Here is a 288,358-nt window from a genome sequence, read left to right as displayed (position 1 = left end):
AAAAGCTCATAACTTGGCTTCTTATAAAGATATCTCAGTGATGAAGCAGATCTGGATTGGGGACAGTTTGTAGTTTTCAGAACTATGAATATTTGAAGAAAAAAATCACCATGTGAACGGTTTTCCCAGGCTGCCACATAAATACTTCAAAACAAGCAAGCACACACATTTACTTCAGGATATGTCGTTTTTCTAGTAAGATAATATTATTTCATGGCCTTCAAAATAACAGCAATGTTCTCCAATGCTTAATGTTTTACATCTCAGGAGCCCTACTGGGGACCTGCTGATTAAAGGTCCAGTATGTAGCTTTGTGTGTCACGATCGTTAACGGAAGATACGGACCAAGGCGCAGCGTGATAAGCGTACATTTTATTAAGTACTAAACTCACGACAAAACAACAAACAAACGAAACGTGAAGTCCTAGGTTACACAAAACAAACCTTAACGGAACAAGATCCCACACCGACTAGTGCCAAACAGGCTGCCTAAGTATGTTCCCCAATCAGAGACAACGAGATACAGCTGCCTCTGATTGGGAACCACCCTGGCCAACATAGATCTAAACGATCTAGCACATCAACATAGAAAATATAACACAGAAACTACACACCCTGGCTCAACATTTCAGAGTCCCCAGAGCCAGGGCGTGACAGCACCCCACCCCAAAGGCGCGGACTGCGACCGCGACACACAAACACAACAGGGTAGGGGCCGGGTGGGCATTCCGCCTCGGAGGCAGATCCGGGCGTGACCACCACTTTCTCTCCACCTCTCATTGCGCCCCTGATCTGGTCTGGCACCGCTGACTGGAGCTGGACCCGACAACGGTGGATCAAACCGTACAGGCTCCGGACTGGAGCCGCTGGCCGGAGCTGGACTGGACACCGGTGGAGCGGATTGCTCTGGCTCCGGAGTGGATCCGCTGGATGAAGTTGGACCGGACCCCGGTGGAGCGGATTGCTCTGGCTCCTGAGTGGAGCAGCTGACCGGTGCCGGACCAGGCTGACGACGCGCACCACTGGCTTGGTGCGGGGAGCAGGAACAGGCCGGACCGGGCTGGCGACGCGCACCACTGGCTTGGTGCGAGGGGCAGGAACAGGCCTGATTAGGCTGGCGACGCGCACCACTGGCTTGGTGCGAGGGACAGGAACAGGCCGGACCGGGCTGGCGACGCGCACCACTGGCTTGGCGCGAGGGACAGGAACAGGCCGGACTGGGCTGGCGATGTGCACCACTGGCTTGAGCGAGGGACAGGAACAGGCCGGACCGGACTGGGAACACGCACCACTGGCTTGGTGCGGGGAGCAGGAACAGGCCGGGCTGGACTGGGAACACGCACCACTGGCTTGGTGCGGGGAGCCGGAACGGGCCGGGCCGGACTGTGGAGGCGGACTGGAGGTCTGGAGCGGAGAACTGACACAACCCATCCTGGCTGAATGCCTACTTCCACACAATACGTGTGAGGCATCAGCACAGGACGTACGGGGCTGTGCAATCGTACTGGCGCTACAGCACGTGGCACTGGCGCAGGATATACGGGACCGAGGAGGCGTACTGGAGACCACGAGCGTTGAGCCGGCACACCCCGTCCTGGCTGAATGCCCATCTTTGCACGACACGTGCGTGGTGCTAGCACAGGACGTACAGGACTGTGCCGGAACACTCGCGGCACAGTACGTGGCTCCGCATAACACGGAGCCTGCCCAGTCACACGCTTCCTAGCCTGAGTACGGGGAGTTGGCTCTGCTCTAACCCTAGGCTCCGCCAACCACCCTTTTAGCCCCCCCCAAAAAAATTCTTGGGGCTGTCTCTCGGCCTTCCTCCTCGGCCGGTACCCTCTGCGTTGCCGCTGCTCCTCTCCATAGCGCGCCTCCACAGTGTCCTCCCAAGGACGGCGATCCATTCCGGCCTGAATCTCCTCCCAAGTCCAGGATCCCTTCCCGTCCAGGATCTCCTCCCAGGTCCAGGCTGTCTGTTCCTGGACACGCTGCTTGGTCCTCTTTTGGTGGGATCTTCTGTCACGACCGTTAACGGAAGATACGGACCAAGGCGCAGCGTGATAAGCGTACATTTTATTAAGTACTAAACTCACGACAAAACAACAAACGAAACGTGAAGTCCTAGGTTACACAAAACAAACCTTAACGGAACAAGATCCCACACCGACTAGTGCCAAACAGGCTGCCTAAGTATGGTCCCCAATCAGAGACAACGAGATACAGCTGCCTCTGATTGGGAACCACCCTGGCCAACATAGATCTAAATGATCTAGCACATCAACATAGAAAATATAACACAGAAACTACACACCCTGGTCAACATTTCAGAGTCCCCAGAGCCAGGGCGTGACATTGTGGGTGACCCGACCAAATTCACATAGAAATGTGAGTTATAGATCTGGCATCCTCATTGAAAGCAAGTCTGATAAGCAATATATCCGTTTTTAACCAGATAACGGTAGAGCGATTTCTACATATTGCACTTTATTTTTTATTTTTTATACTTATATTCTTATTATTTTTCAAGCATGGTTTATAGCACAGCAATTAATTATAGAGGTAGTGGGAACATGATTATCAGCATTATCATTATTATTTTTCGAATCCCCTACCCATTTCCCAGCTACCTTGAGTCAGTATGTGTGATCTCCGACAGCAGCGGAGTTGCTGCGTGTCCTCCTACCATACCCTTCCCAACCACTGCGGAGTGAGTGTCAGTAGTATGTGTCGGTGCTATGTGCAGTCAACTAGTATAATTAGTGTTCTTCTGAGATACAAACAGGTATACACCAAACCAAATAACTATACAATTAAACACCAAAATAAATGACATTTAGGAAAAATTAATACATACAAAAATAAGACAAATGAGTCACACAATATTATTTACAAGGAGTGGTTCCCATCTTTTTACACATACATCTGTTTGCAGTTATATAATATGAGTTATCTTTTCCATTAAATATATTTATTTCACTCTCCCAATCCACTCTTCTTTATTAGGAATGTCATTATTTAACCAATGTGCTGTAATACATTTATTTGCTGCAGACAACAGTATATTTAATAGATAGGCATTTGAAACCCTTCAGGGATTACTCTAAGAATGGCACTTTTTGGGTTCTTTGCAAGGAAGCATTTAAATACATTGTTTACAAAGTCAAAAACATCATTCCAGAATTTCATTATTCTAGGACAAGACCAGAAAATATGTAGGTAGTAAACTACCTACATATTGCACCTTTAAAGGACCGCTCTTTATAAAACAGCTAAATACATCATAAAATGATCTGCAATAATATTTTGGTCACAGTAGATTTTGTGTCCTAGATATAACCCTAAGAGAGACATGGCCACGTTTCAACATGCTCTTTTGAAATGTTTGGAAATTTTGTAATTCGTGGGCATTGTTAAAATTCCATAATCTGAATACGTTTTCTGATTTTTTTGCACAATTTCACATTGTAAAATATATGTGTTTGTTCAACTTTAAGAAATCAAGGCAACCAACTGCATTACGATTTCTAATTTGCTCAACATTTGGGCAAATTAGCTGACCCAACATACATTCTCAAGTTGTATGTTCACTCAACTTCGAATTGTAGGAATTTATTCTACCTTATTCACATGATTCCCAGTGTGCCTTGTCTTTCGAGTGAATTTTAGTAACCACCCATGACTGTATTTGTTAGAGACAGAGACACGGCTGTTGCATTCGATGGCTTTCAGTCCTGTAGCCTTTACCAAGTGAATGTATGCACTCACTAACTGTAAGTCGCTCTGGATAAAAGTGTCTGCTAAATGACTAAAATGTAAAAAATGAATGTTTAAGTGAATATGTTTTCTTTAAAATGTAACTCTTTATGACAATATATTACATATATCATAAGGCCTTTCTTTGAGGGCTTATAGTTACACCCTAACCAAATGGTTTGAAACTCCTGGTTTAAGGCCACATTAAGTCACATTATGCTGGATTGCAAAGTGATGTGTAATTCCTATTGGAATCCAGCAATAGTGAGGATATCCAACAATTTGAACTTTTAATCACCAGCAACTTGCATTCAGAATGACTGCCGGGGTAGGAAAATGGATTAAGGAGACTATGTGAATCATCTTAACTGGAACAGCCATCTCAGTAACTGGTGAAATAAGTCCAACTACTAACAGAGTGGATTAGTTTAGAAAATGCATGTTATGTGTCTTTGTGTAGCATAAAATTAATCAATTTACATTTTACATTTTAGTCATTTAGCAGACGCTCTTATCCAGAGCGACTTCCAATTAGTGAGTGCATACATTTTTCATATTGGCCCCCCGTACATGCAAAAACACAGGTATTGAAATAAATAATTTGAGTGGTTTTGAGTAAACATGAATTTGTAATTTTACTCAACGCTTTTCAAATTCAGCTCACTTCGAGCAGGGTTTGTTGAGTAAACAAACTAACACATTAGCTCAATTTCGTGTCCCTTTGAAGTCCACTCAACTCAAAGAATAACGCTGATTAAGCAATTGGTTAAATTGGCTTTTTAACAGTGCAGACATCTCTGAGCTCACATGCTCAATATAGTACTGTTGAGAAACACAAGCAGAAGTCTATTTCACGTTTTACATTTGATCCAGCTATTCCAGTCAGAAAATGTTCTGGTGACAGGATTTCAAGGTAGGTTTCACTTTTCACTTCTGCTGCACAGTGCAACCGTCGGCGGTCAGTCGCATTTATGCTGAGAATGAGAAGACAAGAACCTGTTCTCCATCTAGCTAACTATAATAAACCACATTACAGAGATCCTGTTATCAGGCTAGGGGCCCTTTAGAGGGACATTCCTGGACGGCCACCACCACCATTTCTCTGGGACTAGTGCCAGTCAGCATAGTAGGCCTACCTCTCCCCTAATGTATTTATATTCTGTCATTTGTGGGGTCTGAAAGCCATAACCACCCTGGTTATTTACTTTACGAGCACATTCCATTAAGATTATCTGCACCTCTCAGCGCATAGCAAGAAAGAACCCTCATGGAATCTCTCACCAAGAGAAGACAACAGTAAGTGAAGGCCATTATGATGTCATCACAAGTCGTCATCCTACTGACCCCAAAGGGAGAAAAAGAGAGAGGGAGAGAGAGATGCTGACAGACAGACTGAAAGAAAGACGGGCAGAGAGGTATTCAGAGCATGTTTAGCCAGAACTATGCAGCATTAAAAACGTAATATAAGCTGCCTGTTAGATTTATACCAAAGAGAATGGCCTTGGTAAAGATGCAATTTATCTTTCACATGAAAAGAGCCGTTCTGACATGGCACAGTTCCAGCGGGCACTGGGAGAGAAATTGCTGTTAAATTTCTGTATAATATTTTGCCCATAAGGAATATGAATAAAAAATTGAATATTCAGCCCTATTGTCGGATTTATTCCAAATCAAAATCAAATCAAATTTTTCTGGTCGCATACACATATTTAGCAGATGTTATCGCGGGTGTAGCTCCAACAGTGTATTAATATCGAACAATTCACAGAAATACACACAAATCTAAAAGTAAAAGAATGGAAATAAGAAGTATATAAATATTAGGACGAGCAATGTTGGAGTACGGAGTATGTATATACAGTACCAGTCAAAAATGTGGACACACCTACTCATTCAAGGGTTAATCTTTATTTTTACTATTTTTGTAGAAAAATAGTGAAGACATCAAAATTATGACATAACACACATGGAATCATGTAGTAATTTATTCTATAAAATAAAGAATAACTATTGAATGAGTAGGTGTGTCCAAACTTTTGACTGGTACTGTATATATATATATATATATATATATATATATATATATATATATATATATATACAGTGGGGAGAACAAGTATTTGATACACTGCCGATTTTGCAGGTATCAGAAAATCACATTGTATGATTTTTAAGTAATTAATTTGCATTTTATTGCATGACATAAGTATTTGATACATCAGAAAAGCAGAACTTAATATTTGGTACAGAAACCTTTGTTTGCAATTACAGAGATCATATGTTTCCTGTAGGTCTTGACCAGGTTTGCACACACTGCAGCAGGGATTTTGGCCCACTCCTCCATACAGACCTTCTCCAGATCCTTCAGGTTTCGGGGCTGTCGCTGGGCAATACGGACTTTCAGCTCCCTCCAAAGATTTTCTATTGGGTTCAGGTCTGGAGACTGGCTAGGCCACTCCAGGACCTTGAGATGCTTCTTACGGAGCCACTCCTTAGTTGCCCTGGCTGTGTGTTTCGGATCGTTGTCATGCTGGAAGACCCAGCCACGACCCATCTTCAATGCTCTTACTGAGGGAAGGAGGTTGTTGGCCAAGATCTCGCGATACATGGCCCCATCCATCCTCCCCTCAATACGGTGCAGTCGTCCTGTCCCCTTTGCAGAAAAGCATCCGCAAAGAATGATGTTTCCACATCCATGCTTCACGGTTGGGATGGTGTTCTTGGGGTTGTACTCATCCTTCTTCTTCCTCCAAACACGGCGAGTGGAGTTTAGACCAAAAAGCTCTATTTTTGTCTCATCAGACCACATGACCTTCTCCCATTCCTCCTCTGGATCATCCAGATGGTCATTTGAAACTTCAGATGGGCCTGGACATGCGCTGGCTTGAGTAGGGGGACCTTGCGTGCGCTGCAGGATTTTAATCCATGACGGCGTAGTGTGTTACTAATGGTTTTCTTTGAGACTGTGGTCCCAGCTCTCTTCAGGTCATTGACCAGGTCCTGCTGTGTAGTTCTGGGCTGATCCCTCACCTTCCTCATGTTCATTGATGCCCCACGAGGTGAGATCTTGCATGGAGCCCCAGATCGAGGGTGATTGACCGTCATCTTGAACTTCTTCCATTTTCTAATAATTGCGCCAACAGTTGTTGCCTTCTCACCAAGCTGCTTGCCTATTGTCCTGTAGCCCATCCCAGCCTTGTGCAGGTTCACAATCTTATCCCTGACGTCCTTACACAGCTCTCTGGTCTTGGCCATTGTGGAGAGGTTGGAGTCTGTTTGATTGAGTGTGTGGACAGGTGTCTTTTATACAGGTAACTAGTTCAAACAGGTGCAGTAATACAGGTAATGAGTGGAGAACAGGAGGGCTTCTTAAAGAAAAATGAACAGGTCTGTGAGAGCCGGAATTCTTACTGGTTGGTAGGTGATCAAATACTTATTTCATGCAATAAAATGCAAATTAATTACTTAAAAATCATACAATGTGATTTTCTGGATTTTTTACAGACCTCTACATGCTTTGTAAGTAGGAAAACCTGCAAAATCGGCAGTGTATCAAATACTTTTTCTCCCCACTTTATAGTGCCTTCTGGAAGTATTAACACCCCTTGACTTTTTCCACATTTTGTTATGCCTTATTTTAAAATGGATTACATTGTCCCCCCCCATGATGACAAAGTAAAAACAGGGTTTGATTTTTTTGTGCAAATGTATTAAAAATAAAAAACTGAAATATCAGACCCTTTACTCAGTACTTTGTTGAAGCACCTTTGGTAGCGATTACAGCCTGAAGTCTTCTTGGGTATGACGGTACAAGCTTGGCATACCTGTATTTGGGGAGTGTCTCCCATTCCTCTCTGCAGATCCTCTCATGCTCTATCAGATTGGATGGGGAGCGTTGCTTCACAGCTATTTTCAGGTCTCTCCAGAGATGTTATATCGGGTTCAAGTCCGGGCTCTGGCTGGGCCACTCAAGGACATTCAGAGACTTGTCCCGAAGCCACTCCAGCGTTATCTTTGAAGTGTGCTTAGGGTCGTTGTCCTGTTGGAAGTTGAACCTTCGCCCCAGTCTGAGGTCCTGAGCACTCTGGAGCAGGTTCTCATCAAGGATCTCCCTGTACTTGCCTACGTTCATCTCTGCCTCAATCCTGACTAGTCTGCCAGTCCTAGCCCCTGAAAAACATCCCCACAGCATGACCACAGCATGATGCTGCCACCACCATGCTTCACCGTAGGGATGGTGCCAGATTTCCTCCAGATGTGACGCTTGGCATTCAGGCCAAAGAGTTCAATCTTGGTTTCATCAGACAAGATAATCTTGTTTCTCATGGTCTGAGAGTCTTTAGGTTCCTTTTGGCAAACTCCAAACGGTCTGTCATGTACCTTTTACTGAGGAGTGGCTTCCGTCTGGCCACTCTACCATAAAGGCCTGATTGGTGGAGTGCTGCAGAGATGGTTGTCCTTCTGGAAGGTTCTCCCATCTCCACAGAGGATCTCTAGAGCTCTCAGAGTGACCATCAGGTTCTTGGTCTCGGAGCTCTACGGACAATTCCTACGACCTCATGGCTTGGTTTTTGCTCTGACATGCAATGTCAACTGTGGGACCTTATATTGAAAGGTGTGTGCCTTTCCAAATCATGTCCAATCAATTGAATTTACAACAGGTGGACTCCAATCAAGTTGTAGAAACATCTCAAGGATGATCAATGGAAACAGGATGCACCTGAGCTCAATTTTGAGTGTCATAGCAAAGGGTCTGAATACTTATGTAAATAAGGTATTTCTGTTTTTTATTTTTTATACATTTGCAAAAAAAATGAAAAACCTGTTTTCGCTTTGTCATTATGGGGTATTGTGTGTAGATTGCTGAGAAAAAATAAATATTTAATCCATTTTAGAATATGGCTGTAACCTAACAAAATGTGGAAAAAGTCAAGGGGTCTGAATACTTTAAGGTGCAGGGTTGAGTAAACGGGTGGTAGCTTGCTAGTGACAGAGACTAAGTTCAGGGCACTGGGAGGAAGCTGGCTAGTCTATTTAACAGTCTGATGTCCTTGAGATAGTAGCTGTTTTCAGTCTTTCGGTCCCAGCTTTGATGCACCTGTACTGACCTCGCCTTCTGGATGATAGCAGGGTTAACAGGCCGTGGCTCGGGTGATTGATGTCATTGATGATCTTTTTGGTCTTCCTGTGACATCGGGTGCTGTAGGTGTCCTGGAGGGCAGGCAGTGTGCCCCAGAGATGCGTTGGGCAGACTGCACCACCCTCTGGAGAGCCCTGCGGTTGCGGGCGGTGTAGTTGCTGTACCAGGCGGTGATACAGCCGGACAGGATGCTCTCAATGGTTCATCTGTAGAAGTTTGTGAAGGTCTTAGGGTCCAAGTCAAATTTCTTCAGCCGTGTTCTTCACCACACTGTCTGTGTGAGTGGACGGAGCATTTTAGATTGTCAGTGATATGTACGCTGAGGAACTTGAAGCTTTTCACCTTCTCCACTGCGGCCCCGTTGATGTGGATGGGGGCATGCTCCCTCTGCTTTCTCCTGAAGTCCATGATTGGTTCCTTCATTTTGTTGACGTTGAGGTTATATTACTGGCACCACTCCGCCAGGGCCCTCACCTCCTCTGTTTTGCTTTTCACAAATATCAGGCAGGCAGTTTAAAGGAAGCCTTGGGTCGTTCTGGGGCCTTCTCACTTGTAGCCTTGCAACTTATCAACTCTGCCCGCATAAACAGATCAGGATTGTCTAAGCGCTCACCATGCACAATCTCAAAGTACAAATGGAAGAAAAAAACGTAAGAAAAAATCACTTGAGGGATAATCACAAGCAAAAACATGATAATTTTATAAACAAAACATGATCCCTGACTATAACAGTTGTTTGTTTTCCTGACAGTAAGTAATATTGGAAGAGATTTTGACTAAGGATCGTTTAGTCATATCATAATCATCCAAACTTGAAAGAGATCCGTATTGCAGGGGTTCCTAAACTTTTTGGGCCCACAACCCCATTTTGATATCAGAAAAGTTGTGTGAAAAGAGCATCATCATTACTTTCTTTTCCCCCAGTCATTTCGTGCTGATTTGGTGCCGTTTTTTATTTTATTTATTTATTTAACCTTTATTTAACCAGGAAAGCCAGTTGAGAACAAGTTCTCATTTACAACTGTGACCTGGCCAAGATAAAGCAAAGTCAAAAATACAACAGAAAATATATATACAGTGTGTGCAAATGTAGCAAGTTATGGAGGTAAGGCAATAAATAGGCCATAGTGCAAAATAATTACAATTAGTATTAACACTGGAATGATAGATGTGCAAGAGATGATGTGCAAATAGAGATACTGGGGTGCAAATGAGCAAAACAAATAACAATATGGGGATGAGGTAGTTGGGTGGGCTAATTTCAGATGGGCTGTGTACAGGTGCAGTGATCGGTAAGGTGCTCTGACAACTGATGCTTTTAGTTAGTGAGGGAGATAAGAGTCTCCAGCTTCAGAGATTTTTGCAATTCGTTCCAGTCATTGGCAGCAGAGAACTGGAAGGAATGGCGGCCAAAGGAGGTGTTGGCTTTGGGGATGACCAGTGAGATATACCTGCGCATACTATGGGTGGGTGTTCCTATGGTGACCAATGAGCTAAGATAAGGCAGGGATTTGCCTAGCAGTGATTTATAGATGGCCTTGAGCCAGTGGGTTTGGCTACGAATATGTAGTGAGGACCAGCCAACAAGAGCGTACAGGTCACAGTGGTGGGTAGTATATGGGGCTTTGGTGAGAAAATGGATGGCACTGTGATAGACTACATCCAATTTGCTGAGTAGAGTGTTGGAGGCTATTTTGTAAATGACATCGCCGAAGTCAAGGATCGGTAGGATAGTCAGTTTTACGAGGGCATGTTTGGCAGCATGAGTGAAGGAGGCTTTGTTGCGAAATATATATTTAGTTGTACTAGTGTTTAAGAGCAGTTGGAGGCTACTGAAGGAGTGTTGTATGGCATTGAAGCTCGTTTGGAGGTTTGTTAACACAGTGTCCAATGAAGGGCCAGATGTATACAAAATGGTGTCGTCTGCGTAGAGGTGGATCTGAGAGTCACCAGCAGCAAGAGCGACATCATTGATATACACGGAGAAAAGAGTCAGCCAAGAAATGAACCCTGTGGCACCCCCATAGAGACTGCCATAGGTCCAGACAACAGGCCCTCCGATTTGACACATTGAACTCTATCTGAGAAGTAGTTAGTGAACCAGACGAGGCAGTCATTTGAGAAACCAAGGCTATTTAGTCTGCCAACAAGAATGCGGTGGTTGACAGAGTCGAAAGCCTTGGCCAGGTCGATGAAGACAGCTGCACAGTACTGTCTATTATCGATCGCGGGTTATAATATAATTTAGGACCTTGAGCGTGGCTGAGGTGCACCCATGACCAGCTCGGAAACCGGATTGCATAGCGGAGAAGGTACGGTGGGATTCGAAATGGTCGGTGAATTGTTTGTTAACTTGGCTTTCAAAAACTTTCGAAAGGCAGGGCAGGATGGACATAGGTCTGTAACAGTTTGGATCTAGAGTGTCAACCCCTTTGAAGAGGGGGATGACCGCAGCAGCTTTCCAATCTCTGGGGATCTCAGACGTTACGAAAGAGAGGTTGAACAGGCTAGTAATAGGGGTTGCGTCATTTTTGGCGGCTAGTTTTAGAAAGAAAGGGTCCAGATTGTCTAGCCCAGATGATTTGTAGGGGTCCAGATTTTGCAGCTCTTTCAGAACATCAGCTGTCTGAATTTGTGTGAAGGAGAAGCGGGGGGGTGGGCATGGGCAAGTTGCAGTGGAGGGTGCATGTCACGCTCGTTCATCGACGGGTCGGACCAAGGTGCAGCGTGATATGCATACATGTTTATTTGAACCGAATAAATACAACGACAAAACAATATGCGAAACGAAACGTGAAGTCCAAGGTAGACACAAACAACATACCTTTCACGGAACAAGATCCCACAACCCACTAGTGCCAATAGGCTGCCTAAGTATGGTCCCCAATCAGAGACAACGAGCGACAGCTGCCTCTGATTGGGAACCACACCGGCCAACATAGATCTAGACATACTAGAATATACAACATAGACAATCACAACATAGAACATCACACCCTGACTCAACAAATAAGAGTCCCCAGAGTCAGGGCGTGACAGTGCAGAGCTGGTGGCCGGGGTAGTGGTAGCCAGGTGGAAAGCATGGCCAGCCGTTGCAAAATGCTTGTTGAAATTCTCGATTATATTGTAGATTTATCGGTGGTGATAGTGTTTCCTAGCCTCAGTGTAGTGGGCATCTGGGAGGAGGTGCTCTTATTCTCCATGGACTTTACAGTGTCCGAAAACTTTTTGGAGTTAGTTAGTTTCTGTTTGAAAAAGCTAGCCTTTGCTTTCCTAACTTCCCTGAAAAGTTGCTTATCGCGGGGGCTATTCGATGCTAATGCAGTACGCCACAGGATGTTTTTGTGCTGGTCAAGGGCAGTCAAGTCTGAGGAGAACCAGGGGCTATATCTGTTCTTAGTTTTGAATTTTTTGAATGGGGCATGCTTATTTAAGATTGAGAGGAAAGCACTTTTAAAGAACAACCAGGCATCCTCTACTGACGGAAGGAGATCGATATCCATCCAGGATACCAGGGCCAGGTCAATTAGGAAGGCCTGCTCACTAAAGTGTTTTAGGGAGGGTTTGACAGTGATGAGGGGTGGTCGTTTGACCGTGGACCCGTTACGGATGCAGGCAATAAGGCAGTGATCGCTGAGATCCTTGTTGAAGACAGCGGAGGTGTATTTAGAGGGTAAGTTTGTCAGGATGATATCTATGAGGGTACCCATGTTTACGGATTTAGGGTTGTACCTGGTATGTTCGTTGATAATTTGTGTGAGATTGAGGGCATCTATTTTGGATTGTAGGATGGCCGGGGTGTTAAGCATATCCCAATTTAGGTCACCAAGCAGTACGAACTCTGAGGATAAATGGGGGGCAATCAATTCACATATGGTGTCCAGGGCACAGCTGGGGGCTGAATGGGGTCTGTAGCAAGCGGCAACAGTGAGAGACTTATTTCTGGAAAGGTGGATTTTTAGAAGTAGAAGCTCAAACTGTTTGGGCACAGAACTGGATAGTATGATAGAGCTCTGCAGGCTATCTCTACAGTAGATTGCAACTCCACCCCCTTTGGCAGTTCTATCTAGACGGAAAATGTTGTAGTTGGGGTTCGAGATTTCAGAATTTTTGGTTGCCTTCCTAAGCCAGGATTCAGACACTGCTATAACATCAGGGTTGGCGGAGTGTGCTAACGCAGTGAATAACTCAAACTTAGGAAGGAGGCTTTCAATGTTAACGTGCAGAAAACCAAGGCTTTTACGGTTACAGAAGTCAACAAATGATAGCTCCTGGGGAGTAGGAGGGATACTGGGGGCTGCAGGGCCTGGGTTAGCCTCTATATCACCAGAGGAACAGAGGAGGACTAGAATAAGGGTACGGCTAAAGGCTTTAAGAACTGGTCTTCTAGTGCGTTGGGTACAGAGAATAAAGGGGGCATATTTCCAGGCGTTGTAGAATAGATTCAGGGCATTATGTACAGACAAGGATATGGAAGGATATGAGTACAGTGGAGGTAAACCTAAGCGTTGGGTAACAATGAAAGTGATAGCATCACTGGAGGCACCGATTGAGCCGGTCTTGGTGTGTATGGGGTGTGGAACAAAGGAACTATTTGAGGCAGTTTGAGAGGGACTTGTGGTTCTACAGTGAAATTGTAAAATAAGAACTAACTGGAACAGCAATAGGCAAGGCATATTGACATGGGAGAGAGGCATAAAGCACTCACAGGTGTTATTAGAGAGAGCTAAGACAACAACTGGTAATGGCGAAGTTTGAGCTGAGGCTAAACAGATAAACAGGACAGGGTACCGTGTAAAGGAACAGTCCAGCAGGCATCAGCTGTGCAGCTGAGTGATCATAAGGTCCAGTGAACAGCAATATGTGAGTCCGAGAGCAGTTCGAATTGGTGCTACATCACAGCGAGCAAGAAGCACGGCTGTTGTTTGTGTGTGTTAGCGGGCCGGGGCTAGCAGATGGATATTCGTGGTCGTCGCAATGGGAAGCCTGTTGAAACCACAGACGATTACGTCGGCAGACCAGTCATGATGGATCGGCGGGGCTCCTTGTCGACTCTAGAAGGTCCCGTCTGGTTGACAGAGAGGTAGATAGCCGGGAGATGTGCTTGACTCAAGGCTAGCTCAAGGCTGATTAGCCAACAACAACGTTCATTTTGTTTGCAGCTAGCTAGTTGAGAATATCCAGTGTTAAAAGTCCAGTGATTCAGTGATTCCGGCAGAAAATCCGAGAGGTTGTGGGTCGATAACGCGCTGTGCAGACAGTGCAGACTGGCCGATAATAGTCCAGGCTAGAGCTGGCTGGTAGGTAGTGCAGGCCACGGACAATGGTGAAAAACCGCTAACGGTGGCTAATAGCAAGTAGCTAGTTAGCTGGTTAGATGGCTACTCCCGTCCGGTAGACAGCGAGGTAGATAGCCGGGATATGGGCCTGCTCGAGGCTAGCTCAAGGCTAACTGGTGCTTGTTTCGGGGGCAGTGGTGATTAGCCTACAGCAACATCCATTCGACATCCATTCGGTTGCGGCTAGCTAGTTGCGATCCGGTGTTAAGGTCCAGTGATTCAGTTATTCCAGCAGAAAATCCGATATTCTGGGTGAAAACCGCTAACAGTGGCTAATAGCAAGTAGCTAGTTAGCTAGTTAGCTGGCTGGCTAGTTTCAACTGGAGATTCTAGATAAAGGTGAGTAAATAATAGAATCCGTTCCACATTGAGTGAGGCGGGTTGCAGGAAAGTATATTTAGTAGAAGGATGAAAAGTGTGATAGGGAAATATATACGTAAAATACAAAAAAATACAAAAAAAACAGGCTATTTACATGGACACACAAGAGAACACGACCGCACTGCTACGCCATCTTGGAAAGTAGCATCCTGGTACAGTCCTGTGTACACTCTAAGAAAAAAAGGTTCCAATAGGGTTCTTTGCAGAGGGATAGGGTTCTACCAATAACCTTTTTGATCAGAATAACCCTTTTTGGAAGACAAGGGTTCTTTGTAATGCAAAGGGTTCTACCTAGAACATTTAACATTGTACAAACCATTTTTGGAAGAAAGGGTTTTTTGATGATTCTTTGAAAGGCAAGAAGGTTTCTTTGGAAGGCAAGAAGGGTTCTACATAGAACCATATATAATATTTCCCAGCATGCTCTATTACAGTGAGATTTTTATGTAATTTCTGTGTTTTTGCATTTACATTGATTGGTTGTATATTTTATGCTACACAAAAATAAATAACATACAGTTTTCTAAACTAATCCAATCTGTTGAATTTATTGCACCCGTTACTTAGAAGATTGTTCCAGTTTAGATGATTGAGGTAGTCTGAGTATTCAAACTTCCCCACCCTGTCAGTCATTCTGAATACAGGTTGTGGCCTGCAAACCGTTGGATATCCTAACTCTGGCTGGATTCCAATAGAAATTACACATCACTTTGCCAGCCAGCAAAATGTGACTTGCAGGCCTGATGTGGCCTGCAAACCAGGAGATTCCTAACACCACTATGTTAGTGCATAACTAGGCCCTCAAAGAAAGGCCTTATGATATATGTAATGTATTGTCATAAATAATACAATTTTAAAGGCTAATCAGGCTGGTAGAACCCTTCATAGGCAGTTCTAGGAAGAACCTTTAGATTATAAAATACACTAGTGGTCAAAAGTTTTAGAACACCTACTCATTCAAGGGTTTTTCTTTATTTTTTACTATTTTCCACATTGTAGAATAATAGTGAAGACATCAAAACTATGAAATAACACATATGGAATCATATAGTAACCAAAAAAGTGTTAAACAAATAAACAAATATTTTATATTTGAGATTATTCAAATAGCCACTCTTTGCCTTGATGACAGCTTTGCACACTCTTCGAATTCTCTCAACCATCTTCATGAGGTAGTCACCTGGAATGCATTTCAATTAACAGGTGTGCCTTCTTAAAATGTAATTTGTGGAATTTCTTTCCTTCTTAATGTGTTTGAGCCAGTCAGTTGTGTTGTGACAAGGTATACAGAAGATAGCCCTATTTGGTAAAAGACCAAGTCCATATTATAGCAAGAACAGCTCAAATAAGTAAAGAGAAACGACAGTCCAGGATGGAGAGAGAGGGTCGAAAACAGCAGGTCCGGGACAAGGTAGCACGTGTTTTATTTTATTTTTATAAAACCTTTATTTTATACTCAAGTGTTAACACAAATAATGTCACACTGCCTTTTCAGAAATGAAACAACAAATGTTATTCCTAAATGAAAAATGTAAACATAAAAATAAATTAAATAAAAATACAAAAAAGCATATATATATATATATATACACATTCAACTCATTTCTTCAAGAAAAAAGAGTTTCCCCTCCTTCACAAAACAAACCGCTCCTTCGTAAGCCCACTTCTCCTCAAACAACGGGAGATCTTTTACAGCTGAGAAGAACTCAAAATCCACTTTTATTCTCACATTCACTAATCCTTTAAGAACACATCTTACATCCTTCCCATATCCTGTGTCTATCATATTTACATTTACTTTTACATTTACGTCATTTAGCAGACGCTCTTATCCAGAGCGACTTACAAATTGGTGCATTCACCTTATAGCCAGTGGGATAACCACTTTACAATATGTTTTTTTTTGGGGGTAGAAGGATTACTTTATCCTATCCCAGGTATTCCTTAAAGAGGTGGGGTTTCAAGTGTCTCTGGAGGGTGGTGAGTGACTCCGCTGTCCTGGCGTTGTGAGGGAGCTTGTTCCACCATTGGGGTGCAAGAGCAGCGAACAGTTTTGACTGGGCTGAGCGGGAACTGTGCTTCCGCAGAGGTAGGGGGGCCAGCAGGCCAGAGGTGGATGAACGCAATGCCCTCGTTTGGGTGTAGGGCCTGATCAGAGCCTGAAGGTACGGAGGTGCCGTTCCCCTCACAGCTCTGTAGGCAAGCACCATGGTCTTGTAGCAGATGCGAGCTTCAACTGGAAGCCAGTGGAGTGTGTGGAGGAGCGGGGTGACGTGAGAGAACTTTGGAAGGTTGAACACCAGACGGGCTGTGGCATTCTGGATGATTTGTAGGGGTTTAATGGCACAGGCAGGGAGCCCAGCCAACAGCGAGTTGCAGTAATCCAGACGGGAGATGACAAGTGCCTGGATTAGGACCTGTGCCGCTTCCTGTGTTAGGCAGGGTCGTACTCTCCGAATGTTGTAGAGTATGAACCTACAGGATCGGGTCACCGCCTTGATGTTAGCGGAGAACGACAGGGTGTTGTCCAGGGTCACGCCAAGGCTCTTTGCACTCTGGGAGGAGGACACAACGGAGTTGTCAACCGTGATGGCGAGATCATGGAACGGGCAGTCCTTCCCCGGGAGGAAGAGCAGCTCCGTCTTGCCGAGGTTCAGCTTGAGGTGGTGATCCGTCATCCACACTGATATGTCTACCAGACATGCAGAGATGCGATTCGCCACCTGGTAATCAGAAGGGGGAAAGGAGAAGATTAGTTGTGTGTCGTCTGCGTAGCAATGATAGGAGAGGCCATGTGAGGATTTGACAGAGCCAAGTGACTTGGTGTATAGCGAGAATAGGAGAGGGCCTAGAACTGAGCTCTGGGAGACACCAGTGGTGAGAGCACGTGGTGCGGAGACAGATTCTCGCAACGCCACTTGGTAGGAGCGACCGGTCAGGTAGGACGCAATCCAGGAGTTAGCCGCGCCGGAGATGCCCAACTTGGAGAGGGTGGAGAGGAGGATCTGATGGTTCACAGTATCAAAGGCAGCAGACAGGTCTAGAAGGACAAGAGCAGAGGAGAGAGAGTTAGCTTTAGCAGTGCGGAGAGCCTCCGTGACACAGAGAAGAGCAGTCTCAGTTGAATGACCTGTCTTGAAACCTGACTGGTTTGGATCAAGAAGGTCATTCTGAGAGAGATAGCAAGAGAGTTGGCTAAAGACGGCACGCTCAAGAGTTTTGGAGAGGAAAGAAAGAAGGGATCCTGGTCTGTAGTTGTTGACACCGGAGGGATCGAGTGTAGGTTTTTTGAGAAGGGATGCAACTCTCGCTCTCTTGTAGACGGAAGGGACATAGCCAGCTGTCAAGGAGGAGTTGATGAGCGAGGTGAGGTAAGGGAGAAGGTCTCCGGAAATGGTCTGGAGAAGAGAGGAGGGGATAGGGTCAAGCGGGCAGGTTGTTGGGAGGCCGGCCGTCACAAGTCGCAAGATTTCATCTGGAGAGAGAGGGGAGAAAGAAGTCAAAGCATAGGTTAGGGCAGTGTGAGCAGGACCAGCAGTGTCATTTAACTTAACCCTCCCGTTGTCCTAGGGTCAAAATGACCCGCCACTGTGTTGAACCAACTTTATTTAATTTTTATATTTTTGGGATCATTTGTGAGAAGGAGGCAGTGAGACTTTAAAGAAAGTATCACTGCCTCCTTCTCACAAATGATCCAAAAAATATAAAAATTAAATAAAGTTGGTTCAACACAGTGGCGGGTCATTTTGACCCTAGGACAACGGGAGGGTTAACAAACGAGAAACGAGGATCGGATGTCGTCAACTTTCTTTTCAAAATGGTTGACGAAGTCATCCACAGAGGGGGGGGGTAGGAACAGAGAAAGAAAATGTAAAGAGGAGGGAATGAAAAGATGCCAGGTCCGCAGGGAGTCTAGTTTTCCTCCATTTCCGCTCGGCTGCCCGGAGCCCTGTTCTGTGAGCTCGCAATGAGTCGTCAAGCCACGGAGCAGGAGGGGAGGACCAAGCCGGCCGGGAGGATAGGGGACATAGAGAGTCAAAGGATGCAGAAAGGGAGGAGAGGAGGGTTGAGGAGGCAGAATCAGGAGATTGGAGGGAGATGGATTGAGTAGAGGGAAGAGATGATAGGATGGAAGAGGAGAGAGTAGCGGGAGAGAGAGAGCGAAGGTTGCGACGGCGCATTACCACCTGAGTAGAGGCAGACTGGTGTTGGAGGAGAGCGAGAGAGAAAAGGATACAAAGTAGTGGTCGGAGACATGGAGGGGAGTTGCAGTGAGATTAGTAGAAGAACAGCATCTAGTAAAGATGAGGTCAAGCGTATTGCCTGCCTTGTGAGTAGGGGGGGACGGTGAAAGGGTGAGGTCAAAAGAGGAGAGGAGTGGAAAGAAGGTGGCAGAGAGAAATTAGTCAAAGGTAGATGTAGGGAGGTTAAAGTCACCCAGAACTGTGAGGGGTGAGCCATCCTCAGGAAAGGAACTTATCAAGGCATCAAGCTCATTGATGAACTCTCCAAGGGAACCTGGAGGGTGATAAATGACAAGGATGTTAAGCTTGAATGGGCTAGTGACTGTGACAGCATGGAATTCAAATGAGGAGATAGACAGATGGGTCAGGGGAAAAAGAGAGAATGTCAACTTGGGAGAGATGAGGATTCTTGTGCCACCACCCCACTGACCAGATGCTCTCGGGGTATGCGAGAACACATGGTCAGACGAGGAGAGAGCAGTAGGCGTGGCAGTGTTTTCAGTGGTAATCCATGTTTCCGTCAGCGCCAAGAAGTCGAGGGACTGGAGGGTAGCATAGGCTGAGATGAACTCTGCCTTGTTGGCCGCAGAACGGCAGTTCCAGAGGCTGCCGGAGACCTGGAACTCCACGTGGGTCGTGCGTGCAGGGACCACCAGGTTAGAGAGGCAGCAGCCACGCGGTGTGAGGCGTTTGTATAGCCTGTGCGGAGAGGAGAGAACAGGGATAGACAGACGCATAGTTGACAGGGTACAGAAAATGGCTACAATAATGCAAAGGAGATCGGAATGAAATGAACTAAACATCTGGGAAAGCGAGAGAGCGGGGCCTCCCTCACTTACGTTTCACTGAAACACCCAAATATAACTCTCCCAACTTCCACCTCAGAAACTATAATTGTTGTAAACTACAGCGGTTCAATGTTTTCTAGGAATAGACTAACTTAGTTTATTCAGCTAACTAACTTGGTACAGTATTCTTCCGTGAAAACCGTCCAGGGCACCTAGTCCTATGACGCCATAGACAACTAGCATGCCAGGCTCCAATAACACGGTTGAGCACCAATACTCGGCCACAACAAACCACCAGTGTGTCAACACGCCAAGCAGATCATTCGTGTCCGTGTCTAACGTTGTGGGTTCCCGACAGCTTGAGCGAGTCCGTCGTCAACTTATTCAGCAAGTTAGTTAGCTAGAATAGTTAGCATACTAGCTAGCCATTGCTATCTGCCAATGAGTAAACCCCTCCTCCCACGGCACGAACACACAGAGAGAGCCAAGCTAACGTTAACTAGTCACCTATGTCCCGAATTCCCTTGAACGACTCTGGCTACCAGTTTGTAAAAAAAAAACACAAATGTAGGTTATAACTTACCCCTAGCAGCTACTGTTAGCTAGCCAAGTGCAAAGCTAGCCACTGAATCGACTCAGCCAGTTTGCGTCTGTTCGCTAGGTCGTTCCAGCTATTGTTTAGTAGCTATCCAGGTAGCAACAAGCTACTTACTACCTAACGTTAATGCTTCAGACAATGAGGTTAGAAAAACAGCTGAATGGTAGGCAGCTAGCTGGCGTAATTACAGGTACTCTTAAGCGTGAAACAACTATCCACAGTTGCTAATAGTTACCAGTAGCTACCCGCTAGCTAGTCCAGGTAGTGGGTTAGCTAGCCTCGTGCTTCACCGGGCTCATATGTGTCCTACTCAGAAAAATTGACCTCTTACCTTGTCCCAAAATAAAATTGTACAGTTTACATTTTATTTTCGGTTGGTTACTATATTGAAACCCCAAAATAAAAACAGTGTCATTGAAAATCTCCCCTACAGCTTTAAACCAGGAGAGGCTTTATCCTCTCATACTCCATAAAACAGTGAAAAATTGTTTATTTTATATTACAAAAAGGACATCCATCTCCAACATCTGAGTTAATAACAGATACAAAAGCATTTACTGCAATGATGCCATGCAAAACCCTCCACTGTATATCACCAGTACCCTTTTGTAACAGAGGCTTGTACAGTGCTCTCCATGCTGGCTTTACCTTGTCATCGATGCCCAATTTTAACCTCCATGGAGTGTCTTTTCTATTTTTCAATGTATCTTTATTCAACACCTTGACACACCCCCTATATAAGTCTTTCCCATTCACCTCATCTAAACCCACCTCTTCCAACTCTCTCAAATCCAGTAATAACGCCTTTCTTTCTGACTCTGGGATATTGGGTGTAATCCCTAGTCTTGGAAATGAGACGTTTTCATCTTGTACCTCTTCTTGTGACTATTAAGCATACCCCACTCTTCTGCTGACAGAGCCTTCCTGCAGCTTCCCAGCAGTTGTCCGACAATCCTTTCCGACCTCACCCCCAAATGTTCAGCCACCCGTCTTCCATTCATTAAGGTGGGCCCAGCCATGGCCATTAACTGTTTTAAGGTGATGATTTTGCTCTTCACCAGAATCTTGGAGAAATGTGGAACAGCTGCAGTTGTACAATCCAGTCTTGCCCCATACACCAGAGGTTCCTCCAACAGCCAATGCACTGACTCCGCTGAAGTGCGTCTGGACACCTTCATTATGCTCCCTTAGAAGGCCTCTGTAAAACAGTACTCCCTCCCTAGAAATCTGTCTGCTATTAACATAAAATAAAGCATTCTTTAAACCTAATCCCCCAACCTGCTGTAATACAAGACCTGCCACCCCTCTCCAAACCACATTTTCCAGTCCATAAAGCAACCTTTGAATAAACTGAAACCGTAAAGCAGCAGCCCTTCTAGCAAGATGTACAAGACCTTGTCCCCCCTCCTCTTTTGACAAATACAAAACACTTTGTGGAACCCAATGATATTTATCACAAAATAAATCTACAATAATCGCCTGTATCTTAGCCAGAAGGCCAGATGGTGGCTCTAAAACTGGCAGTCGATGCCACAGTGCAGAGGCAACCACATTGTTAACTATAATAGTGCGCACCCTATATGACATACGAGATAACAACCAACGCCATCTCCTCCTCCTCCCTTCCACCATTTCAACCACCCCATTCCATTTTTTTCCCATTGTCCCCTCATCTCCTAGGTACACTCCAAGATACTTAAAACCTCCCTTGCACCATTCCAGCCCCCCTGGCAAAGCCATGATCCCTCCAGACCATTCTCCAATCTGTAAAGCACAACTTTTTTCCCAGTTTACTTTTGCATAGGATATTCCCCTAAAACGATCAACCATTAGACTCAAACTATCCACCTCCGCTTGATTTTTCACTAAAATAACTACATCATCAGCATAGGCTGAGAGACGAATAGGAGGAATATCCTCTGAAAGGTACATTCCTTCAATGCGACTTCTAATGCTATTTAGTAGTGGCTCTATAGCAATGGCATATAACATTCCCGACAAAGAACATCCCTGCCTAATACCTCTACACACTTTAAAAGGAGCACTCAAGCCACCGTTAACTTTCAATACACTTTCAATGTCACTATATATCACCCTTATCATGGCAATGAAACCAGAGCTGAAACCAAATGCCTCTAAAGTGTGCCATAAGTATTGATGTTCAAATCGGTCAAATGCCTTTTCCTGATCAATTGAAATTAGACCAGCATCCAACCCAATAGCCCTAGAGACGTCCAAAAAATCCTGAATCAGAGAAATGTTATCCCCTATCTTCCTGCCGGGAACACAGTAGGACTGGTCCGTATATATGATTTGCCCCATCACCTTCCTCAGCCTGTTGGACAAAGCCTTTGACAGGATCTTATAATCAGTGCACAATAAAGCGACTGGCCTCCAGTTCTTCACCTCCCTAGGGTCACCCTTTTTTGGCAGTAGGGTGAGGACAGCCCTTCTGAAGCTTATCGGTAGTAACCCTCCGGTCAAACTATCATTAACTACTGCTAGCCAATCCTCTCCCAACATAGTCCAAAAAGACTTAAAGAAGTCAACGAGAAGCCCATCAATGCCTGGTGCCCTTGTCACAATCCGGGTTAGAACTCCGGTCTCAGAAGTGTAGAGCTGGGGGTACTACCCCTTAGCCACAGAGGAGATGTTGTAGGACCCAAATGAAACACCCAAGGCAATACTCCAGGCAAGTAGATTTAATGTTCACAAAACAGGAGGCAAAACAAAACAACTCCACGAGGGGAGAAAAACAAACTAAAGATAACTTCAAAAACTTACTAGGACAGACACGGTGAGACAAAGCAGGAGACACACAGTCAGGACGCAATAACCAAGTGACAAACAAGGGGAAAACACACAGCTAAAATACACAAGGGGGAAACAAGGCACAGGTGACCTGGATAAGCTAATTAGGACACATGAGGAAGAACTAAGGCAAAGGGGAACACAGCTGACCTCTAGAGGCCAGGAGACAAACAGGGAAGCAGGAAGCTGACAGGACCCCCTCCTCTAGGAACGACTCCTGACGTTCCTTCCAGAACACCCCTGGCCCCAGGGTGCGAAAATCTCGGATCAACCCTGGGTCCAGGATGTCCCTGGCTGGAACCCAGGAGCGCTCCTCTGGCCCGTAGCCCTCCCAGTCCACCAGATACTGCAGAGAGTTCTGGACCCTCCGGGGAGTCCAGTATCCGGCGGACTGTGTAGGCTGGCTGGCCGTCTATGATCCTGGGAGGTGGCGGGGGTCTGTGTGGGGGGGCAAAAGGAGAAGACAAGACAGGTTTAAGGAGTGAAACATGAAAAGTGGGGTTAACTCTAAGGAGCGAGGCAGAACTAAACGATACGAAACAGGGTTAACCTTTCTAGCAATGCGGAAAGGGCCGATGTATCTCTGGGAAAGCTTCTTGGATTCGACCCGGAGGGGCAAGTTCTTAGTGGCCAACCAAACTCTCTGACCAGCTCGGAAACTAGGGGCCGTCCGGCGGTGGCGATTAGCCTGACTTTGGTATCTCTGGGAGGTCCGAAGGAGGGTACACCTGGCCTTCTTCCAGGTCCGCCTACAGCGTTGGACAAAGCGCTGGGCCGAGGGAACACCAACTTGCGCCTCTTCCTCTGGAAATAATGGAGGGTTGTAACCGAACTGGCATTCGAAGGGGGACAATCCGGTGGCTGAGGACTGGAGGGTGTTGTGGGCATATTCAGCCCAAATGATATAGGTGGCCCAAGACGTGGGATTACTGGCCGCCATACACCGCAGGGTGGTCTCCAGATCCTGATTAATCCGTTCCGTTTGGCCATTAGACTCTGGATGGAATCCTGACGATAGGCTGGCTGTGGCCCCAATAAGCCTGCAGAAGGCCCCCAAAACCGGGACGAGAATTGGGGACCTCGGTCAGAGACCACGTCCAGGGGAATGCCAAATATCCGGAAGACATGGTTCATGAGGAGCTCAGCAGTCTCCTTAGCCGAGGGCAGTTTGGGCAGGGGAATAAACCGGGCAGCCTTAGAGAAACGGTCTACCACCACAAGGATGACGGTGTTGCCCTGGGATAGAGGAAGTCCCGTAACAAAGTCCAGAGAAAGGTGTGACCATGGCCTTCGAGGAACAGGTAAGGGATGGAGCAGTCCCTGGGGTCGCTGGCGTGTCGACTTTCCCTGGTTGCACACAGGGCAGGCCTCAACATAGACCTGCACGTCCTTCTTGATGGACGGCCACCAAAACCGCCGTCGGAGGAACTCCAGTGTGCGAGCACTGCCAGGATGGCATGTCAAGGGGCGACTCATGACCCCACTGCAAGACGCGGGCCCGAACCGAGAGAGGAACGTACAGGCGACCGGCAGGACCACCGCCTGGATCGGGCTCATGGGCAAGAGCTTCTCGTACCCCTCTTTCTAGTTCCCACTGAAGAGGTGCGACGATCCTAGACCTCGGAATAATCGATGCCAAGGGCTTCTCTTGTACCTCGGGAGAATAGACTCGAGACAGAGCATCCGGCTTGACGTTCTTGGTGCCAGGTCGGTAAGTCAGGAGGAACTGGAATCGATTAAAGAAAAGGGACCATCGTGCTTGCCGAGGGTTCATCCGCTTAGCCTGTTGGAGATATTCCAGGTTCTTGTGGTCTGTGAGAACCTGGAAAGGGTGCTGAGCCCCCTCAAGCCAATGGCGCCACTCTTCCAAGGCCAGTTTTACCGCAAGCAACTCTAGATCCCCCACGTGGTAGTTGCGCTCGGCCTCAGACAGGCGGCGAGACATGAAGGCACAAGGGTGTAATCTCCCATCCGCACCCCTCTGTGACAGGACGGCTCCCACCCCCCACCTCTGAGGCGTCCACCTCCACCACGAAAGGTCTCTCTGGGTCAGGGGTCACCAGAATCGGAGCAGAAGTGAAGCGGCGCTTGAGATCCTCGAAGGCCCCTGCTGCTTCCGGACCCCAGTGAATCTTGGTCCCTCCTCCCTTGGTAAGCGTCGTCAAGGGGGCTACCACCGAGCTGAAATTCTTGATGAACTTCCGATAGAAGTTAGAAAAGCCAATGAACCGTTGAACCTCCTTGACCGTGGCAGGTGTGGGCCAATCGTGGACCGCCTTGACCTTCTTGGGATCCATCTCTAGGTGCCCGGGAGTGACAATAAACCCGAGAAACTGAGTCTGAGAAACATGAAATTCACACTTCTCAGGCTTAACGTAGAGGTGATTGTCAAGGAGCCTCTGGAGAACCCGGCTAACATGCCCCTCATGTTCCTTCAGTGACCTCGAGAAGATGAGGATATCGTCCAGGTACACGAAGACGAACAGATTAAGCATATCCCGGAGAACATCATTAATCAGGGCTTGGAATACTGCGGGGGCATTGGTGAGCCCGAACGGCATCACCCGATATTCATAGTGTCCCGTGGGCGTGTTGAACGCCGTCTTCCATTCGTCTCCTGGCCGGATCCGCACGAGATGGTAAGCATTGCGGAGATCCAGCTTAGTAAAAATGGAAGCCCCTTGAAGCAGCTCAAAAGCAGTGGCCATGAGAGGAAGAGGGTATCGATTCCGAACCGTGATCTTGTTGAGTCCCCGGTAATCAATACAAGGCCTCAGACCCCCGTCTTTCTTTTCAACAAAAAGAAGCCCGCCCCAGCCGGGGAAGTAGAGGCATAGATGAGGCCGGCTGCCAAGGACTCCTTAATGTAGGTGTCCATAGCTGCGTGCTCGGGGGAGGACAAGGAAAAGATCCGACCTCTAGGAGGGCAGCACCCAGGGAGTAGATCAATGGCACAGTCATAAGTGCGATGAGGCGGTAAGGCAGTAGCCCGGGCCTTGCTGAACACTGCCTTGAACCGATGGTAAACACTGGGGACTCGGGAGACGTCAACAGACTCTTGAAACTGGGTACTAGGGGCTGAGGAACTCTGAAGCATGCAGGTGAGTTGGCAAGTGGGACCCCAGCTAAGAATGGTGCCAGTAGGCCAGTCGATCTGGGGATTATGTCTGCATAGCCAAGGGTGACCCAGGATAATAGGATACTCGGGAGAGTCAATGAGATAGAAGGTCTCCTCCTGCTGGTGTTGAGAGATGGTAAGTCGCAGGGACTGAGTCGCCTCAGTAACTTTTCCTGGTTCCAGAGGTCTGCCATCTAAGGCTGTAACTGCCTGGGGTTGAGGAAGTAGTTGGGTAGGGATCTTAAGTTCCTTAGCCAAGGTTACATCCATAAAATCACCTGCGGCACCGGAATCGATCATAGCCTGGACCCGATGCTGGTGGCCCTCCCAGGACAGAGTGGCTGGAATAGCTAGGACCGCGTTAGTAGGAGGAGCTCTAATTTTCCCCATCACAACCCTCCTGTAGCTGGGCGGGGACAGGCGTTTCCCGAAAGCTCGGGGCAAGTGGAGCGGAAGTGGCCGGCAACCCCGCAGTAGAGGCACCGACGCTCCCTCATGCGACGTTCCCTTTCGTTGGAAGAAAGCCTGGAACGGCCTAACTGCATGCTCTCCGGGGAATCCTGGGGCAGTTCAGGAGCCGGGGCAGCTCTGAATGACGGAGTCCAAACAGGAGAAACAGAGCTGCTCAGAGGAACTTGGGACTGAGACACCTGACGGCGAGCCGTTCTCCGCTCTCTTAGACGATTGTCCAGGCGGATGGCCAAGGCTATGAGGGACTCGAGATCTTCAGCTGGTTCACGGGTGGCTAACTCATCTTGAAGGGGCTCAGATAACCCTCCCTGAAAGCAGACCCTCAGCGCTTCATCATTCCATCCGCTCCTTGCTGCCATGGTTCGGAACTCAATGGCAAAATCTGCCGTGCTTGGGGGCCCTGACGGAGAGACAGTAGGCGCTTGGAAGCCTCCCGCCCACTGACAGGATGATCGAACACCCGCTTGAACTCTTCTACAAATGCAGCGTGGGAGTCACAACAGGCCTCCTGGGACTGCCACACCGCAGAGGCCCAGGCGAGCGCCTTGTCTGAAAGAAGGGTAATGAGGTAGGCAATCTTGGAACGGTCTGTGGGAAAACTTGAGGGTTGGAGCTCGAAGGTGAGGGAGCATTGGGTGAGGAAACCCTGGCAAGAGCTTGGATCCCCAGAAAAGGGCTTGGGAGGTGGTAGTCGGGGCTCCGCCAACCGAGAAGGCCTGTCGTCACTGGGAGGTGACCGGGGGAAGGGGGAGGACCAAGGAGGCGTTCAAAGAGCTGGTGAAGGGAACTCATCATTTCGGCCAGGAGTTGAGAATGTCTAGCCATCAGCTCCTCTTGTCGGCTGAGAACGGCTTCATGGCGCTGGAAAGAAGCCTCATGTCGAATGATCACCGCCAACAGGTCCTGGGAACTGAGTGTTTCTGGGTCCATGATTGACTTGGTTATTCTGTCACAATCCGGGTTAGAACTCCGGTCTCAGAAGTGTAGAGCTGGGGGTACTACCCCTTAGCCACAGAGGAGATGTTGTAGGACCCAAATGAAACACCCAAGGCAATACTCCAGGCAAGTAGATTTAATGTTCACAAAACAGGAGGCAAAACAAAACAACTCCACGAGGGGAGAAAAACAAACTAAAGATAACTTCAAAAACTTACTAGGACAGACACGGTGAGACAAAGCAGGAGACACACAGTCAGGACGCAATAACCAAGTGACAAACAAGGGGAAAACACACAGCTAAAATACACAAGGGGAAACAAGGCACAGGTGACCTGGATAAGCTAATTAGGACACATGAGGAAGAACTAAGGCAAAGGGGAACACAGCTGACCTCTAGAGGCCAGGAGACAAACAGGGGAAGCAGGAAGCTGACAGCCCTTCCATTTTCCATGCCTTTTAATGCAGTGTATAGCTCCTGCAAAGGCAATGGTTGCTCTAGCTCAACCTGAGCTTCTGCAGCCACCTGTGGGAGCCCATCAAGGAACTGCTGTGTCACTGTTTTATCCTCTTTGTACTCACACTTGGAGAGATCAGCATAGAACTCTACTGCCCTCTTTCTAATTTCACTAGGGCTAGTGAGCTCCTGTCCAACAGCTGATTTGAGACAATGAATAATTAACTAAACCAAAGAAAAATGTGGATGAGGCATCCATTTCAGAGATTCCCTGAAATGTACTTCTCACCAATGCCCAATGTGCTCTGATACCCAGCAGTTCTGCCAATGCAGCTTTTTTCCTCTTGAGGTCCTGAGTATGGCCTCGATCTCCTGTTGTCTCAACCAACGTCAGGAGTTCTACTATTTCAGACTCTAGGGCTTTCATTGATCTAGTGATGTCTTTGGTGACATTCCTCGTGTATTGATTACATAATTGTTGAATCTGGATATTCCCTATATCCCACCACTGTTGAAAGGATACAAAACTGGCCTTTTGAGACCTCCACCTCTCCCAGATAAAACTAAAACATTTCCTGAAGTGAGCATCACTCAATAAAGTTATATTAAAATGTAAGTATGCACTTTTGGGTTTTACAGCGTTAATGAACACCACCTCTGTTATTAAACAATGATCAGAAAATCCCACTGGGGTTATGACACACAAACTCCAAACCTCCGCGAGTGGCCATTGCAACCAGCCCCACCCGCTGGTTGTGCCCTCGCGAAAAACAACCTCAACGATCCCACCACCCCTATACGTGCTTAGTGATAGTTAGACAAGATGACCTTAAAACAACTAAACTAATCTATATATATATATATATATATATATATATATATATATACACACCGAAACCCAATAGAGTGAAAATAATTCCAGTCGCTCTCACAATCACTCCTGCGTCACGACTCACTCCCAGCATGAACTCCGACGAGAGAGAGAGAGAGAGAGAGAGAGAGAGAGAGAGAGAGTGAGTGAGTTATTTACACCCGCATCAACAACCTGCGAGAGGAGCAGGAGAGAGTAAGCAGACTGGGCCTCTTAGTCCTTGCCCAACTCCCGTATCACAATCTCCAGAGGGTGTGCCCTACTCCCGAATGTGCACGTTGCTCACCACCCCAGAGCACCTCCTACCTGAGGAAGCAGACAGTAGGGATGTTTGCCAAGTCTCTGAAGGATGTGGCACTTGGTAGACAAATACCACACGCCGCACTGGACAGAGGACCACCTGGAGAACCCAGCAGACCACCGCACCACCAAGGAGCCCCAGGCCCCCCCAACGCCACACCAGACCCAATGCACCCCACAGGCCCCACCCACCAGCAGAGCATCACCAGCTCCATCGGTGCAGCCAGACGTGACCGGGCCCAGTCTACTACCCCACACCGGACCACCACCTTTACCAGACCAGAGGCAGTCCCCCGGCCCAGACCTGGCTCCCCTCCCCTCCACGGGGCACAACAGCAGGACCAGCGCAGCTATGCGGAGGCCCTCAGAGGACAGGAGAACGCTATAGGATGGAGTGAGATTAAACAGCTTCTCCAGTACATCTGCACTAAACTGCACTAAACACACGCACGCACACACATATCTATTGCACTAAAGGTTTACTTGTTCAATGAATAGGAAACAGAAAAAGAGAATGAATGTTTGCTGTTATCCATGGTTTATCTCACTCTTATCAACTTAGTAGGTAGTAGTTACTGTAGGTTTGACTGTGCTATTCTTTCTTTTTGCAACATGAAATTGCGATCAGTTAGAATGTGGAACATTCAGGGCCTAAACTTGTCAACCTTTAGACTAAAAGGTTTAGCACGTGAGTTGAAAAACAAATCTGAAAGATATTGATGTCATTATTCTGCAGGAGACATTGTCACTCACTGTCCCACTGGCTACAGAGAAGTAATCGTGCCGTCAGAGAAACACAGCTCTGTCAATAGAGACAGAGACTCTGGAGGATTGATCATTTGGTACAAACAGTGGTGTGTATTCATGGATGCCAACCATAAATTCATACATTGTGCCCCTTGCCTGAGAGGATGGAAGTTCAATATGTAGATGTAAATGTACAGTGCATTCGGAAAGTATTCAGACCCCTTGACTTTTTCAACATTTTGTTACATTACAGTCTTATTCTAAAATTGATTGAATTGTTTTTTCCCTTATCAATCTACACACAATACCCCATAATTACAAAATGAAAACTGGTTTTTAGAATTTTTTGTAAATGTATTAAACATAGAAAACTGAAATATCACATTTACATAAGTATTCAGACCCTTTACTCAGTACTTTGTTGAAGCACCTTTGGCAGCGATTACAAATACATTTGTGTGAACAGTAACTTGGGGAAAGTTTTTTGTAGTATTATAAATGTAAGAGTTCTAAACTTCTTTAATAAATACAATGTCTTGAGTAAAAGCCAAATTGGATCATATTTACAGTTGAAGTCGGAAGTTTACACCTTAGCCAAATACATTTAAACTCAGTTTTTCACAATTCCTGACATTTAATCCTAGTAAAAATTCCCTGTCTTAGGTCAGTTAGGATCACCACTTTATTTTAAGAATGTGAAATGTCAGAATAATAGTAGAGAGAATGATTTATTTCAGCTGTGTGGGTCAGAAGTTTACATACACTCAATTTGTATTTGGTAGCATTGCCTTTAAATTGTTTAACTTGGGTCAAACGTGTTGGGTAGCCTTCCACAAGCTTCCCACAATAAGTTCGGTGAATTTTGGCCCATTCTTCTTGACAGAGCTGGTGTAACTGAGTCAGGTTTGCAGGCCTCCTTGCTCGCACACCCTTTTTCAGTTCTGTCCACAAATGTTCTATAGGATTGAGGTCAGGGCTTTGTGATGGCCACTCCAATACCTTGACTTTGTTGTCCTTAAGCCATTTTGCCACAACTTTGGAAGTATGCTTGGGGTCATTGTCCATTTGGAAGACCCATTTGCGACCAAGCTTTAACTTCCTGACTGATGTCTTGAGATGTTGCTTCAATATATCCACATAATTTTCCTTCCTCGTGATGCCATCTATTTTGTGAAATGCACCAGTCCCTCCTGCAGCAAAGCACCCCCACAGCATGATGCTGCCACCCCCGTGCTTCACGGTTGGGATGGTGTTCTTCGGTTTACAAGCATTCCCCTTTTTCCTCCAAACATAACAATGGTCATTATGACCAAACAGTTCTATTTTTGTTTCATCAGACCAGAGGACATTTCTCCAAAAAGTACCATCTTTGTCCCCATATGCAGTTGCAAACCATAGTCTGGCTTTTTTATGGCGGTGTCACGATCGTCTAATGAGGGAGACCAAAGCGCAGCGCGTTGAGCAAACATGACTTTATTTAATTAAAGCCTAACACGAAAACCACAAAACAAATGACGATACGTGAAGTCCACAGTGACAATGACTGTACAGGAACAAAAACCCACAAACACAAGGTGAAAACACACAGTTTAAATATGGCTCCCAATCAGAGATAACGAGCCGACAGCTGACACTCGTTACCACTGATTGGGAGTCACACGACCAAACAAGGAAACAACCACATAGACAACCCAACCAAACAGAACACAACGAAACGAACACACCCTGGCTCAACATACAAAGTCCCGGAGCCAGAGCGTGACAGTACCCCCCATAAAGGCGCGGACTGCGACAGCGCCTCAAAAACCCCCAAACAGGGGAGGGCTGGGTGGGCATTACTCCTCGGAGGCGGCTCCGGCTCGGGCTTGACCACCACCCTTCTTCAATCCCCCCGTAGCGCCCCGGTCCGATCTGACCCAGCTGGTAGGATCTGGACTGACGACGCGCACCCCCTGGCTTGGCGCGTGAGGCAGGAACGGACCGGACCTGGCTGACGATACGCACCCTAGGCTTGATGCGTGAGCCGGAACGGGCCTCACCAGGCTGACGACTCGCATCCCTGGCTTGGTGCAAGTAGCAGGAGTGGGCTGGATCAGGCTGACGGCTCGCACCCTTGGCTTGGTGCGAGTAGCAGGGACGAGCTGAACCAGGCTGACGACTCGCACCCTTGGCTTGGTGCGAGTAGCAGGAACGGGCTGGACCAGGCCGACGACTCGCACCCCTGGCTTGGTGCTAGTAGCAGGAACGGGCTGGACCAGGCTGACGACTCGCACCCTTGGCTTGGTGCGAGTAGCAGGGACGAGCTGAACCAGGCTGACGACTCGCACCCTTGGCTTGGTGCGAGTAGCAGGAACGGGCTGGACCAGGCTGACGACGCACACCGTAGGCTTTGTGCGTAGAACAGGAACAGGCCGGGCTGGGCTGACGACGCACACCGTAGGTTTTGTACGTGGAGCAGGAACAGGCCGGGCTGGGCTGACGACGCACACCGTAGGTTTTGTACGTGGAGCAGGAACAGGCCGGGCTGGGCTGGCGACGCACACCGTAGGTTTTGTGCGTGGAGCAGGAACAGGCCGGGCTGGGCTGGCGACGCACCCCGTAGGCTTTGTGCGTAGAGCAGGAACAGGCCGGGCTGGGCTGACGACGCACACCGTAGGTTTTGTGCGTGGAGCAGGAACAGGCCGGGCTGGGCTGGTGACGCACACCGTAGGTTTTGTGCGTGGAGCAGGAACAGGCCGGGCTGGGCTGGCGACACACCCCGTAGGCTTTGTGCGTAGAGCAGGAACAGGCCGGGCTGGGCTGGCGACGCACCCCGTAGGCTTTGTGCGTAGAGCAGGAACAGGCCGGGGTGGGCTGGCGACGCACACCGTAGGTTTTGTGCGTGGAGCAGGAACAGGCCGGGCTGGGCTGGCGACGCGCACCGTCCATTTGGTGCGAGGGGTCGTAACAGGCCGGACCGTACTGGGGACACACACCACTGGCTCTACCCCGGGAACTGGAACGGGCCGGACCGGACTGGTAATACACCCCAGTACCACTCGCCGTGCCTCTACATCTCCTTTCCCTACTTTGACCAGTAGCCCCCGTAACCTGGTGGCCTTTTTTTCTGCCTCCGTCAGCCCCGTCGTCCGTGCCGTTTGCCCCCCCCTAAATATTTTTTGGGGTTGCCTCTTGTCAGTCTCTCTCCATGGCCGGCGATCCTCCCATGTCCAGGCTGCCTGCTCCTGGACACGCTGCTTGGTCCTTGTATGGTGGGTTTTTCTGTCACGATCGTCTAATGAGGGAGACCAAAGCGCAGCGCGTTGAGCAAACATGACTTTATTTAATTAAAGCCTAACACGAAAACCACAAAACAAATGACGATACGTGAAGTCCACAGTGACAATGACTGTACAGGAACAAAAACCCACAAACACAAGGTGAAAACACACAGTTTAAATATGGCTCCCAATCAGAGATAACGAGCCGACAGCTGACACTCGTTACCACTGATTGGGAGTCACACGACCAAACAAGGAAACAACCACATAGACAACCCAACCAAACAGAACAGTGGGGTGCGGCGGTTTTGGAGTAGTGGCTTCTTCCTTGCTGATTGGCCTTTCAGGTTATGTCGATATAGGACTTGTTTTACTGTGGATATAGATACTTTTGTACCTGTTTCCTCCAGCATCTTCACGAGGTCCTTTGCTGTTGTTCTGGGATTGATTTGCACTTTTTGCACCAAAGTACATTCATCTCTAGGAGACAGAACGCGTCTCCTTCCTGAGCGGTATGACGGCTGCGTGGTCCCATGGTGTTTATACTTGCATACTATTGTTTGTACAGATTAACGTGGTACCTTCAGGCATTTGGAAATTGCTTCCAAGGATGAACCAGACTTGTGGAGGTCTACAATGTTTTTTCTGAGGTCTTGGCTGATTTCTTTTGATTTTCCCATGATGTCAAGCAAAGAGGCCCTGCATTTGAAGGTAGGCCTTGAAATACATCCACAGGTACACCTCCAATTGACTCAAATGATGTCAATTAGCCTATCAGAAGCTTCTAAAGCCATGACATCATTTTCTGGAATTTTCCAAGCTGTTTAAAGGCACAGTCAACTTAGTGAATGAAAAGTTCTGACCCACTGGAATTGTGATACAGTGAATTATAAGTGAAACAATCAGACTGAAAACAATTTTTGGAAAAATTATTTGTGTCATGCACAAAGTAGATGTCCTAACCGACTTGCCAAAACTATAGTTTGTTAACAAGACATTTGTGGAGTGGTTGAAAAACAAGTTTTAATGACTCCAACCTAAGTGTATGTATACTTCTGACTTCAACTGTATATCTTATGTTTCACAGAGTCATGGCTGAACGACGACAAGGATAATATAGAGCTGGCTGGGTTTTCCATGCATTGGCAGTCCAGAACAGCTATGTCTGGTAAGACGAGGGGTGGGGGTGTGTGTCTGTTTGTAAATAACAGCTGGTGCGTGATGTCTAATATTAAAGAAGTTTGTGCTGACGACACAAACCACAAACCGATGCTGGCACTATGACCGCACTCAACGAGCTGTATAAGGCCATAAGCAAACAAGAAAATGCTCATCCAGAAGCGGCGCTCCTGTTGGCCGGGGAATTTAATGTAGGCAAACTTAAATCCGTTTTACCTCATTTCTACCAGCATGTCACATGTGCAACCGGGGGGACTCTAGACCACCTTTACTCCACACACAGACGCATACAAAGCTCTCCCTCAACCTCCATTTGGCAAATCTGAAGATAATTATATTATCCTGATTCCTGCTTAAAAGCAAAAACTAAAGCAGAAAGTACCAGTGACTCGCGCAATACGGAAGTGGTCAGATGACGCGGATGCTACGCTACAGGACTGTTTTGCTAGCACAGACTGGAATATGTTCCGGGATTCATCCAATGGCATTGAGGAGTATACCACCTCAGTCACCGGCTTCATCAATAAGTGCATCGATGACGTCGTCCCCACAGTGACCATATGTGCATATCCCAACCAGAAGCCATGGATTACAGGCAACATCCGCACCTAGCTATTATACACATCCGGACACTAATCCGGACGTGTATAATAAATCCCGCTATGCCCTCAGACGAACCATCAAACAGGCAAAGCGTCAATACAAGACTAAGATTGAATCCTACTACACCGGCTCTGACGCTCGTCGGATCTGGCAGGGCTTGCAAACTATTACGGACTACAAAGGGAAACCCAGCCGCGAGCTGCCCTGTGACGCGAGCCTACCAGATGAGCTAAATGCCTTTTATATTCGCTTTGAGACAAGCAACACTGAAGCATTCATAAGAGCACCAGCTGTTCCGGACGACTGTGTGATCATGCTCGCCATAGCCGATGTGAGCAAGACCTTAAACAGGTCAACATTCACAAGGCTGCGGGGCCAGACGGATTACCAGGACGTGTACTCAGAGCATGCGTGGACCAACTGGCAAGTGTCTTCACTGACATTTTCAACCTCTCCCTGACCGAGTCTGTAATACCTACATGTTTCAAGTAGACCACCACAGTCCCTGTGCCCAAGAAAGCGAAAGTAACCTGCCTAAATGACTACCGCCCCGTAGCATTCATGTCGGTAGCCATGAAGTGCTTTGAAAAACTGGTCATGGCTCACATCAACCCCATCATCCCGGAAACACTAGACCCACTCCAATTCGCATTCCGCCCCAACAGATCCACAGATGACGCATTCTCAATCGCACTCCACACTGCCCTTTCTCACCAGGTTTCAACACTATAATGCCCAGAAAGCTCATCACTAAGCTAAGGACCCTGGGACAAAACACCTCCCTCTGCAAATGGATCCTGGACTTCCTGACAGGCCACCCCCAGGTGGTAAGGGTAGCAACAACAAATCTGCCACGCTGATCCTCAGCACATGGGCCCCTCAGGGATGCATGCCTAGTCCCCTCCTGTACTCCCTGTTCACCCATGACTATATGGCCAAGCACGACTCTAACACCATCATTATGTTTGCTGACGACACAACAGTGGTAGGCCTGATCACCGACAACGATGAGACAGCCTATAGGGAGGAGGTCAGAGACCTGGCAGAGTGGTGCCAGTACAACAACCTCTCCCTCAACTTGAGCAAGACAAAGGAGATGATTGTGGACTACAGGAAAAGGAGGGCCGAACACGCCACCATTCACATCGACGGGGCTGTAGTGGAGCAGGTCGAGAGTCTCAAGTTTCTTGGTGTCCACATCACCAACAAACAATCATGGTCCAAACACAAAAGAAAGTAATGAAGAGGGCACGACAACGCCTTTTCCTCCTCAGGAGACAGAAAATATTTGGCATGGGTCCCCAGATCCTCAAAAAGTTCTACAACTGCACCATCGAGAGCATCCTGACTGGTTGCATCACCGCCTGGTATGGCAACTGCTCGGCATACGACCGTAAGGCGCTACAAAAGGTAGTGCGTACTGCCCAGTACATCACTGGGGCCAAGCTTCCTGCCATCCAGGACCTACATACTAGGCAGTGTCATAGGAAGGCCCAAAGAATTGTCAAAGACTCCAGTCACCCAAGTCATAGACTGTTCTCTCTGCTACCGCACAGCAAGCGGTACCGGAGCACCAAGTCTAGGTCCAAAAGGCTCCTTAACAGCTTCTACCCCCAAGCCATAAGACAGCTGAACAATTAATAAAATGGCCACCCGGCATTGTTGGTTAAGGGCTTGTAAGTAAGCATTTCACGGTAAGGTCTACACCTGTTGTATTCGGCGCATGTGACAAATACAATTTGATTTGATTTGATTTGATAGATAAACATGTCCACCAAAATAAGACCAAAATGTATGGTTGCTTTATTGACTTCCAAAAAGCATTTGATTCTATTTGACATACAGGACTGTTCTACAAAGTTATTGAAAGTGGTGTATGGGGTAAAACATATGACATAATTTAATCAAAATTGGCATAAAAATTGGTAAGAAAATAACATAATTCTTTAACCAGGGGCGGGGCCTTCACCAGGGTTGTAATCTCAGCCTCGCGCTCTTCAATATTAACATCAATGAATTGGCCACTATTCTCGAAATATCCTAAGCCCCTGGTCTTAGTCTCCACAATTCAGACGTTAAATGCCTGCTTTTTGCAAATTATTTGTGCCTGCTGTCACCCACAACACATGGCCTACAGCAGAGCCTGGACCTGCTAGAGCAGTACTGCCAGTCCTGGGTCCTGGCAGTAAACCCCAAAAAAGCTAAAATTATGTTTTTCCAGAGAAGATCCAGATCTAAGGGAATTAGACCAAAGTTCTCAATTGGTACAACATAATGCACACACTACAATTACTTAGGTTTAAAATAAGCTCAGCTGGACACCTAAATGAGGCAGTGAATGAACTGAGAGAGAAAGTACACATTCAAAAACACATTCAAACACATTCAAATTGAAATACCTATTAACATTTGGTTAAAACGAATTGAATGTTGTCATTGAACAATTGCACTTTATGGCAGCGAGGTGTGGGGTACACTTGCAAAACAAGATTTCACCCAATGGGACAAACACCCAATTGAAACCTTGCATGCATAGTTCTGTAAGACTCTCCTAAAGTCCAGAGGAAAATACAAACAATGCATGCAGTGCAGAATTAGGCCAATATCCACTAATAATAATTTTATAAAAAAGAGAAATTACGTTTTGGAAATATCTAAAATACAGTGACTGCCTGTCATATCATTACCAAGCCCTGCAATGCCAAGAGCTGAGCAAAGGAAATTGTCCCCTCATCCAGCTGAGTTCACAACCTGTTCTACTAACACACTGAAGCCTCAGGACCAGAACATCCAATCAGAATAAACCAAATTACAACGCAGTCAAAACAAAACTACATGACCTATTAGGAAACACAAGCACAAAGCAAAATGCAATGCTATCTGGCCCAAAATCGACAGTACACCATGGCAAACTATTTGACCATGGTTACTGATCAAAACCGTATTTTTGGGGGGACAAAGTACAGGCTCAGTGAGCACAGCCTTGCCACTGAGAAGGGTAGACACAGGAAAACCTGGCTCCCTATAGAGGAAAGGCTGTGCAACCACTGCACCACAGCAGAACCAGAGACAGAGCTGTATTTCCTGACAAAATGTAACAAATATACCCAAATTTGAAAACCTTATTCAAGGTTTCAAAGACCTCTCTGATGAGAATAGGCTACCCGTTCTGTTGGGTGAGGACACAGAGAGCTGTGGGTTGGCAGCACACTAATTTACTACATGCCATAGGATGAGGGACAGTGTCTGACAGACCAACCGGAACATGTCCTCTATGCCATTGTTATTGTCCATTGTATGGTTATTCTTACCCTTGATTATTGTTGTTACTGATTGTCCCGTTGACAATCTTGATGATTATTTTTTATTATTTTAATTATGTTAATATAGTAAATTAATAACTTAATTTCCAAAGTGTGATTTGGCAATATGTACATTGCTATGTCATGTCAATAAAGCAATTTAAATTGAATTGAATTCAGAGAGAGAGAGAGAGAGATGACAGGAGAAGAATATGCAGCGAGCCTCCCTTAAAATCAAGATAAAAAAGAGAAATGGAAAATAATAAACCCCTGGACGCCAGTGCCTCCTGATAGAAACACATGGCTCTGGGCTGAGGTGTTGTAAGCCTTCTGCATAGGCACATGACATTCCTTCCTGATAATCTGGCCTACCATAAAATTAGAATAGCAAATACCGTTCTAAAAGAGATGCATGTTCCTCCTCTATTGTGCCACCATAAAAAAACTCCCTGTCTGTGACTCTGAGCACTGCAAATTCAATTTAGATTTACAGCATTGTGAAAAGGAGAAGTGATATGCACTCAAACATTTTAATAACCTATTAAATTACGACTTCAATTTCATTTTATGACTATTTTCGGGGAGCGAAGATAGACGTTTTAAAAAGATAAATACTGCCTTTAATCTACCACATTTCTCTTCCATTATCCATTAAAATTAGGAGTTATATTTGGTCAGATCCTCACATAATTAGCTCCTTATACTTGATTCACAAGCCAGAAAATGACAATTTCCAGAAAATGAAAAAATTGTCATTAAGTGGAATTTAACATTCTGTATTTGTAATTTTATATATTCCAAGACTGATAAACTATTTTTGAAAAAATGTATTTGGTGAACGTCGGGAATTGAATCGCATCTGTGAAAGAGCAGTTCATTTGGCTCCCTGATTTGCACTACTTTTATTACTGCTTTTTGAGCTCCCGACAAAGATTATCTGAAAATAAGTTATAAAAAATATTCTCTGTAGATAGTAATTCCTCACTCCAGGAACAATTGATAATGAGGAAAGAGCCTCATTCTAGTCCACACACAAATAAATGGTCATCATTATTCTTAAAAAGATACAATATGAGGTGCTTGACATGTGTTATTGTCCAATCACAATGCAGATAAAACAAGTTTGTAAAATAAAACAACTTAAATATTGTTCACACCCATCCGTTCAATCTATTGAGTGCCCCATTCATAACCCTTGAAGAGGACTAAGTGCATCCTGCATGTGAGAATCACTTATGAATAATTGTTACTATTTCAGCCTCAATTGACAATGATTAAAAACACATAGTCATATTATATTTATTGGAACATATATTGTCAGGTAAATCGCAAATTAATAGAGACACACTTAGTTGCTTCTGTGTCAGAGACTTTGGCTTGTTTGTGACCCATACACTACCAGGTCATTGATGTTTTATTGTCCAATCACAATGCAGTTATAAAAAAAAGTTGGTAAAATAAAAGTGCGATACATTTTTTCTACTGGCCATCTAATCATTTGGTATTCTTGTTTGCAATTTTTTTTTACTCAATTAGCAGACACTCTTTTCCAGAGTGATTTACAGTCATGAGTGCAAACATTTTAATTGTAATACTTTCTTTGTACTGTCCCCCGTGGGAATCGAACCCACAACATTTACATTTACGTCATTTAGCAGACCCTCTTATCCAGAGCGACTTACTTTTTTTTTTTTTGGGTAGAGCCTGGCACTGCAAGCGCCAAGCTCTACCAGCTGAGCTACACAGGACCTGTGAAAGCTGACTCTCTTCTGATTTCAAACCCTAGTGCCAGGATTGGTAATTTACCTATCTTATTTGAGCTCGCTTGCACTGAGGTAGGAAGGGTGGCAATATCTGAGGTGTGTCCTTAAAAACATGCGCTAAAGTGCCAATTTCCCTGGTGGGGATATTTAAGACCAACCAAAAAATTGTCTTAGTGGTAATGTGGTTGGTTATAGCATGGAACGGAAGCGCAGCCTATCCACAGTGGATAGAGAAATGTGTTTTTGTGCTCATAAACCTTGTATTTACGGACATAAAAAAACGTATGTTTTTTCCCATTTCGTTTAATTTGATTAAAAACCAATGAAGGCTGCTTTTTTTGTCCTGCCCAATGCATTCGCCAAGTAGTCAAGACTGTCATAAAAGGTTTGGCCCCTGAGACTGCTGTGAAATAAATCTTAATCACCAAAGCTTTATTAAAATATAAAGTTTGGGAGCACCCCCTTTTTATCTATGTAGGCTATTGTACATTATTTATGCCAGCTCCTGATATTATTTTGGATGTGCATAAAACCCCTTCATGTAGGCTATATGCCCATCATGGAACGAGAGATGAGATTATCCAATGACACTCTTATTTAGAAACATGTATAGGCTACCCTTACACTACTGTAACGAAAGCTGGTTCAACAACAATGCGTCTGGTGTCTTTCTTATCCAGGCCATTCCTTAGCCAAGTAGCCTACAAAAGGTTTCTAAATGATCTACTCATGAGGCGTTTGCATTACTCCATTCGGCTTGCATCCATCCCCATTTCCAAAGAGCGCCTCTTGTCCGGTTACCAAAGACGCGCTCCACCAAACATATTCAAATTATTCATTCCTATAATGCCATATCAACGGTAGGCCTAGGCTATATCTTGCTTATTGAGTATGTGCCTCAGACATATCTACAATTTACGGGAGCCTAGTATTTTTTATTTGAGGAGAAGTGCAATGTGTAAAGGCCTATACTTGTTCAAACCAATTACAACAATGTTGACTGTCAACACTGTTTTCTTTTTTTACTGTTGCTATTACTCTTTACTGTAGCCTATGCTATTTAATAAACTGCATCAATCCACAATGGACTAGGAAGAGAATATCCCGTGCCCCCAGCCGAATTGGAGTTAATGACATTGCAAAAAACGTCAATGACCTACAGAACTTGCAGTATTATGCCATGAAATGCGTTGATTGGCCATTGAGTGGCCAAGCCCTCGTCACACATATAATTGATTTATTCATCAAAACCCAGCCCTCTCGCATCACCGCCAGATTTACCATTGCATTAGGTTTGTTAAAATAGAGCCCAGAGTAAGATGAACTCATGGATACCATTTTTATGTCTCTGAGTGCAGTTTAAAAGAAGTTCAAGGTAGTTTTGCGTGCCATTGATAACAATGACTGGACGTCTAAGGGGTCAGCTAGCATTAGCGCAATCATCTAGCAGATCCCATAGACTTCTGGGTAAGTAGAATTAGGGCTTAATTGCAAAAAATCTCGCACTACTCCTTTAGGTTGAATGAAACAATGAAATGAAAAAACTGCTACATTGGACAGTTGGCTGGCAAACAACGATAATATCTTGCACATCAGCCAACATGAAAGGAAGCTAGTACAATAACATATATTTTAAGTGATCAATTGTATGTCCGATCCTAAAGCATTGAAACACCTGCCTGTCCTCACTCACTACCTCTGGTCAAAGATTAGAAGTGCCAGCCTAGGGATTTACAGAGATGTATCACCATTTGATGTTCCACAGATTTGACCATTCCAGAAAATGGAATGGAGTTCTCTGGAACAGCTGGTGTCTTCCTGAGGCCTGCAGCAAGGAGGACAGTGAAGACTAGATTCCCAGCAGGTCACTGGCAACCTTTATGATTATAAGTTTCACTATTTCTATTTGGCCTCCTGGTTCAGTTCAGATCTGTCAAACAGGTACCAATTCATACAGTTAGACGATGAATACTCAAAACACTCATTACTCGTTATATATGGCGCTCCGCAGGGTTCGGTCCTTCGACCATTACTGTTTTCATTATACATGCCACTACTCAGTTATCTGCAAACATGGTTATTGTTACGCAGACGATACCCAGTCGTACATCTAAACCTGGAGACCTTCAACAAATCTCTCGCTTAGAGGCTTGTGCAGTGGAAATAGAAAGTTGAATGACTCAGTAATGGTTATGGTTTTAAGCCCTAAGGAAAATAGAAGCCTGATGTCTGAATTGCTTCCTGAAGGTTTCTTGAATCCTAAATGGAAGGGATTAATCTGAGTTCAGTAGTCTAACCAAGAAAAGCTGTCAGTTAGCACATTTCAAAATCTTCAATTTAATATTGTAGTACCTCTAACATGACCATGAATGCATTCAAAAGATAAACATTCTAAAATCTCTCAGTCACTCCCCTTTCTCCCCACACCCCATCCCCCCTTCCTTAAAAAACACTACTGTACAGTGCTTGCATGCCCCTCACATTGATACCCCTCTGGAGGGCCACAACCAATTTGTGTTTTCAGCCGCTCTCTGCCTGAACTTGCAGACCCCATCAAAGACATTCATCCATCCACCCAAGATGACTGTGACTGATCTGTTCACCCAACAATCCATTTGTATCTCTTTCTCTCTTCCTTTCTTACTCCCCCTCTCCCATTTTCACTCTCTGTGTATGTACAGAATATGAGGAAAAAGTGTCAGTGGAGCGACATACAGTAGTGAGTGCATACATTTTCAGTGTAATCTTATGTCAATTTAGTAACAATGGGTATCAGGCTCTCTGAGATAGATGCATGTTTACAATAATGCACATTTCCGTCTTCTAATGGGGAGGAGCAGAAGGTAGGGTCGGTCATGTCTGTGAAAAGTCTACAAAAAAACATTTGTCAGCAGACAGCAACAAAGGGGGGTAGTGTGTATGCATGTGTTTCTTTGTACTGGCTTGTGAGCATGTGTGCATATGTGTGTGTGTGTGTGCACTCGTGCTTGTGAGAGTGTCTGTGTGCATTATGCATTCATTTCTGTGTGTGTGGTGTGTGTGTTTGTGTGGGTGTTTTTCTGTGTGTTGTTCGTCGCTATTCAGAGACAATTTGTAAGGCCGGCTGTTAAAGGCAGGCCAAAGCCTGCAGAACAGCTGGAGCCTCTCCATGATTGATAAACACAGGGGCGAAAACTTCATCTCCCCCTGAATGAAGACAAAGCCCCCACAATGCTCAGCCAGTGTGTAATGTCGGCGTGTTGTTAAGTGGGGATTCTCGACATGTCACCGGTCCTCAGCTGGGGAAGTCGAAACGCCAAGAGGGGAGGTCAAGACCCAAACGAATTAGCATTTTATGACAAAATAGTGCTTTTGTCGCTGTTATGTCATTGATTTACCTTTCAGGGGAGATCATTATAGTGGCTTTTTCTGAGGGCTTTAGAGGGATCTGCATCAGACGAAGTCATTCACACGCACGCACACACACAAACACACACACACACACACACAAGATTTGTGCACACATAGACAGACACACACACTCATGCTAATTTTGCAATTACCTAGTCAGAATACATTTAGAGAAGAGATACAGAAATGGTAGGAACTTTGACTTTTTGTAAAAAAAACTAAAACAAAAACAAAAATAGTAATTATATCCCTTATCAAAATGCCTTTGCAATAAAAAAAAATGCATTTCCTTTTGAGTTTACAAATAAATGGTCATCATTATTCTTAAAAAGATACAATATGAGGTGCTTGACATGTTTTATTGTCCAATCACAATGCAGATAAAACAAGTTTGTAAAATAAAACAACTTAAATATTGTTCACACCCATCCGTTCAATCTGTTGAGTGCCCCGTTCATAACCCTTGAAGAGGACTAAGTGCATCCTGCATGTTGAGAATCACTTATGAATAACTGTTACTATTTCAGCCTCAATTGACAATGATTAAAAACACATAGTCATATTATATTTATTGGAACATATATTGTCAGGTAAATCGCAAATTAATAGAGACACACTTAGTTGCTTCTGTGTCAGAGACTTTGGCTTAGTTTGTGACCCATACACTACCAGGTCATTGAGTCAGATGATGACCAACTCTGCCATGGTAGATAAGTTCACGTGTTTGACCATTATGTATCTTTCATTAAGGGTTTGAATTACACATTGACACTTGAAAAAAGCTTTAGTAATAGTTGTTTACTAAAAAGCTATTTTTGCCCATTTTAATGGAAATCTATTAAGGTAAGGTGCTTCATTGTTACCCAGAAATGATTTGATATTGACAAAAACAACTGCTGCATTGGGCCTTTAATCAAAGAGTATAACTCCTACAGTACATATCAAAATGAGTCAATGCCTAGTATCAACAAAATTCAGTTAATTTCAACCTTTTAAATCCTTCCTTTTGGTGAAACAAAAGACTTTTCGCAAACATGCGCCCAACTTTTTTCCATTGTTTGATTCAGCAATGGAGGTAGACTAGATATCCTTGACCTATTCAATGGCTGGCTTCTGTTGAGTACCCACGGGCCCAAATTGAAAAGTTTTCAGTCACTAAGTAAAATGTATGGCTCTGCCTTGGCTCCATATAAATGGAGGATTTTTATATTTTAATTCCAAGCTGGATTTCAGGGCTATCCATCCCGCTGTACGGATCGGGATATCAGCTGCCAGGATTCGAATATTGATGAACATGAAGGATCTACCGGGGCTGTTTCTCCCATTCTTGTCTGTGTTGGAGGTGGGGAGAGAAGGAAGAGAAGTGTCCTGAGCTCCCCTGGGAGTGCAGCACCCATCTCCATATTCAGAATATTCCCCCTGAAGTTCAGAAAGAGATATCAATCTCACTTTGAGGCTTGGGGCCTTCATTTCTTTTTGAGAGATGTGGAAGGTTACTAAGATGACTGTGCCAATTCCTCAAACCCCACTTACACTAGACATGCACACAGATAAACACACACACACATACACAGCTAGGCTGCCCATAACAGCAGAAATAGAGCAGTACTTTGCCAGTTGCTTTGCTCTAGTCTTAGGCAGGCCTGCAATCTGAAGGCCAATTACCGTAAGCCTATGTACGTGGCCGAGACTGCCAAATATCAGTGCCACTAACTTGCACTTATACTGAACAAAAATATAAACTCAACATGTAAAGTGTTGGTCCCATGTTTCATGAGCTGAAATAAAAGTGAAGAACAAGCAAGCTGTTAAAGCTCCCAACTCACCGCCTTATTGACAACGTTTCGATCCAAAACTGACCTTCGTCAGGTCAAACAAACAAACTGAGTGCTCACATCCCAAAATATACACATTTCACCTCACATGACCATTGCGGACATGTCGCATAGTGGGTGGAAAAACAATTTGTTTATCTCTAATAATTTAATAACAATGAGATGGGTACATGTAGTATTTACAAAATGACCAAGTAGGTGACCTGGAAGGCAAAACAAATCAAACTGACATATTCATGTAAGAAATGGTCTGATATCAAACTCCTGGTTCAGACCTCTAGGAGACATGGCGGTGAATCCAATACAATTCTCTTCTCAGTAATAGATGATCAGTATCTCCCCCCCTCCTAGGAGTCTTAACATATTCAATGCCAATGTATCTCAAAGAGCTAATGTTGTGACAAGCCTCCATGAAATGCGCAGCCACAGGGTTTCTCTGGTCAAGGGTCCTGATATTACTCCTGTGTTCTGCTATCGTTGTTTTCAAAGGTTGTTTCATTTTTCCTAAATAGCATAGACCACAGTATTGAAGGAAGCATTAAATGCATGGGTCAGGAAGGCGGGAGGTTTGGGCGTGAGGCTGTCATCCTGGGTCATATTTGTATTACGTTCCCTTGCGTCATGCAGCCATTCCTCTGGGTAACCCCGCTGTTTGAAACGCTCATCCAGATAGTCGGCTTGTTTGTCATAGTCACTCTGTGTACTACAAATCCTGCGTATGCGATTGTATTGGCTTATGGAGAGGCTCTTTTTTAGGGGTGTAGGGTGGAAGCTGTCTTCGCATAACAGGGAATTCCTGTCCGTCTGCTTCCTGTATAGATCAGTGCTAAAGCCACCCCCCTCGCTCTTAATCAAAATGTCAAGAAAACTTGTTTCATGTGCATCAAAGGTGAGGGTGAATTTCAAATGTTCACTGCTTGTATTGATGAAGGAGTTCCTCTGCTGTGCCCTGGAATAGAAGGAATACGTCATCAATGAAGCGTTTCCAGAGTCTGATATGGCACAAGAATGGATTGTTAAGGCTGAAAATCACATTCTTCTCAAACAACCCCACATACAGATTGGCATAATTCGGTGCCATTTTACTATCTATTGCAGTTCCCTTCTGTTGAATTAACATGTCATTTTCAAACATGAAAAAGTTATTGGTCAGAAGTTCAACAATACAGTTAGTGCTAGGGAGTGTGCCAGTGTGTCGGTGACTAAGATAGTGCCATGGCTTCTAGGCCTCCCTGATGGGGGATATTAGCATACAGGGATTCAACATCAAAGCAAGCCATAAGCGTCTCCCCATTGATATTGTGCATTGTCTTGAGGGTGTTAATCATGTTTATAGAATTGCGTACATATTCAGGGTGTGACACCACACTGGATTTTAGAAAGAAATCTACAAGACTGTAAGTCGCTTTGGATAAAAGCGTCTGCTAAATGGCATATTATTATTATTATTATTATTACAAAAGCAGAAATATTTTCAGTTAATGAGCCACAATAGGTCTCCCTGATGGCTTATCTGTAGCTCAGCTGGTAGAGCACGGCGCTTGTAACGCCAAGGTAGTGGGTTCGATCCCCGGGACCACCCATACACAAAAATGTATGCACGCATGACTGTAAGTCGCTTTGGATAAAAGCGTCTGCTAAATGGCATATTATTATTATTATCCAATCATTTGTGGATTTTTGGTAAGGCATGAATAACGCTCTTGATTGGATAGTCTACTTTCATGAACTCATGTAATTTTTGCATAATGTCTCCACTTTCCACAAGAGAATTCAGCTTGCAGTGAATCTCATCTTTGAACAGTGGTGTGGGGTTGATAGAAAGTGGTGTTGTTCAATTGTCCCCCCGGATCTCATTCACATAGTCATCACGGTTTAACAACACCACAGCTCCGCCCTTGTCAGCATTACGCACTATCAAAGTGGAATATTTTTTTTAAATCATCCAATGCTTGTCTCTGTTCTTTAGGGAGATTATTGTAGACTGTATTCTCGTTTCTTATTCAGAATCTGAGACCCTTCTTTTTCCCTCAATCTGCAGTATGTTTCTACGGAGGGATTTCTGAAATAAAAGATCCCAGAATTTTTCTATATGCAAAAAAAGTGTATTTCTCTCACATTTTGTGCACAAATGTGTTTACATCCCTGTTAGTGAGCATTTCTGCTTTGCCAAGATTATCCATCCACCTGACAGGTGTGGCATATCAAGAAGCTGATTCAACAGCATGATCATTACACAGGTGCACCTTGTGCTGGGGACAATAAAAGGCCACTCTAAAATGTGTAGTTTTGTCACACAACAAAATGCCACAGATGTCTCATGTTTTGAGGGAGTGTGTAATTGGCATGCTGACTGCAGGAATGTCCACCACAGCTGTTGCCAGAGAGTTGAATGTTAATTTCTCTCGATAAGCTGCCTCCAACGTTGTTTTAGAGAATTTGGCAGAACGTCCAACCGGCCTCACAACCGCAGACCACGTGTATGCCAGCCCAGGACCTCTACATCCGGCTTCTTCACCTGCGGTGTCAAGGCTGAGGTGTATGTGGTGTGGGAGTCAGGCGCAGGACACCGAGCTTAGTCCAAAAAGTTTACTTGTGAACCACAAGGCAAAGATACAACGATCGGCCTCAAACAAAACAGAGGCGAGCCATTACGCAAACTATGCGTAAAACAATAAAACAACAAAACAGAGAAAAAACACGCAGCACTACGGACAGGAGAAAAACAACACACAACCTAACCAGTACAACTCAGACAACTTATAGAACACGTAATCAGACACAAACGGACACAGGTGTAACAGACAGACAAAAGCAATCAAACATAGAAACATTCAACGGTGGCAGCTAGTACTCCGGGGACGACGAACGCCGAAGCCTGCCCGAACTAGGAGGAGGAGCAGCCTCGGCAGAATCCGTGACAGTACCCCCCCCCTTGACGCGCGGCTCGGGGACGGCCAGGAGGACGCGGACCCGGGCGCGTGGGATGCCCACGGTGGAACTCCGTTAGGAGGGATGGATCTAGGATGTCCCTCCTAGGCACCCAGCACCGTTCCTCCGGACCGTACCCCTCCCACTCCACGAGATACTGGAGACCACTCATCCGGCGCCTCGAGTCCAAGATGGTCCGGACCCTGTACGCCGGGGCCCCCTCGATGTCCAAAGGGGGCGGAGGAGTCTCTCCTATCTCATGTTCTTGGAGTGGGCCAGCTACCACCGGCCTGAGAAGAGACACATGGAACGAGGGGTTAATATTCTTGTACTCAATAGGCAGTTGTAACCTGTAACACACCTCGTTCAATCTTCTCAGGACTTTAAAGGGCCCCACAAACCGCCGACCCAGCTTCCGGCAGGGCAGGCGGAGGGGCAGGTTTCGAGTCGAGAGCCAGACTCGATCTCCCGGTGCGTATACCGGTCCCTCACTGCGGTGGCGATCGACGCTCGCCTTTTGTTGACGGATGGCCCGCTGCAGATGGACATGGGCAGCGTCCCACGTCTCCTCCGAGCGCCGAATCCACTCATCCACCGCAGGGGCCTCGATCTGGCTCTCGTGCCATGGTGCCAGGACCGGCTGATAACCTAAAACACACTGGAAAGGTGTTACATTGGTGGAGGAGTGGCGGAGAGAGTTCTGGGCCATCTCTGCCCAGGGGATATACCGAGACCACTCCTCCGGCCGGCCCTGGCAATAGGACCTCAGAAACCTACCCACATCCTGGTTGACTCGTTCAACCTGCCCATTGCTTTCTGGGTGGTACCCCGAGGTAAGGCTCACCGAGACCCCCAAGCGTTCCATGAACGCCCCCCAGACTCTGGAGGTGAACTGGGGACCTCGGTCAGACACAATATCCTCGGGGACCCCATAGTGCCGGAACACGTGGGTAAATAGGGCCTCAGCGGTCTGTAGGGCAGTAGGGAGACCCGGCATTGGGAGGAGATGACAGGCCTTGGAAAACCGATCCACAACGACCAAAATGGTGGTATTCCCCTGGGAGGGGGGTAGGTCGGTCACAAAATCCACCGAGAGGTGGGACCATGGTCGTTGTGGAACGGGCAGGGGATGTAACTTTCCCCTGGGCAAATGTCTAGGCGCCTTACACTGGGCGCACACCGAGCAGGAGGAGACATAAACCCTCACATCCCTAGCTAACGTTGGCCACCAGTATTTCACGCTAAGGCAGTGCACTGTCCGGCCAATACCTGGATGTCCAGAGGAGGGTGATGTATGAGCCCAATAAATAAGGCGATCACGAACCTCGAGCGGAACGTACGTCCGCCCCACAGGACACTCGGGGGGAGTAGGGTCGGTACGCAGTGCCCGCTCGATCTCTGCATCGACCTCCCACACCACCGGAGCCACCAGAAAAGACTCCGGCAGTATGGGAGTAGGCTCAATGGACCTCTCCTCTGTGTCATACCGCCGGGACAGGGCGTCTGCCTTACCGTTCTGGGACCCTGGGATGTATGTGATCTTAAAAACAAACTGGGTCAGGAACATGTTCCACCTAGCCTGACGAGGGTTCAATCTCCTAGCTGCCCGGATGTACTCCAGGTTACGGTGATCAGTCAGAATGAGGAAAGGGTGTTGAGCCCCCTCAAGCCAATGCCTCCACACCTTTAGGGCCTGGACTACAGCTAACAGCTCCCTGTCCCCTACGTCATAATTACGCTCCGCCGAGCTGAGCTTCTTAGAATAGAACGCACAGGGGCGGAGTTTAGGTGGCGTGCCGGACCGTTGCGACAGGACTGCCCCAATACCGGCCTCGGACGCGTCTACCTCTACTTGGAATGGTAAAGAGGGATCCGGATGCGCCAGCACCGGAGCCGAGGTGAACAGGTTTTTCAGTTTGACAAATGCCCTGTCCGCCTCAGCTGACCACTGCAAGCAAACCGGACCCCCTTTAGCAGGGACGTAATGGGAGCTGCAACCTGTCCAAAGCCCCGGATAAACCTCCGGTAGTAATTAGCAAAACCCAAAAACTGCTGCACCTCTTTTACAGTGGTTGGAGTTTGCCAATTACGCACGGCCGACACACGGTCAACCTCTATCTCCACACCAGACGCGGACAACCGATAACCCAAAAAGGAGACAGACTCCTGGAAGAACAAGCATTTCTCTGCCTTGACATACAAGTCATGCTCCAACAGTCTCCTCAACACTCGGCGCACCAGGGCTACATGCTCGGCTCGTGTAGAAGAGTACACTAGGATGTCGTCGATGTATACTACCACACCCTGCCCATGCAGGTCCCGGAAAATCTCGTCAACAAAGGATTGGAAGACTGAAGGAGCATTCATTAACCCATATGGCATGACGAGATACTCGTAATGACCCGAGGTGGTGCTAAATGCTGTTTTCCATTCATCCCCCTCCCTAATGCGCACCAGATTGTACGCGCTCCTGAGATCCAACTTTGTGAAGAACCGCGCTCCGCGTAATGATTCTGTCATAGTCGCAATCAGTGGAAGAGGGTAACTGTACTTAACCGTGATCTGATTGAGACTACGGTAATCAATACACGGCGCAAACCCCCCGTCCTTCTTCTTCACAAAGAAGAAACTCGAGGAAACCGGGGAAGTGGAGGACCGTATGTATCCCTGTGCCAAGGACTCGGCTATGTAAGTCTCCATAGCCGCTTTCTCCTCTTGAGACAGGGGATACACACGGCTCCGTGGAAGTGCCGCTCCTGTTTGGAGATCTATCGCACAATCCCCCTGTCTATGAGGTGGTAGCCGTGTTGCCCTCGTTTTGCTGAACACAAGTGCTAAATCCTCATATTCAGGGAGAATGCGCATTGCGGGCACTTGGTTCGGACTCTCTACCGAGGTCGCCCCTAAGGAAACACCTAGACATCTCCCTACACACTGGGCAGACCACTCCATAAGAGCCCTCTGTTGCCACGCAATGGTAGGATCATGGGTGCTTAACCAGGGAAGCCCCAGCACCACGGGATACGCAGGAGAGTCAATCAGATAAAACTGAATGATCTCCTCATGACCCCTCTGCGTCGTCATCTTAAGTGGTGCTGTGACCTCTCTGATCAACCCCGACCCCAACGGCCGGCTGTCTAGGGCATGAACAGGAAAGGGGGCTTCTACCGGCCGAAGGGGAATTCCTAACCTATAACAAAATGCACGATCAACAAAATTCCCAGCTGCGCCTGAATCTACTAGCGCCTTGTGCTGGGAATGAGGTGCCACCTGTGGAAATCTCACAGGTATACTCATGTGACCAACAGAGAGGTCTGGGTAAGTGGGGCGCCTACTCACCTGAAATGACTCCCCAGTGCGTGACCTGTTGTCCCCTCTCCCAGGAGACCCTCCCCAGCACCTGGCCGCGGTGTGTCCTCCACGGCCACAGTTGGTGCAGGGGATGGCCCCCCTCGGGTTCTCTCTCCTCCTCTCTCTAGCGCCAGCACCTCCGAGCTCCATGGGAATCGGCTCGGAGGTGCTGGAGGGTGGAATGGACGACCCCCACTCGGGACGTCCGCGGGTAGTCAGCAGGGTGTCGAGACGGATGGAGAGTCCACCAACTGGTCGAAGGATAGGTTGGTGTCCCTGCAGGCCAGCTCACGACGAACGTCCTCTCGTAGGCTTCACCGGTAATGGTCGATGAGGGCCCTCTCATTCCACCCCGCATCTGCCGCTAGAGTCCGGAACTCCAGGGCGAACTCCTGTGCGCTCCTCTTCCCCTGTCGGAGGTGGAACAGACGCTCCCCCGCCGCCTTCCCCTCAGGTGGATGATCGAAGACAGCCCTGAAGCGGCGGGAGAACTCCGCGTAGGTGATGGTAGCGGCGTCTATTCCCCCTCCATTCGGCGTTGGCCCACTCCAACGCCTTGCCGGATAGACAGGAGATGAGGGCGGAGACGCTCTCGTATCCCGAGGGCGCTGGGTGTATGGTGGCCAGGTAGAGTTCCACCTGCAGGAGGAACCCCTGACACCCGGCTGCAGAACCATCATATGCCCTCGGGAGCGAGACCGAATGCCACTGGGTTCCGGTGCTGGGAGAGGAGGACTGGCCGTTGGTGATGGTATGGTGTGGGAAGGCGTGGGCACCTCTCCCGTAACCAACCGGCGCAGAGTGTTGGACACCTCGTTCATGGCGGCCCCAAGTTGCCGGATCATGGTGTCTTGGTCGCTGATCCGATCCTCCAGCGACTTGGGTGCCGCCGCTGCTCCTGCTGACTCCATACTGGTGTGTTGTTCTGTCAAGGCTGAGGTGTATGTGGTGTGGGAGTCAGGCGCAGGACACCGAAGCTTAGTCCAACAAAGTTTACTTTCCCTCAATCTGCAGTATGTTTCTACGGAGGGATTTCTGAAATAAAAGATCCCAGAATTTTTCTATATGCAAAAAAAGTGTATTTCTCTCACATTTTGTGCACAAATGTGTTTACATCCCTGTTAGTGAGCATTTCTGCTTTGCCAAGATTATCCATCCACCTGACAGGTGTGGCATATCAAGAAGCTGATTCAACAGCATGATCATTACACAGGTGCACCTTGTGCTGGGGACAATAAAAGGCCACTCTAAAATGTGTAGTTTTGTCACACAACAAAATGCCACAGATGTCTCATGTTTTGAGGGAGTGTGTAATTGGCATGCTGACTGCAGGAATGTCCACCACAGCTGTTGCCAGAGAGTTGAATGTTAATTTCTCTCGATAAGCTGCCTCCAACGTTGTTTTAGAGAATTTGGCAGAACGTCCAACCGGCCTCACAACCGCAGACCACGTGTATGCCAGCCCAGGACCTCTACATCCGGCTTCTTCACCTGCGGTGTCAAGGCTGAGGTGTATGTGGTGTGGGAGTCAGGCGCAGGACACCGAAGCTTAGTCCAAAAAAGTTTACTTGTGAACCACAAGGCAAAGATACAACGATCGGCCTCAAACAAAACAGAGGCGAGCCATTACGCAAACTATGCGTAAAACAATAAAACAACAAAACAGAGAAAAAACACGCAGCACTACGGACAGGAGAAAAACAACACACAACCTAACCAGTACAACTCAGGCAACTTATAGAACACGTAATCAGACACAAACGGACACAGGTGTAACAGACAGACAAAAGCAATCAAACATAGAAGCATTCAACGGTGGCAGCTAGTACTCCGGGGACGACGAACGCCGAAGCCTGCCCGAACTAGGAGGAGGAGCAGCCTCGGCAGAATCCGTGACATGCGGGATCGTCTGAGAACAGCCACCTGGACAGCTAATGTAACTTAGGAGTATTTCTGTCTGTAATAAAGCCCTTTTGTGGGCCTGGCTCCCAAGTGTGCTCCTGACCAGTCCTGTGAAATCCATAGATTAGGGCATAATGAATTTATTTCAATTGACTGATTTCCTTATATGAACTGTATCTCAGTAAAATCATTGAAATAGTTTAATGTTGCATTTATATTTTTGTTCAGTATATATCCAAGGCTGTCCAAGCGTGATATGAGGGTCTGGTATTTTAGAATCTTGTCAGCAAAGGCCTGCTCCATGAAACAGCTAAGTGGGCAGCCTACTTCTAAAATGAGAACCTCCCTCTGGCATCCCTCCACAACAACAATATCTAGAGTATTAGGTACACAGGAAAACATATAATGATCAACATCAAACCAACTTCCTCTTACACAAGAATGTTTATGGATGTGTGCCTTGGTAAGACTACCTCTGTCACCACCTGAGAGTTGAGAATAAGAAATACACCATGGTTGTTCGGGCAGAAGCATAGGCAATATACAGTATTCACAATAAATGGGTTAGTTTTTCTGTCAATTTTGCATTGGAAGACAAACAGTAGTTGTTGAACTACTTGTAAGGTGTAGACATATTTTCCGAATGAATGGCGCCATAACATGGCTATTAGGATAAATATATCCAAAAACGTTGTCTCTTGAATTATTAAAGCCCAAGGTAAGCGGAAGTTAAGTTGGACATATGGTCTTCGAACAGAGAACCACTCATGCTTACACCACTATTACTGTTAATGCCATCTACTGCATATCTTCCCGTTGTTTGAAACTCCAGCCAGACAATCGAGATCAAAGGTAAGAAAGCAATTGGGGTAAAACCCAAAATTGCCACAGTGGAACTGGTGTTCTAATCATAGATGTGAGGTTCTTAGCCGCTGTCAGTAGCAAGCAGGTCAGTAATGACTCAAATTTACACTCATCCCTCCTAACACATCCCTATCCTACACCTCAATGAGTACCCCTCTCTCTCTCCCTTCTTCTCTCTGTTTGTCTCTCTCGCTCTCTCACTCTCTCGCATCTAATCCACCGAAACAAACCCACATTGTAACCAAGCTGTCACCAACTAGTCTTTCCTGTTCTGACACTTAAAGGAAGATTTTGACACAACTGTGATCTTGACATTCTGAGGAAATTGACCCTGTTTAACATTGTTTGGGTTTACATAACATATACTTCATGGGAGAGTGGTGAATATTTACATCTCACCTGAACTGTTTTTATGGTAAGAATTCAAGTTTAATTATTTCAATCAGAAATAATTTCCTTAAGGTGTGTCAGAGGGATAGTTCACCCAAATTACAAAATGACACATCGGTTTCCTTACCCTGTAAGCAGTCTAAGGACAAGGTATAACAGCAATCTATGCTTTGCTTTTATTTTCCTGGCACTGTTTCCAAATGCTAACATTTAGCATTTGTGGCACAAGTCTCAAACCCAAATCCTGGTACCGATATTACATTTTTAGCATCATGTCCAAATCATCCGAAAGTATCTTAATTTGAATGTGAAGCTCAACAAAGTCACTTATAGATGATTTGAACATGATACGGGAAAAATGCTAATATATATAATATCGGTACCATGACTTTGTGGCACCAATTCCATTAAAGTCAATGTACCGATATTAGCATTTTTTGCGCATCATGTTCAAATCATCTATAAGTGACTATGTTGAGCTTGTCACGATCGTTCATGAACGGGTCAGACCAAGACGCAGCGTGATATGCATACATGTTTATTAGATCTAGACGTACTAGATCTAAACCTAGAAAATACAACATAGAACATCACAACATAGAAAGTCACACCCTGACTCAACAAATAAGAGTCCCCAGAGTCAGGGCGTGACAGAGCTTCACTAAAAAAACACAGACATAGGACACAGGTACACAGACAGAACATAATGTGTAAATGATGTCAAATTAGACCCAGATAAAATAGATTTCAAATGAACAGTCAACAGAAATATCAAGAAAAATGTTGCCCAATGTAATTTGGATTCTCCTAAGGGTTCTTATAGTTATCTAGAGAACATAAATGATGCCCTGTATAAAGGAGAATCCCTTATAGTTATTTGATTCAAATGTTTTGAATTGCTAGTGTCTTAGCCTTTCTGTATTTTTTTAACGCAAAAACATGACACCAAAATGGTTATATTGTATGTTATAGTCATGATCATCAGTTGTGATCATCAGATGGTCTACTCTATTATACAGTCCTCCGTACATACAATATTCTACCACATCATACATCAGTTCCTGCACAATTTCCTTCTGCATGCTAATTACACATTTTAATATGTAATTATGGTAACATTGCGCCTAATTTGTGCACGATGCATCTTTGTTTCCTACACATCTCCACAGCAATTGATGAATATACAAAAAGATGCAGGCACGCCTGCCAAAGGCACTAGCAGTGTCGAAACATCGCTGAGACTGGGGAGTGGGTACGCCTTAACTTGATTAACATCGAACCTCTTGTAGTTGCTCACTTCTGTAAACAAACATTTTAATATGCAGTAATTAATTAATCTGCCAAGCTCCTCTGCTCCTCCCATAGATATTCCTTCACTCTCACTTTGTCGTCCCGTTAAAGAGTTTATTATGGTCTGGTGTGTGAGATGAGGAGAAATAACTTTGCCCAACACAATCCATCGAAGCGAAGATTTTCAACTGTGCTGTGCCTTAATTCAAACCACTGAGGGAGGACCTTAAAAATCGAAAGGATGTAATCAATGCACTCATACTGTATACTGAAAGTGTAGGGTTGCAAAACCCTCTGTATTTAACCAAAGTTAGCAAAATCTTCAGAAATGTTGGTAATTAACAGAACATTTTTTAAATGTATGGAAACTTTGGTAATGTATACCAGAATAACTTTACATTTTTTATTTCTTAATCTTTATATCTGTGTCCATATTGTCCATGAGTTTCTTCATCGTTATACAGTGCATTCGGAAAGTATTCTGACCCCTTGACTTTTTCCACATTATGTTACATTACAGCCTTATTCTAAAATGTATTAAATAATTTTTTCCCCTCATCAATCGACACACAACACCCCATAATGACAAAGTATAATTTTTTTGTTTGTTGTTGCAGCAAATGTATTACAAGCAAAAAACTGAAATATTACATTTACATAAGTATTAAAACCCTTTACTCAGTACTTTGTTGAAGCACCTTTGGCAGTGATTAAAGCCTAGAGTCTTCTTGGTTATGACGCTACAAGCTTGGCGCACCTGTAATTGGGAAGTTTCTCCCATTCTTCTCTGCAGATCCTCTCAAGCTCTGTCAGGTTGGATGGGAAACGTCGCTGGACAGCTATTTCAGGTCTCTCTAGAGATGTTTGATCGAGTTCAAGTCTGGGCTCTGACTGGGCCACTCAAGGTCATTCAGAGACTTGTCCCGAAGCCACCTCTGCATTGTCTTGGCTGTGTGCTTAGGGTCATTGTCCTGTTGGAAGGTGAACCTTCACCCCAGTCTGAGGTCCTGAGCGCACTGGAGCAGGTTTTTATTAAGGATCTCTCTGTACTTTGCACTGTTCATCTCTCCCTTAATCCTGATTAGTCTCCCAGTCCCTGCCGCTGAAAAACATCCCCACAGCATGACGCTGCCACCACCATGCTTCACCGTAGGGATGGTGCCAGGTTTCCTCCAGACGTGCCGCTTGGCATTCAGGCCAAAGAGTTCAATCTTGGTTTCATCAGACCAGAGAATCTTGTTTGTCACGGTCTGAGAGTCCTTTAGGTGCCTTTTGGCAAACCCCAAGTGGGATGTCACGTGCCTTTTACTGAGGAGTGGCTTCTGTCTGGAAATTCTACTATAAAGGCCTGATTGGTGGAGTGCTCCAGAAATGGTTGTCCTTCTGGAAGGTTCTCCCATCTCCACAGAGGAACTCCGGAGCTCTGTCAAAGTGACCATCAGGTTATTGGTCACCTCCCTGACCAAGGCCCTTCTCCCCCGATTGCTCAGTTTAGGAAGAGTCTTGGTGGTTCCAAACTTCTTCCATTTAAGAATGATGAAGGCCACTGTGTTCTTGGAGACCTTCAATGCTGTAAAAATGTTATGGTACCCTTCCCCCAGATTGACCTCATAGCTTGGTTTTTGCTCTGACATTCACTGCAAACTGTAGGACCTTATATAGACAGGTGTGTGCCTTTCCAGATCATGTCCAATCAATTGAATTTACCACAGGTGGACTCCAATCAAGTTGTAGAAACATCTCAAGGATGATCAATGGAAATAGGGTGCACCTGAGCTCAATTTCGAGTCTCATAGCAAAGGGTCTGAATATTTATGTAAATAAGGTATTTCTGTTAAAAAATATATTAGGCAAAAATGTCTAAAAACCTCTTTTCAATTTGCAATTATGAGGTATTGGGTGAGGGGAAAAAATAATGTAATTAATTTCAGAATAAGGCTGTAACGTAACAAAATCTGGGAAAAGTAAAGGGGTCTGAATACTTTCAGAATGCACTGCATTTACCTCAGTTACCCCCTCCTTAACCATCAGAACAGCATCAATTCATCAGGGCATGGACTCTACAAGGTGTTGAAAGCATTCCACAGGTATGCTGCCCCATCAGTCTCCTGAGTGGCGCAGTGGTCTAAGGCACTGCATCGCAGTGCTAACTGTGCCACTAGAGATCCTGGTTCGAATCCAGGCTCTGTCGCAGCCGGCCGCGACCGGGAGACTCATGGGCGGCGCACAATTGGCCCAGCGTCGTCCAGGGTAGGGGAGGGAATGGCCGGCAGGGATGTAGCTCAGTTGATAGAGCATGGTGTTTGCAACGCCAGGGTTGTGGGTTTGATTCCCACGGGGGGCCAGTATAAAAAAAAATAAAATGTATTCACTAACTGTAAGTCGCTCTGGATAAGAGCGTCTGCTAAATGACTAAAAATGTAAAATGTAATGTTGACTCCAATGCTTCCCACAGTTGTGTCACTTTGGCTGATGTCCTTTGGGTAGTGGACCATTCTTGATACACATGGGAAACTGTTGACTGTGAGAAACCCAGCAGCGTTGCAGTTCTTGACACAAACCGGTGCGCCTGGCACCTACTACCATACCCCATTCAAAGGCAATTAAATATTTTGTCTTGCTCATTCACCCTCTGCATGGCACACATACACAATCCACGTCTCAATTGTCTTTGAATGACTTTAAAAAATCATTATTTAACCTGTCTCCTCTCCTGATTAAAGTGGATTTCACAAGTGACATCCATAAGGGATCATAGCTTTCACCTGATCAGTCTATGTCATGGAAAGAGCATGGTCAGTGTATATAGCCAATTTATCATTACTCATTGTGTATTTATTATTATCTTTATTATTACTTTTCTTTGTCCCTGCATTGTTGGGAAGTTCCCATAAGTAAGCATTTCACTGTTAGTCTACACCTGTTGTTTACGAACCATGTGACAAATAAATTTGTATTTGGAGGAGAGACATCATCTAAAATCATTGCATACTCTATATCCAATAGATTTCATTGTCCTTTAAAAAAGTATATATATATATATATATATATACAGTGGGGAGAACAAGTATTTGATACACTGCCGATTTTGCAGGTTTTCCTACTTACAAAGCATGTAGAGGTCTGTAATTTTTATCATAGGTACACTTCAACTGTGAGAGACGGAATCTAAAACAAAAATCCAGAAAATCACATTGTATAATTTTTAAGTAATTAATTTGCATTTTATTGCATGACATAAGTATTTGATGCATCAGAAAAGCAGATCTTAATATTTGGTACAGAAACCTTTGTTTGCAATTACAAAGATCATACGTTTCCTGTAGGTCTTGACCAGGTTTACACACACTGCAGCAGGGATTTTGGCCCACTCCTCCATACAGACCTTCTACAGATCCTTCAGGTTTCGGGGCTGTCGCTGGGCAATACGGACTTTCAGCTCCCTCCAAAGATTTTCTATTGTGTTCAGGTCTGGAGACTGGCTAGGCCACTCCAGGACCTTAAGATACTTCTTACAGAGCCACTCCTTAGTTGCCCTGGCTGTGTGTTTCGGGTCGGAAGACCCAGCCACGACCCATCTTCAATGCTCTTACTGAGGGAAGGAGGTTGTTGGCCAAGATCTCGCGATACATGGCCCCATCCATCCTCCCCTCAATACGGTGCAGTTGTCCTGTCCCCTTTGCAGAAAAGCATCCCCAAAGAATGATGTTTCCACCTCCATGCTTCACGGTTGGGATGGTGTTCTTGGGGTTGTACTCATCCTTCTTCTTCCTCCAAACACGGCGAGTGGAGTTTAGACCAAAAAGCTCTATTTTTGTCTCATCAGACCACATTACCTTCTCCCATTCCTCCTCTGGATCATCCAGATGGTCATTGGCAAACTTCAGAGAGGCCTGGACATGCGCTAGCTTGAGCAGGGGGACCTTGCGTGCGCTGCAGGATTTTAATCCATGACGGCGTAGTGTGTTACTAATGGTTTTCTTTTAGAATGTGGTCCCAGCTCTCTTCAGGTCATTGACCAGGTCCTGCTGTGTAGTTCTGGGCTGATCCCTCATCTTCCTCATGATCATTGATGCCCCATGAGGTGAGATCTTGCATGGAGCCCCAGACCAAGGGTGATTGACCGTCATCTTGAACTTCTTCCATTTTCTAATAATTGCGCCAACAGTTGTTACCTTCTCACCAAGCTGCTTGCCTATTGTCCTGTAGCCCATCCCAGCCTTGTGCAGGTCTACATTTTTATCCCTGATGTCCTTACACAGCTTTCTGGTCTTGGCCATTGTGGAGAGGTTGGAGTCTGTTTGATTGAGTGTGTGGACAGGTGTCTTTTATACAGGTAACGAGTTCAAACAGGTGCAGTTAATACAGGTAATGAGTGGAGAACAGGAGGGCTTCTTAAAGAAAAACTAACCGGTCTGTGAGAGCCGGAATTCTTACTGGTTGGTAGGTGATCAAATACTTATGTCATGCAATAAAATGCAAATTAATTACTTAAAAATCATACAATGTGATTTTCTTGATTTTTGTTTTAGATTCCGTCCCTCACAGTTGAAGTGTACCTATGATAAAAATGACAGACCTCTACATGCTTTGTAAGTAGGAAAACCTGCAAAATCGGCGGTGTATCAAATACTTGTTCTCCCCACTGTATATATATATATATATTTCTAAATGATCTGCAGCTATAAGGTTGAACAAATCAGACAAATCAGCTGATAAAGCAATACAGTAACCTAATGCTGTTAAATTAGGCATAGGTTTGTGTCTATTGAGACGGTGAGAAAGCACAACAACTGCAAACTAACAAGTCATGGACCCTTTCTTTTATCAGTTATTAAGCATTTCCATATTGTTAGTTAATTCTTATCTGGACTTCGAAGCAAGCTCCACTACTTATTTGATATTGCTTTTTTCTCTAATCAGGTACCGATTTAATGCAATTCATCATCAGGTAGAATATAAAACCAGCAGGCTCCGGACCTCATAGGGTAAGATTTGAATACAGGTGGTCTAAATAATGCATCAACCCCTCTTCTCACAAAAATAGACAACATTTACTAACTCCACAATAGGCCGGGATTCAATCCGAATGCTCTAGTCGACAATGCAGCTTTTAAAGGAAACGTTACCGCATTCACAGAGATCGCATTCAAGCGCTGCACTGTGAAAAGGTTACTGCACATTTCACAGTAACTTAAAGGCAGTTAGTTTCCTGGAATTTGCTGTGAATTTTGCATTACCTAACTATAGGGCCGGGACGATACCAGCATTGCGATACTCATTAGTATCGTGGCAAGGAAACGCAAAGCAGATTTAATTTATTTAGGAAAACAGCCCTAATGTTGGAAACAAACCTTATGTTGTCATCCAGAGTCACATATCATTATTTTCCAAGCTATAGCACACAATATTTTACATACAGCAGGTTTTTAAAGGACCAAAGAGTTTGATCTTCTTCGTGTTTCTATTTTTGCCATGGAAAACGAATTGCGATACTGGTGTCATCACAGCCCTACCCAACTGGCAACTAGCTGTCAGTAAGTTATTGCAAAATTCACAGTAATTTAAAATGATACTTCAGGATTTTGGCAATGAAGCCCTTTATCTACTTCCCCAGAGTCAGATGAACTCGTGGATAACATTTTTATGTCTCTGCGTGCAGATTGAAGGAAGTTGCTAACTAGCATTAGCGCAATGACTGGAAGTCTATGAGTATCAGCTAACATGCTAGCAGATACTCATTGCGCTAATGCTAGTTAGCATTGGCTCACGAAACTACCTCCAACTTCCTTCGTACTGGATACAGAGACATAAAAATGGTATCTACGAGTTCATCTGACCCTGAAGTATCCCTTTAATAGCCAGTAACTGCTAGTAACTTACTTGCAACTAGCTGCCAGTAACTTACTGTACTTTCACTGAACTTTTCTGATTACAAGATAGCTTAACATTAGTTGACAACTACTAAGCATTCTTTGTGCTGAGCACCCTTGGGACTCAGCCTCACCTATTTTAGACCATGCCCCCAAATATGCTAATGACATCACATTGCCCCACCTAAATTTTTCAAAGTGCAGTAATGATTGTACCTTTTATTGAATATATTGGGTAGAAACATTTACCATTATAATAGATTTTGCACACATGTACCCTTAAAGGTACTGACCAGTACCATGTGAGTACCTAACAGTGTGTGACATAAGTATTCTATAAGTATAACTGTAGAAACAATCATTGGTTCTACCTGGAACCAGAGGGTTCTTCATGAGAGGGTTCTAAATGGAACTCAAAAGGGTTTCCCTACAGGGGAAAATTAAAGGGACACATGACAAAACCCTTGAACCAGAGGGTTCTTCATGACAGGGTTCTACATAGTACCTAGTTGGGTTCTTCTACAGGGACAAAACAAAGAACCCTTGTGAGAAAAAATCTAATGGTTCTACATGGCACCCAAAAGGATTCCCCCATAGGGACAAATGACAGTATGTCTATTGGTTATACTCTTTTAAGAATATCTATCATACCCACAAACCCAGTGGCATAGTAGGAAATTCAGGTCGCTGGCAAACTAAAGGTTGTGAGTACAAATCCCAAGAGATGTTGACTACCAAGTAATCAGAATACAGCAGCGTACTGTCCTTTACAGCACTAATACCTTCATCCAGATTTTTAAAAATTCAGCAACCAGTAGCAAGGACATTTTTAACAGTTTAATGAAGAACCATTTGGCTCTATGAGTGTAATGAAGAACCATACAAATGGCTTTACAAAGGGTTATTCAAAGAACCGGTATAAAAAGGTTCTCCACACCCTAAAAAAAGCGTTCCCCTACAGGCTACAACACATGTCAAACTCATTCCACAGAGGGCCGAGTGTCTGCGGGTTTTTGCTCCACCTTTGCACACACGCTTATATAGAAACTTCCCCAGATTGTTTAACAATGCGAGGGAATACAAAGAAAAAGGTAAGGAGGATTATAAAAGTTACTAACTGTAACATTAACAGATGAGTAACCAGTAAAAATTTTATATTACAACATTCACAAAAACAACAGTCTGGTGGAGCTATAAAATTCAACAACACAAAATGATAGCCTCTATATCGCCTATTTAACAAACATTTTGCATTATACCAGATTGCAACTTGAAGACCCTCAATGGCAATAAGACTGTCACTGGACCAAGAACTGGAATAATGTAAAACCTCACTTTTCTAAAACCCTGACATAAAAATGTTACATAAAGATCATTAGCGTCGTCAGTCTGTTTTAATTAGGTATGTTAATTAGGTAATGTCTATGTTTACGTGAAGTCTATTGGTGTGCTTGCTACTATAAATCTAGGCCCACACCTGTAAATTAAAATAATTTAATATAACCCACTTCATTTCAACTTGAAAAGTACTGTGAAATCCATTGGTCTGTAGACCAAATTAACTATTTATTAACTGAACCTGATTGCAAAATATTTTTGTGCACATGCCAAAATCAGAAAATAACTACTTCAAATATGTTGTAATTTGGAAGGAAATATAGAGATTGCCAACATATAGTTTTGGAAACCTGACCCTAGGCAACAGCAGTGACTAGGGTCTCGAAATCATGACGGACTGTCTTGGTAACTTTGAAAAGGAAAAAAAAAGGTCAGTGGAGGGTCCTCTTCAGACAGACAACTCTCCCAACAAATCATGAAGAAGACATACCAGAACGTTATGTTTCGAAACCAAAGTTTGCAGGCAAAACCTTTGCAGTGGTTTTAGTGAAGGTACTTGATGCAAACTAGCCACTTCCGAAATGCACTCTGAAAAATAACCTCTGTGATCTTCATCTTGATAGCTACTATTTTGTGTACAGGTTATTGTGGGTAACAGGCGGATAAGGCAGTGACGTAAGCAGTGATGTAGTTCCTCTATGCCGATCATGCTAGCAGCGAGTAGATATGGTTGTAATTGTTCAATAGAGCCATTGGACTTGTCTCAATGATGTTCCTATCTGCCACGACATTGCAGGATATCTAGGTTTACTCATTTTCCCTGGTCAACAGTTATACTGATTGATATTGTAAATCATGGACACTAACATTTTATTAAATAAAACAATCAATTGAATATTTCTCATCTTATTTGATTCAATTGATAAAGTTATGGGGTTGTATTATCGTCAGCATTTTAAATTCTAACTTAACCCCAAAATACTGTTTTCAAGTACTGGTGACAAATAATGCATTCCGATTATTGCATAGATTGTAATGGACACCTATGATGTGTGCAAAAAAACATTTTTGAAGGTTGTACTGATTATAATGAGCTAATGCTAAGCTATTTGCCAGCTATGTGTGGCGCCATGTTTGCTGACATTATACAATGCATTCTGGGTGTCACGTAAACGTCCATCTGACCAAAGATGTTATAATGAGGTGAAGGAATGGTTCACTCATCTTTCAAGTTAGCTTCCGGAAGTCAATGAAGGGACGTGAATGATCGTAGACGACACCCCCTTCAACATGCACACTGCAAACAGACCAAACTCATCTTGTCTCCTCTTATTATCTTTGGTTGACACGAAAGAACAAACATGGCGGCGCGCACAAACTACCCATCGTTGGATTACAAGTTTTGAATGATACAGATCCCCCTACATATGACTGCAGGTTCAAAGCAGAGTTAAAACAATTAGCAACCCCCTTACTTAAAGGGGCAATCAGCAGTTGATACATCCATTTTTGGACTTAAATGATATGTATCCACTGATTCATGAAGATTTTTACTTATAAATGCCTCATGAGCTTAGTTCAAATGTTGTACCTCATCCGAACCCTAAATATAAGCTTGTTTTACTCAAATGTTTGTAAACAAAGTAAATGTAAACAAATACTATATAGCCTCAAAACATGGTTAAAACTATAATTTTGATATCATGGATGGTCAGTCATGTGAAAGTGGTTACATTTCTCCAGCTCCATCCCTCAGCTTTTTACAGAAACTGTGACGGGGAGATAGCTTTGTTTTTGTTTCTGCTGAATGCCGCTTTAAAGCGCTGCTCCACCGCCAACCCTATCCTGAACTTCAGTCAACTTTAGAGGTATGGTAAGATAACCTTTGAACAACAACAAATAGACATACCGGTGGGCTATGTAGGCTAAAAAGTATGCATCATTGTTGTATCTGAAGTGCACAACTTCACCAGTGTCATAATTCCGCTCTTTCCCCCTCCCTCATCAGAGAGCATAGATCAGCCATTGATCTTAGCATCTCCATAGTAAATGTCCTCCCTTTACCTCCGGGTAGGGAAGTTTAATTATTTCTTTTTTATACAACACCCCAGACGCTGTACTTTGATTTCTATTTTTCTCTTTTATCAAACCCTAGTTCACTCGAGCAGGGTTCGTCCCTTTTTTGCTGTCGTCCAAACTGTTTGGTTGTGGATGATCGGTCAAAGATTCTGACAACCAGCGGGGAGAGGTAAAGACACCCAGCCGGGGAGGGAGCACAGGAGGCCGGACAGATCTAGTGGGCTGCATCGAGGAGACGGACCATTAGACAGGGGAACACCAAGGCTTACAGCGCTGGTCAATCAGGTAAAGATTTCTCTGCGCTCCTCCCTCCCCTCTGCTTCTTAGAAATAGTATCAATGTTTATTTTCCGGAGAGAGTTGGAGGCTGGCTTGGGTGGTATGGTGGTTGGTTAAACATGGAAGCAATGAGCTCTGTATGTTTCTTAGAGTTCTATTTCTATTTTTGATTTAACAGCAATGCCATAAATTGTATTTGAAGTGTAGGCCTATAGTTTTGTATTGAAGCATTAGCCTACTAGGCTGTTGTGAAGCCAAAACTGCAGGTGCACATGGTCTGCATGTTTACATAGGGTTAATGTTATAAATGTGGCCTTCTTGAGGTAACTGTTTATCATCCATCCTCTTTTCCTATAAAGTTTGTTTTAATTAAAGTAGGACTAGTAATATTAGTCTATTATTATTATTATTATTATTATTATTATTATTATTATTATTATTATTATTATTATTTGGTAGTAGTAGTAGAAGTAGTAGTAGTAGTAGTAATATTAGTCATATGATATATAATATTGTATTATAAATGTTTGTGGCTTTAATTGAAAACATAGATCATATTCTAATTCACCTCTCGGTTTTGCACTGTAACGAAAACTGTAAATAATACGGTAATTTCAGGTATTATCAACAGTAAAATACTCTGAAATTTTTAACTGCAGCCTACTTTAAAGGCTGGCACATTGTGGAAAAATGTTGTGGGCATGGAAAGAATTGCTGTATTTCGAACGGTACTGTAATTCCACCCCACAGAATACAGTATCATGCCGTGTCTTCGGAGCGCCAAAAACCTTTTGACCACTAGTGGGTGTATGGTATTGTTGTTTCTGGCTCATTAACATATTTTGAGGCTATATCTGTTTTGAGTGAGAATATAGTGTCCCATCAATTTGTATAGGGGACAGATTGGAGTGTCAGCACTCCTTTAATGTTTGAGCATTTTGCCATTTCCAATTGGGCTATATTGCCCTGTAGTCTGTGCCAGCTTGGAAGTCTTTGTTAAGGCCTCTAGAAGTGAAAGTGATATATATATATACACAGGGGGGAGAACAAGTATTTGCTACACTGCCGATTTTGCAGGTATTCCTACTTACAAAGCATGTAGAGGTCTGTAATTTTTATCATAGCTACATTTCAACTGTGAGAGACGGAATCCCCCCCAAAAAATCCAGAAAATCACATTGTATGATTTTTAAGTTATTAATTTGCATTTTATTGCATGACATAAGAATTTGATCACCTACCAACCAGTAAGAATTCCGGCTCTCACAGACCTGTTAGTTTTTCTTTAAGAAGCCCTCCTGTTCTCCACTCATGACCTGTATTAACTGCACGTGTTTGAACTCGTTACCTGTATAAAAGACACCTGTCCACACACTCAATCAAAAAGACTCCAACCTCTCCACAATGGCCAAGACCAGAGAGCTGTGTGAGGACATCAGGGATAAAATTGTTTACCTGCACAAGGCTGGGATGGGCTACAGGACAATAGGCAAGCAGCTTGGTGAGAAGGCAACAACTGTTGGCGCAATTATTAGAAAATGGAAGAAGTTCAAGATGACGGTCAATCACCCTCGGTCTGGGGCTCCATGCAAGATCTCACCTCGTGGGGCATCAATGATCATGAGGAAGGTGAGGGATCAGCCCAGAACTACACGGCAGGACCTGGTCAATGACCTGAAGAGAGCTGGGACCACAGTCTCAAAGAAAACCATTAGTAACACACTACGCCGTCATGGATTAAAATCCTGCAGCGCACGCAAGGTCGCCCTGCTCAAGCCAGCGCATGTCCAGGCCCGTCTGAAGTTTGCCAATGACCATCTGGAAGATCCAGAGGAGGAATGGGAGAAGGTCATGTGGTCTGATGAGACAAAAATCGAGCTTTTTGGTCTAAACTCCACTCGCCGTGTTTGGAGGAAGAAGAAGGATGAGTACAACCCCAAGAACACCATCCCAACCGTGAAGCATGGAGGTGGAAACATCATTATTTGGGGATGCTTTTCTGCAAAGGGGACAGGACGACTGCACCGTATTGAGGGGAGGATGGATGGGGCCATGTATCGCAAGATCTTGGCCAACATCCTCCTTCCCTCAGTAAGAGCATTGAAGATGGGTCATTGCTGGGTCTTCCAGCATGACAACGACCCAAAACACACAGCCAGGGCAACTAAGGAGTGAGCGAGTAAGAAGCAGCTCAAGGTCCTGGAGTGGCCTAGCCAGTCTCCAGACCTGAACCCAATAGAAAATCTTTGGAGGGAGATGAAAGTCTGTATTGCCCAGCGACAGCCCCAAATCCTGAAGGATCTGGAGAAGGTCTGTATGGAGGAGTGGGCCAAAATCCCTGCTGCACTGTGTGCAAACCTGGTCAAGACCTACAGGAAACGTATGATCTCTGTAATTGCAAACAAAGGTTTCTGTACCAAATATTAAGTTCTGCTTTTCTGATGTATCAAATACTTATGTCATGCAATAAAATGCAAAATAATTACTTAAAAATCATACAATGTGATTTTCTGGATGTTTGTTTTAGATTCCGTCTCTCACAGTTGAAGTGTACCTATGATAAAACCTTCCATCAGCAAGGGCATTGAAGATGAAACTTTGCTGGGTCTTTCAGCATGACAATGATCCCAAACACACCGCCCGGGCAATGAAGGAGTGGCTTCGTAAGAAGCATTTCAAGGTCCTGGAGTGGCCTAGCCAGTCTCCAGAGCTCAACCCCATTGAAAATCTTTGGAGGGAGTTGAAAGTCCATGTTGCCCAGCGACAGCCCCAAAACATCACTGCTCTAGAGGAGATCTGCATGGAGGAATGGGCCAAAATACCAGCGACAGTGTGTGAAAACCTTGTGAAGACTTACAGAAAACATTTGACCTGTGTCATTGCCAACAAAGGGTATATAACAAAGTATTGAGAAACTTTTGTTATTGACCAAATACTTATTTTCCACCATAATTTGCAAATAAATTCATAAAAAATCCTACAATGTGATTTTCTGGAATTTTCTTTCTAATTTTGTCTGTCATTGTTGACGTGTACCTTTGATGAAAATTACAGGCCTCTCTCATCTTTTTAAGTGGGAGAACTTGCACAATTGGTGGCTGACTAAATAAAATTGTTTCCCCACTGTATATAGTACCAGTCAAAGGTTTGGACACACCTACTCATTCAAAGGTTTTTCTTTTTTTGGACTATTTTCTACATTGTAGAATAATAGTGAAGATATCAAAACTATGAAATAACACATATGGACTCATGTAGTAACCAAAAAAGTGTTAAACAAATCAAAATATATTTTAGATTTTAGATTCTTCAAAGTAGTCACCCTTTGCCTTGATGATAGCTTTGCACATTCATGGCATTCTCTCAACCAGCTTCATCTGGAATGCTTTTCCAAAAGTCTTGAAGGAGTTCCCACATATGCTGAGCACTTGTTAGCTGCTTTTCCTTCACTCTGCGGTCCAACTCATCCCAAACCATCTCAATTGGGTTGAGGTCAGGTGATTGTGGAGGCCAGGTCATCTGATGCAGCACTCCATCACTCTCCTTGTTCGTCAAATAGCCCTTACACATCCTGGAGTTGTGTTGGGTCATAGTCCTGTTGTAAAACAAATGAAAGTCATACTAAGCGCAAACCAGATGGGATGGCGTAACGCTGCAGAATGCTGTGGCAGCCATGCTGGTTAAGTGTGCCTTGAATTCTAAATAAATAACAGACAGTGTCACATGCAAAGCAGCCCCACACCATCACACCTCCTCCTCCATGCTTCACGGTGGGAACCACACATGCGGAGATCATCCATTTACCTACTCTGCATCTCACAAAGACACGGCAGTTGGAACCAAATATCTCAAATTTGGACTGGTCTAATGTCCATTGCTTGTGTTTCTTGGCCCAAGCAAGTCTCTTCTTCTTATTGGTGTCCTTTAGTAGTGGTTTCTTTGCAGCAATTTGACCATGAAGGACTGATTCACGCAGTCTCCTCTGAACAGTTGATGTTGAGATGTGTCTGTTACTTGAGCTCTGTGAAGCATTTATTTGGGCTGCAATTTCTGAGGCTGGTAACTTTAATAAACTTATCCTCTTTAGCAGAGGTAACTCTGGGTCTTCCTTTCCTGTGGCGGTCCTCATAAAAGCCAGTTTCATCATAGCGCATAATGGTTTTTGTGACTGCACTTGAGGAAACTTTAAAAGTCCTTGAAATTTTCCGGATTGACTGACCATGTCTTAAAGTAACGATGGACTGTCGTTTCTCTTTGATTATTTGAGCTGTTCTTGACATAATATGGACTTGGTCTTTTACCAAATAGGGCCATCTTCTGTATACCAACCCTAGCTTGTCACAACACAACTGATTGGCTCAAACGCATTAAGAAGGAAAGACATTCCACAAATCTACTTTTAACAAGCACACCTGTTAATTGAAATGCATTCCAGGTGACAACCTCATGAAGCTGGTTGAGAGAATGCCAAGAGTGTGCAATGCTGTCATCAAGGCAAAGGGTGACTACTTTGAAGAATCTCAAATATAACATATATTTTGATTTGTTTAACACTTTTTTTGGTTACTACATGATTCCATGTGTGTTATTTCATAGTTTTGAGGTATTCACTATTATTCTGCAATGTAGAAAAGAGTAAAAATAAAGAAAATCCCTGGAATGAGAAAGTGTACTTTTGACTGGTACTGTATATATTATACTCTAATTGATAAACACTTAACCTAGCATCCAACCTTCTTGCACCAATCCCTTGTAATTTAAGTAAAATACTGTGAAATACAAACTCCTCCCCTCAATTAATTTCATTCATTCATTCATTCTGATCATGGTAGTATTTACTTTTTTACAGTATAATACCGTCAATTTTATAGTATTGTACTGTCTGTCATTACACAGTACTTACTTTGATACCGTATGTATATTACAGTAGGTGTCCTGTAATATGAAATACAGAATCTTACTTGCCACCGAGATGCCTGTAAGCTACTGTCAAATTTACAGTAACCCCTTTACTGTGTAGGTTTAAATGGGAAGATCAATGGAAAATAGTTATAATGATCTAATTCATTACAAATGAAAAGCAAGTACAAAATCAATCTCTGACCTTGTCCGGGAAAGAGTTAAATTGATAATCCATCTGCTCCCCTTATAGAGAACATGAATAAGCTATCTATATCCCGACATTTGGCAGACCACCTCGCTATTTAGTGTAAATACAGATAAACATTTGCATACATTCAATACAGATGATTCCATGGAATAATTTCGATGCTCTGAGTAATCAAACACAATAAGGCCTAGGGAAAAATGTGTTGTAGACAGCACATGGTGCACATTGAATTACAAAATAGGCCAATGTTGGGACTGACATATAATAGGTATCAGTCTTTTTGCCTGCTTGAATTAGACACATGCCCTCACTATTCACTGCGGATCAATTGCGATGAGAACATGTTATTGAAAGAATTAAGAATTTGCTCGATAATAATAATATAATAATACATGTTTTATAATAATAAAAACATAATCATAATAATAATACATGGACATTTTAGACACACTTCAAAGCACTTTATAAAAAATATAAAATAAACTCTAACAACGAAATCGGACATTTGAGTGAACTATTAGTGATAAAGCACATAACCTCAACTGAGCCTTTTGGATATAATGTTACCTGTAATAGAGACAGGCTATGATTCAGGCTAATCTTATTTACAATGTTGAGGTTTATTACAGAGTGACGTAAACAAGGCCTGCTGCATTTGAGTTCCAACAATCTGACCTAAAAGTAATCGCCTACATTCTTGATAATCAATTTAATTATTGCATGAATAGCATTCAGTTATTTGAACAATCACTATAGCCTATAGCCAACATGACATGGAAAACTATACACGTTTAACTATTTGAAGAGTGTATTTCCAATTATCTTTTTATTTGAATGTGTGTTTTTTCATCAGAAATGATTGCTTATGGGTACCTTCATGTATGTGTAAAATATTTTTTTGTTGCAAAACGCTATATATCCATTGTTTAGCTGGAATGGAATGTTCATATCCTGTATATTTGACTGTGATATGTCGTTGTCTCACCTAGCCATCTTAAGAATGCACTTACTGTAAGTCACTCGGGATAAGAGCATCTCCTAAATGACTAAAATGTCAAATGTAAATGTTTTACATTCATATCTCATATTAGGGTATGACTGTAAAATAGTGATGTCACAAATATCTAATTTGTACACTTTTTTTACAAAAAAATGTAGTTATTTGTTACATTTGACTGTGTAAAACCTAGCAGTATGTCCTACTAATTATTTCTCAGAGTGAGGCTGATATATAGCATTAAAGAAAAAACATGATTCTTTGTCTCTCTGAAATAAAACCATTAAGTGAACATGTTTAAACAAATACATGTCCGTCATTGAACCCCATGCCATGATTAGATAGTGAAAAAACACACCAATCTCTTTCATAATTTCTTTGAACAATAAAAGCTAATTTACCAACATTTCTGAAAACGGATATATAGCGTTTTGGAATGAAAGTCTGCATGTGTAATACTGTAAAACATAGTTTAGGTCATCAAAGTGTAGCGCAGGAGCATGTCATTAAAAACAAAACTAAGCATATCCCTTAATGCAGCCTATAATAAGAATTGATCAACTTCCAACTTGCGATGTCAGCTCCAAACTGCGGCTGATGGTATATCTAGAGATGAAGGAGAAAACGCATTATCGATTGGTGACGTTGCGATGTAACATCACAGTGAACACAAATAAAACTCTTCAAAAAACGGAAGAAACGGATTTCATTGGATGTTTATCACTGTTCACTTGGCTAACTATGCAATGGACAGACTGGTAACATACAGGAGGCCAGTAGAAAGGATTAAGGTTCGACTTTATGCGGGATTGCTCCGTGCAAAGTTCCTCGCTCCATCTCTCTCTCTCTCTCTCTCTCTCTCTCTCTCTCTCTCTCTCTCTCTCTCTCTCTCTTACCCCCCCTCATGTTCCATTCAAAACTTGGACATCCACAATAGCTCACACTGTCTAAATAACAGAAGCCTACTGTACTACCGCTAGCTAGGTGTTGCCACCTGCCAGTATCCTTCTTCCTCCTTAATAATAACACAAAATAATAATAATACAAATAATAATACATAAATTGTTTTCATATTATACAATTACACCATACAGTTATTATTATTACTATTATTATTATTTGCCTAGCCATAGTAAAGCCTGTCATAGCTGTCGTTGTTATTATTACTAGCTTAATGCCAAAGGAGGACTTCCTATATGCATGTAGCTAAAACGAATGATCCTTTACAGGAAAAACCTTTGATGCCCTTGTTGTCTGGTAACTCATTATGTATATGCAATCTGAAAGCACAACCCTCCTCTCTGGAAGGTGGACTTGAGGAAACTGCAACACTGCACATATTCAGTCAGTGCAACTGCATGTGACCCCTTTTTAAGACAAAGTTATCTTATTGTGGTCCTACATAAAATAAAATAAAATAGAAGAGTATTAGTCACATGCTTCGTAAACAACAGGTGTAGACTAACAGTGAAATGCTTACTTATGGGCCCTTCCCAACAATGCAGAGAGAAGGAAAATAGAGAAATAATAGAAAAGTATAAACACGTGAGAAATAATATGAGTAATAATACATACACAATGAGTAACGATAACTTGCCTATATATACACGGGGTAACAGTACCGAATCGATGTGCAGGAGTAGGAGCTAATTGAGGTAGATATGTACATATAACTAGGAATAAAGTGAATAGGCAACAGGATAGATAACAAACAGTAGCAGTAGTGTATGTGATGAGTCAAAAAAGTTGGCGCAAAAAGGGTAAATACAGATAGTCCAGGTAGCTATTTGGTTAACTATTTAACTAACTGTTTAGCAGTCTTATGGCTTGGGGGTAGAAGCTGTTCAGGGTCCTGTTGGTTCCAGACTTGATGCATTGGTACTGCTTGCCTTGTGGTAGCAATGAGAACAGTCTTTGACTTGGGTGGCTGCAGTGGGTAGACTGAAGTTGCCATTGAGTAATTAGCTTAGAATTACCACTGTTTTCCAAACTTAGTCCTAGTGTACTCATCAATTTTGTTCAGGCCTATGTAGGCACATGTTCCTTTAAGATATTCTGCCAAGAATAAAGACCAAAGGAAACATGATATAGTAAGAAACAAAGCACATTTTTCATTATTTGAATTGCATAGATGTCTGAGCTAAACATTTTAGTGGGCAACATTGGAATTGTCTTTTAACAGTGTGTTAATCCATATCCATACCGCTCAACCTCTGTCCAAGCCCACCCCCTAGCCTATGAACATTACTGGGGAGTATGGTTATAGCCACCAGCATTTAAAACAGAGGAGAGCCATCTACAGAGCTACAGAGGGAATAGCTGTTAAAATACACTGTAACGGAAAACTGTCATTTATACGGTAATTTGGGTTATTATCAACAATAAAATACTCTGAAACGATTTACTGCAGCATGCTGTAAATTATGGTGCATTGTGGGGAAATGTTGTGGGCGGGAGAGAATTGCTAATTAAACTCCACAGAATACAGTACCATACCGTATCTTTGGAGCACCAAAAACCTTTTGACCACTAGTGGGTTCAAGGTATTGTTGTTTCTGGCTCATCAACATATTTTGAGGTGTGCCTTGTAAGAGGCTTTATTTGTTGCATCCATGAGTGTGAACGCTGTACCAATTTTTCTCCTATGTGGTCATAGTGCCCTGTCAATTAAAATGTATAGGAGACAGATAGGAGGGCCAGCAAGTATAAAATATTAAATAATTGTGCATTTTGCCATGCCGTTTTGCCCTGTAGTTGCTGACAGTTTGGAAGCCTTTGTTAAGGCCTCTAGAAGTGACACCAAATATTCATTAATATGCTGTAATGTGTGAACACTTTAACTAGCAGCCAACCTGCTTGTATTAATCCCTTGTAATTACAGTAAACTACTGTGAAATACGTACAAAACCCTCCCCTAAATAAATGTAATTCATCCATTCATTCATTCCGATTAAGTAGCGTTTACTTTTTTACAGTATAATGCCAAATATCTTTATAACTAACCCAAGATAGACCAGAGCCTGTCGTTTCCAATGGGAGCAAATTAATCATAGTGGGCAGAACAAGCAAGGAAGTGGGCAGAGCCAAGCATGAGCTAGTGAGATCCTATTGGCGCATTCTAGCATTTATTTTCATATTTTTAGGGAACGCCTACTTTGTGAGGTCCGTGTGCGCAATAACTCCATTCGCCCTTACACTCTTTCTAAACAATGCAATTTTTGGAAAGTTTGGAAAAGGTTAAGGTCTACAAAACGCAGTCCACTCTGTTTGTTACAGATTTTATAGTGAACAAAAATAGAAACGCAACATGTAAAGTGTTGGTCCCATGCTTCATGAGCTGAAATAAAAGATCCCAGAAATGTTCTATACGCACAAAAATAGTATGTCTCTCAAATATTGGGCACAAATTTGTTTACATCCCTGTTATCGAGCGTTTCTCTTTTGCCAAGATAATCTATCCACCTGACAGGTGTGGCATATCAAGAAGCTGATTAAACAGCATGATCATTACACAGGTGCACCTTGTGCTGGGGACATTAAAAGGCCTCTCTAAAATGTGCAGTTTTGTCACACAACACAATGCCACAGATGTCTCAAGTTTTGAGGGAGTGTGCAATTGGCATGTTGACTGCAGGAATGTCCACCAGAGCTGTTGCAAGAGAGTTGAATGCTCATTTCTCTACCATAAGCCGCCTCCAATGTCGTTTTAGAGAATTTGGCAGTACGTCCAACCGGCCTCACAACAGCAGATGACGTGTAACCACGACCTCCACATCTGGCTTCTTCATCTGCGGGATCATCTGAGACCAGACACCCAGAAAGCTGATGAAACTGAGGAGTATTTTTGTCTGTAATAAAGCTATTTTGTGGGGAAAAACTCATTCAGATTGGCTAAGCCTGGCTCCCCAGTGGGTGGGCCTAGCTCCCCAGTCGGTGGGCCTATGCCCTCCCAGGCCCACCCATGGCTGTGCCCCTGCCCAGTCATTTGAAATCCATCAATTAGGGCCTAATGAATTTATTTCAATTGACTGATTTCCTTATATGAACTGTAACTCAGTAAAATTGTTGAAATTGTTGTATGTTGCATTTATATTTTTGTTCAGTATAGTTATGGAAACAAAAAACTATATGGAGATCAAATGTTTCATCGATGACAAAATAAGCAGAATATCAGCCAAAATCCATCTCGCTCCATCTTTTCCCACTGCTGGCCACTGGGCTTCCTCTCATCACCAGCCACCATTATAATTCAGAGGCTTATACTATTAAACCCCGAGTCAAAAAGAATGGCCACGGTCTAGGCTTTGCTACTCAGAAGTTTCAAGTGATTAACTTGAGTCTATTGACGTACACATTCGTCAATCTAATTAACATAATGAACAAATCCCCATCAAAATCCATCAGTTTAAGCTAGCGATATTAGTTTTTTTGCTCTCAATCCACCGCATCCACCTATGTCAGCCTTCCGAATCTGAGGTGAAAAGTGCTGTTTGTCAGACCAGGAGACATCCCGAAAATCGGCCTTCTCACGAAAATGTCTGTACCGTCAGAACCGTTTGGGCTACAAGCTAATATTATCACGTTTCAGGGGAAGACCCAGATACAGACAGTGTCGAAGTAACAAAAGTTTATTACAAAAACATGGGGCAGGCAAATGACAGGTCAAGGGCAGGCAGAGGTCAGTAATCCAGATCAGAGTCCAAAAGGGACAGAACGGCAGGCAGTCTCAGGGTCAGGGCAGGCAGAATGGTCAAAACAGGGAAAACTAGAAAACAGGAACTAGTGAACGACAGGAGCAAGGGGGAAACCGCTGGTAGGCTTGATGAAACAAAACGAACTGGCAACAGACAAACAGAGAACACAGGCATAAATACACTGGGGATAATGGTGAAGATGGGAGACACCTGGAGGGGGGTGGAGACAATCACAAAGACAGGTGAAACAGATCAGGGAGTGACAAATATGACCCCACTATGGAAAGGGGAGACTCTCACGAACACCCACAAGTGTCACAGGACTCGTCTGAAGGTAACCAGGTCCTGGTGTAAAAAAATGAATGGAAGTATGGAGGTAGTTTTGTGCCAAAAAAAACAAACAAAAAAATGTATCCTAGATATAGGAAAGATACATCAAAACCTTATTCCTTATGATTTATTTTTTTACTGTCTGTTTTGCCATTTATTAATGTGTTATTCAATGCGTTTCTATGGACGATGATAATAAAGGCCAATATTTTATCAAATCATTTTTACATATTTTTTTTGATACCTACAGGGGTCTTAAAATTCAAAATCAAACAGCTAAATGCTCCATGGTATGAACATCTTAAAACAATTCCATATGTTAGCTTAGTTACACTCAAATTGAAAAATCATTAAAACTAAATAACGAGGATCTCTGTCATCCTAATCGAGCTGTAAATTACATCTCACATTCCAGTGTTCAAACTTGTAAAAAAAAAAAGGCTGCATGGAATTTGTCTTAATGGACCAATGGCAATGTTGCTTTAGGTATAATGCCTGGAGCCACTTGTAGATTTGACAGCTCTAACACATTTCCTTCCACCTCTGACATATCAAAACAACCATTGTGTTAGCTAAAGCTGATCTGATTGAATCAAGCCCTAAAACGTTTTCACAGCCCCAAGGCATGCATGAAAGGGGGTGATTTGAATATTAGGCCCTACAGGGTTTATTATCATTACCAAAGCTTACTATAAATAACAGAAAATCTGGTGGTTGCGCTTCATGATACTTTTATGTGAATTATCAGTATAGAAATGCACAACAAGTAATTGTTATTAGATGGAAACTATTACTAAGTCCCCATTTATAGCTCTGACAATCTGGAGAGTTAGTGTCTTTCAAATGTAAAGGGCAAACACTTTGTGGAAGATTGTTAACAATAAGAGGTGTATGCCACTGCTTCACTTCTTTTCTTAAATGTCCTCGGTTTCCTCACCTCATACTCTCATAATTTCCCTGTTAGTCTCCCTCCATTCTGAACTGTGCAGGGATCTTCTCATTTGTTCTCCAGGTTTTTTTTTTGCGTTGGCGAATCACATCGTGTTGGAATCTATTGCCATAGTCTGACAAGTCATCCATGCGAGAGGATCTGTGATGGAGTGAGAGAGGTGGCAGGGAGCGGGAGAGATGGGGGATTGGTAGGACTACAGCTTTTAGAAACAGACACACAAGGAGAAGGGCTTCATTCTCAGCCGAAAGCTTCGTTTAGGCACAGTCAAAGAGAGGGGGACAGAGAGAGAGCCACTCTCAGCGTGTCCTTGTTGCCCCTGCTGTCATCTCCGACCGCCCCTATCTGATTATTAAACCCCGAGACCCACCAGTCCCTGCCACTGACAGGGAGAGGGATTTTCTACCGCAGTGTCGTGACTGGACGGTGGGAGACTCGGTTGACTTTTCGGCCCTTATTTTCCTCATAATGTGGTTTAACAACGTCTAAGAGTGACCCCAGTTTGCCGAATGTCGCTGCGTTTTGTGTTCTCGGTGCAAACGTGGGTCATGCTCTTCACCTGACATCCCATCGGTATCCACTGAACAGACTGAGTTAAGCAGGAGCCACAACTTTGCCACGGGGTTTCTTTTTTCAATAAGTTATCTTGCGAGCTACTGGCCGCGGAAGCAGACTGTTTGTCACCGATTAGCAATCTCTCTTTTTTACGCATACTAAGCTACATCACCAAGGCAAAACGGCGAATTCAGTCGACTACCTTTCTTTTCTTTGCTATCCAATGGATATTCACTGCAAAACAGACCCCTTCTTGGCGATGCACCGTGAGTAGAGAATTCGTTTAATCAAAATAATCTCGTTAGATGACGCATTACTTACTGTATTTAAACGCATCCATAAAGTTTGAATTCTCAGTAAGCATTTGCTAATTAAAACATTGCCCATTATTAGTCTATTTGTAGCCTATATGGTTTTAGCTTCGCTATGGGCACAGGAAGTACTGTATATATTTCTCGTAATTGAAGATGTGCGTTCAAACAACCAAGGCTATAAACGAATAACAGCATATTGAGAACATTAACATAAGCAGTGTTGGAAAATCCAGTTTAGCCCTCATAAAGTTTCCCTGCAGATTTCATCACTGTAAACGGTGTAATTTCAAATTGTACATATTTTGTATTTTAGAATTACCTGAAAAGTGTTCTTATTATGTCATATCGGCATTGGATTCTGAATAGGATACAGTTTACTGACTAAAAGCTAGAGGTCAGTTGAAATGAGCGCTCCTGAATAGGTGGGGAATGAAGGCATCATTGCATCTTCCATAGCCTACATTGAATAGAAATCATTTGTATTGCCTTTGAAATAAATAGCACATGTGAAATAAATTAAGAGTTTATTTCCAAAACGCTATATCAACCGATTTTTCACATTTGTGTTTTTTCATCAGGAATGATTGCTTATGGGTACCTTCATGTGTGTCTAAAATATTACTGTTCACACATTTTATTTTCATAGATTTGAGATGTGTATGAAAATGATTTTTGTTGTTGTTGCAAAACGCTATATATCCATTATTTAGCTGGAATGGAGTATCCTGTATATTTGACTGTGATATGTGGTTGTCTCACCTAGCTATCTTTAAAATGCATTTACTGTAAGTCGCTCTGGATAACAGCATCTGCTAAATGGCTAAAATGCCAAATGTAAATGTTTTACATACAGATCTAATTTTACTGTATTTAATTATTTGGTTTAAATATATTTTTTATATTGATGTCACAAATGTATCATTTGTACATTTCTTTATTAAAAATGTAGTTATTCGCTACATTTGACTGTGTAAAACCCTAGCAGTACTACTTATTTCTCAGAGAATGAGGCGGATATATAGCATTTTGCACAAAAAATATTATTTTTTATCTCTGAAATAAAACCATTAAGATGGCACGATTACATAGTGAAAAAACACACCAATATCTTTGATAATGCCTTTAAACAATAAAAGCTAATTTACCAACATTTCTGAAAATGGATTTACAGCGTTTTGGAATGAAACCCTTCAACTGCAGAAACCAAAGATGACCCTTTAATTTTGGGGGGGATTTGAGTCTAACATTGTCTAACAATATTTTAATTTCCCTTACGTGAAATAACCGTCATAAATCTAGGATATGCCTTTAGATTTATTTTAAAGCAACATCGTTCGGTTGTGAAAATAAGTATTTTCCTTACACTGTATTAGCCTACGATTAGAGTAAAGGCTACGAGAGACCGCACCAAATGTAGCCTAAATTATTAATTCATCATGATTGGACCAGCTATCCCTATGTTTGTAATATCAGTTATCAAAGCTCTTTTTAATTATTTAGAATAATTTTGCAATTAAATTTAAACAGCTTGAAACATAATATCTGCAACATGTTTTAGGCTGCAATGGAACTGTTACTATTGGGAAATATTGTAATACACGGTGAAGGTATTTGGTGTTGAGGCAGAGTTATATAGACTATCCAAGAGAGTTTTGGGCTATCCAATTCACTACAAACAAAACATCATAGCTTTGTGTCATGGAACATTAGATGATTTAAAAACCAACAAATTAAAGGACAACATGTTTAAATGCTTCTAAGCACAATGAAGCCTACACTGTAAAACTTTTCCCTGTAAATGTATAGGATTATACTGGCATCAGCGTTTCCAGGTTAATAATGCAATTTTGCTCTACAGCAATAAGAAAAGCAATGCTGTATTATATATATATATATATATATATATATATATATATATATATATATAATGTAAATTATCCTGCTGTAATCATTACAGCAAGACAGCTGTATTATTTAATTACAGTAGTTTCCTCTGCTGCCAGTATAATGCTGTACATTTACAGGGAACAGTTTTACAGTGTAGGCTTCATTATGCTTAGAGGCATTTGAACACGTTGTCCTTTAATTTGTTGGTTTTGTAATATTTTTTACGGTAATTGTAATGAATTAATAAATTAATGGATTAATTAAATTAATTGAGGGTAGGCATGGTTTGTATTTTACAGTAATTGCATGGGATTGGTGCAAGTACATTGGCTGCTAGGCAAAGTATTTTCATATTATAGTATATCAAATATGTATACCAAATATGTATTAATCACTTGCACTTCTAGAGGTCTTAACAAAGGCTGTAAAACTTGCAGTGGCTACAGAGCAAAACAGACCAAGGACATGGCAAATACTCAACCATTAAAGGTTTTAGGCTTACTGTCACTCCAATCCATCCCCTATACACATTAATTCCAATTACAGTTAATAACAGGAATTTTCATTATTTTACCCATAATGCAGTGCAATCTACTGCATTATTTCTGTAAAACACGTAAGGTATTTTACTGTGCATTCTACAGTGTTTTACTGTTGTAATTATAGAACAGTATTACAGTGTATTATAGTCCCTGCTCCTAATCTGCAATATGCTACTACCACTGTTTATTAGGCTAATCATCTGTTAGGAAACAAAAAAGTACAAACATATGTATTGTGTTTGTGTGTGTGTGTGTGTGTGTGTGTGTGTGTGTGTGTGTGTGTGTGAAAGCTACTTTATGAATGTGTGTGTTTTCAAACTGAACTAGAAAGAGATCTTAGTGTAATTGCTCGAAGTGCTGTCATGTTGCTCGAAGTGCTGTCGTGTTTCACGATGCATCGTGTCTTCTGTTTGTATGTAATGTTATGTTTCCCTCGGTATGTTGTTGTATCCCATATAGGGCATGGGGGTGTGAACCAGCTAGGCGGGGTGTTTGTGAATGGCAGACCCCTACCTGATGTAGTGAGGCAGAGAATTGTCGAGTTGGCGCACCAAGGTGTCAGGCCATGTGACATCTCCCGCCAACTACGGGTCAGTCACGGCTGCGTTAGCAAAATTCTCGGCAGGTAAGGGAAACAGAATTGCACAATTAAATTGGTGTCACACATAAATATCTTGAAATATGTGTGCACAGCACTTATTTTAGCCAGAGTCATCGGCAATGGGGCCATTTGCTTGAATTTGCTTGAATCTGTGTCGACGATTTGGAATCAATCACCCCCAATGGCTTTGATGAATACCTTAATTTATAAAATGGGCCTCAGACAAGGCAATAGTTATATCAGTGGTACTGGCCTAGATCTGGAGAGCGTTTGGGTTCTCATATTCTGGAATCAAACTCATGTTTTCACTTTGAAAACCAAAATTTAGAGAGATAAATCTTGAACATTTTTATTGAGGTATTTAATGCCTTGCACTTGGAATGTTGGTCTCCAAAAACATAACAATTTTGAATACTGGTGGCATTTCTGTTCCGTGCATGCGACTTCAGTTCGTGCTTAATATGGGGTTAGTAAATTATATTCAAACTACATTTCTGGATTTAACTGATGTTATGTTTAAATTGAATACACATACATTTATTTCTTGTCTGATCATTTAATAAAGTGGATGATGAAAGTATGATAACATTATTTGATTTTGAAATAGTTTATTCGCCTTCCATATTATATCATTTTTTTACAGGCTTCAGTTTTCTTTATATTTTAGTATGCTGAATCTCAATCGTAGTCTACTCAGACTATCCTTCAAGCACAGTTAATGCTTTAATATCGTCTTTAAAACAGGAACATTTTGTCCAATACATGAAACTCCAACTAAGATATTTCAGATAAAAGTCCTTCAGCAATACTCAGCTTTAGTATTTTTCCTTATCATTCAAGCCAATTCATATGTTGTCCCTACAGGTACTACGAAACCGGCAGTATTAAACCCGGAGTTATTGGGGGCTCCAAACCAAAGGTGGCGACTCCCAAAGTAGTGGATAAAATCACAGATTACAAGCGTCAGAACCCCACCATGTTCGCTTGGGAGATTAGAGACCGACTTCTGTCCGAGGCCGTCTGCGACAACGACACCGTTCCCAGTGTGTCATCCATCAACAGGTATGCGAAAACTTCACTATATTCCCACTATTTTATAGGCCAATAGAAACCATTTGTATCTAAAAACCATGTCTTTGTGGGTGAGGGGAGAATTATGGTAGGCTTACCTATTTTACAGTCACCATTACACAACTCTGACCAGTGAATACATTCGTTATAAACCCAACAGATAACAAAAATAATAGGCGTATGTGTAATATTGCCCAATAGAAGCACGAAAGTCTACTTGTGTGCGAAGATTAATTTATATCAGACATATATCGGTTTAGACACATGCTGCCTATTGGAACTAGAACTTGTGTGAAAATAAAGAGGTTTTGCCAGTTCTGCTGCACGCATTACATTACTAGATTTGGGTGAAAGGGCACGTACATGCAGGTTCCGTTCATCTCAAAGGTGGTCTCAAACGTGCAATTCAATACGTGGTCCTCTGTAGCTCAGCTGGTAGAGCACGGCGCTTGTAACGCCAAGGTAGTGGGTTCGATCCCCGCGACCACCCATACACATAAAATGTATGCACGCATGATTGTAAGTCGCTTTGGATAAAAGCGTCTGCTAAATGGCATATTATTATTATTAATATCGCAACCCTCCACAGTCAGCATCGGATCGGAGATTGATGCCACGAAAATCAGATCTCGATAATAAACCCTTCAATATACATTGATTCCGCTCCAGCGGAAGCGGGAAATACCCAACCAAGTCATTCAATACGCGGACCACACTGCGACAGAGCCGGCAGCTGCTTTATATAGCCAACCATCGCTATGTTTTCAAATAGGAGCCGCGTGGGTGCCTTATTAAACAAACGTGAACCGAGAGGTTAAAGCATGCAGGGCTGTGGCGAATAAAACCTAATATAGACTGATAGACCTATACATTTTATTCATATTATTTGGAGATTAGTAGAGTTATTTTTTATGTTTGGTAGAAAAAAAAAATAATAGATGATTATTTTGATAGGCTATAGCCTATATTTACATTTTACATTTTCGTCATTTAGCAGACGCTCTTATCCAGAGCGAATTACAAATTGGACAGGCCTACTCTGTAAAGGTGTTATTGTGAATTTGACAGTAGTTTACAGGCAGCTAAAATTCGGTATTTCATATTACAGTACACCTACTGTAATATAAATACAGTATCAAAGTAAGTACTACTTAAGGGCACAGTACAATACTGTAAAAAAAAAAAAAAAAAAATGCTACCATAATTGGAATGAATGAATGGATGAGGGGAGGGATTTTGTATTTGATGGGGCACTATAACCACATAGGCATAGCATCGGGAAGTAGGGGTGCTGAGGGTGCTGCAGCACCCCCATGTTAATCACAATAAAACATGTATTAATATAAAAAATATAAAAAATAATTTCCCCAGAATTAGTACAATATTACTCCTGTATGAGCAGAGAAAAATACTCATCGACAAAATATTTCCTCAGCACCCCCTGACAGCACAACCCTATTATATTACCATTGTTTATTATTGTTTATTAGGCTTATTTTTAGGCTATTATTATTGTTATTATTATTTACAATTGACCAACAAGCAATCCATAGTCTACATTTTGAAATCCATAGCATAATGTTCAACTGAGAATTTTAGCAAGTTAGACCGTAGGCCTACTTACGCCATTAGTGCATTAAACTGGATAGCCTATCTGTAGGAAGACAGCTTTAAACAGTTGTTTTATACCCTCACATTTCACATTATAAAGGACAAGGCTAGACAAAGTATCTTTAGACGGCGGACGTTGAAAACCCCCAAACGCAAGTGTGCAATTTGAAAAAGACCTATACCTGCGAGTGCGAGTAATTAACTTTAGTTAGGAGGCACTGTTCCATAGAGCTGGCCATCAGCATTACATTTAATGAGCCGAAGAGAGATCAGAAGCGTCACCGCTCATGTCATATCCAGCAAAAAGAAAGAGAAAAAATGAAATGGAAGGGGAAAAACACATTTTAGAATCATTACATTCTTTGATTTGAACAGATTCAATTCTAAATGTGTATCCATATGAAAATACATCCGTCCAACATCCTCATTTATTATTGGACTAAGTTTGTCTATAGGCTACACATCTTTTGATATGTGTATTATAAAAAGCAAAGAAGGGTGTCTTTGAATTGCTAGAGGAAGGTTGGGGAGGGATGTTTCTTATTTTAGTTTTCAAGAGAGCACAGTCAAAAGATTTGTGCTCTTGGATATAGCACACGTCCTCTACACAATGCATACACCACAAATCCTCTGGATTATTTTACCTGCTATAGTATGGGCTATATGAGTGAATTGAGGTAGCCCATAACTCTAAGTAGAGGTTAAAGATGAAATCCACCCTTAGAAATGGAAATCATACATAAAGGACATATTGGTGAGCTTTGGACCTAAGCTCTAAAGCAGACCTCTGAAGATGTACCTGTTATACATTGTAGTGTGCTTAAAAGCAAAACTACCCAAACAAAAAAAAAGAAAGTTAATTATTGCACTGCTAATACAATCCTAGAAAATTGTGATAGAACTGACAGCCCTGCTTATAAGCCAGTTTTGGTAGAATCTCTCTATTTTTTCTGCTTTTCTCTTCTTTTTTTTGGTGATGATGATGATGAAAAATATATAAACTCTGATCTTCTTTTAACACATTCAGTGTAGTCACAACAGTATGGCTGATTTTAGTTTAAAAACATGTTGCTACAGAATTTTGGAAGGAATTTACCTTCAAAATAAATGGTAGAATGGTGCAAGGGAGAGAGAGAGAAAGTGGAAGGGAGGGAGAAGGAGAGAGAACCTCATGGCATGTGGTTAAAGAGTTTACCTCTGCTCCCCTGACAAAAGAGAAAGTCTTGGCTTTAAACACATTCATTATTACAGATTACACAGAGACTGTGTTGCACTTTGTGTTGTAGCCGTAGAAAGGAGTCGCCACCACGAACCACCTGCTCAATGGACACAACAACAAGGTCCTGCAGCATAAGCTGCTTTCAATCATATTGATTCCCATTTTAATATTTATTTTGGATTTTTTCCCCCCTGGAAAACAATGCCAACACACCTAAGTCGTTAATTCACCCGGCCAAATTGCTTATTCAATTTCAAGAACATAGATTGGAAATACATTTAATTTATGAGGCTCCCTCGAGTCATAGTTTCAGATACAGTGCATTCGGGAAGTATGCAGACCCCTTCCCTTTTTCCACATTTTGTTCAAGTAAAATACAATTTGATTTGCCACATTCGCCGAATACAACAGGTGTAGACATTACAGTGAAATGCTTACTTACAAGCCCTTAATCAACAATGCAGTTTTTAAGAAAAGAAAAAAAAGTGTTAAGTAAAAAATAGATAAGTAAAAAATAAAAATAGCAAATAATTAAAGAGCGGCAGTAAAATAAAATAACAGTAGGGAGGCTATATACAGGGGTACCGGTACAGTCAATGTGTGGGGGCATCGGTTAGTCAAGGTAATTGAGGTAATATGTACATGTGGGTAGAGTTAAAGTGACTATGCATAAATAATAAACAGAATAGCAGCAACGTAAAAGAGGGGGTTGGGGTGGGGTGGCGGGGCAATGCAAATAGTCCGGGTAGCCATGATTAGCTGTTCAGGAGACTTATGGCTTGGGGGTAGAAGATGTTAAGAAGCCTTTTGGACCTAAACTTGGCGCTCCGGTACAGCTTGCTGTGCGGTAGCAGAGAGAACAGTCTATGACAAGGGTGGCTGGAGTCTTTGATAATTTTTAGGGCCTTCCTCTGACACCACCTGGTATAGAGGTCCTGGATGGCAGGAAGCTTGGCCCCAGTGATATACTGGGCCGTATGCACTACCCTCTGTAGTGCCTTGAGGTCGGAGGCCGAGCAGTTGCCATACCAGGCGGTGATGCAACCAGTCAGGACGCTCTCGATGGTGCAGCTGTATAACCTTTTGAGGATCTGAGGAACCATGCCAAATCCTGAGGGGAAATAGGCTTTGTCGTGCCCTCTTCACGACTGTCTTGGTTTGTTTGGACCATGATAGTTTGTTGGTGATGTGGACACCAAGGAACATGAAGCTCTCAACCTGTACCACTACAGCCATGTTGATGAGAATGTGGGCGTGCTCAGTCCTCTTCTTTTTCCTGTAGTCCACAATCATCTCCTTTGTCTTTATCACGTTGAGGGAGAGGTTGTTATCCTGGAACCACACGGCCAGGTCTCTGAAAACTCCCTATAGGCTGTCTCATCGTTGATCAGGCCTACCACTGTTGAGTCGTCTGCAAACTTAATGATGGTGTTGGAATCGTGCTTGGCCATGCAGTCATGGGTGAACAGGGAGTACAGGAGGGGACTGAGCACGCACCCCTGAGGGGCCCCAATGTTGAGGATCAGTGTGGCAAATGTGTTGTTACCTACCCTTACCACCTGGGGGCGGCCCATCAGGAAGTAAAGGATCCAGTTGCAGAGGGAGGTGTTTAGTCCCAGGGTCCTTAGCTTAGTGATGAGATTTGAGGGCACTACGGTGTTGAACGCTGAGCTGTAGTCAACTAATAGCATTCTCACGTAGGTGTTCCTCTTGTCCAGGTGGGAAAGGGCAGTGTGGAGTGCAATAGAGATTGCATCATCTGTGGATCTGTTGGGGCGGTATACAAATTGGAGTGGGTCTAAGGTTTCTGGGATAATGGTGTTGATGTGAGCCATGACCAGCCTTTCAAAGCACTTCATGGCTACAGACGTGAGTTCTACGGGTTGGTAGTCATTTTATTTTATTTATTTTTACCTTTATTTAACTAAGCAAGTCAGTTAAGAACAAATTCTTATTTACAATGATGGCCTACACCGGCCAAACCCGGACGACACTGGGCCAATTGTTCACCGCCCTATGGGACTCCCAATCACGGCCGGTTGTGATACAGTCTGGAATCGAACCAGGGGGTCTGTAGTGATGCCTCAAGCAATGAGATACAGTCCCTTAGAATGCTGCGCCACTCGGGAGCCCAGGTTTAGGCAGGTTATCTTAGTGTTCTTGGGCACAGGGACTATGGTGGTCTGCTTGAAACATGTTGGTATTACAGACTCAGGGACATGTTGAAAATGTCAGTGAAGACACTTGCCAGTTGTTCAGCGCATGCTCGGAGTACACGTCCTGGTAATCCATCTGACCTTGCGGCCTTGTGAATGTTGACCTGCTTAAAGGTCTTACTCACATCGGCTACAGAGAGTGTGATCACGTAGTCATGCGGAACAGCTGATGGTCTCAAGCATGCTTCAGTGTTGCTTGCCCTTGAAGCGATCATAGAAGCGATTTAGCTCGTCTGGTAGGCTTGTGTCACTGGGCAGCTCGCTGCTGTGCTTCCCTTTGTAGTCTGTAATAGTTTTCAAGCCCTGCCACATCCGACGAGCATCAGAGCCGGTGTAGTACGATTCAATCTTAGTCCTGTATTGACTCTTAGCCTGTTTGATGGTTCTTCGGAGGGCATAGCGCGATTTCTTATAAGCGTCCGGGTTAGAGTCCTGCTCCTTGAAAGTGGCAGCTCTACCCTTTAGCTCAGTGCGGATGTTGTCTGTAATCCATGGCTTCTGGTTGGGGTATGTACAGTCACTGTGGGTACGACATAATCGATGCACTTATTGATGAAGCCAGTGACTGATGTGGTGTACTCCTCAATACTATCGGAAGAATCCCAGAACATATTCCAGTCTGTGCTAGCTAAACAGTCCTGTAGCCTAGCATCTGCGTCATCTGACCACTTCCTTATTAACCAAGTCACTGGTGCTTTTGGCTTTAGTTTTTGCTTATAAGCAGGAATTAGGAGGATAGAGTTATGGTCAGATTTGCCAAATGAAGGGTGAGGGAGAGCTTTATACGCGTCTCTGTGTGTGGAGTAAAGGTAGTCTAGAGTTTTTTTCCCCTCTGGTTGCACATTTAACATGCTGGTAGAAATTAGGTAGAATGGATTTAAGTTTCCCTGCATTAAAGTCCCCGGCCACTAGGAGCGCTGCCTCTGGATGAGCGTTTTCCTGTTTACTTATGGCCTTATACAGCTCAATGAGTGCCATCTTAGTGCCAGCATCAGTTTGTGGTGGTAAATAGACAGCTACGAAAAATATAGATGAAAACTAACTCTTGGTAAATAGCATGGTTTACAGCTTATCATGAGATACTCTACCTCAGGTGAGCAAAACCTTGAGACTTAGTATTAGATTTTATGCACCAGCTGTTGTTTACAAATATACACAGACCGCCTCCCCTTGTCTTACCGGAGTCAGCCATTCTATCCTGCCGATGTAGCGTATATCCCGCCAGCTGTATGTTATCCATGTCGTCGTTCAGCCATGACTCTGTGAAACATAAGATATTACAGTTTTTAATGTCCCGTTGGTAGGATAACCTTAATTTTAGGTCATCCAATGTATTTTCAAATGATTGAACATTGGCTAATAGGATTGAAGAGGCAGTTTACTCGCTCGCCGTCGGATCCTTACAAGGAACCCCGACCTAAGTCCACGAGATCTCCATCTCTTTCTCATGCGAATGGGGAGGATTTGGGCCTTGTCAGGTGTCTGTAGGATATCCTTCGCGTCCGACTCGTTGAAGAAAAAATCTTCATCCAATACGAGGTGAGTAATCGCTGTCCTGATATCCAGAAGCTCTTTTTGGTCATAAGAGACGGTGGCAGAAACATTATGTACAGAATAAATTACAAATAACGCGATAAAACACACATAATAGTATAATTGGTTAGAGGGCTGTAAAACGTCAGCCATCTTCTCCAGCGCCAGCCTTATTCTAAAATTGATTAAATAATTGTTTTCCTCATCAATCTACACACAATACCCAATAATGACAAAGCAAAAACAGTTTTTTATGAATTTTTGCAAATGTATTAAACATAAAAAACATAAATACCTTATGTACATAAGTATTTAGACCCTTTGCTATCAGACTCGAAATTGAGCTCAAGTACATCCTGTTTCCATAGATCATCCTTGAGATGTTTCTACAACTTAATTGGAGTCCACCTGTGGTAAATTCAATTGATTGAACATGATTTGGAAAGACACACACCTGTCTATATAAGGTCCCACAGATGAGAGTGCATGTCAGAGCTAAAACCAAAGCAAGAGGTCGAAATAATTGTCCGTAGAGCTCCGAGACTGGATTGTGCCAAGGCACATATATGGGGATGGGTACCAAAACATTTCTGCAGCATTGAAGGTCCCCAAGAACACAGTGGCCTTCATCATTCTTAAATGGAAAAACTTTGGAACCACCAAGACTCTCCTTGAGCTGGCCACCCGGCCAAACTAATTAATCGGGGGAGAAGGGCCTTGTTCATGGAGGTGAGCAAGAACCCGATGGTCACTCTGACAGCTCTAGAGTTCCTCTGTGGAGATGGGAGAAACTTCCAGAAGGACAACCATCTCTGCTGCACTCCACCAATCAGGCCTTTATGGTAAAGTGGCCAGACAGAAGCCACTCCTCAGTAAAAGGCACATGACAGCCCGCTTAGAGTTTGCCAAAAGGCACCTGAAGGACTTTCAGACCATGAAAAACAAGATTCTCTGCTATGATGAATCCAATATTAAACTCTTTGGCCTGAATGCCAAGCATCACGTCTGGAGGAAACCTGGCACCATCCCTATGGTGAAGCATGGTGGTGGCAGCAACATGCTGTGGTGATGTTTTTCAGCAGCAGGGACTGGGAGACTAGTCATGATCGAGGGAAAGATGAACGGAGCAAAGTACAGAGAGATGCTTGATGAAAACCTGCTCCAGAGTGCTCAGGACATCAGACTGGGGCGAAGTTTCACCTTCCAACAGGACAACGACCCTAAGCACACAGCCAAGACAATGCAGGAGTGGCTTCGGGACAAGTCTCTGAATGACCTTGATTGGCCCAGCCAGAGCCCGGACTTGAACCCGATCTAACATCTCTGGAGAGACCTGAAAATAGCTGTGCAGCAACGCTCCCCATCCAACCTGACAAACCTTGAGAGGATCTGCAGAGAAGAATGGGAGAAACTCCCCAAATACAGGTGTGCCAAGCTTGTAGCGTAATACCCAAGAACACTCGAGGCTGTAATCGCTGCCAAAGGTGCTTCAACAAAGTACTGAGTGAAGGGTCTGAATACCTATGTATTTTTAATACATTTGCAACAATTTCTAAAAAAACTGGTTTTGCTTTGTCATTATGCCGTATTGTGTGTAGCTTGATGAGGAAAAAATACAATTTAATCAATCTTAGAATAAGGCTGTATCATAACAAAATGTGGAAAAAGTCGAGGGGTCTGAATACTTTCCTGAATGCACTGTATATGGGTAAAAAGCACCAGAAGTGCTGTAGATTAGCTAGCTACAGTAACATCGCCTTGTTTGATGTCCGTTACCATTCCATTCCAATGGAGGAAGACTTTGCTTTTCTCCCATGGTTTTTAGATAACTCTAACTATTTTTGTGTAGGGATTGTAAAATTCAAGTGACGTTAGATTTCCAGCCTTTGAACCAGTGAGTCATACTGCTTACCCAGTGTGATACAATACACTCTCTGGCTGAATTACTATAAAGCACAAATGTACTACTCACTGTTCTAACATTATCTCAGAGTTTCTGCCGTTGGTAACAAGGTGTCATCTGTAATTCCCTTCTAATGTGGCCCCTCCGTTTTCAGATTATTGTAGCAGATGGCGGTTTTTAGCACGTGCCGGCCACAGATTAAAAGATATAGGATGTTGCAGTGGGCTTGGGCGAGATGGCCAATAAGACGCTATTGGCTTTCCTGTCAGATACAATTCATAGCCTAGACATTTGTATCTGTTCTCTCCCCTTGCCACGCGTTCTCCCAACTTTTCTATCCCCAAGATCAGATCAATAGAGCCTGATCCTCATAGACACCGGAAGATGTCTCACTGTTAATCTGATTGATCTGAAGAAAAAGAGAGAGAGAGAGATGATGAGGAGGAGAAAGAGTCAAACAGAGAGAGAGGTGGGGGGGCAGAGAGTGAGTGATAAATGGAAAAGGGTGAGAGAGACAGATATGCAAAAAGGGGGGACAGCGATAAAGAGAGAGAGAGAGAGAGAGAGAGAGAGAGAGAGAGAGAGAGAGAGAGAGAGAGAGAGAGAGAGAGTGAAAACAGCAGGTCTTGGACAAGGTAGCACATCCAGGGAACAGGTCAGGGTTCCATAGCCGCAGGCAGAAGAGTGGAAACTGGAGCAGCAGCACGACCAGGTGGACTGGGGACAGCAAGGAGTCATCGGGCCAGGTAGCCCTGAGGCATGGTCCTAGGGCTCAGGTCCTCTGGGATTGGAGGGAGAGAGGGAGCGAGAGAGAATTAGAGGGAGCATACTTAAATTCACACAGGACACAGGATAAGACAGGAGAATAACACCAGATATAACAGACTGACTCTAGCAGCATAGATACTGGAAGCTGAGACGGGGGGTCGGGGGGTCGGGAGACACTATGGCGCCGTCCGACGATACCCCTGGACAGGGCCAACCAGGCAGGATATAACCCCACCCCCTTTGCCAAAGCACAGCCCCCACACCACCAGAGGGATATCAACAGACCACCAACCTACTACCCTGAGACAAGGCTGAGTATAGCCCACGAAGATCTCCTCCACTGCAAGAGCCCGAGGGAGCGACAAACCGGATAGGAAGATCACGTCAGTGACTCAACCCACTCAAGTGATGCACCACTCCTAAGGATGGCATGGAAAGCACCAGTAAGCAAGTGACTCAGCCCCGAAATAGGGTCAGAGGCAGAGAATCCCAATGGAGAGACAGGAACCGGCCAGGCAGAGACAGCAAGGGCGGTTTGTCGCTCCAGTGCTGCTAGATTGACTCTGCTCTCTCAGGGGGCAGCCCCTATTCACTCCCACACTCCCCTAATGCCCTGAGATTGGTTATTTGTGACAGAACCAGAGTATCGGCATACGAAGCCCCAAAACGATGGAGAAATTTTACGCATGCAAGGGTATAAGTGGACGTGATGTGCTATGTTAAAGCATGCTGTGTTGTGGGGATTGGGGGAACAGTGTCAAATCTCCATGCCCGGAGGCGAAGAGTTGATTGATCCGTGTCTGTTGTTCACTTTGGCAGGATTATTCGCACCAAAGTCCAGCAGCCATTCCACCAATCGCCTGACGGTTCCATAACACCACTCTCCACGTCTGGACACACCATAGGTATGAGAACGGACCTCAATATATCCAATATATACACAGTATTCACTGACAAATACTGGCCCCACCAGGGGTATGAGAGCAGGCCTCAATATATACATGCTATGTTTCCTTGTACTGACAAATATTACTGGACACATCATAGGTATGAGAAAGGTACTCAACATATACAATATACACAGTATTTACTGACAAATATGCATGTACTTATGTACTGACAAAAACTGGACACATCATACAGGTATGAGAAAGGGCAATATACACAGTATGTATTAACAAATACCGGCCATAGGTAAGAGAAAGGGTCTCAATATATACAATATAAACAGTATGTACAGACAAATACTGGGTACACCATAGGTATTTGAAAGGGCCTGAGTGTAAACAGAAATATACAGTACTGACAAATACTGGACATACCATAAGTATGAGAAGGGCCTCAATATAATGTACAGTACCAGTCAAAGGTTTGGACACACCTACTCATTCAAGGGTTTTTCTTCATTTTATTATCATTTTTTATATTGTAGAATAATAGTGAAGGCATCAAAACTATAAAATAACACATATGGAATCATGTAGTAACCAAATATATTTTATATTTGAGATTCTTCTAAGTAGTCACCCTTTGCCTTGATGACAGCTTTGCACACTTGGCATTCTCTCAACCAGCTTCATGAGGTAGTCACCTGGAATGCTTTTCCAAGTCTTGAAGGAGTTCCCACATATGCTGAGCACTTGTTGGCTGCTTTTCCTTCACTCTGCTGTCCAACTCATCCCAAACCATCTCACTTGAGTAGAGGTCAGGTGATTGTGGAGGCCAGGTCATCTGATACAGCACTCCATCAATCTCCTTCTTTGTCAAATATCCCTTACACAGCCTGGAGGTGTGTTTTTGGGTCATTGTCCTGTTGAAAAACAAATGATAGTTCCACTAAGTGCAAACCAGATGGGATGGCGTATCGCTGCAGAATGCCTTGGTAGCCATGCTGGTTAAGTGTGCCTTGAATTCTAAATAAATCACAGACAGTGTCACCAGCAAAGGACCCCCACACCATCACACCTCCTCCTCCATACTTCATGGTGGGAACCACACATGCAGAGATCAGCCGTTCACTTACTCTGCATCTCACAAAGACACGGCGGTTGGAACCAAAAATCTCAAATTTGGACTCGTCAGACCAAAGGACAGATTTCCACCGGACTAATGTCCATTGCTCGCGTTTCTTGAATGAAGCAAGTCTCTTCTTCTTATTGGTGTCCTTTAGTAGTGTTTTCTTTTCAGCAATTCGACCATGAAGGCCTGATTCACACAGTCTCCCCTGAACAGTTGATGGTGAGATGTGTCTGTTACTTGAACTCTGTGAAGCATTTATTTGGGCTGCAATCTGAGGTGCAGTTGATTGCCGATTTCTGAGGCTGGTAAGTCTAATGAATTTATCCTCTGCAGTAACTCTGGGTCTTCCTTTCCTGTGGTGGTCCTCATGAGAGCCAGTTTCTTCATAGCGCTTGATGGTTTTTGCGACTGCACTTGAAGAAACTTTCAAAGTTCTTGAAATTTTCCGGATTAACTGACCTTCTTGTCTTAAAGTAATGATGGATTATAGTTTCTCTTTGCTTATTTGAGCTGTTCTTGCCATAATATAGACTTAGTCTTTTACCAAATCTTCTGTATACCACCCCTACCTTGTCACAACTCAATTGATTGGCTCAAACGCATTAAGAAGGAAATAAATTCCACAAATTAACTTTTAACAAGGCACACCTGTTAATTTAAATGCATTCTAGGTGACTACCTCATGAAGCTAGTTGAGAGAATTCCAAGAGTGTGCAAAGCTGTCATCAAGTCAAAGGGTGACTACTTTGAAGAATCTCAAATATAAAATATATTTTGATTTGTTTAACACTTCTTTGGTTACTACATGATTCCATATGTGTTATTTCATAGTTTTGATGTCTTCACTATTATTCTACAATGTAGAAAATAGTCAAAATAAAGAAAAACCCTGGAATGAGTAGGTGTGTCCAAACTTTTGACAGGTACTGTATATACATAGTATATAATGTTTATGCAAAGTATTAAGTAAGTAGTAGTCCTAACAAATGTACTAATAACACATTTCAATTTGTGATTCCTCTCTCCCAGTCCTTAGCACGGCCTCTCCCCCTGTAACCAGCGCCTCCAACGACCCCGTAGGATCCTACTCCATCAACGGCATTCTGGGGATCCCCCGCTCCAACGTTGAGAAGAGGAAAGGAGAGGATTGTAAGAACCTTGTTTTATTTCTCTCCCCTCATCGCTGTACTTTTCTGTGTGTGAAAGAGGATGGAATTCATGACAGCGCTGGAGCCATGTGTTTTTGTGTCTGCTGTCTCCTGTTCGTTGTTATGTTGCAGTATAGGCAGGTAAGCCGGGGAGTGAACTGTGTTTCAATCAGATTGTAGAAACAATATGTTTTACCACCTATGCCTATAGAGCTGCATCTCAATTTAATCTGACGCTCGGCACTAGATATCACACATAGCCTTCAAAAAATCGTAATCCATTTTGGCAAGGCACCAGGGGTGATGTTCTTTATATCACTACTTTTTTATTGTTCTTATAGACGGTTAAGGTGCTAAACACTACTCATTCTTAATTTGTTTATGTTTTGTGTAGTGTACAGTGGTATGAATAGATCAAGCTCTTTTGAATTACACACAAACAATTAGGATGCAGACGTGTTGTTTATTGAGATTTTAACTAAAATGAGAGTGGCGAGCTTAACAAAAAAAAAATCACTGTCATGCAGGGAAAGACTTTAGACACGTGCAAAAAAGACTGGCAAGTAGAGAGATGCCCCGTACACACTCAGGTTGTACAACTGATGTTAAACGCATTTGACATAATGGTTGTGATACAACATATATTTTTGGCATGCAACAGCGAGTTTGTCTGCACAAACATGTTTACACAACCATTATGCAGTGTCTCCACAACGGCTGTGTAACATCTTTTGCAGACAAACACTCTGTTGGATCGCAACTGTTTTGTCAAAAGTGTTGTACATCAGTTGTAGGAAATGAGTGTGTACAGAGAGAGAGAAGGAGAGACAGAGAGCGAGAGAGAGAGAGAGAGGTAGAGAGATATGTGCCAAGATTAAGTGGAAGCCCGAGCAGTGCCGACCCAGAATGCCTCATTCTCAGTCTAAACATAATGAGTGGACACACAGTGCCTGAGGCCTAATAGATTATCGCTTCTGCAAACAATTGGCTTTTTAATGCCTGTGAATTAACATGTCCCCTGGTGAAGGCCTGAACAGGTGTAGGAACAGACCGGTGGAGACAGGCAGGGGGTCTGAGGTTGCTGTGCTGTGTGTGTGTGTTTTTGTTTGTTTGTTTGTGTGTGTGTGTGAGTATGTGCGTGCCTGCCTGCGTGCATGGTGTGTGCGTGCGTGTGCACAACCCAGTTGGTGTGCATTGTACATTCTCGTGCAGCATTCATCAAAGCAGTTCACTTCCTTCTTTTATGTTTCCGTCTCCTTAGTTTACTGGAGTGGCAACCACTTGAATGGGCGGAAAATAGGACATTGTAAGTTAACTTTAGCAAACCGTTTATCTTGCTTTGGTCTTTTACCACTATAAGAGTTGTCTGTGTGGTTTGAATATGGAGAGAGGAGAGGGAAGACACTTTGATTGTGACTATTGATATGCTCATGGTGACAATCAGGAGTCATTTAAAGAAATTGTCATAAAGTGACTGTAGCACATCATATGTTCGACATAAAGGCATGCAATTCAATTTCCACATTTACGTTGAGGCACAGAGTGGCTGTTACATACAGTGGCTTGCGAAAGTATTCACCCCCTTGGCATTTTTCCTATTTTGTTGCCTTACAACCTGGAATTAAAATGGATTTTTTGGGGAGGTTGTATAATTTGAATTACACAACATGCCTACCACTTTGAAGATGCAAAATATTTTTTAATGTGAAACAAACAAGAAATAAGACAAAAAAACAGAAAACTTGCGCGTGCATAACTATTCACCCCCACAAAGTCAATACTTTGTAGAGCCACCTTTTGCAGCAATTACAGCTGCAAGTCTCTTGGGGTATGTCTCTATAAGCTTGGCACATCTAGCCTGTCACGCCCTTATATGTTGAGTCAGGGTGTGTATATTCTATGTTGTGTATTTTCTAGGTGTGTTATCTAGTATGTGTATTTCTATGTTGGCCGGTGTGGTTCCCAATCAGAGGCAGCTGTCGCTCGTTGTCTCTGATTGGGGATCATACTTAGGCAGCCTATTGGCACTGTTTAGATGTGGGATCATGTTCCGTGTTTAGGCTAGTTTTGCGTTCAGCCTTTGGACTTCACGTTTCGTTTGTTGTTTTGTCGTGTGTTTATTCGTTGTAAATAAACATGTATGCATATCACGCTGTGCCTTGGTCTGACCCGTCCTTAAACGAACGTGACAGAAGATCCCACCAAACACGGACCAAGCAGCGTGCCCAGGAGGACCGAACACCCTGGACACAGGTGGGGAAGATGTGGTCGTGGGAGGAGATATTTGTGGGGAAAGGACCATGGGCGAAGGTAGATGTCCAGGCAGGAGAGGAGCAACGGCAACACGGAGGGCGCCGGTCGAGGAGGAAGCCCGAGAAGCAGCCCCAAGTACATTTTGGGTGGGGGCACACGGGGTGGTTGGCGGAGCCTAGTTTCAGAGCAGAGCCAACTCCCCGTACTCACGCGAGGAAGCTTGTGACTGGGCAGGCTCCGTGTTATGCGGAGCTACGTACTATGTCGCCAGTGCGCCAGCACAGTCCTCTACGTCCTGTGCTAGCACCACGCACGTGCCGTACGAAGATGGGCATCCAGCCAGGACGGGGTGTGCCGGTTCAACGCTCCTGGTCTCCAATGCGCCTCCTCTGTCCCGCATATCCTGCGCTGGTTCTACGTACTGTATCGCCAGTGCGCGTGCACAGCCCAGTGCGACCTGTGATAATGCCTCACACATACTGTGCGGAAGTAGGCATCCAGCCAGGACGGGTTGTGTCAGCTCTCCGCTCCAGACCTCCAGTCCGCCTCCACAGTCCGGTACGGCCCGTTCCTGCTCCCCGCACCAAGCCAGTGATGCGTGTTTCCAGTCTGGCCCGGCCTATTCCTGCTGCTCGCACCAAGCCAGTGGTGCGTGTCTCCAGTCCGGCCCGGCCTGTTCCTGCTCCTCGCACCAAGCCAGTGGTGCATGTTCCCAGTCTGGCCCGGCCTGTTCCTGCTCCTCGCACCAAACCATTGGTGTGTGTCGCCAGTCTGGTCCGGCCCATACCTGCTCCTCGCACCAAGCCAGTGGTGTGTGTTCCCAGTCCGGCCCGGCCCGTGCCTGCTCCTCGCACCAAGCCAGTGGTGCGTGTTGCCAGTCCGGCCCGGCCCGTTCCTGCTCCTCGCACCAAGCCAGTGGTGCGTGTCGCCAGTCCTGCCCGGCCCGTTCCTGCTCCTTGCACCAAGCCAGTGGTGCGTGCACCCAGTCTGGCCCGGGCTGTTCCTGCTCCTCGCACCAAGCCAGTGGTGCGTGTCGCCAGTCCGGCCCGGCCCATTCCTGCTCCTCGCACCAAGCCAGTGGCACCGGCACCGGTCAGCTGCTCCATTCCGGAGCCAGAGCAATCCGCTCCACCGGTGCCTGATCCAGCTCCGGTCAGCTGCTCCACTCCGGAGCCAGAGCAGTCCGCTCCACCGGGGTCCAGTCCAGCTCCGGTCAGCAGCTCCACTCCGGAGCCAGAGCAGTCTGCTCCACCGGTGCCCAGTCCAGCGCCGGTCAGCAGATCCACTCCGGAACCAGGGCAGTCCGCTCCACCGGGGTCCAGTCCAGCTCCGGTCAGCGGATCCACTCCGGAACCAGGGCAGTCCGCTCCTCCGGGGTCTAGTCCAGCCCCGGTCAGCAGCTCCAGTCCGGAGCCTGAGCAGTCCGCTCCACCAGGGCCCGGTCCAGCTCCGGTCAGCGGCTCCAGTCCAGACCCACATGTCAGCCCCTCTCCAGGTTCGGGGTCTCCCACATCAGGGTCCAGACAGGGCTTGGTACATCGTGGGGGGAAGGAGAAGGGAAGCAGAGCGCCGAGGTCCAGACCAGACCAGGGGCGCAACAGGGAGGCGGAAAGTAAGAGTTCGTCACGCCCGGAGCTGGATCCGCCTCCGAGGCGGAATGCCCACCTGGCCCCTACCCTGTTATGTGAAGGTTGTGCGGTCAGAGTCCGCACCTTTGGGGGGGGGTACTGTCACGCCCTGACTCAGGGGACTCTTATATGTTGAGTCAGGGTGTGTATATTCTATGTTGTGTATTTTCTAGGTGTGTCATCTAGTATGTGTATTTCTATGTAGGCCGGTGTGGTTCCCAATCAGAGGCAGCTGTCGCTCGTTGTCTCTGATTGGGGTTCATACTTAGGCAGCCTATTGGCACTGTTTAGTTGTGGGATCTTGTTCCGTGTTTAGGCCAGTTTTGTGTTCAGCCTTTGGACTTCACGTTTCGTTTGTTGTTTTGTCGTGTGTTTATTCGTTGTAAATAAACATGTATGCATATCATGCTGCGCCTTGGTCTGACCCGTCCTTAAACGAACGTGATATAGCCACTGGGATTTTTGCCCATTCTTCAAGGCAAAACTGCTCCAGCTCCTTCAGGTTGGATGGGTTCCGCTGGTGTACAGCAATCTTTAAGTCATACCACAGATTCTCAATTGGATTGAGGTATGGGCTTTGACTAGGCCGTTGAAATACATTTAAATGTCTCCCCTTAAACCACTCAAGTGTTGCTTTAGCAGTATTCTTAGGGTCATTGTCCTGCTGGAAGGTGAGCCTCCGTCCCAGTCTCAAATCTCTGGAAGACTGAAACAGGTTTCCCTCAAGAATTTCCCTGTAGTTAGCGCCATCCATCATTCCTTCAATTCTGACCAGTTTCCCAGTCCCTGCCGATGAAAAACAACGGTGTTCTCGGGGTGATGAGAGGTGTTGGGTTTGCACCAGACATGGCATTTTCCTTGATGGCCAAAAAGCTCAATTTTAGTCTCATCTGACCAGAGTACCATCTTCTATATGTTTGGGGAGCCTCCCACATGGCTTTTGGCGAACACCAAACGTGTTAGCTTTTTTTTTTATTTAAGCAATGGCTTTTTTTCTGGCCACTGTTCCGTAAATCCCATCTCTATGGAGTGTACGGCTTAAAGTGGTCCTATGGACAGATACTCCAATCTCCGCTATGGAGCTTTGCAGCTCCTTCAGGGTTATCCTTGGTGTCTTTGTTGCCTCTCTGATTAATGCCCTCCTTGCCTGGTCCTTGAGTTTTGGTGGGCGGCCCTCTCTTGGCAGGTTTGTTGTGGTGCCATATTCTTTCAATTTTTTAATAATGGATTTAATGGTACTCCGTGGGATGTTGAAAGTTTCGGATATTGTCCCACAACTTTGTCCCTGACCTGTTTGGAGAGCTCCTTGGTCTTCATGGTGCCCCTTGCTTAGTGGTGTTGCAGACTCTGGGGCCTTTCAGCACAGGTGTATATATACTGAGATCATGTGACAGATCATGTGACACTTAGATTGCACACAGTTAGACTTTATTTAACTAATTATGTGACTTCTGAAGGTAATTGGTTGCACCATATTTTATTATGGGCTTCATAGCAAAGGGGGTGAATACATATGCACGCACCACTTTTCCGTTATTTATTTTTTTGAATTATTTGAAACAAGTTATTTTTTCCATTTCACTTCACCAATTTGGACTATTTTGTAAATGTCCATTACATGAAATCTAAATAAAAATCAATTTCAATTACACATTGTAATGCAACAAAATAGGAAAAACGCCAAGGGGGATGAATACTTTTGCAAGGAACCGTTTACTATAATTCAATATATGACGGGACTTTATGATTCAAAATGCCACAATATGAATTAATAATTAATCTTTTTAATTTTAATTTTGCACAAGGAGATTCCTAAACCAATTTCTGATGCCTGAATAAAGACCTCTTGCTTGGTTATTTGAGACTGTGCCAATCAGCTAAAAGTCTTATTTAATCATAACACTTATTTCACATAACTCATCTGGGAGGTCTAATCAACGTGCTCAACCCCCCCCACAATCCAATATCAAGATGAGTCCTTGTCCTAGGCCATCTGATTTGTAGATCCAAAAATTAATGTGAAACGATAAGCACCATGTCATTTTCAGATTGTGTCTGTGAGTGAATGGAGCCGTTCTGTTCTGTGTGTTCTGCTCTGCTGTGGTTAAGGCAGAGACTGAAGTTAGCAGCCACTGCCCTTTGAGGAAGAAAAAGGTCCCCATCACTGGAAGGGCTGTAGAGAAAATGCAGTGTGACACGCGTTATGTACTCCGCCTCCCCGTAAGACAAGCCTCAGTGACACAGGTGTCATAAGAGCCATTAATCTGGCCATGTCATGTGTTATCGCAAATTAAAAGTAGCATGTTACACTGGACGGCCAAGTGTGAGGACAGGGATGGGAGCAGTGGCGGTTAGTGCCGTTCAAGATTAGTGAGGACGATTCTTTTTTTGTTGTTGCATGTCCTAATTTCTATTACAGCATATTCGATAGGTTTAGGGTACTAAATGATACTCGAATTTGCCCTATACCATGGGGTTGCTACAAACTAGCCTACAAATGAAAGTTTATAACATCGAGAGACAAACTGGAGTAATCAAGGTGACAGTGACACATTCACTACCGCCTTGCACACTCTGGCCTGCATCTATTTGATCTGGGGTGTAATCATTACTCCAAAAAACTAGAGTTTCTATTGGACAAGTTCAGGTAGGTCCCTCCCCGTTTCGTTCCGTTTGCTTCCATTTAAGAAACATTTTGCAACAGAATTGGCGGAATGAATACACCCCTGATCACCCGCAGACACAGTGTGCAGCTACATACATTATCATCACTTTGCTCATTATATAATTCCTTCTCGCATCTACGTGCTCCTCTCCTTTCACCTTTTCCCTTCGCTTGTGGACTTCAGTGCACAACACAACAGCTGTCTGTGACCAGGCGCAAACACCTCTCCAAGCCAAACCTTCATGCGTTATCCTTTTAGATAAAACTATACTAAATATATTCAGCCTCTACCACCCTTCCATGCCAGATTTTATTTGTATATCTTATTATAAGAATGGAATGGCATTCTTGCCATTAGGGGAATTAGCCCGTTCTCTCTCTCTCTCTCTCTCTCTCTCTCTCTCTCTCTCTCTCTCTCTCTCTCTCTCTCTCTCTCTCTCTCTCCCCCCCCTTTTTGCATATCTGTCATATCTGAGGAGGAAGAAGGAGAGTAATGGTCCAGGTGTAGACCAGAGGAGAATGTGGCTGTAGGATTGTTGTTTATTGTTTGTTTATGATATTAGTATTTTTGCTGGTCGTGTTATCACTTATAGTGTGTATAAGCAAACCCTGTATAGTGTGACATGGTGACTCCAATTTGCACATGCAGACTTTTGACAAAGATTTGCAGATTGAACAAGGGATACATGCTTAACATACATAGTTGTATGCGCATGCATGCTCTTGGGTAGAGTCAGAGTTTTTGAATGAAACGCGATTGAAAGATTGGACAATTATTTCAGGTCCGGTACCATCGTTGGGTCGTGGGTGTGAAAGATTCAGCAGGCTACTGGCATTAGACACAAATTATTACTGTAGCTCTGTTAGAATAACTTTTATAGATAACTTTGACACCTTCTGGAAACGGAAGATGCTCTACAGTAATGATGAGTCCATCCAAGTCATCTTGGCTCCTGGACAATGAATTATCAATGACCCAAGCCCAGCTCAGATAATCCCTACCATTGTGTTGCTGAGTGGTCGTAATGCTGCAGCAAATATACATTATCCCAGGGGCGTTGGCAGTCACAATGTAAGTAACCTAATTTCTGTCCCTCTAACTCCCCTGAATGCCTTTGTCGATCCTACAGCTATTGTAATCAGTAATCATGTGCCTATGAACCAGAGTTATACTGTTAGCACTGAGGTGGTGTGCCCTAGTAGGAAGTCCACTGTGTGCAGCTCATCCTGCACTATCAGCTCAAACATAAATAACATTGTCATGTCTACTTCTGATAAGGTTCCCAGTAAAGCAATAAAAACTATCACACATCCCAGAAAAGTGATAAAATAGCCCACATTAACATACTGTATGTAGCCTGAGAAACAAGGTTCATGAAATCAATAACTTGCTAGTAACAGATTACATAAATGAGCAAAAATGTCTAAAAACCTGTTTTCGCTTTATCACAGTGGGGTATTGTGTGTCGATTGATGAGGAAAAACATGAATTTAATCAATTTTAGAATAAGGCTGTAACGTAACAAAATGTGGAAAAAGTCAAGGGTCTGAATACTTTCCGAATGCACTGTATGTTTTCTAGGTAAACTAAATATTAACTGTCTTTCAGCAAGCTGCCCACTCAAGAAATAGCTTCAAACTGTAACTAGTCAGTCAATGGACCAGGGTATTTACAAACAGCACAGGAATGATCACATCTTTACTAATTCTGTAGAAATCTGCTTTAAAGCAGTATCCAAATCCATCGGATGTAGTGATCACAATATAGTAGCCATATCTAGGAAAACCAAAGTTCCAAAGGTTGGGCCTAATATAGTGTATAAGAGGTAGTACAATACGTTTTGTAGTGATTCCTATGTTGATGATGTGAAGAATATGGTCTGTGGTGTGTATTGAGGATCTACCACACGCTGCACTTCACACATTTATGAAATTGCTTATTCCAGTTACTAATAGGCATGCACCCATTAAGAAAATGACTGTAAAAACTGTTAAATCCCTGTGGATTGATAAGGACTTGAAAAATTGTATGGTTGAGAGGGATGAGGCAAAAGGAATGGCAAATAAGTCTGGCTGCACAACCGATTCGCAAACATACTGCAAATTGAGAAATCATGTGACTAAACTGAATAAAAAGAAGAAGAAACTATACTATGAAACAAAGATAAATGATATAAACGTTTTGGAGCACCTTCAATTAAATGTTGGCCAAAAACACAAAGTCAGCGCCGTCATTCATTGAATCAGATGGCTCATTCATCACAAAACCCATCGATATTGCCAACTACTTTAAAGATTTTTTCATCAGCAATATTAGCAAATTTAGGCATAACATGCCAGCAACAAACGCTAACACTACACATACAAGTATAACTGACCAAATTATGAATTCTGTTAAGTGAGTGTGGAAGAAGTGAATAAATTATTGCTCTCTATCAATGACAAGCCACCGGGGTCTGACAACTTGGATGAAAAATTACTGAGGATAATAGTGGAAGATATTGCCACTCCTATTTGCCATATCTTCAATCTAAGCCTACAAGAAAGTGTGTGCCCTCAGGCTTGGAGGGAAGCAAAAGTCATACTTCTACTCAAGAATAGTAAAACCCCCTTTACTGGCTCAACTAACCGACCAATCAGCCTTTTACAAACCCTTAGTAAACTTTTGGAAAAATGGTGTTAGACCAGATACAGTGCTATTTTACAGTAAACAAATTGACAACAGGCTTTCAGCACACTTATTGGGAAGGGCATTCAACACTTATACAAATTACTGTTGTTTGGCTGAGAGAAATTGATGATAAGAATATTGTGAGAGCTGTTTTGTTTGACTTCAGTGCTGGAAAAACGTATGTGTTATGACTTTACACCCCCTGCTATATTGTGAATAAATAGTTACCTGTCTAACAGAACACAGAGGGTGTTCTTTAATGGAAGCCTCCAACATAATCCAGGTAGAACCAGGAATTCCCCAGGGCAGCTGTCTAGGTCCCTTACTTTTTTCAATCTTCACTAATGACATGCCACTGGCTGTGTTTCTATGTATTTTTAATTTTTTTATTTCACCTTTATTTAACCAGGTAAGACAGTTGAGAACAAGTTCTCATTTACAACTGCGACCTGGCCAGATGACTCAACACTATAAACGTCAGCTACTAAAGCGAGTGAAATTCCTGCAACACTTAACAAAGAGCTTCAGTCAGTTTAAGAATGGGTGGCAAGAAATAAGTTAGTCTTAAATGTTTCAAAAACGAAAAACATTGTATTTCGGATACAAATCATTCACTAAACCCTGAACCTCAACTAAATCTTGTAATTAATAATGTGGAAATTGAGCAAGTTGAGGAGACTAAACTGCTTGGAGTAACCCTGGATTGTATACTGTCATGGTCAAAACATGTTGATGCAACAGTAGCTAAGATGGGTAGAAGTCTGTCCATAATAAAGCGCTCCTCTGCCTTCTTAACAACTCTATCAACAAGGCAGGTCCTACAGGCCCTAAGTTTGTCGCACCTGGACGACTGTTCAGTCGTGTGGTCTGGTGCCACAAAGAAGGACTTAGGAAAATTACAATTGGCGCAGAACAGGGCAACACGGCTGGCCCTTAAATGTACAGTACATGGAGAGGTAATATTAATAATATGCATGTCAATCTCTCAAGGCTCAAAGTACTTGTTTTTGTAAGAAGTATTGACATGCAAAATGCACCGAGTTGTCTGTTTAAACTAATAGTACACAGCTCGGACACCATGCATACCCCAAATGACATGCCACCAAAGGTCTCACAATCCTCAAGTCAAGAACAGAATATGGGAGATGCACAGTACTACATAGAGCCATGGCTACATGGAACTCTATTCCACATCAGGTAACTGATGCAAGCAGTAGAATCAGATTTAAAAAACAGATAAAAATACACCTTATGGAACAGCATTGACTGTGAAGAGACAGACACAGGCACAGATACATGCATACACATACACATACACATGCTAGCACATTCACTCTACACACACGTACACATTGTATTGTACATAAGTGCTAGTAAAGTAGTGGCCTGAGGGCACACAATTAATGTGTTGTGAAAAGTGTTTTGAAATGTAATGTCATGTAATATTTTTCATTGTATATAACTGCTTTAATGCTGCTGGACACCAGGAAGAGTAGCTGATGCCTTGGCAGCAGCTACAGTGCCTTGCAAAAGTATTCATCCCCCTTGCCGTTTTTCCTATTTTGTTGCATTACAACCTGTAATTTAAATGGAGTTTTATTTGGATTTCATGTAATGGGCATACAAAAAATAGTGAAATGAAAAAAGAACTTCTGTAAAAAATAAAATAAAAAAAAAAAACGGAAAATTGGTGAATATGTATTCACCCCCTTTGCTATGAAGCCCCTAAATAAGATCTGGTGCAACCAATTACCTTCAGACGTCACATAATTAGTTAAATAAAGTCCACCTGTGTGCAATCTAAGTGTCACATGATCTCAGTATATATACACCTGTTCTGAAAGGCCCCAGAGTCTGCAACATCACTAAGCAAGGGGCACCACCAAGTTAGCGGCACCATGAAGACCAAGGAGCTCTCCAAACAGGTCAGGGACACAAGTTGTGGAGAAGTACAGATCAGGGTCGGGTTATAAAAAAGATCAGAAACTTTGAACATCCCACTTAGCACCATTAAATCCATTATTTTGGCGAACACATTTGATGTTCGCCAAAAGCCATGTGGGAGACTCCCCAAACATATGAAGACGGTACTCTGGTCAGATGAGACTAAAATTGAGCTTTTTGGCTATCAAGGAAAACACTATGTCTGGCGCAAACCCAACACCTCTCATCACCCCGAGAACACCATCCCCACAGTGAAGCATGGTAGTGGCAGCATCATGCTGTGGGGATGTTTTTAATCTGCAGGGACTGGGAAACTGGTCTGAATTGAATGAATGATGAATGGCGCTAACTACAGGGAAATTCTTGAGGGAAACCTGTTTCAATCTTCTAGAGATTTGAGACTGGGATGGAAGTTCACCTTCCAGCAGGACAATGACCCTAAGCATACTGCTAAAGCAACACTCGAGTGGTTTAAGGGGAACCATTTAAATGTCTTGGAATGGCCTATTCAAAGCCCAGACCTCAATCCAATTGAGAATCTGAGGTATGACTTAAAGATTGCTGTACACCAGCGGAACCCATCCAACTTGAAGGAGCTGGAGCAGTTTTGCCCCGAAGAATGGGCAAAAATCCCAGTGGCTAGATGTGCCAAGCTTATAGAGACATACCCCAAGAGACTTGCAGCTGTAATTGCTGCAAAAGGTGGCTCTACAAAGTATTGACTTTGTGGGGGTGAATAGTTATGCACGCGCAAGTTTTCAGTTTTTTTTGTCTTATTTCTTGTTTGTTTCACATAAAAAAATGTTTTGCATCTTCAAAGTGGTAGGCATGTTGTGTAATTCAAATGATACAAACCCCCCATTTTAATTCCAGGTTGTAAGGCAACAAAATAGGAAAAATGCCAAGGGGGTTGAATACTTTCGCAAGCCACTGTAATGAGGATGCTTAATAAATAGGGAGGCGAAAGAAAAACGCACACCTGTTTAGGCGAGGTGCTGGCCAGCGGCGTAGAACACTTGAAAAAGAAAAGGAGAGCCGCACACACTCTAGGAGCTCGATGCAATAATTTAATAACCTAATAACCAATTATTCGACAGACAAGCTACCTTCATCAGGGTATAATCCTTAATAAATGGAAATACAAATAATGGTGACCTGGAACGTGCCCAGAATGTTGTGTTGACACTTACATCATGTGACAGTGTGTCGTGAAGAATCAGGATGGATGTGGCTATGAGAATGGTGCAAAGGCCAGAAAGAAGAAATTGCGCAAAATAAATGTTGTTCAAAAGATACAACTATTGACAAAGGGTAAATTCTCTATGCAATTTTTTTCACTTTTGGATACAGAAGTTCTACTGGATGATTTAGCAAGCTGCTCAGCTAAGTAGCTAGCTAGCTAGATAATATTTGCTAGCACCTCTGTCCTACCTAGCTAGCTCGGAAATGTTAGCTAGCTAGCATTAGGTAAAACCTCAAAAGTATTTTTGAATTTAATAATTCTGCTAGACGATTTAGCATGAGATAATCTGTGGCATAGCTAGCTAGCAAACTTTAGCTGCCAGCTCTCTAGCTAACATCAACATTACAGACTTTCCATGCATTTTGTTAGCTAGCTTTTTTGGATTTGCACGCTAGCTAGTTATCGAACCTTTGAACTCAGGTACTGTCTCTACCTAGGTAGCTGGCAAGTTAGCTAGCTAGCATCCTTTGTCAGCACACTAGTTGTTACAATTTTAAGACTAACTTACTAACTAACTAGCTAGTGTATTAGCAAACATTGTGATATCTAACCCATTTAATATGTGGTAGCTAGCTATTAGTGATTGCAAGTCATGTTAAACACTAGCTATTATTATTATTATTATTATTATTATTATTATTATTATTATTATTATTATTAACTAGCAGTGGATAACTTAACTAGCTAAGCCTGAATGGTAAAAAATCATGATAATGATGATTGTAGAGTTATGTGTAGCTAGAGTGTCTATGCTAAATTGTCATAAATTCCTCCTCTCCCACAGATTCCCATATGGTTTCAGACTCCAGGATGGGAAAATGCTTGACAAGAAAAAAACAGATGAAGACACAGGAGGGCACCATGACACCCTATGTTGTATTTTAAATAGTTAATCTGTTGTCAGTTTCTATTCTGACTTGTAATATTAAAAAGGGGATAACCCCTCCCCCCTGTTTAACTGAATTAGCTAGGCTACTCACTATACCAATGATAGGCTACATTTCGGAAGTTTATATACACTTAGGTTGGAGTCATTAATACTCGTTATTCAACCACTCCACAAATTTCTTGTTAACAAACTATAGTTTTGGCAAGTCGGTTATGACATCTACTTTGTGCATGACACAAGTAATTTTTCCAACAATTGTTTACAGACAGATTATTTCACTTATAATTCACTGTATCACAATTCCAGTGGGATACACTAAGTTGACTGTGCCTTTAAACAGCTTGGAAAATTCCAGAAAATGATGTCATGGCTTTAGAAGCTTCTGATAGTCTAATTGACATAATTTGAGTCAATTGGAGGTGTACCTGTGGATGTATTTCAAGGCCTACCTTCAAACTCAGTGCCTCTTTGCTTGACATCATGGGAAAATCAAAAGAAATCAGCCAAGACCTCAGAAAAAAAATTGTAGACGTCCACAAGTCTGGTTCATCCTTGGGAGCAATTTCCAAATGCCTGAAGGGACCACGTTAATCTGTACAAACAATAGTACGCAAGTATAAAAACCATGGGACCACGCAGCCGTCATACCGCTCAGGAAGGAGACACATTCTGTCTCCTAGAGATTAATGTACTTTGGTGCGAAAAGTGCAAATCAATCCCAGAACAACAGCAAAGGACCTTGTGAAGATGCTGGAGGAAACAGGTACAAAAGTATCTATATCCACAGTAAAACAAGTCCTATATCGACATAACCTGAAAGGCCGCTCAGCAAGGAAGAAGCCACTGCTCCAAAACCGCCATAAAAAAGCCAGACTACTGTTTGCAACTGCACAAGGGGACAAAGATCTTACTTTTTGGAGAAATGTCCTCTGGTCTGATGAAACAAAAATAGAACTGTTTGGCCATAATGACCATCGGTATGTTTGGAGGAAAAAGGGGGTAGCTTGCAAGCCGAAGAACACCATCCAAACCATGAAGCACGTGGGTGGCAGCATCATGCTGTGGAGGTGCTTGCTGCAGGAGGGACTGGTGCACTTCACAAAATAGATGCCATCATGAGGAAGGAAAATTATGTGGATATATTGAAGCAACATCTCAAGACATCAGTCAGGAAGTTAAAGCTTGGTCGCAAATGGGTCTTCCAAATGGACAATGACCCCAAGCATACTTCCAAAGTTGTGGCAAAATGGCTTAAGGACAACAAAGTTCATGTATTGGAGTGGCCATCACAAAGCCCTGACCTCAATCCTATAGAACATTTGTGGGCAGAACTGAAAAAGTGTGTGTGAGCAAGGAGGCCTACAAACCTGACTCAGTTACATCAGCTCTGTCAGGAGGAATAGGCCAAAATTCACCCAACTTATTGTGGGAAGCTTGTGGAAGGCTACCCGAAAAGGTTTGACCCAAGTTAAACAATTTAATGGCAATGCTGCCAAATACTAATTGAGTGTATGTAAACTTCTGACCCACTGGGAATGTGATGAAAGAAATAAAAGCTGAAATAAATCATTCTCTCTACTATTATTCTGACATTTCACATTCTTAAAATAAAGTGGTGATCCTAACTGACCTAAGACAGAGAAGTTTTACTAGGATTAAATGTCAGGAATTGTGAAAAACTAAGTTTAAATGTATTTGGCTAAGGTGTATGTAGACTTCCGACTTCAACTGTATCTCAGTCACTGCAATTAAGCTTGTTTTCCCAATGTATCCTTCTACTAAATTAAATTAAATTAATATTTTTGAGGAGATTATATGCTGTAATAAATGTTTGCAACACATTAATAAATGGCCAGAAGGTTACCACTTTCTTTTAAGCTATATTTTTACAATGTATAAATATTGGTAGGCCTAACTCATTAATAAATGGTCAGCAGGTTTTCACCACTTTCTTTTAAGCTATATTTTTTAGAATTGATAAATATTGGTAGGCCTAACTCATTAATAAATGGTCAGCAGGTTTCTACTTTCTTTAAAGCTATCTTTTCAGCAGTTATAAATGTTGGTAACTCATTTGATAATGGTCAGTGGATTGCCACTTTAAAATAAGGTATAATTTTAGCAGTTATAAATGTTGATAACGCAGTTGTAAATGTTCATAGGTCTGTCACTTTAAAATAAGGTATACTTTTAGCAGTTATAAATATTGATAAGTCAGTTATAAATGTTTATAGGTCTGTCACTTTAAAATATGGTATACTTTTAGCAGTTATACATGTGGGTAAATAATTTATTTGAGAGTTCACTCAGAGTTTAGACATACTTATAGGCAGTATTGGGTATTCATCACCACATACATGAGAGAAGATTCAACACTTTGTTAAACATGTTCAGTCAATTAATGGTGGGTATGAAGACCAAAACATTCAACATTGTGAGAGGATACCTCATCCACTGTTTCACCAACCAAAGGTATTAGGGTTACCATTTCACACCAGAGTGTTCACCATACTTGGACTATCACAGAGAAGTGGTAAGTGTGTTGACATAATCTGGTAAGGGGTAATATGTTAGGAATGATGATTGAATAATGTCCTGGATGTAAATTTGGTGGGACCAGACACATCATGAAAACCAACCTCTTCTGTTCCAGAGACATAGCACCAATGCGTCACACCCAAAAGTGAGAAAATAACTATTGTTCAATTGAAAATAAGGTTGCATGATGATACATAAGAGTAAATATTATAAGCATTTGTAAATCCATTTACTGTATAAATGCTTAATAACTGGAGGTAAATATTGGCTCACTATTTGGCATACACTAACGACTTATTGCACTATTTTGACCAATGCGATAAAACCGTTTATTAATGGTTTATGATGCACTTACAAATGATTAAATATCGTTAATAATAACGTTATGATAACACCTTAATAAACCCTTTACAAATGGAACCTTATTGTAAAGTGTTACCCCTGCATATATAGGACAATATACAGTATATGGCCTATTTATTCCATATTAAAGCTATCTTAATTACTGTATCATTTCTATGAATAGTTTCATTTTAAGAAGCATGTAACTCTGAGCAAAGACGGGTTAGCCATGACCTTGCTAGTTCTGGCATGTAGGTTGATGTGACCTAACTCTGTGGTTCTCTCATTGTACATCCTGGAACGCGCCCAGTGGTGCTCTCCTAGGGAGTACCTTAGGTAGGACAGGCCTTAGAAGCTGACTGTAGTAAATCACATGCATCCTTAGAAGTCACGCCGCCACTCCAGGGTACCTCCAGGAACCCGTTGCTACATTGAACCATTAAAGACTCCTCCAAGAACCCATCAACTAACCAAACGTGCAAATATGAACCATTGACAAGCAATGGTTCCTTGAAGATCTCCAGGTGTTCCATGAGGATTGCGATGGTTTCTCGAGTCACCACTAATTCTATGAGTGTGATGAAAATGAAGATCGTAACGTGTGAATGTGTAATTGGTGTGTTTTTGGGAAAGAAAAATATGGTTGTTCATTCATACATTGACATGAGGGAAGGAACACATCTGCAAGAGTGACTTTAATCTTAAAGGGGCAATCTGGGATTGGTGCATCCAATGTTTTACTTTTAAATGAATGATTGTCAGTCTTTGCATCCATAGCTCTGTCTAAGATTTTGAGAGTGGTTACATTTCTCCAGCACCATCCCTCAGCTGTTTATCATAGTGTCAGGGTGACGCTTAAAAAAAAAAAAATGTATTGTGGATTGCCCCTTTAAGTAAAAGCCTCTGGTGAATGACTTTGCTATTTTCATTTGTTTGGGTTTTTATATTGGCCGCCTTATTTTTTTTATATACAGTATACTTTATATATATTTGTTAACCTTTATTTAGGCAGGGGAATTCCCATTCAGACCAAAGTTTTGCAAGGGAGCCCTGCATGTGGTCCTCTGTAGCTCAATTGGTAGAGCATGGCGCTTGTAACGCCAGGGTTGTGGGTTTGATCCCCGGGACCACCCATACGTAAAAATGTATGCACACATGACTGTAAGTCGCTTTGGATAGAAGCGTCTGCTAAATGGCATATTATTATTATTACAAAAATAGCAAACAATACAAATTGCACAATAAGGCGGGAGCACATAAATATATATATATATATTTTTAATGATGAAAGGAACTAGTGTAGGATATTCTGAAATGTATTCCATGTGTGTGGTACGTAAAAACTAAAAGAAGTATGTCTATAGGTCTACAGTATAGTGGCCTATAAGAATGTCTATAGGTCTAAATTGGTTTTCACACTTATATTTCATTTGAAGGGGTTTAAATCAGTTGACTATATGGATTTTAACCTGCGCCCACCCCTGGTTGGCTAATCAAGCTAGTCTGTGACAATGAGTCAATAGAAGATCACCTTAGAAAATAAACACATCCAGAGTGAGACAGAACTAAATGGAATCATGGAGACTGGTGATGGTCATGATGATGGGGTGTGCAGTGAGAGAGAAAAGCCCAGGTTTGAGCAAGGCCACGGAGCGTAACAGAGAGACGAGATGGTGTCAGGGCTCCAAGAGAGCGCCATAGAACACAAAAGGGTTCACAACCTTGCTTTCCTTCTCTCTCTCTCTCTCTCTCTCTCTCTCTCTCTCTCTCTCTCTCTCTCTCTCTCTCTCTCTCTCTCTCTCTCTCTCTCTCTCTCTCTCTCTCTCTCTCACTCTCTCTCTCTCTCATATGGTAAATCCACATCTTCTGTGACACTCATCTCTCGGGGACCCACGAGATTGTAAACGATAAAGTGTGGGATCCGTCAAAAAAATATAAGGCGAGGGAATTCATTCACATGAAGAGAAATCATGTTGGGAAAAAAGTCAATTATGGGCGCTGATGCCGAGAATTAATGGAGCAACGAATTGCTCGGCTGAGAAGGAGAGAGAGAGAAGAAGGGGAGAAAAAATTCATTATCCGTCTTCGCAAACAGGGTTGCGACGACACAACATATGGCCAGAGGAGACATGAGAGGGGAGACAACGGGAGGAGAGGAGGATGAGAGGGCGAGAGGGAGAGATGAAGAGGAGAGGAAAGGAAGAGCGGAGAAGAGGATAAGTGGAGAAGAGAGGAGATTGGCAGTAGAGGAGAGAAGTGTATAGGAGGAAATGGAGGAGAAGGAATAGAGAATTGGACATGGAACAGTCTCACATAGCTTTGTATAGTCTTTATAACTTTATGACCACTGATCACTAAAATATAGTGACAAACCTATTCAGTGGTCATGACGGAAAGGCAGAAAGGACACTAGACTAGAGGACTGGGACAGAGCCGTTGACACAGACACTATTCTAGAGTAGTGGGAAACAGCCCTTTACAAAGACACTACACTAGAGTAGTTGGACTAGGATTGCAAAACTACCGGTAATTTACTAACGTTACCGGAACCTTCTGTAATTTTGGTAATTAACTGGTAATCTATGGCAATCTATGGTAAATTTGGTTATTTATACTTGAATAACTTTTAAACAAATGATTGATATATAGTATTATTTTGTTACATATCTGTGTCCATATTGTCCATGAGTTTGTAGTGGATAGACCATATGGTTCAGGAGAAAATAGCATCATTAATGAAAAAAGCATCTAATCAACAATGGCATTATTTACAATTAATTATGCAACTCTTCCAGCTATTGACTTTTTTCACAACTGCTATCAGTCTGGTGCCACAACATTTACAAAAAATACATATTAACATAGTAAAATAAATAAAAGTGTGTAAAAAAATATATAAAGGATATTTAATGCTGAAACCCTCATATTAAACACCATTGGTATTCACTAAGTTGATGGTTTATATTTAGGATAATGTTTTACAGCTTTGTCATTCAATTGTTTTTATTTTAAAATCATCTTATTTGATTATTCTCTATATTTAACATGTGATAAGGCCACACAGAGGGCCAGAGATAATTACACACCCGTGATAATCTGAAGTGCCCAAAAAGGCCACTAGATGTCATTTTATAAAATAAAAAACTAAAGTTACCAAACTTCCATAAAGTTACATAAATTTAGAACGTTATTAGTAATATACCATCCCTAGCTTGATTTTGGACACAGGTCCAGGAATGGCTAAAGGATTGGAATATTTACCTGGAGCTAACCTTGCAGATAGCATTACTCGGTCAATCGATCAATAATATAATAATACGTTTAGCAAAAATGTTTATTTTCAATTCACAATCTGTAGAAACAATGAGAATAGAAAGGTTCAGAACCTTTGTAAAACATCACAGTACAGTTGAAAAATATATGGCAAATTGAAATCCTATATGGATGGTGTTAAGAGATAGATGGGTGGTGTTGAATGGAGTTGAAGGATGGGACTAACAACAAATAATAACAAGATAACTAATAATGTAAGCATACTGTGTCCATAATAAGTATATAGGTTGTAGGCTGGGAGCTTTTGTGAAAGAGCACAGTTAGAAAGATATGGCATATAGAAGCAAACCGGATGGACATCATGAAAATGATCGGAGAGGTTGAGAGAAGAAGAAGTTCAGGAGAAAAAACAAACAAAATATAATTATTGTAAAATTGACTGTGTCCATAAAATGTAGATAAGCTGGAAGTAGAGGCCTAAGCATTGTTGTTCACTAGTTTACTCCAAGTAGGGAAAGGGTGGTGGGGTTGGAAAGTAATAAAGGGAATATATATTTTTTAAAGGATATGTATGTGTATGTATGTGTGTATGTATGTGTGTATATATATTTATATATATGTATATGTATGTGTATGTGTATGTATGTATATATGTGTGTATATATATATATATATATATATAAATAAAATAATATATATACAGTGGGGAGCACAAGTGTTTGATACACTGCCGATTTTGCAGGTTTTCCTACTTACAAAGCATGTAGAGGTCTGTAATTTTTATCATAGGTACACTTCAACTGTGAGAGACGGAATCTAAAACAAAAATCCAGAAAATCACATTGTATGATTTTTAAGTAATTAATTTGCATTTTATTGCATGACATAAGTATTTGATACATCAGAAAAGCAGAACTTAATATTTGGTACATAAACCTTTGTTTGCAATTACAGAGATAATACGTTTCCCGTAGGTCTTGACCAGGTTTGCACACACTGCAGCAGGGATTTTGGCCCACTCCTCCATACAGACCTTCTCCAGATCCTTCAGGTTTTCTATTGGGTTCAGGTCTGGAGACTGGCTAGGCCACTCCAGGACCTTGAGATGCTTCTTACGGAGCCACTCCTTAGTTGCCCTGGCTGTGTGTTTCGGGTCGTTGTCATGCTGGAAGACCCAGCCACGACCCATCTTTAGATTCCGTCTCTCACAGTGGACATGTACCTATGATAAAAATTACAGACCTCTACATGCTTTGTAAGTAGGAAAACCTGCAAAATCGGCAGTGTATCAAATACTTGTTCTCCCCACTGTATATATATATATATAAAATAAATAATAATAAATATGCCATTTAGCAGACGCTTTTATCCAAAGCGACTTACAGTCATGCGTGCATACATTTTTGTGTATGGGTGGTCCCGGGGATCGAACCCACTACCTTGGCGTTACAAGCGCCGTGCTCTACCAGCTGAGCTACAGAGGACCACATATACATATACAGTGGGGGAAAAAAGTATTTAGTCAACCACCAATTGTGCAAGTTCTCCCACTTAAAAAGATGAGAGAGGCCTGTAATTTTCATCATAGGTACACGTCAACTATGACAGACAAAATGAGAATGGCACCTGTTTGAACTTGTTATCAGTATGAAAGACACCTGTCCACAACCTCAAACAGTCACACTCCAAACTCCACTATGGCCAAGCCCAAAGAAATGTCAAAGGACACCAGAAACAAAATTGTAGACCTGCAGCAGGCTGGGAAGACTGAATCTGCAATAGGTAAGCAGCTTGGTTTGAAGAAATCAATTGTGGGAGCAATAATTAGGAAATGGAAGACATACAAGACCACTGATAATCTCCCTCGATCTGGGGCTCCACGCAAGATCTCACCCCGTGGAGTCAAAATGATCACAAGAACGGTGAGCAAAAATCCCAGAACCACACGGGGGGACCTAGTGAATGACCTGCAGAGAGCTGGGACCAAAGTAACAAAGCCTACCATCAGTAACACACTACGCCGCCAGGTACTCAAATCCTGCAGTGCCAGACGTGTCCCCCTGCTTAAGCCAGTACATGTCCAGGCCCGTCTGAAGTTTGCTAGAGTGCATTTGGATGATACAGAAGAGGATTGGGAGAATGTCATATGGTCAGATGAAACCAAAATATAACTTTTTGGTAAAAACTCAACTTGTCGTGTTTGAAGGACAAAGAATGCTGAGTTGCATCCAAAGAACACCATACCTACTGTGAAGCATGGGGGTGGAAACATCATGCTTTTGGGCTGTTTTTCTGCAAAAGGACCAGGACGACTGATCCGTGTAAAGGAAAGAATGAATGGGGCCATGTATCGTGAGATTTTGAGTGAAAACCTCCTTCCATCAGCAAGGGCATTGAAGATGAAACGTGGCTGGGTCTTTCAGCATGACAATGATCCCAAACACACCGCCCGGGCAACGAAGGAGTGGCTTCGTAAGAAGCATTTCAAGGTCCTGGAATGGCCTAGCCAGTCTCCAGATCTCAACCCCATAGAAAATCTTTGGAGGGAGTTGAAAGTCCGTGTTGCCCAGCGACAGCCCCAAAACATCACTGCTCTAGAGGAGATCTGCATGGAGGAATGGGCCAAAATACCAGCAACAGTGTGTGAAAACCTTGTGAAGACTTACAGAAAACATTTGACCTGTGTCATTGCCAACAAAGGGTATATAACAAAGTATTGAGAAACTTTTGTTATTGACCAAATACTTATTTTCCACCATAATTTGCAAATAAATTCATTAAAAATCCTACAATGTGATTTTCTGGAGAAAAAAAATCTCATTTTGTCTGTCATAGTTGACGTGTACCTATGATGAAAATTACAGGCCTCTCTCATCTTTTTGCACAATTGGTGGCTGACTAAATACTTTTTTTCCCCCACTGTATATACCATCCCTTTGCAACCCTAAGTGGGATAAATACACTATACTAGAGTAGTGGGACACTACCATTGACAAGGACACTATACTTAGAAAAAAGGGTTCCAAAATGGTTCTTTGCGGAGGGAAAGTGTTTTACCAAGAACTGTTTTGATTGGATGAAACCTTTTTGGAAGACAAGGGTTCTTTGTAAGGCAAAGGGTTTTACCTATGTTTAACCTTTAACATCTTAAGAAGCGCTTTTGGAAGAAAGGGTTATTTTATGATTCTTTGCAAGGCAAGAAGGATTATTTGGAAGGCAAGAAGGGTTCTTTGGTAGGCAAGAAGGGTTCTACATAGAACCATATATCATATTTCCCAACATGATCTATTGCAGGGTGATTTTTTGAAATATGTGTTTTAATATCTGTGTTTTGCATGTACATTGATTGGTTTAAAGCAGTGTTCAATCTTCCCTACCCTGGCAGTCATTTTGAATGCAGGTTGTTGGTGATACAAAATTCCACTTGTTGGATATCCTAACACTGGCTGGATTCCAATAGGAGTTAAATATCACATTGCAAGCCAGCATGTGACATGCAGGCCTGATGTGGTCTGTAAACCATGAGCTTCCCAACACCACTGTGTAACTTCAAAGAAAGGTCTTATGATATATGTAATGTATTGCCATAAATTAATTAATTTCAAACGATAATATGGCTGGTGGAACCATTCATAGAGGGCTCTAGGGAGAACCCTCCAAAGATAAAAGGGTTCTCGGTAGAACCCTTCATAGAGGTTTCTAAGCAGAACCCTAAATAGAGGGTTCTAGGTAGAACCATATACAGGGGGTTCTATGAAGAATCCTACATAGAGGGTTTTACCTAGCACCAAAGGATTCTACCTAGCGCTAAAAAGGGTTCCCCTATGGGGACAAAACGATTAACCCTATTCTCTAAGAGAATAGAGTGGTGGGACACAGCCCTTGACAACACTGTAAGGGAGTGGAAAGAGAACAATCAAATAACCATCACTATGGCCGCTGACAGTCAGCACACTACTCTGCACAGCTAAATCTAATTAATAAAGCTCTTAAACACACCAAAACATAACACTACTGCACCCTCTCTCTCTCTCTCTCTCTCTCTCTCTCTCTCTCTCTCTCTCTCTCTCTCTCTCTCTGTTTTTCTCTCTCTGTTTTTCTCCCTCTCAATTCAATTTCAATTTAAGGGCTTTATTGTCATGGGAAACAAATGTTTACATTGCCAAAGCAAGTGAAATAGATAATAAACAAAAGTGAAATGAACAAAAAAATGTTTTACAGTAAACATTACACTCACAAAAGTTCTAAAAGAATAAAGACATTTCAAATGTCATATTATGTGCAAATAGTTAAAGTACAAAAGGGAAAATAAATAAACATAAACATGGGTTGTTTTTACGATGGTGTTTGTTCTTCACTGGTTGCCCTTTTCTTGTGGCAACAGGTCACAAATATTGCTGATGTGATGGCACACTGTGGTATTTCACCCGATAGATATGGGAGTTTATCAAATTTGGGTTTGTTTTCACATTCTTTGTGGGTCTGTGTAATCTGAGGGAAATATGTGTCTCTAATATGGTCATACATTTGGCAAGAGGTTAGGAAGTGCAGCTCAGTTTCCACCTCATTTTGTGGGCAGTGCGCACATAGCCTGTTTTCTCTTGAGAGCCAGGTCTGCCTACGGCAGCCTTTCTCAATAGCAAGGCTATGCTCACTGAGTCTGTACATAGTCAAATCTTTCCTTAAATTTGGGTCAGTCACAGTGGTCAGGTATTATGCCACTGTGTTCTCTCTGTTTAGGGCCAAATAGCATTCTAGTTTGTTCTGTTTTTTTGTTGATTATTTCCAATGTGTCAAGTAATTATCTTTTTGTTTTCTCATGATTTGGTTGGGTCTTATTGTGTTGCTGTCCTGGGGCTCTGTGGGGTCTGTTTGTGTTTATGAACAGAGCCCCAGAAACAGCTTGCTTAGGGGACTCTTCTCCAGGTTAATCTCTCTGTAGGTGATGGCTTTGTTATGGAAGGTTTGGTAATCGCTTCCTTTTAGGTGGTTGTAGAATTTAACTGCTCTTTTCTGGATTTTGATAATTAGCGGGTATCGGCCTAATTCTGCTCTGCATGCATTATTTGGTGTTATACGTTGTATGTGGAGGATATTTTCGCAGAATTCTGCATGCAGAGTCTCAATTTGGTGTTAGTCACATTTTGTGAATTCTTGGTTGGTGAGCGGACCCCAGACCTCACAACCATAAAGGGCAATGGGTTCTATAACTGATTCAAGTCTTTTTAGCCAGATCCTAATTGGTATGTTGAATTTTATGTTCCTTTTGATGGCCCTTCTTGCCTTGTCTCTCAGATCGTTCACAGCTTTGTGGAAGTTAACTGTGGCGCTGATGTTTAGGCCGAGGTATGTATAGTTTTTTGTTTGCTCTAGGGCAACGGTGTCTAGATGGAGTTTGTATTTGTGGTCTGGGCAACTGGACATTTTTTGGAACGCCATTATTTTTGTCTTACTGAGATTTAATGTCAGGACTCAGGTCTGACAGAATCTGTGCAGAAGATCTAGGTGCTGCTGTAGGCCCTCCTTGGTTGGGGACAGAAGCACCAGATCATCAGCAAACAGTAGACATTTGACTTCAGATTCTAGTAGGGTGAGGCCGGGTGCTGCAGACTGTTCTAGTACCCTCGTCAATTCGTTAATATACACTACCGTTCAAAAGTTTGGGGTCACTTAGAATTTCCTTGAAAAACATTTTTTTTAACCATTAAAATAACATCAAATTGATCAGAAATACAGTGTAGACATTGTTAATGTTGTAAATGGCTATTGTAGCTGGAAACGGCTGATTTTTTATGGAATATCAACATAGGCGCACAGAGGCCCATTATCAGCAACCATCAGTCCTGTGTTCCAATGGCACGTTGTGTTTGCTAATCCAAGTTTATCATTTTAAAAGGCTAATTGATCATTTGAAAATCATTTTGCAATTATGTTAGCACAGCTGAAAACTGTTGTGCTGATTAAAGAAGCAATAAAACTGGCCTTCTTGAGACTAGTATCTGGAGCATCAGCAATTGTGGGTTCGATTACAGAATCAAAATGGCCAGAAACAAATAACTTTCTTCTGAAACTCATCAGTCTAATCTTGTTCTGAGAAATGAAGGCTATTCTATGCGAGAAATTGCCAAGAAACTGAAGATCTCGTACAACGCTGTGTACTACTCCCTTCACAGAACAGCGCAAACTGGCTCTAACCAGAATAGAAAGAGGAGTGGGAGGCCCCGGTGCACAACTGAGCAAGAGGACAAATACATTAGAGTGTCTAGTTTGAGAAACAGACGCCTCACAGGTCCTCAACTGGCAGCTTCATTAAATAGTACCTGCAAAACACCCGTTTCAACGTCAACAGTGAAGAGGCGACTCCGGGATGCTGACCTTCTAGGCAGAGTTGCAAAGAAAAAGCCATATCTCAGACTGGCCAATAAAAATAAAAGATTAAGATGGGCAAAAGAACACAGACACTGGACAGAGGAAGATTGGAAAAATGTGTTATGGAGAGACAAATTGAAGAAGGTGTTCGGATCACAAAGAAGAACATTTACGAGACGCAGACCATTTTGGAGGCAATGCGATGGTCTGGGGGTGCTTTGGTGGTGGTAAAATGGGAGATTTTTACAGGGTAAAAGGGTTCTTGAAGAAGGAAGGCTATCACTCCATTTTGCAACGCCATGCCATACCCTGTGGACGGCGCTTGATTGGAGCCAATTTCCTCCTACAACAGGACAATGACTCAAAGCACAGTTCCAAACTATACAATAACTATTTAGGGAAGAAGCAGTCAGCTGGTATTCTGTCTATAATGGAGTGGCCAGCACAGTCACCGGATCTCAACCCTATTGAGCTGTTGTGGGAGCAGCTTGACTGTATGGTATGTAAGAAGTGCCCATCAAGCCAATCCAACTTGTGGGAGGTGCTTCAGGAAGCATGGGGTGAAATCTCTTCAGATTACCTCAAAAAATTGACAACTAGAATGCCAAATGTCTGCAAGGCTGTAATTGCGGCAAATGGAGGATTCTTTGACAAAAGCAAATATATTTCCAATTCAAACTCATTTCATGTATGTTTTCATGGAAAACAAGGACATTTCTAAGTGACCCCAAACTTTTAGTTGAAGAGGGTGGGGCTTAAGCTGCATCCCTGTCTCACCCCACGTCCCTGTGTGTGTTTTTTGCCAATTTTAACCACACACTTGTTGTTTGTGTACATAGATTTTAGAATGTCGTATGTTTTTCCCCCAACACCACTTTCCATCAATTTGTATAGCAGACCATCATACCAAATTGAGTCAAAAGCTTTTTGGAAATCAACAAAGCATGAGAAGACTTTTCCCTTTGTTCTGTTTTGTTTTGTTTCTTTGTCAATTAGGGTATGCAGGGTGAATATGTGGTCTGTTGTGCAGTATTTTGTAAATATAAAATTTGACATTTGCTCAGTACGTTGTTTTCACTGAGGAAATGTACTAGTCTGCTGTTATTGATAATGCAGAGGATTTTCCCAAGGTTGCTGTTGACGCATATCCCACGGTAGTTACTGGGGTCAAATTTGTCTCCACTTTTGTGGATTGGGGTGATCAGTCCTTGGTTCCAAATAATGGGGAAGATGCCAGAGCTAAGGATGAAGCTAAAGAGTTTAAGTATAGCCAATTGGAATTTGTGGTCTGTATATTTTATCATTCCATTTAGGATACCATCAACACCACAGGCCTTTTTGGGATGGAGGGTTTGTATTTTGCCCTGTAGTTCATTCAATGTAATTGGAGAATCCAGTGGGTTCTGGTAGTCTTTAATAGTTGATTGTAGGATTTGTATTTGATCATGTATATGTTTTTGCTGTGTTATTCTTTGTTACAGGGCCAAAAAGATTGGTGAAGTGGTTTATCCATACATCTCCGTTTTGGATAGATAACTCTTTGTGTTGTTGTTTCTTTAGTGTTTTCCAATTTTCCCAGAAGTGGTTAGAGTCTATGGATTCTTCAATTACATTGAGCTGATTCCTGACGTGCTGTTCCTTCTTGTTCCGTAGTGTATGTCTGTATTGTTTTAGTGATTCACCATAGTGAAGGCGTAGGCTCAGGTTTTCTGGGTCTCTATGTTTTTGGTTGGATAGGTTTCTCAATTTCTTTCTTAAGTTTTTGCATTCTTCATCAAACAATTTGTCATTGCTGTCAATATATATATATATCAAATATACTGTTTAGGTTTTCTACTGCCAAGTTTACACCTTCACTATTACAGTGAAACTTTTTGTCCAGGAAGTTGTCTAAAAGGGATTGAATTTGGTGTTGCCTAATTGTTTTTTGGTAGGTGTCCACACAACTTTCCTTCCATCTATAGCATATCTTCATATTATTACACAACTTTTGGCTTGATACCTCATGATTGAGTATTGCTCTGTTCAAGTAGACTGTGATTTTGCTGTGATCTGATAGGGGTGTCAGTGGGCTGACTTTGAACGCTCTGAGAGACTCTGGGTTGAGGTCAATGATAAAGTAGTCTACAGTACTACTGCCAAGAGATTAGCTATAGGTGTACCTACCGGAGGAGTCCCCTTGAAGCCTACCATTGACTATGTACATACCCAGCGTGCGACAGAGCTGCAGGAGTTGTGACATGTTTTTGTTGGTTATGTTGTCACAGTTATGCCTAGGGGAGCATATGGGGGAGGGAATGCTGTCACCTCCAGGTAGGTGTTTGTCCCGCTGTGTGCTGAGGGTGTCAGATTCTTGTCCAGTTCTGGCATTTAGGTCGCAACAGACTAGTACATGTCTCTGGGCCTGGAAATGATTGATTTCCCCCTCCAGGATGGAGAAGCTGTCTTCATTAAAGTATGGGGATTCTAGTGGGGGGATATAGGTAGCACACAGGAGGAAATTTTTCTCTGTTGACGTAATGACATAACCTTTTGAATTTCTAGCCAAATGCAAGATGTTCCTGTTTTGATTAATTTAATATAGTGAGTTAGGTCTGCTCTATACCAAATTAGCACATGCCCTGAGTCATTTCCCTGTTTCACACCTGGTAGTTTGGTGGATGGGACTACCAGCTCTCTGTAACCTAGAGGGCAACCAGTGGGTCTCTCCTCTATACCATGTTTCTTGTAGGATGACAATGTCTGTATTTCTGATTTATTTGGTGAAGTCCAGGTTCCTGCTCTTTAGGCCAAAGGCAAATGACCTATAGGCCCTCTTTGCGTTAGTAGTGGGGAGCATGGGGTGGGCAGGAGGGGCATTGGTCTGATGGAGGGGGCCTATATGAGGTGTGGGCATGGTTGGTTTGGGGGGGTATTGATTGGTTGGGGTGGGGGTGTGGATGTGGATGTGGCTGGTGGTACTGTGGTCTGGATGTAGGTCCTCTCAGCGTGGGTCTCTATGTGTAGGTCCAGGGGGAGGGGGGGGGGGGTCCCTCAGGTCTGGGAGAGTGTCTCGCTGGTCTGGGCAGGGTGTCTGTTGATCTGTTGCTCCTGTGTGAGGTGTTGGGGCTGCGGTTGAGGGAGATGTCCTTTAGGGTCCTGGCGAAGGTGGGCATTGCTGCCTTGTATAGGTGGACCTGGTCGTAAAGGCTGTTCAAGTCCAGGGTGGAGTGGTGGGCCAGGTAAACATTTGGTTTTGAGACACAGTCACGCGAAATACTTGCGTTTACCTGCTGTGTGGTAGCAGGGTGGAAGTATTTTTGTGGTAGCAGGGTGGAGATAACCACTTGTGCTTTGGGGAAAGTAGAAGAAGCTTTTTCAATCACTCCCTTTAGTGCTGTGGCCACCCTTTCCTGCTGTGCTCTCAAATCGTTTGTGCCTGTGTGTATTATTATGTGGCTGGGTGACCCTAGTTGGTCCTCAGACAGAAGGTCAAGCTGGGTGTTTGGACACCAGAGTTCAGACACTGTGTGTTTGGGAAAAAGTGTATTTTCTTGTATACAGTATATTTCCCATTTGAGTCCATACAGAGTACAATCTGTGGCTTGTGTATGTCCTCAGTGGGTGTGGGGGGGTTGTCAGGAGGGCTATCAGGTTGGCTGACAGGGGGGGTGCTCAGAGGGGGTGGGATCCCCTGGGCTTAGAGTTCTTCATTTGTCTGTCCTGCTGTGATGTCGAGGCTATGGCCAGGGTCTGGGGTGGACTGTTCTGCTGTGGTGTCGAGACCTTGGTGAGGATCTGAGGTGGGCTGTTCTGCTGGCTTCACTGCGGGTGTGGCCAGCTCTCTAATGGGTTGTTCTCTGTCACACACCATCCCCCTCACCCTCTCCTCCAGCACTCTCATTCTCTTCTCTAGTGCTCTGTGCTTCTCCTGCTCCTGCTCTTTCTCTTGTTGATGTTGTCTCCACCTCCAGCTCTCTGGGTCTGGTTGAGGGGGTGTTGTTATTCTGGACAATTTTTTGTGCTGACTGGAGTGTGTTCACCTGCTGTTCCAGCTCCACCTGCCTTACCTCCAGCTGGGTGAATGTATCCTTCATTTCAATGAGGGACTAGTGCTCTGTGTTGGGAGGTTGACTTTCCGCTTGGGGTTGCTCGTCTGTGGGGTTGTTCAATGAAGAGGTCTGGTCTGACACGCTCGGGGTGGTGGTATCTTTCTCAAGAGAGAGCTTCTCCTGCTGCGCTCGCTGTTTGATTATGTGAAAGTCCAGCTGAAACTGTTTGGGGTTGCCCTGTACCAGTACTGTTCCAGACTTGTACAGGTTGACATTGGCTGACTCAGAGTCCTCGTTGTCTAGTATCCTGAGTTTCCACCCATTGCTAACACCCCCCCTCTTAACAGAGGGGTAATGTGTTAATATAGCACTGCACCATGCCAGGGGTTGGTCTGTGTGGAAGATGAAGTTGCTTACGTTAACATTTTTATAACAGTCAGCAAAAAGTGTCTCTTGATTTTCCATGAGGAGCTTCTTTTTGTACTCTTTCCGTGCCTTCTCATTTTTTACATTCAGGGGGTACTGTATTGTAATGACCTCTGCACAGAGGGAGGGGGCTTCAAAGGCCTCTGCATTTCATTGGGGGAGGCTGTGAAACTCTCCTGCCATTGTTGGGCTCAAGGGCTTTGACACCTCTCACTTCACACCTCAGTGCTAATTGAAGTTGCAGCCGGATCTGTTCTGTCCTAGCAAGCTTGGTAGCCTTAACTTAGCATTCAGTCCTTATAAAGTAAAATATATTATTGTAATTTATTTTTCACTCAAAAATGTGTGAGCTCATCTGCTCACTACCTCTCTCTCTCTCGCTCTCTCTCACTTTCTATGTGTGTGTGAGGTGTGAAGACCACTGAGAGCAGTCTTGTTTTAAGGCGTAGGTTATCTAATCTGATAGAGCTCCAGTCTCTCCTCTCTCCTAATACATAAACAGCGCCGGAGAAGATGGCTGCCGTTTTACAGCCCTCTAACCAATTGTACTATTATGTGTGTTTTTCCGCGTTATTTGTAATTTATTTTGTACATAATGTTTATGCCATCGTCTCTTATAACCAAAAAGAGCTTCTGGATATCAGGACAGCGATTACTCACCTCGCATTGGACGAAGACTTTTTCTTCAACGAGTCGGACGCGAAGGATATTCTACAGACACCCGGCAAGGCCCAGATCCCCGTCATTCGCCTGAGGAAGAGACGGAGATATCGTGGACGTAGGTCGGGGTGCCTTGTAAGGATCCGACGGCGGCGAGTAAACTGCCTCTCCCATCAATACTATTAGCCAACGTTCAATCTTTTGAGAATAAAATTGACGATTTAAGATTACGGTTATCCTACCAACGGGACATTAAAAACTGTAATATCTTATGTTTCACGGAGTCGTGGCTGAACGACAACAATGATACCATTCAGCTAGCAGGCTACACGCTACATCGGCAGGACAGAACGGCTGGCTCCGGTAAGACAAAGGGTGGCGGTCTCTGTATATTTGTAAACAACAGCTGGTGTACAAAATCAAATACTAAGGAAGTCTCGAGGTTTTGCTCGCCTGAGGTAGAGTATCTTATGATAAGCTGTAGACCACACTATTTACCAAGAGAGTTTTCAGCTATATTTTTCATAGCTGTCTATTTACCACCACAAACCAATGCTGGCATTAAGATTGCACTGAATGAGGTAGAGTATCTTATGATAAGCTGTAGACCACACTATTTACCAAGAGAGTTTTCAGCTATATTTTTCATAGCTGTCTATTTACCACCACAAACCAATGCTGGCATTAAGATTGCACTGAATGAGTTGTACAAGGCCATTAATCAACAGGAAAACGCTCATCCAGATGCAGCGCTCCTAGTGGCCGGGGACTTTAATGCAGGGAAACTTAAATCCGTTCTACCTAATTTCTACCAGCATGTCAAATGTGCAACCAGAGGGAAAAAAACTCTAGACCACCTTTACTCCACACACAGAGACGCATACAAAGCTCTCCCTCGCCCTCCATTTGGCAAATCTGACCATAACTCTATCCTCCTGATTCCTGCTTATAAGCAAAAACTGAAGCAGGAAGCACCAGTGATTCGGTTAATAAAAAAGTGGTCAGATGACGCAGATGCCAAGCTACAGGACTGTTTTGCTAGCACAGACTGGAACATGTTCCGGGATTCTTCAGACAGCATTGAGGAGTACACCACATCAGTCACTGGCTTCATCAATAAGTGCATCGATGATGTCGTCCCCACAGTGACCGTACGTACATACCCCAACCAGAAGCCATGGATTACAGGCAACATCCGCACTGAGCTAAAGGGTAGAGCTGCCGCTTTCAAGGAACGGGACTCTAACCCGGAAGCTTATAAGAAATCCCGCTATGACCTCCGACGAACCATCAAACAGGCAAAGAGTCAATACAGGTCTAAGATTGAATCATACTACACTGGCTCTGACGCTCGTCGGATGTGGCAGGGCTTGAAAACTATTACAGACTACAAAGGGAAGCACAGCCGCGAGCTGCCCAGTGACACAAGCCTACCAGACGAGCTAAACCACTTCTATGCTCGCTCGAGGCAAGCAACACTGAAGCATGCATGAGAGCACCAGCTGTTCCGGGACGACTATGTGATCACGCTCTCCGTAGCCGATGTGAGTAAGACTTTTAAGCAAGTCAACATTCACAAGGCCGCTGGGCCAGACGGATTACCAGGGCGTGTACTCCGAGCATGTGCTGACCAACTGGCAAGTGTCTTCACTGACATTTTCAACATGTCCCTGACCGAGTCTGTAATACCAACATGTTTCAAGCAGACCACCATAGTCCCCGTGCCCAAGAACTCTAAGATAACCTGCCTAAATGACTACCGACCCGTGGCACTGACGTCTGTAGCCATGAAGTGCTTTGAAAGACTGGTCATGGCTCACATCAACAGCATAATCCCAGAAACCCTAGACCCACTCCAATTTGCATACCGCCCCAACAGATCCACAGATGATGCAATCTCTATCGCACTCCACACTGCCCTTTCCCACCTGGACAAGAGGAACACCTACGTGAGAATGCTATTCATTGACTACAGCTCAGCATTCAACACCATAGTGCCCTCTAAGCTCATCACTAAGCTAAGGATCCTGGGACTAAACACCTCCCTCTGCAACTGGATCCTGGACTTCCTGACGGGCCGCCCCCCAGGTGGTAAGGGTAGGTAACAACACATCTGCCACACTGATCCTCAACACGGGGCCCCTCAGGGGTGCGTGCTCAGTCCCCTCCTGTACTCTCTGTTCACCCATGACTGCATGGCCAGGCACGACTCCAACACCATCATTAAGTTTGCCGACGACACAACAGTGGTAGGCCTGATCACCGACAACGATGAGACAGCCTATAGGGAGGAGGTCAGAGATCTGGCCGTGTGGTGCCAGGACAACAACCTCTCCCTCAACGTGACCAAGACAAAGGAGATGATTGTGGACTACAGGAAAAAAAAGAGGACTGAGCACGCCCCCATTCTCATCGACGGGGCTGTAGTGGAACAGGTTGAGAGCTTCAAGTTCCTTGGTGTCCACATCACCAACGAACTATCATGGTCCAAGCACACCAAGACAGTCGTGAAGAGGGCACGACAAAGCCTATTCCCCCTCAGGAGACTAAAAAGATTTGGCATGGGTCCTCAGATCCTCAAAAAAATTCTACAGCTGCACCATCGAGAGCATCCTGACTGGTTGCATCACCGCCTGGTATGGCAACTGCTTGGCCTCTGACCGCAAGGCACTACAGAGGGTAGTGCGTATGGCCCAGTACATCACTGGGGCAAAGCTCCCTGCCATCCAAGACCTCTATACCAGGCGGTGTCAGAGGAAGGCCCTCAAAATTGTCAAAGACTCCAGCCACCCTAGTCATAGACTGTTCTCTCTGCTACCGCACGGCAAGCGGTACCGGAGTGCCAAGTCTAGGTCCAAAAGACTTCTCAACAGCTTCTACCCACAAGCCATAAGACTCCTGAACAGCTAATCATGGCTACCCGGACTATTTGCACTGCCCCCCCACCCCATCCTTTTTACGCTGCTGCTACTCTGTTAAGTATTTATGCATAGTCACTTTAACTCTACCCACATGTACATATTACCTCAACTACCTCAACTAGCCGGTGCCCCCGCACATTGACTCTGCACCGTTACCCCCCTGTATATATAGCCTCCCTACTGTCACTTTATTTTACTTCTGCTCTTTGTTTTTCTCAACACTTTTTTTTTTTGTTGTTGTTTTATTCTTACTTTTTTGTTTAAAATAAACGCACTGTTGGTTAAGGGCTGTAAGTAAGCATTTCACTGTAATGTCTGCACTTGTTGTATTCGGCGCATGTGACCAATAAAATTTGATTTGATTTGATTTGATTTGATCTCAGTGTTAAAAGCTGAGCGACAGTCAGCCAGTGATGTGTGAGTGATAAAATAACGGAACACCCACAGAGACACCTACATAGTTGAAGATACACTTACACACGTTCCTGTGAATAAAGCTTCCATTCTGTATTTTAGAATTGAAACGTCCTGCATTCATGTCAGATGGGCTCTCAGTCATTCATCCAAAAAGCTCAAATAAATTATTGTAAAGTGTTAACATGAAATTATACAAATGTCTATAGTATACAATATAGTAGACAATCTTTTTAGGATAGTATAGTATAATATAGATATAGATATAGTACACTCTACCAAGAAAAGGATCCTCGAAGAACCTTTTGAGGTTCAAATTAATTGCCACTGTGGGGGAACTTTTCAGTTGATAAAGGTTCCTCGAGGAACCCCTCTGAAAAGGTTTTTTGAGGAACGTCTTTGTAAAGTGTGATGTCACGAGAGGCTGTGTCCTGGAGGGACGTTACATCCCCCTGAGGTGGCTGCAAACCCAGACAGCTATGGCTCCATCTGCTGGTATGGTCGGGAACTCCACCCCTCTATGGCCAATCTTCCCACGCAGCTGAAACAAATGAGGAGCTGATGAGCTGAAGGTTTGGGAAGGGAAGAGACACACTGAGGGAGTGTGTGGGGGGTGAAGAGACACAGTCTCCAAGCTGGGCTCTCTGGAGGACAAGAGTGCTGCACGTCCACTTCCATGAGGAATATAAGGATTTGGAGATACTTACCTTTGGGAAATACTCACCTTTGGATATATGCACCTGTGGAAATACGTGAGAGACATTTGGAAGGACTTTTTGCTGGGTTGGCCACTAGCTGCAACGTGGACTACAGTAAGGCTGGGGAAAAGTTATCTGAGCGAGTGAGAATTATGATTTTGGATGTGGAAGAGACATCCCTGAACTGTTAACCCTTAAAGAGCCACAAGAGAACAGAATTTTGTTATATTTTCGTTAATTTCCCAAGACCTATAATAAAATCCTTGTTTTGTTTGAACCTTGTCTCCATGCACTACTTGAGCAATCCCGCTGAAAGCTGTGTAGCCTCTCGTGACGTCACAGATGGTGGAGAATACGGGCACGCTCAAGCGTTAATAGTGCATGTCAGAGGAGGATACCGAAGGTTTGATCACCCAGTTTTCCAAGTTGGCCGTAGGCTCCCCGCCCGACTGAAATGGAGGACATATTGAAAGCCCTTGTTGCTGGCCAGCAAGCCCAGATGCAAGCAAACGTGGCTCTCTTGGAGGAGCAAAAGAAAGCCAACCTTCTGAAGGCAGAGGAATTGCAGTTGCAGAGACAGAGGGTTGTCCAAAATACCCGCCCAATAAAGGCAAGTGACTTTATATCTAAGATGGGAGCTACCGATGACATTGAGGCATACCTGCATGCATTTGAGGCCACGGCCACTAGGGAAGCCTGGCCCAAGCAACAGTGGGTTGGTCTGTTAGCCCCCTTTCTAACCGGGGAATCGCTGAATGCTGTCCGGGACCTGGGCCCTGACCAGGTTACTGACTATGATGCCCTGAAGTCTGAGATCCTCAGCAGATATGGACTCACAAAGTTTGGTATGGCCCAGCGCTTTCACGGCTGGACCTTCCAACCAGACCAACCTCCTCGGGCGCAGATGCATGAACTTGTCCGAATCGCAAGGAAATGGCTGGATCCGCAGAGGAATACAGCAGCGGCGGTGGTGGAGGCCGTTGTGGTGGATCGTTACCTACGCGCCCTGCCTTATGAGGCAAAACGGTTCATCAGTCAACAGGCCTTGACCACGGCTGATCTGACCGTGGAAGCTGTGGAAAAGTACCAGGCCACAGCGGAGATGCTGAATGCTTCCCGAAAAGACCCCAGGAGTGCGGCCCCACCACAAATGGGAAGAACCCGTCCAAAGGACCCCAAGGTCTCGAACCCAGCCACGTCAGGACTTATCCCGGCTCCAGGGGGAGCCAGAAACCAGGCGGGTCCAAGAAGAGTACACCAGGAGGGGGAAACTCGACAGTGTTACCGGTGTGGGGAGATGGGACATATCTCCTGGCAGTGTGGGAAACCAGCCGATGAACCTATGCCCACTGCGGAGTCCTCCAGCTCAGCACCCACACACCGTTTTGCCTCGCTCTTGGGAGTCGTAGATGGCGGCCCAGATCGACCCCCACCTGCCCGGTAACTGTGAATCACCATGATGTGGAGGCCTTACTGGATTCTGGTAGCCGGGCCACCCTGGTGCGTAAGGATTTGGTGGGCCCAACGTGTCTGACCCCGGGGAAAGTCCTCCCAGTTTCCTGTGTCCATGGGGACACCAGAGAATACCCCATTACTGAACTTACAATGACCAGCACACGGGGAACCATACACACGACGGCGGGGGTGGTTGATTCCCTCCCCGTCCCTGTCCTAATTGGACGAGACTGCCCAGCCTTTTACCCACTCTGGAGAGAGTCTCAGGAGAGGATAACCCGAGTACCTCGGAAACGGAGAGGCAAGACTCATCCTGGGAAGGCTCCGGTGCAATCCTCCGAGTTACTCACTCCCGCCCGGGCTCGGATAGGGATGGCAGGTGCCCAGACCGACACAGAGACGGAGCTACAGAATCTGGACAAAGAACTGTCTGGTCTGAAGGGGTCCGCTGAGAGGTATCGTTTGTTAAAGCAACAGTTAGACATGAAGACAGAAGAGTTAGATATCCTCCAGGCTAAACTCCAACAGAGCTCCTTCCCTAAGCAACAGGAGGAGCTGGAGAGGCTGCGCAGGACCATCGAGGAGTGTGAGGAGACCCTGCGCAGTAGTAAGGAGGTCCAGAAGAAGGCAGAGGAGAAGTACAAGGTGTTGGAGAACAAGATGAAGAATGCGGAGGCAGAGAGAGAGAAGGAACTGAAAGCTGCTCAACAGAAGCTAAACTCTGCTAAAACCAAGGCTGATGCGTTCAGTAAGAAACTCAAGGAGAGACAACAGGAGGCTGAGTCCCTGGTCCTAGAGGTGGAGGAGTTGAAGAGAGAGCAGGCTGGCAAGCACCACGGCAATGCGGACGCCCTCTCCCGGCGTGATGCCTTCTTCGCTGCCTTTACCCCGACGAGGACGTCGGTCCCGAGGAGGGGGATGTGTGATGTCACGAGAGGCTGTGTCCTGGAGGGACGTTACATCCCCCTGAGGTGGCTGCAAACCCAGACAGCTATGGCTCCATCTGCTGGTATGGTCGGGAACTCCACCCCTCTATGGCCAATCTTCCCACGCAGCTGAAACAAATGAGGAGCTGATGAGCTGAAGGTTTGGGAAGGGAAGAGACACACTGAGGGAGTGTGTGGGGGGTGAAGAGACACAGTCTCCAAGCTGGGCTCTCTGGAGGACAAGAGTGCTGCACGTCCACTTCCATGAGGAATATAAGGATTTGGAGATACTTACCTTTGGGAAATACTCACCTTTGGATATATGCACCTGTGGAAATACGTGAGAGACATTTGGAAGGACTTTTTGCTGGGTTGGCCACTAGCTGCAACGTGGACTACAGTAAGGCTGGGGAAAAGTTATCTGAGCGAGTGAGAATTATGATTTTGGATGTGGAAGAGACATCCCTGAACTGTTAACCCTTAAAGAGCCACAAGAGAACAGAATTTTGTTATATTTTCGTTAATTTCCCAAGACCTATAATAAAATCCTTGTTTTGTTTGAACCTTGTCTCCATGCACTACTTGAGCAATCCCGCTGAAAGCTGTGTAGCCTCTCGTGACGTCACAAAAGGTTCAAACATAAACTTTTTTGTGATGACAGGGCTTAAATCTGGAACCTTTTTAATAATGTGGAAAGGCACCCAAGGGAGCTGTCTGAGAGAAATGCCTGCACTAAAATAAGGTGGTCAGGTTCAGATGCTGTTAGGAAAACACATGCAGCGAAAGCAGTGCAGGGAGAAAAAACAAATTCCTCATCAAACATCACGCTCACACACGCACGCAGGCACGCACACACACTCTTCCCCCTCACTCACTCATACACACACAAATACACACACACACATCATCTTTCCCCCTCACACACACACACACACACACACACGCTCACACACACACACACACACACACACACACACACACACACACACACACACACACACACACACACACACACACACACACACACACACACACACACACACACACACACACACAATCTTCCACCCTCACCCACACCGGCACTCTTCCCCCCTCACACTCACACTTCCCTCCTTGAAACCGCAACCAATTCCAGTGCCCTATTCAGTTTAGTCCAAATATCTATTTCTCGGCGTCAGTCGGGTTCATCCCGTGGCCTCAGCCATTGAAAAAAGGTCGAGCAGGCAGGCAGAATGGCAATAACACCCCTGAAACGGTACCATCAGTGGAACATGATTGATCAATGAATTCCATAGCACAGAAAATTTGCGAATTAAGTAGTGTATTATACACATAATTAGTTGAGGCATGATGTTCATTCCAAGTTAATTTCGCCTCCCCTCCTCGGCCCAGGCCGGATCAGGCAATCGATAGTTGCCTTGCATATCATATATCTCCGCTGCCTTCACCCTGGAGAGAACATAATCTGCTGCAAATTTAGAATGACAGATTTGTACTAGCGGAGCTAAAGCCCTACCTCATCCGTTAGCTGCCTCCCGGCCTGGGGAGGAAGGGAAGGGAAGGTGTATAGGAGGAACGGGTAGCGTCCCAAATGGCACCCTATTCCCTTTATAGTGAACTACTTTTGACCAGGGCCCATAGGGCTCTGGTCAGAATAGTGTACTATATAGGGAATATGGTGCCATTTGGGAAGCAGCTATGTTGATGGTGGCAGAGATAGCCCCTGTGGAGGTTCCCGGGGACGTTCTCTGGACATTGTGTGGAGGTTTTAGATGAAGGGAGAGCAGTGAGTCAGGATGGGACAGGTTGATGGGGTCAGGGAAGGAGAGGAGGAGAGGCTCATTTGTTTATAGATTTTGTGTGTGTGTGTGTGAGGAAATGCATAAACGTGCCCTCTGTGCCTCGTTCTCATTCAGTCCTGAATATCCACTCACTGTCTTTTCTCTTCCTGGAGAGAGCCCAGCAAGACAACATTGGTTCTGGAGTGTTCCCAGAACATTTCATTAAGTTGTGGGAAAGGTGTAAGAACATTCCCCTCAAAAGTTTGAATAATACCAAATCTGTCCTAATGATTATACAATGTTTGTATTAGGATGCATGACACGTTCCTGTGTTGTTGCAAGAATGTTCACAGAAAACAATTGTATTTTATTTTAAAGTTCCCCAAATATTTTATTTGGTTGAGGGAACAGTGTTGGGACATTACAAGACATAGTTTCCCAAAACACAAAATCTGTCCAGTTGTGCTGATGATTATACTATGTTTGTTTTAGGGTGCACAAAACATTCCTCCAATGTTGCAAGAATGTTCACATATTTGTTTTACTGTTCTTTAAAGCTTTCCAAAACAATTAATTATGTTATAAGAACAGTGTTAACATTCCATCAATGTTTTTAGAATGTTAGTACTGTATTCATAGAATCATAAAATGATGATTAACATTCCATTAAGTTTTCTTTAATGTGTTAGTGCAATTTTATTGTTGAGGAATTGTGTTGTACAGTAAGGTCATGTAGAAACAACACACGTGGCAATTATGTGTAAACATATTACATTACATAAGACTTTAGTCCCATTTATACCTGGTTCTAATATGTGTCCACATTCTGATTGTACCAACATTTTTAGACAGGTGTAGACAAACAAAAGACACATTGTGATCTGATTGTGATCAGATCTTCCTGCCCACCTCTGGAGGTAGTCAGGCACGCATATGCTGTGTTTACACAGGCAGCCCAATTCTGATATTTTGCCCAGTTATGTGCAAAATATCTGATCTAATTGGTAAAAAATACACATTTGTGGCAAAAGATCAGAATTGGGCTGTCTGTGTAAACGCAGCCTATGTGTGCCTGACTACCTAGACACAACAAACCATGATCAGATAGTGATTGGATCATATTGATCAGATCACGTAAATAAGTTTAAAATGTAATACAAAACCCACATGTTAGCGCAAAGTGTAAACGAGGCTAATGTGTCTTTTGATTGTGTAGACGGATCTGGACAGTGAAACCATTTAAATCATAATTTTGCCACTCTTTAAATCATTTAACGGTGGCACCCTTGACTTATTTAATCAATATGTGAATTAAATGAAAAAATAAACATTATTTTGAAAGAATATCTGTAAAACAACTTGCATAAAGGGAGGGACCAGGAAATGTGGACGAAGTGGACGGATAAGAGACACATTTTAATACCATGTGTAGACGCATGTCTGAACATGTGCACACAATCTGAATGTGGACAAGATCAAGGCTGTTGATTGTGCAAACATAGCTTTACCTTATTTTTTTGAAAGACTCATGTGGGGATTGAACCTACAACCTTCGGATATTTAACACTGAAAGTAATCCACTGCACCACAGGGCTGGAGCTAGCGTAAGTTTAAAGCATAAATGTATTCAAAACTTCCAAGTTGCAGACGGTCTTGTTGGGAACAAACTTATACACCAGGTCATAGCACCATCTCTGCTGCATCCCTGGTTTTAAATTATGTGGTTAATTGTATAGATAACATAAAACATTGTGCTGCCCTCGTCATTGGCATGTCTAAGGCGTTCAATACTGTTGATCACTCATGACTTTCATCAATTCGCCTGAACCAGGCTGCATGTTGTTGGTTTAGAAGTTATTTAACAGACAGAACGCAATGTGTATTTACTGATGGTGTTATATCAGGTTTTCTGGACATAACAAAAGGTGTCCCACAGGGATCGATTATTGGTCCAGTTCTTTTCACTATTTACATGATCAATATTGGTTCATCTGAGAGAAAAAAATATAACCTGCACTTGTATGCCGATGATGACGCTGTTGTGTATTCTATTGCCCCCACAGTTGACCAGGCTCTTTCTGAGCTACAGTCTGCATTCCCTGCTTTACATAATATCTTTGTTGAACTGAAATTGGTGCTGAATGCAGATAAAACCAAGTGTATGTTGTTTTCTAAAACACTTGTATCTGAGGATTTAGGCATATAGTGGGGAGAACAAGTATTTGATACACTGCCAATTTTGCAGGTTTTCCTACTTACAAAGCCATGCAGAGGTCTGCAATTTTTATTATAGGTACACTTCAACTGTGAGAGACGGAATCTAAAACAAAAATCCAGAAAATCACATTTTATGATTTTTAAGTAATTAATTTGCAAACTTTGGTCTGGATTTAATTCGGAGCACGGAAGATCCCCATTATAGCGCAATTTAAATGTAAATCTAATTTCTGATTGATCCGACATATGCAGCGTTTACCGTGAATGCAGTCTCCGCAAACATGGGAATATTCCCTTTAAATTTAAATAGCGATATATCGCAGATTTTAGGCACTCCGGATTAAAACTAGGCAATCAGTTCATGTTAATATAATTTCTGAAATGATTGCCTAGTTTTAATCCGGAGTGCCTAAAATCTGCGATATAGCGCTATTTGTCCACTTCACTAAGGATATATCATGGTCCACACACACCAAAACAGTCATGAAGAGGGCACAACAAAACCTCTTCCCCCTCAGGAGGCTGAAAAGATTTGGCATGGAGCGTCAGATTCGGTACTGGTACCCTGTGTATATAGTTACTCCTTGTGTATTTATTATTACTTGTATTACTACGTGTTATTACTTTACTATTATTTCTCTATTTTCTTGCTCTCTGAATTGTTGGGAAGGGTCCGTAAGTAAGCATTTCACTGTTAGTCTACACCTGTTGTTTAAGAAGCATGTGAAAAATAAAATGTTATTTGATTGTGGTGATGTGTCAATAGATTCACATATCTACTAAAACATATAGCCGTGAGACTTGAAATTCTTAGCCTACGTGACTCAATAGATTTATCAGCTCCATCCTAGTGGTGCAGTGTGCTAAGTACAGGCTGGGAAGTGGCAGGTTACAAGTTGAAATCTCATTGATGACCTTTATGAAGCTATAACTACAGTATGTTGGGGCAATAGCCTAATAACATGTTATGATGTAAGTAGATTGAAGTGCCATATGTTTGCTATGTTCATGTTAGGTAACTTCATATAATAATGTTACACTATACATCAATGTTAGCATAACGTTCCTGTCATGTTTTTCTCAGAACCACTTACATTATAATTATATCCCCTGGCAACCTAATAGGAACCTTAGAGGAATTTTCTGTGCTAGTTGTTACAGATGTGCACAACATTTTAGTGAATGTTAGGAGAACTTTCTAAGGATATCAAACATTTTTTTAGAAAAAACATTTTGTTACCAAAAACATCCTTGGAATGTTTGTGGGATGTTATCATTCTAATGTTTGATAAAACTCTAACTTTAACTTAATATGAATGTCAACTAATGTCCTGGGAATGTTTCCGGTTTGCTGGGAAGCAATCGGAGAGAGATGGAGAGAGAGAGAGAGAGAGAGAGAGAGAGAGAGAGAGAGAGAGAGAGAGAGAGAGAGAGAGAGAGAGAGAGAGAGAGAGAGAGAGAGAGAGAGAGAGAGAGAGAGAGAGAGAGAGAGAGAGAGAGAGAGAGAGAGAGAGAGAGAGAGAGAGAGAGAGAGAGAGAGAGAGAGAGAGAGAGAGAGAGAGAGAGAGAGAGAGAGAGAGAGAGAGAGAGAGAGAGAGCGAGAGAGAGAGATGGGGAGAGTGGTTTTACGCTCTGGAGAGGGAAATAGTATGATTAAATAATGTCTCTCCATTTCCTGGTGGTGGTGGCCACCTCTCAGTACTGTTTGGCTGTAGACCCCCCCATACACACACGCACAAAAATATCCCCCCATTTCCTAACAGCTGACCAAAATAATAATAATCCTGTCCTTTAACCCTATACTCTCTCCCTCTCTCCCCTCCACTCCACTCTCTCTCTCTAGATGGGTCGGACGGCTCTGGCCCAGGCAGTGTCTCTCAGGGCAGCGTGGAGAGTTTACGGAAGCACCTCCTGGCCGACGCCTTCACTCAGCAGCAACTGGAGGCTCTGGACCGGGTGTTCGAGCGGCCATCCTACCCCGACGTCTTCTCCACCTCAGAAAACATCAAACCAGAACAGGTGAGTGACAATGCCATGATGGAAAAACAGTATATAGTGTAAATACCCAAACACAACGCAGGAGCTGGACACAGAAAGGACAGCTGAAGATAGAAGGAACATTAGCATACCCTTTGAATTATGTGCAAAGGCCCATTTTAAGTACACGACACACTGATGTCACGCATGATGCACAACTTTTGGATGCGGAAAGAAAGCAGGAAGTCACCCATCGTCGGTAGCCATATCTAGGAAAACCAAAGTTCCAAAGGCTGGGCCTAAGATATTGTATAACAGGTTATACAATACGTTTTGTAGTGATTCCTATGTTGTAAATAATATTTATTGGTCTGTGGTGTGTAATGGGGAGCAACCAGACACTACACTTGACACATTTATGAAATTGCTTATTCCAGTTACTAATAAGCAGCACCCATGAAGAAAATGACTCTAAGAATGGTTACATCTGTGTGGATTGATGAGGAATTAAAAAATTGTATGTTTGAGAGTTATGAGGCAAAATGAATGGCAAATAAGTCTGGCTGCACAACTGATTGGCAAACGTACTGCAAATTGAGAAATCATGTGACTACACTGAATAAAAATAAGAAGAAATGACACTATGAAACAAAGATAAATTACATAAAGAATGATTGTAAAAAGCTTTGGAGCACCTTAAATGATATTTTGGGCAAGAAGGCACACTCGGCTCCATCATCCTTTGAATCAGATGGCTCATTCATCACAAAACCCACTGATATTGCCAATTACTTGATTTTTTTCACTGCCAAGATGAGAAAACGTAGGCATGAAAAGCCAGCAATAAACGCTGACACTATGTACACATCCAAGTATAACTGATCAAATTATGAAAGACAAGCATTGTAATTTTGAATTCCGTAAAGTGAGTGTGGAAGAAGTGAAATAATAATTATAAGTCACCAGGTGCTGACAACTTGGATGGAAAATTACTGAGGATAATAGAGGACGATATTGCCACTCCTATTTGCCATATATTCAATCTAAACCTACAAGAAAGTGTGTGCCCTCAGGCCTGGAAGGAAACAAAAGTAATTCTGCTACAAGAATAGTAAATCCCCCTTTACTGGCTCAAATAACCGACAAATCAGCCTGTTACCAACCGCTAGTAAACTTTAGGAAAGAAATGTGTTTGACCAGATACAATGCTATTTTACTGTAAACAAATTGACAACAGACTTTCAGCACGCTTATAGAGAATGACATTCAACAAGCACGGCACATACACAAATGACTAATGATTGGCTGAGAGAAATTGATAATAAAAAGATTGTGGGAGCTGTTTTGTTAGACTTTAGTGTGGATTTTGACATTATCAATCATGGTCTGTTGATGGAAAAACGTATGTGTTATGGCTTTACACCTCCTGCTATACTGTGGATAAACAGTTACCGGTCTAACAGAACACAGAGGGTGTTCTTTAATGGAATCCTCTCCAACATATCCAAGTAGAATCAGGAATTCCTCAGGGCAGCTGTTTAGGCCCCTTACTTTTTTCAATCTTTATTAATGACGTTTCACTGGCCTTGAGTAAAGCCAGTGTGTCTATGTATGCGGATGACTCAACACTATACACTTCAGCTACTACTGCGAGTGAAATTACTGCAACACTTAACAAAGAGCAAGAAATAAGTTAGTCCTAAATATTTCAAAAACGATTGTATTTGGGACAAATCATTCTCTAAACCCTAAACCTAAACTAAATCGTGTAATAAATAATGTGGAAATTGAGCAAATTGAGGTGACTAAACTGCTTGGAGTAACCCTGGATTGTAAACTTTCATGGTCAAAACATGTTGATACAACAGTAGCTACGATGGGGAGAGGTCTGCCCATAATAAACCGCTGCTCTGCCTTTTTAACCTCTTAAGGATTGGACCCTTTTTTTCAATTTTCTCCTAAAATGGCATACCCAAATCTAACTGCCTGTAGCTCAGGACCTGAATATATGCATATCCTTGATACCATTTGAAAGGAAACACTTTGAAGTTTGTGGAAATGTGAAATTAATGTAGGAGAATATAACACATTAGATCTGGTAAAAGATAATACAAACAAAAATACATGCATTTTTAATTAGTTTTTTTGTTCCATCATCTTTGAAATGCAAGAGAAAGACCACAATATAATATTGCAGTTTAGGCAAAATTTTGATTTTGGCAGCAGTGTGTGTGCAAAGCTTCAGATTGATCCAGTGAAGCATTGCAATACTGGACTATTTTGTATTAAGTCTGCCCAAATGTGACGAATTGGTCAATTGATACATTTTCAAGTACATAACTAGAGAACATACAAAAATGATATGGTAATACAACATGTAAGTTTACACACTCCCAGGAATGTCATACATGATGGATCATTAGCTTATACACTAACTTTCACACATCTAGATGGCCGGGCGGTGTGGGTGTGGTGCCAGAGACAGCAAGGGTTCAAACTGTAGAACCCAGTTCCTACGTTTGAATATAAAAATTGATTTTATCAAACAAAACGAAGCTACATTTTATCTCTGGGACCCTCAGGATGACAAATCAGAGCAAGATTACTGAATGTTAGTACATTATTTACCTTCAGAGGTGAATGTATCAAACCAGTTGCCGTGATAAGTTTTTTGTTGTTGTGCACTCTCCTCAAACAATAGCATGGTATATATTCACTGTAATAGCTACTGTAAATTGGACAGTGCAGTTAGATTAACACGAATTTAAGCTTCCTGCCCATATAAGACATGGCAATGGCCTGGAAAGTTTACTAATCACATTAGCGCAAGTTAGCTCAACCGCAACAGTAGCTAAGATGGGGAGAAGTCTGTCCATAATAAAGCGCTGCTCTGCCTTCTTAACAGCACTATCAACAAGGCGGGTCCTACATTTACATTTACATTTACGTAATTTAGCAGACGCTCTTATCCAGAGCGACTTACAAATTGGTGCATTCACCTTATAGCCAGTGGGATAACCACTTAACAATATAATTTTTTTGGGGGGGGGGGTGGGGTGGGGTAAGGGGGGGTAGAAGGATTACTTTATCCTATCCCAGATATTCCTTAAAGAGTTGGGTTTTCAATTGTCTCCGGAAGGTGGTGAGTGACTCCGCTGTCCTGGCGTCGTGAGGGAGCTTGTTCCACCATTGGGGTGCCAGAGCAGTGAACAGTTTTGACTGGGCTGAGCGGGAACTGTGCTTCCGCAGAGGTAGGGGGGCCAGCAGGCCAGAGGTAGATGAACGCAATGCCCTCGTTTGGGTGCAGGGACTGATCAGAGCCTGAAGGTACAGAGGTGCCGTTCTCCTCACAGCTCCATAGGCAAGCTGTCACGATCGTCGGTGAGAGAGGAGGACCAAGGCGCAGCGTTGAATGCGAACATATTTATTAATGAATGATCACACGATCAAAACAACAAAACGAAAACGTGACGTCCCTGGTTACATACACAAACCAACACGGAACAAGAAACCACAAAGAATGAATGCCTAACGGCTACCTAAGTATGACTCCCAATCAGAGACAACGAGCTACAGCCGTCTCCGATTGGGAGCCACCCTGGCCAACATAGAATTACAACAACTAGAACCAACACACATGAAAACTCACACCCTGGCTCAACATACTAGAGTCCCCAGAGCCAGGGCGTGACAGTACCCCCCCCTAAAGGCGCGGACTCCGACCGCGCCAACCAAATACCACAGGGGAGGGACCGGGTGGGCACTCCGCCTTGGCGGCGGATCCGGCTCCGGGCATGATCCCCACTCGCTCTCCAACCCCCCAAAGTACCCCTGGTCCGGTCTGGCCCTGCTGACCGGAGCTGGACTGCACACTGGTGGAGCGGATTGCTCTAGCTCCGGCGTGAAGCAGCTGACCCGTGCTGAACCAGGCACCAGTGGAACAGGCACGGGCTGTGCCGGACTGACGAAGCGCACCACTGACTTGGTGCGGGGAGCAGGAACGGGCCGAGCCGGGCTGATGAAGCGCACCACTGACTTGGTGCGGGGAGCAGGAACGGGCCGAGCCGGGCTGACGAAGCGCACCACTGACTTGGTGCGGGGAGCAGGAACGGGCCGAGCCGGGCTGACGAGCGCACCACTGACTTGGTGCGGGGAGCAGGAACGGGCCGAACCGGGCTGACGGGCGCACCACTGACTTGGTGCGGGGAGCAGGAACGGGCCGAGCCGGGCTGACGGGCGCACCACTGACTTGGTGCGGGGAGCAGGAACGGGCCGAGCCGGGCTGACGAAGCGCACCACTGACTTGGTGCGGGGAGCAGGAACGGGCCGAGCCGGGCTGACGAAGCACAACACTGACTTGGTGCGGGGAGCAGGAACGGGCCGAGCCGGGCTGACGAAGCGCACCACTGACTTGGTGCGGGGAGCAGGAACGGGCCGAGCCGGGCTGACGAAGCGCACCACTGACTTGGTGCGGGGAGCAGGAACGGGCCGAGCCGGGCTGACGACGCACACCATTGGCCTGGTACGGGGAGCAGGAACAGGCCGGACCGTACTGGGGACACACACCACTGGTCCTACGCAGGGATCTGGAATGGGCCGGACCGGACTGGTAACACACCCCAGTACCTCTCGCCGTGCCTCCACACCTTCCATCCCATCTTCGACCAGTGGCCCCCGTAACCTGGCGGCCTCCTCTGCCAACCCGCTGGGCCGCTCTGCCGCGGTCTCCTGCTGGCCCGTCGTCCACGGCGTTAGCCCCCCCCTAAACAATTTCTGGGCGTCTCTCCTACCCGTGGACCAGGTCTCCATGTCCCTCGCCAGCCTTTCGCCCTTCTGCTTCCATGTCAAGCCCTTCTCTTCCTCACCCGGCTTGACCCAGTCGAGGAGGCGAAGGAGATCTGCTAGAGATCTCCCTGGCGATGGCTCCTGGACACGCTGCTTGGTCCAGTCTTGGTGGTTTCTTCTGTCACGATCGTCGGTGAGAGAGGAGGACCAAGGCGCAGCGTTGAATGCGAACATATTTATTAATGAATGATCACACGATCAAAACAACAAAACGAAAACGTGACGTCCCTGGTTACATACACAAACCAACACGGAACAAGAAACCACAAAGAATGAATGCCTAACGGCTACCTAAGTATGACTCCCAATCAGAGACAACGAGCTACAGCCGTCTCCGATTGGGAGCCACCCTGGCCAACATAGAATTACAACAACTAGAACCAACACACATGAAAACTCACACCCTGGCTCAACATACTAGATTCCCCAGAGCCAGGGCGTGACACAAGCACCATGGTCTTGTAGCAGATGCGAACTTCAACTGGAAGCCAGTGGAGTGTGCGGAGGAGCGGGGTGACGTGAGAGAACTTGGGAAGGTTGAACACCAGACGGGCTGTGACATTCTGGATGAGTTATAGGAGTTTAATGGCACAGGCAGGGAGCCCAGCCAACAGCGAGTTGCAGTAATCCAGACGGGAGATGACAAGTGCCTGGATTAGGACCTGTGCCGCTTCCTGTGTAAGGCAGGGTCGTACTCTCCGAATGTTGTAGAGCATGAACCTACAGGATCGGGTCACCGCCTTGATGTTAGCGGAGAATGACAGGGTGTTGTCCAGGGTCACGCCAAGGCTCTTTGCACTCTGGGAGGAGGACACAATGGAGTTGTCAACCGTGATGGCGAGATCATGGAACGGGCAGTCCTTCCCCGGGATGAAGAGCAGCTCCGTCTTGCCGAGGATCAGCTTGAGGTGGTGATCCGTCATCCACACTGATATGTCTGCCAGACATGCAGAGATGCGATTCGCCACCTGGTTATCAGAAGGGGGAAAGGAGAAGATTAGTTGTGTGTCGTCTGCATAGCAATGATAGGAGAGGCCATGTGAGGATATGACAGAGCCAAGTGACTTGGTGTATAGCGAGATTAGGAGAGGGCCTAGAACTGAGCCCTGGGGGACACCAGTGGTGAGAGCACGTGGTGCGGGGACAGAATCAGGAGATTGGAGGGAGAAGGATTGAGCAGAGGGAAGAGATGATGGGATGGAACAGGAGAGAGTAGCGGGAGAGAGAGAGCGAAGGTTGCGACGGCGCATTACCAGCAGAGTGAGTAGTGTTGGAGGAGAGTGAGAGAGAAAAGGATACAAAGTAGTGGTCGGAGACATGGAGGGGAGTTGCAGTGAGATTAGTAGAAGAACAGCATCTAGTAAAGATGAGGTCAAGCATATTGCCTGCCTTGTGAGTAGGGAGGGACGGTGAGAGGGTGAGGTCAAAAGAGGAGAGGAGTGGAAAGAAGGAGGCAGAGAGAAATGAGTCAAAGGTAGACGTAGGGAGGTTGAAGTCATCCAGAACTGTGAGGGGTGAGCCATCCTCAGGAAAGGAACTTATCAAGGCGTCAAGCACATTGATGAACTCTCCAAGGGAACCTGGAGGGCGATAAATGACAAGGATGTTAAGTTTGAATGGGCTAGTGACTGTGACAGCATGGAATTCAAATGAGGAGATAGACAGATGGGTCAGGGGAAAAAGAGAGAATGTCCACTTGGGAGAGATGAGGATTCCTGTGCCACCACCTCGCTGACCAGATGCTCTCGGGGTATGCGAGAACACATGGTCAGACGAGGAGAGAGCAGTAGTAGTAGCAGTGTTTCAGTGGTAATCCATGTTTCCGTCAGCGCCAAGAAGTCGAGGGACTGGAGGGTAGCATAGGCTGAGATGAACTCTGCCTTGTTGGCAGCAGAACGGCAGTTCCAGAGGCTGCCTGAGACCTGGAACTCCACGTGGGTGGTGTGTGCAGGGACCACCAGGTTAGAGAGGCAGCAGCCACGCAGTGTGAGGCGTTTGTATAGCCTGTGAGGAGAGGAGAGAACAGGGATAGACAGAGGCATAGTTGACAGGCTACAGAAAATGGCTACAATAATGCAAAGGAGATCGGAATGAAATGAACTAAACATCTGGGAAAGGAGAGAGCGGGGCCTCCCTCACTTACGTTTCACTGAAACACCCAAATATAACTCTCCCAACTTCCACCTCAGAAACTATAATTGTTGTAAACTACAGCGGTTCAATGTACACACAGAGAGAGCCAAGCTAACGTTAACTAGTCACCCATGTCCCGAATTTCCTTGAACGACTCTGGCTACCAGTATGTAAAAACAAAACACAAATGTAGGTTATAACTTACCCCTAGCAGCTACTGTTAGCTAGCCAAGTGCAAAGCTAGCCACTGAATTGACTCAGCCAGTTCGCATCTGTTCGCTAGGTCGTTCCAGTTATTGTTTAATAGTAGCTTTACAGGTAGCAACAATCTAGCTAAATTTCAAGCACAGTAGCCACTTACTACCTAACGTTAACACTTCAGACAATGAGGTTAGAAAAACAGCTGAATGGTAGGCATTATTGTATGTAATTATTGTAGGCAGTTAGCTGGCGTAATTACATGTACTCTCAGGCGTGAAACAACTATCCACAGTTGCAATAGTTACCAGCAGCTACCCGCCAGCTAGTCCAGGTAGTGGGTTAGCTAGCTTCGTGCTTCACCGGGCTCATCCGAATACAATACTAACCTACAATAATTACATACAACAACCCACGATAACTACCTACAATACCTAACAACAATCTAAATACATAGTTTAAGCTTTACTCGACAAAGCCCAAACTATGTATATAAGCCAAGCTTACCTCCCGCCAGAGAGACACAACCTCACAGGCTCTAGTTTTGTCAGGTGCCACAGAGGGACCTCGGAAAATTACAATTAGCTCAGAACAGGGCAGCACGGCTGGCCCTTAAATGTACACAGAGAGCTAACATTAATAATATGCATGTAACTCTCTCATGGCTCAAAGTGGAGGAGAGACTGTCTTCATCACTACTTGTTTTTGTAAGAAGTGTTGACAGGCTGAATGCAACGAGGTGTCTGTTTAAACTACTAACACACAGCTCGGACACCCATGCATACCCCACAAGACATGCCACCTAATGTCTCTTCACAATCCCCAAGTCTAGAACAGACTATGGGAGGTGCACAGTACTACATAGAGCCATTGCTACATTGAACTCTATTCCACATCAGGTAACTGATGCAAGCAGTAGAATCAGACTTAAAAAACGGATAAAAATACACTTTATCGAACCGTGGGGACTGTGAAGAGACACACTCTACACACACGTACACATGGATGTTGTATTGTAAATATGTGATAGCGGAGGAGTGGCCTGAGGGAACACACTAAATGTATTGGGTAAAGTGTTATGAAATGTAATGTAATGTAATATTTTTTAAACTGTATATAACTGCCTTAATGTTGCTGGACCCCAGGAAGAGTAGCAGGTGCCTTGGCAGCAGCTAATGGGGATCCTTAATAAATACAAATATGAGCCTTAAAATCCAATTATAATCCAAAAGTAGTGTGAAATGCAACATGTAAATGTCTTTTTTTTGCTGTCAACCTCTGAGACCTCCCCCATGTTCTGCCACCAAATTGCGTTCATCGCCCTCGTGCGGGAATGTTTGCAAACACAGAAAGGGGTCTATATTATCAAAAAGTAGGCCACCAACATAAACGTGAAGTTAAATGGCTAAAAATGCATCCAGTGACATTTCCACGTGCAATAGTGAACGACTGTCTGTATAGCGTACCTCATTAATTTTTTTGTGCAATTTCCTTATTTCACTGTTTAACATTTTCACTGTTTTACGATTTCTTTCCCCACGCATGCGTGAGCAGTTAAGGTCAAATTTCCAGAGAAAGCCAAATCCATCATTGAATGAAGTGGCCCACTCAAACCAGCTCCAGCGACAATATAAATCCCTAAGTCCTTCCAACTTCTTATTTAAAGCTATGGGCCCTATTACGTCGGATAACCTTTATTTACTTTCATTAGACCGTTAAACAACAAGAGACTATTAGTTTCTCCCTTGGAACTCCCAGAGCCAGTGCCCATGCAGCCTTAGCAGCCTTAGCTAGTGGCCTAATTGAGTTCATTTTCATCTCGGGTGCGATCGTAGCGAATTACATCGGTGATAAATCAGGATGGGGACAGCCCCTCAGCCGGCGGTACAGGCCCCTAATGCAGCTAATTACCAAACTGATTCCTACCACAAGATCAATACCAAAACGAATTGGAAATGACTTGCAATCATAAAGAGTGGAGGAGAAGGTATTAAAACAAGGGGAGGAGGAGGAGGGAGGGAGGAGGGAGGAGGGGGGAAGGGGGTAGAGAAACGGCCCCGGAATGGTCCAGAAAAATCTGTTTTAATCTAACGTAATATTAATCAGACTAGCTTTCCCTCGCCCGCTTTCATTGGAGCCCTTTTTTTGTTATTTTCATCCCCCTCTTTCCTCTTTCCTCCTTCCTCCTCTTTTTTTTCAACTGGTGAAAAGGTGCTTAACTATTAGGCTATTAGGGTCATATCTGGGGTGTCTGAGTCAGAGCATTAAAAAGCAATTTTGGAGAAGGCCTGCCTGGTTGAATGGCTCTCATCCCTCCCACACTTCTGGCTGCCATGTGGCTCAGGCCATTCAGGGGCCCTCCGCTCGCCCTCCACCCAGCGTTCCGCCCAACCCTCCACCCTCCACTCAGCCCAGCCCACAGTCCATCTGCGTAACAAAATGGCTGTTGTGCTCCCTAGGCCCAGTGGAATAAAGAGGAACATCCAGAGGAGTGCCAGGGAACAGTTGTAAGCAGACAATTAGAGTTGATCAGGGATAGAGGCAGACAAGGATGGGGTCACCGCTTCGGCCCCTGTGGGACTGGGGCAGCCCCCGTTGATACAAACACACCCACACTCACAGAGAGAGAGAGACAGAGAGACACACACACACACAGCCACACTCAAAGAGAGACACATGCTCACAAACAGACACACACGCATGCACATGCACACACACACACACACACACACAAGGGACAGACAGGAAGTTTTCACAGGATTCATCACATCGCCCGTAGAGCCTTGTCTCTTATAATTGTATCATGATTAAAGGGGAATAAATACTAAACAGGAAGTAATGGCTGACTATTACTTTAAAGAAGGGCTATAGGCCCTTCGTAGACTGATTTAGAAGTGTCTTAACCTTGATAAAACACGTATGAAAATACACAGAAAGTTCCCAAATTCAGGCACTTCCTCTCAATGAAGTTTAAAGCATCCTTTTTATGCACGCTTTCGAGATTTAATATGTGCATTTATTGTGTGGTTTGCTACAGAAACACAGTACCCACGCTCATCTCACATGTTGACAATCTTTATGTCGTAAACAGCTAAAATTCCACAAAACGTAGAAATATTTTACAGCTTTTATTTTATCATCCTGAAACTTCGACACAAAGGTTTTGATGGCAAGGTTTTTTCCTCCCCTTTTAAAAATGCACGACCACATGTGTCTCCTGTAACAAAGCCCTGAATGTCTCCTCCCTTGACTGGTCACAGGGATGACTGCAACCGAGCACAAAGAACCAGCTGACACTCCTAGCTTTTCACTCCTTCTCCCAATCCCTCTCTCATTCCTCTCTCTCTCTTCCTCTCAGACGCAGCCTAATGTATGCACACATCACAGGCCTTCGGTTCAAGCACAAGGCTAGGCGATCACAGCATAATGCATGGAAATCTTCAGGAGGAATTACAGAGGCCCTTCAGATGTGTTTATCTGTTTCTACACCTTAAAAGCAGTGTTGTTTAAGGAAGGATTTACCAAATGGTCGTTAGCAGTCAAACTTCACTCCTTTTGGGTCTTGGCTGAAGACTTAACCGTAGTCAGAGATATTGTTTTTGTTGGATTCGGTGGGTTTGACATTTGATAGGCTTTGTTTGGGTCACTCACAGGACAAGTTTAGACAGGCAGTGAGGGTGTGTGTTTGTGTGTGCTTGCGTGCGTATGTGCTAAAAGACCAATGCTAATTTTGTGTGTATTTTATTCCACAGGCAAATGAGATCTCTTTCCCGTCCCTGAACAGCAGTCTAGATGAGACCAAACCCAGCCTGTCCACCAGCACCAGCTCAGACCTGGGCTCCAGCGTCTCACAGAGCTACTCGGTCATCACAGGTAAGACTTCTTGACAACTTATTTATTGGTTTATCTGGTCCCATTGCAGACTTATATATTGGTTTATCTGGTCCCATTGGTGCTGCACAATAGTAATGGGTGAAGGGAGATCCCACCCTCCTTATAATGTTAAGCACTTTGAGCATTGGAAAAGCGCTATCTAAATTCAATGAATCATCATCATAATTTAGATGGTTAAGTTGAAAAATGTAGTCTTCTTGAGTGTGAACTGCATATGTATTATTGTATCAATTGCTATACATGTTCTGTTGACAGACATATTGCCTTAATCCATGCACACTTTCCTATGAAAAACTCTTATCATGAAATAAATAGCGAATTCATAAACTCTTATGTGTTCATGTTTCTGGTGCGATCAGAGCGATGACAGACAAGATAAGCCATTTAGATCCTTTAGCCCTTTCACACACTGCTCCTAATTGGCTCAGATGTTAGCTCTGTATTGGCCTGCTAACAGATTGACTGGGAGCACTTCTCATAAGAGACAGCTGCTGTTCTCGCCACGACATGACATTGTCATCAAAGGCAATGATGGCCTGTTGATTGACTGAGGCTGGGAGAGAGAGAAAGAGGCTGGGAGAGAGAGAGATAGACAGACAGAGGGAGAGAGAGAGACAGACAGAGAGAGAGAGAGAGAGAGAGAGAGAGAGAGAGAGAGAGAGAGAGAGAGAGAGAGAGAGAGAGAGAGAGAGAGAGAGAGAGAGAGAGAGAGATAGAGAGAGAGAAATATTTGGATTATTTATCCACATTTTAGCTACTTCTAGAGAAATGCCAAGACAAAAAAAGCTTTTTGTACAATAACTTTTCCCCACATCATTCCCTTGAGTCTTGAAAAAGCCTTGAAGCTGAATATATATTTTTTTCTGTCACACAGTTTGTTGGCTATTATTTTCAAGAACGTTTCCATGGTGTCTTGTGTCTTATGCTGCGTTCTATCAGAGTTATGGTAAATTCCTAGTTCTGACTGGAAAGTTTAACTTGAACTACCCTCCAAGTCGGAATTACAAGTGAGAAAATGTTGTTGCCCGATTTGCCGAGTTGTGACATTTCACCACTGACGTTTTACCTTTTCAACAAATCTGTTTTTGACAACTACAACCTTATAAATATGGATAGTAGCTAGTTTAATAATATTTAAAATGTTAAGCAAGCTAACTAACCTTATTATTAGCAACATTAGCTAGCTTATCAAATCATATTGGTTGAAGAATTGCACAGGAATGAAACAACGTCGTATTTCCGACATCACAACTAGGAAATCGGATGTTCCGACGAGCATGTGAACGCGGCATTAACAGCATTTGTTTCAAGTGTTCTGTATCCAATACAGGCTTTCAAAATATGGTTCGGAACCCTTTTTAATGATAGCGGAACACTTTTTGGTGCTATATAGAATAACCCTTTTTTAAAGGTTCTATAAAGAACCATGCTCATAAGGTTCCAAATGTAACCTTTATAGTCTTATAAAGAACCCTTTCATATGGTTCTACAAAGAACCATTCAAAATAGGTTCTATATAGCACCAAAAAGGGTTCCACTATCATTACAAACATTTTCTGGTACTACAAATAATCTTTTTTTAATGACTCAGTTGTACTTTATGTTATTTATCTCTGTTGTTACTCCTATTGAATAGCTAGCATAGCTGTAGCCAGTTGGCTAGTCTGCTAGCGGGGTCCCGTTATAGAAGATAGAGAAACTCGCTCAGGGGGTGTAGAATGGGAAATCTCCGGTTTAATGTACAGATGGTGGTACAAGACAGTGGGCTCTCTTTCTCCAGCACCACAGGATACAGTTCAACTGTTACACAAAGCTAAGGCGAGCACGCAATATTGTTTCACTAGATACCCAGTTAAAGGGGGGGTGCATCACACCCAGAAGGGGGGGATAACTAAACATGACAACATGACGGTAAGTCCCACTGTAACAATTCTTTATTGAACCTTTATGGTGTTGTAATGAAAGAACCCATTTTTTAGGTTCTATAAAGAACCATTATCAATCTCAGAGGTTCTACAAATAACTTTTTGAAGAACCATACAGGGTTAATTCTTCTGGTTATATTGTTTATTTGCCCCTTTTTCGTGGTATCCAATTGGTAGTAGTTACGGTCTTGTCCCATTGCTGGAACTCCCATACGGACTCGGAGAGGCGAAGGTCGAGAGCCGTGCGTCTGCAGAAACACAACCCAGCCAAGCCACTTCTTGACACAATGCCAGCTTAACCTGGATGCCAGCCACACCAATGTGTCAGAGGAAACACCGTACACATGGGCGACTGTGTCTGTGTGCACTGTGCTCAGCCCGCCACCGGAGTCACTAGTGCGCAATGGGACAATTGTGCACCGCCCGGTCTCCTGGTCTCCTGTTCGCGGCCGGCTTCGACAGTATCATAGGCATATTAAATTAAGTTTTCATCAGATCTGACGGTACAATGTTTAATTTAGGGTGCAAAAAACATTCACCTGATGTTACATGAACGTTCCCAGAACACATTTAATCGGTTCTTTAAAGGTTCCCAGAATGTTTCCTTACATTGTGGGAACAATGTGTGGACATCACAAGAGATATGTTCCCAAAAAACTCATTTGTCATGTTATTTAAAAGTTCCTACAACATTTATTTAGGTTGTGGGAACATTGTGGGAACATTGTGGGATTATGACAAGAGTTTCACAAAACGCTAAAACCTGTCCAGTTGTGCTAACATTCAGATAATATTTGTATCAGGGTGCACAAAACAGTTATTTTATGTTGCAAGAATGTTGACAGAACATCCTTTATGATTCTTTAAAGGTTCCCAGAACATTTTATTAGGTTGTGGGAACAGTGTGGGTACATTACAAGAGATAAGTTCCCAAAACACAAAATATGCTCAGTTGGCATTCATACAATGTTTAAGTTACATTCCCTGAATGTTGCACCTTACATTCCCTGAATGTTGTAAGTGTGATGCGTACTGAGTATACGAAGAGGCAGGACACAGACGCAGGAATTAACAAGGTCAAGGTTTCTTAACAATGAGCAAGAGAAATAACAAAGTAAACGACACGAAGCTTAACAATCAAACACAACATCATCCAGAACAGTCCAGGGCTAAATAGGGGTGGTGTTGAGATGATGAGGTACAGGTGCGCTGGAGGTGATTAGGGTGCTTTGGGTTTCCATTCCGGTGTTGCCGATGTGGTGCGCTCAGACCAGTGGCTCAGTAGACCGGCGAATCAGAGCGCCGGAGGGGAGCAACTGGAGGAGACGTGACAGTACCCCTCCCCGGACATGCGGCTCCAGCCGCTGGACGTCGCCGGCCAGGAGCACGACCCCGAGGATGAGAAGTGGGCCGGTCAGGGCGGCGACGGTGGAAGTCCCGAATTAGGTTGGGGTGCAGAACGTCCCCAGCCGGAACACAGCTCATCTCCTCAGGACCATAACCCTCCCAGTCCACCAGGTAATGGAGCCGTCCCCCATGTATCCTGGATTCCAGCAGGTCCCTCACTGCACACGTCGGACTCCCGTCAATGTCCAGGGGTGGAGGAGGCGTACCCTGGGGGACGGCATCCGCCAGAAGACCAGGAACCACCGGCCTGAGGAGAGACACATGAAAAGTGGGTGAGACACGGTAGTGAGGGTGAAGGAGCAGCCAGTGTGATACCTCATTTATCCGCCGGAGGACCTTAAACAGCCCCACAAACCGGGGGCTCAGTTTCTTGCAGGACAGGCTGAGAGGAAGGTTTTTTGTGGACAACCAGACACGATCCCCAGGCTGGAATACAGGGGCCTCACTGCGGTGGCGGTCGGCTTCGTCCTTCTTCCGACCAATGGCCCTCTGGAGATGGACATAGGCGGTGTCCCAGACCTGTCTGGCCCTGTGGAACCACTCGTCGACAGCGGGCGCATCGGTCTGGCTGGGTGTCCAAGGGGCCAGGGCCGGCTGGCACCCAAGGACGCACTGGAAGGGAGTGAGCCCCGTGGAGGAGTGAACGAGGGAGTTCTGGGCATATTCTGCCCGGGGAAGAAACCTCCCCAGCTCCTGGTTCATGTGCTCCACCTGCCCATTCGACTGAGGCCTATACCCAGAAGTGAGGCTGGCCGTGGCCCCGATCTTCTCCAGGAAAGCCTTCCACACTCGGGAGGTGAATTGGGGTCCACAGTCCGAGACAATGTCCTCCGGAAGTCCATAATGCTGGAAGACCTGTTGGAACAGGACCTCAGCGACCTGGAGAGCAGAAGGAAGACTAGTTAGTGGCAAAAAACGGCATGATTTGGAGAACCGATCTACGACCACCATGACTGTAGTGAAACCGTCAGAACGTGGAAGGTCGGTGACAAAGTCTATGGACAGGTGTGACCAAGGTTGCTGAGGCACTGGGAGAGGAACTAGTTTGCCTGCCGGGGCGTTCCGAGGTGTCTTCGTTTGGGCACATACGGAACAGGAGTTGATGGAGCGGGAGACATCAGAAGCCAAGGTGGGCCACCTGTATTTTTAGGCTAGAGAATGCAGGGTGCGTGTAATACCAGAGTGCCCTGCCGTAAGGGTGGTGTGCGCCCAGATCAGCAGGCGGTCACAGACACTGGTGGGTACATACATGCGCCCCGGTGGGGCATCGGCACACGCTGGGTCCTCCTGAGCCGCCAGGCGGATGTCTTCGTCCACATCCCAAACGACAGGAGCAACAATGAGAGACGAGGGCAGGATAGGACCCACCAGATCCTTCCTTTCTCCGGTATGGTGCATCCTGGAGAGTGCGTCGGCCTTCACATTCTGGGATCCTGGGCGGTAGGACAGAATTAATTGGAAGCGAGTGAGAAATTGGGCCCACCTGGCTTGATGAGAGTTCATTCGTTTCGCTGCCCGTATGTGCTCCAAATTCCGGTGGTCAGTAAGAATCCGGAATGGATAGACTGCGCCCTCCAGCCAGTGGCTCCATTCCTCCAGAGCGAGGTCCACTGCCAACAGCTCCCTGTCTCCATCTCCATAGTTCCTCTCCGCGGTGGTAAGCTTTTTAGAGAAAAAGGCACAGGGATACATTTTCTCTGGCTTACCGTGCCGCTGGGAGAGGACCACACCCACACCCTCCTCCGTTGCATCCACCTCCAGGATGAAAGGAAGAGATGGATCTGGGTGTTTTAGGATGGGCGCTTTGGTGAACCTCTCCTTCAGCCTCTTGAAGGCAGCGTCAGCCTCAGGAATCCAGGCCAGCTTCTGAGGCCCACCCTTAAGGAGAGATGTGAGCGGGGCGGCTATGGAGCTGAAGGCCCTGATGAAACGCCGGTAGAAATTAGCGAATCCCATGAAGCTCTGTAGGCCCTTGATGGTGGTGGAACTGGTTATGACCTGAAGGCGTCCATCTTCACTCCTTCCATGAACACCCCCTGAGGACTGATCCGGTATCCCAGGAAGGAGATGGCCTGTTGGTGGAATTCGCATTTCTCCCCCTTCACCAACAGGCTGTGTTCCCGGAGGCTGAGTAGGACAGCTCGGACGTCCCTGACGTGCTCCTCGAATGTAGCCGAGTAGATCAGGATATTGTCGATGTACACCACCACCTGTCTACTCAGCATGTCCCGGAACACATCATTGATGAAGGACTGGAACACAGAAGGTGCGTTGGCGAGGCCGTAGGGCATGATGCAGTATTCACAGTGGCCTGAGGTAGTGCTGAATGCCGTCTTCCACTCGTCTCCTTCCCGGATTCGGATAAGGTTGTAGGCACTCCTCAGTTCCAACTTGGTAAAGTACCGGGCCCCTCGTAGCTGCTCGATGGCCGACAGAACCAGAGGGAGGGGGTACCGGTACTTGGTGGTGACTGCGTTCAGCCCCCTGTAGTCAATGCATGGTCTCAGTCCTCTGTCTTTTTTGGCCATGAAGAAGAAGCTGGTGGAGGCAGGAGAGGTGGAGCGTCTGATGAATCCCTGTTTCAGGGTCATGCTTCTCCATGGCCTCAGTCTCCGCCATGGAAAGGGGATAAATGCGACTCTTCGGGGGTGTTGTCTCTCCAGCAGGTCAATGGCGCAGTCCCAGGGCCTGTGAGGAGGGAGACACGTAGCCTTTAATGAAGAGAAGACATCGGAGAGATCTGCATACTCACGTGGAATGTTGGGCTGGAGGGCGGACCCCGGACTCTCCACTGATGTGGAACAACAAACCACCGGCAGGCAGGTCTTCCGGCATGTGGTGGACCAGGCTGTGAACCTCTTGGTGCTCCAATTGATGGTGGGGTTGTGTAGTCTGAGCCAGGGCAATCCCAAGACAATCCGGTGAAGGGGTGACGTGACGATGTGGAATGACAGCTCCTCGTGGTGCTCCGGTAGTGTGGGAATGGTGATGGTGATGGGGAAAGTGACGTGCGGAATGGTGCCTGATCCAAGGGGTTTATTGTCCAGTGAGGTGACGTGTAGCGGAGATGGCAGTGGCATGGTGGGCAACCCCCATTCAGAGACCAGCTCCCTATCTATAAGGTTCCCCGCTGATCCGGAATCTATCATAGTGGTAGAAATGGAAGAGAAAGAATAACCAGTCACCGTTATGGGAACTAAAAACAATGGTTTTGTGATAGGAGCTGACGTAACACTCACGGAGCGGCGACGGGAGTCATATCGCCTAAATAGGGAGCCGCCAGGAGATCTGTGGTCCATGGTGGTGTAGGGGGTGCTGCCCACCTCCATGGGTGAGGACTCGGAAGCAGGGCGGCTTCCATAGCTCAGATGGGGTGAGCATCGAGGCTCCGGGAGGTGTTGGGAACGCCGTCTCTCTCTCAACATGTTGTCAAGATGGATGGACGTGGTGATGAGGGCATCAAGGTCCATCTCGTCGTCCCAACATGCGAGTTCCGTCTTGATGTCCTCCCGTAAGCCTCACCTGAAGGGCATGCGCAGAGCACGCTCATTCCAGCCGGAAGACACCGCCACCATGCGAAAGCTCAGAGCGTACTCGGACGCGGGCCCCTCTCTCAGTTGTAGATGGAGGAGACAGTCACCCCTGTCCTTTCCTTCCGTGGGATGATCAAACACCACCCTGAACCTAGTGAGTAAGGTGAGGTAGGGAAGTGCCGCTGCCTCCTCTCCTTCCCAGACTGCTGTGGCCCAATCCAGCGCCTTTCCTTTAAGAAGTGAAATCACCAGCGCTATCCTGGCTTGGTCAGATGGATATGCCCCAGGCTGACGTGCCAGATAAAGGGAGACCTGTAGCAGGAAGCCGCTACATTTAATAGTTTTACCGTCATAGCGCTCCGGTAGAGCGAGGGTTCCCGCAGGAGTGGGTGATAGCACGGGAACAGGTGGATTGGGGGCACTCGCCGCTCCCTTAGGTTGAACCGGAGCCTTGGGCAGAATATGCAAAGTTTGGAGCACTTCCTGCATGGCGGCGTTCAACTGGGAAAGCTGCTGCTGGTTCTGGTCGAGGCACTGGGAAACTCCTGTTGCATCCATTTTCGTTTGGTGTGTGATTCTGTGACGCGTACTGAGTATAGGAAGAGGCAGGACACAGACGCAGGAATTAACAAGGTCAAGGTTTACTTAACAATGAGCAAGAGAAATAACAAAGTAAACGACATGACGCTTAACAATCACACACAACATCATCCAGAACAGTCCAGGGCTAAATAGGGGTGGTGATGAGATGATGAGGTGCAGGTGCACTGGAGGTGATTAGGGTGCGTTGGGTGTCCATTCCGGTGTTGCAGAGGTGGTGCGCTCAGACCGGTGGCTCAGTAGACCGGCGAATCAGAGTGCCGAAGTGGAGCAACGGGAGGAGACGTGACAGTAAGAAGGAAATAAGTCAGTTTAACATAATTAGGTTCAACATAATATTCCATTGATGTTCACAAAATATAAATGTTACCTTGTTTCTGAGGTCCTCAGAACATTTCAAGAACATTTAGAAAATGTTATATTTAAGTTTGACCTAAAATTACCACAATATTCTCAGCATGAAAATATGTGGCTCATTAAAGCAGATTGTAATACATCCCCATTATGTTTCTCTCCAGATGTGACGGCAGGTTGCATTTGAAGACTGCATTGTAGTTGACCTAGACACATGGCATTTTAGTTTATTTCACTGTACCTTTGAACAGCATTTAATCATACAAACACAACCATATTTTTTACACGTCATACAGTATGTTGACAATCTGCACATGTGGAGTTTGAACTTGCAATGTTTGGTTTCCAAGACAGATCAACAACCCTCTGCGCCACCTGGGTATAGCTGTGACCTTGTGGGTTTTTTTCAGTCAGATATGGTCAATCCTGATTGACCATATCTGACTGAAAAAAAAACAGAAGGTCACAGCTATACCCAGGTGGCGCAGAGGGTTGTTGATCTGTCTTGGAAACCAAACATTGCAAGTTCAAACTCCACATGTGCAGATTGTCAACATACTGTATGACGTGTAAAAAATATGGTTGTGTTTGTATGATTAAATGCTGTTCAAAGGTACATTGTTGTACAGACTAGTTGGGAACCGTTAATAAATCTTCCCAACCTCTTCATATGCTGTGTACTTGTAACAATGTATTTTATTATTTTCTTTCTTCATCACATTTGTATTTGTATTGATTAAGGATCCCGCAGCAGCTACACTTCCTGGGGTCCAGCAACATTAGGGCAGTTGCACTACCAGTCAAAAGTTTGGACACACATACTCATTCAATGGGTTTACTTTATTTCTACTATTTTTTACACTGTAGAATAATAGTGAATACATCAAAACTATGAAATAACACATTTAACCAAAAAAGTAACTAATTGAATGCACCAATTTGTAAGTCGCTCTGGATAAGAGCGTCTGCTAAATGATGAAAATGAAATGAAAATGAACTAGCTTCATGAGGTAGTCAACTGGAATGCATTTAAATGAACATGTGTGCCTTCTTAAAAGTTAATTTGTGGAATGTGTTTCCTTAATGCGTTTGAGCGAATCAGTTGTGTTGTAACAAGGTAGGGGGGTATACAGAAGATAGCCCTATTTGGTGAAAGACCAAGTCCAGATTATGCCAAGAACAGCTCAAATAAACAAAGAGAAACGACAGTCCATTACTTTAAGACATGGTCAGTCAATCCGGAACATTGAAAGTCTGAAAGTTTCTTCAAGTGCAGTTGCAAAAACCATCAAGCGCTATGATGAAACTGGCTCTCATGAGGACCGCCACAGGAATGGAAGACCCAGAGTTACCTCTGCTGCAGAGGATAAGTTCAATATAGTTACCAGCCTCAGAAATTGCAGCCCAAATAAATGCTTCACAGAGTTCAAGTAACAGACACATCTCAACGTCAACTGTTCAGAGGGGACTGTGTGAATCAGGCCTTCATGGTCGAATTGCTGCAAAGAAACCACTACTAAAGGACACAAATAATAACAAGAGACCTGCTTGGGCCAAGAAACACGAGCAATGGACATTAGACAGGTGGAAATTTGAGATTTTTGGTTCAAACCGCAGTGTCTTTGTGGTTGGTTGAACGGATGATCTCCGCATGTGTAGTTCCCACGTAAAGCATGGAGGAGGAGGTGTAATGGTGTGGGGGTGAAAAATCTCATATATAAAATATATTTGGATATGTTTAACACTTTTTTGTTTACTACATCATTCCAATTGTGTTATTCCATAGCTTTGATGTCTTCACTATTATTCTACTATGTAAAAATAGCAAAAATAAAGAAAAACCCTTGAAATAGTAGGTGTGTCCAAAATTTTGACTGGTACTGTATATACAATAAAAAATATGACATGACATTACATTTCATTACGCTTTTCACAACACATTAAGTATGTGCCCTCAGACCACTACAATACAAAATCCATGTGTGCGTGTGTGTAGAGTGTGTGTGTTAGCATTTGTATGTGTATGCGTGTGTCTGTACCTATGTGTGTCTCTTCACTGTCCCCGCTGTTCCCCGCTGTTCCATAAGGTGCATTTTTATCTGTTTTTTAAATCTGATTCTACTGCTTGCATCAGTCACTTGATGTGGAATTGAGTTCCATGTAGCCATGGTACTCTACGCCTCCCATTGTCTGTTCTGGACTTGGGGATTGTGAAGAGACCTTTGGTGGCATGTCTTGTGGGGTATGCATGGGTGTCCAATGTGTTTCCTAGTAGTTTAAACAGACAGCTTGGTGTATTCAGCATGTCAATATTTCTTACAAAAACAAGTAGTGATGCAGTCAATCTCTCCTCTACTCTGAGCCATGAGAGATTGACATGCGTATTATTAATGTTAGCTCTCCGTGTACATTTAGGGGCCAGCCGTGCTGCCCTGTTCTGAACCAATTGTACTTTTCCTGAGTCCTGTTTTGTGGCACCTGACCACATGAATGGACAGTAGCCCAGGTGCGACAAAACTAGAGCCTGTAGGACCTGCCTTGTTGATAGTACTGTTAAGAAGGCAGATCAGCGCTTTATTATGGATAGACGTTTAACAATCTTAGCTACTGTTGCATCAACATGTTTTGACCATGACAGTTTAGAATCCAGGGTTACTCCAAGGAGTTTAGTCACCTCAACTTGCTCAATTTCCACATAATTTATTACAAGATTTAGGTGAGGTTTAGGGTTTAGTGAATGATTTGTCTCAAATACAATGCTTGTTTTTGAAATATTTAGGACTAACTTATTTTCTTGTCACACATTCTGAAACTAACAGCTCTTTGTTATGTGTTGCAGTAATTTCACACATTGTAGTAGCTGATGTGTTGTGATGTGTTGAGTCATTCGCATTCATAGACACACTGGCTTTATTCATAGACACACTGGCAATCTTTACTATTTCATTAGTAAAGATTGAACAACTTAGACAGCTGCCCTGGGGAATGCCTGATTCTGCCTGGATTATGTTGGAGAGGCTTCCATTAAAGAATACCCACTCTGTTTTGTTAGACAGGTAACTCTTTATCCACAATACAGCAGGGGGTGTAAACCATAACACATACGTTTTTCCAGCAGCAGACTATGATCGAGCATGTCAAAAGCCGAACTGAAGTCAAACAAAACAGCTCTCACAATATTTGTATCATCAATTTATCTCAGCCAATCAACAGTCATATTTGTAAGTGCTGTGCATGTTGAATGCCCTTCCCAATAAGCGTACTGAAAGTCTGTTGTCAATTTGTTTACAGTAAAATAGAACTGTATCTGGTCATGCACCATTTTTCCAAAAGTTTACTAAGGATTAGTCGGCTATTTGAGCCAGTAAATGAATTACTTTTGCTTCCCTCCAGGCCTGAGGGCACATACTTACTTGTAAGCTTAGATTGAAGATATGGCAAATAGGAGTGGCAAAATCATCCGCTATTATCCTCAGTAATTTTCCATCCAAGTTGTCAGACCCAGGTGGGTTGTCATTGTTGATAGAAAACAATACTTTTTTCACCTCTTCCACACTCACTTTACGGAATTCAAAATTGCAATGCTTGTCTTTTATAATTTCGTCAGTTATACAGTGGGGGAAAAAAAGTATTTAGTCAGCCACCAATTGTGCAAGTTCTCCCACTTAAAAAGATGAGAGAGGCCTGTAATTTTCATCATAGGTACACGTCAACTATGACAGACAAATTGAGAAAAAATAATCCAGAAAATCACATTGTAGGATTTTTTATGAATTTATTTGCAAATGATGGTGGAAAATAAGTATTTAGTCACCTACAAACAAGCAAGATTTCTGGCTCTCACAGACCTGTAACATCTTCTTTAAGAGGCTCCTCTGTCCTCCACTCATTACCTGTATTAATGGCACCTGTTTGAACTTGTTATCAGTATAAAAGACACCTGTCCACAACCTCAAACAGTCACACTCCAAACTCCACTATGGCCAAGACCAAAGAGCTGTCAAAGGACACCAGAAACAAAATTGTTGACCTGCACCAGGCTGAGAAGACTGAATCTGCAATAGGTAAGCAGGTTGGTTTGAAGAAATCAACTGTGGGAGCAATTATTAGGAAATGGAAGACATACAAGACCACTGATAATCTCCCTCGATCTGGGGCTCCACGCAAGATCTCACCCCGTGGGGTCAAAATGATCACAAGAACGGTGAGCAAAGATCCCAGAACCACACGGGGGGACCTAGTGAATGACCTGCAGAGAGCTGGGACCAAAGTAACAAAGCCTACCATCAGTAACACACTACGCCACCAGGGACTCAAATCTTGTAGTGCCAGACGTGTCCCCCTGCTTAAGCCAGTACATGTCCAGGCCCGTCTGAAGTTTGCTAGAGTGCATTTGGATTATCCAGAAGAGGATTGGGAGAATGTCATATGGTCAGATGAAACCAAAATAGAACTTTTTGGTAAAAACTCAACTCATCGTGTTTGGAGGACAAAGAATGCTGAGTTGCATCCAAAGAACACCATACCTACTGTGAAGCATGGGGGTGGAAACATCATGCTTTGGGGCTGTTTTTCTGCAAAGGGACCAGGACGACTGATCCGTGTAAAGGAAATAATGAATGGGGCCATGTATCGTGAGATTTTGAGTGAAAACCTCCTTCCATCAGCAAGGGCATTGAAGATGAAACGTGGCTGGGTCTTTCAGCATGACAATGATCCCAAACACACCGCCCGGGCAACGAAGGAGTGGCTTCGTAAGAAGCATTTCAAGGTCCTGGAGTGGCCTAGCCAGTCTCCAGATCTCAACCCCATAGAAAATCTTTGGAGGGAGTTGAAAATCCGTGTTGCCCAGCGACAGCCCCAAAACATCACTGCTATAGAGGAGATCTGCATGGAGGAATGGGCCAAAATACCAGCAACAGTGTGTGAAAACCTTGTGAAGACTTACAGAAAACGTTTGACCTGGGTCATTGCCAACAAAGGGTATATACAAAGTATTGAGAAACTTTTGTTATTGACCAAATACTTATTTTCCACCATAATTTGCTAATAAATGCATTAAAAATCCTACAATGTGATTTTCTGGAATTTTTTTCCTCATTTTGTCTGTCATAGTTGACGTGTACCTATGATGAAAATTACAAGCCTCTCTCATCTTTTTAAGTGGGAGAACTTGCACAATTGGTGGCTGACTAAATACTTTTTTTTCCCACTGTACTTAGATGTGTAGGGTTGGCATTTGTTGCTGGCATGTCATGCCTAGGTTTGAGCATCTTGCCAATTAAAAAATCATTAAATTATTTTGCAATATCAGTGGGTTTTGTGATGAATGAGCCATCTGATTCAATGAATGATGAAGCTGAGTTTGCCTTTTTTCCAAAAATTTAATTGAAGGTGTTGCTATCATTCTATATATCATTTATCTTTGTTTCATAGTATAGTTTCTTCTTCTTTTTATTCAGTGTAGTCACATGATTTCTCAATTTGCAGTTTATTGATTGTGCAGCCAGACTTATTTGCCATTCCTTTTGCCTCAACCCCCTCAACCATAAAATGTTCAATTCCTCATCAATCCACTGGGAATTAACAGTTTTTACAGTCATTTTCTTAATGGGTGCATGCTTATTAGTAACTGGAATTAGCCATTTCATAAATGTGTCAAGTGTAGCTTCTGGATGCTCCTCATTACACACCACAGACCAGCAAATATTATTTACATCATCAACATAGGAATCATTACAAAACGTATTGTATGACCTCTTATACAATATATTAGGCCCAGCCTTTGGAACTTTGGTTTTCCTAGATATGGCTACTATATTGTCACGTGTTGAGATTGAGAAAAGTCTTATTTAGTTTGAAGGTTCTGAGTCTGTTAAGAAGCATATGAATACACAAGAATACAAGTTATTTAAAGGAAGCTGTCCAACTAAAATCACATGTCATAAGACTTTCAACGCATGTGATGAAGCAAGAAAATCATAAAATACAGTGTTACAGGTACACATCATATGAAGATGATGGGAACATTTTAATAACTCAGAAATTGTGCTCTGTGTCCAGATTGACCATAAAAATACTAATAAATGGAAAAAGGCCACAGCTATCCCCTGGTGGCACAGTGGTTTCATTATCCGATTGCAGGTTCAATCGCACATATTCTTTACAAAAAAAAGTTACATTGAGGCTCAGATATACTCTACTAAAAGAGAGGATGGCTTTATTTCATCCAGATTTATAAATTCAGTCAGAAATGCAGAATTTTGACTAACTGTAAAAATGGTCTGTTCATATTTTTTTTAAATGCACCTGATATAGTTCATACTTTGAGATGCTTGATATGGTTACCCCTGGCTTATTTTTCATGATCTGAAAAGCAAAAGTGATCCTAGATCAGCACGCATAGTCTTGGATACCTTGTGCTTAGAAGTACGCATCATAGAAAGAGGACGGGAGAAATGATGGTGAATAATCCAGTTACCAGTATTTCCCTTGGTTAGTTATGTCTAAGAAAGTAAAAAAAAAAAAGCATGGAATTCCTTATTGACCATACTGCCATGGCTATATACTGATGGAAGAGAGCTTCCCTAGTGGCGCAGAGGATAAAAGACCTGGCTTGGAAACCAAACATTGCAGGTTAAAACCCCACATGTGCAGATTGTCAACATATGAAGTGTAAAAAATATGGTTGTGTTTTTGTATGATTAAATGCTGTTCAAATGTCTTATGAAATTAAACCTCCATGTGTCTCTATATCACTTACAATACAGTCCACAATTGTGAATGGCCATTAAATCTGGAGAGAAACATAATGTGGACATATTCTAATCTGCTTTCTTATGCTTTAATTTGCATGTTGAGAATGTTGTGGTAACATTAGGTAAAATGTTAATATACAATGTTCTTAATGTTCTTGAAATGTTCTGAGGACCTCCAAGACAAGGTTAAGTGTATATTGTGTGAACATCAATATAATATTATGTTAAACCTAAAACAAATACACTATGAACTTCGCAAAAATGTACGTATTTCATTCTTACAACATTAAGGTAATGTCCTGTGCAACCTAACTTAAACATATGAATGTCATCAGAACGGAGCATATGTTGTGTTTTGGGAAACTATCTCTTGTAATGTCCCCACAATATTACCACAACCTAATGAAACATTCTGGGAACCTTCAAAGAACAGACTAAATGTGTTCTGGGAACATTCTTGTAACATCAGTTGAATGTTTTTTGCACCCTAAAATAAACATTGCAGAATCATCCGCACAACTGGACAGTTTTGGTCTTTAGGGAACATATCCTTTGTGATGACCCCACAATGTTCCCACTAGACTGTTCCCCCAACCTAATTAAACATTTCGGGAACCTTTAAAGAACAGATTAAATGTGTTATTGAAACGTTGTTCAATCAATCAAATGTATTTATAAAGCCCTTTTTACATCAGCAGATGTCACAAAGTGCTTTTACAGAAACCCAGCCTAAAACCCCAAAGAGCAAGCAATGCAGATGTAGAAGCACAGTGGCTAGGAAAAGCTCCCTTGGAAGGCAGGAACCTAGAGAGGAACCAGGCTCTGAGGGAACCAGGCTTCTGGCTGTGCCGGTGGAGATTATAAAAATACATGGCTATTAAGGCTAGATCATTATTCAAGATGTTCAAATGTTCATAGATGACCAGCAGGGTAGAATAATAATCACAGTGGTTATATAGGGTGCAACAGGTCAGCACCTCATGATTAAATGTCAGTTGGCTTTTCATAGCCGAGCATTCAGCGGTCAAGATAGCAGGTGTGGTAGAGATAGAGAGAGAGGGTCGAAACAGCAGGTCCGGGATAAGGTAGCAGATCCGGTGAACAGGTCAGGGTTCCATAGCCGCAGGCAGAACAGCAGAAACTGGATCAGCTGCACAACAAGGTGGACAGGAGACGGGAACAGCCAGGAGTCGCCAGGCAAGGTAGTCCTGAGGCATGGTCCTAGGGCTGAGGTCCTATGGGAGGGAAGAGAGAGAGAGCAAGATGGGAGATCTGAATTAGCGCAAGATGGGAGAATTAGAGGGAGCATATTTAAGACATACAGGACATCAGTTAAGACAGGAGAAATACACCAGATAGGACAGACTAACCCTAGCCCCCCAGCATATAGACTATTGCAGAATAGATACTGGGGACTGAGATGGTCTGGGGGGGAGGGGGACACTGTGGCCCGGTCTGACGATACCCCCGGACAGGGCCAACCAGGCAGGATATAACCCCACCCACTTTGCCAAAGCACAGCCCCCACACCACCGGAGGGATATCAACAGACCACCAACTTACTACCCTGAGACAAGGTGGAGTGTAGCCCACAAAGATCTCCCCCACCACACGAGGGGGCGCAGGACCGGACAGGAAGATAACGTCAGTGACTCAACCCACTCAAGTCGAGTATAGTGAAGAAAGCCTGGTAAGACGTGATGCACCCATCCTAGGGTATTTGTTTCCAGGAATTTAAATTTGCTGTCTTAAATGTTAGCAACACCTCTGCCTTTGCGGGATGTGCGGGGGATATGGTCACTAGTTTAACCAGGAGGAGAAGCCTCATTTAACGCAGTAAATTCAAAAGGCTTGAGCCATGTTTCAGTCAGGCCAATCACATCAAGTTTATTATCAGTGATTAGCTAATTGACTATGACAGCATTGGAAGTGAGGGATCTAACATTAAGTAGTCCTATTTTGAGATGTGAGGTATCATCACAACCTCTGTCAATAATGACAGGAATGGAGGAGGTCTTTATTTCAGTGCGATTTCTAAAGTGAACACTGCCATGTTTAGTTTTGCCAGACTTAGATCGAGGCGCAAACACAGTCTCAATGGGGAAAACTAAGCTGACTGTGCTAGGGGCAGACCAGGCCAGGCTTGGTCCTGTTTGTGGGTGAGTCCCTAACTCGGTGGAGATTGAAGGGATCTCCAGGGTTAGCCATCCCTGAGTCAAATCAAATCAAATGTTATTTGCCACATGCACCGAATACAACAGGTGTAGACCTTACAGTCAAATGCTTACTTACAAGCCCTTAACCAACAATGCAGTTTTAAGAAAAACAAAAAAAAGTATATTATTAAACAGAGTAGCAGCAGCGTAAAAGAGAGGGTGGGGTGGGGTGGGGTGGGGTGGGGTGGGGTGGGGTGGGGGTGGGGTTGGGGGGGCAATGCAAATAGTCCGGGTAGCCATGATTAGCTGTTCAGGAGTCTTATGGCTTGGGCGTAGAAGCTGTTAAGAAGCCTTTTGGATCTACACATGAGCTCCGGTACTGCTTGCTGTCTGTTAACATACATTAACAATTAATAAAGGTATGGCAGAAGTTTATTCAAGAGGGCTTTATAGACAAAAAAGGATCAAGCAAATCAGCCCCATTTGACTTTTTTTTTATCTTGCGCAAGACGTCTATCACATCACAAGTAAAAAGTTATTGAAATGAAAACAAAGATTCACTAGATGTTGATGGAACTTCCATTGCACCGACTAGACGCTTGGAGAAGGGCAGGCAGTCGACTGGCTGACCAGGGTCAATTAAACCACCATTTATTTCAAATAAAAAGCCAGATAAAATGCTGATTTGTCTCAGTAATGATGCCAGAATCTGACGCAACTTCTCAGGCAAGGAAGGAGAGAAATGTCTGTTTTCCCAAATTTTGAAGGCTCACCAGCAAAGTATGAGATATAATTTAGAAAGTAGCTAGATTCAGCCTTCTTGATTGAGGAAGTGCATATATTTCTCAGATAGAGTCTGTTTTTCTAGCCTTGGCTCAGAGGGGTATCCTACGCAACATGCAAAAAAATATAAACGCAACAACTTCAAAGATTTTACTGAGTTACAGTTCAAATAAGGAAATCAGTCAATTGAAATAAATTCATTAGGCCCTAATGTGTTAATTTCACATGACTGAGAATACAGATATACATATGCTGGTCACAAATACCTTTTAAAAAGTTTGGGCCATAGATCAGAAAACCAGTCAGTATCTGCTGTGACCAACATTTGCCTCATGCAGCACGACACATGTCCTTCGCATAGAGTTGATCAGGCTGTTGATTGTGGCCTGTGGAATGTTGTCCCACTCCTCTTCAATGGCTGTGTGAAGTTGCTGGATATTGGCGGAACTGGATCACGCTGTCGTACACGTCGGTCATGAGCATCCCAAACATTCTCAATGAGTGACATGTCTGGTGAGTATGCAGGCCATGGAAGAACTGAGAGATTTTCAGCTTCCAGGAATTGTGTACAGATCCTTGCGACATGGGGCCGTGCATTATTATGCTGAAACATGAGGTGCTGGCGGCGGATGAATGGCACGACAATGGGCCTCAGGATCTCGTCACAATATCTCTGTGCATTCAAATTGCCATCAATGTAATTGTGTTTGTTGTCCGTAGCTTATGCCTGTCCATACCATAACCCCACCGCCACCATGGCGCACTCTATTCACAACGTTGACATCAGCAAACCGCTCGCCCACACGACGCAATGACAAAAGTCTGCCATCTGCCCGGTACAGTTGAAACCGGGATTAATCCATGAAGAGCACACTTCTTCAGCATGCCAGTGGCCACCGAAGGTGAGAATTTGCCCAATGAAGTCGGTTATGATGCTGAACTGCAGTCAGGTCAAGACCCTGGTGAGGACGACGAGCACCCAGATGAGCTTTTCTGAGAAGGTTTCTGACAGTTTGTTCAGAAATTCTTCAGTTGAGTAAACCCAGTTTCATCAGCTATTCGGATGGCTTGTCTCAAACGATCCCGCAGGTGAAAAAGCCGGATGTGGAGGTCCTGGGCTGGCGTGGTTACACGTGGTCTGTGGTTGTGAGGCCGGTAGGACGTACTGCCAAATTCTCTAAAACGACATTGGTAGAGAAATTAACATTAATTTCTCTGGCAACAGCTCTTGTGGACATTCCTGTGGTCAGCATGCCAATTGCATGCTCCCTCAATATGTGGCATTGTGTTTTTGTGACAACAATGCACATTTTAGAGTGGTCTTTTATTTTCCCCAGCACAAGGTACACCTGTGTAATGATCATGCTGTTTAATCAGCTTCTTGATATGCCACATCTGTCAGGTGTATGGATTATCTTGGCAAAGGAGAAATGCTCACTGACACGGATCTAAACAAATTTGGGAACAGCATTTTTTATTTTATTTTATTTTTTGCAAATTAAACATTTCTGGGATCTTTTATTTCAGCTCATGAAAAATGGGACCAACACTTTACATGTTGCATTTATATTTGTGTTCAACATAGATCTACTCAGGTTATTTTTTTTTAAAGCTAACCAGCTTTAGTTAGCTTCACATTCCAGCTCAGGCTTTATACGTACTATGACAGTGGATATTGCTTGTCCACCTTCCGCTAACTCTAGCAGGCTTGTAACTGCACTTGTATGTCGCATATGGCTAGTCGAATGCCAAACTCTTTATTTAATCAATGATGAAACATCAATCCATGGGACAAGTCAGTGCCACATTTTCATTTGTGCCGAAATAAAATAAAATAAAAGTTATCTTGCAAATTCAGCAAGTTATGGTGTGAAATATGCTTTTAGAAGTGCCATCTTTATTTTATTACTTATCGTTAATCTACTCCTGTCGATAAAATAAATGTATTAAGTCATACAAAAGTGTTACTGCTTGTGAAGTTTAAAATACATTCTGTCATTATTAAATATGTAATGTGATATATCAGATCAAATCAAATCATATTTTATTTGTCACATACACGTGTTTAGCAGATGTTATTGCGTGTGTAGCGAAATGCTTGTGCTTTTAGCGCCGACAGTGCAGTAATATCTAACAAGTCATATCTAACAATTTCACAACATATACCCAATACACACAAATCTAAGTAAGGGAATGGAAATAAGAATATATACAGTGGGGAGAACAAGTATTTGATACACTGCAATTTTGCAGGTTTTCCTACTTACAAAGCATGTAGAGGTCTGTAATTTTTTATCATAGGTACACTTCAACTGTGAGAGACGGAATCTAAAACAGAAATCCAGAAAATCACATTGTATGATTTTTAAGTAATTAATTTGCATTTTATTGCATGACATAAGTATTTGATCACCTACCAACCAGTAAGAATTCCGGCTCTCACAGACCTGTTAGTTTTTCTTTAAGAAGCCCTCCTGTTCTCCACTCATTACCTGTATTAACTGCACCTGTTTGAACTCGTTACCTGTATAAAAGACACCTGTCCACACACTCAATCAAACAGACTCCAACCTCTCCACAATGGCCAAGACCAGAGACACTTATACACAGACTAATGAGGGGATTAGAACCAGGTGTGTGTGATTGACAAGACAAGACAAATGTGATGATGATAATTAGGGGGCAGTGGTTAGTAAGCCGGTGACGATATTTGCCGAAGCCTGCCCGAACAAGGAGGGGAGGCAGCCTCGGAGGAAGTCGTGACAATAATTCACATACTTATCAAGAGAACACGTGGTCATCCCTACTGCCTATGGTCTGGCGGACTCACTAAACACAAATGCATCTTTTGTAAATAATGTCTGAATGTTGGAGTGTGCCCCTGGCTATCTGTACATTTTTTAAACAAAAGAATGGTGCAGTCTGCTTTGCTTAATATAAGGAATTTGAAATGATTAATACTTTTACTTCTACTTTTGATACTTTGGTATATTTTAGCAATTACATTTACTTTTGATACTTAACTATATTTAACACTAAATACTTTTTTACTTTTACTCAAGTAGTATTTTACTGGATGATTTTCACTTGAGTAACTTTCTATTAAGGGTACTTTTTCCACCACTGCCTTTCGACCTCATGGCTTGGTTTTTGCTCTGATATGCACTGTCAACTGTGGGACCTTATATAGACAAGTGTGTGCCTTTCCAAATCATGTCCAATCAATTTAATCTACCACAGGTGGAGTCCAATCAAGTTGTAGAAACATGTCAAGGATGATCAATGGAAACAAGTTGCACCTGAACTCAATTTCGAGTCTGAATACTTATGTAAACGTGATATTTCATTTGTTCATTTTTTATAAATTAGCAAAAATTGCGACAAACCTGTTTTCGCTTCGTCATTAAGGGGTATTGTGTGCAGATTGCTGAGGATTTTTATTAATTTAATCAATTTTACAATAAGGCTGTAACGTAACAAACTGTGGATAAAGTCAAGGGTTATGAATACTTACCGAAGGCACTATATATAACTACCCCTCCCCCTCCTTTTTTCAGTCTGCCACACCTGAAAATGTTCTAATCAGCAATGTCAATGTCCTTATCTGGGATCGAGCCATTTAGCCAAGTCTCTTTGAGAACCAAAACATAATTTCAACTCGTGTCATGCACCCAAATATCAAGAAGGTCCATCTTTGATATCAAACTTTGTACATTGATATGTAACAGTCCAAGCCCTCTAAGTGATTTGAGAACAACTGGGATGTCCATATTTGTGGTATTTGAAATAATAGCACTGAATGAGCTTACCACAATGGACTTCCCAATTGGTCTAACAGTTACAGAGCTAACAGTGGAATTCAACTTCATGGTCAACAGATTATTACTGACAATACCCCTGGGAATATGGATATCTGTAGAAGTATGATGATAACTCTGAAATAGTGGGAATGGGAAGAATTACCTGAGCAGGGGTTAGGCTGTTTTTGAGTCAATGTTTTATAAGAGCCTCTTTTCCTATTTGGATGCAAGCCATCCTTCGAGGAACTCCAAATCCACGAGGAACAATAGGATTTAAGCCAGTAGATTAGACCAAGGAGACAACTGAATCAAATCCAATTTTATTTGCCACATGCACCGAATACAACAGGTGTAGACAGGTCAATCCACCCTTTGACTAAATATGACACACATACTCACAAAATATATGTTGTTATAGAAATGAATCACACACATTGAAGCATATAAGTTGATTTGCATGTAAAAACATTACAAATTGTCTCATTCAATACAGGTTCATCAGGGTTACCCCATGATTAAAAGCGTATCGTTACTCTTTGGCAATGGTACCTAACCTGTTTACCCACTATCTGGAAACAACAGTCTAAACCTATAGTGAAGAACATTTGCTTCATCACATCCTGCAACATCGGTTAACTAGTACATCATACTTAAAGCAATACTTTAATACACAAAAGATCATTACAATAACTTTTAAACTAGAGATTTATAGTTCTAGGAAAACATCCAGTCTCAAACTATCTGAATCGTCGTCGTCCTCCACCAAGCCTGGTGGGTCATATTCTTCATTCGGTTGGTCGGAGTCCGGGATTGGGCCGTATCTCACCATCTGCTGTGATACTGCATTCTCCAACGCCTTGCTCACCAACCCTCGGACACAGGGAAGAAGACAACATCCACAAAGAACAAGCATACCCATAGACTTGATTGCCGCGCCTAAAATAGTTACAACAATAGTTTTCCATTTACCAAACATTTGATCAAACCAACCGTCTAGGGAGCTATCAATACCAGAGTTCTCGGCCAGTTCGTTCGCCAGCATGGTGAGTCCCTGAAGTGCTTTGGTCACCGACCCGTCCGGTGCTGTATTGTTGGGGATGAAAGTACAGCACATAGATCCAAACATAACACAAACTCCGCCCCGCTCAGCCAAAAGCATATCTAAAGCTATCCTATTCTGCCATGACATTAAGCTAGTTGCCACTGTCTGCTCAGCTAATCCCTTTATTGCATCACGAGTGTGGTTTATACATCTTTGCTGGTTATAGTAAATATAATTTATCCAATCTACGTTTTTATTAATTGTTGACCACCAGAAAATACTTGATTCAAACCCAGCTGCGATCTGATTCTTAGCTTTGAATTCTTCTGGAACCCCTCGAGGTACTCCTATCCCATCAATATATATCCTTTCATCAAAGGATCCCGGGAGGAGGTCCCGCTTTCTACGTGACAACTCACCAGTCTATGTAGGTGAGGCCACAATCTGTTATCACCACACAACCACCAGATGTCAGCACGGGCCTGGTTTTGGTTCCTAAAATCCTCTGGCTGCAACAAAGAGGAGAGATTAGTCATGGTCTCTTTAGTTGTGACATTCTCTGTGTGAGAGCAGGAGCTAAGATGCCCTACCCTGTATCCTATCTTATTAGTCCTAGAAAAACAATAATAAGAATCCCCTGAGACTTCAAACGGATGTAACCTAGGTCAGGGTGACTTTGTTATCAGGGGATACAGATAGTGCAAGTTACTACAAGACTCCTTCACCACATTCCCAGGTGGCTTGAACAATTTAATCATGCAGGATAAATCTGATGGAGCGTTAAAGCCCGTCAAGGGGAACGGAGTAGTTGTTAACCTTGGTTTGGCTGTCCCACAGGCGTAACAGTCATCTTTGGACATAGTTCTTGCCGTATAATGTATCCATTCCAACCATAGGTTAGGATCCCTATACCCAGTCTCCACCTGTACTACTTCCTTCAGGTCTATAGTTTGCACTTTCTTCACCACAGCCCCGGTCTCACTACCTCCCTCAGAGAGGTGTACTCTATAGGGTGCCCCAGTTGAAGAGGATATCTCACTTGTCAGGTAAACGGTGTATGGAGATTGTCATACCCCACCCCCCCTCTTGGTATGAGCAACTACATGGTCCCAGGATGTACATGGTGACATACATATATATCTCCCATCCTTCGCGATACTACCAGCCAGTAGTCCCCAACTCCCTAACTGGTCCGCAAAGACCTCGAAGATGATGTCCTTTCCTTCAGTCACTAGTACTTCCCCTTTCCCTACGTCAAGCTGTCTCCTATGCCTACGTAGACTGTGCTTGGGTATTATTTTATCAACTTGTGTTAGGTTAACTACTACTTCTTGCAGTTCAGGAGGGTTTGAGTGTGCTAGGAATATGCCCCCCACAATCAGACAGCTACCTACCGTCAGGAGACCTGTGAATCCCCACCCTCGCCCTGAGAACATGTCAGACGCCAGAGGCCAACCCATTGCTTTACCTTCTATTGAACTCACACAGGGATGATCAGGGAATCTTTGTTAAGGAGCCAACCCCTGAGCCCTAGTGGTGATCGGTTCTTTCTCCTAACTCTGTGTTTGTTCGTCAGGTGTAGCTGGGTTTACCTTTTTACAGTGTGTGACATGCACCCAGGTGGATCTTTCCGCAATTCTTACAGCGAAGGCCGTCACCAACAGGACCTGATATGGACCTTCCCAACGGGGCTGCTTCCAGTTTTTCTTCTTTAAGGATTGGATCCACACCCAGTCACCTGGTTAGATAGAGTGGGTCACCTTCTCCTTTAGTTCACCTGTGGGGGACAAAACCTCTGACATACAAGTGTGGTTAATAAACTACCTTCTCACGTGTTCTGCTAGGGTGCTCTCAGTTTCTATTTCTGCCTGCTCCGGTCCTCCTAACTCGGGCATTCTGTATGATCTACCAAATCCCTTCTCCAATGGCAATAACCATTCTTTATCTGGAGTTCTCCTGATTGTCATTAATACTATCGGTAGACATTGTACCCCATTTCTTCCTGCTCTCCTGTGTGTTTTTCTTAACCCCTCTCTAATCATACCGTTCACATTAGTATTCTCTTTGTAGACTGTATCTTAAAATATATATATATAGATATATATATATATATTTAATCTTTACTTCATTTATTTATCTTTAATCGTACCATCTACCATTATCCCCCCTCTTGACACATGTCACTGCCCATGTGTCAATATTACCACCTACCTAAACAATCACTTAGGTAATATTGGTAATTTATCATCCAATTGCCATCCCTTATTCATTTTTTAGACTGTCCCTTGCTTCTTTATTGCTCCTATCTTCCTGATCTCATTACTAAATAAATGATCTAGGTAATAGCTGTTTCACATTAGATTGTGCCTTCCTCTGATTACTGCAGCTCATTGCATTAATTTAGTTTCAAATACCAACTTGTTGTTTATTAAAGCATAATAAAAATGATATTTAAATGACAACATTTGATAATACCTCAACTTACTTCTATCCCGTAAAAGTAATCAAAGATTAGTACAATTGACTAGCAACAGGTATCCCTCATTCAGGGAAAGCTCTCTCTCTCTTCTGTTATTTTATGGTTCGAATCATATATATTATTACCAAATTATAATCTTCTTCACACTTTTCACAGTATTATAAATTACCCTCAACTTGGTAAAATAAACTATCTTAAAGTCCTCCTCTCATGCCTTTAGAATTACCAGTGTGGATGATTAATTAACACCAGAAAGTCAAAACAGAGTTCAGAGGCAATTGAAATCATTCAACGAACTGTTCCATCCCATAGTATACTAAACATTACCATCATTCTAAATATTTCATAAATGTTACTTATCCCAAGTGTTCATTAATTTCTCATGACATTTATTCTCATAAGAAATCATATATACCCTAAACTCAGTCAAAACAGAAAAACTCCATAAAATTCACTGTGTGCTCCTTTAAGACTTATCACCTTTGACCTGTTGAAAACCCCCTAAAATTGAAATAACAATCCTTTATAAACATCATACTAGGTGTGTTGTTTTTTATTTGAAAAACCCAATTTGAAAAACAGCAACCAAAAATAGCCAGGCCCCACTTAATTTGGTAGCTCCCTTTTATGACCTAAAACTCCACTAAACTGCTCCCCCTAGCCCTGGGCAACATTCCAATGAGATAAGCAAATCTCTTTCTCCTGGAAGAGAAATTATACATTTTGTTAACCTTCAATTGCCATCAGTAATCTAAAGATGGTAAGTACACACAAAACATGATACAGATATCCCCAGTCCTAACTCATCAATAATCGTTTGTATCAATCTAATTCCTCATAACTAATCCATAAAACCAGTGAAAATTCCTCGAATGATTATGTTTAATTGATTACCCTTCAGATCATATCCTCTTTAAATCTCACAATTATTATTGAACACCTAAATCTGCTCCATGTGATCTCATCTCAAATGATCCATTATAAATTATTTGATCAACACTATAGGAAAATCTGTCTCCCCTTCTATTGTTCCTGTCGCCCCTGTAAATGTCATATTTCATTCATTAGCCAATACAATCACATACTCTGTGTAAGTAAGACATTATATTTTATCCCAGGCATCCCCTTAACATAATGCTATAGGAGACTTCCATCAATCCTGGAAGACACTATATAATACCACGTTTCATTAAGTTCACTACACCTTCTAATATAAACCTATAACTCCTTTCTATTAATTTAATTATCGCAACCTGTTGCATTGATGTTTTTAAAATATAAACCTATTGTTTAATAAATCCACTGTTTGCATTGAACACATCTCTCAGTCTCTCTAGGTATTGACTAATAGTCTCACTGTCTCCTTGCTTATACTCGTGGACTTTGGAGAAGTTGGCATGTCTGTGACAATATTCTCTCAGATTATCATAGAGTTGTGCCAATTTATCTCCATAAGCCCCTCCTTCTGCCCACTCTAGAACCACCGCATTCCCATCTCCGGGAACCCAGTTTCCTCTCACTACTGCCCAGTCCTTTAACACTATCTGTCTGACTGCCCTCTCTAGTTCCGCTGTATTCAGCTTAAAGCTGGCGGTCAGCCCTTCCATATCTCTTCTGAACTGGTGTACCCCCGTCTTAGGGTGGGGTATCCCTTCCACTGCTCTCACTATCCTCTTGTTTACACTCATGTACTTTAGAGAAGTCTGCATGACGATGGTAATGTTCTCTGAGGCTATTACACAATTCAGTTATTTTCCCAACATACTCTCCGTGATCAGCCCATGGCAAAAGTGCCCTCTGGGCATCCCCTGAAACCCACTGCCCTCTAACATCTAAGGTTGCTGGGGCCCCTTCATCCCCTGCCAATAGATTAGGTAAGGCTATCAGTGGGTACTGGCCCCCTCCTACTCTCTCATCTCCTGACTCATACTGACTCCCTCCTGAGCTTAGCTCTGAATCCTCCTGTTCCTCTCTTTTCTGTTGCTTTAGATCATTACCACAATTTACATGTATTTGTTTAATCATGGACTCTATTTTAATTACTCTCTTTTCTGTTTAATTTAGATCAGTACCACAATTTACATGCATTTGTTTAATCATGGATTCCAGTTTAATTACATAAAGTCGCCCAGTAAAGCCATTTTCTTTTTTTTCTTTTTTTTCCAATTAGGTCCATAATACACATTTTGTTTGTCTCTAATTTCCATTTATTTCTCGTCCCCAGTAAATTCTGGGACCTCTTGTGAGGATTTGCCTCCCATGGTTGGGACTGTTAAAAATCCCTTAGCCACCTCTTCTATATAACAAGTCATTCAAAACAGTTTCACACCACACCTGGAATAACCCCTTCCTGTATAGGTACAACAGGTCCCCCAGAATTATATCCTACTCTACGGAGGAATTTATCCCCACAATTTAATCTTGATAATTCCTGACAGTCCCATACAACAGGTTGACTAGTCCCCCAGAATTATCTCCTACTCTACGGAGGAATTAATCCCCACAATGTAATATTGATAATTCCTGACAGTCCCATACAACAGGTTGACTAGTCCCCCAGAATTATCTCCTACTCTACGGAGGAATTTATCCTCACAATGTAATCTTGATAATTCCTGACAGTCCCATACAACAGGAATGGGTTTTCCCTCTCCTGGTGATCTTAACCGTCTAAATTTACTCAATTATATCCTCTCTTTTACTTTTTGTATTTGTTTAACCCAGATTATTTGTTGACTGTTCTATAATCTCTTACAGGTTACATCCCTTAGGTGTACTTTTAATAGTTCCTTCTATGTCAACACCGGGTAGTTTATTTTGGTAATGGCCTATTACCGTGAATCGTTATGGACCCACCAACATTTCACTTAAAATGGCAACGCATTGATCAATTTGCTACATTAAATTATGATGTTACCCTCAGTAAATATTTTAGCAAGTTCTCAAATCAATTTCACCAAGTAATGAATAAAGACTACTGACCTTATCCTTGCAGCCGACATTCAATGTAGGTTTGGATTCCGTCACCGTCTCTGTCATTAATCAGGTGTCCTCTGGCCTGTCTTAACCCTTAATGTCAAAGGGCAGGACTTTCTATTTACGAATGTATCATTCGCCCGTAGACGGTTTTCAAAGTTACCTGGAATGACAGAGGCTGGTATTGGAATCCGGCTCGAAGGACCAAGCTGTTATGTGAATTATTTAACAAACTATTTCAGTGTCTCTGTGTGTCTCCCAAAATCAAGAAACGGACAGAGTCCCGGTCTGCATAGTCAGAGATGTTTATTCATTGAGAATTCTGCCATCACAATTTCAGAGTCCATCTTTTATACTCATACGTCATGCAAAAATCCCTCCCCTCTTTAGGCAGGCTGTAGTTTTCCACTTAATAATTGCTCTCCTGACCATCAGTTCACACACACAATTTCTTATCATAGCCTACTCCCTGCATTCCTCAGTTATCGCTGTTCTCACAATATTCTGCACCATGTTTCATACTCCTTAAAAAGCCTAACAGTTTCTCTCCTCCCTAAATTGGGAGGCCTCTTTATCTTGGTTTCTCAGTTGTCTGTAGACAGCTCTCCTTGTCCTTTGTTGTCTGGTCTAACTCTTACTCACATTTCATTTAGTTTCAGAGTGTAATAATTAGTCATTAATAATTATTCTATCAACTTTGAAGTAAGCTTTTAATTTCTCCGACTTATGAAGTTTGATGTCATTTTTACCAACATGAATGACTACTGTGTGAGCATTCGGGTGCTTCTCCATCACAATAATAAACCATAGTCAAGGGTTAGACCAGTCTAGGTTCGCTGCTGGAGCAGAATTAGTAAATAATGAGACCAGGACAAAGTTGTAAAGTGTAAAAGATAATACTGGCTTGTATGAAAATATAAATATTGTAATATGATCAATCAATAATCAATATACGCAAATTAGTACAATTATCATTTAAAAAAACAAATATAACCATGCAATGGCAATGGGTAAGTAACAACCTTAGAGAAATCTTATAGAAAAAATAAAGAAGGGAAGCGCTGCTAAGGTACACAATAGTAGATTTTGGTAGACAGAATGTGCTCTTTGGTAAAAAGGGATACATTATGTACACTACCAGTCAAAAGTTTTAGAACACCTACCCATTCAAGGGTTTTTCTTTATTTGTACTATTTTCTACATTGTAGAATAATAGTGAAGACATAAAAACTATGAAATAACACATATGGAATCATGTAGTAACCAAAAATTTTTAAACAAATCAAAATATTGATGACAGCTTTGAACACTATTTGCATTCTCTCAACCACCTTCATGAGGTAGTCACGTGGAATGCATTTCAATTAACAGGTGTGCCTTGTTAAAAGTTAATTTGTGGAATTTATTTCCTTCTTAATGCGTTTGAGCCAATCAGTTGTGTTGTGACAAGGTAGGAGGGGTATACAGAAGATAGCCCTATTTGGTAAAAGACCAAATCCATATTATGACAAGAACAGCTCAAATAAGCAAAGAGAAATGACAATCCATCATTACTTTAAGACATGAAGGTCAGTCAATATGGAACATTTCAAGAACTTTGAAAGTTTTTACAAATTCAAAACCATCAAGCGCTATGATGAAACTGGCTCTCATGAGGACCGCCACAGGAATGGGAGACCCAGAGTTACCTCTGCTGCAGAGGATAAGTTCATTAGACTTACCAGCCTCAGTAATTGCAGCCCAAATAAATGCTTCACAGAGTTCAAGTAACAGACACATCTCAACATCAACTGTTCAGAGGAGACTGTGTGAATCAGGCCTTCATGGTCGAATTGCTGCAAGGAAACCACTACTAAAGGTGGACATTTGTCCTTTGGTCTGGAGTCCACATTTGAGATTTTTGGTTCCAACCGCCGTGTCTTTGTGAGACGTGGTGAGGGTGAACGGATGATCTCCGCATGTGTATTTCCCACCGTAAAGCATGGCGGAGGTGTTATGGTGTGGGGGTGCTTTGCATGTTACACTGTCAGTGATTTATTTAGAATTCAAGGCACACTTAACCACCATGGCTACCACAGCATTCTGCAGCGATACGCCATCCCATCTGGTTTGGGCTTAGTGGGACTATAATTTGTTTTTCAAAAGGACAATGACCCAACACACCTCCAGGCTGTGTAAGAGTGATGTAAGGGCTATTTTACCAATATGGAGAGTGATGGAGTGCTACATCAGATTACCTGGCCTCCACAATCCCCCGAACTCAACCCAATTGAGATGGTTTGGGATGAGTCAGACCGCAGAGTGAAGGAAAAGCAGCCAACAAGTGCTCAGCATATGTGGGAACTCCTTCAATACTATTGGAAAAGCATTCCAGGTGAAGCTGGTTGAGCGAATGCCAAGAGTGTGCAAAGCTGTCATTAAGGCAAAGGGTGGCTATTTGAAGAATCTCAAATATAAAATATATTTTTATGTGTTTAACAGTTTTTTGGTTATTCCATGATTCCATATGTATTTTTTCATAGTTTTGATGTCTTCACTATTATTCTACGATGTTGAAAATTGTAAAAATAAAGAAAAACCCTTGAATGAGTAGGTGTTCTAAAACCTTTGACCAGTAGTGTACAAGTACCTTTAGGCAGTCATTATCATCAAATCAAATGTATTTACAAAGCCCTTTTTACATCAGCAGATGTCACAAAGTGCTTATACAGTAACCCATCCTAAAACCCCAAACAGCAAGCAATGCAGATGTAGAAGCATGGTGACTAGGAAAAACTCCTTAGAAAGGCAGGAACCCAGGAAAAAACCTAGAGAGAAACCAGGCTCTGAGAGATGGCGCCAGGTGGAGATTATAAGAGTACATGGCCATTAAGGCCAGATCATTCTTCAAGATGTTCAAAAGTTCATAGATGATCAGCAGGGTCAAATAATAATCACAGTGGCTGTAGAGGAAGCAACAGGTCAGCACCTCAGGAGTAAATGTCAGTTGGCTTTTCATAGAGGTCGAAATCAGCAGGTCCGGGACAAGGTAGCAAGTCCGATGAACAGGTCAGGGTTCCATAGCTTCAGGCAAAATAGCAGAAACTGGAGCAGAGGCACCACCAGGCGGACTGCGGCCAGCCAGGAGTCATCAGGCCAGGTAGTCCTGAGGCATGAGCCTAGTGCTCAGGTCCTCCAGGAGGGGGGCGAGAGAGAGAGAGAGAGAGAGAGAGAGAGAGAGAGAGAGAGAGAGAGAGAGAGAGAGAGAGAGAGAGAGAGAGAGAGAGAGAGAGAGAGAGAGAGAGAGAGAGAGAGAGAGAGAGAGAGAGAGAGAGAGAGAGAGAGAGAGAGAGAAAGGAGCATCCTTAAGTTCACAGAGGACACCAGAAAAGACAGGAACATTTCACCAGATAGGACAGACTGACCCTAGCCCCCCGGCACATAGAGTACTGCAGAATAGCTACTGGAGGCTAAGACAGGGGTGAGGGGGACACTGTGGCCCTGTCTGACGATACCCCCAGACAGGGCCAACCAGGCAGGATATATCCCCACCCACTTTGCCAAAGCACAGCTCTCACACCACTAGAGGGTTATCAACAGACCACCAACTTCCAACCCTGAGACAAGGCTGAGTATAGGCCACGAAGATCATGTTAGTGACTCAATTGACTCAAGTTGAGTATAGCGAAAAATGCCTTGCACGACGTGACTCACCCCTCCTAGGGACGGCATGGAAAAGCACTAGTAAGCCGACGACTCAGCCCCCGTAATGGGGTCAGAGGCAGAAAATCCCAGTGGAGAGGAGCCAGGCAAAGACAGCATTGGCGGTTTGTCACCAGTGCCTTGCCGTTCACCTTCGCACCCCTGGGCCAGACTATACTCAATCATAGGAATTACTAAAGAGATGAGTCTTCAGTAAAGACTTAAAGTCGAGACCGACTGTGTCTCTCACATGGATAGGCAGACCATTCCATAAAAATGAAGCTCTATAGGAGATAGCCCTGCCTGTTTGCTTTGAAATTCTAGGGACAATAAGGAGCCCTGCGTCTTGTGACCGTAGCGTATGTTTAGGTACACTACGTTACCAAAAGTATGTGGACACTTGCTCGTCGAACATCTCATTCCAAAATCATGGGCATTAATATGGAGTTGGTCCCCCCTTTGCTGAGTTGGTCCCCCCTTTGTTTGGTACACATCCAGAGGATAGGGAGCCGTTTATTATGTTCAACATAGGAGGGCTAAGCACAGGAAGTCGCTCTTTCAGTGGTTTAGTTGGAATAGGGTCCAGTAGACAATTTTTGTGAATATATCGAGAGATACAGGATAAAAAAAAACTTGAAGTCTCCATTCATCAAAGGTCCTGGAAGTTCTGTGCAGAGAAATACACAGATTCAAAGAGGAGTCCGTGCTTTGGTTTCTAATGATTATGATATTTTCGTCGAAGAAGTTCATGAATTCATCAATGCTGAAGTGAAGACCTTCCTCTCTTGGGGAATGTTAGCAACACCTCCGCCTTTGCGGGATGCGCGGGGGATATGGTCACTAGTGTAACCAGGAGGAGAGGCCTCATTTAACACAGAAAATTAATCAGGCTTGAGCCATGTTTCAGTCAGGCCAATCACATCAAGGTTATGATCAATGATTAGTTAATTGACTATGACTGCTTTGGAAGTGAGGGATCTAACATTACGTAGTCCTGTTTTGAGATGTGCGACATTATCATAATCTCTTTCAATAATGAAATTAATGTAGGAGGTCTTTATTCTAGTGAGATTGCTAAGGCGAACACCGGCATCTTTTTTTACACATATTTATTAGTTCCAAATAGGATCTATTTCAACCAGCTACCAGGTGAAATTGGTTGAGAGAATGCCAAGAGTGTGCAAAGCTGTCATCAAGGCAAAGGGTGGCTATTTGAAGAATCTCAAATATAAAATATATTTTGATTTGTTTAACACTTTTTTGGTTACTACATGATTCCATATGTGTTATTTCATAGTTTTGATGTATTCGCTATTATTCTACAATGTACAAAATAGTAAAAATAAAGAAAAACCCTTGAATGAGTAGGTGTGTCCAAACTTTTGACTAGTAGTGTATATATATATATATACACTGCTCAAAAAAATAAAGGGAACACTAAAATAACACATCCTAGATCTGAATGAATGAAATAATCTTATTAAATACTTTTTTCTTTACATAGTTGAATGTGCTGGCAACAAAATCACACAAAAATTATCAATGGAAATCAAATGTATCAACCCATGGAGGTCTGGATTTGGAGTCACCCTCAAAATTAAAGTGGAAAAACAAACTACAGGCTGATCCAACTTTGATGTAATGTCCTTAAAACAAGTCAAAATGAGGCTCAGTAGTGTTTGTGGCCTCCACGTGCCTGTATAATTAATTAATTAATTAATAATTAATATGCCATTTAGCAGACGCTTTTATCCAAAGCGACTTACAGTCATGCGTAAATACATTTTTGTGTATGGGTGGTCCCGGGGATCGAACCCACTACCTTGGCGTTACAAGCGCCGTGCTCTGCCAGCTGAGCTACAGAGGACCACATGTATGACCTCCCTACAACGCCTGGGCATGCTCCTGATGAGGTGGCAGATGGTCTCCTGAGGGATCTCCTCCCAGACCTGGACTAAAGCATCCGCCAACTCTTGGACAGTCTGTGGTGCAACGTGACGTTGGTGGATGGGGCGAGACATGATGTCCCAGATGTGCTCAATTGGATTCAGGTCTGGGGAACGGGCGGGCCAGTCCATAGCATCAATGCCTTCCTCTTGCAGGAACTGCTGACACACTCCAGCCACATGAGGTCTAGCATTAAGAAGAACCCAGGGCCAACCGCACCAGCATATGGTCTCACAAGGGGTCTGAGGATCTCATCTCGGTACCTAATGGCAGTCAGGCTACCTCTGGCGAGTACATGGAGGGCTGTGCGGCCCCCCAAAGAAATGCCACCCCACACCATGACTGACCCACCGCCAAACCGGTCATGCTGGAGGATGTTGCAGGCAGCATAACGTTCTCCACGGCGTCTCCAGACTCTGTAACGTCTGTCACATGCTCAGTGTGAACCTGCTTTCATCTGTGAAGAGCACAGGGCGCCAGTGGCGAATTTGCCAATCTTGGTGTTCTCTGGCAAATGCCAAACGTCCTGCACTGTGTTGGGCTGTAAGCACAACCCCCACCTGTGGACGTCGGGCCCTCATACCACCCTCATGGAGTCTGTTTCTGACCGTTTGAGCAGACTCATGCACATTTGTGGCCTGCTGGAGGTCATTTTGCAGGGCTCTGGCAGTGCTCCTCCTGCTCCTCCTTGCACAAAGGCGGAGGTAGCAGTCCTGCTGCTGGGTTGTTGCCCTCCTACGGCCTCCTCCACGTCTCCTGATGTACTGGCCTGTCTCCTGGTAGCGCCTCCATGCTCTGGACACTATGCTGACAGACACAGCAAACCTTCTTGCCACAGCTCACATTGATGTGCCATCCTGGATGAGCTGCACTACCTGAGCCACTTGTGTGGGTTGTAGACTCTGTCTCATGCTACCACTAGAGTGAAAGCACCGCCAGCATTCAAAAGTGACCAAAACATCAGCCAGGAAGCATAGGAACTGAGAAGTGGTTTGTGGTCACCAACTGCAAAACCAGTCCTTAATTGGGGGTGTCTTGCTAATTGCCTATAATTTCCACCTGTTGTCTATTCCATTTGCACAACAGCATGTGAAATGTATTGTCAATCAGTGTTGCTTCCTAAGTGGACAGTTTGATTTCACAGAAGTGTGATTGACTTGGAGTTACATTGTGTTGTTTAAGTGTTCCCTTTATTTTTTTGAGCAGTGTATATATATATATATATATATATATATATATATATATATATATATGACATACTGTATTAGGATAACTCCTTCCCTATCTATCTGTTATTTTTTATATTAAATATTTATATTCATAATTTAACAGACTGAAATTCTCACTCTCTTGATTTCCTCAACTGAACTTTTAGCACCTCTTATTCTGGTGAAAAGTGAAGTAAACAGGTGCTGTGTTTGATTTGGTAGTTGGTTATTACAGCAGAGTATTAAAGCTTTACTGCTGTTTGATAAACCATTTAATATCAGTCAAGCAGGAAAGCAGTGCTAAATTATCTTCCTCACTTAGGCTGAAATCCAATTTGGAATAAATTACCCCCTCACATTGGATAGAGCTTTGAAGAAGATTATGTTCATTCTGAATGTTTTCTGCTTCCAATTAAAGTTATTGATCTTGTTTTCTATGTTCTGGAATTTGTATAATCTATTAAAGATGGATGATTAATGAAGTCCTCACGGTGAAGGAAGCTGAGACAGGAGTTTTGAGGGTGTACGTGAAGCCAACGTCAGCCAAAATAAAATGTTATAGTATGTGACATTTCGAAAATTGAGTATAATTTAAATGCCCAGATGTCATACTCATTTCGGCTTTGACAACAGCTGATTATCAGATGTGGGGATGTGCTACCGAAATTGTATTTATTTATTTTATTTTATTTAACCTTTATTTAACCAGGTAAGCCAGTTGAGAACAAGTTCTCATTTACAACTGCGACCTGGCCAAGATATTAACCAATAACATTCTCAGTATGCAAAAATATAATGTTTTATAGTATTTTAATTCTTGTAAATCGAGTATGGTTTAAATGCCAGGATGTTATACTAATTTCGGCTTTTTATCTAGTAGAATTCAATGCATTGGAAGAGGTGGGCTGCAAGTAATAGGCCCTACCTCTGTTCTTGTAGCCAAACAACAAAACTAGGCTACTTAATTAGAAAGATGCCGAATAGCGAAGCTTCTGCGGTGGTGTTCAAAATTTGGCTGAGTAGTTTTTGTTCTCCTTAAAATGATCACGAGTATTGCATCGTATGCTACATCTTTGAAAACATAAGTATTTTCAACTTTTTTTTAACAAAAGCGCATTTCTGTTTTCTCATTGAAAAGTGTTTATTCTTCTCTTGGCCTTCGTCAGAGCATTTAAACTAAATACTAAACCATCTTTTGATTTCTGAATGTGCCGGCACCGGGGAATGTGGCTGCGTTATGTTAATAAGGCCTTTTGATTTGAACATATGGATTGTTTTAGTTTTGTAGGCTACTTATTTAATTTATGGATCAAGCCTTAGCAGTCATTCTGATCTATTTCCCAATGATCACTGCTTTATGTTGCTGTCCAGCAGTTCTGAATTTGCGATATATACTCGACTGTCCAAGTTCTTCTGTGCAATAGCCTTTTGATTTTAACATTTGAAAAGTTTTGGTATGTTTACTAGGCTATTTGATTTAATTTATAAACACTGAGTAAAAAACAACAACATTAGGAACACCTTCCTAATATTGAGTTGCACCCCATTTTGCCCTCAGAACAGCCTCAATTCGTCGGGGTATGGACTCTACAAGTTGTCAAAAGAGTTCCACAGGGATGCTGGCCCATGTTGACTCCAATGCTTCCCACAGTTGTGTCAAGTTGGCTGGATGTCCTTTGGGTGGGGGTCCATTCTTGATACACACGGGAAACTGTTGAATGTGAAAAACCCAGCAGCATTGCAGTTCTTGACACACTCAAACCGGTGCGCCTGGCACCTACTACCATACCCCGTTCAAAGGCACTTAAATATTTTGTCTTGCCCATTCACCCTCTGAATGGCATACACACACAATCCATGTCTCAATTGTCTCAAGGCTTAAAAATCGTTCTGTAATCTGTGTCCTCTCTTTCATCTACACTGATTGAAGAGCACTCCCTTTAACAGGTGACATCAATAAGGGATCATAGCTTTTACCTGGATTCACCTGGTCAGTCTATGTCATGGAAAGAGCAGGTGATCCTAATGTTTTATACACTCAGTGTTTGGTTTCAAAATGTTGAAATGGAACCAAATTATCTGTTTCTGTCTTCAGTCATTTTTAAATAACATACAGTGACATCAGAAAGTTTTCATTCCCCTTGACTTATTTCGCATTTTGTTGTGTTACAGCCTGAATTCAAAATGTATCAAATACAATAAAACTCTCACGAATCTACACATAATTCCCCATATTTACAAAGTGAAAAAAATGTTTTTAGACATTTTAGCAAATAAATTGAAAATGAAATACAGAAATATCTTATTTACATAAGTATTCACACCCCTAAGTAAATACATTGTACAAGCACTTTTGGCAGCGATTACAGCTGTGAGTCTTTCTGAGTAAGTCTCTAAGAGCTTTCCACACCTGGATTGTGCAACATTTGCCAATAATTCTTTTCAAAATTCTTCAAGATCTGACAAATTGGATGTTGACCATTTTCAGGTCTATGCCATAGAGTTTCAAGCACAATTAATTCAAACTGTAACTTGGCCACTCAGGAACATTCACTGTCTTCTTGGTAAGCAACTCCAGTGTAGATTTGGACTTGTGTTTAGGTTATTGTCCTGAAGAAAGGTGAATTAATCTCCCAGTTTCTGGTGGAAAGCAGACTGAACCAGGTTTTCAACTAGGATTTTGCCTGTGCTTAGCTTCATTACATTAATTTTTTGTCCCGAAAAAATCCCAGTCCTTACCAGTCACAAGCATACCCATTACATGATGCAGCCACCACTAAGCTTGAAAATATGAAGTTTGGTACTCAGTAATGTGTTGTATTGGATTTGCCCCCAATATAACATGTTGTATTCAGGACAAAAAGTTAATTGCTTTGCCACATTTTTTGCAGTATTACTTTAGAGCCTTGTTGCAAACAGGATGTATGTTTTGGAATATTTGTATTATGTACAGGCTTTCTTCTTTTCACTCTGTCAATTATGTTAGTATTGTGGAGTAACTACAATGTTGTTGATCCATCCCCAGTTTTCTCCTATCACAGCCATTAAACTCTGTAACTGTTTTAAAGTCACCATTGGCCTCATGGTGAAATCCCTCAATGGTTGCCTTCCCCTCCGGCAACTGAGTTAGGAAGGACACCTGTATCTTTGTAGTGACTGGGTGTATTAAAACACCATCCAAAGTGTAATAAACAACTTCACTATGCTCAAAGGGATTTTAAATCACTGTTATAAAAAAAAAAACATGTACCCATCTACCAATAGGTGCCCTTCTTTGTTAGGTGTGGGAAATCCTCCCTAATCTTTATGGTTGAATTTGTCTTTGAAATTAACTGAGGGACCTTACAGTGGCTTGGGAAAATATTCACCCCCCTTGGAACTTTTCCTATTTTGTTGCCTTACAAACTGGAATAACATTTTTTGGGAGTTTGTATCATTTGATTTACACAACATGCCTACCACTTTGAATATGCAAATTATTTATTTCTTGTGAAACAAAAAAGAAATAAGACAAGAAAACAGAAAACTTCAGCATGCATTACTATTCACCCCCCAAAGTCAATACTTTGTAGAGCCACCTTTTGCAGCAATTACAGCTGCAAGTCTCTTGGGGTACAGTGAGGGAAAAAAGTATTTGATCCCCTGCATTTTTTGTACGTTTGCCCACTGACAAAGACATGATCAGTCTATAATTTTAATGGTAGGTTTATTTGTACAGTGAGAGACAACAAAAAAATCCAGAAAAATGCATGTCAAAAATGTTATGAATTGATTTGCATTTTAATGAGGGTAATAAGTATTTGACCCCTCTGCAAAACATTACTTAGTACTTGGTGGCAAAACCCTTGTTGGCAATCACAAAGGTCAGACGTTACTTGTAGTTGGCCACCAGGTTTGCACACATCTCAGGAAGGATTTTGTTCCACTCCTCTTTGCAGATCTTCTCCAAGTCATTAAGGTTTCGAGGCTGACGTTTGGCAACTCGAACCTTCAGCTCCCTCCACAGATTTTCTATGGGATTAAGGTCTGGAGACTGGCTAGGCCACTCCAGGACTTTAATGTGCTTCTTCTTGAGCCACTCCTTTGTTGCCTTGGCCGTGTGTTTTGGGTCATTGTCATGCTGGAATACCCATACACGACCCATTTTCAATGCCCTGGCTGAGGGAAGGATGTTCTCACCCAAGATTTGACGGTACATGGCCCCGTCCATCGTCCCTTTGATGCGGTGAAGTTGTCCTGTCCCCTTAGCAGAAAAATACCCCCAAAGCATAATGTTTCCACCTCCATGTTTGACATGGGGATGGTGTTCTTGGGGTCATAGGCAGCATTCCTCCTCCTCCAAACACGGCGAGTTGAGTTGATGCCAAAGAGCTCGATTTTGGTCTCATCTGACCACAACACTTTCACCCAGTTCTCCTCTCAATCATTCAGATGTTCATTGGCAAACTTCAGATGGCCCTTTATATGTGCTTTCTCGAGCAGGGGGACCTTGCAGGCGCTGCAGGATTTCAGTCCTTCACGGCGTAGTGTGTTACCAATTGTTTTCTTGGTGACTATGGTCCCAGCTGCCTTGAGATCATTGACAAGATCCTCCCGTGTAGTTCTGGGCTGATTCCTCACAGTTCTCATGATCATTGCAACTCCACGAGGTGAGATCTTGCATGGAGCCCCAGGCCGAGGGAGATTTACAGTTATTTTGTGTTTCTTCCATTTGCGAATAATCGCACCAACTGTTGTCACCTTCTCACCAAGCTGCTTGGTGATGGTCTTGTAGCCCATTCCAGCCTTGTGTAGGTCTACAATCTTGTCCCTGACATCCTTGGAGAGCTCTTTGGTCTTGGCCATGGTGGAGAGTTTGAAATCTGATTGATTGATTGCTTCTGTGGACAGGTGTCTTTTATACAGGTAACAAGCTGAGATTAGGAGCACTTCCTTTAAGATTGTGCTCCTAATCTCAGCTCGTTACCTGTATAAAAGACACCTGGGAGCCATACATCTTTCTGATTGAGAGGGGGTCAAATACTTATTTCCCTCATTAAAAAATGCAAATCAATTTATAACATTTTTGACATGCGTTTTTCTGGATTTTGGTGTTGTTATTCTGTCTCTCACTATTCAAATAAACCTACCGTTAAAATTATAAATTGATCATTTCTTTGTCAGTGGGCAAATGTACAAAATCAGCAGGGGATCAAAAACTTTTTTCCCTCACTGTATGTCTCTATAAACTTGGTACATCTAGCCACTGGGATTTTTGCCCATTCTTCAAGGGAAAACTGCCCCAGCTTCTTCAAGTTGGATGGGTTCCGCTGGTTTACAGCAATCTTTAAGTCATACCACAGATTCTCAATTGGATTGAGGTCTGGGCTTTGACGAGGCCATTCCAAGACATTTACATGTTTCCCCTTAAACCACTCGAATGTTGCTTTAGCAGTATGTTTAGGGTCATTGTCCTGCTGGAAGGTGAACCTCCGTCCCAGTCTCAAATCTCTGGAAGACTGAAAAACAGGTTTCCCTCAAGAATTTCCCTGTATTTAGCGCCATCCATCATTCCTTCAATTCTGACCAGTTTCCCAGTCCCTGCCGATGAAAAACATCCCTACAGCATGATGCTGCCACCACCATGCTTCACTGTGGGGGTAGTGTTCTCGGGGTGATGATAGGTGTTGGGTTTGCGACAAACATAGTGATTTCCTTGATAGCCAAAAAGCTGAATTTAGTCTCATTTTTTTCTTCAAGCAATGTTTTTTTTCTGGCCACTCTTCCGTAAAGCCTAGCTCTGTGGAGTGTACGGCTTTAAGTGGTCCTATGGACAGATACTCCAGTGTCCGCTGTGGAGCTTTGCAGCTCCTTCAGAGTTATCTTTGGTCTCTTTGTTGGCTCTCTGATTAATGCCCTCCTTGCCTGGTCTGTGAGTTTTGGTGGGCAGCCCTCTCTTGGCAGGTTTGTTGTGGTGCCATATTCTTTCAATTTTTTAATAATGGATTTAATGGTGCTCTGTCGGGTGTTCAAAGTTTCTGATATTTTTTTTTTATAACCCAACCCTGATCTGAACTTCTCCACAACTTTGTCCCTGACCTGTTTGGAGAGTTCCTTGGTCTTCATGGTGCCGCTTGCTTGGTGGTGCCCCTTGCTTAGTGGTGTTGCAGACTCTGGGGCCTTTCAGAACAGGTGTATATATACTGAGATCATGTGACAGATCATGTGATACTTAGATTGCACACAGGTGGACTTTATTTAACTAATTATGTGACTTCTGAAGGTAATTGGTTGCACCAGATCTTATTTAGGGGCTTCATAGCAAAGGGGGTGAATACATATGCACGCACCACTTTTCTATTATTTACTTTTTAGAATTTTTTTAAACAAGTTATTTTTTTCATTTCACTTCACCAATTTGGACTATTTTAAATTACAGGTTGTAATGCAACAAACTAGGAAAAACGCCAAGGGGGATGAAAACTTTTGCAAGGCACTGTACATATAATTGTATGTGTGGGGTACAGAGATAAGTTAGTCATTCAAAAATCATGTTAAACACTATTAATGCACACAGAGTGAGTCCATGCAACATATTACATTACAAGCAAATGTTTACTCCTTTAGGCTTGCCAAAACAAAGGGGTTGAATAGTTACTGACTCGACATTTCAACTTTCATTTGTAATTCATTTGTAAACATTTCTAAAAACATATTTACTCTTTGACATTATGGGGTATTGTGTGTAGGCCAGTGACAACAAATATCCATTTAATCCATTTTAAATACAAGCTTTAACACAACTAAATGTGGAAAAAGTCAAGGTGTGTGAATACTTTCTGAAGGCACTGCATTTGTGTTTAAATGTATTATGTAACCCCATTAGCTGCTGCCAGCTCTTCCTGGAGGCAGTAATATACATTATAATAAAACAATTTAAACAATAAAATACATTTTACAACAGATTTCGCAATACATTAAGTGTGTGCCCTCCGGCCACTATTCTACTACAACACACAATCCAGGTGTACGTGTGTGTATAGTGTCTATGTTATATGTGTTTGTATGCATGTGTTTGTACCTGTGTTTGTGACTCTTCACAGTCCTCGCTGTTCCATAAGGTGTATTTTTATCTGTTTTTTAAATCAGATTTTACTGCATGTGTGAGTTACTTGATGTGGAAGAGAGTTCCATGTAGCCATGGCTCTATGTAGTACTGTGCACCTCCCATTGTCTGTTCTGGACTTGGGGACTGTGAAGAGACCAATGGTGGCATGTCTTGTGGGGTATGCATGGGTTTCCGAGCTGTGTGCTAGTAGTTTAAACAGACAGCTCGGTGCAATCTCTGTGGCCGACCTGAGTAAGACATTTAAGCGTGTAAACTCTCGCAAGGCTGCCGTCCCAGACGGCATCCCTAGCCGCGTCCTCAGAGCATAAGCAGACAAGCTGGCTGGAGTGTTTACAAACATCCAATCTCTCTCTATCCCAGTCTACTGTCCCCACTTTCTTCAAGATGTCCACCATTGTTCCTGTACCCAAGAAAGCAGAGGTAACTAAACTAAATGACTATAGCCCCATAGCACTCAATTCTGAGGCTAGTTAAGGATCATATCACCTCCACCTTACCTGACACCCTAGACCCACTTCAATTTGTATACCGCCCCAATAGATCCACAGACGATGCAATCGCCATCGCACTGGACACTGCCCTATCCCATCTGGACAAGAGGACTACCTACAGTTGAATTCGGAAGTTTACATACACTTAGGTTGGAGGCATTAAAACTTGTTTTTCAACCACTTCACAAATTTCTTGTTAACAAACTATAGTTTTGGGAAGTCGGTTAGGGCATCTACTTTGTGCATGACTCAAGTAATTTTTCCAACAATTGTTTACAGACAGATTATTTCACGTATAATTCACTGTATCACAATTCCAGTGGGTCAGAAGTTTACATACACTAACTTGACTGTGCCTTTAAACAGCTTGGAAAATGTAGAAAATGATGTCATGGCTTTAGAAGCTTCTGATAGGCTAATTGACATCATTTGAGTCAATTGGAGGTATACCTGTGGATGTATTTCAAGGCCTACCTTCAAACTCAGTGCCTCTTTGCTTGACATCATGGGAAAATCAAAAGAAATCAGCCAAGACCTCAGAAAAGAAATTGTAGACCTCCACAAGTCTGATTCATTCTTGGGAGCATTTTCCAAACGCCTGAAGGTACCACGTTTATCTGTACAAACAATAGTACGCAAGTATAAACACAATGGGACCACACAGCCGTCATACCGCTCAGGAAGGAGACGCGTTCTGTCTCCTAGAGATTAACGTACTTTGGTGCGAAAAGTGCAAATCAATCCCAGAACAACGGCAAAGGACCTTGTGAAGCTGCTAGAGGTACAAAAGTATCTATATCCACAGTAAAACAAGTCCTATATCGACATAACCTGAAAGGCCGCTCAGCAAGGAAGAAGCCACTGCTCCAAAACCGCCATAAAAAAGCCAGACTACTGTTTGCAACTGCACATGGGGACAAAGATCATACTTTTTGGAGAAATGTCCTCTGGTTTGATGAAACAAAAATAGAACTGTTTGCCTATAATGACCATTGTTATATTTGGAGGAAAAAGGGGGCAGCTTGCAAGCCGAAGAACACCATCCCAACCGTGAAGCACGGGGGTGGCAGCATCATTCTGTGGGGGTGCATTTTTGCAGGAGGGACTGGTGCACTTCACAAAATAGATCATGAGGAAGGAAAATTATGTGGATATATTGAAGCAACATCTCAAGACATCAGTCAGGAAGTTAAAGCTTGGTTGCAAATGGGTCTTCCAAATGGACAATGAACCCAAGCATACTTCCAAAGTTGTGGCAAAATGGCTTAATAACAACAAAGTCAAGGTACTGGAGTGGGCATCACAAAGCCATGACCTCAATCCTATAGAACATTTGTGGCCAGAACTGAAAGAGCATGTGCGAGCAAGGAGGCCTACAAACCTGACTCAGTTACACCAGCTCTGTCAGGAGGAAGCTTGTGGAAGGCTACCCGAAATATTTGACCGAAGTTAAACAATTTAAAGGCAATGATACCAAATACTAATTAAGTGTATGTAAACTTCTGACCAACTGGGAATGTGATGAAATAAATAAAAGCTTAATTAAATCATTCTCTCTACTATTATTCTGACATTTTACATTCTTAAAATAAAGTGGTGATCCTAACTGACCTAAGACAGGGAATTTTTACTAGGATTAAATGTCAGGAATTTGAAAAACTGAGTTTAAATGTATTTGGCTAAGGTGTATGTAAACTTCCGACTTCAACTGTATGTAAGAATGCTGTTAATTGACTACAGCTCAGCCTTCAACACCATAGTACCCTGAACCCCGCCCTGTGCAACTGTGTCCTGGACTTCCTGACGGGTCGCCCCCAGGTGGTGAAGGTAGAAAACAACACCTCCACTACACTGATCCTCAAAACAGGGGCCCCACAAGGGTGCGTGCACTGCCCCCTCCTGTAGTCCCTTTAACCTATGACTGCGTGGTCACGCATGCCTCCAACTCAATCATCATGTTTGCAGATGACACAACTGTAGCGGTCCTGGCGGAGTGGTACCAGGAAAATAACCACTCCCTCAACGTCACCAAAACGATGGAGCCAATCGTGGTCTTCAGGAGACAGAAGAGGGATCAAGCCCCTATCCACATCGACGGGGGCCGCAGTGGAGAAGGTGAAAAGCTTCAAGGCTTCCTTGGTGTACACATCACTGATATTCTGAAATGGTCCACCCACACAGACAGTGTGGTGAAGAAGGCGGAACAGCACTTCTTCAACCTCAGGAGGCTGAATAAATTTGGCTCCTAAGACCCTCACAAAATGTTACAGATGCATCATTAAGAGCATCCTGTCAGGCTGGATCACCATTTGGTACGGCAACTGCACTGCCCGCAACCGCAGGGCTCTCCAGAGGGTGGTGCGGTCATCCCAATGCATCTCCGGGGACACACTGCCGGCCCTCCAGGACATCAACCACCCGAGCCACGGCCTGTTAACCCCGCTATCATCCGGAAGGCGAGGTCAGTACAGGTGCTTCAAAGCTGGGACCGAGAGACTGAAAAACATCTTCTATCTCAAGGCCATCAGACTGTTAAATACCCATAACTAGACGGCCTCCACCCAGTACCCTGCCCTGAACTTAGTCACTGTCACTGTTACTTAACCCTGCACCTTAGAGGCTGCTGCACTATGTACAGTATATAGACATGGACTCACTGGTCACTTTATTAATGGAACACTGGTAACTTTATTAATGTTTACACACTGTGTTACTCATTTCATACGTATATACTGTATTCTAGTCTGTGCCATCCTATTCAGCTATTGCCGTATACAGTGCATTCGGAAAGTATTCAGACCCCTTCACTTTTTTCCATATTTTGTTACGGTACAGCCTTATTCCAAAATTGATTACATTGTTTTTTCCCGTCATCAATCTACACACAATACCTCATAATGACAAAGCAAAAACAAGTTTTTAGAAATGTTTAGAAATATCACATTTACAGTTGAAGTCGGAGGTTTACATACACCTTAGCCAAATACATTTAAACTATATATATATATATATATATATATATATATATATATACAGCTCTGGAAAAAATTAACAGACCACTGCAAAAATATACGTTTCTCTGGTTTTACTATTTATAGGTATGTGTTTGGGTGAAATTAAAATGTTTGTTTTATTCTATAAACTACTGACAACATTTCTCCCAAATTCCAAATGAAAATATTGTAATTTAGAGCATTTATTTGCAGAAAATGAAAACTGGTCAAAATAATAAAAAAGATACAGTGTTGTTAGACCTCGAATAATGCAAAGAAAATAAGTTCAGGTTAATTTTTAAACACAATACTAATGTTTTAACCCTGATTTTCAATCACATCTTTCATGCGTCTTGGCATGTCTCCACCAGTCTTTCACATTGATGTTGGGTGACTTTATGCCACTCCTGGTGCAAATATTCAAGCAGCTCGGCTTTGTTTGATGGCTTGTGACCATCCATCTTCCTCTTGATCACATTCCAGAAGTTTTCAATGGGGTTCAGGTCTGGAGATTGGGCTGGCCATGACAGGGTCTTGATCTGGTGGTCCTCCATCCACACCTTGATTTCACACCTTGATTGACCTGGCTGTGTGGCATGGTGCATTGTCCTGCTGGAAAAAACAATCCTCAGAGTTGGGGAACAATTTCAGAGCAAAAGGAAGCAAGTTTTCTTCCAGGACAACCTTGTACGTGGCTTGATTCACAAAGACAAATCTGCCCGATTCCAGCCTTGCTGAAGGACCCCCAGATCATCACCGATCCTCCACCAAATTTCACAGTGGGTGCGAGACACTGTGGCTTGTAGGCCTCTCCAGGTCTCCGTCTAACCATTAGACGACCAGGTGTTGGGCAAAGCTGAAAATTGGACTCATCAGAGAAGATTACCTTACTCCAGTCCTCTACAGTCAAATCCTTATGGTCTTTTGAAAACCTCAGCCTGGCTCATCTTTGCTTCTCATTGATGAAGGGCTTTTTTCTAGCTTTGCACGACTTCAGCCCTGCCCCTAGGAGCCTGTTTCGAACCGTCCTAGCCGTGCACTTCAGCCCAGCTGCCGTTTGCCATTATTTTTGTAGGTCACTTGATGTCATCCTACGGTTGTTGAGTGACATTTGAATGAGTTGGCGGTCATCCCGGTTAGTAGAGAGTCATTTCACTCTCTGCCGGTCTGTAGCATTGTTGTCCCCAATGTCTGCTGCTTGACCTTGTTCTTATGAACCTTCGTCTTTGAAATTTTAAGGATGGAAGCAACCTGACGCTCACTATATCCCTCTGCCAGTAAAGCCATAATTGAACCCTTCTTTTCCTCACTCAAAACTTTCCTTTTCAACTCTTTTGGCATGGTCAATAGTTATTTTTGATTAATATTATTTTTGAGGTACTATTAGCACTGTTTTTGCCATCCCCCTGGTCCTATTGCAAGAGGATAGTGATGACCACAGTATTGGTTTTTATACTTTTCCTCGTTAAATAAGATTTGGTTCAGGTGATCACCTAATCAGTACCTAATTCAGTAGAATGAGGTGTGCCTGTGTTGGAATTCAACAGACACTGGAATGGAATGGCTGTCATACATGCTGATTTAAGAAAAATGTGCAGTGGTCTCTTAATTTTTTCCAGAGCTGTATATATACAGTACATACATTATATATATATATATATATATATATATATATATATATATATATATATATATATATATATATCTCCGGACCCCAACATTGCTCGTTCTTATATTTATATATTTCTTAATTCCATTATTTTAATTTTAGATGTGTGTGTATTGTTGTGAATTGTTAGATATTACTGCACTGTTGGAGCTAGGAACACAATCATTTCGCTACACCCACAATAACATCTGCTAAATACGTGTATGCAGCCAATAAAATTTGATTTTATTTCACATGTCAATACTTCTTACAAAAACAAGGAGTGATGAAGTCAATCTCTCCTCTACTTTGAGCCATGAGAGATTGACATGCGTATTATTAATGTTAGCTCTACGTATACATTTAAGGGTCAGCCGTGCTGCCCTGTTCTGGGCCATTTGTAATTTTTCCAAGTCCTTCTTTGTGGCACCTGACCACACGACTGGGCAGTTGTCCAGTAGCAACAAAACTACGGCCTGTAGGACCTGCCATGTTGATATTGTTGTTAAGAAGGCAGAGCAGCGCTTTATTATGGACAGACCTCTCCTTATCTTAGCTACTGTTGCATCAATATGGTTTGACCATAACAGTTTACAATATAGATGGATTGTTGATGGGCTATATGGGCTACGGTATAGGTTGAATTTGATACTCTGCCTATAACCAGCCTGAGTAGGCCTATATCTCCATTCCTATTCTATTCAAAGTTCAGAGAAATGTATCTAATTGGAAATTAGCCTTTATCAGGCTGGTCAATGTGATGCATGTCTGTTGAATTTGGAAATATCTACCTGCACTCGGCCCCGCCCCACCAACTCAGCCAGTCAGGAGCCACTACTGCATTGCAGCCATGGCATACTGCATACTTTTTTCTAAACGGTACGTGCTAAATATACTGAACAAAAATATAAATGCAACATTCAACAATTTCAAAGATTTTACTGAGTTACAGTTCATATAAGGACATCAGTCAATTGAAATAAATACATTTGGCCATAATCTATGGATTTCACATGACTGGGAATACAGATATTCATCTGTTGGTCACAGATAACTTTTTTAAAAGGTAGGTGCGTGGATCAGGCTGTTGATTGTGGCCTGTGCAATGTTGTCCAACTCCTCTTCAATGGCTGTGCTAAGTTGCTGGATTTTGGTGGGAACTGGAACAAGCTGCCATATACATTTGAAGTCGGAAGTTTACATACACCTTAGTCAAATACATTTAAACTCTGTTTTTCACAATTCCTGACATTTAATCCTAGTAAAAATTCCCTGTCTTAGGTCAGTTAGGATCACCACTTTATTTTAAGAATGTAAAATGTCAGAATTATAGTAGAGAGAATGATTTCTTTCAGCTTTTATTTCTTTCATCACATTCCCAGTGGGTCAGAAGTTTACATACACCCAATTAGTATTTGGTAGCATTGCCTTTAAATTGTTTAACTTGGGTCAAACATTTCGGGTAGCCTTCCACAAGCTTCCCACAATAAGTTAGGTGAATTTTGGCCCATTCCTCCTGACGGAGATGGTGAAACTGAGTCAGGTTTGTAGGCCTCCTTGCTCGCACACATTTTTTCAGTTCTGGCCACACATTTTCTATAGGATTGAGGTCAGGGCTTTGTGATGGCCACACCAATACCTTGACTTTGTTGTCCTTAAGCCATTTTGCCACAACTTTGGAAGTTGTCGTAGCCGGCCGCGACCGGGAGACCCATGGGGCGGCGCACAATTGGCCCAGCGTCGTCCAGGGTAGGGGAGGGAATGGCCGGCAGGGATGTAGCTCAGTTGGTAGAGCATGGCGTTTTACAACGCCAGGGTTGTGGGTTCGATTCCCACTGGGGGCCAGTATGAAAAAAAAATAATAATAATCTATGCACTCACTAACTGTAAGTCGCTCTGGATAAGAGCGTCTGCTAAATGACTAAAATGTAAATGTATGCTTGGGGTTATTGTCCATTTGGAAGACCCATCTTTTCTCGGTGTATATCAATGATGTCGCTCTTGCTGCTGGTGATTCTCAGATCCACCTCTACGCATACGACACCATTTTGTATACATCTGGCCCTTCATTGGACACTGTGTTATCAAACCTCCAAACGAGCTTCAATGCCACACAACACTCCTTCCGCAGCCTCCAACTGCTCTTAAACACAAGTAAAACTAAATGCATGCTCTTCAATCGAACGCTGCTGGCACCCGCCCATCCGACTAGAATCACTACTCTCGACGGGTGTGATCTAGAGTATGTGGACAAATACCTAGGTGTCTGGTTAGACTGTAAACTCTCCTTCCAGACTCACATTAAGCATCTCCAATCCAAAGTTAAATCTAGAATCGGCTTCCTATTTCGCAACAAAGCCTCCTTCACTCATGCTACCAAACATGCCCTCATAAAACTGACTATCCTACCGATCCTTGACTTCGGCGATGTCATTTACAAAATAGCCTCCAACACTCTACTCAGCAAATTGGATGTAGTCTATCACAGTGCCATCCGTTTTGTCACCAAAGCCCGATATACTACCCACCACTGTGACTTGTACGCTCTTGTTGGCTGTTCCTCAATACATATTCGTCGCCAAACCCACTGGCTCCAGGCCATCTATAAATCACTGCTAGGCAAATCCCCGCCTTATCTTCACTCATTGGTCACCATAGCAACACCCACCCGTAGTATGCGCTCCAGCAGGTATATCTCACTGGTCATCCCCAAAGCCAACACCTCCTTTGGCCGCCATTCCTTCCAGTTTTCTGCTGCCAATGACTGGAACGAACTGCAAAAATCTCTGAAGCTGGAGACTCTTATCTCCCTCACTAACTTTAAGCATCAGTTGTCAGAGCACCTTACCGATCACTGCACCTGTACACTGTCACGATTCTCTAAAGCGGAACCCAGAAGCAGACCAGGACAAGGTGAGTAGAATGAAGGTGAGTATTTATTTAAAGACTTAAATGTGGAAGCAGGAGAATCCAGGTGACAGAGCTGGCAGTGGAGGTGAGTTGGTGGGAGTGAATGGGAAGATCCAATGATGTTTCTGAAACCACAGATGACCAGGCAGAGGTGGAGTGAATATTCCGGGAGAGTAATGTTCATGGCTAACGATCCGGCAGGGAATGTATGTCAGGTCAGAGCTTATGAAGTGGAGAGGTGATGATCAGAACCAGGTGTGCAGATAGCTGATGAGATGCAGGTGCGGGTAATGGAAAGATCTCCCGCCTTGCTTCGTCGCCCGGCAACCAGACAGGGTACGTTCAGGAAACTCAGGAAAAAAAAGACTCCAGGACAGAAAACAGGCAACTCAGGCAGAAACCGACTCAGGAAGCGGGATTCATGACAGTATCCCCCCTCCGACGAACGCCACCGGTCGGACTACCCGGAGTGCCAGGATGGAGGAGGTAGAAGTCACGAAGGAGGTCAGCATCAAGGATCTGACGCAGAGGAATCCAACTCCTCTCCTCAGGACCATAACCCTCCCAGTCCACGAGATACTGGAAAGCCCGACCACCCGTCTGGAATACATGATGCGGCGCACCGTGTAGACAGGACCACCTCCGATCATCCGAGGAGGAGGAGGAGGAGGAGGAGGGTCAACAGAGGACTGAGGAGAACAGGCTTGAGGCAGGAGACATGAAAGGCGGGATGGACTCTGAGCGTTTTAGGTAATTTGAGTCGAACCACAGCAGGATTAATGACCTTCTCCACCACAAACGGACCAATGAACTTAGGTGACAGTTTCCTCGACTCTGTCCGCAGAGGAAGATCCCGTGTAGCCAACCAGACCTTATCTCGGACAGCATAAGCGGGGGCTGGAATACGGCGACGATTAGCCTGGAGCTGATACTGGTCAGAAACTTTAAGGAGGGCCTTTCTGGCCCGATGCCAGGTCCGGTGGCAACGGCGAATGTGGGCTTGGACAGAGGGAACCGAGAGATCCTTCTCCTCGGAAGGGAACAAGGGAGGTTGGTAGCCGTAAAGGCACTGGAAGGGAGACATCCCAGTGGCAGATGTAGGGAGAGTATTATGGGCATACTCGACCCATGGCAACTGAGAGACCCAAGAGGTGGGGTTGGAGGAGACAAGGCAGCGAAGCGTGGACTCCATCTTCTGGTTGGCTCTCTCAGCCTGACCATTAGGCAGCAACAAAACTCCGGGTATCTTCTCCCATGGCAGGCCACCAAAATCGTCTGCGTAGTAACGCCATAGTGCGAGCCACGCCAGGGTGACAAGCCATCTTGCTGGCGTGGGACCACTGGAGGACAGCAGAATGGACAGACTCTGGCACAAACAACCGACCGGGTGGACCGTTACCGGGACCTGGCTGCGTCCGAAGGGCCGCCATAACCTCCTCCTCAATCTTCCAAGTAAGAATCGTCTCAGTCTTGGAACCACTCTCCTCCGTTTTGGAGAACATCTGGGACAAGGCGTCCACCTTGCCGTTCTTAGAACCAGGTCGGAAAGTCAGGGAAAAATTAAAACGTCCAAAAAACAAAGCCCACCTGGCCTGACGGGAGTTGAGACGTCTAGCCGATTGCACGTAAGCAAGATTATTGTGGTCAGTCCAGACAATAAACGGTTGCTCCGCCCCCTCCAACCAGTGGTGCCACTCCTTCAAGGCGAGCTTAACAGCGAGAAGCTCCCGTCAGTGGAGCTTCGCTGGGACAAGATGGCGCCAACCCCCACATCAGACGCGTCCACTTCCACGACAAACTGACGGGAAGTGTCAGGTTGAGAGAGAATAGGGGCATTGGTGAATCGGCTCTTCAAGTCCAGGAATGATCGGTCTGCCTCAGGATTCCAACAGAAGGTTCTGGTGCTAGAAGTCAGGGCAGTTAATGGAGCGGCCACACGGCTGTAATCACGGATAAATCTTCGATAGAAATTCGCAAACCCCAGAAACCTCTGGAGCTGCAATCTCGTACCGGGCTGGGGTCAATCAAGAACCACCCTAACCTTCTCTTGGTCCATCTTAATCTCTCCCTTGGAGATGATGTATCCGAGGAAGGATGTAGTGTGGGTGTGAAAATCACACTTCTCTGCCTTCACAAACAGGCGGTTCTCCAACAATCGCTGCAGGACCTGCTTGACATGCTGGATGTGGCTGGAAAGCTCCTTAGAGAAAATGAGAATGTCATCCAGGTAAACGAACACAAAAAGACAGATCATATCTCTCAGAACGTCGTTCACCATACTCTGGAACACTGCTGGAGCATTAGTCAGTCCAAATGGCATCACTTGATACTCTAAATGTCCCATAGGTGTATTGAACCCAGTCAACCACTCATCCCCCTCTCTGATCCGGACCAGATGATATGCAATGCGTAAATCAAGCTTAGTGAACACAGTAGCACCCTGTAAGGTGTCGAAAGCAGAGTTCATCAAGGGCAGGGGATAGTTGTTCTTGACAGTGATATCATTCAAACCCCGATAATCAATACAAGGTCGAAGAGAGCCATCTCTTTTGCTCACGAAAAATAATCCTGCTCCCAGGGGTGTTGACGAGGGACAAATGAGACCGGCAGCTAGAGACTCCTTTATGTAGGTCTCCATGGCTTCATGTTCATGATTGAGAGATACTGTATAAACGTCCCTTGGGATAGGCAGCTCCAGGGATCAGATTTATAGCACAGTCATATGGTCGGTGGGGAGGAAGTGACAGAGCCTTCTGCTTGCTGAAAACTTCACCCAAATCGTGATATGTTTCAGGAACTAGGGACAAATCTGGGGGGGCAGAATCAATGACCTGACTGGGAACAGAATGAGAACAGGCAGTCTTAAGGCAGTTAGCATGACATTCAATACTCCAACTAGTTACCTTGCCAGTCACCCAATCGAACGTGGGATTATGTTCTCTCAGCCAGGGGTATCCAAGAACCAGGGGGGCACGGGGAGATGGCAGAATGAAGAAGGAGATGAACTCTGAATGATTACCTGACAACAGCATTTTAACAGGTTCAGTCCTCATAGTGATTTGTGCCAGAAGTCTGCCATTCAGAGTGGTAGCTTCAATGGCTTCCGGTAATTGCTCCTTGGAAAGCCCCAGCTGTTCCACCAAGTCGGCATCCATAAAGCTGCCATCGGCACCTGAATCGATAAAAGCGTTAATCTCCAAAATCTGATTCTTGTTCATGAGGGTTGCAGGAAAACGGGGTCTGACAGGATTATTGAGAGACTGAAACTGGCTCGCTAAAAGTCCTCCCAAACCTAGCGAGCCGGGCAGTTTAATGGGCGCTGGGGACAAGCGGAGATGTAATGCCCCGGGTTACCACAGTAGAGGCAGCTGTTGGTCTCACGTCTACGTTGGCGCTCCTCCTTGGTTAACCCGTGCCGCCCCACTTGCATGGGTTCAGGATCTGGAGGCAGGAACTCTCCTTTGATCTCGTGTGGTGAATAATGATCAGCTCATTCTGGTCCATTTCCTGACTTGAATGGTAACCGAGTAGATGAGTGATTGGAAGACCCCCATCGCTTCTTCCTCCTTCTCTCTCTGATTATGTTATCCACTCGAATAGATAACGCTACCAAACTGTCCAGGTCTCTAGGCTCAGGATAAGAGATCAGTTCATCTTTGAGTTGCTCTGACAACCCCTCATAAAAAGCCACTTGTAGTGACTCCTCATTCCACCCACTCTCCACAGCCAATGTCCTGAATTCAATTACAAAGTCTGCTACACTGCGAGCTCCTTGGCGAAGAGAAAACAGACGATTAGCTGCGTCCTTACCTCGGACTGGATGGTCAAAAAGCTTCCTCATCTCTGCCGTGAACTCCTGGTATGACGCCATGCAGGTGTCCTGTCATTCCCATAAAGCTGAAGCCCACTCCAGAGCTCTTCCACGCAGCAGTTCAATTACAAAGGCTATCCTGGCCTTGTCTGTGGCGTAAGAGTTGGGCTGCAGGTCAGAAACGAATCCACACTGCATGAGAAATGAACGGCATCTTCCCAAATCCCCTTCGTACTTCTCTGGTGTCGGAACCTTGGGCTCACGGAAGGAAACAGCTCCAGAAGCGGCAGGCGAGGGGGGTGAAACAGGTGGTGGATTCTCTGCCGGGAAACTGAGCTGAGCCTGGATACTCGTCAGACTGGCAGAAAGGTTCCGAACCGAAGACGCTATCTCCTGTAGCGCCGTGCTGTGTTGTCCCAACATCTTCTCTTGATGGGTAATGGCATGGCGAACGGAGTCCAGGTCTGCTGGGTTCATCCTTGGCCAGATCGTTCTGTCACAATTCTCTAAAGCGGAACCCAGAAGCAGACCAGGACAAGGTGAGTAGAATGAAGGTGAGTATTTATTTAAAGACTTAAATGTGGAAGCAGGAGAATCTAGTTGACGGAGCTGGCAGTGGAGGTGAATTGGTGGGAGTGAATGGGCAGATCCAATGATGTTTCTGAAGCCACAGACGACCAGGCAGAGGTGGAGTGAATATTCCGGGAGAGTAATGTTCATGGCTAACGATCCGGCAGGGAATGGATGTCAGGTCAGAGCTTATGAAGTGGAGAGGTGATGATCAGTACCAGGTGTGCAGATAGCTGATGAGATGCAGGTGCGGGTAATGGAGAGATCTCCCGCCTTGCTTCGTCGCCCGGCAACCAGACAGGGTGCGTTCAGGAAACTCAGGAAAAAAAGACTCCAGGACAGAAAACAGGCAACTCAGGCAAAACCGACTCAGGAAGCGGGATTCATGACATACATAGCCCATCTGAAATTAGCCCACCCAACTACCTCATCCCCATATTGTTATTTATTTTGCTCATTTGCACCACAGTATCTCTATTTGCACATCAGCTCTTGCACATCTATCATTCCAGTGTTAATACTAATTGTAATTATTTTTGCACTATGGCCTATTTATTGCCCTACCTCCATAACTTGCTACATTTGCACACACTGTATATATATTTTCTGTTGTATTTTTGACTTTATGTTTTGTTTTACCCCATATGTAACTCTGTGTTGTTGTTTTTATTGCACTGCTTTGCTTTATCTTGGCCAGGTCGCAGTTGTAAATGAGAACTTGTTCTCAACTGGCGTACCTGGTTAAATAAAGGTGAAATAAATAAAACAAATAAATAAAAATTGCGACCAAGCTTTAACTTTCTGACAATGTCTTGAGATGTTGCTTCAATATATCCACATAATTTTCCTTCCTCATGATGCCATCTATTTTGTGAAGTGCACCTGTCCCTCCTGCAGCAAAGCACCCCCACAGCATGATGCTGCCTCCCCCGTGCTTCACGGTTGGGATGGTGTTCTTCTGCTTGCAAGGCTACCCCTTTTTCCTCCAAACAAAACGATGGTCATTATGGCCAAACAGTTATATTTTTGTTTCATCAGACCAGAGGACATTTCTCCAAAAAGTACGATCTTTGTCCCCGTGTGCAGTTGCAAACCGAAGTCTGGCTTTTTTAAGGTGGTTTTGGAGCAGTGGCTTCTTCCTTGCTGAGCGGCCTTTCTGTTTATGTCGATATAGGACTCGTTTTACTGTGGATATAGATACTTTTGTACCTGTTTACTCCAGCAGCTTCACAAGGTCCTTTGCCAATGTTCTGGGATTTATTTGCACTTTTCGCACAAAAGTACGTTCATCTCTAGGAGACAGAACGCGTCTCCTTCCTGAGCGGTATGATGGCTGCGTGGTCCCATGGTGTTTATACTTGTGTGCTATTGTTTGTACAGATGAACGTGGTACCTTCAGGCGTTTGGAAATTGCTCCCAAGGATGAACCAGACATGTGGACGTCTACAATTTTTTTTCTGAGTTTTGGCTGATTTCTTTTGATTTTCCCATGATGTCAAGCAAAGAGGCACTGAGTTTGAAGGTAGGCCTTGAAATACATCCACAGGTACACCTCCAATTGACTCAAATTACGTCAATTAGCCCATCAGAAGCTTCTAAAGCCATGACATCATTTTCTGGAATTTTCCAAGCTGTCTAAAGGCACAGTCAACTTAGTGTATGTAAACTTCTGACCCACTGGAATTGTGATACAATGAATTATAAGTGAAATAATCTGTCTGTAAACAATTGTTGGAAAAATGTATTGTGTCATGCACAAAGTAGATGTCCTAACCAACTTGGCAAAACTATAGTTTGTTAAAAAGACATTTGTGGAGTGGTTGAAAAACAAGTTTTAATGACTCCAACCTAAGTGTATGTACTTTTTTCCCCTCACTGTATGGGCTGCATGATGTGACTATAGGCTATTGATGAGAAGCGCTTGTGTCACGATCGTCGGAAGGAGCGGACCAATACGCAGCGCGTGGAGTGAACATGATGACTTTATTTATAAAGCAACCACGTAAAAACAACAAAAGACGATAGTGAAGTCCTAACGTAACAATACACTGAACTTGGAACAAAGAAACAATAACCCACAAAACAAAGGAGAAAACACACAGAATATATATGGCTCCCAATCAGAGATAACGAGCCGACAGCTGACACTCGTTACCTCTGATTGGGAGTCATCGACCAATCACCACATGACACAAACAAAATGAAACTCACCCATCCCCAACACCACCAAATGAAATACACCCAACACAAGAAAATGAACAACCCTGGCTCAATATAAACGTCCATAGAGCCAGAGTGTTACAGTACCCCCCTAAAGGTGCGAACTCCGGGCGCACCAACATCAGGACTAGGGAAGGGTCTGGGTGGGCGTCTGTCCATGGTGGCGGCTCTGGCCCCGGTCGTGATCCCCACCCCACCACAGTCACAACCTGCTTCGGTAGCCTCCTCCCAATGACCACCCTCCACCTAACCCCACCTGGACTAAGGGGCAACCCCGGACTAAGGGGCAGCATCGGCCTAAGGGGCAGCACCGGGATAAGGGGCAGCACCGGGATAAGGGGCAGCACCGGGACAAGGGGCAGCACCGGACTACGGGGCAGTACCGGACTAAAGGGCAGTACCTGACTAGATGGCGGATCCTGGCTGGCTGGCTCTGGCGGATCCTGGCGGGACGGCTCTGGCGGATCCTGGCTGGACAGCTCTGGCGGATCCTGGCTGGACGGCTCTGGCGGATCCTGGCAGGACGGCTCTGGCGGATCCTGGCTGGCTGACGGATCTGGCGGATCCTGGCGGGCTGACGGATCTGGCTGCTCATGGCTGGCTGACGGATCTGGCTGCTCATGGCTGGCTGACGGATCTGGCTGCTCATGGCTGGCTGACGGATCTGGCTGCTCATGGCTGGCTGACGGGTCTGGCTGCTCATGGCTGGCTGACGGGTCTGGCTGCTCATGGCTGGCTGACGGATCTGGTTGCTCATGGCTGGCTGACGGATCTGGCTGCTCATGGCTGGCTGACGGATCTGGCTGCTCATGGCTGGCTGACGGATCTGGCTGCTCATGGCTGGCTGACGGATCTGGCTGCTCATGGCTGGCTGACGGATCTGGCTGCTCATGGCTGGCTGACGGATCTGGCTGCTCATGGCTGGCGGAAGGCTCTGGCTGATCCTGTCTGGCGGAAGGCTCTGGCTGATCCGGTCTGACGGAAGGCTCTGGCTGCTCCTGTCTGGCGGAAGGCTCTGGCTGATCCTGTCTGGCGGAAGGCTCTGGCTGATCCTGTCTGGCGGAAGGCTCTGGCTGATCCTGTCTGGCGGAGAGCTCTAGCGGCTCCGGTCTGGCGGACGGCTCTGAAGGCTCATGGCAGACGGGCGGCTTTGCAGGCTCAGTACAGACGGGCAGTTCAGACGGCGTTGGGCAGACGGACAGTTCAGACGGCGTTGGGCAGACGGGCAGTTCAGACGGCGTTGGGCAGACGGGCAGTTCAGACGGCGTTGGGCAGCCGGGCAGTTCAGGCGCCCGTTGGGCAGACGGGCAGTTCAGACGGCGTTGGGCAGACGGGCAGTTCAGACGGCGTTGGGCAGCCGGGCAGTTCAGGCGCCGTTGGGCAGACGGGCAGTTCAGACGGCGTTGGGCAGACGGGCAGTTCAGACGGCGTTGGGCAGACGGGCAGTTCAGGCGCCGTTGGGCAGACGGCCAGTTCAGGCCGGCTGGCGACGCACATCGTGGACCTGGTGCGTGAGTAGGAACAGGCCGGACCGTACCGGGAACACCCACCACTGGCCTTAACTGGGGGATCAAGAACGGACCGGACCAGACTGGGAACACACTTCAGTCTCTCATGCCGTGCCACAACAACTTCCCTCCTCTACTCGCCAATGGCTCCCGTAATCCGATAGCCTTCTCTCCTTTTCTCCCTGTGGCAGCCTCCTGCTGCCCAGGCGCCCAGCCATGTGCCCCCCAAAAAAATTTTTGGGGAGTAACCACGGGCTTCCAGCCTCGACTCCGCGCTTCCTCTTCATACCACCTCCTCTCGGCTGCCGCTGCCTCCAGCTCTTCACGAGGGCGGTGATATTCCTCCTCAGACCACCTCCTCTCGGCTGCAGCTGCCTCCAGCTCTTCACGAGGGCGATGATGTTCCTCCGGTTGTGCCCAAGGACCCTTTCCAGCCCGAATCTCCTCCCATGTCCAAAAGTCCTTAGGAGGCATCCATAACTCCTGTGTCCAGACCCCTTGCTCCTGGACGCGCTGCTTGGTCCTTTTTTGGTGGGTTATTCTGTCACGATCGTCGGAAGGAGCGGACCAATACGCAGCGCGTGGAGTGAACATGATGACTTTATTTATAAAGCAACCACGTAAAAACAACAAAAGACGATAGTGAAGTCCTAACGTAACAATACACTGAACTTGGAACAAAGAAACAATAACCCACAAAACAAAGGAGAAAACACACAGAATATATATGGCTCCCAATCAGAGATAACGAGCCGACAGCTGACACTCGTTACCTCTGATTGGGAGTCATCGACCAATCACCACATGACACAAACAAAATGAAACTCACCCATCCCCAACACCACCAAATGAAATACACCCAACACAAGAAAATGAACAACCCTGGCTCAATATAAACGTCCATAGAGCCAGAGTGTTACAGCTTGCCTCAGGCTGCACAACTGTTCTCTCATCAAGTGATCATATTTTCACCCATCAGTCTATTCTCAATTTAATCTTGTCTTTACTAATATGTAAAATTAGTTCCGATTTAGAATGTCCCATTATCAAATGGTCAGGAACAGGGGCAGGGGGAAAAAGACAGGCAACTGCCTATTGAACATTGCTTGTTTGAGTTGGACACTCCATGTGAAGTAAAAAATTATAAAGGACTTGGGTTGATGCATCTGAACATTAGCAGTTTACATCATGAACTGGATTACATCAAGACCTGGGCTATGCTGATGAATCCGGACATTCTGGTATTGACTGAAACTTGGATCTCTAGGGACATTCTGGACACTGATATTATATTGAGGGTTATAATGTGTTCAGAGCTGACAGACAGGGTAGAGGTGATGGAGTGGCCATTCTTATAAAAAATAATTTCTCTGTCTCTTTACTGAAATAGATTTCCCTTGACCTTTTTTTTTAGCTACTGTCTTGAAGCATTTGTCTGGGGAAAAATGTATCCATAACTGTTATAGGGGTCTACCGTCCTCCCTCGGCTAACCTTTGTGCACTCGAGGAGTTAACTTGTTTGTTGTCTTCTTTTACTAAATCAGAAGTTATTATCCTGGGTGACCTAAATTATGATTGGGAAATGCAGGCTTCAGACAATCTAAAACAGCGATTCTCAACTGGTGGGTCACGAAAATGATAATGAACATACATTTTTAAACAATTTAATCTCTGAACAACTTATTTTCAATCACAGTATTTTCAATATAGAGCTATAAGCAGAGCTATTTTGGTTGATTTTGTGGTCTCAAACCCGTGAGTTTATTAACATTCTTCATCAAGAATATAGGCAACATTTGATTTGTGATAATGAAAGAGGTGGAAATGTTGTTCCCTTGTCATATACAGTAATTGCTACATTTACTATCAATATAGCATAAAAAATATTTTTCCAGATTGTGTTTTGGCAATTCTTCTTCGCAAAGCAAATATTGGGTCGCGACTGAGACAACCTGGTTCAATTTGTGTCCCAAGGCAAAACCAGTTGATAACCACTGATCTAAAACACATGTGTAATGATTTAATGCTAACCCAGCTGGTGACTAAGCCTATAGGCCCAACCGTAAAGATCCTTCAATGTCAACTCTGATTGATCTTATTTTAACGAATACACCAGAGAAATATGTTTCTACTTGTGTCTTCACCCAAGACATCAGTGACCATTGTCCAGTTGTTTGTGTTTGAGATGTGAGAATACATAAACCTAAGCCTTGAGTCATCACAAAGAGGAACGTAAAGCATTTCAGTGAACAGGCTTTTTAAATTATCTTTATTTTAGTGACCTTGATTTTATTTCATTATCTCTGAACCTGATTTAGTTTTAGCCTTTTGCAGATGTCTTCAGTACTATTGTGGATAATCATGCTCCCTTCAAAAAGTTAAGGGTTAAAGGTAGATCGAATGCCTGGTACACCCTAGAATTATCAGAAGTAATTCATAAGAGATGATGCTTGGGTCAAAGCCAGGAACACAGGCCCAGACTAGCAAGCTTCAAAGCAACTAAGGAATCATTGTGTAAGACAAATCAGAAAGCCTAAATCTGGTTATTATGTAACCGCTCTTTCGTATTGTAATGGGAACCCAGCTAAATTCTGGAAAACTGTAAAATCCCTGAAGGGTTCTACTTCCTCCTCTCTACTACAACAAATTAATTTAGACACTGGCCTCATTATGGAAAAAAATGCCATCATTGATTCAAATAACTTCTAAGCCTATTCACAATGATATTGGGCTGGATGCTGATAGGGAAACTTTCTGAATGATCAGAAAAATATACTCAAAGCTTTTCTTTTAAGCTATTTACAGAAAATAAGTCCTGGATGCTTTGCTAGCAATAGACAACAAGAAAAACACAGGTGCTGACCAATTGGATCCTGGTCTGCTTAAGTATGCAGTGCCCATCCTTGTTGTCTCAATAACCCACATTTTTTATCAATAGATATTCCAAAAGTATGGAAATCAGCTCTTGTGATGCCACTCCATAAAGGCGGGGATAGTAGTGATCTTAATAATTATTGTGCCATTTCAAGGCTTCCTTGTCTAGCTAAGATTCTCGAATGCTATTTTTTAACTGATAAATATATTTTGAATGTAAACCAATCATGGTTTAGCCTTGGGCATAGCACTATTACAGCAACCACTTTAGTTGTTAATCATCTTGTCAATGCTTTAGACACTAAAATGAAATGTGCTGCTTTGTTTGTGAACCTGTCAAAAGCTTTTGATACTGTTGATCATTATATTTTATTGAATAAGTTGTCCTTGATAGGCCTGAACTCTGACGCCTGTTCATGGTTTCATGATTATCCAAGTGACAGAAGTCAGGCCATCGTGATTGATGTGGTTAAGTCTGAATTTCTTTAAGTACATAAAGGTGTACCACAGGGGTCGAATTTGGGACCTGTTCTGTTCACTATTTATATAAACACCATTGGTCAATCTGTTAAAAATTATAAACTGAATCTATATGATACTATTATGTATGCTATTGCCCTGACTGTTGACGTAGCTGTGTCAAAATGACAGACACATTTTATAGCTATGCAGGAATCGATTCCTGATTTTAAACTTGTGCTTAATACGGGCAAAATGAAATACATGTTGTTTTTATACTGTTGTAAGAAGGTTTCAGATTAACCTCTATGGGATCGGTGTCCCATATACGGGACGGTTGAGCTAACGTGTGCTAATGTGATTAGCATGACAGTTGTAAGTAACAGCAAACTTTCCAGGACATAGACATGTCTTATATGGGCAGAAAGCTTACATTCTTCTTAATCTAACTGCACTGTCCAATTTACAGTAGCTATTACAGTGAAAAAAGGCCATGCTATTGTTTGAGGAGAGTGCACAACAACAAAAAATGGATCATGGCAACTGCTTTGATACATTCACCTCTGAAGGTAAATAATGTACTTACATTCAGTAATCTTGCTCTGATTTGTCATCCTAAGGGTCCCAGAGATAAAATGTAGCATAGATTTGTTTGATAAAATCCATTTTTATATTCAAATGTAGGAACTGGGTTTGAACCCTTGCTGTCTCTGGCTCCACACCCACCCCACCCGGCCATCTAGATGTGTGAAAGTTAGTAAATAAGCTATGAATTCCATCATGTATGACATTCCTGGGAGTGTTTAAACTTACATTTTGTATTACCATATCATTTTCGTATATGTTCTCTATAGTTATGTACTTGAAAATGTATAAATTGACCAATTCGGCACATTTGGGCAGACTTGATACAAAATAGTCCAGTATTGCAATGCTTCAATGGATAAATATGAAACTTTGCACACACACTGCTGCCATCTAGTGGCCAACATCTTAATTGCGCCTTAACTGCAATATTATATTGTGGCCTTTGTCTTGTATTTCAAAGATGATACAAATAAAATATTATAAAAACAAGTTGTTTTGTTTGTATTATCTTTTACCAGATCTAATGTGTTATATTTTCCTATATTAATTTCACATTTCCACAAACTTCAAAGTGTTTCCTTTCAAATGGTATCAAGAATATGCATATCCTTGCTTCAGGTCCTGAGCTACAGGCAGTTAGATTTGGGTATGTCATTTTAGGGGAAAATTGAAAAAAAAGTGTCCGATCCTGAAGAGGTTAACTACATGTTCACTCATTAGATGGTTCTCCAATCGAACGTGCTCCCGCATATAAATACTTAGGCATTTGGATCAATATGGATTTGAAGTTTAAAAAAATATACATGAGCTGGTTAAGAAGCTAAGATTTAAAGTTGGCACTCTTAGAAAAAAAGGGTTCCAAAAGGGTTCTTCGCCTGTCCCCAAAGGAGAACCCTTTTTGGTTCCAGGTAGAACGATTTTGGGTTCCATGTTGAACCTTCTATAGAAAGGGTTCTACATGGAACCAAAAAGGTTCTAGATTGCACCTTTTGTTCTAAGAGTGTACATAATCAGATTGTTCCTTTCTCTAAGCAGTATGAAGCAGATTATTCAGTCAACCTTTTTATCTGTTCTTGATTATGGTGATAGCTGCTACTAATCTTAAACATTTGGATGCCATCTACCATAGTACCCTTCGTTTTGATAATCATCACTGCACCCTGTATCAAAAGGCTAAACTTTGCTAAAGACCCGTAGAGCTCTACATTACTCCCTTTTTGTTTAGAAGGCCCTACTTCATAAACTTCCGTCTTATCTATCTTTGCTGTTGAAGTATACACACCTGAGTTGCCTAACCCACTCACAGGATTGGTTAACTCTTGAGGTTCCTAGGGTCTCCACTGAGCTAGGTAAATCTGCTTTTAGTTTTAATGCACCGTATTTCTGGAACAAAATTTAAATAAATTTCATCTTGATGTTCTGGTGACGGTCGGGCAATTTAACGTTTTGATTGGGAACTTATTTGTGGAGCAATGTAACTGTTTTTCTGGGTGATTTGTGATGTTTCATTTGTACTTCCCAAGACTGTGTTTTTGTATATTAATGTGTATATATACAGTACCAGTCAAAAGCTTGGACACACCTACTCATTCAAGGGTTTTTCTTTATTTTTACTATTTTCTACATTGTATAATAAGAGTGAAGACATCAAAACTCTGAAATAGCACATATGGAATCATGTAGTAACCAAAAAAGTGTTAAACAAATCAAAATATATTTTAGATTTTAGATTCTTCAAAGTAGCCGCCCTTTGCCTTGATGACAGCTTTGCACACTTTTGGCATTCTCTCAACCAGCTTCATGAGGTAGTCACCTGGAATGCATTTCAATTAACAGGTGTGCCTTGTTAAAAGTTAATTTGTGAAGTTTTCCTAAACAAAAGCACCAGTGCATGAACGATTGTAAAGGATTAATTACATAAAGAAATATTTGTGGAAATATATTCATGACAAGATATAAAAACAGTAATGTGTTGATTGTATCAGACACTATATTGTGCCCTTATGCCCCTGCCTTTACACATTAATCAATCGTGCCCCACAAACGAATCGGTTGCACTGTACACAGTCTTCATGGGCCTTGTTTTCGTGTGCACCTGCCGACTTGACATTGTGTCTTATTTTTCCCATGTGGGAGCTGTGGTGCTTGGGTAAAAGGGAGAGCAGGACCTGCGGCCAGCTTGGCGGCTGTAGCTTCTTTCTTGGCCTGTATGTCGTTCTCATGAAGCTGACATGCCAGATCCAGTGGGATGCATGGTGCTGAGGATGCAAACACTCTTAATTATTTTACATCTGTACACCGTGAGTGTTGCTTTACCACTCTCCATCACTGATGTGGAGTACAGCTCCGCTGGTATGCTGTTTTGCTCAGAAGGTGCAGCTCCCACCTTTGCTTGTTCACTGTTCCGAGTAGGCTTGTCTTCTTTGCAGCAACTTGTCTGCCAGGGAAATTGATGTGAAGAAGTTGTCCAGGCCTTACATGCCTTTTCCCATGTAAGGTTCCATGAGTGTCAAATCCACAGTCTCAGACAGTGCCTCACCCGCTGGCCTGGTTTCATCTTTCCCCAGATATGGAAAGCCATTGAGCAAGTACTTGGTTTCAACATCGGCGCTAACCAAAACTTAACTGAAGTCACATTATCAGTTTCTATCTGGTTTCTAGCGCCTATTCATCCATTGCTAATGAATTGCTAATTTAAATGTTACTTTTATTATGTTACTAGTTTTTGCCTATATCATCAAATCACATTTTATTTGTCACATACACATGTTTAGCAGATGTTATTGCGGGTGTTACAAAATGCTTGTAAGAAATAACACCCCCCCAAAAAAATACTGCAAAGTTGCTTGTGAGCTAGAAGCAGAGCTGCCCTATCTGTCGGCGCCATCTTGCTACTAGGAGCCAGAGCAATGCTGTCACACGAGTGGTCATGTGCTGAATACATGGACATCACGGATATTCTTGGAAAAAGTGCTATTTGTAAAAAGAGCTGCACCTCTTGAATTTGTGGAGGCCAGGTCATCTGTTGCAGCACTGCATCACTCTCCTTCTTGGTAAAATAGCCCTTACACAGCCTGGAGGTGTATTGGGTCAAACAAATGATAGACCCACTAAACTCAAACCAGATGTGATGGCGTATCGCTGCAGAATGCTGTGCTAGCCATGCTGGTTAGGTGTGCCTTGAATTCTAAATAAATCACAGACATTGTCACCAGCAAAGCACCCCCACACCATAACACCTCCTCCTCCATGCTTTACGGTGGGAACCACACATGCAGAGATCATCCGTTCACCCACACCACATCTCACAAAGACATGGCGGTTAGAACCAAAAATCTCCAATTTGGACTCCAGACCAAAGGACACATTTCCACCGGTTTAATGTCGATTGCTCGTGTTTCTTGGCCCAAGCAGGTCTCTTATTCTTATTGGTGTCCTTCAGTAATGGTTTCTTTGCAGCAATTCGACCATGAAGGCCTGATTCACACAGTCCCCTCTGAACAGTTGATGTTCAGATGTGTCTGTGGCTTGACCTCCGTGAAGCATTTGGGCTGCAATTTCTGAGGCTGTTTAACAAAAAAACAAAAAACAAAAAATGATATGCTGTTTAGCAGACGCTTTTATCCAAAGCGACTTACAGTCATGTGTGCATACATTTTTACGTATGGGTGGTCCCGGGGTTCGAAACCACTACCCTGGCATTACAAGCGCCATGCTCTACCAATTGAACTGATCCTCTGCAGCAGAGGTAACTCTGCATCTTCCATTCCTGTGGTGGTCCTCATGAGAGCAAGTTTCATTGTAGCTCTTGATGGTTTTTGCGACTGCACTTGAAGAAATGTTTAAAGTTCTTGAAATGTTCCGTATTTACTGTTCCGTATTGACTGGTTGAGAGAATGCCAAGAGTGTGCAAAGCTGTCATCAAGGCAAAGGGTGGCTATTTGAAGAATCTCAAATATAATTGTTGGTTACTGCATGATTCTATATGTGTTATTTCATAGTTTTGATGTCTTCACTATTATTCTACAATATAAAAAATAGTAAAAAATAAAGAAAAACCCTTGAATGAGTAGTTGTGTCCAAACTTTTGACTGGTAGTGTAGTTTAGGTGTAGTTTCGATGGGCCGGCTGTGCAGGTTGACTGGCATCATTTGTTTCCCGCTCATCAACTTGGATAGAGTCAAGGATATGTTTTCCATTATTCTAAAGGCCTACTGCAACACATAGCATGTTTACGGTTCCCTTACAGTAAATTTGATCAGTAATACAGTTACAGTAAACAAAACCGTCCTGTAACAGCTTCCTTTTACAAAGTAAAACGTATCAACCTGCAAGGCGTGTGGTCAAATTATTAAAATGAGCTTGAACACTGATGAATAGGCATAACACAACCTCCTCATTACACTGTTATTGTTCTAAATTAAATCAACCTCTTCACCCTCCTGATCATTCAGTTAGGCCTAATTTAAATTCAATTGTGAAGTAAGGTGCACAATTATCGCCCATTCATCCATTTGTCATTCATTCAGTGAGGAGAGAGAGATGCATTGTCTTGGCGGATTAAATTAGGAATAGGTGTGAAAAAAACAGGTAAAAAGGCTCTAAATACTTTTCTGTTTGTGATTTCAAAATTCTGACAAATGAGCAGTGTAAAATACAAACATTTAGGAAAGTCAGGGAAAGAGCATGACATTGCTTTTTTTGGGGATCGTTTTTTATTCATTTTTACAAAATCAAATGTCTGTTTTTATTTTTTTTTTACAAAATGACACTACCCAAAATACTCTCTATTCCTGGAACAACCGGAATCCCTCTCTGTTACTACAGTTGTGGACACTTTTTTAAACCCTGCTTTTTTTGTGACAAACTATCACTACAAGAATAGAGCACTGTGTGGCATTCGCATTATGACAATTGTTCTGCTATTATCACAGCCAATCTAACTTTTTAGTGCCCTTCACCCCCACCTTCCGGGGCGGGCTCGGCTCTAGTGGAACTCCTGCCCCTTCAGCCCTTCAGTAGATGCCTCTACCCCCTGCTACCCTGCGTATGCCCACCACAGGCTAAGCTACAGAGAGTATGCCGGCCATTAAAGCAGGTACCAAGTCCCCCATACTCTGTCTGAGCTGCAGGAAGATTAATACGCGCTCCTCCAGCTCAGTGGCTCCGGAGACGCTGTGACATGTTAAGAACTGGTAATTGATCACATGGAGCAAGAATGTATGCAATTAATTGATTATAGAATGTTATGATCGACACAGCTTTGTAGAACCAAAACATACACACAGTCTCTGCTCAAAAAACTTGAACGAACACAAGAACGAATCATTTGGGGTGCTGCAGTTCAGCAATGATATTGTGCTTATCACCCTCACGGCAGTCAAGCAATGCATTCAGCCAAGAGTCGTTCACAATCCAGTCCGGTTCCTGACACAAACTAGACCTCATTTCAAATGTATCAAGAAATAATCTTATTTGTATGCCTAGCAATCAACAAATGTACGTTGTTTAAGCACACTTTTACAAGTCTCAGTCACAAATGACAGCTCTAATAAGCCCCTTATGGTGAACGACATGAGAATGAGAGGCTTGTAGAATCAGGACTCTTCTGAGTTTTCAGTTTATCGTTCTGCGTGCTTTGGGCATTACTGACTCAATGAACAAAATGAGTCTAAATATTTGTTATTTTGACTGAACTAGGCCTGGCCCACCCTACTGTACCTCCTTGCCCGTCCCCAAAAAAATTAAGAAATATTGATCATTTATTTGACTAAGATGCGTGCCGACAGAAAGACGCATCAATCTCAGATAAACCATCCGAGCGAGCGAAACAGCACCCCTCTGTCTCTGTATGTGTAGACCATGTATCTGATGCTGTCTGGACAAAAGGAGTATGGCATGTCATGTGGTCCTCTGTAGCTCAGCTGGTAGAGCACGGCGCTTGTAACGCCAAGGTAGTGGGTTCGATCCCCGGGACCACCCATACACAAAAATGTATGCACGCATGACTGTAAGTCGCTTTGGATAAAAGCGTCTGCTAAATGGCATATTATATTATATTATTATATTATTATATTATATTATATTATATATCAGATACATGGTCTACACATACGGAGACAGAGGGGTGCTGTTTCGCTCGCTAGTTTCAGCAGAGAGGAAGAGGCAAAGCGAGAGGGCTCACTCTCGCCGAAATCTGTCCTGAATAAGCCCAATGTATTACTATGGGCATAATAAACAGACCTAGGCTTGTCGCCTACATTCCCACCTTTTGGACAATGACTATTTTTTTCTCAACACTTTTTTGTTGTTGTTTTATTTTACTTTTTTATTAAAAATAAATGCACTGTTGGTTAAGGGCTGTAAGTAAGCATTTCACTGTAATGTCTGCACCTGTTGTATTCGGCGCATGTGGCCAATAAAATTTGATTTGATTTGATTTGACTCACATTGTTAGGGTGGAGACATAAGCATCTCGTCATTATATACAAATCTCTGGTTTCAGCCACTTGAGAATTAGAAAGGAAAGTTGGTGGGTGCACTGTGCACTGTTCGGATGCTGGCTTCCCCAAAAGTAAATTAATGTTTTTGCCAAATTTATATAATTACTCCTGTCTAAATAAAATAATTCAAAATACTTTACCAGACAGTGGCTGCTTCGCGTGATGTATTGTTGTCTCTACCTTCATGCCTTTGTGCTGTTTGTGCCCAATAATGTTTGTACCATGTTTTGTGCTGCTACCATATTGTGCTGCTGCCATGTTGTGTTGCTACCATGTTGTTGTCATGTGGTGTTTCTACCATGTGTTGCTGCCATGCTATGTAGTTGTCTTTGGTCTCTCTTTATGTAGTGTTGTGGTGTGTCTCTTGTCGTGATGGGTGTTTGTCCTATATATTTGTTTTAAATCCCAGCCCCCGTCCCCGCAGGAGACCTTTTGCCTTTTGGTAGGCCGTCATTGTAAATGAGAATTTGTTCTTAACTGACTTGCCTAGTTAAATAAAGGTTAAATGAATACAACAACAAAAAAACAGATTGACTTAGCCACAGAGGATCGTTAGCTTCTTTAAAAAAAAAATGTTTCAAATCACAAATGCATAGGCCTATTTGGAAAGCCAGCAATTTGTGCAGCGAGCGTGGCAATAGGACTAGCTGATTATTGAGTTGCGGCTGTCAGTAAAAAGCATCTGAAATGTGTGAATATAGTGTGTCTTGAGTATAATGTTAAATGTTGAGACAAGAAGAATTGTGAGGCGAAGATATGGGTGTCCCTCTCCAGAATGTGCTCCACTGTCTCCCGCCAATTCTTGCACATTCATTGTTTCATTGTATGAATTGTTTGCCCCTTGATTGTTTATTTATTTTTAAATTCCCATTACATACTGTATGTAACCAGTAGGCCTAGTAAATGTTCCGTTAATCCCAGTCATTTGGTTACATACATTTATGTTAATGCATTAATTACAGTCATTTACCGTTCTCATTCTCAGAGTGGAAACGTTGTTTGCAGAGTTCACAACCTGCTACACTTTTGAGAAACAAGTTTTAGTTTATTTCATAACTATAATTTAGGAGTTTTGTCTTTGTTTGGAGTGCTCCACGTGAGCAATGACCATGTGTGTGGTTTTTCTGTCTTGATAACGTTGAGGGAGTACGTGCACCTGAGCACGCCAACCTGCTGAGTTGATACAATGTTGCACTTCACTAGCGATAGCGCAAGTCAAGACAGACAGAAAGGGAGGCAGACATGCAGAGTAGAGAGATTAATGTGATTCAAATAACCAGAATTTTCATCAGGATATTTTCTACTGTTTTTATTTGTTGGTTTTAGGCCTATTCACTTAGTTGATGATGTAAGTTATAGGCCTACTACTGCATTGGCCTATAGGCTATCTCTGAGTTCCATGTGCTAATTACATTAGGCGCCAATGGATCATGGTGTATTTATTTTTATTTATTACATTTTATTTCACCTTTATTTAGCCAGGTAAGCCAGTTGAGAACAAGTTCTTATTTACAACTGCGACCTGGCCAAGATAAAGCAAAGCAGTGCGATAAAAACAACAACAACACAGAGTTACGTATGGAATAAACAAAACATACAGTCAATAACACAATAGAAAATCTATATAGAGTGTGTGCAAATGTAGTAAGTTATGGAGGTAAGGCAATAAATAGGCCATAGTGCAAAAAAATTATTACAATTTAGTATTAACACTGGAGTGATAGATTTGCAGAAGATGATGTGCAAATAGAGATACTGGGGTGCAAATGAGCAAAATAAATAACAATGTACATAACAATATGGGGATGAGGTAGTTGGGTGGGCTAATTACAGATGAGCTGTGTACAGGTGCAGTGATCGGTAAGCTGCTCTGACAACTGATGCTTAAAGTTAGTGAGGGAGATAAGTGTCTCCAGCTTCAGAGATTTTTGCAGTTCGTTCCAATTGTCTATCAAGGCATTTTCATTCATATGTTAATGATTAACCACGTGACAATAATTTTGAGAAACTAAAACGTTATTATTGAAATTAAACTGTTCCACGAAAATGCACATATAAAAACAATCATAACTTGCACACAGGTAGGTAAAAATGGTAGTATAAATTGTAAGCTTCCCCAAACTTGAAACTCACGAGCTGACAAGCACGTGCACACAGGTGTCCCATGAAAAAAAACAGCCCACCTATAGAAATCAAATGCCTGTCCATCTGATTCGTTCTGGCGCCGGCCCTGTGAATCAGTAAAAACTACTTAATTACAAACTTGTATGGGATCCGTAAATATGAATAAAAATGTTCAATTATCAGCCTAGTTGAGCCAAGGAGTTAGCACTGCGCTATAAATGGAGAAAGACAGGATCCTTCCTGGCTAGTCATGATTGGCTGAGACAATGGAGTGGTTGGACATGCCGAGAGAGGAGTACTGATTGGTCTGTCCTGTCACAGGCTTCCGTCTATAACAGAATGGGCTTTTCCCTGGTCAGTATATAAATCATCTTTACTACCGCAGATTTTTGGACAACAGCAAAAGTGTTGCTACAGCTCTCAAAAATATTGCTGCCCTGAATTTAGCTGGGTTTAAGTAGAGAGACTACTTTCTGGAGGACAATGCCATGCTGACTTCCATGCATTTACAGTACCAGTCAAAAGTTTGGATACACCTACTCATTCCAGGGACATCACGGGAACCCCGCCTACCACCTCCGGAGAGGTACGACGGACGTCCACAGGGCTGCAGGGAATTCCTCACCCAGTGTTCCCTGATGTTCAGCCTGTAACCCTCCTCCTTCCCGACGGAGCAGGGCCGGGTTGGCTACATTATCACTCTGTTAACAGGTCGGGCCCTTTCCTGGGATACCTCAGAGTGGGAGAGCCAAACTCCGGCATGCTCTGACTCCTATCAATTCACCAGGGAGTTACGCAAGGTGTTTGGCACCTCTCGGGTAGTGTCGGGGCACGAGGACGGAAGGCAGCTCACAGCTTGTCGGCAGGGTGACCGTTCGGTGGTGGACTACTCCGCTGAGTTCCGGTCCTGGGCTCGAGATGCAGGATGGGAGGAGGCCACCCTGGTCGTCCTGTATGCGCAGGGGCTATCGGAGGGGATGAAGGACGAACTCTCCTTCAGGAAGCTGCCTGAGCAACTGGACGGACTCGTCGACCTCTCGGTGCAGGTGGACAATCACCATCGTGAGAGGGCGTACGAGAGAGGCATGACGCAAGGCTCACTTCCACGTCTCCCTATCAGCCCGGAGGCTTTCCGCCAATTCAGGGAGGAGACGCCTCAAGAGGAGGCTATGCAGCTGGGTGCGGAGCACTTGTCCCGGATGGAGAGGCAGAGGACTCTGCACCAGGGACGTTGCTGGTACTGCAGCCACGCAGGTCACCACAGCGACTCATGACCGGAGAAGCTGGGAAAACGGGAGGGCTCGCTGGTATCGGGAGGGGTGATAGCTAGCCGGAACCGAAACCCCAACTCCAGAGACACCCAGACTTTTCTCCCTGTCAGGGTTCAGTGGGCCTGCGCTGCGCGTCGGGTGCATGCACTGGTGGATTCTGGGGCCGCGGGAAACCTGATGGACGCAGGGCTGGCCCAAAGTTGGAGCGTTCCGTTACTGTCTCTCTCCGAGCCAGTTCCGGTTATGGGCCTGGACGGCCGGCCGTTGGGGTCGGGCTGCATCACCCGGCATACTGTCCCGTGAGTGTCCGGGTGGCGGGGGGCTATGGGAGTATATCCCGTTTTTCATTGTGGACTCTCCAGAGTGTCCCTTAATCCTCAGGCACCCCTGGCTGGCCGCCCACAAACCCCGGATAGACTGGTCCACGGGGCGGCTCAACCTGGAGGGAGGCTCCGCCCCCGTCCTGTTCCGGTCGCCACCGACCACTCATCAGCCTCAACCCCCGTCCCAGACAACCTACCAGTCCTCACCTCTTCCCCAGGAGTATTGGGATCTGAGGGAGGGGTTTAGGAAGAGGCTTGCCAAGGGCCTACCTCCTCACAGGCTTTATGACTGCGCTATCGATCTCCATCCGGTCGCCATGCCCAAACAAGGGTGATGGCTTTCCTTGTCCCGGCCGGAGACGCTGGCCATTAGGGACGACCCCATTGTCCCCAAAGCCCTGATGGCTGCCCCAGTTTAATGGGGAATGGATAGGCTGGTCAGAGCAGCGCTTCGGCATGAGCCCGATCCGGGCGGAGGTCCATCGGGGAGGATGTACATATCCAAGGCTGCACGCTCCTGACTGCTTCAGTGGGGGGCGCCAGGATGTTGGAGCTCCTGCGTAGGAGGTTTTGTTGGCCATCTGCTGAGAGGGATACGCAAGCCTTCGTGGCTGCTTGCCCGGTGTGTGCAAGCACAAAGAGCTCACGTCAGCCCGCGGCAGGGCTGCTCCGACCCCTGCCTATCCCCAAGCGCCCCTATTCCTCGAGCAAGAGAAGGAGGGGGCGGTCCAGTCGGGCCATTAAGAGTGGTACGGCGAGTCAACCCAGTGACCTACTGCCTGCAACTTCCCCCCACCATGTGGGTACATCCCACATTCCATGTGTCCCTCCTCTAGCCCATCGCCACCTGTCCCCTGGCTTCCCCTCCTCGTCCTGTACACCCACTGCGCCTCGTCGGAGGGCAGCTGGCTTTTACGGTGGACCGGATCCTGGACTGCCGGCGGGTGGGGAGGGGTGTCCTATTTCTGGTGGACTGGGAGGGTTATGGGCCGGTGGAGCAGTCTGGGGTGCCCAGGAGGGACATTTTGGACCCAGGGCTGATACAGCATTCCGTCGCCTCCGCTGTTACAGGAGTGGGTCGCAGTTCTGGAGTGAACCACTAGGTGCCATCCTCCGACAACCATTGGCACCTCCTCACTCACAGTCGGGACTAATTATCTGCCTATTGGTGTCACCTGTGGTTGATTCACCTGTGTATTTATGCCCTCATTTCCCTGTGTTCCCTTGCTCAGTTTTCTCTGCTAGTTCCTTGATGTCAAGCAGTACGTATCAGTGTTGGATCACGTGACAGAGTTACAGGCACTGTTCTCCCTGTGTCATTGTGTTTTTCCAGTCTGAGTTAGTATTTCGTATTGTTTGTTGTCAGCCTGTTTTTTGGAGACCTATGTTCTCCTCCTATTTGTTTTCGTGTATAGTCCTTTGTTTTGTATCCTGGATTTTGGACCACCAGTAAAGATTCTTGTTTCACCATCCTTGCCTACTGCCTACTGTCTATCCTGCACCGCACCTGGGTCACACCTCACACCAACCCTTACAAAAACCATCAACTGCTATGATGAAACTGGCTCTCATGAGGACCACCACATGAAAGGAAGACCCAGAGTTACCTCTGCTGCAGAGGATCAGTTCATTAGAGTTACCAGCATCAGAAATTGCAGCCCAAATAAATGCTTCACCGAGTTCAAGTAACAGACACATCTCAAAATCAACTCCGTGAATCAGGCCTTCAAGGTCGAATTGATGCAAAGAAACCACTAATAAAGGACAACAATAAGAAGAATAGACTTGCTTGGGCCAAGAAACGCTAGCAATGGACATTAGACTGATGGAAATCTGTCCTTTGGTCTGATGAGTCCAAATTTGAGATTTTTGGTTCCAACCACCGTGTCTTTTTGAGACGCAGACTAGGTGAATGGATGATCTCCACATGTGTGTTTCCCACCGTGAAGCATGGAGGAGGAGGTGTGATGGTGTGGGGGTGCTTTGCTGGTGACACTGTCGGTGATTTATTTAGAATTCAAGGCACACTTAACCAGCATGGCTTCCACAGCATTCTGCAGCGATACGCCATCCCATCTGATTTGCGCTTAGTGGGACTATCATTTGTTTTTCAACAGGACAATGACCCAACACACCTCCAGGCTGTGCAAGGGCTATTTGACAAAGAAGGAGAGTGATGGAGTGCTGCATCATATGACCTGGCCTCCACAATCACCCGACCTCAACCCAATTGAGATGGTTTGGGATGAGTTGGACCGCAAAGTGAAGGAAAAGCAGCCAACAAGTGCTCAGCATATGTGGGAACTCCTTCCACACTGTTGGAAAATAATTCCAGGTGAAGGTGGTTGAGAGAATACCAAGCGTGTGCAAAGCTGTCATCAAGGCCAAGGGTGGATACTTTGAAGAATCTCAAATATAAACTATATTTTGATTTGTTTAACAGTTTTTTGGTTACTACATGATTCCATATGTGTTATTTCATAGTTTTGATTCTCTTCACTATTATTCTACAATGCAGAAAATAGTAAAAATAAAGAAAAACCCATGAATGAGTAGGTGTGTCCAAACTTTTGACTGGTACTGTACATGTGTGGGTGGGGTGGGGCTAAGGCTTAAGAGGGTGTGAACGATGCTGAATGGGCATAAACAAAGAAGATACACTACATGACCAAAAGTATGTGGACACCTGCTCGTCGACCATCTCATTCCAAAATCATGGGTATTAATATGGAGTTGGTCCCCCCTGCTATAACAGCCTCCACTCTTCTGGGAATGCTTTCCACTAGATGTTGGAACATTGCTGTAGGGACTTGCTTCCTTTCAGCCACAAGAGCATTAGTGAGGTCGGGCACTGATTTTGGGTGACTAGGCCTGGCTCGCAGTCAGCATTCCAATTAATCCCAAAGGTGTTCGATGGGGTTGAGGTCAGGGCTCTGTGCAGGTTAGTGAAGTTCTTCCACACCGATCTCGACAAACCATTTCTGTATGGACCTCGCTTTGTGCTCGGGGGCATTGTCATGCTGAAACAGGAAAGGGCATTCCCCAAACTCTTGCCACAAAGTTGGAAGCACAGAATCATCTGTCATTTTATGCTTTAGCTTTAAGATTTCTCTTCACTGGAACTAAGGGGCCTAGCCCAAACCATGAAAAACAACCCCAGACCCTTATTCCTCCTTAACCACACTTTACAGTTGGCACTATGCATTTGGGCAGGTAGCGTTCTCCTGGTATCCGCCAAACCCAGATTCCTCCGTCGGACTGCCAGATGGTGAAGCGTGATTCATCACTCCAGAGAATGCATTTCCACTGCGCAAGACTCCAATGGCGGTGAGCTTTACACCACTCCAGCTGACACTTGGCATTGCGCATGGTGATCTTAGGCTTGTGTGTGGAAGCTTGGCCATAGAAACCCATTTCATGAAGCTCACGACTAGCAGTTATTGTGCTGACGGTGCTTCCAGAGGCAGTTTTGAGTTCGGTAGTGAGTGTTGCAACTGAGGACAGACAATTTTTACGCGCTACGCGGTTCAGCACTCGGCAGTCCCGTTCTGTGAGCTTGTGTGGCCTACCATTTTGTGGCTGAGCCGTTGTTGCTCCTAGACGTTTCCACTTCATAATAACAGCACTTACAGTTGACCTGGGCAGCTCTATCAGGGCAGAAATTTGATGGACTGACTTGTTGGACAGGTGGCATTCTATGACGGTGCCACATTGAAAGTCACTGAGCTCCTCAGTAAGGCCATTCTACTGCCAGTGTTTATCTATGGAGATTGCATGGCTGTGTGCTCAATTTTATATACCTGTCAGCAACTGGTGTGGCTTAAATAGCCGAATCCACTAATTTGATGAGGATGTCAACATACTTTTGTATATATGTGTGTGTGTGTGTTGGGATGTATAGACAATATGGACAGTATATTAACAGAATATGTAGTATATCTGAAGAATATGTACAGCAATATTTAAATAGGATAGACCTTGACTAGAACACAGTATATACATATGAAGTGGGTAAAACAGTATGCAAACATTATTTAAAGTGACCAGTGTTACATGACAGTGTTACAGCAGCCTCTAAGGTACATGGTAGAGTAACTGGGTGGTAGCCATCTATTGACAGTGACTAAAGTTCAGGGCAGGGTACTGGGCGGGGGCTGGCTAGTGGTGAATATTTAACAGTCTGATGGCCTTGAGATAGAAGCTGTTTTTCAGTCTCTCAGTCCCAGCTTTGATGCACCTGTACTGATCTTGCCTTCTGGATGGTAGCATTGTGAACAGGCCGTGGCTCGGGTGGCTGAGGTCCTTGATGATCTTTTGGGTCTTCCTGTGACACCGGGTGCTGTAGATGTCCTGGAGGGCAGGCAGTGTGCCCCCGGTGATGCGTTGGGCAGACTGCCACCACCCTCTGGAGAGCCCTGTGTTTGCGGACGGTGCATTTGCCGTACCAGTCAGTGATACAGCCCAACAGCATGCTCTTAATAGTCCATCTGTAAAAGTTTGTGAGGGTCTTAGCGGCCAAGCTGAAATTTCTTCAGCCTCCTGAGGTTGAAGAGGCGCTGTTGCGCCTTCTTCACCACACTGTCTGTGTGGGTGGACCATTTTAGATTGTCAGTGATTTGTACGCCAAGGAACTTGAAGCTTTTCACCTTCTCCACTGCGGCCCTTCGATGTGGATGGCAGCGTGCTCCCTCTGCTGTCACCTGAAGTCAACAATCAGCTCCTTCGTTTTGTTGACGTTAAGGGATAGGTTATTTTCCTTGCACCACTCCGCCAGGGCCCTCACCTCCTCCCTGTAGGCTGTCTCGTCATTGTTGGTAATCAGGCCTACCACTGTAGTGTCGTCTGTAACCTTGATGTTTGAGTTGGAGACGTGCGTGGCCACACAGTCATGAGTGAACAGGGAGTATAGGAGGGGGCTGAGTACGCACCCTTGTGGGGCCCCTGTGTTGAGGATCAGCGTAGTGGAGGTGTTGTTGCCTACCTTCACCACCTGGGGGCAGCCCGCCAAGAAGTCCAGGACCCAGTTGCACAGGGCGGGGCTCAGACCCAGGGCCTTGAGCTTAATGATGAGCTTGGAGGGTACTATGGTGTTGAAGGCTGAGCTGTAGTCAATGAACATGTCACGAGTTGCAAAGCCAGAACCCAGAAGCAGACCAGGACAAGGTAAGTTGAAACGAAGGTGAGTGTTTATTTACAATTCAAGAGTGATGCTGAATAATCCAGGGAACAGAGCGGGCGGCGTTGATTAGTTGTTGGGGGTGCAGTGGTTGATCCCATCATGGGTCGGCAGCCGCCGACCACCAGGCAGAGGTTGGATGAAGGTTCCGGACGGGTGACTGCAGATGGAACAAAACGGAGGTAAGTAAACAACAAGGTGCAAAAACAACAAAACTAACGCTAGGCTCTAAGACTGATACTCTGGTAAACCTACTGTTCATGGCTAACGATCCGGCAGGGAATGGATGTTAGGCCAGAGCCTAAGAAGGGTGATGATCAGGACCAGGTGTGCAGATTGCTGATGGGATGCAGGTGCGGAAATCAAGAGAGCTCCCCGGAGCGTTCCAGAACCCTCGGGAAACTGGAGATCACGAGCAGAAAAAACTAGTCCACAGACAGGACCCGACTCAGACTGCCGGGATCGTTACAGTACCCCCCCCTCCGACGAAACGCCACCGGGCGGACTCCCCGGAGCGCCAGGATGGAGGCGGTAGAAGTCACGGATGAGGTCAGCATCTAGGATCTGTCGCCGCGGAATCCAACTCCTCTCTTCAGGACCATACCCCTCCCAGTCCACGAGATACTGGAAACCCCGGCCCCGCCGTCTGGAATCCATGATTCGTCGCACCGTGTAGGCAGGACCACCTCCGATCATCCGAGGAGGAGGAGGAGGAGGCGGAGGAGGCAACAGAGGACTGAGGAAAACCGGCTTGAGGCAGGAGACATGAAAGGTGGGATGGACTCTGAGCGTCCTCGGTAGTTTGAGTCGAACTGCCACTGGATTGATCACCTTCTCCACCACAAACGGACCAATGAACTTCGGTAACAACTTCCTAGACTCAGTCCGTAACGGAAGATCCCGTGTGGCCAACCAGACCCTATCTCCGATGGTATAGGTGGGAGCGGGGATCCGGCGACGATTCGCCTGGAGCTGATACCGGTCCGAAACTCTAAGGAGTGCCTTTCTGGCCCGATGCCAGGTCCGGTGGCAACGACGAATATGGGCCTGAACAGAGGGCACTGAGAGCTCCTTCTCCTGAGAAGGGAACAAGGGAGGTTGGTAGCCATACAGGCACTGGAAGGGAGACATCCCAGTGGCAGATGTAGGGAGAGTATTGTGGGCATACTCAACCCAAGGCAACTGAGAGACCCAGGAGGTGGGGTTGGAAGAGACCAGGCAGCGTAGCGTGGTTTCCATCTTCTGGTTGGCTCTCTCCGCCTGACCATTGGATTGGGGGTGAAAACCAGATGTGAGACTGACTGTAGCTCCAATGGCCAAACAGAAGGACTTCCAGACAGCAGAGGTAAACTGAGGGCCACGGTCGGAAACGATATCACTGGGCAACCCGTGGACCCTGAAAACCTCCCTAACCAGGATCTCGGACGTCTCCGAGGCAGAGGGAAGCTTGGCAATTGGCACAAAGTGGGCGAACTTGCTGAATCTGTCCACGATAGTCAGAACGACCGTGTTCCCCTCAGAAGCGGGCAACCCAGTGACGAAGTCCAGGGCCAGATGCGACCATGGTCGCCGGGGAATAGGAAGGGGGTGAAGTAGTCCAGAGCTGGGCCGATTGGTACTCTTATTCTGCGCACACACTGGACAGGCAGCAACAAAACCCCGAGTATCCTCGGCCATGGCAGGCCACCAAAAAGCGTCTGCGAAGAAACGCCATTGTCCGTGCCACGCCAGGGTGACAAGCCATCTTGCTGGCGTGGGACCATTTGAGGACAGCAGGACGAACCGACTCAGGCACAAACAACCGACCGGGTGGACCGTTACCGGGACCGGGCTGAGTCCGAAGGGCCGCCAGCACCTCCTCCTCAATCTTCCACATAACTGCTCCCCACGACGCAGTTCCGGGGGAGAATTGTCTCGGTCTTGGACCCACTCTCCTCCGTCTTGGAGAACATCCGGGACAAGGCGTCCGCCTTGCCGTTCTTAGATCCAGGTCGGAACGTCAGGGAAAACTTGAATCGTCCGAAAAACAACGCCCACCTGGCCTGACGGGAGTTGAGACGTTTAGCCGATTGCACGTAAGCAAGATTCTTGTGGTCAGTCCAGACAATAAACGGTTGCTCCGCCCCCTCCAACCAGTGGCGCCACTCCTCCAAGGCAAGTTTCACCGCGAGAAGCTCCCGGTTACCCACATCGTAATTCCTCTCCGCAGGCGAAAGGCGACGAGAGTAGTAGGCGCAGGGATGGAGTTTACTGTCCGTGGAGCATCGCTGCGACAGGATGGCGCCAACTCCCACATCAGACGCGTCCACTTCAACGACGAACTGACGGGCCGTGTCCGGTTGAGAGAGAATCGGTGCGTTGGTGAATCGCCTCTTCAAATCCAGAAACGCTCGATCCGCCTCCGGATTCCACTTGAAGGTCCTGATACTGGAAGTCAAGGCAGTTAACGGAGCGGCCACACGGCTGTAATCCCGGATGAATCTGCGGTAGAAATTCGCAAACCCCAAAAATCTCTGGAGCTGCAATCTCGTACCGGGCTGGGCCCATTCCAGAACCGCTCTAACCTTCTCCTGGTCCATCCTAATCTCTCCCCTGGAGATGATGTACCCGAGAAAGGATGTCGTGTGGGCGTGAAACTCGCACTTCTCGGCCTTCACGAACAGGCGATTCTCCAACAATCGCTGCAGAACCTGCCGGACATGCTGGACGTGGTCGGAAGGTTCCTTCGAGAAGATCAGAATGTCATCCAGGTAAACAAACACAAAGAGACCGATCATATCTCTCAGGACGTCGTTCACCATACTCTGGAATACCGCTGGAGCATTGGTCAGTCCAAACGGCATCACCTGATACTCGAAGTGACCCATCGGTGTATTGAAACCCGTCAACCACTCGTCCCCCTCTCTGATCCGGACCATGTGATACGCATTGCGTAGGTCTAGCTTGGTGAACACCGTAGCACCCTGTAAGAGTCGAAGGCAGAACTCATCAAGGGCAGGGGATACTTGTTCTTGACCGTGATGTCATTCAACCCCCGATAATCAATGCACGGTCGAAGAGAGCCATCCTTCTTACCCACAAAGAAGAATCCTGCCCCCCAGGGGGTGATGACGAGGGACGAACGAGACCAGCAGCTAGGGACTCCTTGATGTAGGTCTCCAAAGCCTCACGTTCAGGTCGGGAGATACTGTATAACCTTCCCTTGGGGTAGACAGCTCCAGGGAACAGGTTGATGGCACAATCATATGGTCGGTGGGGAGGGAGTGACAGAGCCTTCTGCTTACTGAAAACTTCCCCCAAATCGTGATATGTCTCGGGAACCAGGGACAAATCTGGGGGTTTAGCCTCAATCACCTGACTGGGAACCGAATGGGGACAGGCAGTCTTGAGACAGTTAGCATGACAATCAAGGCTCCAACTCGTTACCTTGCCCGTCACCCAATCGAACGTGGGATTGTGTTCCTTCAGCCAGGGGTATCCAAGGACCAGAGGAACATGGGAAGACGGCAGAATGAAGAATGAAATCATCTCAGAATGATTCCCCGACAACAGCATCTTAACCGGTTCAGTCCTCATCGTGATACGTGCCAGACTACTGCCGTCCAGAGTGGTAGCTTCAATGGCTTCCGGCAATTGCTCCTTGGAAAGCCCCAGCTGTTCCACCAACTCGGCATCTAGAAAGCTTCCATCGGCACCTGAATCGATAAAAGCGTTAATCGCTAAGCTCTGATTCCTGTTCATAAGGGTAGCCGGGAAACGGGGTCTGACAGAGGTATTGAGAGGTCGAAACTGGCTCGCTAAAAGTCCTCCCAACTTTAGCGAGCCGCGCAGTTTGACGACCCGACTGGAACCTGAGAAGCTGATCGGTTGGACGGAACCCATTGCTTCTCCCTCCTTCGCTCTCGGACTCGATTATCCACCCGAATAGACAAGGCTACCAAGCTGTCCAGGTCACTAGGCTCCGGATAGGAGATCAACTCATCCTTGAGCTGCTCCGACAGACCCTGGTAAAAGGCCGCTTGCAGAGACTCCTCATTCCACCCACTCTCCACAGCCAACGTCTTGAACTCGATCACGAAGTCGGCCACGCTGCGAGTTCCTTGGCGAGCGAAAACAGGCGCCTAGCTGCGTCCCTCCCTCGGACGGAATGGTCGAAGAGCTTCCTCATCTCGGCCGTGAACCCCTGGTATGAAGCCATGCAGGGATCCTGTCGTTCCCAAACGGCTGAAGCCCACTCCAGCGCTCGACCACGCAGCAACTCAATCACAAAGGCTATCCTAGCCTTGTCTGTGGCATAAGAGTAGGGCTGTAGATCGAACACTAATCCACACTGCATAAGGAAGGAAACGGCATCTTCCCAGCTCCCCCTCATATTTATCCGGCGTCGGAACCTTGGGCTCACGGAAGGACACAGCTCCAGAAGCGGCAGGCGAGATGGGTGAAACCGGTAGTGGATCCTCCACCGGAAACTGGCGTTGGTTCTGGACCTCCGTCAGACCGGTAGAAAGGTTCCGAACTGACAACGCGATCTCCTGTAGTACCGTGCTATGATGGCCCAACATCTTCTCCTGCTGGGTAATGGCATGGCGAACAGAGTCCAGGTCCGCTGGGTTCATTACTGGCCGGATCGTTCTGTCACGAGTTGCAAAGCCAGAACCCAGAAGCAGACCAGGACAAGGTAAGTTGAAACGAAGGTGAGTGTTTATTTACAATTCAAGAGTGATGCTGAATAATCCAGGGAACAGAGCGGGCGGCGTTGATTAGTTGTTGGGGGTGCAGTGGTTGATCCCATCATGGGTCGGCAGCCGCACCACCAGGCAGAGGTTGGATGAAGGTTCCGGACGGGTGACTGCAGATGGAACAAAACGGAGGTAAGTAAACAACAAGGTGCAAAAACAACAAAACTAACGCTAGGCTCTAAGACTGATACTCTGGTAAACCTACTGTTCATGGCTAACGATCCGGCAGGGAATGGATGTTAGGCCAGAGCCTAAGAAGGGTGATGATCAGGACCAGGTGTGCAGATTGCTGATGGGATGCAGGTGCGGAAATCAAGAGAGCTCCCCGGAGCGTTCCAGAACCCTCGGGAAACTGGAGATCACGAGCAGAAAAAACTAGTCCACAGACAGGACCCGACTCAGACTGCCGGGATCGTTACAGAACAGCATTCTTACATAGGTATTCCTCTTGTCCGGATGGGATAGGGCAGTGTGCAGTGCGATAGTGATTGCGTCATCCGTGGATCTATTGGGGTGGTGTGCAAATTGCAGTGGGTCTAGGGTGTTGGGTAAGGTGGAGGTGATATGAGATGATTAACTAGCCTCTCAAAGCACTTCATGATGACAGAAGTGAGTGCTATGGGCGATAGTCATGTAGTTCAGTTACCTTTGCTTTCTTGGATACAGGAACAATGGTGGACATCTTGAAGCAAGTGGGGACAACAGACTGGGATAGGGAGATATTTAATTTGTCCGCAAACACTCCAGGCAGCTGGTCTGCTTATGCTCTGAGGACGCGGCTAGGGATGCCGTCTGGGCTGGAAGCCTTGCGACGGTTAACACGCTTAAATGTGTTACTCACGTCGGCCATGGAGAATGAGAGCTCACAGTCCACGGGAGTCGTATTGGCCCGCATCGGCGGCACTGTGTTTCCCTCGAAGCTGGCGAAGGTGTTTAGCTTTTCAGGGAGCAAGACTTTGATGTCCGCGACAAGGCTTCTTTCCCCTTTTTAATCCGTCATTGTCCCTGCCACGTATGTCTCGTGTCTGAGCCATTGAATTGCGTCTCCACTTTGTCTCTGTACTGATGTTTTGCCTGTTTGATTGCCTTACGGAGGTCATAACTGGAGTGTTTGTACTCAACAATATTCCCAGTCACCTTGCCGTGGTTAAATGTGGTGGTTTGCACTTTCAGTTTTGCATGAACGCTGCCATCTATCCACGGTCTTTCGTTTGGATATGTTTTAATCGTCATAGTGGGAACAACATCCATCCCCTATACACTTCCTGATGAACTCTGTCACCATGTCAGTGTATACGTCAATGTTATTCTCAGAGGCAACCTGAAACACATTCCAGTCTGTGTGATCAAAACAATCTTGAAGCATGGATTCCAATCGTTCAGACAAGGGTTGAATAGTCCTTACCACTTATATTTCCTGTTTGAGTATCTGCCTATAGGATGGAGGCGTGATCTGATTTGCTGAAGGGAGGGCAGGGGAGCGCCTTGTAGCCATCTCGAGAGTTTTTGAAGTTCGAGTGGCACGTTTCCTCAGAGTTGCTTTATTAAAGTCCCCAGCTACAATAAATACTGCCTCAGGATATGCAGTTTCCAGTTTGCACAAAGTCTGGTATAGTTCCTTGAGAGCCTTCGTGGTATCGGCTTGAGTGGGAATATACAGTGGGCTCCAAAACTACTGGCACCCTGACTGGCAATGCACAAAAAATACCCTTAAAGATTATTTTAAATAACATCTACCAAAATTAAACCAGTAATTAAATTCCACTTATTTAAGTTTATCTAAGTCTTAAGGAACTATATTGAGCCATTACATCACTTCCTGTTTCACTAGGGTATAAAAATGAGGTAACACGCATGCAATATCCCTTTGTCATCCAACACCATGAAGAAAACAAAAGAATTGGCAGTTCAAAAGAGACAGATGGTCGTAGACCTTCATAAATCTGATAATGGCTACAAGAAGATCCATAAACAATTGAATATACCACTGAGCACTGTCAGGGCAATTATTAAAAAATTTAAAAGATATGGAACAGTTGAAAACCTCATGGGTAGAGGACGCAAATGCATTTTGCCCCCCAGGATAGGGAGGAGGATGGTGAGAGAAGCAACAAAATCCCCAAGAATCACTGTGAAAGAATTGCAGGCCTTGGTGGCATCTTGGGGTCACCAGGTTTCAAAAAGCACCATCAGACGCCACCTCCACAACCACAGGCTCTTTGGAAGGGTTGCCAGAAGAAAGCCCTTTCTGACCCCAAGACACAGATGCAAGCGCTTGGAGTTTGCCAAACGTCATTTAAACTATGACTGGAAGAAGGTGCTCTGGTCAGATGAGACCAAAATTGAACGTTTTGGTCAGATACAGCATCGGCATGTTTGGTGTCGAAACAGAGATGCATACAAGGAGAGGCACCTCATACCCACGGTGAAATATGGTGGTGGGTAAGTGATGTTTTGGGGCTGTATTAATTCCAGAGGTCCAGGGGCACATGTTGAGATTGATGGCATAACGAATTCCACCAAGTATCAGACAATTTTGGCTGACAATCTGGTTGCCTCTGCCAGAAGGCTGGGACTTGGCCGTAGGTGGACTTTCCAACAAGACAATGACCCAAAACATATCTCAAGATCCACACAGAAATGGTTCTGTGACAACAAAATCAATGTTCTGCCATGGCCATCTCAGTCGCCGGACCTCAATCCAATCGAAAATCTGTGGGCTGAGTTGAAGAGGGCAGTTGATAAGCACAAACCCAAGAATGTGAAGGATCTTGAAGGATCTGCATAGAGGAATGGTCCAACATCCCTCCAAATGTGTTCCTTAACCTTGTCAAACATTACAGGAAAAGACTCCATGCTGTTATCCTTGCCAGAGGTGTTTGCACTAAGTACAAAATGAGGGGTGCCAATAATTATGTAACCTTGATTTTGGTTACATTTATTTTGTATTAAATAATTGTATGATTTTGGTTGGTTCCATTGAAACATTAATAAAGTACTGTATTTCTCACATGTTGGTATTTTGAGTTTATCTCTATAATTATATTGTTAGTATTGTTTGTGCGTAGCAAGTCAGGGGTGCCAGTAATTTTGGAGCCCACTGTACATGGCTATGATGATGACCGAAGATAATTCTCACGGGAGGTAATGTGGTCAGCATTTGATTGTGAGATATTCTAGGTCAGGTGAAAAAAAGGACTTGACTTCCTGTACATTACCACAATCACATCATGAGTAGTTAATCATGAAACATACACCGCTGCCTTTCTTTTTCCCAGAGAGTTGTTTATTCATGTCTGCGCGATATACTGAGAACCCAGCTGGCTGTATGGACAGGGACAGTATATCCGGAGAGAGCCATGAATCTGTGAAACAGAGTATGTTATGGTCCCTGATGTCTCTCTGGAAGGAGATCATCGCCCAGAGCTCATCTACTTTATTGTCCAAGGACTGAACATTAGCGAGTAATATACTCGGAAGTGGTGGGTGGTATGCACGCCTCCTGACTAGGACTAAGAGTCCATTCCGAATACCTCTTCTCCACCTGTTGCTTTTTGAACAGTCACTGGGATAAGCGGAATTGCCTTGGGGGGTACGAACAAAAGATTCAATTCAGGAAAGTCGTATTTCTGGTCGAAATACTGGTGAGTTACAGCCGCTCTAATATCCCAAAGTTATTTCCAGATGTATGTAATAATGCAAAGGACGTTCTGAGCTAATAAGGTGAGAAGTAACACACCAAAAAAAAAGATACTTCAAAGTTGCTTATGTGCCATGAACAGGGTGACCATGTCAATCGGCACCATCTTGTTTCTTCAACATCTTTCAAATGCCATTTTCTCCTGCTTGTCTTTTAAATGGGATAACAAGTTTATCAACTTTTAAAGCAGCATAACTTCCCCATGTTTTCTCCAACTACAGTGTACGATGTACCATTTTGAATCTCTGAGTCTGTACTTTTATCAAATGTAAAAATGATCAAATCACTTACATAAGCCTCAATAGAGGAATCTGGGCACATTTTATTTTACTTGTCCACATAATTAATTTCCATATACAGAGCGGACCAAAGTGGAAGACTTCGCATCATTAATGGGTTCTACTGTTATGTATAAAGGAGCAACTTTGAGTAACTGCTGGCTCCTCATTAACCCCCTAGAGACGATGTCCGCGCCCCCATAAAAATCTGTCAGTTTAAGTGAAATTTGTTTTGCACTTCCACATCTGCAGTGAAAGGTGACAGAGCTAGAGCGGTGTTCATCCTGAAAATCGGCCTTCTCACAAAATCGTCTATAGCGTCCGAACGGTTTTGCCTACAAACTATTTAGATCCCTCTATGGAAAGTTGAAACTCTCATGAGCTCTCTGTTTTGCTCTACGACCACAATCGTCTTGGGAATCATCTGAAGTTGGTACAGCCGATCTGCCAACTTCTGTCTGTAGCATGCAAACAGTTTGGGCTACACACTAACCCTTCTGTGGAAAGGTGAGACTCTCATGAACACGTACATGTCGGTTGTTTTGCTTTAGGACACCCACAGCCCTTACAAGACTCATCTGAAGGTCCCCTGTAGCTCAGTTGGTAGAGCATGGCGCTTGCAACGCCAGGGTTGTGGGTTTGTTTCCAACGGGTGGCCAGTATGAAAATGTATGCACTCACTAACTGTAAGTCGCTCTGGATAAGAGTGTCTGCTAAATGACTTTAAAATAAGGTCCCCTGGTACCAGTCAAAAAAATGTATGGAAGTATATACAGTGGGGAAAAAAAGTATTTAGTCAGCCACCAATTGTGCAAGTTCTCCCACTTAAAAAGATGAGAGAGGCCTGTAATTTTCATCATAGGTACACATCAACTATGACAGACAAATTGAGAAAAAAAAATCCAGAAAATCACATTGTAGGATTTCTAATGAATTTATTTGCAAATTATGGTGGAAAAAAAGTATTTGGTCACCTACAAACAAGCAAGATTTCTGGCTCTAACAGACCTGTAACTTCTTCTTTAAGAGGCTCCTCTGTCCTCCACTCGTTACCTGTATTAATGGCACCTGTTTGAACTTGTTATCAGTATAAAAGACACCTGTCCACAACCTCACACAGTCACACTCCAAACTCCACTATGGCCAAGACCAAAGAGCTGTCAAAGGACACCAGAAACAAAATTGTAGACCTGCACCAGGCTGGGAAGACTGAATCTGCAATAGGTAAGCAGCTTGGTTTGAAGAAATCAACTGTGGGAGCAATTATTAGGAAATGGAAGACATACAAGACCACTGATAATCTCCCTCGATCTGGGGCTCCACGCAAGATCTCACCCCGTGGGGTCAAAATGATCACAAGAACGGTGAGCAAAAATCCCAGAACCACACGGGGGGACCTGGTGAATGACCTGCAGAGAGCTGGGACCAAAGTAACAAAGCCTCCATCAGTAACACACTACGCCGCCAGGGACTCAAATCCTGCAGTGCCAGATGTATCCCCCTGCTTAAGCCAGTACATGTCCAGGCCCGTCTGAAGTTTGCTAGAGTGCATTTGGATGATCCAGAAGAGGTTTGGGAGAATGTCATATGGTCAGATGAAACCAAAATTGAACTTTTTGGTAAAAACTCAACTCGTCGTGTTTGGAGGACAAATAATGCTGAGTTGCATCCAAAGAACACCATACCTACTGTGAAGCATGGGGGTGGAAACATCATGCTTTGGGGCTGTTTTTCTGCAAAGGGACCAGGACGACTTATCCGTGTAAAGGAAAGAATGAATGGGGCCATGTATCGTGAGATTTTGAGTGAAAACCTCCTTCCATCAGCAAGGGCATTGAAGATGAAACGTGGCTGGGTCTTTCAGCATGACAATGATCCCAAACACACCGCCCGGGCAACGAAGGAGTGGCTTCGTAAGAAGCATTTCAAGGTCCTGGAGTGGCCTAGCCAGTCTCCAGATCTCAACCCCATAGAAAATCTTTGGAGGGAGTTGAAAGTCTGTGTTGCCCAGCGACAGCCCCAAAACATCACTGCTCTAGAGGAGATCTGCATGGAGGAATGGGCCAAAATACCAGCAACAGTGTGTGAAAACCTTGTGAAGACTTACAGAAAACTTTTGACCTGTGTCATTGCCAACAAAGGGTATATAACAAAGTATTGAGAAACTTTTGTTATTGACCAAATACTTATTTTCCACCATAATTTGCAAATAAATTCATAAAAAATCCTACAATGTGATTTTCTGGATATTTTTTCTCATTTTGTCTGTCATAGTTGACGAAATTACAGGCCTCTCTCATCTTTTTAAGTGGGAGAACTTGCACAATTGGCTGACTAAATACTTTTTTCCCCCACTGTATGGAGACTGTTTGGTGCAAAAAATATAGGGTGAAATACATACAAAAATTATATACTATCTGTTGTTCAATGTAGTAAATCTGTTATTCAATGTGTTTGTATAGGCTAATAGCAGTAAGGCCAAATAATATTTTTAATCAAATATTGGTTAAATATTTTTTAGGGATACTTCAAGGTGTCTTAAAATTCAAAATCAAATAGCAAAATGATCCTTGGTATGACCTTCTTAAAACAATTCCATATAGCTTAGTAGAACACCCCCAGCATAGACAGCGTTTAGACTGTTAAGTACCAAAAATAAGGGGTTAAATACATGTAAAAAAATCTCTCAGATATAGGACAGACACTTCAGAACAAACTTTTTTGGGGGGGATTATATATTGTTCCATGTAATGAATCCGTTATCAAAATTATCCTTGGTATGACCTTCATAATACAATTCCATACAGCTTAGTAGTGGCGCAGTGGTCTAAGGCACTGCATCGCAGTGCTAGCTGTGCCACTAGAGATCATGGTTCGAAACCAGGCTCTGTCGTAGCCAGCTGCAACCGGGAGACCCATGGGGTGGCGCAGAATTGGTCCAGGGTAGGGGAGGGAATGGCCAGTAGGGATGTAGCTCAGTTGGTTGAGCATGGCGTTTGCAATGCCAGTGTTGTGGGTTCGTTTCCCACGGGGTCCCAGTATGAAGAAAAATGTCCCCCCAAAAAAAGATGTATGCACTCACTAACTGTAAGTCGCTCTGGATAAGAGTGTCTGCTAAATGACTAAAATGTTAGTAGAACCCCCCCTCTCCTCCGGCTTAAACAGGGCTTAAGGTGGCCACATGCTTCCCAGTCGGAAGAGTTTGTGCATATACAGTGGGGAGAACAAGTATTTGATACACTGCCGATTTTGCAGGTTTTCCTACTTACAAAGCATGTAGAGGCCTGTAATTTGTATCATAGGTACACTTCAACTGTGAGAGACGGAATCTAAAACAATAATCCAGAAAATCACATTGTATGATTTTTAAGTAATTAATTTGCATTTTATTGCATGACATAAGTATTTGATACATCAGAAAAGCAGAACTTAATATTTGTTACAGAAACCTTTGTTTGCAATTACAGAGATCATATGTTTCCTGTAGGTCTTGACCAGGTTTGCAAACACTGCAGCAGGGATTTTGGCCCACTCCTCCATCCAGACCTTCTCCAGATCCTTCAGGTTTCGGGGCTGTCGCTGGGCAATACGGACTTTCAGCTCCCTCCAAAGATTTTCTATTGGGTTCAGGTCTGGAGACTGGCTAGGCCACTCCAGGACCTTGAGATGCTTCTTACGGAGCCACTCCTTAGTTGCCCTGGCTGTGTGTTTCGGGTCTTTGTAATGCTGGAAGACCAAGCCACGACTCATCTTCAATGCTCTTACTGAGGGAAGGAGGTTGTTGGCCAAGATCTCGCGATACATGGCCCCATCCATCCTCCCCTCAATACGGTGCAGTCGTCCTGTCCCCTTTGCAGAAAAGCATCCCCAAAGAATAATGTTTCCACCTCCATGCTTCACAGTTGGGATGGAGTTCTTGGGGTTGTACTCATCCTTCTTCTTCCTCCAAACACGGCGGTGGAAACATCCAAAAAGCTCAATTTTTGTCTCATCAGACCACATGACCTTCTCCCATTCCTCCTCTGGATCATCCAGATGGTCATTGGCAAACTTCAGACGGGCCTGAACATGCGCTGGCTTGAGCAGGGGGACTTGCGTGCGCTGTAGGATTTTAATCCATGACGCCGTAGTGTGTTACTAATGGTTTTCTTTGAGACTGTGGTCCCAGCTCTCTTCAGGTCATTGACCAGGTCATGCCGTGTAGTTCTGGGCTGATCCCTCACCTTCCTCATGATCGTTGATGCCCCTCGAGGTGAGATCTTGCATGGAGCCCCAGACCGAGAGTGATTGACCGTCATCTTTAACTTCTTCCATTTTCTAATAATTGCGCCAACAGTTGTTGCCTTCTCACCAAGCTGTTTGCCTATTGTCCTGTAGCCCATCCCAGCCTTGTGCATGTCTACAATTTTATCCCTGATGTCCTTACACAGCTCTCTGGTCTTGGCCATTGTGGAGAGGTTGGAGTCTGTTTGATTGAGTGTGTGGACAGGTGTCTTTTATACAGGTAACGAGTTCAAACAGGTGCAGTTAATACAGGTAATGAGTGGAGAACAGGAGGGCTTCTTAAAGAAAAACTAACAGGTCTGTGAGAGCCGGAATTCTTACTGGTTGGTAGGTGATCAAATACTTATGTCATGCAATAAAATGCAAATTAATTACTTTAAAATCATACAATGTGATTTTCTGGATTTTTGCGTCTCTCACAGTTGAAGTGTACCTATGATAAAAGTTACAGACCTCTACATGCTTTGTAAGTAAGAAAACCTGCAAAATCGGCAGTGTTTCAAATACTTGTTCTCCCCACTGTATTATGAGGACATTTTGTCACGTTTTTGTTTGTTTTGGAGTTCTTTTTTTTTAGGGGGGGGGGGGGCTGTTCGGGCACACAAATATTTTTATCAAGGGCCAGCCTAAGTTCGGAAGCCGAAGTCTACGCCTCTTCGTCCATGATTGGTCAACTGTAGAGGTGACGCGAGTTTATGCTTCTAGTTGATTCAGGCCAAAACTGTGTGGATTCAACATGGCGAACGACAACTTTGAGCATTGATTGACCGAGGAGGTACAAAAGTACCTTCACCAGTAATTCTATCCATGCATTATATAAAGACCAGCGTGTAAATGCCAATACATGGAGGGAGATAGCAAAGATGTTGTGGTCCAACCCAACCACTTGTTCGAAAAAGTCAGGTAGGGTTTGCGACAAATTAGTCAAGGCAAAGAAAATAAACAAGGGCCGCAGTGGAGATGCCGGTGGAAAGGCTACTCCAGAAATATTGCTGCTGGCTTGTTCGACACATGAAGCAAGGGAAGACTGAAATCAACATGCCGTCTTCACCAAGGGATGGGGTATGTTGTTGTATTTTCTATTTTAGTTGACGAAAAGAGTAGCCATGTTTTGCTAACAATAGCTAGCGCTATCTACTTGGCTGGCTAGTGGCTAGGTAGCCTAGCAGCGTACTCATGCAGGGAAAGCAATCCAACCAACTAAACTAAATATCTTCACAACTTTTGATCAAACATAATTTTGCCATAGAAATAAAATCATAAACTTCCCACAAGGGGTAACACCAAAGTCAAAGTTTGGTAGCAAAGTCCAGCTAGTCAAAATGTTGCAAACGTTTGAGCAGAGTTGAGTAGCTAGGCCAGGCCTATTCAACTCTGCTCAAAGATTTGCAACATTACATAGTCTATTGTAGTCTCAGTTAATTATATTTGATGTTAATCTTTTGGATATGTGTACTAAGTAGCCCTCCACTTTTTTTTTCAATGCACAAACACCAGTGAATGGAGACAGCACCTTGTTTTGTTCTCTGCGCCCATTGCACTGCCTGTTCACTGGCCCCAAGCACTAGCTCTGCTCCCAGTACCTTCTGGTGATCGACCCCCAGCCCATCTCCCGCACTGAGCTGCAGTGCATAATTAGAAATAATCTCCATGCAGGATCTGGGAAGCTTTATCCTGGGCTCACCTCCAAGACCTACTCCACTGGCTTGCTCCTCACCGATGCCACAGAGCAGCAGCAGTAGTATGAGGGGTATGAGAATAAAGGAGAAAAGAGCTGCAGACTCAGTCCTTGACACGTCACTCGCAAAGGCATTGCAAATGATTAATGACATATCTCAAGATCTGGAGAACGTCATGCACCGAGCCACCAGCTTGTCCCAGAGGTAAATAAATAAAACTAATTTCAGACTTTACTCTGATCCCCTTTCCTTTGTTCTGTTGTCCTTTTTCCTCCTCTCCTCACCATGCACACTGCTCTCCAGACACTTCTAATTTCCCCCCTCTTCTCATCTTCTCCACAGGGTCCTGGCACCTATAGCTGAATTCATGGATGAACTCTCGCCAAAACTCCGGGAGGAATTCAATCACCAGCTGCATGAGTTCGTGCATGACTTCAGGAAGAGAACATGGACCGAACGACTGGGACCACAGTGAAATTATCAACTTGTTCTGTTGTTCAGACATCCACTAGACACTTTTGTTTTATTCCATAGACACTTTTGTTATTTACATGTCTGTTCATAAGACACTTTTTTACTATTGTTCTGATGTATTTATATTGCTCATAAATATTTGTATCTACACTCTTGACACTTTATATTTGACCCTTTTTTTGTTTACATGTCTGTTCATAGCAGACACTGTTGTACTATTGTTCAGAATTATTTATATTCAGAAATATTTTTAACTACACTGACACTTACATTTTATTCCATTGACACTTGTTTACATGTCTGTTCTCAGCAGACACTTTTTTATTGTGGTTTACTTTCAGAAGCAAGATTAAAGGTTTATTTGTGTCCTGAAAAAGCTCTGTTGGCATTTATTCAAGGTGTTTCAATGCATTCTATTTGAACTTCAAGTGCTGACAACGTACAGAAGAGCTGTGTGCCACATACTTTACAGGCTTTCTTCTACTTGTGGTGTAGTTCAATCTAATCTAAATTACTGCACACTGAGACTTCCCAGAATCAGGTTTCATTTTGTTAACAAAATTAAAACTCTACTGGTTCACAGTGCACACAAAGAACCGAGTCTGTGCATCCATCAAGAATCCTCATCCATGCAGTCATGATGCCGAATGCATTCTCTAACTCTTCGACAACGAGAGTGGTGGTAGTTCCAGCTATGCCCAAGTTTATTGAGATGGACACCTGTGAATGAGAGGTAACAAGAGAATATGTCAGATATATATTTGGTAAACAAAAACACTGTACCATTTCCCAGGAACCATATTCCAAAAGCCTTGATAAAATTATCATATAAAGGTGCATACATCTATGCAGTAACAAAGGAAATTAGAAAGTTAAATTGATTCCAACATTCTATTATCAACATACCTGGATAAAGGCGCATGAGGTTCTCATGTAGGGGGAAAGCTGCTTCTCCCAGGAAAATATGAGGACTTGGTGTTGTGGTACCTGGTAAGACAGCTGGCAATAGTAAATAGAGGGTCTTCTGTACCAGTTTGGACCCAAAATAAATCTCTTTAAACACTCCTCCATAGCTCCTTTGGCCGCATGCCCCTACAGCCACCATTGTGAACCTGTAACGGGCATCATCTCTGTCTCTGTATCTTGCTTATTATATATGTTGCTACGTACATCAAATCTAGTAGATCCCGGGCAATTCGCACAAATAAAATGTTCTCGCCAGTCAACTGTCTCTTTGTGTACATTAATTTATTCTCCTGCTCGTGTCTTCCTTGTTTGGGTGTGTCGTCGCTTCCTTGTTTGGTCGTAGATGGCTATTACCAGCTCATCGCCCTCTACTGTCCCGGGGTAATATTGCTGCTTTTGTTTTTCAAGATAACTTTTTTTTAGGGAGCATGCAAGCACACTCATTCGGTTCGGGTAGCCGACAGCTGAACTGAAGCAGGCTGACGCCTTTAGACCATAACGGGTTAACAGAGGTTGTTCTTCCCCCGCTCCCTAACCCCTCCTCCTCCTCTCCCCCGCCCCTAACCCCTCATCCCCTCAAATCCAAACCTGACCCTCTCTGTGGCCCTTTGGTTAAGAATAGACTTTTGTAGATTAAATTAGCGTGTGTTATGGTAGAAACTGCACCGCTGTGGGAGGTGTTCGAGTTTATTTCATGCATCATAAACCTTCCTATAGAGTTTGTCAACTTCAAACTACTTTCCCTTTAAGCATTTTAAATATTACTATGTTTTCGACATAGAGTTTACAACAAGTAAACAATATGTATGTGCTGTTGACATCACCTGTGTTTATTTTATTTTTTTCCAATATCAAGTGTTTTCTTCAGTGGAGCCACTGCACTTTACGATAAGACAGAGAAGTCGTAAAGACAAACCTCATCTTGTACATGAGCTTGAAATATCCCTATTTAGGATAAGTATTTTATAATACAGGCAAGTTACTTACTTTTGTTCTTGTTTTCTATTTTATTTGTGTTTCTTTTTCTAATTTAAAAATATACATTCAACCTGCAGTGAAGCCGCTCAACATTTACATTACATTCAGTCATCTAGCAGACACTCCCATCCAGAGCGACCCACAGGAGCAACCAATGTCAAGCGTCCTGCCCAAGGGCACATCGACAGATCTCCCACCGGACCAAGATCCCAACCGCCAGGCCACCAACCATCCAAGATCCCCCCACAGTTCCCCCGATAGCTGCCCTCAACCATCCGAGACCCACCAAACACCCACCCAACGCGCCAACAACCATCTAAAAGAACAAAAGAGAGAAACAAAAGAAAACAACAACAGAAAACAACAATGCAAAAAACGAAAGACATCAAGGACAACAAAATTCAAAACAGCAAGTCCAACTGTATGCGTTTGAGTGTACGTACAGTAGGGGAAAAAAGTATATAGTCAGCCACCAATTGTGCAAGTTCTCCCACTTAAAAAGATGAGAGAGGCCTGTAATTTTCATCATAGGTACACGTCAAATATGAAAGACAAAATGAGAAAAAAAAATCCAGAAATCACATTGTAGGATTCTTTATGAATTTTTTTGCAAATTATGGTGGCAAATAAGTATTTGGTCACATACAAACAAGCAAGATTTCTGGCTCTCACAGACCTGTAACTTCTTCTTTAAGAGGCTGCTATGTCCTCCACTCGTTACCTGTATTAATGGCACCTGGATGAACTTGTTATCAGTATAAAAGACACCTGTCCACAGCTTCAAACAGTCACAATCCAAACTCCACTATGGCCAAGACCAAAGAGCTGTCAAAGGACACCAGAAACAAAATTGTAGACCTGCACCAGGCTGGGAAGACTGAATCTGCAATAGGTAAGCAGCTTGGTTTGAAGAAATCAACTGTGGGAGGAATTATTAGGAAATGGAAGACATACAAGACCACTGATAATCTCCCTCGATCTGGGGCTCCACGCAAGTTCTCACCCCGTGGGGTTTGGATGATCCAGAAGAGGATTGGGAGAATGTCATATGGTCAGATGAAACCAAAATATAATTTTTGGGTAAAAACTCAACTCGTCGTGTTTGGAGGACAAAGAATGCTGAGTTGCATCCAAAGAACACCATACCTACTGTGAAGCATGGGGGTGGAAACATCATGCTTTGGGACAGTTTTTCTGCAAAGGGACCAGGATGACTGATCCGTGTAAAGGAAAGAATGAATGGGGCCATGTATCGTGAGATTTTGAGTTGCCCAGCGACAGCCCCAAAACATCACTGCTCTTGAGGAGATCTGCATGGAGGAATGGGCCAAAATACCAGCAACAGTGTGTGAAAACCTTGTGAAGACTTACATAAAACGTTTGACCTGTGTCATTGCCAACAAAGGGTATATAACAAAGTATTGAGAAACTTTTGTTACTGACCAAATACTTATTTTCCACCATAATTTGCAAATAAATTCATAAAAAATCCTACAATGTGATTTTCTGGATTTTTTTTTCTCATTTTGTCTGTCATAGTGGACGTGTACCTATGATGAAAATTACAGGCCTCTCTCATCTTTTTAAGTGGGAGAACTTGCACAATTGGTGGCTGACTAAATAGTTTTTTCCCCCACTGTATGTGTGCCACTATTTACATGTGTGTATGTGTGTGTGTGTCTGTGTGTGTGCACATGTGTGCGTTTGAATACATGTGTGTGTGAATGCATATGTACGCGCGTACAAGCACATGCGCGGCATCAGCCTCAGGCAAACAGGCATTGGATATAGCAGCGTTCCCCCTCAGTGTCATTCAAACATACTTTTTATTAGTTTATTTTGACTTAATTCTTTGTTCTTTGTTCTTGTTCTTGTTTTTCATTATTTGAGCATACAGTAAATTCATTTATCTTCTGTTTTGTTTCCAGGTCGAGACATGGCCAGCACGACCTTACCTGGCTACCCACCTCACGTACCCCCAACAGGGCAGGGCAGCTACCCCACCCCAACACTCACTGGAATTGTCTCTGGTAGGTGACATTGTTTATTTTTACTGCCTTGTTAATTTTAACTCGGGTCATAATATTTTCAAGGAGTAGCCCCTTCCAATTGACCATGCTCAGAAAAACTGAGGTCATTCAAAGCTGACTATAAGCCACATTAAAATATATGCTTTCTTATATTTCTTATCTTTGATGATGCTACGTTATTATAGCTTGAAGGGCATTTTAAAAGTATTTGTATGTACGTTATTTTAATATAATGTCAACACACACGCACACACACCATTGACCTGGTGAAGAGTGAACAGCACCCTAGCATAGCTAATGTGTGTGGGTACAATGCCACTGACCTGAATAGGAGGAGTAGGCAGGGCTCTAAATTAACTTTAAAAGCACAACATAAAATTTAGGAGCACCAGAAAATATGTATTTATTTTTATTGATTGAGATATAGCCTAGGCCTATATGAATTCTAGCTACCTCTGAAGCACATATTGTGCCCTAGAACCTCATACAGTGAGGGAAACAAGTATTTGATCCCCTGCTGATTTTGTACGTTTGCCCACTGACAAAGAAATGATCAGTCTATAATTTTTATGGTAGGTTTATTTGAACAGTGAGAGACAGAATAATAACAAAAAAATCCAGAAAAACGCATGTCAAAAATGTTATAAATTGATTTGCATTTTAATGAGGGAAATAAGTATTTGATCCCCTCTCAATCAGAAAGATTTCTGGCTCCCAGGTGTCTTTTACACAGGTAACGAGCTGAGATTAGGAGCACACTCTTAAAGGGAGTGCTCATAATCTCAGTTTGTTACCTGTATAAAAGACACCTGTCCACAGAAGCAATCAATCAATCAGATTCCAAACTCTCCACCATGGCCAAGACCAAAGAGCTCTCCAAGGATGTCAGGGACAAGATTGTAGACCTACACAAGGCTGGAATGGGCTACAAGACCATCAAGAAGCAGCTTGGTGAGAAGGTGACAACAGTTGGTGCGATTATTCGCAAATGGAAGAAACACAAAAGACCTGTCAATCTCCCTCAATCTACTTTTTTCCCTCATTAAAATGCAAATCAATTCATAACATTTTTGACATGCGTTTTTCTGGATTTCTTTGTTGTTAATCTGTCTCTCACTGTTCAAATAAACCTACCATTAAAATTATAGACTGATCATTTCTTTGTCAGTGGGCAAACGTACAAAATCAGCAGGGGATCAAATACTTTTTTCCCTCACTGTATGTAACCCTGTAAATACATTTGTTTATTATAAAAAGCTAAAAGGTCTTCAGTTTCTTAATAAATTCTCAGAAAAAGAATAGACTGACGAGTTTCAGAAGAAAGTTATTTGTTTCTGACCATTTTGAGCCTGTAATTGAACCCACAATTGCTGATGCTCCAGATACTCAACTAGTCTCAAGAAGGCCAGTTTTATTGCCTCTTTAATCAGCACAGCAGTTTTCAGCTGTGCTAACATAATTGTAAAAGGGTTTTCTAATGATCAAATTAGCCTTTTAAAATTATAAACTTGGATTAGCAAACACAACGTGCCATTGGAACACAGGACTGATGGTTGCTGATAATGGGCCTCTGTACGCCTATGTAGATATTCCATAAAAAATCTGCCGTTTCCAGCTACAATAGCCATTTACAACATTAACAATGTCTACACTGTATTTCTGATCAATTTGATGTTATTTTAATGGACAAAAAAATTGCTTTTCTTTCGAAGACAAGGACATTTCTAAGTGACCCCAAACTTTTGAACGGTAGTGTATATTTTTTTATTTCTTTGTTGCACTGGTGCTCCCAAATTAAAACGTCAGGTCGCACAGCAAAATAATTCCCAAATTGCCGCACTTTAGAGCCCTGGGAGTAAGATGTTAGTGCTTAGCTTCGTTAGTGTTCATTTAGCATGTGGTTAGCAGACATTAGAGTAGATCAATAGGTGATCAGCCGCTGTGAGGTAGGACAGTTCCTCTCAGTTCCACTCCACCTCCCCGCGCTCATTACCCTCAGCATGTCCGCGCTCCGCACTCTCACCAGCCCCGTCGATAAACACCGCTCTCCCGCTCTCCTCCGTGGCGGCGCCTGCCTTCCTGGAAACCAAGGGCTGCAGAGCGTATCTCTTTCCCTTCTACTTAACCTGCATTTCAGGTTCACAGCGAACAATTAAGGGTCAAAACACAGAGGCGTAGAGGGCCTGTAAATATTTAAATCACTATCTCTCTCAGGGACCAGCTTGGGTTACAGGTCCAGCAGTGAGGATGCTATCTGTCCACCTCAACGTGTGTGTGTGGGCTACTGTACAATATGGCCCTATCATGTTTACAATATTAATCATAGATAATCCTGATTCCCACTGGACATTCCTTAGAGCAAGTTCATTCTGTTGATACTGTTTCTAAAGTTAAGGACAATGGCTAAAAAATATAATCAATTGCAAAATCAGTGAAGAAGCATTCAAATACATACACAGAGATAAAAACTGGCAACAAATATTTTACTTTGAACAGACAATGCAAAAAATTGTTTAGATGGATACAACCTTCGAGCCTGAACACAGCAAAAGCAAATATTAATACTATGCTGGGTAAATCTTATATACACTGAACAAAAATATAGGTCCCATGTTTCATGAGCTGAAATAAAAGATCCCCGAAAATTTCCATACGCACACAAGCTTATTTCTCTCCAATTTTTTCCACACATTTGTTTACGTCCCTGTTAGTGAGCATTTCTGCTTTGTCAAGATAATCCATCCACCGAACAGGTGTGACATATCAAGAAGCTGATTTAACAGCATGATCATTACACAGAATGTACCTTGTGCTGGGGGCAATAAAAGGCCACTCTAATATGGGCAGTTTAAAAAAAAACTGTTGTGTGTGTGTGTCACACAACACAATGCCACAGATGTCTCAAGTTTTGAGGGAGTGTGCAATTGGCACGCTGACTGCAGGAACGTCCACCAGAGCTGTTGCCAGGGAATTTAATGTTAATTTCTCTACCACTTGTAACCACGCCAGCCCAGGACCTCCACATCCGGCTTCTTCATCTGTGGGATCGTCTGAGACCGGACACCTGGACAGGAACCGTCTCAGGGAAGATCATCTGCGTGCTCGTCGTCCTCACCAGGGTCTTGACCTGACTGCAGTTAGGTGTTGTAACTGATTTCAGTGGGAAATGCTCACCTTCGATGGCCACTGGAACACTGGGGATGTGTGCTCTTCACGGATGAATCCCGGTTTCAACTGTACCGGGCAGATGGCAGAATGGTATGGCATTGTGTGGGCGAGTGCTTTGCTGATGTCAATGTTGTGAACAGAGTGCCCCATGGTGGTGGTGGGGTTATGGTACGGGCAGGCATAAACTATGGACAACGAACAGAATAGCATTTTATCGATGGCAATTTGAATGTACAGAGATACCGTGATCAAGATTCGGAGGACCATTGTCGTGCCCTTCATCCGCCAACATTTTTCAGCATGATATTGCACAGCCCCATGTTGCAAGGATCTGTACACAATTCCTGGAAGCTGAAAATGTCCCAGTTCCTCCATGGCCTGCATACTCAGCAGACATGTTACCCATTGAGCATGTTTGGGATGCTCTGGATCGACGTGTGCGACAGCGTGTTTCAGTTCCCGCCAATATCCAGCAACTTCGCACAGCCATTGAAGAGGAGTAGGACAACATTCCACAGGCCACAATCAACAGCCTGATCAACACTATGTGAAGGAGATGTGTCGTGCTGCATGAGGCAAATGATGGTCACACCAGATACTGACTGGTTTTCTGATCCACGCCCCTATCTTTTTTTAAGGTATCTGTGACCAACAGATGCATGTTTGTATTCCCAGTCATATGAAATCCATACATTAGGGCCTAATGAATTTATTTAAATTGACTGATTTCCTTATATGAACTGTAACTCAGCAAAATCTTTGAAATTGTTGAATGTTGCGTTTATATTTTTGTTCAGTGTAGTTAACTTGGCCAACACCTGTCTTCATCAAATATGTTGTCATCAACAATATGTTCTTATGGTTCACATACACACGCACACATGCAAACATGCACACACACACACACATATACACACACACACATATACACACACACACACATAGAGAGATCCTCTTAATAATATGTCAGCCAAGAATGGCTAAGATTTGGTGACAGGCCCCAAACACTGTTAATACTAGAACCGCTGAGCCTGGATGGATCTCCCTTCAAGCTAATGAGCAGTCATTCTGACTGCAACATTCTAACAGTGTAATTAATATATTTCATATACAGTGGGGGAAAAAAGTATTTAGTCAGCCACCAATTGTGCAAGTTCTCCCACTTAAAAAGATGAGAGAGGCCTGTAATTTTCATCATAGGTACACGTCAACTATGACAGACAAAATGAGAAAAACAATTCCAGAAAATCACATTGTAGGATTTTGAATGAATTTATTTGCAAATTATGGTGGAAAATAAGTATTTGGTCAATAACAAAAGTTTCTCAATACTTTGTTATATACCCTTTGTTGGCAATGACACAGGTCAAATGTTTTCTGTAAGTCTTCACAAGGTTTTCACACACTGTTGCTGGTATTTTGGCCCATTCCTCCATGCAGATCTCCTCTAGAGCAGTGATGTTTTGGGGCTGTCGCTGGGCAACACAGACTTTCAACTCCCTCCAAAGATTTTCTATGGGGTTGAGATCTGGAGACTGGCTAGGCCACTCCAGGACCTTGAAATGCTTCTTACGAAGCCACTCCTTCGTTGCCGGGCGGTGTGTTTGGGATCATTGTCATGCTGAAAGACCCAGCCACGTTTCATCTTCAATGCCCTTGCTGATGGAAGGAGGTTTTCACTCAAAATCTCACGATACATGGCCCCATTCATTATTTCCTTTACACGGATCAGTCGTCCTGGTCCCTTTGCAGAAAAACAGCCCCAAAGCATGATGTTTCCACCCCCATGCTTCACAGTAGGTATGGTGTTCGTTGGATGCAACTCAGCATTCTTTGTCCTCCAAACACGACGAGTTTAGTTTTTACCAAAAAGTTATATTTTGGTTTCATCTGACCATATGACATTCTCCCAATCCTCTCTGGATCATCCAAATGCACTCTAGCAAACTTCAGACGGGCCTGGACATGTACTGGCTTAAGCAGGGGGGCACGTCTGGCACTGCAGGATTTGAGTCCCTGGCGGCGTAGTGTGTTACTGATGGTAGGCTTTGTTACTTTGGTCCCAGCTCTCTGCAGGTCATTCACTAGGTCCCCCCGTGTGGTTCTGGGATTTTTGCTCACCGTTCTTGTGATCATTTTGACCCCACGGGGTGAGATCTTGCGTGGAGCCCCAGATTGAGGGAGATTATCAGTGGTCTTGTATGTCTTCCATTTCCTAATAATTCCTCCCACAGTTGATTTCTTCAAACCAAGCTGCTTACCTATTGCAGATTCAGTCTTCCCAGCCTGGTGCAGGTCTACAATTTTGTTTCTGGTGTCCTTTGAAAGCTCTTTGGTCTTGGCCATAGTGGAGTTTGGAGTGTGACTGTTTGAGGTTGTGGACATGTGTCTTTTATACTGATAACAAGTTCAAGCAGGTGCCATTAATACAGGTAACGAGTGGAGGACAGAGGAGCCTCTTAAAGAAGAAGTTACAGTTCTGTGAGAGCCAGAAATCTTGCTTGTTTGTATGTGACCAAATTCTTATTTTCCACCATAATTTGCAAAAAAATTCCTAAAAAATCCTACAATGTGATTTTCTGGATATTTTTTTTCTCAATTTGTCTGTCATAGTTGACGTGTACCTATGATGAAAATTACAGGCCTCTCTCATCTTTTTAAGTGGGAGAACTTGCACAATTGGTGGCTGACTAAATATATTTTTTCCCCACTGTATGCTATTGCAAAAATTAGAATTTGGTTGTGTTTATGAATGCCTTGGGTAACATTATAATATGATTTGTATTTTATTTCAAATAACACAATATAATTTTCATTAGTTTATGTAACTGTAGGCTATACAGTGAGGGAAAAAAGTATTTGATCCCCTGCTGATTTTGTAAGTTTGCCCACTGACAAAGAAATGATCAGTCTATAATTTTAATGGTAGGTTTATTTGAGACAGAATAACAACAAAAAAATCCAGAAACACGCATGTCAAAAATGTTATAAATTGATTTGCATTTTAATGAGGGAAATAAGTATTTGACTCCCTCTCAATCAGAAAGATTTCTGGCTCCCAGGTGTCTTTTATACAGGTAACGAGCTGAGATTAGGAGCACACTCTTAAATGGAGTGCTCCTAATCTCAGCTTGTTACCTGTATAAAAGACACCTGTCCACAGAAGCAATCAATCAATCAGATTCCAAACTCTCCACCATGGCCAAGACCAAAGAGCTCTCCAAGGATGTCAGGGGCAAGATTGTAGACCTACACAAGGCTGGAATGGGCTACAAGACCATCGCCAAGCAGCTTGGTGAGAAGTTGACAGCAGTTGGTGCAATTATTCGCAAATGGAAGAAACACAAAATAACTGTAAATCTCCCTCGGCCTGGGGCTCCATGCAAGATCTCACCTCGTGGAGTTGCAATGATCATGAGAATGGTGAGGAATCAGCCCAGAACTACACGGGAGGATCTTGTCAATGATCACAAGGCAGCTGGGATAATAGTCACCAAGAAAACAATTACACACACTATGCCGTGAAGGACTGAAATCCTGCAGCGCCCGCAATGTCCCCCTGCTTAAGAAAGCACATATACAGGCCCGTCTGAAGTTTGCCAATGAACATCTGAATGATTCAGAGGAGAACTGGGTGAAAGTGTTGTGGTCAGATGAGACCAAAATTGAGCTCTTTGGCATCAACTCAACTCGCCGTGTTTGTAGGAGGAGGAATGCTGCCTATGACCCCAAGAACACCATCCCCACCGTCAAACATGGAGGTGGAAACATTATGCTTTGGGGGTGCTTTTCTGCTAAGGGGACAGAACAACTTCACCGCATCAAAGGGACGATGGACGGGGCCATGTACTGTCAAATCTTGGCTGAGAACCTCCTTCCCTCAGCCAGGGCATTGAAAATGGGTCGTGGATGGGTATTCCAGCATGACAAGGACCCAAAGCACACGGCCAAGGCAACAACAGAGTGGCTCAAGAAGAAGCACATTAAGGTCATGGAGTGGCCTAGCCAGTCCCCAGACCTTAATCCCATAGAGAATCTGTGGAGGACGCTGAAGGTTCGAGTTGCCAAACGTCAGCCTCGAAACCTTAATGACTTGGAGAAGATCTGCAAAGAGGAGTGGGACAAAATCCCTCCTGAGATGTGTGCAAACCTGGTGGCCAACTACAAAAAAAGTCTGACCTCTGTGACAATTGCCAACAAGGGTTTTGCCACCAAGTACTAAGTCATGTTTTGCAGAGGGGTCAAATACTTATTTCCCTCATTAAAATGAAAAATCAATTCATAACATTTTTGACATGCGTTTTTCTGGATTTGGTTGTTGTTATTCCAACTGTTCAAAAAAAACTACCATTAAAATTATAGACTGATCATTTCTTTGTCAGTGGGCAAACATACAAAATCAGCAGGGGATGAAATATTTTTTTCCCTCACTGTATGTAAAAACAAATAAAAGTGTTCAATAATTTGTATTTGTGGAGTGCTTTTGTTACAATTATGAAACAGAAAGCATATGTGTTGGAACATGGTATCAGCTTATTTGTGTAACGTCAAAATAAAGAAAAATTACCCAACCACCAATGACACGCAGTTAAATTATGAAAACATCAGTAGCCTAAACATCATTATAAGCGCCAAGTGTCCTTAATAAATAATGAAGCTCTGCACAAAAGCAATAATGGCATTATAATAAATATGTGTGGATATGACAGCAGTAAAAATGTCAATTATTGTCAGCTCATGCTTGTGTGCATCTTTACGCAATGACATCAGTTGGATTTCCCTTGTCCTAACAGTTGACACCATTTTTTAAAAACTTTCACTTGCATGACAAACTTTGACAAACGGTACCTTTGTTTGGTTGTAGTGCATAATAGTGTCCGATTTTCTCTTGATTGTGTCCAATTGTCTTGTTATTCTTCAGCACCGTTGTGGAGTAAGTTGAATGAACCAATTTGTAAGTCGCTCTGGATAAGAGCATCTGCTAAATGATGTAAATGTAAATGACTACAACGGCTGTGCAGTGCCTTATTTTGCGCAGAATGAGGGAACTCCCGTCTCACTTTGTTAATGGTGCCTGCCAGACTTGTTTTCTTTGCAAGCAACGTATTCACCAATGACAGTGAAGTGAAGAAATTGTCCATGGTGACATTTCTCCCGTTGCCAACATAAGGTTCCACAAGCCTCATCACCACATTTTCCAACACTCGCCCAATGTGAATTTTTTTGCCAGATATTGAAAGCCGTTCACCATGTACAATTACGCACGCTCTCGCTGTGTAGCCTACTCCAAGTAGGCCAGAGTAATCTGATAAGACTGCTTTGATTCGGTGAACTGATATAGGGTACATACCATTTTAAGATTAGGCTTATAATTAGAACAGATCAATACAATAGAATGGCCCTCCCTGTTCTTCATTCAAAATTGGTGACTACATAATTATGCATCGTTCACTTCCCCTTGTTGTCACTTTACCCATTACTCCCATCATACTTTACTTAATTTATTTAATCTGTTGTTAAATGTGTGAAATTCATTTCGGTATGATGTCGGTTCAGATTCGAGGCAATTGTTGGGGTGATTATCAGCCGGGCTCAACTGTCAGAAGGAGCAGGAGCAGGAGCAGGCCCTACTTTTGGGAGAAGAAGGGCAACGGGGGAAACCATTTAAAACAATGACATGCCATCTTAAAACTGGTTATAACTCTAGTTCTGTTTGTGATATTAAGATTCTAACAAAGGCAGTGTGTTATATAGACTTATAGGGGGGCATGACAAAAGAAATGGCAGAGTAATACAAAAATCACAATCATGAGCAGTCAAAATGACTGCTTTAGCGGTTCTACTGTTAAAGCAAAGGCCATTCCTCAGAAGCTTCATATAAAACCTAGCCTTTATTTTATCATGCGAGACATGCGAGACCCACATCATTGCTCACTGACACTACCTCAGCTTCCTGCCCTCTGCAACAGAGAAATCTACAGTGAGAATAAAAAAGAGGGGCCTTAGAAGCAAGGCTTTGTCCGTTTTTAAAAGCAGCAAAAGGTCACACTAAAGTCCTCTAGCCAAGGAGAGAATAGGAGAAATCTCCAAAACTAACAGATGATTAACATATGATGAATTCACCTAAAATGAGTGTGTAGGAGGGTTTAGGGAAACGGCAAGAAGGACATTTCGCGGGGACTTGTTGTGGAACAATGTTGTTTCTGTCTGTTCCGTGGCACACAAAATTGAATTGCTCAAATAAAAAGGAACAATGTGAAATATGTTTTGTTTCTGATCATTGAATATCTGTATTAAAATATTTGATAACACAAACTACAACTTTTAAGGCTTCAAGGCCTATAGATACTTCAGAAATCATTCATAAGGAAATGTCATGCTATATAAAAGGGGTTAGGCCTACATTTAGCAAAGCACTCTTTATCATCAATTTGCTTATAAATGAATTGTAAAGCATTCATGCAGTGTTTATGAACACTTTATAAATGCCCTATAACACCCTATATAATATAAGCCTAAATTGTAATTTGTTTTTTTAAGTGTGACAAAGTTACAGGAATATTAAGCAAATCTCCTGAATTGCCATGGTCTTGTGACTGATGTTCAGATTGTTTTGGTTTTCAGGAGGAGACTTTTCAGGAAACCCCTACTCCCACCCACAATACACCACCTACAACGAAGGATGGAGGTTCAGCAACCCAGCATTACTAAGTCAGTATCAACACTGTATATTACCTTTTATTATTTCTATCAGACTTACAGCTATAAGATTTTTTACTATTTCACCATGTGTTCAAGTAGTTAGAATGAAGTTGTCTATGTTTGGAAAGGTTGATGAGCTAAACCAAACAAAACTAGAATAAGTTGTGGAGACATGACATGTAAACCTACAGCAGAATCAGTCATCATTTTAACACAAATTAGCTACCCCAACCCAATATCTGATTAACGATTTATCTGCGAATTATGCACTGCAACATTAAATGAGCATGTGTGTGTGTGCCTTTGTGTGGTGTTTGACATTGTGGTTTCGAACTGTGCTTTCTTCTGTTAACTTTCAGGTTCCCCTTATTATTATAGTGCTGCATCCCGTGGCTCCGCGCCTCCCACTGCTGCCACGGTCTATGACCGCCACTAGTTACCATGGAGACAGGGTCCAACTGCACAGTTGGGACTGCGGCCTCCATATTGTCCCAGTCTGAGAGACACTGAGAGGTCAAAGGGAAGCAAGATGGAATCCCCCCTGAATCTCCAGTTTCAGCATAGGGGGATGAATGGAAGGGCGACTGGCTCCCCTCAAACACACACGCTGGCTAAAGAGGGCCCCCGGGCATTCAGAACTGAACACCAAGTTGTGTGTTTTTGTTTATTTGTCATTATTTTTGCTGTGGTTGTTGATGTTGTTTTCTTCATGGATCCTCAGTTCTTTACATGGCTAAAACAGTGCAGTATTTCTGTTGTAATGATAAGCCCAGGGGTTTCTAAAGGTTGTATGCCAAAATACAAATACGGTGACTAACCAGCTAACCATGTGGAAGAATAGGGTGAGCCACAGCCTGGTGCTTTTCGCTTACTTTCTCTACTATAATCCTCAACCATAGACTTATAACAGTCCTAAACTCCCCCCTAGTATAAACACAACATGTGTTACAATGTTTACTGACTCTGACAACATGGAAACACCATATACTTCCTGTGAGAAACAATCAGATGTAAAATAAACAAAAATACAAATAAAATGTAAATCATAAGTCGAAAGCTTTTTTTTGCTGAAAAATATGAAATGCAGACCGTGGTTCAGCAGCATTTTCTATTCTCAAAATTATTTTGATTTTTAAATATTTTTTTCTAATGTTCAAAAGTATCTACATTTTCACGATTGTGTTTTTTCTGTCACATTTCGTATCATATTTTGTTAACTCAGCAGTGTACTTGTTCATGCGTTATCATCCTTTGCTCTTTTTTGCACTATTACCTGAGCATCTGATTTCATAGGATTTCATTCCACCTCAGTACATTCACTGCAAGTAAAGGGAAAGGGGATACCTTAATCAAATACTACAGTATGACAGAATACACAGACAGTAGAATTATCCAGATCTAAATTAAAGAAACCTTCTTGAGAATAACAAATTCATGTGAAATTGATATTCATGTATCTGATAGTTTCTACAGTAATATGATGCACATTGCTCTGGTAAAGATAATACTATAATACTAATATAGTACTACTATAATATCTCCAGCTAAACATTCTGAAATATTGTTTTACTCTTACCATCAGTTGCCTACATAAGCATAAGCTTCAACTGTAAAAAGACTGACTGCCTTAGAAATTTCACTTTTCAATACAAATCAAGTCATACTATAGTCCTAAGTATTATTTACACATAATTGAATAGCCACCTTGCTTTTAAAGGGACACTGAGAAGGAATAGAAAGAAAGACGAAATTTACTCCTGGAAATGTTTTGTGAATGTGCTTTTTATTACATTTGCCAAAGACTTAGTTTAATATTTAATATTTTATATACAGTACGTATGCTTATACACTGAAAGTACAAAACATTAAGAACACCTTCCTAATATTGAGTATTTTTGCCCTCAGAACAGCCTCAATTCGTCAGGGCATGGACTCTACAAGGTGTCGAAATTGTTCCATAGGGTTGCTGGCCCATGTTGACTCCAATGTTTTCCACAGTTGTGTCAAGTTGGCTGGATGTCCTTTGGGTGGTGGACCATTCTGGATACACACGGGAAACTGTTGAATGTGAAAAACCCAGCAACGTCGCAGTTCTTAACACAAACTGGTGTGCCTGGCACCTACTACCATACCCCGTTCAAGGCACTTAAGTATTTTGTCTTGCCCATTCACCCTCTGAATGGCACACATACACAATCCATGTCTCAATTGTCTCAAGGCTTAAAAATCCTCCTTTGAGCTGTCTCCTCCCCTTCATCTACACTGATCGAAGTGGATTTGAAAAGGGATATCAATAAGGAATCATAGCTTTCACCTCGATTCACCTGGTCAGTCTATGTTATGGAAAGAAGAGGTGTTCTTAATGTTTTGTACACTCAGTGTATAAAGCAGTATTATATTTTAAAAGTACTTAACATTGAACATGTATGTGGTCATTTTAAGCAGAGGAAAACATAAAAATATCAAGATATCTTATAATATCTGTATTGAAAAAGTTGAAATCGGATTACCTAATATGATGTCATTTGCAACACATTGCTGCTTTGTAGAATGATTTGTGTGTAATATGAAGACAATTCTCTTCTCTGTAAACATGATCACCTACCCTTAACCATTACAGTATCACACTAATTTACTGGTTCCATTTGTAGATATACAGACCGAGAAAAATGACATAATTGTGTCTTAATGTCTTGTTTTGCTCTAAAGTACAACAAAAAACCTGTGAGCAATGGTGCTGCAGTTTTCAAACGCTAATATCACACATTCGGTTGTTTGTAAGTTGTTGTTTTTTTTATTTTGTTTTCATGATGATGTTATATGTCACTATGCAATTTTAGTAAAATGGCTTTCTGTATTGTCTTCTGTTGCTGGGCTCAATTTACAGTAAGTAAGTCACCATTGTCACCATTGAGACCAGGGTCTCTTTCACAATGGAGCCATGCATATCAAATTTCAAATAAAATATAAAACAAGTAAAATACAGCACAACACAAATATTATAGAAAAACAATTAAATTCCTCAATAAGAAGGTCCCCAATCAACATTTTAAATTGTCAGAGCGGCACCAAAACATCCAAAACATCCATTTGTAGTTGGTTCCAGCAATGAGGTGCTTAAAAACTAAAAGTGTATTTACCTAGTTAGTTGGAGACCCGAGGAACCTCAAGAGTTAGCCAACCTTGTGAATGGGTTTGGTATCTGTTATGATATGTTTTTATATTTTAACAGCGAAGATAGGTAAGTCGGAAGCTTGTGTAGTGGAGCTTTGTAAACAAAAAGGGAATAATGAAGTGATCTACGGGACTTAAATGAGGACCAGCCAAAGTTTTGATACAGGATGCAGTGGTGGGTATTAAAATGGTCACCTGTGATAAAGCGAAGTGCGCTATGGCAGATGGCATCCAAAGGTTTTAGAGTAGTGGCTGCTGCAATCTGGTAAATGGTGTCACCATAGTCAAGAACTGGCAGGAAAGTTGACTGTACAATCTGCTTCCTGCTATTTAAAGAGAGGCAGGATCTATTTCTAAAAAAGAAGCTCACTTTAAATCGTAGCTTTTTAACTAGCTCATATGCATGTTTTTCAACATTAAATCTTTCTCAATCCAACTGCCCAGATATTTGTAAGCAGGAACCCGATCGTCGGGAGAACCATCCAATGAATAGATATGTAGTCCATCTGAAATTTTTTTGCGAGAATTAGAGAACATCATATATTTAGGTTTGCCCGTATTAAGTACACGTTTTAAACCAACAAGGGCTTTCTGTAAGGCAATAAAGATTGCAGCTCTAACATAGCCTGGTCAACAGTTGGGGCAATGGCAAAATAAGTGTCGTTTTCATACAGGTGAATATTACAAGTTTTAACAATTAGACCAATATTATTTATATGTACAGTACCAGTCAAAGTTTGGACACAGCTACTCATTCATGGATTTTTCTTTATTTTTACTATTTTCTACATTGTAGAATAATAGTGAAGACATCAAAACTATGAAATAACACATGGAATCATGTAGTAACCAAAAAAGTGTTAAACAAATCAAAATATATTTTATATTTGAGATTCTTCAAAGTAGCCACCCTCTGCCTTGATGACAGCTTTGCACACTCTTGGCATTCTCTCAACCAGCTTCACCTGGAATGCTTTTCCAACAGTCTTGAAGGAGTTCCCACATACGCTGGCCAAGATAAAGCAAAGCAGTGCGATAAAAACAACAACACAGAGTTACATATGGGGTAAAACAAAACATAAAGTCAAAAAAAATACAACAGAAAATATATATACAGTGTGTGCAAATGTAGCAAGTTATGGAGGTAAGGCAATAAATAGGCTATAGTGCAAAATAATTACAATTAGTATTAACACTGGAATGATAGATGTGCAAGAGATTATGTGCAAAAAGAGATACTGGGGTGCAAATGAGCAAAATAAATAACAATATAAGGATGAGGTAGTTGGGTGGGCTAATTTCAGATGGGCTGTGTACAGGTGCAGTGATCGGTAAGGTGCTCTGACAACTGATGCTTAAAGTTAGTGAGGGAGATAAGAGTCTCCAGCTTCAGAGATTTTTTGCAATTCATTCCAGTCATTGGCAGCAGAGAACTGGAAGGAATGGCGGCCAAAGGAGGTGTTGGCTTTGGGGATGACCAGTGAGATATACCTGCTGGAGCGCATACTACGGGTGGGTGTTGCTATGGTGACCAATGAGCTAAGATAAGGCAGGGATTTGCCTAGCAGTGATTTATAGATGGCCAGGAGCCAGTGGGTTTGACAACGAACATGTAATGAGGACCAGCCAACAAGAGCGTACAGGTCACAGTAGTGGGTAGTGTATGGGGCTTTGGAGACAAAACGGATGGCACTGTGATAGACTACATCCAATTTGCTGAGTAGAGTGTTGGAGGCTATTTTGTAAATGACATCGCCGAAGTCAAGGACCGGTAGGATAGTCAGTTTTACGAGGGCATGTTAGGCAGCATGAGTGAAGGAGGCTTTGTTGCGAAATAGGAAGCCGATTCTGGATTTAACTTTGGATTGGAGATTCTTAATGTGAGTCTGGAAGGAGAGTTTACAGTCTAACCAGACACCTAGGTATTTGTAGTTGTCCACATACTCTAGGTCAGACCCGTCCAGAGTAGTGATTCTAGTCGGGTGGGCGGGTGCCAGCAGCGTTCGATTGAAGAGCATGCATTTAGTTTTACTAGTGTTTAAGAGCAGTTTTAGGCTACTGAAAAGTGTTGTATGGCATTGAAGCTCGTTTGGAGGTTTGTTAACACAGTGTCCAATGAAGGGCCAGATGTATACAAAATGGTGTCGTCTGCGTAGAGGTGGATCCGAGAGTCACCAGCAGCAAGAGCGACATCATTGATACAGTGGGGAAAAAAAGTATTTAGTCAGCCACCAATTGTGCAAGTTCTCCCACTTAAAAAGATGAGAGAGGCCTGTAATTTTCATCATAGGTACACGTCAACTATGACAGACAAAATGAGATTTTTTTTTCTCCAGAAAATCACATTGTAGGATTTTTAATGAATTTATTTGCAAATTATGGTGGAAAATAAGTATTTGGTCACCTACAAACAAGCAAGATTTCTGTCTCTAACAGACCTGTAACTTCTTCTTTAAGAGGCTCCTCTGTCCTCTATTAATGGCACCTGTTTGAACTTGTTATCAGTATAAAAGACACCTGTCCACAACCTCACACAGTCACACTCCAAACTCCACTATGGCCAAGACCAAAGAGCTGTCAAAGGACACCAGAAACAAAATTGTAGACCTGCACCAGGCTGGGAAGACTGAATCTGCAATAGGTAAGCAGCTTGGTTTGAAGAAATCAACTGTGGGAGCAATTATTAGGAAATGGAAGACATAAAAGACCACTGATAATCTCCCTCGATCTGGGGCTCCACGCAAGATCTCACCCCGTGGGGTCAAAATGATCACAAGAACGGTGAGCAAAAATCCCAGAACCACACGGGGGGACCTGGTGAATGACCTGCAGAGAGCTGGGACCAAAGTAACAAAGCCTACCATCAGTAACACACTACGCCGCCAGGGACTCAAATCCTGCAGTGCCAGACGTGTCCCCCTGCTTAAGCCAGTACATGTCCAGGCCCGTCTGAAGTTTGCTAGAGTGCATTTGGATGATCCAGAAGAGGATTGGGAGAATGTCATATGGTCAGATGAAACCAAAATATAACTTTTTGGTAAAAACTCAACTCGTCGTGTTTGGAGGACAAATAATGCTGAGTTGCATCCAAAGAACACCATACCTACTGTGAAGCATGGGGGTGGAAACATCATGCTTTGGGGCTGTTTTTCTGCAAAGGGACCAGGACGACTGATCCGTGTAAAGGAAAGAATGAATGGGGCCATGTATCGTGAGATTTTGAATGAAAACCTCCTTCCATCAGCAAGGGCATTGAAGATGAAACGTGGCTGGGTCTTTCAGCATGACAATGATCCCAAACACACCGCCTGGGCAATGAAGGAGTGGCTTCGTAAGAAGCATTTCAAGGTCCTGGAGTGGCCTAGCCAGTCTCCAGATCGCAACCCCATAGAAGATCTTTGGAGGGAGTTGAAAGTCCGTGTTGCCCAGCGACAGCCCCAAAACATCACTGCTCTAGAGGAGATCTGCATGGAGGAATGGGCCAAAATACCAGCAACAGTGTGTGAAAACCTTGTGAAGACTTACAGAAAACGTTTGACCTGTGTCATTGCCAACAAAGGGTATATAACAAAGTATTGAGAAACTTTTGTTATTGACCAAATACTTATTTTCCACCATCATTTGCAAATAAATTCATTAAAAATCCTACAATGTATTTTCTGGATATTTTTTCTCATTTTGTCTGTCATAGTTGACGTGTACCTATGATGAAAATTACAGGCCTCTCTCATCTTTTTAAGTGGGAGAACTTGCACAATTGGTGGCTGACTACATACTTTTTTCCCCCACTGTATGTGGGTTTTAAAACATGTTCCAAGGTCAAATAAGTGCCCCCAATGCAAATCACTGTGTATGGAATACATATTGGCTTAGAGCAAGAACTATTCTGGGTGCCGCAGTAAAAGTATTGTAGGGAATATTCAGTAGGGTCTGTAGAATGTATATATGGTATCATTTCATGGGGCTCTGAATAATACGGAGTGTTATTCGAATCACATCACATGTGCGCTTACTGCACTACACAACACCTGTTAACTAAACAGTGCAGGGCACGCTTATTGAATTAAAGGCAACTACACTCAAAAATATACGTTTCTTAGATTTTTCCCAGACCTCAAAAGTCATCCCCTGATGTGGTTTAAGCATTGTTGTGAACACAGAAAATCCAATTTAGTTGTTTTACTATTAATAAAACAGTTTTTTTTAAATGGGGTAAACCAGAAGAAATGGGGGAAGTCCAAAACCTGGAAAAACAAAACCAAGAAAACAGAATTTTTGACAAAACTGAGGAATGCAAAAAAAAAAAAACTGATGTTAAAAGGCCCTATCAACGTTCTTTGCTGTGCATGACTACACTTTAGAGCGTGTGTCATCCTGCAGCACAGCATTTTGGGGAAGTTGAGATCCAATATTGACTATGAGGGAAAGAGGTTGGGCCATCCTATAAATGTTTTTGTGAAATATAATATAATATATAACATTTAGCAGATGCTTTTATCCAAAGCGACTTACAGTCATGCGTGAATAAATGTTTACGTATGTGTGGTCCTGGGAATCAAAACCAATATCCCAGTGTTGCAATGCTCTACCAAGATGCATGACAGGGATATAAATGCTTTGTGAAGCCTCAATTTAATATGATTTATAAGGCCTTTACTAAGCAGTGCTTATGCCACCCTTTATAAAGCACAGGTTTACGTCATATTTGACACAGTGGGTTATGTCACATTTGACATTGGTGGTTATGTCACACAGTTATGCCACATTTATTAACCCTTTATAAAGCATGACATATGTTTATAGATGATTTGTAACACATTTCAGTAGTGTTTATGAAGGCTTTATGAAGGCTTTAATCAAATCAAATCAAATCAAATTTTATTGGTCACATGCGCCGAATACAACAGGTGCAGACATTACAGTGAAATGCTTACTTACAGCCCTTAACCAACAGTGCATTTATTTTAAACAAAAAAGTAAGAATAAAACAACAACAAAAAAGTGTTGAGAAAAAAAGAGCAGAAGTAAAATAAAGTGACAGTAGGGAGGCTATATATACAGTAAAATAAAGTGACAGTAGGGAGGCTATATATACAGGGGGGTACCGTTGCATAGTCAATGTGCGGGGGCACCGGCTAGTTGAGGTAGTTGAGGTAGGCTGTAGGCTTTATAAGCTGCACGTCATTCAAAGCAGGACAAGATTGTCTGTAGCCTGCATTTCCCAATCATAATTCAGGTCACCCAGGATAATAACTTATAATTTCATAAAAGATGACAAAAACTAGTTAACTCCTCAAAGGCTGAAAGATAGTAGCTCAAATTTTTGGGCAATGGAAATGGATTTCAGTAAAGAGAAAGAGAAAATAAAAAAATTAAAGATTGACCACTCCACCACCTCTACCCTGTCTATCAGCTCTGAACACATGATAACCCTCAATATTAATATCAGAGTCCAGAATGTCCCCAGAGATCCAAGTTTCAGTCAATACCAGAATGTCTGGATTTGTCTGCATAGCCCAGATCTTAATGTAATCCAGTTTAGGAAGTAAGCTCTGCTAAATGGCATATTATATTATATTATATTTTATGTTCAGATGCATCAACCCAAGTCCTTTACGATTTTTTAAGTCACATGGAATCTCCAGCTCAATCAAGCTATGGTTGATATTGATATAGTTGGGATGGCTATAAGATTACATAAAACTGCACCATTAGGTCTTAACCTACAGTGAGGGAAAAAAAGTATTTGATCACCTGCTGATTTTGTACGTTTGCCCACTGACAAAGACATGATCAGTCTATAATTTTAATGGTAGGTTTATTTGAACAGTGAGAGACAGAATAACAATAACAAAATCCAGAAAAACGCATGTCAAAAATGTTATAAATTGATTTGCATTTGCAAATTAAATTGATTTGCAAGTTATTTTCTTAATTTCACTTCACCAATTTTGACTATTTTGTGTATGTCCATTACATGAAATCCATTTATATTACAGGTTGTAACGCAACAAAATAGGAAAAATGCCAAGGGGGATGAATACTTTTGCAAGGCACTGTACATACACACATATACACTTCCGGTCAAAAGTTTTAGAACACCAGGCCTAATCGCCCAACATCAGTGCCCGACCTCAGTAATGCTCTTGTTACTGAATGGAGCAAATCCCCTCAGCAATGTTCCAACAGCTAGTGGAAAGCCTTCCCCGAAGAGTGGAGGCTGTTATAGCAGCAAAGGAGGGGACCAACTCCATATTGATATCCATGATTTTGGAATGAGATGTCCACATAGTTTTAGTCATGTAGTGTGTATATATACACTACCGGTCAAAAGTTTTAGTACAGCTACTCATTCAAGGGTTTTTCTCTATGTTTACTATTTTCTATATTGTAGAATAATAGTGAAAACATCAAAACTATGAAATAACACATATGGAATCATGTAGTAACCAAAAAAGTGTTAAACAATTCAAATTATATTTTATATTTGAGATTCTTCAAATAGCCACCCTTTGCCTTGATGACAGCTTTGCACACTCTTGGCATTCTTTCCACCAGCTTCACCTGGAATGCTTTTCCAACAGTCTTGAAGGAGTTCCCACATATGCTGAGCACTTGTTGGCTGCTTTTCCTTCACTCTGCAGTCCGACTCATCCTAAACCATCTCAATTGGGTTGAGGTCGGGGGATTGTGGAGGCCAGGTCATCTGATGCAGCACTCCATCTTGGTAAAATTGACTGATAGTGTATATATATTTACTATATGTATGTTTTCCTTAATTTTTTTCCCATTACTCTACCACCCTTTCCCTAATTGTAGTAAACTAATGGACAACAACACTTATGCTTCTACTTCCAGCTTATACATACTATATATTTTACGGACACAGTATATTTTACAATAGTTATCTTTTGTTTGTTTTTCATCCCATCCTTCACCTACCCTCAACCCATTCTATCTATCTCTGAAGACCATCTAGTTTTGATTTCTATTTGCCATATATTTTTCAACTGTTCTGTTTCACAAAAGTTCTGAACCTATATACATTTTACGGACACAGTATATTTTACATTACTTATCTTATTATTTTAAGTCCCACCCTTCAGCTCCACTCAACCCCTCCTATCTACCTCTGAACACCATCCAGAGTTGATTTCTATTTGTCATATATTTTTCAACTGTGCTATGATGTTTCACAAAAGTTCTGAACCTTTCTTTTCTCATAATTTCAAAAAAATGTAAATTAAAAATAAACATTTTTGCTAAGAGTGTTATTATATTATTGATCGATTGACTATGACTTTTCAAATCACCTAGCAGTGCTATTTGCAGAGTTAGCTCCAGGTAAATGTTACAATTCTTCAGCCATTCCTGAACCTGCGACCAAAAACAAGCTACATATGGACAGTACCAAAACAAATGATCTAATGATTCTGTCTCTTCGCAGCAAAATCTGCAGAGCTGGGATGGTTGTATCCCCCATAGATATATACATTATATTGGTTGCAAGAATTTTGTATAATAGTTTAAATTGAAAAACTCTACGTTTTGAAAACTGGTGTTATTTTATGAATCAGTTCATAAACCATGTGCCATAGAATCGGTACATCGAAAATCTCTTCCCAACTGTTTTGCAATCTATACGGCACAGCTGTCAATTTTTTGATCCTTAAATTAAAATGGTATACTTGTTTATTTATCACAATTTTATTTAACCAATTTTGGTCTTTAATGCAGGGCCGACAGACAAGTTCCTTACTTTCTCCCCCTTCCACTTCCATTTTTGCGGTAATGCTGAAATTAGTTGGTTGTAATTTCGGGTAGAACAGAAATGTCCATATATGTTTGTTAGCTGCATGTATGACTCCACCAGTCCTATTTATGATATCATTTACAGAGATTATACTGTTTTTAAACATTCCTTCCAAAAAAAAAAAAATTCATCAATTAGTATATTTAATTTTTACCATTATATATGTTGTAATATTTGTTCTGTATTTTCTGGTGGATTAAACTGAAATTGCAACCAACTTTCTATGGCTTGTTTTAAAAATAGATACATTTTGGAGATTATTTCATTTTCAAATAACCGAAAGTGAGAGGTTGTAATCTGAATAAAGGGAAAAACAAGTCGCTAGGTGTAGGCAAGGCCATAAGCAAAGAGGTAAACTGGGATATGACTAAAGAGTTAATCAGGGTGATTTTTCCACAAATAGACAGGTATTTTCCTTTCCATGGTAGCAAGATCTTATCTATTTTTGCTAACTTTCTATTAAAATGTATTGTAGTGAGATCATTTCTTTCTTTCGGGATATGAATGTCCACTTCACTGTCCACTTCACCGTCAGACCATTTTATTGTTAAACTACACAGTAATGTAAAAGTTGTATGTTTTAGTGATCCAATATATAATATAGTACCATTATCATAATTTGGTTGCAATCCAGAGAGGTTAGACAAATTATCTAGAATTTCTATGAGGCTGTGGATTTAAAAGAAAACATGAATCATCAGCGTACAATGACGCCTTTGTGTTTAAGCCCTGGTTTTCTAGCCCCTTGATATTATTGTTGGATCTGATTTTAATAGCTAACATTTCGATGGCCTTAATAAATAGATATGCCGATAGTGGACAACCTTGTTTTACTCCTCTTGACAGTTTAATATTTTCGGAAAAGTAGCCATTATTGACTATTTTACATTTAGGGTTACTATACATAACTTTAACCCATTGTATGAGATTCTCCTAAATTAAATATTCCAGGCATTTATATATTAATTCCAGTCGTACTTTCACAAAAGCCTTTTCAAAGTCAGCTATAAATACCAGGCCTGGTTTCCCAGATTTTTCATAGTGTTCTATTGTTTCCAGTACTTGTTATATATTATCTGCAATGTATTGTCCATGTGAAAAAAACGGTCTGGTTAGTATGAATAATATCCGACAATACCTTTTTAATTATATGCGCTATGCAGTTTGCTATAAAAAAATTATCACAACAATGAAGTGTACAGGGCCTCCAGTACTTTGGCCTTCACATGAGTCTTTTTGTACAGCTGTTACATTTAAATTATTAGAAAAAAATCTTAACTTTGGTTAGTGGAAAACATTTGCCTAAAGTACTTTGCTTCCTCTTTTCAAATACTATTTGGTGAAAAATAAAATAGAAATAGATCTTGCCTCTCCCCAAATAGCAGGAAGCAAATTGTACAGTTAACTTTCCTGCCAGTTCTTGACTATGGTGACACCATTTACCAGATTTCAGCAGCCACCACTCTTAAACCTTTGGATGCCATCTACCACAGCGCCCTTCGCTTTATCACACATAGCACCCTTCGCTTTATCACAGGTGACAGTTTTAATACTCACCACTGCATCCTGTATCAAAATGTTGGCTGGTCCTCATTAATGTCCCATCGATCACTTCATTACTACCTTTTTGTTTACAAAGCTATAATATACAAGCTTTCGACTTACCTAACTCTGGGTAAATACATTTTTTTTTAAACTATTTCTTTAAGGCAGGATAGCAAGTGGTTAAGTTTAGGGTTAGGGGTAAGTTTAGGCATACTAGATAGTGATTAAGGTTAGAGTTAGGGGTAAGACCTGCGCGTTACACCCCTACAACCCCCAATCAACCTCCTTGCATGGCATTTCCTGTTATGAATTGCTTGGATTCCACCAACACATCAGCAAATGCACAAATTTGGTGCATAAAGACCAACAATGAATTGCTCTATTGATATGCCTCAGCGTGATAACAATGTGTTCAATAATATAACTACCTTATTTCATTATAAAAAGACACAGATACAGTGGGGGAAAAAAGTATTTAGTCAGCCACCAATTGTGCAAGTTCTCCCACTTAAAAAGATGAGAGAGGCCTGTAATTTTCATCATAGGTACACGTCAACTATGACAGACAAAATGAGCTTTTTTTTCTCCAGAAAATCACATTGTAGGATTTTTAATGAATTTATTTGCAAATTATGGTGGAAAATAAGTATTTGGTCAATAACAAAAGTTTCTCAATACTTTGTTATATACCCTTTGTTGGCAATGACACAGGTCAAATGTTTTCTGTAAGTCTTCACAAGGTTTTCACACACTGTTGCTGGTATTTTGGCCCATTCCTCCATGCAGATCTCCTCTAGAGCAGTAATGTTTTGGGGCTGTCGCTGGGCAACACAGACTTTCAACTCCCTCCAAAGATTTTCTATGGGGTTGAGATCTGGAGACTGGTTAGGCCACTCCAGGACCTTGAAATGCTTCTTACGAAGCCACTCCTTCATTGCCCGGGCGGTGTGTTTGGGATCATTGTCATGCTGAAAGACCCAGCCACGTTTCATCTTCAATGCCCTTGCTGATGGAAGGAGGTTTTCACTCAAAATCTCACGATACATGGCCCCATTCATTCTTTCCTTTACACGGATCAGTCGTCCTAGTGCCTTTGCAGAAAAACAGCCCGAAAGCATGATGTTTCCACCCCCATGCTTCACAGTAGGTATGGTGTTCTTTGGATGCAACTCAGCATTCTTTGTCCTCCAAACACGACGAGTTGAGTTTTTACCAAAATGTTCTATTTTGGTTTCATCTGACCATATGACATTCTCCCAATCCTCTTCTGGATCATCCAAATGCACTCTAGCAAACTTCAGACGGGCCTGGACATGTACTGGCTTAAGCAGGGGGACACGTCTGGCACTGCAGGATTTGAGTCCCTGGCGGCGTAGTGTGTTGGTCTTGGCCATAGTGGAGTTTGGAGTGTGACCATTTGAGGTTGTGGACAGGTGTCTTTTATACTGATAACAAGTTCAAACAGGTGCCATTAATACAGGTAACGAGTGGAGGACAGAGGAGCCTCTTAAAGAAGAAGTTACAGGTCTGTGAGAGCCAGAAATCTTGCTTGTTTGTAGGTGACCAAATACTTATTTTCCACCATAATTTGCAAATAAATTCATTACAAATCCTACAATGTGATTTTCTGGAATTTTTTTTCTCAATTTGTCTGTCATAGTTGACGTGTACCTATGATGAAAATTACAGGCCTCTCTCATCTTTTTAAGTGGGAGAACTTGCACAATTGGTGGCTGACTAAATACTTTTTTTTAGGCTGAAAGACACTTTTACTGAGATAAATCTAACTTAGCTGATAACTAAACCAATTCACCCCAACTTTAAACACAAATTCAGACAGCTGATGTTTTGAAAGAGCTGCACAATCTGGACCCCTACAAATCAGCTGGGCTAGACAATCTGGACCCTTTCTTTCTAAAACTAGCCGCCGAAATTGTCGCAACCCCTATTACTAGCCTGTTCAACCTCTCTTTCGTAACACCTGAGATCCCCAGAGATTGGAAAGCTGCCGCGGTCATCCCCCTCTTCAAAGGGGGTGACACCCTAGATCCAAACTGTTACAGACCTATATCCATCCTGCCCTGCCTTTCGAAAGTTTTTGAAAGCCAAGTTAACAAACAGATCACCGACCATTTCGAATCCCACCGTACCTGCTCGGCTATGCAATCCGGTTTCCGAGCTGGTCATGGGTGCACTTCAGCCACGCTCAAGGTCCTAAACGATATTATAACCGCGATCGATAATAGACAGTACTGTGCAGCCGTCTTCATCGACCTGGCCAAGGCTTTCGACTCTGTCAACCACCGCATTCTTATTGGCAGACTAAATAGCCTTGGTTTCTCAAATGACTGCCTCGCCTTGTTCACCAACTACTTCTCAGATAGAGTTCAATGTGTCAAATCGGAGGGCCTGTTGTCTGGACCTATGGCAGTCTCTATGGGGGTGCCACAGGGTTCAATTCTTGGGCCGACTCATTTCTCCGTGTATATCAATGATGTCGCTCTTGCTGCTGGTGACTCTCAGATCCACCTCTACCCAGACGACACCATTTTGTATACATCTGGCCCTTCATTGGACGCTGTGTTAACAAACCTCCAAACGAGCTTCAATGCCATACAACACTCCTTCAGTAGCCTCCAACTGCTCTTAAACACTAGTAAAACTGCATGCTCTTCAATCGAACGCTGCTGGCACCCGCCCACCCGACAAGAATCATTACTCTCGACGGGTCTGACCTAGAGTATGTGGACAACTACAAATACCTAGGTGTCTGGTTAGACTGTAAACTCTCCTTCCAGACTCACATTAAGAATCTCCAATCCAAACTTAAATCCAGCATCGGCTTCCTATTTCGCAACAAAGCCTCCTTCACTCATGCTGCCAAACATGCCCTCGTAAAACTGAATATCCTACCGGTCCTTGACTTCGGCGATGTCATTTACAAAATAGCCTCCAACACTCTACTCAGCAAATTGGATGTAGTCTATCACAGTGCCATCCGTTTTGTCTCCAAAGCCCCATACACTACCCACTACTGTGACCTGTACGCTCTTGTTGGCTGGTCCTCATTACATGTTCGTCGTCAAACCCACTGGCTCCAGGCCATCTATAAATCACTGCTAGGCAAATCCCCGCCTTATCTTAGCTCATTGGTCACCATAGCAACACCCACCCGTAGTATGCGCTCCAGCAGGTATATCTCACTGGTCATCCCCAAAGCCAACACCTCCTTTGGCCGCCATTCCTTCCAGTTCTCTGCTGCCAATGACTGGAACGAATTGCAAAAATCTCTGAAGCAGGAGACTCTTATCTCCCTCACTAACTTTAAACATCAGTTGTCAGAGCACCTTACCGATCACTGCACCTGTACACAGCCCATCTGAAATTAGCCCACCCAACTAGCTCATCCCCATATTGTTATTTATTTTGCTCATTTGCACCCCAGTATCTCTATTTGCACATCATCTCTTGCACATCTATCATTCCAGTGTTAATACTAATTGTAATTATTTTGCACTATAGCCTATTTATTGCCTTACCTCCATAACTTGCTACATTTGCACACACTGTATACATATTTTCTGTTGTATTTTTGACTTTATGTTTTGTTTTACCCCATATGTAACTCTGTGTTGTTGTTTTTATCGCACAGCTTTGCTTTATCTTGGCCAGGTCGCAGCTGTAAATGAGAACTTGTTCTCAACTGGCTTACCTGGTTAAATAAAGGTGAAATAAAATTAAAAAATGAAAACTTTCAAGGTTGGAACCAACATGCAGTACCTCCAGCAAGAAGAGAGGCAAGAACCATTCGTCCTCCAGCCCAAGGACAAGCTACACTATTCACAGCCCTGTGTAATGTTCAAGGTAAGTGCATTGTTGGACTTTTTTAAAACAATACAAATAAAGGAAAGTTTCAAAATGTACAAATAAAAGGAAATGTATCAATGATGTTTAAATGTCTAAATGTCTTTAATGTTTCTTTGTTTTAGCTGTTAGTGATGATTCCCTAAGTGGTAATACATTTGTGTTTACATCATTAAGCCTTTATGTATGTGTTATGAATGACCAAAGGTGTCTGACTTTATACTAAGTATTAACCTTGGTGCTTCGCTGAAAAATAAGTACGTCCATTGTGGTATGGGTCAAATTGACCCGCGCAGTTTAAACACACTCAAGACAGTCAAAGAATCAAGTAAAAATAGCCAAAACTTTATTTTGTCTTGTCAGACCTTTCAGAAAGAAGAAATACTCCGGTCGGGATCGGCCCCCGCCGGGCGCATTTCCTTCCAGTTCTCTTGAAACACACAGCTCCCCTCCAAGTTGGTCATGTCCAGTACAATCTTCTCTATTGCTTGGGGTAAAAAGAGCTCAAAAGCTGATTGAACATTTATATCATGGACTCGAGTGACAGCAAATCGTGTACGCCCTGGAACAATTTTGATTACATTGGAAGCTGACAGTCTGGGAACGAGATTAGGTGTAATGTGACTAAAATGACATCACTTTAGAGCCATCCTTCAGCACAACATGTCACTCTTTTATAAAGCACATGCTTATACAGTGGGGAAAAAAAGTATTTAGTCAGCCACAATTGTGCAAGTTCTCCCACTTAAAACGATGCGAGAGGCCTGTAATTTTCATCATAGGTACACGTCAACTATGACAGACAAAATCAGGAAAAAAATTCCAGAAAATCACATTGTAGGATTTTTAATGAATTTATTTGCAAATTATGGTGGAAAATAAGTATTTGGTCAATAACAAAAGTTTCTCAATACTTTGTTATATACCCTTTGTTGGCAATGACACAGGTCAAACATTTTCTGTAAGTCTTCACAAGGTTTTCACACACTGTTGCTGGTATTTTGGCCCATTCCTCCATGCAGATCTCCTCTAGAGCAGTGATGTTTTGGGGCTGTCGCTGGGCAACATGGACTTTCAACTCCCTCCAAAGATTTTCTATGGGGTTGAGATCTGGAGACTGGCTAGGCCACTCCAGGACCTTGAAATGCTTCTTACGAAGCCACTCCTTCATTGCCCGGGCCGTGTGTTTGGGATCATTGTCATGCTGAAAGACCCAGCCACGTTTCATCTTCAATGCCCTTGCTGATGGAAGGAGGTTTTCACTCAAAATCTCACGATACATGGCCCGATTCATTCTTTCCTTTACACGGATCAGTCGTCCTGGTCCCTTTGAAGAAAAACAGCCCCAAAGCATGATGTTTCCACCCCCATGCTTCACAGTAGGTATGGTGTTCTTTGGATGCAACTCAGCATTCTTTGTCCTCCAAACACGACAAGTTGAGTTTTTACCAAAAAGTTATATTTTGGTTTCATCTGACCATATGACATTCTCCCAATCCTCTTCTGGATCATCCAAATGCACTCTAGCAAACTTCAGACGGGCCTGGACATGTACTGGCTTAAGCAGGGGGACACGTCTGGCACTGCAGGATTTGAGTCCCTGGCGGCGTAGTGTGTTACTGATGGTAGGCTTTGTTACTTTGGTCCCAGCTCTCTGCAGGTCATTCACTAGGTCCCCCCGTGTGGTTCTGGGATTTTTGCTCACCGTTCTTGTGATCATTTTGACCCCACGGGGTGAGATCTTGCGTGGAGCCCCAAATCGAGGGATGGTATGTCTTCCATTTCCTAATAATTGCTCCCACAGTTGATTTCTTCAAACCAAGCTGCGTACATATTGCAGATTCAGTCTTCCCAGCCTGGTGCAGGTCTACAATTTTGTTTCTGGTGTCCTTTGACAGCTCTTTGGTCTTGGCCATAGTGGAGTTTGGAGTGTGACTGTTTGAGGTTGTGGACAGGTGTCTTTTATACTGATAACAAGTTCAAACAGGTGCCATTAATACAGGTAACGAGTGGAGGAAAGAGGAGCCTCTTAAAGAAGAAGTTACAGGTCTGTGTGAGCCAGAAATCTTGCTTGTTTGTAGGTGACCAAATACTTATTTTCCACCATAATTTGCAAATAAATTCATTAAAAATCCTACAATGTGATTTTCTGGATATTTTTTTCTCAATTTGTCTGTCATAGTTGACGTGTACCTATGATGAAAATTACAGGCCTCTCTCATCTTTTTAAGTGGGAGAACTTGCACAATTGGTGGCTGACTAAATACTTTTTTTCCCCACTGTATCATGTTCGACATAGTGGGTTATGGCACATTTGACATTGGTGATTGTGTCACACAGTTATGACACATTCATGAACCCTTTATAAAGCATGACATATGATTATAGATGCTTTGTAACACTTATGTAGTGCTTACGAAGGCATTGTGGAGGCTTTATGAAGCCTTTTATAAGCTGAATGTCATTTAAAACGGGACCGACAATCTAAAAACATTTGTAATAATCTGAACCTAATAAAGCTGGTGATTATGCCTACACGGCCCAAACCTAAAGATCCTTCAAAGTCAACTCTGATTTATCATATTTTAACAAATATACCAGAGAAATATGTTTCTGCTGGTGTCTTCGCCCAAGACATTAGTGACCATTGCCCAGTTGTGTTAGAGATGTGAGAATACACAAATATAAGCCTTGTGTCATCACAAAGAGGAACTTAAAAAACTTCAGTGGACAGGCTTTTTTACCAATCTTGTATTTCAGCTATCCCTGAACCTGATTTAGCTTTGAGCCTCTTTGCAGACGTCTTCAATACTATTGTGGATAATCATGCTCCCTTCAGAAGTCATTCATAAAAGAGATGATGCTTGGGTCAAGGCCAGGAACACAGGCTTAGGCCCAGACTGGCAAGCGTTTAAGTAACCGTGGAATGATTGTGTAAAATAAATCTGAAAGGCTAAATCTGATTATTATGTAACCATTTTTTCAGATTGTAATGGGAACCCAGCTAAATTCTGGAAAACTGTCAAATAACTGAACAGTTCTTCTTCCTCCTCTCTGCCAAAACAAAACGAATTCAGACACTGGCCCCATTATGAAAACCCCCCATAATTGATGCATTTAATCACCATTTTATTTATCTCTTTGAAATAACTTCTAAGCCTATTCATAATGATATTGAGCTGGATGCTGATAGGGGAAACATGTTGAATGGTCAAAGAAATGATAGTCAAAGCTTTTCTTTTATGCTATTTATGTCACGAGTTGCTAAGCCAGAACCCAGAAGCAGACCAGGACAAGGTAAGTTGAAACGAAGGTGAGTGTTTATTACAAATTCAAGAGTGATGCTGAATAATCCAGGGAACAGAGCGGGCGGCGTTGATTAGTTGTTGGGGGTGCAGTGGTTGATCCCATCCTGGGTCGGCAGCCGCCGACCACCAGGCAGAGGTTGGATGAAGGTTCCGGACGGGTGACTGCAGATGGAACAAAACGGGGGTAAGTAAGCAACAAACCAACAAGGTGCAAAAACAACAAAACTAACGCTAGGCTCTAAGACTGATACTCTGGTAAACCTACTGTTCATGGCTAACGATCCGGCAGGGAATGGATGTTAGGCCAGAGCCTAAGAAGGGTGATGATCAGGACCAGGTGTGCAGATTGCTGATGGGATGCAGGTGCGGAAATCAAGAGAGCTCCCCGGAGCGTTCCCGAACCCTCGGGAAACTGGAGATCACGAACAGAAAAACTAGTCACCAGACAGGACCCGACTCAGACTGCCGGGATCGTTACAGTACCCCCCCCTCCGACGAACGCCACCGGGCGGACTCCCCGGAGCGCCAGGATGGAGGCGGTAGAAGTCACTGATGAGGTCAGCATCTAGGACCTGTCGCCGCGGAATCCAACTCCTCTCTTCAGGACCATACCCCTCCCAGTCCACGAGATACTGGAAACCCCGGCCCCGCCGTCTGGAATCCATGATGCGACGCACCGTGTAGGCAGGACCACCTCCGATCATCCGAGGAGGAGGAGGAGGAGGCGGAGGAGGCAACAGAGGACTGAGGAAAACAGGCTTGAGGCAGGAGACATGAAAGGTGGGATGGACTCTGAGCGTCCTCGGGAGTTTGAGTCGAACTGCCACCGGATTGATCACCTTCTCCACCACAAACGGACCAATGAACTTCGGTAACAACTTCCTAGACTCAGTCCGTAACGGAAGATCCCGTGTGGCCAACCAGACCCGATCTCCGATGGAATAGGTGGGAGCGGGGATCCGGCGACGATTCGCCTGGAGCTGATACCGGTCCGAAACTCTAAGGAGTGCCTTTCTGGCCCGATGCCAGGTCCGGTGGCAACGACGAATATGGGCCTGAACAGAAGGCACTGAGAGCTCCTTCTCCTGAGAAGGGAACAGGGGAGGTTGGTAGCCATACAGGCACTGGAAGGGAGACATCCCAGTGGCAGATGTAGGGGAGAGTATTGTGGGCATACTCAACCCAAGGCAACTGAGAGACCCAGGAGGTGGGGTTGGAAGAGACCAGGCAGCGTAGCGTGGATTCCATCTTCTGGTTGGCTCTCTCCGCCTGACCATTGGATTGGGGGTGAAAACCAGATGTGAGACTGACTGTAGCTCCAATGGCCAAACAGAAGGACTTCCAGACAGCAGAGGTAAACTGAGGGCCACGGTCGGAAACGATATCACTGGGCAAACCGTGGACCCTGAAAACCTCCCTAACCAGGATCTCGGACGTCTCCGAGGCAGAGGGAAGCTTGGCAATTGGCACAAAGTGGGCGAACTTGCTGAATCTGTCCACGATAGTCAGAACGACCGTGTTCCCCTCAGAAGCGGGCAACCCAGTGACGAAGTCCAGGGCCAGATGCGACCATGGTCGCCGGGGAATAGGAAGGGGGTGAAGTAGTCCAGAGCTGGGCCGATTGGTACTCTTATTCTGCGCACACACTGGACAGGCAGCAACAAAACCCCCGAGTATCCTCGGCCATGGCAGGCCACCAAAACGTCTGCGAAGAAACGCCATTGTCCGAGCCACGCCAGGGTGACAAGCCATCTTGCTGGCGTGGGACCATTTGAGGACAGCAGGACGAACCGACTCAGGCACAAACAACCGACCGGGTGGACCGTTACCGGGACCGGGCTGAGTCCGAAGGGCCGCCAGCACCTCCTCCTCAATCTTCCACATAACTGCTCCCACGACGCAGTTCCGGGGGAGAATCGTCTCGGTCTTGGACCCACTCTCCTCCGTCTTGGAGAACATCCGGGACAAGGCGTCCGCCTTGCCGTTCTTAGATCCAGGTCGGAACGTCAGGGAAAACTTGAATCGTCCGAAAACAACGCCCACCTGGCCTGACGGGAGTTGAGACGTTTAGCCGATTGCACGTAAGCAAGATTCTTGTGGTCAGTCCAGACAATAAACGGTTGCTCCGCCCCCTCCAACCAGTGGCGCCACTCCTCCAAGGCAAGTTTCACCGCGAGAAGCTCCCGGTTACCCACATCGTAATTCCTCTCCGCAGGCGAAAGGCGACGAGAGTAGTAGGCGCAGGGATGGAGTTTACTGTCCGTGGAGCATCGCTGCGACAGGATGGCGCCAACTCCCACATCAGACGCGTCCACTTCAACGACGAACTGACGGGCCGTGTCCGGTTGAGAGAGAATCGGTGCGTTGGTGAATCGCCTCTTCAAATCCAGAAACGCTCGATCCGCCTCCGGATTCCACTTGAAGGTCCTGATACTGGAAGTCAAGGCAGTTAACGGAGCGGCCACACGGCTGTAATCCCGGATGAATCTGCGGTAGAAATTCGCAAACCCCAAAAATCTCTGGAGCTGCAATCTCGTACCGGGCTGGGCCCATTCCAGAACCGCTCTAACCTTCTCCTGGTCCATCCTAATCTCTCCCCTGGAGATGATGTACCCGAGAAAGGATGTCGTGTGGGCGTGAAACTCGCACTTCTCGGCCTTCACGAACAGGCGATTCTCCAACAATCGCTGCAGAACCTGCCGGACATGCTGGACGTGGTCGGAAGGTTCCTTCGAGAAGATCAGAATGTCATCCAGGTAAACAAACACAAAGAGACCGATCATATCTCTCAGGACGTCGTTTCACCATACTCTGGAATACCGCTGGAGCATTGGTCAGTCCAAACGGCATCACCTGATACTCAAGTGACCCATCGGTGTATTGAAACCCGTCAACCACTCGTCCCCCTCTCTGATCCGGGACCATGTGATACGCATTGCGTAGGTCTAGCTTGGTGAACACCGTAGCACCCTGTAAGGAGTCGAAGGCAGAACTCATCAAGGGCAGGGGATACTTGTTCTTGACCGTGATGTCATTCAACCCCCGATAATCAATACACGGTCGAAGAGAGCCATCCTTCTTACCCACAAAGAAGAATCCTGCCCCCAGGGGTGATGACGAGGGACGAACGAGACCAGCAGCTAGGGACTCCTTGATGTAGGTCTCCAAAGCCTCACGTTCAGGTCGGGAGATACTGTATAACCTTCCCTTGGGGTAGACAGCTCCAGGGAACAGGTTGATGGCACAATCATATGGTCGGTGGGGAGGGAGTGACAGAGCCTTCTGCTTACTGAACACTTCCCCAAATCGTGATATGTCTCGGGAACCAGGGACAAATCTGGGGGTTTAGCCTCAATCACCTGACTGGGAACCGAATGGGGGCAGGCAGTCTTGAGACAGTTAGCATGACAATCAAGGCTCCAACTCGTTACCTTGCCCGTCACCCAATCGAACGTGGGATTGTGTTCCTTCAGCCAGGGGTATCCAAGGACCAGAGGAACATGGGAAGACGGCAGAATGAAGAATGAAATCATCTCAGAATGATTCCCCGACAACCGCATCTTAACCGGTTCAGTCCTCATCGTGATACGTGCCAGACTACTGCCGTTCAGAGTGGTAGCTTCAATGGCTTCCGGCAATTGCTCCTTGGAAAGCCCCAGCTGTTCCACCAACTCGGCATCTAGAAAGCTTCCATCGGCACCTGAATCGAGAAAAGCGTTAATCGCTAAGCTCTGATTCCTGTTCATAAGGGTAGCCGGGAAACGGGGTCTGACAGAGGTATTGAGAGGTCGAAACTGGCTCGCTAAAAGTCCTCCCAACTTTAGCGAGCCGCGCAGTTTGACGACCCGACTGGAACCTGAGAAGCTGATCGGTTGGACGGAACCCATTGCTTCTCCCTCCTTCGCTCTCGGACTCGATTATCCACCCGAATAGACAAGGCTACCAAGCTGTCCAGGTCACTAGGCTCCGGATAGGAGATCAACTCATCCTTGAGCTGCTCCGACAGACCCTGGTAAAAGGCCGCTTGCAGAGCCTCCTCATTCCACCCACTCTCCACCGCCAACGTCTTGAACTCGATCACGAAGTCGGCCACGCTGCGAGTTCCTTGGCGAAGCGAAAACAGGCGCCTAGCTGCGTCCCTCCCTCGGACGGAATGGTCGAAGAGCTTCCTCATCTCGGCCGTGAACCCCTGGTATGAAGCCATGCAGGGATCCTGTCGTTCCCAAACGGCTGAAGCCCACTCCAGCGCTCGACCACGCAGCAACTCAATCACAAAGGCTATCCTAGCCTTGTCTGTGGCATAAGAGTAGGGCTGTAGATCGAACACTAATCCACACTGCATAAGGAAGGAACGGCATCTTCCCAGCTCCCCCTCATATTTATCCGGCGCCGGAACCTTGGGCTCACGGAAGGACACAGCTTCAGAAGCGGCAGGCGAGATGGGTGAAACCGGTAGTGGATCCTCCACCGGACACTTGCGTTGGTTCTGGACCTCCGTCAGACCGGTAGAAAGGTTCCGAACTGACAACGCGATCTCCTGTAGTACCGTGCTATGATGGCCCAACATCTTCTCCTGCTGGGTAATGGCATGGCGAACAGAGTCCAGGTCCGCTGGGTTCATTACTGGCCGGATCGTTCTGTCACGAGTTGCTAAGCCAGAACCCAGAAGCAGACCAGGACAAGGTAAGTTGAAACGAAGGTGAGTGTTTATTACAAATTCAAGAGTGATGCTGAATAATCCAGGGAACAGAGCGGGCGGCGTTGATTAGTTGTTGGGGGTGCAGTGGTTGATCCCATCCTGGGTCGGCAGCCGCCGACCACCAGGCAGAGGTTGGATGAAGGTTCCGGACGGGTGACTGCAGATGGAACAAAACGGGGTAAGTAAGCAACAAACCAACAAGGTGCAAAAACAACAAAACTAACGCTAGGCTCTAAGACTGATACTCTGGTAAACCTACTGTTCATGGCTAACGATCCGGCAGGGAATGGATGTTAGGCCAGAGCCTAAGAAGGGTGATGATCAGGACCAGGTGTGCAGATTGCTGATGGGATGCAGGTGCGGAAATCAAGAGAGCTCCCCGGAGCGTTCCGAACCCTCGGGAAACTGGAGATCACGAACAGAAAAACTAGTCACCAGACAGGACCCGACTCAGACTGCCGGGATCGTTACAATTTACAGAAATATAAGTCCTGGATGCTTTACTAGCAATAGACAAAAATAAATCCACAGGAGCCAACCAATTGGATCCTGGTCTGCTTAAGAGTGCACCAATAACCCACATGTTTTATTTAACATTGTTATCAGGAAATATTCCAAAAGTATGGAATCAGCTCTGGTTCCGCCAATTCAAAAGGGCGGGGATAGTAGTGATCTTAATTATTATCTCCCCATTTCAAGGCTTCCTTGTCTAGCTAAGATTCTTGAATCCTTGGTAAATGTACAACTTTGCTCTTTTTTAAATCTGAGAAATATATTTTGAATGTAAACCAATCATGGTTTAGGCCTGGGCATAGCACTATTACAGCAACCACTTTAATTGTTAATCATCTTGTCAATGCTTTAGACCAGGGGTGTCAAACGTCCGGCCCGCAAACGGGTTTAATCCGGCCCGCGAGATGATTTTGTAAAGTATAAAAATGAGCTGCAATTTTTCAATAAAAGAAACTGCTGTTCCAATTGTGTCCACTGGATGGCGCAATAGCAATTGTGTTAAGCAAGCAAACTGTTTATACCAGGGCAGAGCAAATAGGTCAAGCAAGTGCAGCCAGTCCGGATGAGCTACTTTGTTTTGCCCGCAATATTTATTACGGCTTCTACTTTTAACATTATGTGCTTTGGCACCTTCATTGCCCCAATATGTCTCTGTCAAAAAAGAGAAAAGTGGATGCAGAGTGCAGAGTGTTCCAAGAAAAATTGTCATCCTTCTATTTATTCACGGAATTGAATGGGAAAGCTGTATGTTTGGTGTGTTCACAGCATGTTGCAGTGCTGAAAGAATATAACCTTCTGCCGCCACTATGTGAGTCTTCATGCCGACAAATATGACAACTTTCAAGGACAGCGGAGAAGAGAGAAGGTGAATGAACTGTTGGTGGGTCTGAAGAAACAGCAGTCTGTGTTTACTCACAGCCGAGACATCAGTGACGCTGCAGTGAAAGCTAGCTACCTCATTGCTAATGAAATCGCAGTGGCTTCAAAACCATTTAGTGAGGGTGAATTTGTAAAAACATGCATGATGAAGGCAGCAGAGATTGTGTGCCCTGAAAAGCACCAGGCTTTTGCAAATATCAGCCTGACAAGAAACACAGTTGCAGACAGGATTTCCGATCTTTCAGTGGATTTGGACAGCCAGTTGAAGCAAAAAGTAAAGTCATTTATTGCGTTTTCGGTTGCAATTGATGAAAGCACGGACATTACAGATGTTGCACAACTGGCCATTTACATCCGCGGAGTTGATGACACATTGACCGTCACCGAGGAGTTCGTGGAGTTGGTGCCGATACAACGACAGCAGCTGATATTTTCACTGCACTCATCGGCGCGCTGGACAGGGTCGGAGTGGACTGGTCCCGCGCTGTCAGCCAGGCTACAGATGGTGCGCCCTCAATTATCGGGAAAAAGCAGGCGTTGTGACAAAGTTCAAAGAGAAAGTGCAATCTGCAAATGGAGGACGTGATTTTTGGACTTTTCACTGTATTTTGCACCAGGAGGCTTTGTGTTGCAAGTCATTAAAGATGGATAACGTCATGAAGGTGGTCATCCAAACTGTTAATTTCATCCGATCCAGAAGCCTGAATCACCGTCAGTTTGACAGCCTTCTCAGAGAGAAAGACCACATCTATGGCCTGCCATACCACACTGAGGTAAGATGGTTAAGCCGAGGTGCTGTGCTGAGGCGTTTCTTTGATTTACGAGAAGAAATTGAACAGTTCATGGAAGAAAAGGGCAAACCAGTGTTAGAATTTAATTCCGCAGAATGAATGCAGGACCTTGCATTTATGGTGGATGTTACAGAGCACCTGAATAACTTGAACAAACAGCTGCAAGGGCGCAACAAAGTTGCCACGCAGTATTATGACAGCATACGTTCTTTCAAGTTGAAGCTGTCATTGTGGGAGACGCAACTCGCCGGTGGTGATGCAGCTCACTTCCCCTGTCTGAAAAATGTGTGCGCGACCCAACATGTGGCAGACATGAAGCGGTTCAAAGATAAAATAACGGGACTGTTAAGGGAGTTTGAGCAACGCTTTCAGATTTTTGGTGAACTGGAGAAAGACTTCAAAGTTTTTTGTTCGCCATTCACCGTGAATCCCTCAGATTTGAAGGGCAAATTTGCCGCAGCTGGCTTGGACACATTTTATCAGAATCTCTTGGCAGCACTTGAATCACATCCTGAAGTTGGCTGCCACTCAGGATGTGACGCCTGATATTGATGCGCTGGTGAAAGCTAAAAGTTGCCAGGTATCAGGAGTCAAATAAACTATGCAACCCAACTTAAAGTGTTGCATGAGACACCCTTATATAGTTCTGTGATCTGTGATATACTTCTGTGAATCACTGAGGCATTGTGTGTTTGTGTGTTGTTTGTCCTCAGAATTTCAAATAACTTGAGGTGTTTTATGATTAATAGTGATGTTGTGCTTTTGGACACACTGTCCTCAGGCTCCAGCTTTATGTTTATATGTTTTTATGTTGATGTGCTGTTGTTTTTAATTGATTTTATTTTATTTGTATATTTAACCTATTCTTGACTCTGTGGTTCTTGCACTTGTTTGGGGAACAGGATTTCATTATTTGTATCTACATTTCTGCCTGAGAAATGACACCCTGATATAGTTCTGTGATCTGTGAAACAGTTCTGTGAATCACTGCGGCATTGTGTGTTTGTGTGTTCTTTTTCTTTAGAATTTTCAAATAAACTTGAGGTGTTTTATGATTAATAGTGATGTTGTGCTTGTACTATTTTGGACACACTGTCCTCAGGCTCCAGCTTTATGTTTTATGTTGATAGTATTAAAACAAAGAAAACAATCTGAAGTTGTTGTTTTAAGTTATATATACCATGATTTTACCGGTCTGGCCCACTTGGGAATAGATTTTCCTCCATGTGGCCCCTGAGCTAAAATGAGTTTGACACCCCTGCTTTAGACACTACAATTAAATGTGCTGCTTTGTTTGTGGAGCTTAATAAGGCTTGAATGGGTAGTATTTATATTCTCCACAGCTCATACACCATTTAAGCTATGAATTCCACACTAACGTTGAGATGTTCAGACTGACCCAACTTAGATTACTTGCATTCAGATTTTCTATACTTTTAGAATTATAACCATTTTAAGTTTGCATAAATTAACATGGGTTTGAATTGGAACCACAGTAATACAGTGGAGCTATTTAAAATGGTCATGCTCCTTTGCTAAATAAGCTATAAGACCAACTTTGAAACATTCAGGCTATCCTAACTTCAAATTCTTTAAGATCTTTATCAACTATAACTATCTAATATTAGCATAAAATAGCGTAAAATATCTCACCAGCAATACATCTTGAACCATTCAAGGTAGAGACACCGAACCAACTTTTACATTTTCAGACTATTCTAACTTCAAATTCTTTAAAACATTTGATCAACTAGAACTATACTGAAAAAATATATAAACGTAACATGCAACAATTTCAAAGATTTTACTGAGTTAAAATCAAATCAAATCAAATACATTTTTATTGGCCACATGCGCCGAATACAACAGGTGCAGACATTACAGTGAAATGCTTACTTACAGCCCTTAACCAACAGTGCATTTATTTTTAATAAAAAAAGTAAAATAAAACAACAACAAAAAAGTGTTGAGAAAAAAAGTAAAATAAATAACAGTAGGGAGGCTATATATACAGGGGGGTACCGGTGCAGAGTCAATGTGTGGGGGCACCGGCTAGTTGAGGTAGTTGAAGTAATATGTACATGTGGGTAGAGTTCAAGTGACTATGCATAAATAATTAACAGAGTAGCAGCAGCGTAAAAAGATGGGGTGGGGGGCAGTGCAAATAGTCCGGGTAGCCATGATTAGCTGTTCAGGAGTCTTATGGCTTGGGGGTAGAAGCTGTTGAGAAGTCTTTTGGACCTAGACTTGGGACTCCGGTACCGCTTGCCATGCAGTAGCAGAGAGAACAGTCTATGACTAGGGTGGTTGGAGTCTTTGACAATTTTGAGGGCCTTCCTCTGACACCGCCTGGTATAGAGGTCCTGGATGGCAGGAAGCTTGGCCCCAGTGATGTACTGGGCCGTACGCACTACACTCTGTAGTGCCTTGCGGTCGGAGGCCAAGCAGTTGCCATACCAGGCGGTGATGCAACCAGTCAGGATGCTCTCGATGGTGGAGCTGTAGAATTTTTTGAGGATCTGAGGACCCATGCCAAATCTTTTCAGTGTCCTGAGGGGGAATAGGCTTTGTCGTGCCCTCTTCACGACTGTCTTGGTGTGTTTGGACCATGATAGTTTGTTGGTGATGTGGACACCAAGGAACTTGAAGCTCTCAACCTGTTCCACTACAGCCCCGTCGATGAGAATGGGGGCGTGCTCAGTCCTCTTTTTTTTCCTGTAGTCCACAATCATCTCCTTTGTCTTGGTCACGTTGAGGGAGAGGTTGTTATCCTGGCACCACACGGCCAGGTCTCTGACCTCCTCCCTATAGGCTGTCTCATCGTTGTCGGTGATCAGGCCTACCACTGTTGTGTTATCGGCAAACTTAATGATGGTGTTGGAGTCGTGCCTGGCCAGGCAGTCATGGGTGAACAGGGAGTACAGGAGGGGACTGAGCACGCACCCATGAGGGGCCCCTGTGTTGAGGATCAGTGTGGCAGATGTGTTGGTACCTACCCTTACCACCTGGGGACGGCCCGTCAGGATGTCCAGGATCCAGTTGCAGAGGGAGGTGTTTAGTCCCAGGATCCTTAGCTTAGTGATGAGCTTTGAAGGCACTATGGTGATGAATGCTGAGCTGTAGTTAATGAATAGCATTCTCACGTCGGTGTTCCTCTTGTCCAGGTGGGAAAGGGCAGTGTGGAGTGCAATAGAGATTGCATCATCTGTGGATCTGTGGGGCGGTATGCAAATTGGAGTGGGTCTAGGGTTTCTGTGATAATGGTGTTGGTGTGAGCCATGACCAGCCTTTCAAAGCACTACATGGCTACATACGTCAGTGCTACGGGTCGGTAGTCATTTAGGCAGGTTATCTTAGTGTCCTTGGGCACGGGGACTATGGTGGTCTGCTTGAAACATGTTGGTATTACAGACTCAGTCAGGGACATGTTGAAAATGTCAGTGAAGACACTTGCCAGTTGGTCAGCACATGCTCGGAGTACACGTCCTGGTAATCTGTCTGGCCCTGCGGCCTTGTGAATGTTGACCTGCTTAAAAGTCTTACTCACATCAGCTACAGAGAGCGTGATCACATAGTCATCCGGAACAGCTGGTGCTCTCATGCATGCTTCAGTGTTGCTTGCCTCGAAGCAAGCATAGAAGTGGTTTAGCTCGTCTGGAAGTCTTGTGTCACTGGGCAGCTCGCGGCTGTGCTTCCCTTTGTAGTCCGTAATAGTTTTTCAAGCCCTGCCACATGCGACGAGCGTCAGAGCCGGTGTAGTACGAGTCAATCTTAGTCCTGTATTGACACTTTGCCTGTTTGATGGTTCATCGGAGGGCATAGCGGGATTTCTAATAAGCGTCCGGGTTAGAGTCCCGCTCCTTGAAAGTGGCAGCTCTACCCTTTAGCTCAGTGCGGATGTTGTCTGTAATCCATGGCTTCTGGTTGGGGTATGTACAGTCACTGTGGGTACGACATCATCGATGCACTTATTGATGAAGCCAGTGACTGATGTTGTGTACTCCTCAATGCTATCGGAAGAATCGCAGATCATATTCCAGTCTGTGCTAGCTAAACAGTCCTGTAGCCTAGCATCTGCGTCATCTGACCACTTCCTTATTAACCAAGTCACTGGTGCTTTTGGCTTTAGTTTTTGCTTATAAGCAGGAATCAGGAGGATAGAGTTATGGTCAGATTTGCCAAATGAAGGGCAAGGGATAGCTTTATACGCGTCTCTGTGTGTGGAGTAAAGGTGGTCTAGAGTTTTTTTTCCCTCTGGTTGCACATTTAACATGCTGGTAGAAATTAGGTAGAATGGATTTAAGTTTCCCTGCATTAAAATACCCGGCCACTAGGAGCGCTGCCTCTGGATGAGCGTTTTCCTGTTTACTTATGGCCTTATACAGCTCAATGAGTGCCATCTTAGTGCCAGCATCAGTTTGTGGTGGTAAATAGACAGCTACGAAAAATATAGATGAAAACTAACTCTTGGTAAATAGCATGGTTTACAGCTTATCATGAGATACTCTACCTCAGGTGAGCAAAACCTTGAGACTTAGTATTAGATTTTATGCACCAGCTGTTGTTTACAAATATACACAGACCGCCTCCCCTTGTCTTGCCGGAGTCAGCCATTCTATCCTGCCGATGTAGCGTACAGTGGGGAAAATAAGTATTTAGTCAGCCACCAATTGTGCAAGTTCTCCCACTTAAAAAGATGAGAGAGGCCTGTAATTTTCATCATAGGTACACGTCAACTATGACAGACAAAATGAGAAAAAAAAATTCAGAAAATCACATTGTAGGATTTTTTATGAATTTATTTGCAAATTATGGTGGAAAATAAGTATTTGGTCAATAACAAAAGTTTCTCAATACTTTGTTATATACCCTTTGTTGACAATGACACAGGTCTAACGTTTTCTGTAAGTCTTCACAAGGTTTTCACACACTGTTGCTGGTATTTTGGCCCATTCCTCCATGCAGATCTCCTCTAGAGCAGTGATGTTTTGGGGCTGTCGCTGGGCAACACGGACTTTCAACTCCCTCCAAAGATTTTGTATGGGGTTGAGATCTGGAGACTGGCTAGGCCACTCCAGGACCTTGAAATGCTTCTTACGAAGCCACTCCTTCGTTGCCCGGGGGGTGTGTTTGGCATCATTGTCATGCTGAAAGACCCAGCAACGTTTCATCTTCAATGCCCTTGCTGATGGAAGGAGGTTTTCACTAAAAATCTCACGATACATGGTCCCATTCATTCTTTCCTTTACACGGATCAGTCGTCCTGGTCCATTTGCAGAAAAACAGCCCCAAAGCATGATGTTTCCACCCCAATGCTTCACAGTAGGTATGGTGTTCTTTGGATGCAACTCAGCATTCTTTGTCCTCCAAACACGACGAGTTGAGTTTTTACCAAAAAGTTATATTTTGGTTTCATATGACATTCTCCCAATCCTCTTCTGGATCATCCAAATGCACTCGAGCAAACTTCAGACGGGCCTGGACATGTACTGGCTTAAGCAGGGGGGACACGTCTGGCACTGCAGGATTTTAGTCCCTGGCGGCGTAGTGTGTTACTAATGGTAGGCTTTGTTACTTTGGTCCCAGCTCTCTGCAGGTCATTCACTAGGTCCCCCTGTGTGGTTCGGGATTTTTGCTCACCGTTCTTGTGATCATTTTGACCCCACGGGGTGAGATCTTGCGTGGAGCCCCAGATCGTGGGAGATTATCAGTGGTCTTGTATGTCTTCCATTTCCTAATAATTGCTCCCACAGTTGATTTCTTCAAACCAAGCTGCTTACCTATTGCAGATTCAGTCTTCCCAGCCTCGTGCAGGTCTACAATTTTGTTTCTGGTGTCCTTTGACAGCTCTTTGGTCTTGGCCATAGTGGAGTTTGGAGTGTGACTGTTTGAGGTTGTGGACAGGTGTCTTTTATACTGATAACAAGTTCAAACAGGTGCCATTAATACAGGTAACGAGTGGAGGACAGAGGAGCCTCTTAAAGAAGAAGTTACAGGTCTGTGAGAGCCAGAAATCTTGCTTGTTTGTCGGTGACCAAATACTTATTTTCCACCATAATTTGCAAATAAATTCATTAAAAATCCTACAATGTGATTTTCTGGATT

The 288,358-nt window shown here is 43.7% G+C and overlaps 1 protein-coding gene across 3 annotated transcripts; it reads left to right on the top strand.

Moving 5' to 3' along the window:
• The first annotated feature begins 77,873 nt into the window (after positions 1–77,873).
• LOC121556795 (paired box protein Pax-2a) lies at positions 77,874–257,577 on the top strand. Of its 3 annotated transcripts, XM_041870703.2 has the most exons (11): positions 77,874–78,486; positions 81,423–81,588; positions 82,429–82,626; positions 92,705–92,790; positions 94,934–95,053; positions 96,314–96,358; positions 138,240–138,415; positions 149,302–149,422; positions 245,696–245,797; positions 255,590–255,676; positions 256,027–257,577. In XM_041870703.2, the coding sequence occupies exons 1-11, from the start codon at positions 78,444–78,446 to the stop codon at positions 256,101–256,103; spliced, it is 1,221 nt and encodes a 406-aa protein (XP_041726637.1). In that variant the 5' UTR covers positions 77,874–78,443; the 3' UTR covers positions 256,104–257,577. The 3 variants fall into 3 exon arrangements, with proteins under 3 accessions (XP_041726637.1, XP_041726639.1, XP_041726638.1); XM_041870705.2 differs by lacking the exon at positions 96,314–96,358 and having other exon boundaries at positions 256,046–257,577; XM_041870704.2 differs by lacking the exon at positions 96,314–96,358.
• The last annotated feature ends 30,781 nt before the right edge of the window (positions 257,578–288,358 follow it).

This window comes from Coregonus clupeaformis, unplaced genomic scaffold (assembly GCF_020615455.1).
Source record: "Coregonus clupeaformis isolate EN_2021a unplaced genomic scaffold, ASM2061545v1 scaf0142, whole genome shotgun sequence".
Taxonomy (NCBI): domain Eukaryota; kingdom Metazoa; phylum Chordata; class Actinopteri; order Salmoniformes; family Salmonidae; genus Coregonus; species Coregonus clupeaformis.
This window is presented reverse-complemented; position numbering and strand designations above follow the sequence as displayed.

Bases quoted from the DNA above. Each gene is read 5' to 3' on its own strand.
- LOC121556795 (XM_041870705.2), top strand. From the start codon at position 78,444: ATGGATATTCACTGCAAAACAGACCCCTTCTTGGCGATGCACC. The intron at 82,627-92,704 runs GTATGCGAAAAC...TCACTTTGGCAG, and splicing joins AGTGTGTCATCCATCAACAG to GATTATTCGCACCAAAGTCC. The intron at 138,416-149,301 runs GTGAGTGACAAT...TTTATTCCACAG, and splicing joins AAAACATCAAACCAGAACAG to GCAAATGAGATCTCTTTCCC.